The sequence below is a fragment of the Coturnix japonica genome, unplaced genomic scaffold (genome assembly GCF_054131305.1).
Source record: "Coturnix japonica strain WE unplaced genomic scaffold, WE-NBRP24 Scf106, whole genome shotgun sequence".
NCBI classification, from domain to species: Eukaryota; Metazoa; Chordata; class Aves; order Galliformes; family Phasianidae; genus Coturnix; species Coturnix japonica.
The window spans coordinates 1-267,950 of NW_028189009.1; the positions used below are offsets into that span (position 1 = coordinate 1).

The 267,950-nt window shown below is 58.7% G+C and overlaps 26 protein-coding genes, 1 long non-coding RNA gene and 1 other non-coding gene across 109 annotated transcripts in view; 12 read left to right on the top strand and 16 right to left on the bottom strand.

Annotated features, from left to right (window-relative positions):
• Nucleotides 1-2,260: 2,260 nt before the first annotated feature.
• Nucleotides 2,261-6,713, bottom strand: SLC39A1 (solute carrier family 39 member 1). The gene is given in 5 exon segments (XM_085534993.1): nt 2,261-2,390; nt 2,392-2,505; nt 2,507-2,983; nt 3,870-4,000; nt 6,455-6,713. Coding segments are annotated over 5 exon segments (996 nt in total). The 5' UTR covers nt 6,642-6,713; the 3' UTR covers nt 2,261-2,303.
• Nucleotides 6,714-7,457: 744 nt separating this feature from the next.
• Nucleotides 7,458-9,697, bottom strand: JTB (jumping translocation breakpoint). 2 transcript variants are annotated; one of them, XM_015884525.3, is made up of 5 exons: nt 9,542-9,697; nt 9,404-9,444; nt 9,235-9,314; nt 8,989-9,065; nt 7,458-7,833 (listed from the first exon to the last, which is right to left on the bottom strand). In XM_015884525.3, the coding sequence occupies exons 1-5, from the start codon at nt 9,628-9,630 to the stop codon at nt 7,677-7,679; spliced, it is 444 nt and encodes a 147-aa protein (XP_015740011.1). In that variant the 5' UTR covers nt 9,631-9,697; the 3' UTR covers nt 7,458-7,676. The 2 variants fall into 2 exon arrangements, with proteins under 2 accessions (XP_015740011.1, XP_015740010.1); XM_015884524.3 differs by having other exon boundaries at nt 8,989-9,068.
• A 339-nt stretch (nt 9,698-10,036) lies between these two features.
• Nucleotides 10,037-11,065, top strand: RPS27 (ribosomal protein S27). Its single transcript, XM_015884511.3, has 4 exons — nt 10,037-10,075; nt 10,304-10,412; nt 10,492-10,602; nt 10,735-11,065. Exons 1-4 carry the CDS (start codon nt 10,070-10,072, stop codon nt 10,761-10,763), a joined length of 255 nt encoding a protein of 84 aa, XP_015739997.2. The 5' UTR covers nt 10,037-10,069; the 3' UTR covers nt 10,764-11,065.
• On the bottom strand, nt 11,062-33,552 carry NUP210L (nucleoporin 210 like). 3 transcript variants are annotated; one of them, XM_085534994.1, is made up of 40 exons: nt 33,361-33,552; nt 30,960-31,093; nt 30,598-30,729; nt 30,337-30,430; nt 29,774-29,924; nt 29,490-29,622; nt 28,375-28,530; nt 27,879-27,947; nt 27,055-27,161; nt 26,560-26,700; nt 25,672-25,809; nt 25,034-25,186; nt 24,392-24,593; nt 24,004-24,149; nt 23,246-23,467; nt 22,953-23,126; nt 22,001-22,193; nt 21,671-21,759; nt 21,296-21,394; nt 21,048-21,149; nt 20,372-20,500; nt 20,123-20,250; nt 19,669-19,801; nt 19,302-19,364; nt 18,609-18,788; nt 18,039-18,119; nt 16,940-17,071; nt 16,658-16,816; nt 16,312-16,403; nt 15,598-15,772; nt 15,343-15,518; nt 14,887-15,107; nt 13,896-14,032; nt 13,156-13,282; nt 12,865-13,014; nt 12,538-12,773; nt 12,104-12,302; nt 11,752-11,856; nt 11,556-11,630; nt 11,062-11,397 (listed from the first exon to the last, which is right to left on the bottom strand). In XM_085534994.1, exons 1-40 carry the CDS (start codon nt 33,516-33,518, stop codon nt 11,324-11,326), a joined length of 5,565 nt encoding a protein of 1,854 aa, XP_085391120.1. In that variant the 5' UTR covers nt 33,519-33,552; the 3' UTR covers nt 11,062-11,323. The 3 variants fall into 3 exon arrangements, 2 of the variants coding, with proteins under 2 accessions (XP_085391120.1, XP_032305057.2); XM_032449166.2 differs by lacking the exons at nt 25,034-25,186; nt 25,672-25,809; nt 26,560-26,700; ... (7 more) ...; nt 30,960-31,093; nt 33,361-33,552 and having other exon boundaries at nt 24,383-24,720; XR_014941711.1 differs by lacking the exons at nt 13,896-14,032; nt 25,034-25,186; nt 25,672-25,809; ... (8 more) ...; nt 30,960-31,093; nt 33,361-33,552 and having other exon boundaries at nt 24,383-24,723.
• Nucleotides 33,553-33,721: 169 nt separating this feature from the next.
• On the bottom strand, nt 33,722-52,895 carry TPM3 (tropomyosin 3). 24 transcript variants are annotated; one of them, XM_085534998.1, is made up of 12 exons: nt 52,689-52,846; nt 51,564-51,689; nt 44,832-44,965; nt 44,024-44,141; nt 43,730-43,800; nt 42,920-42,995; nt 41,807-41,869; nt 41,652-41,721; nt 39,966-40,044; nt 38,123-38,192; nt 35,264-35,386; nt 33,722-34,721 (listed from the first exon to the last, which is right to left on the bottom strand). In XM_085534998.1, exons 1-11 carry the CDS (start codon nt 52,800-52,802, stop codon nt 35,309-35,311), a joined length of 999 nt encoding a protein of 332 aa, XP_085391124.1. In that variant the 5' UTR covers nt 52,803-52,846; the 3' UTR covers nt 33,722-34,721; nt 35,264-35,308. The 24 variants fall into 24 exon arrangements, 21 of the variants coding, with proteins under 21 accessions (XP_085391124.1, XP_085391123.1, XP_015740001.2 ...); XM_085534997.1 differs by lacking the exon at nt 42,920-42,995 and adding an exon at nt 42,347-42,422 and having other exon boundaries at nt 52,689-52,842; XM_015884515.2 differs by lacking the exons at nt 42,920-42,995; nt 51,564-51,689; nt 52,689-52,846 and adding exons at nt 42,347-42,422; nt 49,744-49,915.
• A 3,642-nt stretch (nt 52,896-56,537) lies between these two features.
• On the bottom strand, nt 56,538-57,561 carry CFAP141 (cilia and flagella associated protein 141). 2 transcript variants are annotated; one of them, XM_085535027.1, is made up of 4 exons: nt 57,438-57,561; nt 56,958-56,998; nt 56,757-56,871; nt 56,538-56,678 (listed from the first exon to the last, which is right to left on the bottom strand). In XM_085535027.1, the coding sequence occupies exons 1-4, from the start codon at nt 57,477-57,479 to the stop codon at nt 56,577-56,579; spliced, it is 300 nt and encodes a 99-aa protein (XP_085391153.1). In that variant the 5' UTR covers nt 57,480-57,561; the 3' UTR covers nt 56,538-56,576. The 2 variants fall into 2 exon arrangements, with proteins under 2 accessions (XP_085391153.1, XP_085391152.1); XM_085535026.1 differs by having other exon boundaries at nt 56,538-56,871.
• Nucleotides 57,562-62,466, bottom strand: LTAP1 (lipid transport auxiliary protein 1). The gene is made up of 7 exons (XM_015884531.3): nt 62,340-62,466; nt 61,055-61,156; nt 60,823-60,931; nt 59,632-59,685; nt 59,180-59,346; nt 59,038-59,096; nt 57,562-58,316 (listed from the first exon to the last, which is right to left on the bottom strand). The coding sequence occupies exons 1-7, from the start codon at nt 62,406-62,408 to the stop codon at nt 58,118-58,120; spliced, it is 759 nt and encodes a 252-aa protein (XP_015740017.1). The 5' UTR covers nt 62,409-62,466; the 3' UTR covers nt 57,562-58,117.
• Nucleotides 62,467-62,509: 43 nt separating this feature from the next.
• UBAP2L (ubiquitin associated protein 2 like) lies at nt 62,510-89,734 on the top strand. 15 transcript variants are annotated; one of them, XM_085535011.1, is made up of 29 exons: nt 62,510-62,628; nt 65,194-65,323; nt 65,596-65,673; nt 65,992-66,102; nt 66,386-66,554; nt 66,966-67,061; nt 67,648-67,693; nt 67,917-68,026; nt 68,430-68,504; nt 71,884-71,936; nt 72,268-72,353; nt 72,732-72,903; nt 74,992-75,193; nt 75,992-76,269; nt 79,137-79,309; nt 79,960-80,149; nt 81,270-81,324; nt 81,758-81,932; nt 82,292-82,364; nt 83,994-84,189; nt 84,285-84,373; nt 84,904-84,957; nt 85,483-85,564; nt 87,037-87,254; nt 87,340-87,445; nt 88,165-88,232; nt 88,481-88,678; nt 89,074-89,124; nt 89,535-89,734. In XM_085535011.1, exons 2-29 carry the CDS (start codon nt 65,234-65,236, stop codon nt 89,628-89,630), a joined length of 3,390 nt encoding a protein of 1,129 aa, XP_085391137.1. In that variant the 5' UTR covers nt 62,510-62,628; nt 65,194-65,233; the 3' UTR covers nt 89,631-89,734. The 15 variants fall into 15 exon arrangements, with proteins under 15 accessions (XP_085391137.1, XP_085391141.1, XP_085391139.1 ...); XM_085535015.1 differs by having other exon boundaries at nt 89,089-89,124; XM_085535013.1 differs by having other exon boundaries at nt 84,910-84,957.
• LOC146751269 (small nucleolar RNA SNORA58) lies at nt 85,259-85,392 on the top strand. The gene has a single exon (XR_014941717.1). It is a non-coding gene; the product is annotated as a small nucleolar RNA SNORA58 (small nucleolar RNA).
• Nucleotides 89,735-92,217: 2,483 nt separating the features above from the next.
• HAX1 (HCLS1 associated protein X-1) lies at nt 92,218-95,922 on the top strand. The gene is made up of 6 exons (XM_015884565.3): nt 92,218-92,325; nt 92,403-92,727; nt 94,041-94,086; nt 94,160-94,269; nt 95,400-95,550; nt 95,627-95,922. The coding sequence occupies exons 1-6, from the start codon at nt 92,273-92,275 to the stop codon at nt 95,743-95,745; spliced, it is 804 nt and encodes a 267-aa protein (XP_015740051.3). The 5' UTR covers nt 92,218-92,272; the 3' UTR covers nt 95,746-95,922.
• On the bottom strand, nt 95,627-99,333 carry LOC146751270 (uncharacterized). The gene is made up of 3 exons (XR_014941710.1): nt 99,202-99,333; nt 98,911-99,030; nt 95,627-96,372 (listed from the first exon to the last, which is right to left on the bottom strand). It is a non-coding gene; the product is annotated as an uncharacterized LOC146751270 (long non-coding RNA).
• Nucleotides 96,395-100,442, top strand: AQP10 (aquaporin 10). 3 transcript variants are annotated; one of them, XM_015884504.3, is made up of 6 exons: nt 96,395-96,585; nt 97,160-97,286; nt 98,903-99,040; nt 99,125-99,243; nt 99,308-99,525; nt 100,274-100,442. In XM_015884504.3, exons 1-6 carry the CDS (start codon nt 96,481-96,483, stop codon nt 100,422-100,424), a joined length of 858 nt encoding a protein of 285 aa, XP_015739990.3. In that variant the 5' UTR covers nt 96,395-96,480; the 3' UTR covers nt 100,425-100,442. The 3 variants fall into 3 exon arrangements, with proteins under 3 accessions (XP_015739990.3, XP_085391118.1, XP_085391117.1); XM_085534992.1 differs by having other exon boundaries at nt 96,406-96,585; nt 99,144-99,243; XM_085534991.1 differs by lacking the exon at nt 96,395-96,585 and having other exon boundaries at nt 96,711-97,286.
• A 113-nt stretch (nt 100,443-100,555) lies between these two features.
• Nucleotides 100,556-110,564, top strand: ATP8B2 (ATPase phospholipid transporting 8B2). Of its 7 annotated transcripts, XM_085534990.1 has the most exons (28): nt 100,558-100,715; nt 101,291-101,349; nt 101,888-102,001; nt 102,084-102,182; nt 102,290-102,351; nt 102,424-102,496; nt 102,735-102,805; nt 102,900-102,979; nt 103,691-103,849; nt 103,939-104,027; nt 104,095-104,291; nt 104,644-104,679; nt 104,964-105,172; nt 105,380-105,423; nt 105,499-105,664; nt 105,739-105,927; nt 106,348-106,463; nt 106,574-106,738; nt 106,823-106,934; nt 107,046-107,151; nt 107,246-107,390; nt 107,514-107,697; nt 107,795-108,018; nt 108,783-108,866; nt 108,966-109,211; nt 109,293-109,431; nt 109,546-109,676; nt 109,759-110,564. In XM_085534990.1, the coding sequence occupies exons 1-28, from the start codon at nt 100,685-100,687 to the stop codon at nt 110,023-110,025; spliced, it is 3,597 nt and encodes a 1,198-aa protein (XP_085391116.1). In that variant the 5' UTR covers nt 100,558-100,684; the 3' UTR covers nt 110,026-110,564. The 7 variants fall into 7 exon arrangements, 6 of the variants coding, with proteins under 6 accessions (XP_085391112.1, XP_085391116.1, XP_085391113.1 ...); XM_085534986.1 differs by lacking the exon at nt 104,644-104,679 and having other exon boundaries at nt 100,556-100,715; XR_014941709.1 differs by lacking the exons at nt 100,558-100,715; nt 104,644-104,679 and adding an exon at nt 100,946-101,105 and having other exon boundaries at nt 109,293-109,427; nt 109,759-109,899.
• A 1,488-nt stretch (nt 110,565-112,052) lies between these two features.
• On the top strand, nt 112,053-119,853 carry IL6R (interleukin 6 receptor). 2 transcript variants are annotated; one of them, XM_085535045.1, is made up of 10 exons: nt 112,053-112,220; nt 115,794-116,015; nt 116,102-116,243; nt 117,087-117,271; nt 118,281-118,441; nt 118,525-118,669; nt 118,790-118,830; nt 118,929-119,013; nt 119,098-119,206; nt 119,293-119,853. In XM_085535045.1, the coding sequence occupies exons 1-10, from the start codon at nt 112,133-112,135 to the stop codon at nt 119,468-119,470; spliced, it is 1,356 nt and encodes a 451-aa protein (XP_085391171.1). In that variant the 5' UTR covers nt 112,053-112,132; the 3' UTR covers nt 119,471-119,853. The 2 variants fall into 2 exon arrangements, with proteins under 2 accessions (XP_085391171.1, XP_085391172.1); XM_085535046.1 differs by having other exon boundaries at nt 116,120-116,243.
• A 2,230-nt stretch (nt 119,854-122,083) lies between these two features.
• On the bottom strand, nt 122,084-128,197 carry SHE (Src homology 2 domain containing E). Its single transcript, XM_015884538.3, has 6 exons — nt 127,349-128,197; nt 126,790-126,916; nt 124,730-124,960; nt 124,058-124,202; nt 123,850-123,969; nt 122,084-122,467 (listed from the first exon to the last, which is right to left on the bottom strand). The coding sequence occupies exons 1-6, from the start codon at nt 127,784-127,786 to the stop codon at nt 122,281-122,283; spliced, it is 1,248 nt and encodes a 415-aa protein (XP_015740024.2). The 5' UTR covers nt 127,787-128,197; the 3' UTR covers nt 122,084-122,280.
• Nucleotides 128,198-132,331: 4,134 nt separating this feature from the next.
• Nucleotides 132,332-141,090, bottom strand: UBE2Q1 (ubiquitin conjugating enzyme E2 Q1). 2 transcript variants are annotated; one of them, XR_014941715.1, is made up of 14 exons: nt 140,656-141,090; nt 139,455-139,559; nt 139,062-139,166; nt 138,624-138,674; nt 136,526-136,666; nt 135,982-136,066; nt 135,646-135,706; nt 135,210-135,436; nt 135,028-135,118; nt 134,872-134,930; nt 134,669-134,717; nt 134,376-134,471; nt 133,156-133,222; nt 132,332-132,755 (listed from the first exon to the last, which is right to left on the bottom strand). XR_014941715.1 is itself a non-coding variant. In XM_015884535.3 (13 exons), exons 1-13 carry the CDS (start codon nt 140,962-140,964, stop codon nt 132,724-132,726), a joined length of 1,251 nt encoding a protein of 416 aa, XP_015740021.2. In that variant the 5' UTR covers nt 140,965-141,084; the 3' UTR covers nt 132,332-132,723. The 2 variants fall into 2 exon arrangements, 1 of the variants encoding a protein (XP_015740021.2); XM_015884535.3 differs by lacking the exon at nt 135,210-135,436 and having other exon boundaries at nt 140,656-141,084.
• Nucleotides 141,091-141,282: 192 nt separating this feature from the next.
• On the top strand, nt 141,283-148,381 carry CHRNB2 (cholinergic receptor nicotinic beta 2 subunit). Its single transcript, XM_085535030.1, has 6 exons — nt 141,283-141,741; nt 144,110-144,255; nt 145,314-145,358; nt 145,733-145,842; nt 145,937-146,897; nt 148,119-148,381. Exons 1-6 carry the CDS (start codon nt 141,699-141,701, stop codon nt 148,287-148,289), a joined length of 1,476 nt encoding a protein of 491 aa, XP_085391156.1. The 5' UTR covers nt 141,283-141,698; the 3' UTR covers nt 148,290-148,381.
• Nucleotides 148,382-149,317: 936 nt separating this feature from the next.
• On the bottom strand, nt 149,318-161,794 carry ADAR (adenosine deaminase RNA specific). Of its 4 annotated transcripts, none has more exons than XM_085535029.1 (16): nt 161,516-161,794; nt 161,073-161,263; nt 157,893-159,397; nt 156,469-156,655; nt 156,240-156,397; nt 155,731-155,872; nt 155,356-155,528; nt 155,013-155,169; nt 153,923-154,094; nt 153,299-153,392; nt 151,916-152,041; nt 151,705-151,838; nt 151,379-151,561; nt 150,878-150,990; nt 150,307-150,434; nt 149,318-150,041 (listed from the first exon to the last, which is right to left on the bottom strand). In XM_085535029.1, the coding sequence occupies exons 1-16, from the start codon at nt 161,643-161,645 to the stop codon at nt 149,801-149,803; spliced, it is 3,834 nt and encodes a 1,277-aa protein (XP_085391155.1). In that variant the 5' UTR covers nt 161,646-161,794; the 3' UTR covers nt 149,318-149,800. The 4 variants fall into 4 exon arrangements, with proteins under 4 accessions (XP_085391155.1, XP_015740039.2, XP_085391154.1 ...); XM_015884553.3 differs by having other exon boundaries at nt 155,356-155,570; XM_085535028.1 differs by having other exon boundaries at nt 157,893-159,400.
• A 9,490-nt stretch (nt 161,795-171,284) lies between these two features.
• Nucleotides 171,285-173,526, bottom strand: LOC116654404 (uncharacterized). The gene is made up of 2 exons (XM_085535033.1): nt 173,095-173,526; nt 171,285-173,000 (listed from the first exon to the last, which is right to left on the bottom strand). Exons 1-2 carry the CDS (start codon nt 173,384-173,386, stop codon nt 171,898-171,900), a joined length of 1,395 nt encoding a protein of 464 aa, XP_085391159.1. The 5' UTR covers nt 173,387-173,526; the 3' UTR covers nt 171,285-171,897.
• Nucleotides 173,527-175,070: 1,544 nt separating this feature from the next.
• KCNN3 (potassium calcium-activated channel subfamily N member 3) lies at nt 175,071-199,648 on the bottom strand. The gene is made up of 8 exons (XM_015884559.3): nt 198,683-199,648; nt 191,376-191,471; nt 185,871-186,289; nt 180,798-180,939; nt 179,329-179,439; nt 178,032-178,159; nt 177,544-177,613; nt 175,071-176,485 (listed from the first exon to the last, which is right to left on the bottom strand). The coding sequence occupies exons 1-8, from the start codon at nt 199,433-199,435 to the stop codon at nt 176,189-176,191; spliced, it is 2,016 nt and encodes a 671-aa protein (XP_015740045.2). The 5' UTR covers nt 199,436-199,648; the 3' UTR covers nt 175,071-176,188.
• Nucleotides 199,649-201,359: 1,711 nt separating this feature from the next.
• Nucleotides 201,360-207,065, bottom strand: PMVK (phosphomevalonate kinase). Of its 2 annotated transcripts, none has more exons than XM_015884561.3 (5): nt 206,962-207,065; nt 206,808-206,871; nt 203,940-204,092; nt 202,710-202,839; nt 201,360-201,756 (listed from the first exon to the last, which is right to left on the bottom strand). In XM_015884561.3, exons 1-5 carry the CDS (start codon nt 207,057-207,059, stop codon nt 201,620-201,622), a joined length of 582 nt encoding a protein of 193 aa, XP_015740047.2. In that variant the 5' UTR covers nt 207,060-207,065; the 3' UTR covers nt 201,360-201,619. The 2 variants fall into 2 exon arrangements, with proteins under 2 accessions (XP_015740047.2, XP_085391157.1); XM_085535031.1 differs by having other exon boundaries at nt 201,360-201,861.
• Nucleotides 207,066-207,354: 289 nt separating this feature from the next.
• Nucleotides 207,355-213,555, bottom strand: PBXIP1 (PBX homeobox interacting protein 1). The gene is given in 15 exon segments (XM_085535032.1): nt 207,355-207,555; nt 208,524-208,720; nt 208,722-208,801; nt 208,804-208,869; nt 208,872-209,055; nt 209,057-209,472; nt 209,475-209,694; nt 209,784-210,034; nt 210,115-210,138; nt 210,697-210,829; nt 210,832-210,917; nt 211,002-211,134; nt 212,131-212,352; nt 212,426-212,502; nt 213,484-213,555. Coding segments are annotated over 14 exon segments (2,130 nt in total). The 5' UTR covers nt 212,486-212,502; nt 213,484-213,555; the 3' UTR covers nt 207,355-207,497.
• Nucleotides 213,556-213,861: 306 nt separating this feature from the next.
• On the bottom strand, nt 213,862-216,034 carry PYGO2 (pygopus family PHD finger 2). Its single transcript, XM_015884562.3, is given in 5 exon segments — nt 213,862-214,092; nt 214,095-214,731; nt 214,733-215,089; nt 215,723-215,772; nt 215,851-216,034. Coding segments are annotated over 5 exon segments (1,257 nt in total). The 5' UTR covers nt 215,975-216,034; the 3' UTR covers nt 213,862-214,003.
• Nucleotides 216,035-217,135: 1,101 nt separating this feature from the next.
• On the bottom strand, nt 217,136-228,513 carry SHC1 (SHC adaptor protein 1). 20 transcript variants are annotated; one of them, XM_085535036.1, is made up of 14 exons: nt 228,422-228,513; nt 224,761-224,826; nt 221,220-221,381; nt 220,974-221,044; nt 220,522-220,585; nt 220,252-220,371; nt 219,782-219,835; nt 219,606-219,657; nt 219,327-219,453; nt 219,055-219,223; nt 218,794-218,854; nt 218,521-218,685; nt 218,173-218,444; nt 217,136-218,010 (listed from the first exon to the last, which is right to left on the bottom strand). In XM_085535036.1, exons 2-14 carry the CDS (start codon nt 224,770-224,772, stop codon nt 217,882-217,884), a joined length of 1,458 nt encoding a protein of 485 aa, XP_085391162.1. In that variant the 5' UTR covers nt 224,773-224,826; nt 228,422-228,513; the 3' UTR covers nt 217,136-217,881. The 20 variants fall into 20 exon arrangements, with proteins under 20 accessions (XP_085391162.1, XP_015740030.2, XP_015740028.2 ...); XM_015884544.3 differs by having other exon boundaries at nt 218,521-218,688; XM_015884542.3 differs by having other exon boundaries at nt 218,521-218,688; nt 224,725-224,826.
• On the top strand, nt 222,311-230,603 carry CKS1B (CDC28 protein kinase regulatory subunit 1B). Of its 2 annotated transcripts, none has more exons than XM_085535044.1 (3): nt 222,311-222,541; nt 229,972-230,099; nt 230,299-230,603. In XM_085535044.1, the coding sequence occupies exons 1-3, from the start codon at nt 222,399-222,401 to the stop codon at nt 230,349-230,351; spliced, it is 324 nt and encodes a 107-aa protein (XP_085391170.1). In that variant the 5' UTR covers nt 222,311-222,398; the 3' UTR covers nt 230,352-230,603. The 2 variants fall into 2 exon arrangements, with proteins under 2 accessions (XP_085391170.1, XP_015740037.2); XM_015884551.3 differs by lacking the exon at nt 222,311-222,541 and adding an exon at nt 228,704-228,863.
• Nucleotides 230,604-231,566: 963 nt separating this feature from the next.
• FLAD1 (flavin adenine dinucleotide synthetase 1) lies at nt 231,567-236,296 on the top strand. Of its 2 annotated transcripts, none has more exons than XM_085534984.1 (8): nt 231,567-231,735; nt 232,189-232,948; nt 233,304-233,454; nt 233,555-233,653; nt 233,733-233,922; nt 234,234-234,307; nt 234,391-235,025; nt 236,169-236,296. In XM_085534984.1, the coding sequence occupies exons 1-7, from the start codon at nt 231,604-231,606 to the stop codon at nt 234,524-234,526; spliced, it is 1,542 nt and encodes a 513-aa protein (XP_085391110.1). In that variant the 5' UTR covers nt 231,567-231,603; the 3' UTR covers nt 234,527-235,025; nt 236,169-236,296. The 2 variants fall into 2 exon arrangements, with proteins under 2 accessions (XP_085391110.1, XP_015740041.2); XM_015884555.3 differs by having other exon boundaries at nt 233,307-233,454.
• Nucleotides 236,297-236,440: 144 nt separating this feature from the next.
• LOC107324492 (SMAD family member 6-like) lies at nt 236,441-241,240 on the top strand. Its single transcript, XM_015884558.3, has 4 exons — nt 236,441-237,317; nt 237,566-237,971; nt 238,960-239,064; nt 240,529-241,240. The coding sequence occupies exons 2-4, from the start codon at nt 237,584-237,586 to the stop codon at nt 241,065-241,067; spliced, it is 1,032 nt and encodes a 343-aa protein (XP_015740044.2). The 5' UTR covers nt 236,441-237,317; nt 237,566-237,583; the 3' UTR covers nt 241,068-241,240.
• A 1,347-nt stretch (nt 241,241-242,587) lies between these two features.
• The window catches only part of ZBTB7B (zinc finger and BTB domain containing 7B), a 26,178-nt gene continuing 815 nt past the window's right edge, over nt 242,588-267,950 (top strand). The window contains exons 1-4 of one of the 6 annotated variants that reach the window (XR_014941708.1): nt 246,907-247,045; nt 262,393-263,393; nt 265,875-267,166; nt 267,239-267,950. The exon at nt 267,239-267,950 is cut by the window's right edge and continues 815 nt beyond it. Coding sequence is in view for 5 of the 6 variants with exons in the window: in XM_085534979.1 (XP_085391105.1) it covers nt 246,923-247,045; nt 262,393-263,393; nt 265,875-266,322 (1,572 nt within the window). In the remaining variant the exon portion in view is untranslated. The other 5 variants (XM_085534980.1, XM_085534982.1, XM_085534981.1 and 2 more) reach the window with 5 other exon arrangements.

The window sequence follows — 267,950 nt, forward strand, 5'->3', positions numbered from 1 at the left end:
GCCATCTTCCTTCTTCGGCCTCACCGCCGCTACGACGCGCGGTGCATGATGGGACGGTGAGTCCGAGGGCGCAACGCCGATGATGGGCGGGAGGGGGTGAGGAAACTACAAATCCCAGCATTCATTGCGGCGCTGCCGAGGGGAGAGATGGGAAACGGAGGCCGAGGGGTCGGGAGGGTGGTGGCGAACTGCGAGTCCCGGCGTGCACCGCGCGGCTGCGCTACAGCGCCCCCAGCGGCGGGGAGGAGCATTGCACCCCCACACCCTATAGGCAAAGTCCGGCCCTACAGCCAATGCAGCCCCCCCCCCCATACAACATAGACCACCCCCACCCAATAGAGACCCCCCCCCATACAACACAGACCCCCCCAATACAGCCAATGCAGCCCCCCCCATACAACATGGACCCCCCCCTACCTAATAGAGATACCCCCCCCATACAACACAGGATCCAATAGATCCAATAGACCCATCCAATAGAGACCCCCCCCCAATACAACACAGCCCCCCCCCCCCTCAGCCCAATACAGCCAATGCAGCCCCCCCCCCCTCAGCCCTATCTGCCCCATAGCACTGTGCCCCCCCCCCCCCCCAATACAACACAGACCCCCCACCCCCACAGAAGCCAATTCCGGCCCCACAACCACTTCAGACCCCCCCCAATCTAATACAGACCCCCCCCCCTCAGCCCTATCTGCCCCATAGCACTGTGACCCCCCCCATAAAACACAGACCCCCCCCCTATATTCAAAGTCCAGCCCCACAACCACTGCAGCCCCCCCCCCCATACAACACAGACCCCCCCTCAGCCCCATCTGCCCCATAGTACTGTGACCCCCCCCAATATAACACAGACCCCCCCCCTACCCAATAGAGACCCCCCCCACACCCCATACAACACAGACCCCCCCTCAGCCCTATCTGCCCCATAGAACTGCCCCCCCCCCAATACAACACCCCTCCCCCATACAGCACAGACCCCCCCCATATTCAAAGTCCGACCCCACAACCACTGCAGCCCCCCCCCCATACAACACAGACACCCCTCAGCCCCATCTGCCCCATAGTACTGTGACCCCCACCATAAAACACAGACCCCCCCCCATATTCAAAGTCCGGCCCTACAACCAATGCAGCCCCCCCTCCCAGCCCTATCTGCCCCATAGCACTGTGCCCCCCCCCCAATACAACAAAGACCCCCCCCCCACTGCCCTATATGCCCCATAGAACTGCCCGCCCCCCCCAATCCAACACAGACCCCCCCCAATTCATTATCACACCGGTCCCGTCCGCTCGTTTATTGCTTTATCCAATACGCCCCCCCCCATCGGGGGGCTCTTAAGGCACTTCTGGGTATTGGGGGGGGGCGTCAACCCCCCATTTCCTCCTGCTTTGGGGGGGGGGGGGGAGAAGGACGATCCCCACATCCCGTTTGTGCAATGGGGGGGGGGGGGGGGGGGGGGCTGCTGGTGAGAGATTCAGGCACTTGGGTGGGGGGGGGGGACCCTGGAGGTGCACTATGGGGGGGGGCTCCTATGGGGTAACTGAGGCACAGCTGGGGGGGGGGCGGCCAACACCACTCTATGGCACCGAATAATGGGGGGGGGGGGGCACTCTATGGCCTGAATACTTGGGGGGGGGGGGCTGCCCCACTCTATGGCACTGGATAATGGGGGGGCACCCCACTCTATGGCACTGAATAGTGAGGGGGGGCCCACTCTATGGCCTGAATAATGGGGGGGGGGTGGTGCTCCACTCTATGTCCTGAATAGTGGGGGGGGCTGCCCCCTCTATGGCACTTAATAGTGGGGTGGGGGGCCGTTTCACTTTATAGCACTGAATAGTTGGGGGGGGCTGCCCCCTCTATGGCACTGGATACTGGGGGGGGGCTGCCAATCCCACTCTATGGCCTAAATAGTGGGTGGGGGGCTGCCCCCTCTATAGCACTGAATAGTGAGGGGGGGGCCCTACTCTATGGCACTGGATACTGGGGGGGGGCAGCCAGACCCACTCTATAGCACTGAATACTTGGGGGGGGGGCTGCCCCCTCTATGGCCTGAATACTTGGGGGGGGGGGGCTGCCCCACTCTATGGCACTGGATAATGGGGGGGGCACCCCACTCTATGGCACTGAATAGTGAGGGGGGGCCCACTCTATGTCCTGAATAATGGAGGGGGGGCTGCCCCACTCTATGGCACTGAATAGTGGGGGGGGGGGGGGGGTGACCAGACCCACTCTATGGCCTGAATAATGGGGGGGGGGGGTGGTATTTTAAGATGGGGGGGGGAGGGTTGTCGCCCAATCAGACCCGTATGAACATGGTAGCAGTGACCATAGCGAACCCCCCCAACATGGCCAACACTCTGGGTACCCTCATTTTGCCCCCCCCCCCCCATTAATTCCCGTGGTAAAACCTCCATCGTTGTCACATACAGGAACGCTCCGGCCGCCAGCCCCTCGGCCACGCTGCTCCCCAAGCGCCCCCTCGGACCCCCCCCCCCCCCCCATAATAACCCCCCCCCCATCCAACACCGCCCCCACCGCGACCCCCAACGGGGACGAGGCCGAGAACAACATGAGCCCCCCCAGCACCGCGACCCGCCGCAACCGGCCCCGCATTAATTGCAACGCGAGGCTGAAGGCGACCAAGCCCTTGTGCAGCAGCAGCGCGATGCAGAGCCGCAATGCAGCCCCCTCCCCAACCTGCAGCCCCAGCGCCAGCCCCTCCAGGACCCCGTGTAGGGTCAGGGACAGCACCAAGAGACCGGCCCGTAATGGGGATGGATGGATATGGGGGCTGTGGGGGGGTCCTGGGGGGAGCAGGGCTTGGTTGGACCCCCCCCCATTTGGATCTTCATCCTCTTCTTGTTCCTGCTCTCGGTTCTGATCCGACCCGTCGTGCAGCGCCAGCGCCGAGTGCTCCAGAACCAGAACCAGCAGGAAACCCAGAGCCAGCAGGAACTCGGGCAACGGGAACTGCAGCTGGGGTACATAGATGGGGGGGGCAGAGATATGGGGGGGGGAAGTGATATAAGGGGGGGGCAGAAATATATGGGGGGGTCAGAGATATATGGGGGGGCAGAGATATAAGGGGGGGAAGTGATATAAGGGGGGGGCAGAGATATGGGGGGGCAGAGATATAAGGGGGGGATATAAGGGGGGGGGCAGAGATATAACGGGAGGGGCAGCGATATAGGGGGGGGTCAGCAATATTGGGAGAGGGTCAGTGGTATAAGGCGGGGGCAGCATATAAGGGGGAGGGCAGCGATATAAGGGGGGTCAGTGGTATAGGGGGGGTCAGTGATATAAGGGGGGGCAGAGATATAAGGGGGGGCAGTGATATAAGGGGGGGGGGTCAGTGACACATGGCCCCATATGACACAACAGCCCCCCCCCCCTTTTGGGCTACGGATGGGGGGGTCCCACGGCCCCATACGACACAACCCCCCCCCCAGCTTTGGGCTGGGGATGATGCCGGGGGGGGACATTGGACACTTGGGGGGGGGACATTGGGGGGGAGATGCTGGGGGGGGGTTGGGATGGGGGTGGGGTCACACGGCCCCATACGGCACAACACCCCCCCCCCCTTTTGGGCTGGGGTTGATGCTGGGGGGGGGGATGTTCTGGGGGGGGGGGGTCAGTGACTCTCAGCCCCCCCTTGGGCTAGGGGATGGGGGGGGGGGTCACACAGCCCCATACAACACAACACTCCCCCGCCCCCTTTGGGCTGGGGATGATCCCCATCATACAACAGTCTCTTCTATAGGAAGTCACCAAGTCCGACCCCCCCCCGCCCCCCCATGACCCCCCATGGCCCCCTATGCCCCCCCCCCCTCTGACCCCCTCCCGCCCCCCCCCATTCCCTCACCGGGATGCTGAGTTCCCGCAGCGCCGCCCCGATGCCCCCCAGGTACGTGGGCAGCAGATCGAGCAGAGACGCCCCCAGCAGAACCCCCCCCCCCAGGCAGCCCAGCAGGTTGAGCACCGCGCTGCGGGGACCTGGAGGGGGGGGGAGAGTGAGACCCCCTGTGAGACCCATAACCCCCTGTGAGACCCCTGTGAGCCCCATAACCCCCTGTGAGACCCCCTGTGAGACCCCATAACCCCCTGTGAGACCCCTGTGAGACCCCCTGTGAGACCCCATAACCCCCTGTGAGACCCCTGTGAGACCCTCCCGGACCCACAAAGACCCCCAAGGTCTGAGCGTCCCACACCTCCAGCTCATCCCCCCCCCCAGATCCTGGGCTGCCCCAACGCCCCCCCACAGCCCCTCAAACCCCCCCGGACCCTCCAGCCCCGGACCCCCACCCACACAAACCTCCCCGTGTCACCCCCCCATGACCCCCCACCCACAGCCCTCAGAGCCCCCCAACCCCCAGAGCAGCCCCCCCGGACCCCAGAAACCCCAAAGACCCCCCAGGGAGCCCCCTCGGGACTGAGTTCCGCCCCCAGGACCCCCCCCTCATAGCCCCCCCATACCACCCCCCCCCATCACCCAGGACCCCCACATACCACCACCCCCCCCCCATACCACCTCCCATACATCCCTCAGGACCCCCCCCCCCCAAGACCCCCCGCCACATCCCCCAGGACCCCCCCAGGACCCCCCCAAGCCCCAAGACCCCCCCCCCCATACCACCTCCACACCCTACAGGACCACCCCCCCCCATAGCTCCCCCATTGCCACCCCCACATCCCCCAGGACCCCCCCATACCCCCTCTCCCATCCCCCATGAGCCCCCCCCCCCCCAATACCACTCCCCCCCATCACCCAGGACTCCCCCCCCCAATACTACCCCCCCATACCCCCCAGGACCCCCCCCCCCATACCACCCCCTCACATCCTCCAGGACCCCCCCCATACCTTCCCCCCATAACATCCCACCCCACAACCCCCCCCATACCCCCCAGGACCCCCCTCCATACCAACCCCACACTCCCATACCACCCCCCCCCATACCATCCCTCTTATACCACCCCCCCCCACATCCCTCAGGACCCCCCCCCCAAGACCCCCCCATACCTCCTCCCCCCATACCACCCCCCCATCTCCCAGGACCCCCCGCATATCACCCCCACACCCCCCATGCCCCCCCATACTATCCCCCATACCCCCCCCCCAATCCCCTCATCCCCCCCCTATACCCCACCCCCACCCCCCAGGACCCCCCCCATACCACCCCCTCACATCCTCCAGGACCCCCCCCATACCTCCCCCCCATAACATCCCACCCCACAACCCCCCCCATACCCCCCAGGAACCCCCTCCATACCAACCCCACACTCCCATACCACCCCCCCCCATACCATCCCTCTTATACCACCCCCCCCACATCCCTCAGGACCCCCCCCCAAGACCCCCCCAATACCTCCTCCCCCCATACCACCCCCCCATCCCCCAGGACCCCCCGCATATCACCCCCACACCCCCCATGCCCCCCCATACTATCCCCCATACCCCCCCCCAATCCCCTCATCCCCCCCCTATACCGCACCCCCACCCCCCAGGACCCCCCCCATACCCCCCAGGACCCCCCCGCCCATACCACCCCCTCACATCCTCCAGGACCCCCCCCATACCTCCCCCCCATAACATCCCACCCCACAACCCCCCCCATACCCCCCAGGACCCCCCTCCATACCAACCCCACACTCCCAAACCACCCCCCCCCACATCCCTCAGGACCACCCCCCCAAGACCCCCCCCCATACCTCCTCCCCCCCATACCACCCCCCCATCCCCCAGGACCCCCCGCATATCACCCCCACACCCCCCATGCCCCCCCATACTATCCCCCATACCCCCCCCCCCAATCCCCTCATCCCCCCCCTATACCCCACTCCCACCCCCCAGGACCCCCCCCATACCCCCCAGGACCCCCCCCATACCACCCCCTCACATCCTCCAGGACCCCCCCCATACCTCCCCCCATAACATCCCACCCCACAACCCCCCACACACCCCCCAAGACCCCCCTCCATACCAACCCCACACTCCCATACCACCCCCCCCCACATCCCTCAGGACCCCCCCCCCAAGACCCCCCCATACCTCCTCCCCCCCATACCACCCCCCCATCCCCCAGGACCCCCCACATATCACCCCCACACCCCCCATGCCCCCCCCATACTATCCCCCATACCCCCCCCCCAATCCCCTCATCCCCCCCCTATACCCCACCCCCACCCCCCAGGACCCCCCTCCATACCAACCCCACACTCCCATACCACCCCCCCCCATACCATCCCCCTTATACCACCCCCCCCCCACATCCCTCAGGACCCCCCCCCCAAGACCCCCCATACCTCCTCCCCCCCATACCACCCCCACACCCCCCATGCCCCCCCATACTATCCCCCATACCCCCCCCCCCAATCCCCTCATCCCCCCCCTATACCCCACCCCCACCCCCCAGGACCTCCCCCCCCCATCCCCAGGACCCCCCCCGTTACCGTGCGTTCCGTGCCCCCTCCCGCAGCACATCGCCCCCACCCCGCAGCTCAGCGGCAGCAGCAGCAGCGCCGCCATCGCCCCCAACTTCAGCGGCAGCTCCGGGTGGGGGGGGGACATGGGGGGGGTCCGCGCGGCCCCGGGGCTCCACGACAGCGCCGCCACCCCGGGGCCGCCCCGAACCGCCATCACGGAACCGAACCGGTACCGCCCGGTAGAGCAAAGGGATATAAAGGGGAAATGGGGGTGGGACCGGGATGAGCCCCGCCCCGGGAACACGGGGAAAGCCCCGGGGATGGGGGGGGATGGAGATGGGGGGGGTATGGGGCGGGGATATGGGGATATGGGGGGGGGATGGGGAAGGGGTATGGGGGGGGATATGGGGGGGATATGGGGAGGGGGGGGATATGGGGGGGGTATGGGGCGGGATGTGGGGGGGGGATATGGGGAGGGGATATGGGGGGGATATGGGGAGGGGATATGGGGGGGGATATGGGGAGGGGTATGGGGGGGGGGGCACATGGGGGGGGATATGGGGATGGGATATGGGAATGGAGGGGATATGGGGAGGGGATATGGGGTGGCTCTGAATAGGGATGGGGGCAGAACCTTCAACCTCCATTTGAGGGCTATGACCCCCCTGCATGGCAGAGCAGCTCTAAAGGGGGCTGCCAAAGGGGGGCTTTAAAGGGGGGCTCCAAATGGGGGCTCTAAAAGGGGCTCTAAGGGGGGGGCTCTAAGAGGAGGGGGGGCTCCAAGGGGGGGCTCTAAAGGGGGCCTCTAAAGGGGCCTCTAAAGGGGGGCTCTAAGAGGGGGCTCCAAGGAGGCTCTGAAAGGGGCTCTAAGGGGGCTCCAAAGGGGGTCTTTAAAGGGGGACTCTAAGAGGGGGCTCCAAGGGGTCTCTAAAGGGGGCTTTAAAGGGGGGGGGGCTCCAAAAGGGGGGGGTTAAGGGCAGCCCCAGCCCCCACCCCAACAGAGAAAGGGGACAACAGCCACAGCAGTGACTCATGGTGACACCATCAGCTTTTATTGCACAATATGGGACTACAGCATGGAACCCACACTATGGACCCACACTATGGACCCACAATAGGGGACCCACAATATGGACCCACACCGTGTCCATGGGGTGACAATGGGACCCTCTGTCCCCGGTGGCAGCTCCGTGTCCCATGACTCAATGTCTCCAGTTCCTCCGGTCCATCCCGGTGCCGTGATGCTCCGTTAAATGGACTCGATCTGTTTCCTCACCTTCTCCAGCGCCCTGCGGTCCAGCGCCCGCTGCCTCCAAACCACCAACACGGAGCAAACGGCCGCAACCGCCATCATGGAGCCCACGAAGCGCCAGAACAGCCGCGACTCCAGCACGGCCGAGCGGCAGCTGGAACAGCAGCGTCATAGACAGACAATGGGGGGGGGGTAGAAATTTGGGGGGGGGTTGGATGATGGAGCTTTGGGGGGCTCAGATGGTGGAGCTTTGGGGGGGGGATCAGATGGAGGGGGTTGGGGGTTGGATGGTGGAGCTCTGGGGGTCCAATAGTGGAGCTCTGGCGGGGGGTCGGATGGTGGGGCTTTTGGGGGGGTCGGATGATGGAGCTTTGGGGCGGTAGAGCTTTGGGGGGGGGGTCAGATGATGGAGTTTTGGGGGGGGATCAGATGGAGGGGGTTGGGGGGGTTGGGGGTTGGATGATGGAGCTTTGGGGGGGGAGTCAGATGATGGAGCTTTGGGGGGGCTCAGATGGTGGAGCTTTGAGGGGGGGAGTTGGATAGTGGAGCTTTGGGGGGAAGGGGTCGGGTGGAGGGGGTTGGGGCTTGGATGATGGAGCTTTGGGGGGGGTAGAGCTTTGGGGGGGGGGGTTGGATGATGGAGTTTTGGGGGGCTCAGATGGTGGAGCTTTGGGGGGGGGGGAGTTGGATAGTGGAGCTTGGGGGGGGGGGAGTCAGATGGAAGGGGTTGGGGGTTGGATGGTGGAGCTTTGGGGGGGGGGGTCAGATGGTAGAGCTATGGGGGGTGGGATGGTGGAGCCTGATGGTAGAGCTCTGGAGGTGGGGGGGCAGATGGTGAGGGCATGGGGGGGGGGATGGAGGAGCTTTGGGGGGGGGGAGGATGGATGGTGGGGTTTGGGGGGGGTCAGGATGGGGGGACTGAGTCAGATGGAGGGGGTTTGGGGGGTTGGATGGTGGAGCTTTGTGGGGGCAGGATGGGGGGGCTTTGGGGGGGGGGGTCGGATGGTGGGGGTTTGGGGGTGTCCAATAGTGGGGCTTTGGGGGGTGGTTGGATGGTGGGGGTTTGGGGGGGGGGGGGGGATGGTAGGACTTTAGATATATCCAATAGTGGAGCTTGGGGGGGGGGGGGGGGAGGATGGTGGAGCTTTATGGGGCAGAGTGGGGGGGCTTTGGGGGTTGGATAGTGGAGCTTCAGATGGTGGAGCTTTGGGGGGGGGTTGGAGGGGGGCACTGTGTGGTGGGGCCTTGGGGGGGGTATCGGATGTTGGAGCTTTGGGGGGGTTGTTGTTAGGTGTCGCCCCGCCCCCACCTCTTGTACTCGTCCCGTTTGGAGGCGGCGCAGCTGATTTTCTCCACGAAGCCGGTGGGGCCGCACTCGGGGACGCTCTTCTGTCATGGGGGGAAGGAACGAAAGGAAGGAGATGGGGGGGGGCAGGGCAGGGCCTGGAGACAGAACCGGGCCGGGCTGACAGCAACGGGAACAGAACCGGGACCGGAACCGGGACCGGAACCGGGACCGGAACCGGGGGATGTCAGGGCCGGAGCCGTCACTCACCAGCTCGAAGCTGGAGCAGCGGCCACATTCCCGAGCGACCACGAACTCCTCCCGCCTCCAACACGGCGTCGCGGGGCTCGCTGCGGAACCGGGCCGGGGTCAGCGGGCTCCGGTATCACCGGGTGTCACCGGAACCTCCCCCCCAAAGCCCACCGGGCCCCGCACCCACCCGAGCGCCGCTCCTCGCTGGCCGCCATCGCCGTCACGGGCCTGTAGGGACAACGGGAGGCCTCGCACCGGGACGGGCCGCGCTGTAGGCCTCAACCCGGTAGGCCCCGACCCGACCGGCCCCGTCCCCGCCGCTCACCGCATCCCGGCGCTCAGCACCGCGCTCATCGCCCCGAGCAGAGCGCACACGGTGCAGCACAACGGGCCGGACCCGCGCCGGGCCAACATGGCGGCCCCCAGTCACCGGCTCCGGGAGAACAACGGCGCCGCCATCACCGTCTGCGCCGGGACTTCCGGGAGCGGGGAGCGCCACTTCCGGTAAACACAAACATGGAGGCCCACCCCCAAGATGGCGCCGCAGCCACTTCCGGTAATCACACACATTGAGGTCCGCCCCCAAGATGGCGCCGCAACCACTTCCGGTAATCACACACATTGAGGTCAGCCCCCAAGATGGCGCCGCAGCCACTTCCGGTAATCACAAACATTGAGGCCCACCCCCAAGATGGCGCCGCAACCACTTCCGGTAATCACACACACACATTGAGGTCTGCCTCCAAGATGGCGCCGCAACCACTTCCGCCCGTGCGGGGAACCCCGCAGCGGATATAGCACCGCCCGTTTCCGGTTCCGCCCCTTTTCGGTCTCGGTGCCGCACGCCGCCGCCATGCCTGTGAGTGCAGCGTGCCGCCGGCCCGGGCTGCTCCAGCACCGGGCCGACAAAGGGCCGGGATGGGGCAGCGGGGATGGGACGGGCTCGAGAAGCGGGGAGGGGGCGGGGGGGAAACGGGCAGGGAGCGAGCAGGGCCGGCCGCCATCTGCTCGGGTGGGGGCCGCAAGATGGCGGCGGTGTTTGATGGCGGCGGTGTGTGATGGCGGTGTCCGGTCCCTGTGTCCGTAGCTGGCCAAGGACCTGCTGCATCCATCCCCGGAGGAGGAGAAGCGCAAACACAAGAAGAAGCGGCTGGTTCAAAGCCCCAACTCGTATTTCATGGACGTCAAGTGCCCAGGTACCGACGTGGCCCCGCTCGGGACGCCCCGTGTCCGCTCGGTTACTCCCCGTTACTCCCCGTTGTTCCCGTCCCGTAGGTTGCTATAAGATCACCACCGTGTTCAGCCACGCTCAGACCGTGGTGCTGTGTGTGGGCTGCTCCACCGTGCTGTGCCAGCCCACGGGCGGCAAGGCCCGACTGACAGAAGGTGGGTCCGGCCCCATCCATCCATCCCCGTATCCCCCCCCGGTTCCCGTTCAGCTCCGGGGGCTCCAACCGGAGGTGGCGGGGGGTGCAGAGCTGTGTTACTTATTGTTTCCCCTCCTTTTCCTCCCCCCAGGATGCTCGTTCAGAAGAAAGCAGCATTAAACGCACACAGCCGGGATGGCCGGGGCTGCACACAGCAGGTCTCAATGCATGGGGCTGCAGTGCATGGGGCTGCAGTGCATGGGGCTGCAGTGCATGGAGCTGCATTATATGGAGCTGCAATATATGGAGCTGCAATATATGGAGCTGCATTATATGGAGCTGCAATATATGGAGCTGCAATATATGGAGCTGCATTATATGGAGCTGCATTGCATTGAGCCCCAGGGAGGTGTCCTGGCCATGTGGGCCCTGCTGTCCCTGTAGCCCCATCCATCCTGTCAATAAATTTTGGATAAAATGGTTGAATGGCTTTTATTTGTCGTTGGGGGGTGGTGGGGTAATGCTGAGCTGCCTCTGCATTGAACTTAAGTGCTAAATAATAAGGGGTCTTTAATAAGGGTCTTTAAGCCCAGTGGGTGATGGGGGTGAATGGAGCTCTGCCCTCCATCCCAGCTGGAACAAAGCAGCTCCAGGTTCAGCATTATAAGGCTCAGCATTACAGGGTTCAGCTCCAGCTGTAACAAAGCAGCTCCATGTGTTGAGGTTCAACATTACAAGGTTCAGCTCTTCACACTCCACAGCCCCATCTGCGTCCTGCTGCCCCCCTGTATGGAGCTGGGGGGGTGGGTGTACCCTGCATTGGGAAACAAAGTGCTGCACCCCATAATCCATCTTCTCTGACTTCAATGGGGGCTTGTTTTCAAACCCCCCCTCTGTGGTTTTCAAGCTGTTCTTATGGGGGTGGTGATGAACTCCCCACGTTGGATGCTGTGTTGGGGGTTGTGGGCTCACCTGGCTGAGGTGTGACCAGGTTGGACACGTAGACGAGGGGCAGAGACTGAAGCCTGGACACGAAGGCGTTGTATGCTGCCAAAATACAGCCCTGTTAGTGCTGTGTGCTCTAAGCTGCCACTATTGGGGCCTTAAGGACGGCCAGGAGGAAGGGACGAGCTTCTGCAGGTGTTAATTAACGAGTGATGGAGCTTACCCAGGTACGTAACAGCTGTGGATCCCAGAACAGCAAATAGAGTGAAGAGGAGGATCTGGTAGGAGCCTGCGAGCTGCCGGTGGAGCCCCACTGCTCCATGCTGCCCTGGGGCATTAAAAAGAGGAGGGGAAAGGAGGGTCAGCCATGCAGACAGCAGCTCGAGGCATTAAAAAGGGGGGGGGAAGGGGGTCAGCCATGCAGACAGCAGCTCGAGGCATTAAAAAGGGGAGGGGGAAGGGGGTCAGCCATGCAGACAGCAGCTCCATGGACAGAGGGATGGCTGTACTGGGATGGCTGGGCTGAATTGGGGTGCTGTAAATGGGTGCGGGGCTCTGAGTGCTCCCAAACTCACCTGGGGGACGCTCCACCATGACAGCCTGGGCTGTGACCACGTCCCTTTGGCCGGTGAGAGCACAAGAGATGATGATGGAGGCTGATGGCTTCTGCTGGAGGGAGCTGAGGTTGAGAGCACGCACCGTGTAATGCACGAACCCGGGTTTGCTGGAGAACTCAGAAGGCAACACCTCTACAGCTGGAGAGATGGACTGAACCTTGGGACACAGAAACAGCATCAATAACACAGCTGCTTCAATGCAGGACAGTGGCTGCTTTCAGAGACCCACAGAATAAACGACCCAGAGGGGTTCATTGTGATGGCCAGGCCTTGGTGTGCGCATCCATTAGTGGGTATTTTCACATCCATTAGTGGGTATTTCCACATCCATTAGTGGGTGGCTATTTCCACCCCCAGGAAAGGAGACACAGAACAAAAGCTTTTCCACGTACCTCCAGGTTTTCCAGCACTTTTTCAGCTCCCATCACGCTCAGCACATCAGTCAGCTGCGTGCTGCTGAATGCCAGCTCTGATTGAGGCAGGTAGAAGGCGGGGAGGAAAGGGATGAGGACGCTGTGTGTGTCACTGCTGAGAGAAGCCACCAGGCGGACCGAGGTGTTGGCTGTGCTGAGCGCCAGCAGGGCTGAGCTGGGCTGTGGTTTAACAGTGATTACACAGACGTAGAGACCTGAGTTTGAGACAATTCACAAGGGAATAAAGAGAAAAATACCAGTGGAATGGAGCCAAAGCGCCGTGTTTGGATCTGAGCTCACCCCTACCTTCCTGGGTGCTGAACTCTGGGCTCACGAGGAAGACATCCCCAGCTGCAACGTCCACCACGGTGCTGCTGAACTTCAGGTTGCACTGCAGGAGGGACTGCGGGACCAGGCGCTGTGTGATGGCACTGAGCTGGGCTGAGCTGCAGGAGCCTGCAGGAAGGAAACAGCCATGAAGCCATCAGGGTCTCACCCTCAGTTTGCCCCACAGCACAAAGCGGTTCAGCTGTAACCTGCAATTAGGTTTCCCCATCAGAAACCCCCAGGTCTGGTGCTTAGGGAGGCAGCTCCTACCTTGGAGGGTTTCTGTCCCGCTGCTCGTGGTGATGAGAACGTGGAAGGCAGATGAATTGGGAGCGTTGGTTAAAAAGCTTTTCTGACCAGTCTGGAGATGTAACTGTGATGAGCCATTGACTGCGACCTGAAAGATACAACACATACACAGACTCACACAGCACGGAAACCGACTGCTTCTCTTTTCTATGTTATCCTACACAACTTGCCTAATTAATTACAGGTTAGGCTGAAGTACATTAACGAGCACAGTAAAACACCTTTCATGTAAAAGAGACCCCAGCCCTCCTTGTTTTGTCCCTCCCTGTTTTGTCCCTATCCCTTCACTTGCAGTTGTGTTTCTAGGAGCTTCAGAGCAACTCAGAGTCCAGGTTTCGCTCCCTGTTCTAACAGTGCCTCCCTACTGCATGCTCTTATCAACACAGTTAGAGATAACAGCTCATCTACCGCTTTCCTTCTTGATGTAGAACAGCATCAACACACATACACTCCTGTTATGCAGAAGCAGGCTGCCCTTCTCATAGAACCACAGAATAGCCTGGGTTGCAAAGGACCACAAAGATCATCCAGTTCCAACCCCTCTGCTGTGTGCAGGGTCAACAGGCTGCCCAGAGCCACATCCAGCCTGGCCTTGAATGCCTGCAGGGATGGGCATCCTCATCCTCCTTGGGCAACCTGTTCCAGTGCATCACCACCCTGTGTGTAGAGCAATGTCCCCCCTGTAGAATGGTGGTAAATACCTCTCTGTATGTTTTCACTATCCCTGGGATCTCATGGAAGACCGTAGCAGTTCCGGAGCTCTTTGCTAACGCTGCTCCACTCACGCTGTCTATGCTGAGCATGGTGGGGGGGGAAACGTGCCACGTCCCTGGGTCACCTGCAAACATTGGGCTGCAAGTCAGAGCCTGCAGCAGGGGCTGAGGAGCTGCATTCACCCAGCAGTGAGCACCACAAATCTCTTCTCATGCACCTCTATACTTTCTGTGGAGGTCTCCTCCTTGCAGGCCTCCTCCTTCCCCACATTTCCCAGCTAAACACACCAGAATAGCTCCCACTTATTCTCGGGGCCAGAGAGCTTAGAAATAGGATTCACCTCAATAAATCAGGACCATAAACTGGAAGGTTAAGTTTGGGGTTCAGTAAGTAAGAAGAATGCTCATCGAATGGGAGAAAGCTTTCTGCGTTCCTTGGGAGGCTCTCTGCTTCTTTTTATTCTAAAAATGCTATCAGAGATTTAATTTACCATGTAGCTCTGATTAGCCAGTAATAAAAGCACAGAGGCAGGCCTGTCGCCCCATTACGCATGGAGCCTCTTAATGCAGTTAAGGAAGGCTTTGTTTAAGCACCAGTCAATTGCCCCGAGCAGCCTGTCCTTTGAATGTCTATAAAACAGCCATTCTGAACTTGGGGAAAATGGGGGAAAAATGCTCTTTTTGTGTCAAAGATAATAAAATTGGGCCCACGCTTGAACTCTGAAGCAGCGAGGAAGTGAGTCCTCTGCAAACAGGAGACTGGGGCTCTGAACATCAGGAATCTGTGCATGTGGATGCAGCTCCATCCCCACCCCGAGGCACAACACCCATCCCAGGGGCTTCACAATTCTTAGAGACATTAAACCTCTAAATTAACCCCATTAAAACCCCACCAGTCCGGCCTTCCTCTGCTCCCACATGCAAAGCAGAATGTCTGCTTAGCAGCCTGGTCAGATGCTACAGCAGAAGGTGTACATACCTTCCTGGTTGACAAGGGGTGAGCTGAAACAGACAACATCTCCTACTGCAAGAGCCCTGGGCAGCTCTGGCTGGATGGCACAGTCCACAGGCACAGGGATGTAGTCCACCACGCCTGGATGCTTCCTATCCTGGACAGTCAAGAGCGTCACTCCTCTGCTCACAGCCTGAGCAACGTAGGTGTGATTCTTATTTGCAGGTCTAATGAGCAGCAAATCATCTCTGAAAACAAAGACCTCCTAAGCAAGAGGAAACTGCTAAACGTCACCCCTCCAAAGGCACATATTTCCTGCTGTATGTTGCTTCAGTATTGGTGATGGGCCCTCAATTCTCAACAGCTGTTTTCAAACGTATTTCAAGTTTAAGATGGTCTTTACATCTCTATTATCACTTGTGATGTAGAAGTGTGTGAGTTCTCCCCCCCTATGGGCCACGTAGCAGCTCTGAGGACCCTTACCTGTTCACAGACAAGTGTAGCTGAGCATGCTGGGCATGGAACTTCTCCCCGATGCTGTTGTAGAACTCGACTGTAATGAGTAAGGACATCCCCAGGGGGAACGCAGCCAAGGAAATGCCACTGCTGGTATAGATTTGGGGACTAACATTTATCCTTAGATAGGAAATGGGTGCAACCTGGAAAAGTAAAGTAACACTGAGCCCAGGTGCTCTCACTGTGTGAGCCCTGGTGGCTGAGTGCTGCCTGAACTCCCACCTGGATACTTGTTATGATGGTCTGATTGACTCCAAATTGCTCCACGGAGGTCACCTCCAATGCTGCGATGCCTGAGATGGGCCCGGCTCTCAGGAGACCCTGATCACGCTCCTCGAGGACTGAAGAGTTGGGGTAACACTGCAGGATCTGGAAGCTGACAGATGCAGCCCCTTCCCTTAGCCAGGAACAAAAGCAAGAAGGCTCTGTTAGACTTGCACAGCCTGGAAGTTCGTTTCACTCTCATGCAACAAGCAGCAGCAGCTCATCTTTTATTTCTTTTTGCTCCCAGCCATGAATACGTTTAGGTGACACTTTGACCAACATCTCAACAAAACCTACCAGCAAAAAAACCCAACAGTAAAGGTAGATACCAAAGCCTGAGATCTGCTTTTGGAGGCAGGAATTCAAGGCTTTGCTTTCTCAGATTAACAGCATTACTCTGTTAGTGCCCAGAGGGGAATGTTTCACCCATCCTGAGCTGTCCCTTTAAAAACCTGAGGAGTGTTTGCTGCTCTGTGCTGAACTACACTCAATACATTCTTTTAAGACAGCAGCTTGAAGCAGAGCATGCCTCCAATTCTCTGCCTCGGAGCAGGAAGTTTGTAAGGCTCTGCTGAATATCTCGGGACAGGAAAAATAAGCTAAGAGGCAGCTGTCAGGAGAGAAACGCATCGTCAGCTGCCCTGTGTTCTGGGTTTTCCTTTCTGTGTCTACCTGTTTGTGTACAGCTTGAGTTGAGAATTCGTGGTCATTAGAATTTGCTCAGTGGAAAACAAAGGAGAGAATACAAACAGCTTTTCAAATACCTACAGGCAGAACAAAAAGAGATTATTAAACAGAGACACTGAAAAAAATGGATTAAGAGCAGCTGGAAATGAGGAGTGAAAGAAAAGCAGTTCCTGGTCAGCACAAAAACAGACATTAACAGGGGAGGTGTAAAGCTCTCCTTGCAGCTATACCCAAATGAAGCCTTCCTGCTGCACCTCCTCATGCAGGCTGCCCACAAGTGTCTCCCACCCCAAACATTGCCTCTGCAATGAGCCCAGCCCGTGACACATACCAGGACCTGCACTTCGTCTGACAGCTCAGCCACGTTCCCTTCAAACTGCCCAGCAGATGCATTCAGGCACTGCACCTTCACCCTGATGCTTGTTCTCCCTGCTGCCCTCGTGTACACGACCATAGCAACGTTGTTCTGTGCTGGGAGCTGAATGGAAACCTGTTAGAGAGACAGCACAGCTGCAGGCTGACCCACGTTTGGATTAACAACCTTTTACATGCTGCCTGTCCCACCCCACGAGGCCTTCAGCCACACACACTGTACTATAAGGCCACTCAGTACCTTTGTGTGTCGAGGAAGCAGCTCCAGGACGTCTCTTTTGCTCACTGACCACTGGAAACTCAGCTCTGGGTTAGCGTTACTAAAGGAAAAGGGAGTCAGCATGTTGTTCAGCCCCACCACAAAGACCGGCATCTGCAGAGGGAGAACACTGTCAGCAAAGAGAAGTGTCACAAAGGAAGAATACCATCACCAAAGGGCATCTGAGCTTCCCTGTATTCGGGGCTTCTTGGCCCAATCCTGTATGAAGGGCAGACCGGTCACTGGGGCACATTATATGCCATTAGCAATGAATGTGAACCCCTAAAACTTAAGAGGAGGGGAATGATGTCTGATACGCAGGGAATGAACTTAATACAGAAGAGTATTCTCTGCACTCCTTTAAAACACAAAAGAAACCCTCCACTCCCTGGATTAAATGCCTGGCAGCAGTGAGGTTGTATCCTCCTCCCATCGAAAATCCACTAAATGAGTATTTCAAGACCCAAAATCCTGCATCTCCAGGTTAACAGAGAGAAAATGAAACACTGCTGTTCTGTAGCACTGCAGCTCTCTGAACGCACACAGATATTCTGCAGCAGCTGAGAAATCCAGCTTTTAAATTGCATTCCACACTGTCTGCATAAATCCTCCCTCAGAATTTCTCCTTTGTGTTTAAAAGCACTGAAGGCACACGACAGCCCTCAAATCTCCGCAGAGGAATTCCAGACAGCGCTCTGCTACAACACAGCTCCCTCCGGCCGCTGTGACGTGGCATTCCAGGCTCCCCACCAACCCACATCCATCTCTGCTGCCCTCACGCTCACACACAGAACCGTTTCCCAGCCCATAAATCCAACAAAGGGCAGAGATGCAGCCTGCAAGACTTGAATTCCATGCGAGAGAGGGCTGCTGCTTCTCTCTAATCTAACGGTGTTACTTTCTGTTGCACACTGGGATGAATGGACTAGAAGACTGAAGGAGCTCTTTCTAGGGATTGCTGTGCTCCAGCCAGCACTGAGCTCAGGGTTTAGAACTGCAGGCATTTATTAATCCGTTTATTAGGGTAAGAATCTTCCTTAGCTTTTGGCCAACATGAAGTTTTCGGTGTGGGCTACAATACCTCAGTGCCTGCGATCAGCCTCGTGGAGGGTACATGGATTCTTACTGCTTTTAACGGGATCACTTCTAGCTCCACTTGATCCTGCCAAATAACAACAGCAATTCAGCATGGTTCAACAGCAGTTCAGTATGACCCGAGTGCACGGCCTGCATGCAGCCTGCAGCTTCATTTCTGAAGCACGCTGCCCCGCCTGCTCCTTGTCAGGCAGGGAAGGGGCAGCCAGCACCTCCCCAGGGTCAGAATGCAGCGCTGCTGACCAACCCAGAGCACGGAGGTTTCTCGTAAAGCTCTTGGATTCCTGCTGTCTCCTCCGTGCCTTCCACTGTATCCCACTGGGGGCGCCAGAAAGCAAGAAAGAAAAGCATGGAGGAGTTTCCCCCCTGACTTGTGACCACCCTCTCTCTTGCTTGTAACTGTTAAAACTGCTTTTACTGATACATCACAAACACCAGATCCACAAGCCCTCAAATAGGTGACTTCTCAGAGGCCAGGTTTTCAATGTCGGGCTACCAACACGATTAAAAAGCCTGACAAAGGCACGAGGGAGTAAAGAATGCAATGGGAAGATACCTGCAAAAACACAGTCACTCTTCCCGTGTCTTCATTAACCACCTGAACGGTGCCCTGGATGGTGGTTGCTCCCACTGCCTTTGCTGTGACGTGTCCAAGGCTGCTGACCTCAGCGACGGAGCGGTTGGTGACAAAGAAGTGGACGATGGATTGTGGCTGGGGACCACCTTCAGACATCACCTGAAGTGCATTTCAATAGGTGAGATGTTCATTAAGACAAACATCAATTAGCAAATCCCAGTGCTGCGAGGTAGGGAGTTCAGATCTCCAGTTGCCTGTTCCACACTCTCCTGCTGCAGCCCCTTCGTTTCAAAGCATAAAGTGCCCAAACTGCACCCATCTCCTTGTGCTCTCTAGGCACACAGCATCAGGACTGGCAGCACACCTAACCCAGGGGGCAGCCCCCAGCCCTCCCATCCCAGCACTCAGAAGCAGCACGCCGCATCAGTGAAGCTCAATTCAACAATAAAGGAGGGCTATGGAATGTTCTGCCCACCTTCAGGCATTGAACTGAGGTCTGGTCACCACCAGATTGCCACAGGACAGGATTGGGGAGTAAGGCTGCTAATAGGATTTAAAGCCTTTACTCCTAAGCTTAATGAAGCCCTTTTCACCACCGTGAAGTATATTGTGAAGTACACAGGGGGAAAGGAAGCAAAAAATTCTCACCTGCTCAGAAGCAATAATGCTCACCTGCATCACATTGTGTGGAATAAGAGTAATTTTCCTTGGGATCAGTTTAAATGGAGGAAAGACCTGGCAGAAGGGAAGGATATTCTACTGTAAAGTACTACACACGTTTCTTCTGTACATTAGACAAAGGCAGCTGGTGCTCCGCTATCACAGGAGCACGTCCAAGGGGATCTGGGGACAGCCTCATACACAGCTTTCCAGTGTGGGCAGTGGTTCTGCCTTCTGAATGGAAGGGCTGGCAGAACAACGGTCTACGCTGCCAAAGCGCCATCAGTGGAGCACTGTTTTTATTCCCCCTAAAGCACTTTGAACATAAGGATCCCACAGCAGCCAGAAACGTGCAGATTTCAGAGCTGTGCATCCTCACCTCGATTTTCCGAGGAGCAGAAGTGATTTTTCTGCCCATCTTGTCCCAGGCTGTGGCTACCAAAGTCGTCTGGCCCACAGCGACAGCATGAAGGGTGTGCAGCTGGGAATACTCTCCCACTTCCTCTACTTGCCTGGGAAGACACTTTAGCATGACTCCACTTTTCATTTCCTGTGTTATAACTATGAGGCAACTCAGGCAGGAACTGCCAAGCTGGCAAGTTACAACACAGAGGCTTGTATTATCCATAGCACAGAGCTCCGAGTGGCAAAATAACACTTAATAAACACAATAAGCGTGAGGGAATCGACTCCTTTATCAAAAGAGAAACACACACAGAGCTACGAGGCCTGGAGGAATGCAAATAGCTCCTCTGGAGTTGTTCTGTTTTTCATCACAGAGTGAATGTTATCAGCTAGTACGCTGGAATGGCCCAGCCCAAAGCAATACTCACACCAGGGTAACGATAGGTGATGCTGCTTGCAGCTGCAGCTTCATGTACTTGAAGTATTTACTCCGCAGGGGAAGTCGCTGGGAACCCAGGACTCGAACTGTGGCCGTAATGGAGCTGCCAATCTCAACCTGGATTAAAAGGGAAGGGGAGGGAGGATGGGAAGGGAGCAATACTGTCTCCTCTGGGTGGGCAAGGCATCCCATAACACTGGGTTTGAGGAGGAGTGGAGCTTCCCCAGGGTTGTATCACCTTTTCATTGAGATCCACCTCCACCTCCTGCACGTCAGACACGTGCACCTGGGCTGCGACCGGTGCCAACGAGGCCAAACAGGAATCATGGACAGCCAGGCTTAAAAACCCAGGCTGCAAAGGGGTGACCTGTAAGGAAAGCAAACAGGCACAGCCATGGCAACAGGAGAAAATATTCCCATCTCTGTTACAGAGGAGATTCACAAGATGAGATGTTCTGCTCATACACACAGCTGCACTGAGCACTGAGCACAGCTACGGGACCTGGGTCAGCCCACACAGCTCCCACAGGGCCCTTCCTGGACCAAAGGGAGCAGAGCACTGTCCTGGGGAACCTGAACACATCCGGCTTCCACTCCCAAGCCACACAGCAGCCAAAGTTCAGTCTTTGGCAGTGAGATGAGATTTCCCTCTCAAATAAAACCTGTGCAGTTTGGCCTTCTGACTCAGCGACAAACTCCTGCCCTCTGGGTCCCAACCAATGAGCTGCACTGCAGGAGGTCACAGCAGGGCAGGAAACTGGAGGGGATTTTTGTAAGGAGCTACGTAACATCTCAGAACAACCAGGAGACGGAGGGGAAGAACAAAAAAAGAAAAGAAAAAAGATTGATTTCTTCCTCTTTCCTGAGGTTGAACCTTCCTCAACACCAGGTTCTGCAGTGCAAACAGGAATCACCTCAATGGCACCGTCTGCCTCCAAGTATCTCACGTTCACTATTCCCTCCTTGCTGCTGTTGACCAGGAAGTATCCGGAACCTTCCACAAGACTGAACTGCTCCTGTCAATGACAACAAAATCCCATCAATGAACTGAGCCCTCAGTCCTCACCTGCTCCGAGGTTTCACTAAGGGAACATGGCTACAAAATGTGAAGGCATTTTCATAGACCTTGGAGGTCCAACACAGCTGTGAATGGGGCTGTTACCTTTACAGCAGGGTGGTTATACACAGTGACATTATCAGGCAAAACCATCACGTCGTCAACCAGTAGGAACTCCACGGAGGTAAATAAACCAGACGCTGCCTAGGAACACAAACAAAATCATCACAGTGTTCCATCAGTATTGCTCCTCAGGTTATGAAAGCTCTTCCTCCCCTCCGACAGAAAGGAAATGATGACTGCAGATTGCAAAAGGGCATTTCTCCTACAGAAATCTCGCCCTGTGAAGCTGCAAAGGTTGGTATTTTAAACTGAAGTGTGACTGCATTGCCATGGATATCTGCCACCAGATGCAGCAATGGTCAGGCCCAGAGCAAGCACACGCTCTTGTGTCCACCACAATGGCTCCTTATGGCTCACCTGTGGGCCGCCGCCGGTCCTGTACTTGACAAAGCTGACTTCAACACGAACAGTTCCTTTGATCTGATGCACTTCTAGAAGCTGCTGGCCTGCAAGCAACAGACGACCATAAAAAGAAACAAAAGAACTCAAAACCCCTTAAGAAATACTCGGAAGATGTTGAAGATTTTTTAAGTTTCACTGCATTCCCGAGGAACAATTTTGAATATCAAAATACAGCAAATGATGTCCTTCTGTCACGGGTTACCTATCATACTGCACATGATGATATGATGTAGAATACTGACAGCAACAGCACAAAACCATGACACCTCCAAAGCCCAGCAGTACCATGCAGCCGGGTCTGCCCGCTGCCATCATCCTTCAGCACCATCCTCGTGGCTCTGGCATCAGAGAAGTGTGCCAGGCTCCTGTTGGATGATTTCCACTGCAGCACCAGGGAACTGAAGTTGTCAAACTTGCGCTGCTGCCCGTCGAACACCGCAAGCTCCAGCACTGTGCTCCTCCGGCTGGAGATGGGGATCTGCACACAGAGGAGCAGTTAGTTCCATTGACACTCATTGCCTGGCGTTAGGAGAAACGTTTCCTCCTCCCAGACAAGAATCAGTCGGACTGCAGTGATAGGATTCTGTGCTGCAGTAGCTGCTTCTTTCTCTCAACTACAGCTTCATCACCCAATGTATTACAGGGTTTCCTCTTTTAAGCTTTCCTGCTTACAACATCAATTACTGCCAAACCAAACACACAACGGGCAGAGGAAACCTTATCAGCAAAGGGCCCAGGCCGTCATTTCATAGAATGACACAATCATAGAATGGCTTGGGTTGCAAAGGACCACAATGCTCACCGGTTCCAACCCCCTGCTGTGTGCAGGGTCACCAACCAGCAGCCCAGGCTGCCCCGAGCCACATCCAGCCTGGCCTTGAATGCAGCAGGGATGGGGCATCCACAGCCTCCTTGGGCAACCTGTTCCAGTGCATCACCACCCTCTGGGTGACAGATTTCCTCCTAAGATCCAACCTAAACCTCCCCTGTCTCAGCTTAAAACCATTCCCCCTTGTACTATCACTGCCCACCCTCATAAGAGTCTAATAGGATAAAAGTTATTTCACTTTCGGGCGCCCACTTTTCCAATCAGAGCTCTGCAATAGCAGTTAACAACACATAACCTTCACCTAAGCCCACGGGAGGTACCTCCCACATCATGCATTCCCCACACCCCGCAGGTGATTCCAGGAGCATAACACAGCATTAACAGCAGCAGTTCTGCCCTGAGCCTTACCAGCTGCTTGCTGTGCTGTGGCAGCAGACAAGGTGGAACAGCACGGAGCGCTCCGTACGCCGGGCTCACAGTCATGCTGGCAGGAACAGCACAGATGAACGTCACCATGGCTGTCTCCACGGCAGGAGCGGGGTTGTGCTGACTAGCCCGGTTCCCTACATGGAACGTCAGCACCTGTAGGGACACACAGCGAGCTGCTCACTGCCCAGATCAGCCACAACGGGTAGAAAGTAACTGCTGTACACACTGCAGCTCCTTATAAAGCTCAGAACACAAAGATGGGAGCTCCTTACCTGCTCCCCCAGCTCCAGGCACACAACCTGGTACACATACTGGGTCACTTTCCTTTGGGTTGGCAGGTGGATTTGTACGTACTCGATTTTATCTTCATGTTCCATTTTCAGTTCCGAAAAGAAATGAGATGGTTCCAAAACCCAGGGCCCTGGGCCACCTTCAAAAACAATCTCCTTCGCTGCCTTCCAGGTTACCAAAGCCATCTCCACCGGGTTGACAGCCTGAGCACATGAAGAAAAGAAAGCCAGCAATTCCTCTTTTAGTCCCATCTGTCAGCGGGGCGTTCACTCAAGTTAAAAACAGACAAAAAGGAACCACTGAGACCACTTAAGGCCTCAAACTACTCCAGCAACGTCAGGGATGTTTAAGGTCAACCCACAGGGCACTGTAATGCTGGAAGGGGGCCATGCACACACATGAGAAGCAGACAAGAAACTGCAGATTGTTATAGAATAACCCTGTTTTCTTTCTACATTCATTCATTCCAAGCTGCCCAAGAAATCCAGCTTAGACCCCACCTACTAAAGTGCTGACACAGCAGCACACAGGCTGAAAAACAAAGCGCAGCTCAAACACACTGCCGTGCTTCCATAAGAACTGGAGTCAGTTTGACTGTTAAACCCATTTACTGCCATCCAGCAGAATGGTTTTTGTTGGTGTTGGTTAATTCCCTGCTGCAAACAATCCAGGATTTAGCACCGTGCAGCAAAGACGTTGATGGGTTAGCAATTCAAACACAGTGCACACACATCCTCACCTTGAGAGGTTCATAAGCAGCAAACGTTGCATTCGTTTCCAAGTACTGTTGGTGGACATTGACTCTCACTGTCAGCGATGTGTGTCCCACAGACCTTGCTTCTATTTGGAAGCTGGAGCAGAATGTCAAGTCGGGTTTCTGATTACCTAAAACAGAGCATCTTTGCAGCAGATCTGTGGTGAAATTAAGTGCAAGAGAACCCTTAACTTGCTTTGGTTTTCCTAAAGGTTCCCCCAAATGTCACATTTGATCCCTTGGTTGTTGGGAGTCAGCTATAAAGGAGATGGTTCAACTCTATCACAGCCTCACAATTCATTAACGGCTGACAAAGTCCCCATAAATCAGACAAAGTTTATGGGAATGAGTGTTTGCAGTGCACCCATCCTACCTCCTTCCGGAAGGACAAACACTCCTCTCTTCTCCATGCTTATGTCCAGAGGTAAGAGGGAGCAGTCAGTGAAAGCAGTGTGCATCCTCGTTTCCCTGTGTGTGAAGTACGCCTGGAGAGGAGCTACTACAGCATGGCCCACCTCCACGTCTGCACGCAGCGGCATCAGCTTCAGCTCTGCCAGAGGTTCCACAAACACCTGCATGAACACAGAGCCAGGAAGCAGCGTGAGAGGAGAAAGACATCAGCACTGGGTCAGTGTGCGCAGTTACAGCCTGGATCTGAGCAAGAAGCAGCCCAAATCAAAAGATAGGAAACAGATTGATGGTATATTCACTTACAAACGCTGTAATAATTCATATACGAGGCTAAGCAGGATGCAAAATTCAACAGCTAAATAGCACTGCATGAAGGAGCACCTGACATTCAAGATATAATACTAAGATGGAAATCCAATAATGTAAACTGCAAACAGTCCCGCTGCAATAAAAGCCTCCAGAAAACCAAGCCCAGCTCTTCTGAACAACAAACACACTTTGGCCTTATAGAAGAAGCTTTCAGTTTCCAAGCCTGGCCAAGACAGCATTTCAGAACAATAAAGTGCCCAGAAAGAAGAAGAATTGAAATCAAAAGACTTTCCTGTATTTCTGCATAATGAAAGGGGTTCTGTGCATCTCTGGCCTGGACTGTGCAGTGCCCCTGGGCCAGGCCTGCTCTCACTGCTCCTTTTATGGTGACCGTGGCCACAGTTTGATTGGAAGAAATCCAGGAGAAATTGCCACTGCCTCCTTTCACCTGTAAGAACAGAAAGAGAAGGGGAGGGCCATAAAGTACAACAGGAGGAGGGGGTGGGGAACAACTGTGTGTTGGTGGTTTAACTATGGAGCAGTAAAAGCGCACTTCTAATGGCTTTTTATGCCATTTTTAATGGCTCAGAATGGCGGTGATGTTTAATAATGTACAGCCAAGTAAATAGCAAATGAAATGGGATCAAAGAGCAAAGTGACAAAGCAGCGCAGAGGAAGAAGAGGGGAAGGCAAAGGCTTTAGGCAAAGGGAGGGATGAGCAGTGGGGGACAAGAATGTGGCTGTTGTGGAGGAAGGAGCATTGGGCTTATCAGTGACAAATGGCTGCTGTGGAGGGAGCTGGATGTTACCAGTGGGAATAGAACCATTATGGGGCTGAAGCAGGACAAGCAGAGCGGCTGTGTAATTCCCTTTTGAAAGAGGCTCCCAAACCAAGGAGGCCATCACAGTTCCACAAAGCAAACTTCACTTCACCTGGACTCGGTACTGATACAGCACTGCTGTGGGATGCCACGGGAAGGCAAGGAAGGACTTGGACAGCGTGATGGGGTGGAATATCTTCACCTCCTGCTCACGGCTGATCGCTGTGGGGAGGGGAGCACCAGAGCCATCCTGCAGACATGGGGACAGATGGAAATACCCTTATAGGGATTGCAACCCAAACAGCACTGCAACACATCCATTTATCCACAAAACACTTCATTTTGGGGGTTGGAACTACATGATCCTTGAGGTCCCTTCCAACCCAGGTCATTCTGTGATTCTGTGATTTTGTATAAAATTAGAGGCAGGAGCCTGTGGCTGTATTTATATCATTTCCTCATCACATTTAATCTACATTCCCAGGTGCTGAGGCCAACTGGCACAACGTCCCTTGCTTGTGCTATGAAAGCCATCAGCTTTGACAGCTACAGCTCAGCATGTCGCAGAGAACAGTCCCTGAACACCTGGGAAGCTCTGCAAGCTGCATGTGGGAACGTTGCTTGGCACAGAAGCAGCACTCTGCTGACCCACACATGCTCTGCAAGACGACACGCTGTGTGCAGCTCACTAAGAGCTGCAGCTGCTCCAACAACAGCACAGAAGGTGCATGAAGCCCTGGTGTCATCCAGCTTTCCTTTCTAACTGCTGGGTTTCTCACATTTCTAAGAGTCAGTTTTCCCTCTCGGATGCTCCCAGCTCAGAAACTGCAGAAGGTGTTGTGTAAAAAGCCTTGAGGAGAGTAACTTGTTCTAGCAGGACAAATAGAGTGTAACCCCAAGCAGAGCAGCTCGTTTTACACGGATGTGATCAGTGCTCTGATACAACCCAAGGGAATGCAAAAACACTGAGGAAAATCACGACCATCCTTCTCCCTCTTACCTGCTGGAGGACAGAAACCAGCTCAGCTCTTATCCCTGTGCTGCCAGCTTTCAGGACTCGAACTACGTAGTAAGAGCCGTTAAGAGACGACGTCAGCACCTCAAAATACTCCTTAGGAAGGTGGTGAGTTATTCTGAGGTTCTGCAAATGGATAAAAATCAGTCATCGCTGCAGCGCCTTCCAAGGCGAACCCAACTCATTCCTCACTATCACCCATGGGACTGCAGAGTCCTGGAGAGGTTTGTAATATAGGTAAGAAGACCAAAATGTGAGTGGAAATTTGTGCAACAAGGAGACTGAGGTGACAAAAGCAGCAGCCACTTCCTTTCTCCTGCTCTCTAATCCCCTTCCAGGTCCTGAATATCCCTGTTAGAAACTACTTTCAATGCACTTGGAAAGGGCAGGAATGTTGTATTCATTACACGCTCTCCATGACAGCAACATAAATCAGCACAGCACTCCGGGCAGCGCGTTGCTAACGAGACATTTACTCACATCAGATAAATAAACCTTGGTGCTGTCTCTATCATAAACCTCAACGGTGATGGTGTACTCCCGCTGCGCTTCCAGCACCCATCTGTCTCCTGGATAGACGCTGAAATCTGAAATAAGAAACACGTGTTGCTCTTGGAACCAACAGCAACCAATAAGACATAAACAATAAATATCTTTTATTAAGAGCTTTGAGATCAAGAGCTGCTTTTCTATCTGCACAATAACTAAATGGTTCCTAAGTTGGTTTAGAAGCTGTTTGTACTCCATTTTGTGCTCGATCCATGAGAGCTTGGATGCTGTTTGTTGTAACCTACGTCTCTCTGCTGCCAGGAAGCAGATTTTAGCACAGAGAGAGGAATGTCAGACAGAGCAGAGAGAGCTTCGAGGACCTTTATGGGTGAGAAGTGGTGACTGAAGCAGAAAGACGCTCATTATTCAGCCCCCAAAGTATCCGCTGTCGTGTAAAAACAAACCCCTGCATCCAAGCACGCTCTATTAAGAACAGATAGTTCAGCAAGCAGCACAAAAATGGCATGGAAAGCAATCGTGGCACAACCTTCCCAAGCTCGGAGCCTCATCTCTTGTTGCTAATGTTCAGCTCAGTTAATTGCTCTATTTAGAGAGCAGCCCATCAAACAGAGCAAGGCCAACTTCGGGTTTCCAATCAGTGTATTTGAAAAGATGCAGCCTGCTCTGGCCTTAAGTTTCAGATGCCTGTTGGCAACAGAAGGAAGGCAGTGATACATTAAAGATGTTCCTGATCAGAAAACAAAACAAAACAGTGATGTGAGAGCTTTAGAGTCGATCTCCTACTTTCTCATTACCTAAAAATCCAGCTTCCACCACATGGATGGTGCAGTTCGGCAGCCCAGATGCAGCTCGCATGTGAACATCTTTATTCTCGTATAGGAATTGTGTAGGAGTTTTTGTTTAATTCAGGAGCTGGGTCATCTATAACCAGCTGTAAAACTGGCAGGGTTTAAATACAAAGTAACTGAGAGTGTGGAGTTTGAGGTCATTTTCACCTTCAGTTGCCATCAGCGGGGTTACATTGTGTAATTGGGCAGAGTCCTTGGAATAGAGGAGAAAGGAAGAGAACAGGGAAGGAAAGCAGTGGGGAGCACGGAGCTGAGCACACACCTGGGGGGAAGGAGGAGACTCAACACAGGAATCCCCTCCAACAAAGCTCAAGCACTCGGAGCAACTCAGAACCAAAACCAAAGCATCCCACCTGCCTTTACAACCCCTTTCACTCCCAATCTGTGACTATAAATCAGGGCCCAGCAGTACAGAAGACAGCATGGAAGCTCAGAAGGATACTTCTATGGACCACAACCAGGCTGCTCTGCCCCAGCTGCACGGCTCGCACGGTGGCTGCCTTCCCCTCCAGTTTGGCCACAGGCAGCTCAGAGGCTCCAGGAGCAGCGACGTGATCCCGAAGCTCCAGCTCATAATGCTCCAGAGGAAATTCCAGCTCTGCAAAGAAAGATCATTTGAAAATAAGAACAAAACTGCAGTGATTCGACAACCACCTCCGCTCTCCTGCAAAGCGTGCTCTTTCATTAAGCACAAATGCAAAGGCCAAACAATAACGGCAGCTCTCCATCAGTTTGAAAGTGTAATGAGGTGTTTTTCTCCATGCTGGCAGCAGGAGTTCAGCACTCAGGAGCTGACACAAGAGCTCTGCAAGGCTCAGTGTGCCATGGAGATCAATTCACACCCACTCTGCCACCACCAGGAGGTCGGGCCATCCCCCAGTTCCATAAGGTGCTGCATTCCCTCCCAATGCAGCTCCCACGAGGCCCCAGCAGTTGGGCACTCAGTAAGACTTTACCTCACTAAGACTTAATCTCACTAAGACTCCATCTCACTAAGGCTCCATCTCACTAAGGCTCCATCTCACTAAGACTTCATCTCACTAAGGCTCCATCTCACTAAGGCTCCGTCTCACTAAGGCTCCATCTCACTAAGGCTCCATCTCACTAAGATTTCATCTCACTAAGACTTCATCTCACTAAGGCTCCGTCTCACTAAGACTCCATCTCACTAAGGCTCCATCTCACTAAGGCTCCATCTCACTAAGGCTCCATCTCACTAAGACTCCGTCTCACTAAGGCTCCGTCTCACTAAGGCTCCGTCTCACTAAGGCTCCGTCTCACTAAGGCTCCATCTCACTAAGGCTCCATCTCACTAAGACTTCATCTCACTAAGACTCCATCTCACTAAGACTCCATCTCACTAAGACTTCATCTCACTAAGGCTCCGTCTCACTAAGGCTCCATCTCACTAAGGCTCCGTCTCACTAAGGCTCCGTCTCACTAAGACTTCATTTCTAGGCTCAGCTGCCCTGCTCTGAACACACCATATCCAGGCGCTGAGTTAGAAAAGCTCAGCTGCAGATTGGGCTCAACGCTACGGTGCTTAGGATCATTTACCTGTAATCTTCCCCTGTACAACTTTGGCGACTCTGTATTTTATAAAGGCTCCAACCAGGAGGTGAACGTCATGAGCAGGGATCAGCACTATGTTCTCCAGGACCAGGAGGCGTATGGCTGCAGCAGCCACTTTCTAATGGGAAAACAGAATGCTGCCATTACCCACAGCCATGATAGCCACAAAAGCCAAGAAAAGATAACAAAGAAATGCACGTTTGCCTAAAATAGAGGTTTGGGTTGTGTTATTTTACATAGAGAAAGGGAAATCCGTGGTGATTCTTCACCTTGTAGGTTGATTCGTGGATTCGGACTTTCACAATCGCTGCACCAGTTGTCATTCCCGACACCAGGATTCTGTCTCCTTGCTTTTCTGCTCTCTCCAGCTCAACGATGTGGTTTGGAGGGGAATAGTCAGCTTCTGAGTATTTTAAGATCCTGATAAGAACACAAAAGTGAGCTTTGCTACCATAGAATCACAGAATCAACCAGGTTGGAAAAGACCTTGAAGATCATCAAGTCCATCTGAGTGACCATTTTGGGTTCACTACCACCGACAGGTTGGCGTCCCATGAGTACATTGATCAAGAAAGCATTATCAGAGCATTGCAGGAAGAAAAGCAGGTAGGAAACACCCCTGGAAGTCTCCAGTCATGCCCCCAGTTTGAAGCAGAGCAACCTCAAACTTAGGCTGGATTCCCTGGGATCCTTTCTTAATAAGAGATTGCCCAAATATGAAGTCGAAGCCTTTAACCCAATATGTGTGAATTCCTTTTGCTTTCTCACCCTAAAAGCATCCCAGGATGAAAGGAAGCGCTCAGCATTCCCTCATCCTTTTTGCCACAGTCACCTTATTTTCTCTGACAATTCTATGCTGTCCAAATCCTCATCCTTCGCGATGCTCCACTCAAAAACCATTCCTGACAAGCTACTGAACGTGTTACCTAAAAACAGAGATGGAGATTCACACAGAGGGGGGAAAACTCATCCAGTCTTGCCAGCTGACACAGTCAAATCAAACCTCCTTCCCTTCTAAACACAAAGGCAACAAGCAGCATTGATTTCTCATAGCACAGCTTTGGTGTGGTGCTGGCAGAGCCCTTCTCTCTACCTTTGACATCCAGGGCTCTCACTGCCAACTCCAGGGGGGAATCCTCCACGTAGATCTCCCGAGTTCGGGAGAGGATTTCAATGCTGTCGATCACGTCGACCATCACATCGCAGCGGAGCGTGTGGCCGGTGACTGCAGAAGGGGAACAAACAAATTCAGCCCCTACAGGTTCCTATTGACTCAACAGCTGCGAAAAGCTGCGCTAATGAGAATAATTAATAGCTGCTTTCTCACCCTGCAGAACATAGAGAAGGTGTTATCACTAATCACAGCTTGTTTTCAACAATAAAAATGCAGAATATCGTACACAAGCCCTAAATCCCTCATCACCTCCCACCTCATGAACCTGCTTTTCCACCCACCGTGTTCCTCAGCTATCACAGCGCTGCTCAGCTTGGTGGGCTGCGTGGACTGAGCAGACAGAAGGGCTTTCTGGGAGCATGCAGTACCATTCTTATAAAGGGGCTCAGCTGCAACGTTGTAATGCATGGAACGCCTGAAAGACACAAAGACGTCCCCTTCTATGCTTACATGTCTATCTTGACAGCACTGTCAGAGCACTGGGCCCCTCAGTGCCCTTCTGGGCAGACCATGGGCCTCTGCCTGACAGGCTATCAGCATCCAAAGGGCAGACTATAGGCCTCCATAGGGCAGACCTATGTCTGGCAGGCCATGGACATCCACTGGGCAGACTACAGGCCTCCATAGGGCAGACCACAGGCCTCCATTGGGGAGACCACAGGCCTCTGTCTGGCAGGCCATAGACCCTGTCAAGCAGGCCATGGGCCTCTGCCTGGCAGGCCATGGGCATCCACTGGGCAGATCATAGGCCTCCATAGGGCAGATCACAGGCCTCTGTCTGGCAGGCCATGGGCATCCACTGGGCAGACTACAGGCCTCCATAGGGCAGACCACAGGCCTCCATAGGGCAGACCATAGGCCTCCATTGTGGAGACCACAGGCCTCTGTCTGGCAGGCCATAGACCCTGTCAAGCAGGCCATGGGCCTCTGCCTGGCAGGCCTTGGGCATCCACTGGGCAGACTATAGGCCTCCATAGGGCAGACCATAGGCCTCCATAGGGCAGACTATAGGCCTCCATAGGGCAGACCACAGGCCTCCATTGGGGAGACCATAGGCCTCTGTCTGGCAGGTCATAGACCCTGCCAAGCAGGCCATGGGCCTCTGCCTGGCAGGCCATGGGCATCTACTGGGCAGATCATAGGCCTCCATAGGGCAGACCACAGGCCTCCATTGGGCAGACCACAGGCCTCCATTGGGCAGACCATAGGCCTTCATAGGGCAGACCATAGGCCTCTGTCTGGCAGGCCATGGGCATCCACTGGGCAGACCACAGGCCTCCATAGGGCAGACCATAGGCCTTCATAGGGCAGACCATAGGCCTCTGTCTGGCAGGCCATGGGCATCCACTGGGCAGACTACAGGCCTCCATAGGGCAGACTATAGGCCTCCATAGGGCAGACCACAGGCCTCCATTGGGGAGACCACAAGCCTCTGTCTGGCAGGTCATAGACCCTCTCAAGCAGGCCATGGGCCTCTGCCTGGCAGGCCATGGGCATCCACTGGGCAGACTATAGGCCTCCATAGGGCAGACCACAGGCCTCCATTGGGCAGACCATAGGCCTCCATAGGGCAGACCACAGGCCTCTGTCTGGCAGGCCATGGGCATCCACTGGGCAGACCACAGGCCTTCATTGGGGAGACCACAGGCCTCTGTCTGGCAGGCCATGGGCATCCACTGGGCAGACTATAGGCCTCCATAGGGCAGACTTTAGGCCTCCATAGGGGAGACCATAGGCCTCTGTCTGGCAGGCCATAGACCCTGTCAAGCAGGCCATGGGCCTCTGCCTGGCAGATCATAGGCCTCCATAGGGCAGACCACAGGCCTCTGTCTGGCAGGCCATGGGCATCCACTGGGCAGACTACAGGCCTCCATAGGGCAGACCATAGGCCTCCATAGGGCAGACCACAGGCCTCCATTGGGGAGACCACAGGCCTCTGTCTGGCAGGTCATAGACCCTGCCAAGCAGGCCATGGGCCTCTGCCTGGCAGGCCATGGGCATCTACTGGGCAGATCATAGGCCTCCATAGGGCAGACTACAGGCCTCCATAGGGCAGACTATAGGCCTCCATAGGGCAGACCACAGGCCTCCATTGGGGAGACCATAGGCCTCTGTCTGGCAGGTCATAGACCCTGTCAAGCAGGCCATGGGCCTCTGCCTGGCAGGCCATGGGCATCCACTGGGCAGACTACAGGCCTCCATAGGGCAGACCACAGGCCTCCATTGGGGAGACCACAGGCCTCTGTCTGGCAGGCCATGGGCATCCACTGGGCAGACCACAGGCCTCTGTCTGGCAGGCCATAGACCCTGTCAAGCAGGCCATGGGCCTCTGCCTGGCAGGCCATGGGCATCCACTGGGCAGACTACAGGCCTCCATAGGGCAGACTATAGGCCTCCATAGGGCAGATTTTAGGCCTCCATAGGGCAGACTATAGGCCTCCATAGGGCAGACCACAGGCCTCCATTGGGGAGACCATAGGCCTCTGTCTGGCAGGCCATAGACCCTGTCAAGCAGGCCATGGGCCTCTGCCTGGCAGCCACACAGCACAGCCATGACCACTATTACACATGAAGCCCCTGATCCAGGCTCCCACCTCCTTCTTGCACCTTTAACCCCTCCATCCCCACACGCTGCCCCTTTCCACACCCTCCATCCCCCTTCAGCGCCGCTCCCTCCCTCACCAGGAGTAACAGCCCCTCTCAGCCTCAAGCACGAAAGGCACCCTCATCTCCCGGCTGAAGGGCAGCAACACTTTGGGCACGTTAAGTTTAAAGGCGCAATTAGGCACCGCGACGAACACAACGAAGGCGAGAAGGGAAAAGCGCCGAGCCCGCCTCATCCTGTCAGCGAAACAAAATGGCGCCGCCCGCAGGGCGATGTTCCCGCCATCCCGGTTCTGCGCATGCGCCTTAGGACAACGCATACCTGACATTTGCTGACTGCGCATGCGCGGTGCCCCGCCCTCACAGCGCGCCAATTCACCACAGAGTCCGCCCTCCCCTCAGCGCTGCCCGGCACCGAACAGAGCGAAGCACCACGGTGTGGAGAGATCGCTTTTTATTTCAAAAGACAGTAAGACAAGGTTCTCAATTTAGTATCAAAACACTCGACATGGTTCTTTTTTTTGTTTTTTTTCTCCTCCAGATTGGCCCCATAACCGCAACGAGCACACACAGCGCCGGCCTGGCCTGCACTGGACCTCACAGACACCACAGGATGAGACGTGAGCACTGCAGGCCATGGGGGGGTAATTGGAGATAACGAGGGTTGGACTGAAGGTGTCAGGCCCAGCCCAGGGATGAGGGGCAAAGAGCTGAGTGAAGGCAGAGCCATCCCTGGGCATTGAGGGCCATGGCTGTGTGGAACCCACCAGAAAGGAAAGGGAAACACTTGGGAAGGGCAAAGGGGAACAATCAGCAACCCAACAGCTCGAGCTGTTTGGAGAACAAGGCAGGGGGGGAAGGAATAAAATCCCCAAACAAATTGCTTTTGCTCAAATTGCTTCTCCACAGATTTACCTTAAAGCTGAGAAATTCAACTGCTCGTATGGCAAAGAGCTCTCAGAGCAAAGCGAGCCCAGCCCCACACCCACCTCCTATCCCCCATCGTGGGCTCGGAGCAATGGGGTTAACACCAAACTTCAAGGTCAGAGCTTTGCAGTGTAGCATCAGCTTACTTGGAATGTTTACACAATGGTTGCTTACCAAAAAAAAAAAGAAGGTAGTTACAAAATGTGTACATCTCACACATGCTCCCCCAACATTATTGCATTGTTTATTTCCCTTAATAACGCTGCGTGAAGCTCTGCCCAACCCGGTGACCTCTAACCCTGAGGTGAAGAAGCAGAGCTGCGTTTGGGCAAGTTGGCAACAGAAAGAAAATGGAGCCCAAGGGTTAGAGGGCAGCGGGGGCTGGGCTGAGCCCGGGCGTTGTGTGGTGGAGGCAGCAGCGGGGCTCCGTTACATCTCATTCAGGTCTAGCAGGGTCTGGTCCAGCATTCGTTGCGTGCAGAGATGCTCCTCTTTGGTGGATTTCAGTTTATCTGGCAGGAAGCAAGAAGCAGAATTAGAAATCAGCTTCAGGCAATGGAGAGACCTTCGCCAAAGAAAGCTCAGATTAGCCCCTTCCCAGCATTATCAAACCATGGGTGCCTGGCTGGTTGCAGTGAGCAGCTCTGGTGTTTTACCTGTTTCCTCGTAGCCCTCGTTTCTTGCACCGTTGGTCGTGCTTTGAGCTAGTGCTGTAGGCAGCATTGTGCATGCAGGTGCCTCACACTGCAGCTAGCTTCCCCCAGGGCTCCAACACTTCACACAGCAGCCCCCCCCCCCGTGGCCCAGCAAGCCACCCAAGAGCAACTTAAGGATTAAACACATTGAAGAAACCAGCCCCTAGGATTACAATCAATTGTGCCCCCCTTCCCCCCAGCACAGGATAGAGATGCCAAGCTGGCCCCCAGGACCGTTGCTACCTAGCAGCAGGGAGCAGACAACCAAGGAGAGTGGGAACAGCAGGCAGTGAGCAAGTAAGAGCAAGGTGCTGCAGCTCTGCCCAAGGCTACAGGCAGCTCGCACAGTCGGTTCTCACATTGTCCTTAAGCCAGGAGGAGAGCTCAGCTCAGCAACTAGCGCTCTAGGTGCGCTTTAGTCCATAGGTGAGCCCACCCATACCACTGAAGGAATCCACACGTCGGGACACCGGGTAGACACGCTGTAGGAAGACGTCCTTTAGGAACAGGCAGTTGCTCAAAGCTGCTCCCCACCTCCCGGGGGGGCCGGGGAGGGGCTGCAGCCACCCCAAGGTCAGAGACAGCACACACAGCAAGCAGCATCTCTCCTACAGCACTAACTACTGCAGCATTTAAGGACTCCCTGCAGGCACTCGAGAGACAGCTTCACATTGTGGATTCAGAGACTTACTCTCAAGACACCCATCAGCTTCCCCAGCCCATTGTGGGACTCCACAGCTGCACTGAGATGAGGCCCCAGCCACCACTGCTACCCCCAAACCTCTGAGGTCAGGACTCGGCTACACAGGAAAGCGTCTCACAGACCACGAGGTCAGTCATTTATTGTTAGAAGCCATCATTCCATGCAGCAGGAAATCCTACAGTCATTCAGCTAACAGTAAATTAAGTTCTAGCACGTGACAGGCATCTCCCAGCAGGCACAAGCCTGATGTCACACCACCCCTCTCTCAGTGGGTGCAGCCATTCTGGTTCCATGGAGGAGCCAGGCAGAACCCTGTGCAAGTGAACAGGGCTGCTGAAAGACCAGCCAAATCTGAGAGGTTTCCCACCGAGAATACAGGTTTATAATGATTAAAAAAAAATAAATCATAAAGCTCTTAGAATAAGTTAAGAGAAGAAATTCGACTGCCCCATTCAATTAGCAGTAGTTGCATAGAATTTGCAAGTCTGCCAGTCTTAAGAGTGCTCAGATCTCAGTGTGGTCCACAGCATTGGTGGTCGCAATTAGCTCGCTTAATGGCATTAGTGGGCCCCCTTCTCAGTCACACAGATCATGCAGCGTTAGCTTCAGCTCGTTAGAGAGCAGGCGGTTTTTCTCGAGCTGGCTGTACAGGCGCTCTGCAGCAGCAACAGGATTAGGGGAAGAAGAGGAAGAGAGAAAAAGAGAGAAAGGGCAGGTTAGTAGAGCACCCAGAGGAGCACAGCAACAACCTGCCTCTGCAGCACGTGCCTCTGAGGATCCAGCCTGGGCTACTGCACAGAGGAAGCCAGAAGAACAAAGGTTTATCGCGCCTTTAACTTGTTCTCAGCTCAGGAAGATCACAGTGGAAGCCAAGTGTAGGTAGAAATGGAAGCGCTGCCAAGGGTTTGTGAAGGCAAAGGAAGGGAGAACACCAGAAGAGTCTGCAGGCTGGGCTGTGCTGTACCCAGGGAAGGAGAAGGACGTGGGATGTGCTTTAAGACCATGGAGGGCTCTGAAGAAAGAAGCTGAACCACAAACACCTCCCAGGGTTCGATCCCTGCTCTTGGGAGTGAAAAAGAATCTCTACACTGCAGCTTCCAGCCTGCTGGAAATCACCCTCACTAACGGGGATGATGCACACAGCATGCCACCACTGCCTGATGAGCTGCACGAGGCACAGCACAGCTGCTGCCTTGACATCTCGCACCTTATGGGTGCTGCAAGAACCCGAGGAACCTACAGCAACCTCTGAAGGAGGGCTACGCTGTTCCTTATTACTTCCAGTCTAGGAACGATTGCTCCTTTGTAAGGCCTGGCTGTGTAAGGTTCGTTCACCTGAGCAGTCACAGCACATCCACCCTGACAGCCCCACACATGGGGAAGAGCTTCTCACCCAGCTGCACCCTGCTCTGTAGGATGGAGGATGGCAACTGACTGTCCCACCTTCCAAGCCAAGGGCCAAAGCAATGACTGGAGGAGCTGACAGTTTCTGCCCTACTGCAGCCCAACCAGGAGCAGAGGGAAGCTGTGCTGCAGGGATGGGTCCACCAGTGCCAGCCTGCCCTGCATGCAGGCTCCATACACTCCCAGCTGGGCCTGGGTCTCTTGGGCAGCAGGAGATGGGATGAAACTGCGGTCAATGGAGGGGGAAGCAACCAAAGGCTGGGCTAACAGCTCCCAGCCAGCATTACTGCTTGTGGACTGAGCCCTGACAACCCACCCACGTGAGGGAGCAGCCTGACTGAATTACTGTGACCTTTCTAAGACCTCAAGAACGGCTTCTTAACACAGAGCAGCCACTCACATCTGTGGGGCCGCAGCGATGCCTGACCTGCTCCATCCCCACCCAGCCTGCAGGGCAGCCTCACAGAGCTCCACGACCTTGTGGTCAGCTCGTCTGCACCTGCAGCAATCCTGCGCTGGGAGCCCAGCCCGTGACAACCAGCCTGCACAAGCCCTGCAATCCCGTCAGACCAGAAGCTTCCCAAAACCTCGCAGGACAGGAATTGCATCACCCACCCACCCACCAGTGTGGAGTTCCACTGGGATGAGCAGGGAATGAGCTTGCCACAGCTCAGCCTCCAATAACGCTGCTTGCCATGGGAGCAGGTAACAAACCCAGAGCCAGGAGCTCCCCGTGAGCAGAGGCCATTTCACAAGGGCAGGGAGCTCCATGCCACCTCCAGCAGTGAGAACAGGCAGGCAGTGCTGGCAGCCTCCACCCACCTGCAGGCAGTGACAGGGGCCAACCCCCACACAGCCAGACCCCCACCTCAGCTGGATACCAACAAGGATTCTCACTTCTGGGGTCAATAGCTCTGCAAAGCATCAGGCCACCGTATCTACAGAGCTTCCCAAGCTCTTCCCTCTGGGATTCCTCACAAAAGTGCCTCCTCCTTCCCTGCCCCAGAGAGGGGGCAGCCCTAATGCAGAACAAGGACAGGCCGGGGCAGTTGACGTGTGTGACCATGCTTCTTGGGAGTGCCATTTGTGTGAGAGCTGGGTGCACACAAACCTGAGGATCGGGGAACCACGGGAGATGTCCCATTTCACCAAAGCTCGATTCCTGAAGGGCTCTTCGGGCCCTGGGGCAGAAGAACCAATCCAGAAAGGAAGAAGCATTGGAGAAGCCACCATGAGGCAGCATAGAGTTACAAGAAGCAGATCAACATTTAAGATCCCAGAGTAACCAGAAAGACTCCAGACTCACACCAGCAGTGATGTGTTACGTGTCTGCTGCAGTGCTCAGTGTCCTGCTATACACTCTGCCACCCCCAGCCCTACACGGGAGCTGGCAATGTGACTGCTGCCCTCAGCCCCGCTGTGCTGCAGCTCTGACCCCTGAAGCAGGAGCCATACACACCCCATGCACAGCACCCACACTGCTCCTGGCCTGCTGGAAGTCAGCCATAGGTATGTGGTATTTATCAGCTCTCACAGGTGTGGTGGCTGCCCACTGCAAGCCAGCGTGTGACAACTAATGGCAGGGAGTGCTACAGAGCAGGCAGGTGAGAAGAGCCTTCAACCACAGGACATCCTATAACACCAGCACCCTACTTCACCCCACAGAGCATGCAGCCCATTGGGCACCATGTGCAGAGCTGCAATTCGCATCTGTGAGTGGGTAATGCACCCAAAGCAAAACATTCAGTGCGTGAATGAAGTCTGTATTCCACCAAGGCCCAGGAGGTTACACCAGTGTGAAGGCAACGTTGCAACTGTTACTCTAAAGCAGCAGCAAGTGGTCACCACAAACCCAGTTCTCAACAGCACCAGCTCTTCTATTCATACAAGGGTTGTTTTTCCTTCAAAAAGGTGACATCATGCTCATGTAAGAGGCAAGAGAAATACAAAAGGCGCTTTATGGCTCTCCATAAGATATGCAGATGAGAACAACATACTCCCAGCTACACCCAGACATTGAAAAGGGCAGCCCCTCAGAGCACGGCAGTGTCTGGCACACAGGGTCAAACAGAGGGAGCTTTGTTTAGGAGCAAGTGCAGCAGAACTGGGAGCTGCTGCTGCCGTCAAGCTTCAGCGTCCTCATAGCACTCATTCCCAGGGCTGCCCCGTGCACAGTGAGTGGAAAAAGGTAACTGGAATTGAGAGCGAGATGACGAGAGCGTGAATGCAGGGTGCAGATGCAGAACAAGCCACCAAGCAGAAAGGCAAATCCAAAGTGGAGTTTGGAATCGCAAGACTCATCTGTGTGAAACAGAAGGAGACACCGGATTGAAGAGAAACGCGAGTGGTTGAGCACAGCAAACCGGGCTGGGGGGGCTCTCAGGTGCTGTGTTAAGGCTCCTCACAGTGCAGGTCCCTGGCCTCTCCCTGGTTAGTGCTAAGGACTGTGCAGAGCAGCTGTTAGCACAACTCACCGCCGACCCCAACGCAAAGCTAAGGAGCAAAGATGCAGAAACACGAGTGCAGCTACTTCCACAGATCAGATGGTGGGTCCAGTCCGTCTCAAGGCTGTTATGGCCGTCCCTAAGGAGCCACCGAGTGCTCCTCTCCCAGGAGGAACCCGAGAGCACACACAGCCTTGGAGGCTCCAGTGGGCAACTCAGGCACAGCGCCTTAGGGAGCGTTTCCCAATGGGACTGGAAATTGCACTCAGAGTTCGAATCAGAACCAGCACAGCTCTTGGTGTTACACATGCAGCTCACAGGGCCCTACAGTTAGAAGGCAGCATGCTGCAAGGGCGGCCTCCAACAATCCCAGAGGCACAGATCTGTAGAAGTAACCTCAACAACACAGTGCCATTGATTCTCCAGCTATGAAAATCACAGCAAACCAAGCAAGCTCTGGCGGTCTAGCCTGCTGAAGCGAGAGGCAAACACCAGCCAGCTCATATTTACATGGAAGTCATGTCATTCAGGGCGTGGTCCAGTTCCTCACTAATTGCTTTGTACTTCAGTTTCTGGGCATAGAGCTCATCTAGAAGAGGTTTAGGAGGAGAACAAAAGGGAAACAATGAGGGAAGGCACAGGAGTTCTTCCAACACCCTGGGGCAGGAAAAGCAGCGTGGGATTCATGACCAGAAGAGAAATGAAGTGGGAGCCACCAGGACTGCGCTGCCTGGCTGCTGGATCCTGAGCAACCAAAGGGAGGTTTCACGCAGCCCCAGGACAGCGTGAGCAGCTCAGACCCCACAGGCCTATGAGAAAAAGCTGCTCAGCCAGGTCAGCACCAGCCACTGGCAGCAGGAACACCAGGGGAGGGAGACTCCACCTAAGGAGATGATTGCTACAACCAAAGGATCAATGAAGGGTTTTGTTCTCACCTTCTGTTTCAATACAAAAACCTGTTTGGGAGAAGTCAAGTTAAGTAATAGCGGTGAGCAAGAGAGGGAATTCCCATTCTGTGGGATAAGCTGAACTGAAGGGCCACACCTGTGCTCTCCATCAGATAATGGAGCGCGCTGGGGATTGCCACCTTCCATGGGGGTGGCAGCCTTGAAACTCACTCTGATGTGCTCCCAGATCATGCAGAGCTGGCAGCCTCCTCCCAGCATTGCAATCCAGCTGCTGATGTTATTAACAGGGCCCAGAGAATTTTGTACCTTGTCATAAACTAGGTCACCTCAGCAGCAATAACAGACCGGAGCCAACGCTCAATCTACATCTTTCGAGGGCAGCATGCAGGAACTTGGAGTATCTGCAGCTCCTCTGGACCATGGGGTGGCTCAGATTGCTGCTTGGCTGCAGTTCTGGAACAGCTGTGCTGACAAAGCTGCTATTTCTGGTGTAACCCAGGAGTTTGATCCGGGCTGTAGGATGTGGCTTTCCAACTCCAAGACCTGGCACTAAACGGCTGCTCAGGCCCATGCTGTGGCAGGAGGCCTGCAAGAGCTCTGGCTCGCCAACGTGGCTGCTCCAGCCACAGCTATCTATGGAAGAATCCACAGCCTCAGAGCTGAGGAGGCAGCTGGAGCTTTCTCCTTCCACGGCTGGGAGAGAAGACAGACTGTAACAGCAGGATTGCTCCTGAAGTGAAAGTGGGAGGAAAGGAGCCCAGCATCAGCCAGACAGGAGGACTTCTGGCAATTGTGGGCGATTTTATCTTGAACTGATGCTGGGGAATATCTCAGTCCTCCTGAGGGTTGGTTGGCTCCATACTGACTGCAGTAATGCTGCCTGCAGACAGGCCACATGCATCAAATTCCACACAAAAGAATGTTATTGTAACTAATTCCTGTGAGTTCAGGTGGGATTCCACCCCCACCCCCACTCCTTAAAACGGGGTTAAGCTGGAGCACAGGAATCCAGTTACATTCCTGAGGACAGGACAGCCAAGATCACCACTCACACTTATCAGTGCTATCAGGCAGGGCATTGGGAAGCTCCAGGGCTGCCTCAGCACAGCCAGGGAGCTGCAGCCAGGGCAGATCATGGCCCGGAGGCCCCAGCTCACCACAGGCAACAGGTTCAGCTTCACCCCAAGCAAATCAGAGCAGCATTGCTGCTCCCCAGCTGCCCGGGAGGCAGTTGTTCTCAGCTCCCCACTCATCACCACATTCTTTGGCTTCTCCCCCCAGGATGTACCTTCCAAATCATCGATGGTCTTCTCCAGCTTGGCTACGGAGCGCTCAGCAAACTCAGCACGGGTCTCCGCCTGCAGAAAGGAGTCAGTTTTGTCAGTGCAACAGCTTCTATACAAAGGACAGACCCACCTGTTCCACCCCAGCACCAGCACTCACCTCCTTGAGTTTATCAGTCAGGATCTTGATCTCTTCTTCATATTTATCCTCTTTTTGGGAGTACTGTGGGGAAGGAAAGGAATCGGTGACCTGCAGCCCCCGGCAGCCTCGTGCATCTCCCACTCTAAAGTCTACAGCTACAACGGGACACTTCAACTCCTCACTGCAGTGCACATGCCCACAAACTTCCAAACTCTGAGCCCTTACCCAGGAGGGCTGGGTCAGACAGCAAGTCCCACACCATGCACATGACAGCCAAACTCAGGCACAGAAAAAAACACCTCTCATCCCAGCAGCGTTAACATCTCAGCTGCTCAGCCAGCCCCAAGGCAGGGGCACAGACGGACCTCCCACACTCACAGCTTCTACAGTCAGCATCAGTCCCGTGCTGAAATCCACCAGCTCTCCTGGGAAAGCAAGCACAGCTCTCCTGGCTTGCTTAAGGCTGCGGCTGCGTTATCTCCATCCCAGCGGGTGCTCTGCTGTCACACACCCTTCCAGCAAAACAAACGTTTCTGGCCCTTGGAAAAGCAGCCCTACCTTCTCAGCCTGAGCCTCAAGAGACTTGAGATTGTTGGTGACATTCTTCAGCTCCTCCTCCAGCTCGGAACATTTACTGTGGGGTTTCGTAAAGAAAGAGGAGAGAAAGAAAAAAAAAAGGAAAACAAGTGGGAGGGAAAGACAGGAGAGACGAGAAGTGAATCCATGTGCAGGGGAGAGCAGGGAGTTCTTCAGGAGACTGTCTGCGATCAGACGGGATGGGACCTTGCTTTGAAGCACTTGTGCAGCAAGCAAGTTCCCTTCTAGCCTCCAAGGTCAGGTTTTAGATAAGCTGCCAGCGCGTGCGCAAGGCACCAAAGCGGCACAGCTGAGACACACAGATTCCTGCCAGACCTGGCATCCTCGTGTAGAAGCTGCAGGTTTATTCTGCTGAAAGGAAGGAAGCTGCTCCGACAGACAGATGGACAGCTGCCACCACTCAGACAGGAGTGATCGGGCAGAGGACAGAACATTCCAGGAGAGAGGACGACGCAATTAAAGCGGAGGGAAGGAGCGTAGCGAGAAGACCACAAGAATTCTGGTTTAATGGTTCGAGAAGGGAACGGTTAGTACCTTTTCTTCGGCAACAGACAGACACTTCAAGTTCTGGTCCATCACTCTGATCTGCTCCTGCAGCTCCCGGACACGACTGTTAGTGACGGTCACATGATGGCACAAGCCAGGTGGGGGCAAGGGTCAAAAGGAGCACCAATAACACAACACCGCAGAGCCAAAAAGGGGCAGGGGAGAAACACAAAGAAGTCATGGTCACGACATGCATGTCTGGGCAGGAAGCACAGCGCTGCTGCACGCATGCTGGCTTTGTTAGACAAGGCCCACAGTACAGAAAGGCCCTGGGCAGCTCCTGGAGGCAGTGAAAGGAGCCTGAGCAGCACACGTGGCATCTCCGCTCCAAGCAGAAGCTCGGGCTGCTACTCAGCAGTGCAAACATCCCTGGTGATGGCTGGGAATAATGAAGGAGGCCAGAGAGCAACAGCAGCCACAGCTCTGCTCTCAGCTCCTGGGCAGGAGCCTGTGGCCATTTTAGGCCCCATAGCAGCGTGTGCACATCCAGTGACCAAACAGCAGTGCTGGTGGGTACCCAGTGGAGGAGGATCGGCCTCTCCAGCTAGAGAGGCGCTCATGCAAAGGGGCTGAACATCTCTGCTGCAAGGCACAGCGTGCTGATATCAGTGCACACAAACTCCACGTTCTCAGTGGATCTCATCCTGCGCAAGGCAGGAGATCACTCCCAGCTCTTCCATTTGGAGACTTAAGCCCACCCTGTACTACAGGCCTTGTGTAACAAGGTTAGAAATGCCATCAAGTGTTAGTTCTCATGCACAGGTAGACGTGCCAGTCACATGCAAGCAGATTACTCACGACTCTGCAAGCTCAGCTCTCTCTTCAGTACGCTCCAGATCTCCCTCTATGATCACCAGTTTCCGAGCAACCTGGGAAGGAGAATCAGAGTTCACAGCAAGGAAGATGAATCCCACTCTGGTTGGTTGTGCAAATACTAAAGGGAACGACTGCAGGAGACACTGGTGTTGCCAGTCATTGGCTGGGGGAAGCGGTGCAGCTCTAGAGCCAGGCCCTCCCCACACTGTGTCAGCAGGAAGAGCAGCCACCTCTCCTGGCCGGCATCAACTGCACGAGAGCATCCAGGGCTCTCACCTCCTCGTACTTCCTATCCGCCTCCTCTGCAATGTGCTTGGCTTCCTTCAGCTGGATCTCCTGCAGCTCCATCTTCTCTTCATCTTTCAGAGCTCTGTTTTCAATGACTTTCATGCCTCTGTCCAAAAAGAAAAGCACCGCAGAGGGTGATGATTAAAACAAACCCCCACAAACCAGCAGCATAATGCACATCAGGGCGTTAACAGAGCTCCCCCCAACCACAGCGCTGCCCTGCTGAGCCACCACACCTCTGAGTGCAGAGGACAGCAAAGGAAAACTGTGCTGCTGCTGCTCCAAATTAACTGCTCCTTTGAGCACTGCTGCTCCAGCAGCTCATTGGGCTCCTGGAGCACAAGCAGCACCGCTGGGAACAAGAAGTCAGGCTGTCGTAGAGCGTGCAAGCAAGCCAAGGACTTCCAGGCTGAAGCATAAAGAGAGCCAAATCTTTATGGCAGACACAAGCCAGGTCAGAGCCTGGTGGGGTGCATCAGCCAACTGGAAGCGCTGCTGGGACCCCTCCCCTCCAAATCACATTCCCAGCTCAGGAGCTCTGGGCCAGAAGGGAGCGTGTAGCAGAAGTGAAGCTCCCCCCACCCTCCCCAGGACCCACTGCTCCCTCAGAGGTGGACCCCAGGCTGAGATTGAATGCTGACAGCCCTGCTCCAGCAGAGCATCAGCAGGCCCTCACTCCCACACCCAGCCTCGGTGTGACACCCACTTCCCACCTTCAGAAGCTGAAGATGCCCCAACATCAGCAGTGTAGGGGCACACCTACATGGCAGCCAGCACAGCAGCCAGCCCAGCTCACCTTTCGCTTTCATCTGCAGCCTTCTCAGCCTCCTCCAGCTTCTGCAGAGCGGTGGCGAGGCGCTCCTGGGCCCGGTCCAGCTCCTCCTCTACCAGCTGGATGCGGCGGTTCAGGGATGCCACCTCTGCCTCGGCCTGGGGAGAGCAAGGAGGGCAGCTCAGCCTGCAGCACGGGGCAGCGGGGATCGCACACAGAGGAAGCCAAAACCAAGTCAAGGAGCTGCATCCACTGTCTTACACCGTGCCCTGCATTCCAAGATAAGCCTTGCAACATTTCACACGGGCTCATCCGAGCAGCAGCCGCTGCCACGCAGGTTTCTCGCCTGTCAGCTTGAGCTGACGTGACAATTTAAGCCACGAGCACTAAGTGGATGACTTACACTGATGGCTTTTCTCCACAGCTGCCGTAATCCTGCCGGGCCATCAATCAGCCCTATTTATCCGCTGCTCCAGCGCGCCGTGACAGCCGGCATTTAGCACCACTTCACTCATGTGATCTGGACTCAAACCGAGCCCTCTAACAGCAACTTAGAGATGATCAACTCCGTGCTCATGGCTCTGCCTGCCCCATTGAGGGGCCACATTGCAACTCATGGCCAGAAGGACTCATTGAGCCCACAGCCACATTGCAGCTCATGGCCAGAAGGACTCATTGAGCCCACAGCCACATTGCAGCTCATGGCCAGAAGGACTCATTGAGCCCACAGCTCCATGCTCATGGCCAGAAGGATTCATTGAGCCCACAGCTCCATGCTCATGGCCAGAAGGATTCATTGAGCCCACAGCTCCATGCTCATGGCCAGAAGGATTCATTGAGCCCACAGCCACATTGCAGCTCATGGCCAGAAGGACTCATTGAGCCCACAGCCACATTGCAACTCATGGCCAGAAGGACTCACTGAGCCCACAGCTCCATGCTCATGGCTCTGCCTGCCCCATTGAGGGGCCACATTGCAGCTCATGGCCAGAAGGACTCATTGAGCCCACAGCCACATTGCAACTCATGGCCAGAAGGACTCATTGAGCCCACAGCCACATTGCAGCTCATGGCCAGAAGGACTCATTGAGCCCACAGCTCCATGCTCATGGCCAGAAGGATTCATTGAGCCCACAGCTCCATGCTCATGGCCAGAAGGATTCATTGAGCCCACAGCCACATTGCAGCTCATGGCCAGAAGGACTCATTGAGCCCACAGCCACATTGCAACTCATGGCCAGAAGGACTCACTGAGCCCACAGCTCCATGCTCATGGCTCAGCCTGCCCCACTGAGGGGCCACATTGCAGCTCATGGCCAGAAGGACTCATTGATCCCACAGCCACATTGCAGCTCATGGCCAGAAGGACTCACTGAGCCCACAGCTCCATGCTCATGGCTCTGCCTGCCCCATTGAGGGGCCACATTGCAGCTCATGGCCAGAAGGACTCATTGATCCCACAGAGCAGAAGCTTCACCCACCCCAAGCTGGGCTGGGAGCCACTGCCCAGCAACACGTGTCAGCACGATGCTGGGAGCACACAGGCTGCAATCACAGCACTGAGCAATGCTACACCCCAGAGCTACAGCACCATCAGCACCACAACGCCCCGAGCACAGCAACCTCAGAGCTGCAGGGACGCCAACACCCCATGGACACCCCTACAGCAGCCAGCATCCCCATCAGGATATATAAACCACTACCAACATGGAGACCAGCTCCAGCCACGATCCATTGCAGAGCACACAAACACCAGGCGTGTATGAAACATCCCAGGCACCAGCAGCAGAGCCACGCTCAGCACACCAGGCATGACCAAGGATGGAGGTGCAGCAAGGGAAGAGGTTGGTGCTGGAACAGAGCCTGCAAAGCTCATGCCCTGCACAGCCCATACACCCTGCACAGCCCATACACCCTGCACAGCCCATACACCCTGCACAGCCCATACACCCTGCACAGCCCATACACCCTGCACAGCCCATACACCCTGCACAGCCCATACACCCTGCACAGCCCATACACCCTGCACAGCCCATACACCCTGCACAGCCCATACACCCTGCACAGCCCATACACCCTGCACAGCCCATACACCCTGCACAGCCCATAGGCTGCCTCCCCCCAGCAGGATGCAGGGGCTCCTTTGCTTTCAGCTGCAGGCACACCCTGCTCTCTCTGCACACCCTGCTCTCCTCTCCCCCATGGAAACCCGCAGCACTTTGATGCACCGTGAGCTGCCCCGGCGCTGCTTCACACGGAGGAAGTGGGCTGCTCAAAGAGGAACCAAATCAATGCACCGGGAAGGCGCAGAGGGGCCTATAAATGAGCTTTAACACCAGCAAATCTCCTCCTACTCCCAACAGACAGAGGCACGTTGCCCTCATAACCCCCAGCCCCCATCCTTCCCCTTTGGGGCACAGAGGCAGCACTGCAGCCCACTGGGACTGCAGGACAGCACCGCACTGATAGCTCCCTCCATGCAGCGACCCCTCCATGCAGCCCCATGGCCCAGCAGCAGCTCCCATCACCCCCCAGCTTCCTACAGGAAGCAAAGCCTGACTCAGAAACACAGAGAATGAGCCCAGCCCAGGGCAGCACCATCCAGCATCACAACCCAGGGCACGGGGAGCAGCACCGGGCTGCAGCTGAGCAGGGATCTAACACAGATCCAACACAGATCTGCTCTCACATAGCACAGATCTGCCCTCATATAGCACGGGTCCAGCACAGATCTGCTCCCATATAGCACAGCTCTGCTCTCCCATATAACACAGCTCTAACACAGCTCTGCTCTCCCATATAACACAGCTCTAACACAGCTCTGCTCTCCCATATAACACAGCTCTGCTCTCCCATATAACACAGCTCTGCTCTCCCATATAACACAGCTCTAACACAGCTCTGCTCCCATACAACACAGCTCTAACACAGCTCTGCTCCCATACAACACAGCTCTAACACAGCTCTGCTCTCATACAGCACAGCTCTAACACAGCTCTGCTCCCATATAACACAGCTCTAACACAGCTCTGCTCCCATACAGCACAGCTCTAACACAGCTCTGCTCCCATACAACACAGCTCTAACACAGCTCTGCTCCCATACAACACAGCTCTAACACAGCTCTGCTCTCATACAACACAGCTCTAACACAGCTCTGCTCTCATACAACACAGCTCTAACACAGCTCTGCTCCCATACAACACAGCTCTAACACAGCTCTGCTCTCATACAACACAGCTCTAACACAGCTCTGCTCTCATACAACACAGCTCTAACACAGCTCTGCTCCCATATAACACAGCTCTAACACAGCTCTGCTCTCATACAACACAGCTCTAACACAGCTCTGCTCCCATATAACACAGCTCTAACACAGCTCTGCTCTCATACAACACAGCTCTATCACAGCTCTGCTCCCATACAACACAGCTCTAACACAGCTCTGCTCTCATACAACACAGCTCTAACACAGCTCTGCTCTCATACAACACAGCTCTAACACAGCTCTGCTCCCATACAACACAGCTCTAACACAGCTCTGCTCCCATACAACACAGCTCTAACACAGCTCTGCTCCCATACAACACAGCTCTATCACAGCTCTGCTCCCATATAACACAGCTCTAACACAGCTCTGCTCTCATACAACACAGCTCTAACACAGCTCTGCTCCCATATAACACAGCTCTAACACAGCTCTGCTCTCATACAACACAGCTCTAACACAGCTCTGCTCTCATACAACACAGCTCTATCACAGCTCTGCTCTCATACAACACAGCTCTAACACAGCTCTGCTCTCCCATAGCTCAGCCCTGCAGCATCTGGCTGCAGTCCCGCACGCTGCCATGACAACACACGGAGTGCAGGACAATTCCTTATGTGGCTGCGAAGAAAGACCCAGCAGAGCGCGGGGAGGAGCCGGGCTGCACCGCACCAACCCGGTAACGGACCCGGTAACGGAGCCGGTAACACCGCACATCTCCTTACGGCTCCGCACCCAACAGCTTCACGGCCGCCCCCCCCCGGTACCCCCCCCACCGCCGAGTCCCGGTTCCCCGCACCCCCCCGTAAGGACACAGGTCCCCCCCCCCCGTTCCTGCCGGTCGCCCCGGGACACGCCGCATCCCGGATCCCGACCGGAACCACCCCCACCCCCCCAACAATCGGTACCGGATCCCATCGGGCGCTACGTGCGGCACCGCCCCGATTTTGGGGCTAAAAACTCAATTTTGGTCTCAGCGGGCGATCGCTCCCCACCCCCCACCGGGACCCCGGCAACCCCCCCCCCACCGGGACACCCCCCCCGTTAACCCCCTACCGGGACCCGGCAACCCCCCCACCGGGACCCCCCTATCCTACACCGGGACTCCGGCAAACCCCACACCGGGACCCCTCCCCCGTTAACCCCCCACCGGGATCCCGGCAAATCCCCCCACCGGGACCCCGGCAGATCCCACACCGGGACACCTCCCCCGTTAACCCCCTACCGGTACCCGGCAAACACCACCGGGACCCTGCGATCCTACACCGGGACCCCGGAGAACCCCCCCACCGGGACCTCCCCCCCGTTAACTTCCCATCGGGACCCGGCAACCCCCCCACAGGGACCCCCCGATCCTACACCGGGACCCCGCGATCCCCACACCGGGACCCCTCCCCGTTAACCCCCCACCGGGACCCCCCCCCCATTAACCCCCCACCGGGACCCCGGCAGATCCCACACCGGGACCTCCCCCCCATCAATCCCCCACCGGAACCCCGGCGAACCCCCCCACCGGGACCCCCCCCCCCGTTAACCCCCTACCGGGACCCCGCGATCCCACACCGGGATCCCGGCGAACCCACACCGGGACCCCCCCCGTTAACCCCCTACCGGGACCCTGCGATCCCACACCGGGACCCCCCCCCGGTAACGCCCCGTTTCCCCGACCTGCTCCCGGTTCCTTCGCTCGGCCTCCACCTCCCTCTGCAGCCTGTCCGCCCGCTCCTCGGCATCATCCGCCTGTTGCTGCAGCACCTGGATCTTCCGTTTCACGGCCTCGATGGTTGTAGCCCCCGCCATGTTCCCTCCGCTCCGCACCGCGCCCGCCCCGCCCTGAAATACCGGAACCCACCGCCCCGGCCGCGCCGCACGGGATGTGACGTCACTTCCGCCCCCCACACACCCGGCTCGGCCGGATGTGCCGCGCCCATCTCGTGTTGCCATGGTGACGGCGCGCACATCGCGGCCTACATCGGGTCGAAGCCTGACCCGGTTGGACGGGGCGGCACTGGGTGCCCCCCCCACGCACTGTGCCCCCCCCATACAATGTGTGCCCCCCCCCACGCACTATGTGCCCCCCATACAATGTGTGCCCCCCCCACACACACTATGTGCCCCCCACACACACACTATGTGCCCCCCCACTCACTGTGTGCCCCCCCCACGCACTGTGTGCCCCCCACACACACTATGTGCCCCCCCACTCACTGTGTGCCCCCCCCACGCACTGTGTGTGCCCCCCCACAAACAGTGTGCCCCCCCACTCATTGTGTGCCCCCCCACAAACAGTGTGTGCCCCCCCACGCACTGTGTGCCCCCCACACTCAGTGTGTGCCCCCCCCACGCACTGTGTGCCCCCCCCATGCACTGTGTGCCCCCCCACAGTATGTGATCCCCCCACGCACTATGTGTGCCCCCATGGTCCCATATAGAGCTGTGGTCTCATATAGAGCCGTGGTGCCATACAGAGCCATGGTCCCACATAGAGCCGTGGTCCCACATAGAGCCGTGGTCCCATATAGAGCCATGGTCCCATACAGAGCCGTGGTCCCATATAGAACCGTGGTGCCATATAAAACCGTGGTGCCATATAGAGCCGTGGTCCCATATGGAGCCGTGGTCCCATATAGAGCCATGGTCCCATATAGAGCCGTGGTCCCATATAGAGCTGTGGTGCCATATAGAGCTGTGGTCCCATATAGAGCTGTGGTGCCATATAGAGCTGTGGTCCCATATAGAGCTGTGGTCCCATACAGAGCCATGGTCCCATATAGAGCCGTGGTCCCATATAGAGCCGTGGTCCCATATAGAGCCGTGGTCCCATACGGAGCCATGGTCCCATATAGAGCCATGGTCCCATATAGACCCATGGTGCCATATAGAGCCGTGGTGCCATATAGAGCCGTGGTGCCACGTGGCTGCCGGGCAGTGAAACCCAGCACGGCTGGCCCCATTGTTTGCCTGGAACCAACAATAGCAGCGCTGTGCACTTTGTCCTCCATCCTCCTTTGGCGTCGTTCCTCCGCTCACAGCGCAGCGCTGACCCCATCTATGGGGCTGATGATCCCATATCTGGGGCTGATGATCCCATCTATGGGGCTGATGATCCCATATCTGGGGCTGATGATCCCATCTATGGGGCTGATGATCCCATATCTGGGGCTGATGATCCCATTTCTGGGGTTGCCCACCCCATCTCTGGGGCTGCTGACCCATCTTTAGGGCTGATGATCCATCTCTGGGGCTGCTGATCCATCTCTAGGTCTGCCCACCCCATCTCTAGGGCTGCTGACCCATCTCTAGGGCTGCTGACCCATCTCTGGGGCTTCTGACCCCATCTCTAGGGCTGCCCACCCCATCTCTGGGGCTGCCCACCCCCATCTCTTTGTCTGCCCACCCCCTCCCCACTCTCAGCCCCATTTTGGGGTCCATTCCCCCATCTCCGTGCTGTCGGGGGTGGCTGGTCCAGCTCCCATCCCCATACGCACATCCGCCGCCTTCTTCTCCGCCAGCTCCAGCTTCTCCTGCGCGTCCTTCAGGGCCTCCGAGTATTTATCCAGCTCATCCTCCGTCCCCTTCAGCTTCTTCTGCATGGCGGCCAGTTCATCCTCCAGCTACAAGCACCACAGCCATCACTACACACCCCATAGGCTGCCCCACATCAAGGGGGATTCACTCTTTGCCCCCCCTGTGCTCCCCCACACCCCACTGTCAGCCCTTCACAACACCCCCAGCCCACAAGAAGGGGGTGCAGCCCCAACCCAGCCCACAAGGAGGGGGTTCTGCCCCACATCACAGCCCCAAACCCCCCCTATAGGACATGGATCCCTCTGGGTTGGCACTACTGCCCTTCATCCCTCCCAGGAAGGGGGTTCTGCCCCACATCTCAACCCCAAACCCCCGCTAATGGGACATGGATCCCTCTGGGTTGGCACTACTGCCCTTCAGCCCTTCCAGGAAGGGGGTTCTGCCCCATATCTCAACCCCAAACCCCCCCCTAATGGGCCATGGATCTCTCTGTGTCATCATTGCTGCCCTTCAGCCCTCCCAGGAAGGGGGTTCTGCCCCACATCTCAACCCCAAACCCCCCCTAATGGGACATGGATCCCTCTGGGTTGGCACTACTGCCCTTCAGCTCTTCCAGGAAGGGGGTTCTGCCCCACATCTCAACCCCAAAACCCCCTAATGGGCCATGGATCCCTCTGTGTCATCCCTGCTGCCCTTCAGCCCTTCTAGGAAGGGGATTCTGCCCCACATCTCAACCCCCAACCCCCCCCCATAGGACATGGATCCCTCTGTGTCATCATTGCTGCCCTTCAGCCCTCCCAGGATGTGGGTTCTGCCCCACATCTCAACCCCAAACCCCCCCTATAGGACATGGATCCCTCCGTGTCATCATTGCTGCCCTTCAGCCCTCCCAAGAAGGGGGTTCTGCCCCACATCTCAACCCCAAACCCCCCCGCATATGACATGGATCCCTCTGTATCATCATTGCTGCCCTTCAGCCCTTCTAGGAAGGGGGTTCTGCCCCACATCTCAACCCCAACCCCCCCAATGGTCCATGGGTCCCTCTGTATCATCCCTGCTGCCCCCCATCTCCCACCACATCCCACCTGTTTGCTCCTCTCCTCCGCCTGTTTCTGCTCGGCCTCCGCCTGCTCTGCCCTGTCCAGCGCGTTCTCCTTGTCCAGCTTCAGCATCTGCATCTTCTTCTTGATGGCCTCCATGGCTGGGGGGGGCAATGGGTCTCAATGCGATGGGTGGGAGGGGGTCACTCAGTGCTGGAGCCGCCGCTGCTGCCCGGTTTATGGGTGCGCTCTGCTCTGTGGGTGGGGGGGCTTTGCCTTTCTTGGCCCTCCCCACCCCCCCTATAGTCCCAAAAAGTCCCCATTGTCTGCTATGGGGGCGGGGGGGTCCGGGTGGCCGCAGCCTTATTTGGGCTCCTATGGGACAGCTGGGGTAGTTATAAAAAGCAGCAGCAGGTTGGCAGGTGGGGGGTCCCGCATTGTCCTGGCTGCCCACAACACCCCCCCCCTGGAAAGGGGACACCCATATTGGTGGCACAGGGACACGGTGTCCTGCCCCACAGCTCCATGTATTCCAGGGCAGGGGGGGGGGATGGTGCCATGGGCCCCCCCCCCCATTGCTGGCACCCCTGGCTCTTGGCTGTGGTCTCATATTCCCCAGGACCCCCCAATAACCCCCCCAGCCCCCAGGCTGATCTTTCCCTGCTCCTGGGGGGTGGGTGGCAAAGGGCACATTGAACCCAAGGCTATTTTAAGAGCAGGGCTTAGCAGCCCCCAGCCCACATCATCCAGCTCTGGAGGGGCAGCGGGGGCAGCTGAGCCCTCAGGACCCCCAATAACCCCCCTCCCATTGCCCAGCCATGGGGCAGGGGAGGCAGCTGAGCCCTCAGGACCCCCCCAGCCCCCCTCCCATTGCCCAGCCATAGGGCAGGGAATGGTGCTGAGCCCTCAGGACCCCCGCAACCCCCCTCCCATTGCCCAGCCATGGGGCAGGGGATGCTGCTGAGCCCTCAGGACCCCCAATAACCCCCCTCCCATTGCCCAGCCATGGGGCAGGGGATGCTGCTGAGCCCTCAGGACCCCCCACCCCCCCTCCCATTGCCCAGCCATGGGGCAGGGGAGGCAGCTGAGCCCTCAGGACCCCCCCAGCCCCCCTCCCATTGCCCAGCCATGGGGCAGGGGATGCAGCTGAGCCCTCAGGACCCCCCCAGCCCCCCTCCCATTGCCCAGCCATAGGGCAGGGGATGCTGCTGAGCCCTCAGGACCCCCAATAACCCCCCTCCCATTGCCCAGCCATGGGGCAGGGGATGCTGCTGAGCCCTCAGGACCCCTAATAACCCCCCTCCCATTGCCCAGCCATGGGGCAGGGGAGGCAGATGAGCCCTCAGGACCCCCAATAACCCCCCTCCCATTGCCCAGCCATGGGGCAGGGGAGGCAGCTGAGCCCTCAGGACCCCCCCAGCCCCATCCCATTGCCCAGCCATGGGGCAGGGGAGGCAGCTGAGCCCTCAGGACCCCCAATAACCCCCCTCCCATTGCCCAGCCATGGGGCAGGGGATGCTGCTGAGCCCTCAGGACCCCAATAACCCCCCTCCCATTGCCCAGCCATGGGGCAGGGGAGGCAGCTGAGCCCTCAGGACCCCCCCGGCCCCCCTCCCATTGCCCAGCCATGGGGCAGGGGATGCTGCTGGTGCATTGTCCCGGTACAGGGGGGGGATTGCAGGAGTTCCATGGCAGGGATTTGGGGTCAGGAGGCAGCGGGGGGGGCACAGGGCCCCGTGCCCATCTCTGTGCATCATGGAACAGGTGGTGGGCGCTGAGCCCACGCGGCGCAGGGCGGCCCCGGCGCTGTAAGAATATGTTTGATATTTAGTTGGTTTCCAATCAAACAACCTAATATCAAACATATCAGACAGAGGCAGGGCGGGACGGGGGCTCAGCTCCCTAAAAGAGAAAGAGAAAGGGGGATAGAAGGGGTCGAGAGTGGGGCAGGCAGCAAGAGGGGCTCTGTGCCCCACTGCGCCCCCCAGCTCGGCCTCCTCTATGGGGCTGCTGCTCTATGGGTCTGTCTGCTGCTCTATGGGGCCAGTGCTCCTTGGATCCTGGTCCATCCATCATGGTTGGGGCTGCTGCTTTATGGGTCTCTCTGCTGCTTTATGGGTCTCTCTGCTGTTCCATGCGTCTCTCTGCTGCTCTATGGGTCTCTCTGCTGCTCTGTGGGTCCATCTGCTGTTCCATGGGTCTCTCTGCTGCTCTATGGGGTCGCTGCTCCGTGGGGTCCCGGTCCATCCATAGTGGTTGGTGCTGCTGCTCCATCTGCTCTGGGATCCTTTAGGATCTGTAGGACAAGGAGGTGAATGGCAGCTGGATCAGGGCAGGGTGCTCACCATCCCATGGCACATCATGGTGTGGCACAGCATGGTCCCATATAGTTACAGCTGAGGGACCCCCCGCTGCAGCTCCTCACCTGCCCGGCTCGGGGGTCTCAATGTTCTCATGGTGGTTGTGGCGCCGCTGGCTGCTGTTTATAACCGCGCTCAGCCTCATTGGGTGGGGGGATGCGGCCCCACACGTGGCCTCGTTCCCATTAATTACCCATCGATGTCCCCCTGCCCCCTCCGCTCAATACGGGTCGATGGCCCCACGCCGCTGCCGCTGCCCCCGGTCACGCAGCGCTGTCATTAGTGGGGATGTCGATATGGGGTTGGCCGCAGCCCGGCGCGCTCCCCACATCGGGGGCCGCGTGTGACCCTGCCCAAGGACGAGCTGTGTCCCCCCCACCCCATCCCCATCCCCATCCCATCCCCACCCCACCCCATCCCCACCCCATCCCATCCCACCCCATCCTCACCCCATCCCCCATCCCCACCCCATCCCCACCCCATCCTCACCCCATCCCCATCCTCACCCCATCCCCACCCCATCCCCATCCCATCCCCATCCCATCCCCATCCCATCCCCATCCCCACCCCATCCCCACCCCATCCTCACCCCATCCCCATCCCCATCCCATCCCACCCCGTCCCCACCCCATCCTCACCCCATCCCCATCCTCATCCCCACCCCATCCTCACCACATCCCCATTCCCATCCCCACCCCATCCCATCCCCATCGCATCCCCCATCCTCACCCCATCCCCATCCCCACCCCATCCCCATCCCATCCCCATCCTCACCCCATCCCCACCCCATCCCCATCCTCACCCCATCCCCATCCCCATCCCCATCCCCATCCCATCCCCATCCCATCCCCACCCCATCCCCACCCCACCCCATCCCCACCCCATCCCCATCCCATCCCCATCCCCATCCCCATCCCCATCCCATCCCCATCCCCATCCCCATCCCCATCCCATCCCCATCCTCATCCCATCCTCACCCCACCCTCACCCCATCCCTGGGTTATGGGGGATCTAAGAGCTGCCACATCCCCCGTGCTGCCCCATATGTGTCTGCAGCCGGGTGACAAAGGGAGGACCCACATTTGGGACGGACATGGGGGCAGGGCCATCCCCACCCGTGTTGGTGCCACGATGGGCATCAGAAATGGGGCTGGGGGGCCCCAAACCCACCATGGGGAGGGGGGGGGGGGGGGCACAGGGCACAGAGCAGGGGGTGGCAGAGTGACGGCAGGGACACACGTGGCAGCAGCTGTGGGGTCGGGGCCGATGGGCTGATGTGATGCGAGGCGACAGGCGCCCTAATGAAGGGCTATTGGGGGGGGGGTACCGCCCCCACCGCCCCCGGCCCTGTCAATAAACTGAGCCGGGCAGCGATGATGGGCCCCGCGGCCGGGAGACACCAAGGTCGGGCGTGGGCAGCGAACCGAGCACCGGCACCGGGAGCACGACGGGCGGCCGTGCTGCCACCTCCTGGCACAGCCCAGTGCCGAACCGGGCCGGGCTTCGGGCTGCCCCACAACCACGCAGCTCCCGGTCCCATTGAAGCGCTTTATTCCCGTCCGTACAGCTCCCGTTACAGCCGCTCCACGTGGAAGGCCATTCCCTGCTGCTGCAGCTCCCGCAGCTGCTGCCGGTGCTCGTGGTGCAGGAGCCGCCCCAGCGCCGCCCGCCGCAGCTGTTGGGGGGGGGTCGGCATTGAAACCCACCGCCCCACAATCAACGTGGGGGTCCGGGGTCCGCAGGGGGCACCCACCAGCAGCAGCTCCTTGGCGGCGAGGCGCTGCTCCTCCGCCAGGCTCCATCGCACCGCCCCGAGGGACAAGGCCTTGAGCCGCTCCTGCTCCTCCTCCGTGGGTGCCGACCCCCAGCTGCGGGCACACGGGGCGACAGGGCGAACGTGGGGACCCCCACTCAGACACCGACACCCCCCCGGGACCCCCCTTTGTGCCTCTACCTCCGCACCATCTTCAAATAACCGCTCTCCTTCTCCGGGTCCTGCAACCAAAGGCAGAAGTTGGGGGGGCTCAGTGGCTCCATCTCCTGCCCACCCCCCCCAGCTCCATGTCCTGCCCAGCTCCATGTCCTGCCCACCCCAAACCTGCTCCATCTCCAGCCCAACCCCCCAGCTCCATCTCCTGCCCCCCCCCCCCCCAACTCCATCACCAGCCCACCCCAGGCTCCATCTCCTGCCCATCCCCACCTGCTCCATCTCCATCTCCATCCCCCCCCAGCTCCATCTCCAGCCCAACCCCCCCCAACTCCATCACCAGCCCACCCCCCCGGCTCCATGTTCTGCCCACCCCAAATCTGCTCCATCTCCTGCCCACCCCCCCGGCTCCATCTGCCCACCCCAAACCTGCCCCATCTCCTGCCCACCCCCCACCTGCTCCATGTCCTCCCCACCCCCCCGGCTCCATGTCCTGCCCACCCCCACCTGCTCTCTCTGCAGGGACAAGGCCTGGCCCTTGCCTGCCATCACTGCACAGACCCCACACTGTCCCCTCACCACGGCGACAGCCCCACGGCAACCGCTGCCAACAACACAACCCAGCTGGGGGGGGGGGGGGGGGATTCGTTTTATTAAACAGCAATTAAAAAGAGTGCAGGGCCCAGGGCAGGGGCTCGTTTCCACCCCACGTGGCACACGGTGCTGGTGAGTGGGGGGACCCCCCCCTTTAAGGGCTGCGTTTGCCCCATGTGCCCCTTAATGCTGAACAAACCGCAGCCCAACGCGGGTCCCCTATTTACACACTGTGTTGCCCCGTTGAGATGAGAGGGAAAGGAGAGAATTCAACCCTCAGATCAGCCTGAGATCCACACACAGGACGGACAGACAGACAGCATCAGCCCCTACCGGCCGCCATAGGGAAGAGCAGCAGAGCAGAGAGCTGGGCCGGGATCAATGTCTTATAAATAAGCTAAATAACCAAAGTCTATTCACAGGCTGCCATTGAACATCCATCCTGCAGCATCCCAAAGGGGGACAGAGGCTCCTGGGGAAGGGGGGGGGCTCCTTTTCAGCCCTATGCCCCATGAGAGGGACCCAAAGCACAAACCCCCCCCCCTTTGTTTTGCTGTGTCCAACACAGGGCTCTGCTCGTGGAAGGTCCCAGCTCACAGCGTGCTCTCCAACGTGTTGTAATTATCTTTGAAGCTCTTCAGCTCCAGGAAGTGTTTGGCACGTTTGCTCTTCTGGCTGGAAGGCAGGTAGGTCACCTGGATGGTGGCTGGGTTGGAGACTTCAGGGGACAGAGTCAGGTCCTTGGCTGCAGATTGGTGCTGCCTCTGGCTGCTGCCTGCCCGTGCCTTGGTCCTGCAGGGACAACAGGGATCAGAACAAGGGGGGGATGCAGCCTCTACCCCCAAGGAGCTGCTTGGATGTGGGGTCTGCCCCCAAAACAGCAGCTCTCATGCCTTGAGAACTAATGATGCATTTCTCTATGCCAGGCCCAGAGTTCTTGGCACAAAGGGACAAGCAGGGATATGGGCTGCAACCCAGCAACAAACCCCAAAACACCCAAAGGAAACCCAAAGGAGCTGCTTGGATGTGGGGTCTGCCTGGCTGTGGGGTCTGCTTGGCTGTGGGGTCTGCCCCACACAGGGCAGGTCTGCCCCCAACACAGCAGCTCTCATGTCTTGAAAACCAAGGATGAGTTCCTCTATGCCAGGTCCAGAGCCCTTGGCACAAAGGGGACAAGCAGGGATATGGGCTGCAACCCAGCAACAAGCCCCAAAACACCCAAAGGAAACCCCAAGGAGCTGCTTGGATGTGGGGTCTGCCTGGCTGTGGGGTCTGCCTGGCTGTGGGGTCTGCCCCCAAAACAGCAGCTCTCATGTCTTGAAAACCAAGGATGAGTTCCTCTATGCCAGGCCCAGAGCCCTTGGCACAAAGGGACAAGCAGGGATAAGGGCTGCAACCCAAAACCCCCAAAGGAAACCTGCCATGAGCTCCCTGAGCTGTTTTGCTGCCTCTTCCCAGCACCACAATGGGCAGCTGAGGCCCAAACACTCAACACCCCAGCAGCACGACTTACATGTTCGCCAGCTCGTTCAGAGCTTCCTGGTACTTCAGATATTCCGGTTTCCCAAAGACCTTCATACAAAGACAAGAGGTTGGAAAGAGACCCTGGATCCAACACAACCACCCTACAAAGAACAGGGGCAGCCCCAACTCACCCCGGTGCCATAGCGGGCGTTCTCATACCCGTCCAGCAACGTGTCGATCAAAGCTTTGCGGATGCCTTTAAAGGAGCCGCTGGAGTTCCTCAGTTCCAGCAGGTAGGCACAGAAATTCCTCCCTATTAAAGATTTGGGGTATCTGCCCTCTGCGTGGAAAGGGATTTCTGCAAGGTAAAAAGGGGCAGCACAACAGGGTGAAGCACAAAACGACTGTGATAAGGATGAAGGGTTGTTCAACCTCCCACTGCTCTGCTGCCTCCAATTGATGGCTGCTGCCTCTTAATTAATGGCTGCTGCCTCTTAATTAATGGCTGCTGCCTCTTAATTAATGGCTGCTGCCTCTTAATTAATGGCTGCTGCCCAGGTGAGAGCAGGGCCAACCCTGGGGGGGGTTTAATGACCGCTGCTCTCAATACAGCCCCATTTTCTCCCCCCTCTCCATCCCTCACCTGATGTTCGAATCGCATCCAGCGCCTTCATCCTGTACAAGTAGTTGTAGCAGCCTGGAAAAGAGGAGGAGCAGCTTTGAGGGCTGAGTAGAGCATGGGGAGAACCCCGGCTGGATGACAGCAATGACAACAGGAGCCCAGCAATGGACCCGGCAAAGGGGCCAGCCACGAGCCCAGCAATGGGGCCAACAAGGAGCCCAGCAATGGGGCCAGCAATGGGCCCAGCCATGAGCCCAACAATGGGGCCAGCAATGGACCCGGCAATGGGCCCAGCAACGGGGCCAGCAATGAACCCATATCCTGCACCCAGCAATGGGGCCAGCAATGGGGCCAGCAATGGGGCCAGCAAGGAGCTCAGCAATGAACCCATATCCTGCACCCAGCAATGGGGCCAGCAATGGGGCCAGCAATGGGGCCAGCAATGGGGCCAGCAATGGGGCCAGCAATGGGGCCAGCAATGAACCCATATCCTGCACCCAGCAATGGGGCCAGCAATGGGGCCAGCAATGAACCCATATCCTGCACCCAGCAATGGAGCCAGCAATGGGGCCAGCAAGGAGCTCAGCAATGAACCCATATCCTGCACCCAGCAATGAACCCAGCAATGGGGCCAGCAATGAACCCAGCAATGAACCCAGCAATGGGCCCAGCCATGAGCCCAGCCATGGGCCCAGCAATAGGGCCAGCAATGGGCCCAGCAATGGGGCCAGCAATGAACCCATATCCTGCACCCAGCAATGAGCCCAGCCACGGGGCCAGCAACGGGGCCAAGATGAGCCCAGCAATGGGCCCAGCCATGGGGCCAGCAACGAACCCAGCCATGGGGCCAGCAACGGGGCCAGCAATGAACCCAGCCATGGGGCCAGCAATGAGCCCATATCCTGCACCCAGCAATGGGGCCAGCAATGGGGCCATATCCTGCACCCAGCAATGGGGCCAGCAACGAACCCAGCCATGGGGCCAGCAACGGGGCCAGCAATGAACCCAGCCATGGGGCCAGCAATGAGCCCATATCCTGCACCCAGCAATGGGCCCAGCCATGGGCCCAGCCATGGGGCCAGCCATGAGCCCAGCAACGGGGCCAGCAATGAGCCCAGCCATGGGCCCAGCAATAGGGCCCAGCAATGGACCCATATCCTGCACCCAGCAATGGGGCCAGCCCCACCCCGCTGGCTGTGCCTGCGGTTGTACCTTGTGTCTCCAGCTGCAGCAGCCTGCTGTCATCCTCAGCCAACAGCTGGGGCTCGTACTTGATATCCTGCACCCTGGACAGCCGGATGTCGATCTCTTCCTTTAAATCCTACAGAGCAGAAAACAAGAAATTCAAGGCTTTCTCCTGCTTGGTGTGGGCACAGGGATGGCTGCAGCCCAGATATGAAGCAGAAGGAACCTGTAGGTGTTTGTCCCTATAGCAGGTACCGACCTTGGGGGCGTGCTGCCCCACGGGGACGTGTGGGCCGCGCCGGGACTTCATGGCAAAGCGCATGATCTGCCGCTTCACAAAGATGAACAGCAGCACGAAGACCTGGGGGGGGGGAACAGAGGGGATGGAGGGCACTGAGCGCACAGAGCTGCACCCATGGGACCACCCCACCATAAACACCACCCTATGGGACCCCCCCACCATATGGGACCCTCAGAACCCATAGGACCAACCCCCCCATACTACAGGACCCTCAGACCCTATAGGACCACAACTCCCACCCTATGGGACCCTTAAACCCTATAGGACCCCCCCCCCCAAACCCTATGGGACCCTCAGACCCCATAGGACCACCCCCCCCCATGGGAACCTCAGACCCCATAGGACCACCCCCGACCCTAGACCTTTGGGACCCTCAGACCCCATAGGACCACCCCCCCCTATGGGACCCTCAGACCCCATAGGACCACCCCCCCCACCCTATGGAACCCTCAGACCCCATAGGACCACCCCCCCCCTACACTATGGGACCCTCAGAATCCATAGGACCACCCCCCCACACCCTATGGGACCCTTAGACCCCATAGGACCACCACCCCCCCCACACCCTATGGGACCTTCAGACCCTGTAGGACCACCACCCCCCCACACCCTATGGGACCCTCAGACCCCATAGGACCACCCTCCCCACTCTATGGGACCCTCAGACCCCACACAGCCCTCTTATAGGGCTCCACAGCGCCCTCTATAGGGCCCCACCGAGCCCTATAGTATAGGGCCCCACCGAGCCCCATATAGGGCCCCGCAGAACCCCATATGAGACCCCACCGAACCCTCTATAGGGCCCCACAGAGTCCCATATAGGGCCCCACCGAGCCCTCTATAGGGCCCCATGGAGCCCTATATATAGGCCACACAGAGCCCTATATAGCCCCCTACAGGGCCCCACCGAGCCCTATATATAGGGCCCCACCGAGCCCTATATAGCCCTATAGAGGGCCCCACAGAGCCCCATACAGGGCCCCGAGCCCTATATATAGGGCCCTATAGAGGGCCCCACTGAGCCCTATATACAGGCCCCACACAGCTCTCTATAGGGCCCCACACAGCCCTATATAGGGTCCCACCGAGCCCTATATATAGGCCCTACACAGCCCTATAGGGCCCTATAGAGGGCCCCACCGAGCCCTGTATAGTTCTCTATAGGGCCCCACCGAGCCGTACCCCCCCTCCCTCATGATCCTCGCACCCCGACCAGGCCCACCCCCCCATTCCCGTTGCTCACCAGGCTGCCGTAGGCCATGACCAGCACCACGTTGACCCCGGACAACCAGTTACTCCCGGTCCCCGCCATCCCCGTCCCGCCGTGTGGCCGCACAACATGGCGGCCACCGAAGCCACCCCGCGCCCTCACCACGTGACGCGGAACAGGAAGCGAGCCTACTTCCCTAATCACGTGACTCTACCGTCACGCGTCACGTGGGTGCGAAACCGGGGCTGGCCCCGCCCCCCGCAGCCCGCGTCACGTGATGGGGGCGGGCGGCGCTGGGCAGTGTCAGTGTGTGGAGACTCAGGTAAAGTTGGTTCGCGGCGGCGGCGGCTCCGGTTCGTCCTCGCGGCCCCTCCCGCCCCCAACCCCTCCCCCGCCGTTCCCCTCCCTCCCCCCCGGGCTCCTCAGGTTCCCCCCCGGCCTCATTCGTCCCTTTTAGGCCTTTTCCAGCCATCCCGGCTCGGTTTCTCGCTCCCCGCTCCCCTCCAGGCTCTTTGCGGCCTAGTAGGCCGGGCCCAGCCTCGGGCTGGCGTAACGCGCGGCCGCCGCAGGTGAGAGCGGGACGGACGGGCGGGGGCGGCCGAGTCGGGCGGGGGGAATGGCGGCCGGAACGCGGCCATGAGGGCGGAAGCGGCCCGGCCTGGCGCCGAGCTGCCGGGGGGAGGCGGAGAGAGTGGGGGGGGGGGGGGGTCCGGGCCGGGCCTTGCAAGATGGGGCCGCCCCCATTGTGCGATACGGGACGGCGGGGAGCGGGCTGGGAGCCCACAATAGGCCGCACCGGGAACGGGCGGATCCCGGCGGCGGGAGGCGGAGGGGACCGGGAGCACAAAGGGCTCGGGGAGGCGCGGCCACGCTGAGATGAACCGGGGGAGCTGCGTGATGCGGGGCTGGGCCCGGTGCCGCTTATGGGGCTGACCGGATCCCGCTTACGGGGCTGGGCCCGGTGTCTCTTCGAGGCCGAGCCCGGTGCCGCTTACGGGGCTGACCGGATCCCGCTTACGGGGCCGGGCCCGGTGTCTCTTCGAGGTTGAACCCGGTGCCGCTTCGGGGCTGAAGCCGATCCCGCTTCGGGGCCGGGCCCGGTGCCGCTTCAGGGCTGACCAGATCCTGCTTCGGGGCCGAGCCCGGTGCCGCTTCGAGGCCGAGCCCGGTGCCGCTTCAGGGCTGACCAGATCCCGCTTCGGGGCCGGGCCCGGTGCCGCTTATGGGGCTGAGCCCGGTGCCGCTGTGGGGCCGAGCCCGGTCCCGCTTCAGGGCTGACCAGATCCCGCTTCGGGGCCGGGCCCGGTGTCTCTTCGAGGTTGAACCCGGTGCCGCTTCGGGGCTGACCAGATCCCGCTTACGGGGCCGAGCCCGGTGCCGCTTACGGGCCTGATCCCGGTGCTGCTTCGGGGCCCGGTACCGGCCACACACGGTGCTCTCCCCGCAGGGAACGGATCCGTTCGTGCTGCGGTTCCCCGTTCCGTAGTTCGGTCTCTCTCTTTCCTCACTCGTTACCCCCGCGTTGTCCTTTTCCTTTGGAGCCTTTCGAACATGCAGGAGGGGGCGGAGATGCCGCTTTTCTTCCCTTAAGCCATAAGGGAAACTGAGGCCGGGCCGTGCTGGGGCTCCCCTGGCATCACCCGTGAGCACAGAGCCCCGTCCCGCATTGTAACCCCTGAATCCCCAATAAACTGAACCGTGTCGCTCTGTCTCCGTATCACACTCTCATTATAGAGCCTCCATTGCAGCCCTGGGCTTTGCTGGGGCAGGCGGCTCATTGCAGCCCCTTTAATGCAACATCCCAGGGCTGCTCTGCTCCTTTTACCTCCAATCCCATCCCCTTTATCTCGAAGCTTTCCCTATTTGTTCTCATTTTCTCTGGGTTTTGCTTTGTTTGGCCTCCGTCGCCGCGTGGTTTTGTTTTGCCACCCGAAAGCAAAAGGAAAAGGAGATGAAATGGGTGATAAATGCACCCCGAGCTCATTGTAAAGCCCATCATTTGGGTGCTGGGATAGGGAAGGTTTGCATTGCGATGGTGTTACAGGTGGGAGGAGTGAAGTTGCTGCTGCTTTGGTGCCTTTGTTGGGGTGTTTTTGCATCTAAAATGATGGAACAGGCCCTAAAATGCAGCAGGGCTGAGCAGAATGTGCATTAAGGCTGTGGGTAGAGCAGTGTTGGACCCCATTGGAGCTGCAGGTTGAGTTAGTGCAGACACAGCGCTCTCCTTAAGCTGCTATGAGGCCTCATTACCCCCATAGGGTCAGTTCTACAACTGCTGAGGGTCCCTATTATGGGCAGCCCCCCCTATAGGGCGCTGCCATCCCTTTCTGCCCCCTATGCTGCCTGTTGGGGTTGGGATCTTCCCCTTTATCTGCAGCATTAGGCTGCTGATCCTCATTGAGCACCTCTGCATCCTCATTGAGCTCCAGCACCTCATTGCTGTTATCCCATATTGGCATCGAGTTCTTTCCTTTTTTATATGGCAGCTTTTGAATCTGGAGTAATTGATAGAAGAAAACAATGTTCCAAGGTCTGATATAGGGGATGGGGGAGGTGAAGGGCCCAGTTGGTTCTATACGGGGTCATACCCTTCAGACAGGGCTGCAGCAGCACCTGGAACTGGAGGCACAAAAGGAGGAGAATAATTAGGAGCTTTTAGGATCCTCGCAGGCTTTGGGATGTCCCACCCTCAGATCAAAGCTGCCCTATGGATTATGAAGCCCTGTGTGTTCTATGGGGTGGTTCTGTACCAGCTCAGCCCTTCCCAGGGGGGTGTTTCCCTCTGGGGTCGTGGATATGGGGCTGTTCTGTCTCACCCCATATTGGTGCTGCCATATGTTTCCAGTTTCTAACATCCTATTCTCTCTTCTCCCCCATCCCACCGCAGACTTCTACCTTGTAAATACTGTTATTTGTATATACTGTAAATGATGACATCGGTGGGCACTAACCGAGCCCGGGGGAGCTGGGAGCAGACACAGACACAGAGCCAGACACAGCACAAGCAGCGGCCGCAGGTAAGAGCAGGCGGAACCATGGCAGGGGCAGTGTGCTTCCATTGGGTCCTATTGGGTCTCCAGAGCCTCCTGCACTTTGTCTCCATGTTCTGGTGGTGATGAGGGTGACGTGGGACACCTTCCCTTGCTCCCCTTTGCCTTTTATGCCTTCTGGAGCCTTCATCCTCCCATTAATACCATCACATCCACCCCTTGGTGCAGCCTGGAAGCATTGTGGCCTTTGGGAGCTCCACACTAACCGCTCTCTCTTGATTATCCCCCCATCTCTTCAGGCCACTGCGGAACAGATTCGACTTGCACAGATGATTTCGGACCACAACGACGCTGACTTTGAGGAGAAGGTGAAACAAGTGAGTATATATAAAAGGGGAGGATGATGGCAGGGGGGTTGTGCTGCTGTGGCTCTCCTGGGTCTGCTCAATGCAGCCTTAAAGCACAAGGAGCTGCAGCACAAGGAGCTCATGGGCTGCTCTATGATGGGACTCAAACTCCCACCCTCATTGCTGGGCATTTATTGCTTATTTGAGGGCACCACTAAGCAGGGAACGCTGCCATTTCTATGTGGGGTTTCTCTTGTGGGATCCTCCATGCTTCCATCTGAGATCAGTGTTGATGTTGGTGCTTTTTGGGTATGGAACGCCCTGATTTTGGTGTTTTCTTCTTTCCAGCTGATTGACATCACGGGGAAGAACCAGGATGAGTGTGTGATCGCTCTGCACGACTGCAATGGGGATGTGAACAGAGCCATCAATGTGCTGCTGGAGGGCAATCCGGACACGGTAGGGTCGGGTGCTGTGAGTGGTGAGGCTCAATTCAATGTCACCACATATTTGGGGATAAAACATTCACTCCAGGCTTGATACAAGAGCCACAATGAGACACGAGTAGCCTGGGAGGTTGAATTCACCTGTGGGTAAATTCTGGTCTTGTCCTCCCATGGTTGTAGGGGGGGATTTGGGTTTTAGAGAGCAGCCCCCCCCTGAAGCAATGACTGCAGAGCGCTCTGAACCTGGAGCTTTTGAGCCTCGTGTTAATTGCTTTTCCCCTTTGACAAACCTCCAGCATTCCTGGGAGATGGTCGGGAAGAAGAAAGGCGTCTCAGGACAGAAGGACAGCGGACAGACAGAACCCAGTGAGGAGAGCAAAGAGAACCGGGAGAGAGATCGGGATTTCAGCAGGCGACGTGGGGGGCCGCCGCGACGGGGCCGGGGTGCCAGCCGTGGCAGAGAGTGTATGTACCCACCCTTCTACCCCTTTATACCCTTACACCATCACATCCCGCTGTGCTGAGCACCCTGTGCTGGGGGGAGTCACCCTCAGGTGGCAGCATGAGATGCGTCCTTGGGTGATGCTCTTGTTATTAGAAGCATGAGGTCATGGAGTGTTCATTCCACTGCATGGCCACCATGTTCAGCAGTTTGAGGGCTGAGCAGAGCACAGGGATAATCCCGGCTGGATGACAGCAATGACAACAGGAGCCCAGCAATGGACCCGGCAATGGGGCCAGCCATAAGCCCAGCAATGAGGCCAGCAATAGGGCCAGCAATGAACCCAGCAATGAGCCCAGAAATGAACCCAGCAATGGGGCCAAGTCTGGTCTGTGATGGGCTTAATGTGGTCCCTGTGTTGTTCTGTCTTTCAGTTCGGGGCCAGGAGAACGGGCTGGATGGTGGGAAGAGTGGAGGCTCGACTGGAAGAGGAACAGAGAGAGGGAGACGGGGCCGTGGCCGGGGCCGAGGTAACACAGGGCTGTAGGTACAGGGGGGGGTGGTGAAGCCTGGACCTCTCTGACAAGGGAGGCTGCTAAGCTGATTAATTAGAGCTTGGTTTGTTCAATCCAGCACTTGAACTCAGCACCTGAATGTGGCTGTGGGTGTGTTGGGAGCTATAGGGAGCTCTCACAGCTCAATGGAGCTGAGTGTGGCTTCCCTATGCAGAGGTTCCTGTCTGCCTGTTTGCAGCAGGGTCTGGATCCTCCCCATCCCCACCCATGCAAACCCTTGGCTCGGTTTTTAAGTGCTAAGCAGCAGAAATTCATTCTCCTGTGAGATTTGTGCAGCTCAGGAGTTGATGCACATAACAGGAATGAGGAGCTGGGGTTCAGCGCTCCAGCTTTTATCGGCTGGAAACCTCATCCAAACCTGGAATCAATGTGTGGCTGATGGCACTGCCAGCCGGCTGAGGCCATTCACGTACATAGAAAGACACTGCAAACCCATCAGCTCAGGGGGATCCTCATTGCTTCCATATTGAGGGCATCAGAGCTCTGTATATTGCTGGGATGGTTCTTGTCCTCGTGCTGCAGCTCTATGTGTGTCTTACAGGTGGCTCTGGACGGCGGGGAGGAAGATTCTCTGCCCAAGGCATGGGGTGAGTCAAGTCTTTGTGCATGTATGTTGCCTTTTACCTCCATCTTTTACTTTATTCTTGTTAAAAATCACCAATAAAAGTCACATCCCGCAGTATGGAAGGGCTGATGCAGCTCTCTATGGGGCAGAGACCCTTCAGGCAATCTCTTAGCCGTGTTACAGTGGGAATTCAATCAATGGTGCAGGGAAAAAGAGATTGAAATCTTCCCTATTCTGTCTGGCAGAACTTTCAACCCAGCTGACTACGCTGAGCCAACCAGCACGGATGAGAGCTATGGGAATAACAGCAACACGTGGAACAACACGGGCAGCTTCGAGCCGGACGATGGTACAAGTAAGTGAAGCCACATTCATCCTTTGTATGAGAGGAACCTTCAGCTTGTGGTTCTAATGTGGCAGCTCAGAGACTCAGAGCTGGATGTGCCACCAAAGCAGCGCTCACCTCACTTTTATGTCCTTAGGAAAAGCCTTTATTGAACAAACACCTTCAGGTCCTCCATGAGATTATAGCTCTGAGCTCAGCTGTTCCCTCCCTGCTTTTTTGGGGGGGTATTTCCCTTTCAAAGCCATTTCTCAGGCTGCTGTAGGGTGATGCATTGGCCACAGTGATGCCAGGTTTGGTTGTGGTGCCTTTGGGCATCTTCTTTACAATACCCACATAGCAGCAGAACGGCTTCACCAGGGTCCAAATTCACTGGTTTTCTTTCTTTTTTTTCTTGTCTTTTCTTTTGTTTCAGGACTTGATTTCATTGGGGGTGAGGGCTCAAATTATCCCCGAAAATTTGACTCTGCTCCTGGTACGATACATCCAGGTGCACCGACTGCCCCGGATCCCTTTACTTTCATTAGCTCCCTTTATTTTTCCCCCCCCACCCAACTTGAAATATCTATGGATATGTCGTTCTCCTCTCTTAATTCATTCACTTTAACGAGTTTTGATGCTTGTTCTGACCGTGCTTTTACTAATGCTGACACCTCCAATGTGAGCTGGGAGAGGTTTAACCCTTTCCAAGCGGGTCAATGGAGCTCAGGTGCTGCTCTCAGCCCCCCCAGCAGCGCTGCATCCCCAGCACTATGATAGAGCCCTCCATGAGCTCAGGGCAGCTCAGCCCCATTGCTATGACAGAGCCCTACAGGAGCAGCTCAGCCCCATTGCTATGACAGAGCCCTCCTAGAGCAGCTCAGCCCTATTGCTATGACAGAGCCCTCCAGGAGCTCGGAGCAGCTCAGCCCCATTGCTATGACAGAGCCCTCCATGAGCACAGGGCAGCTCAGCCCCATTGCTATGACAGAGCCCTCCATGAGCAGGGCAGCTCAGCCCCATTGCTATGACAGAGCCCTCATAGAGCAGCTCAGCCCCATTGCTATGACAGAGCCCTACAGGAGCAGCTCAGCCCCATTGCTATGACAGAGCCCTACAGGAGCAGCTCAGCCCCATTGCTATGACAGAGCCCTCCATGAGCACAGGGCAGCTCAGCCCCATTGCTATGACAGAGCCCTCCTAGAGCAGCTCAGCCCCATTGCTATGACAGAGCCCTCCATGAGCACAGGGCAGCTCAGCCCCATTGCTATGACAGAGCCCTCCATGAGCACAAGGCAGCTCAGCCCCATTGCTATGACAGAGCCCTCATAGAGCACAAAGCAGCTCAGCCCCATTGCTATGACAGCCCCCATTGCTATGACAGAGCCCTCCATGAGCACAGGGCAGCTCAGCCCCATTGCTATGACAGAGCCCTCCATGAGCTCAGGGCAGCTCAGCCCCATTGCTATGACAGAGCCCTCATAGAGCACAAAGCAGCTCAGCCCCATTGCTATGACAGCCCCCATTGCTATGACAGAGCCCTCATAGAGCACAAAGCAGCTCAGCCCCACTGCTGAGTGATGCTCCCACATCTCTGGCCCTGCTGCATTTTGCATTGCACACAGGGGTTCAGAATGCTGCTGTGAGGGTGCTTAGCTCTGCTCAGCTGCCTCGGTGCTTTGCCCCTGCTTACAGCTGGCCTTTGGTGAGCGATGTTTGAGGGCTGCTTTGGTACCCTGCTCTGTCACGCTGCTTTGCTGCCCTATGGGGTGTTGTGGTGCTTTGGGGTGAGCAGGATGCTGCTCAGTGCTCATTACAATCATAGAATGGGTTGAAAAGGACCACAAGGATCGTCTGCTTTCAACCCCCCCCTGCTGCGTGCAGGGTTACCAACCACCAACCCAGGCTGCCCAGAGCCACATCCAGCCTGGCCTTGAATACCTCCAAGTCAGGTCAGTCCTTTCCTGCTTTATCTCATGCCTCGTGAAGCTGAGAGAGACCCGTGGGCTGCTCCACTTTGCCTTATTAAGGCTGCTGGGTGTCCAAAAGAAAGCCCCAAACATCAGGGCTGCTTGCCTGGCTCCTGCTGGTGTGGGTGGCAAAGCAGGTGCTGCAGCCATTACAAGGAGCTCACAGCCCCTTTGCTTTGCTCTTGGAAGCTATAAGAGGAAAGGGAGCTGCTGAGGGGTGAGGATGGGACATGGAATGCTTCTGTTCTGAAGCACCTCCAGCTCTGACCCCCTGGTTAACCATTAACACGTGGCTGCTGGCTGTGCCACCCTTGTGCCTTTGTCTGCATTGACGCTGCTTTGTGGGTTGGCTCAGTCCTCCAACCATTTGGGGTGGCTGCAGGTGGGGGTCTGGGCTGCTCACATCCAGCTTAGGGTAAGAGATCTTCCCTTTGGGACAAGCCTTGAGGTCCCAATGGAATCTCTTTGTTTTCCAGCAAACCCATAAGTGCATTGAGCAGCTGCTTTGCATTGGGGCCCATCATCTCTGCTAAACTACTTGAACCCCCTGTGCTGCAATGCAGGGCAGTGCAATTCAGCCTAAAATACCCCAAAAGATCACACTGATATTTGCAAACCACTCTTGATTTTCCTCTCCTTTCCTTGCTTTGAGCAGCTGCTCTTTAAAGGCCTTTCTATGCAGGGCTGGATTCCATTCTGAATTCCTTGCTGCTTTGCTTTTTGTCTTCTTTCCCCCCCCAAAACGAGCAATAAAAGCAGAGCCCTGTGCTGCATTGGGGTCTCTCTATGGTGATCTGGGTGTGAGCAGCACAAAGCTCAGCTCCCCAACACACTGTGTTGTCCTGGTTGCTGGGAGCCTCAACACAGGGAGGAGCAGCACCCTGAGGCTCCCAGCACCCAAAGGAGCCACGTTCTGTCCATATCTCTATCCCTAAATCAAACTGAACATCAATCCAAGAGGGTTTCTTGGCTTATTTCAGTGCTCATTTGGTGCTCCGAACACCCCACCAATAGATAAGCAGCTGTTTTGGCCCCGTAGCTGAAACATAAATGGGGAAAACCTTTGTTCTTCCCCCCAAATCCAACAGCCCAATGGGTCTTACAGCAGGATGTGCCAGCCCTCATTCACCACGTTCTGTTTGTGCCCCATAAGCTGCTGGTAGTTGATTACCCCCAGGGTTAACCCCACTGTGGTGCTCTGCTCCCCCCTCCTGATGCTGCCCTGGGCACAGCAGTGGGTGGTTTGGCCCAGGATCTGTTGGCAATGGGAAGTGCTGCCATGTTCCTCATTCCCAATTCCAAGTTACCTGATGGGTTTGGGATCCCCCATGTGAAATCCAGCAAAGCTTTTCCCTTCTGGAGATCTTGCTCTCTTGCAAATGGTGCTGCAATGGATGGTGTCTGAAATCTGCTTTGCCCCCTGGTGCTTTAAGCTGCTGGTTTTGGCCATTACACTGAAATTGGCACATTTTCCTGTCCCTTAATACACGTTGTGGTGTGGAGAGGCTTCAATGCTTGGGGTTGGGGGGGGGGAAGGAAGCTGAGCCTCAGAATGGTCCCATTGCTCTGTGCAATGCCTGGTGGGGAACCCAATCTGGAGGAGCTCTGTCAGAGCTGCTGGGATCGCAGCTGTAGGAGGGGGTCAGAAGGGGCTGAGGGGCTCCACGCTGAGCTCTGTGTCCATTGGGTGCTGGGCTGTGTGTGCTGCCCTCCCTGCTGGCCCAGGGTCCCTCTGGTTCCGCTTATCCTCACCATCATGGGAACCTGCCCCTAAGTTTGGGGTTGGGGTCGGCTGCTTTGACTTCTGGTTGGCAAATAGAGTCCTGTCAGTTGCTTGCCAAGCCCCCCCCCAGTGCTTCCATTGCTCTTGGAAGAGCTTTGCTGTGCGCTTGACTTGTCTGATTTCTGTTCCCACTGTAGGTGCATGGAGGGCCGCGACGGAGGAGTGGGGCACGGAGGACTGGAATGAAGATGTAGGTACCCTCCAACCCCTCCCCTGTACAACTGCTGCCTGGTGCTGCCCTGTCTGTGCACAGCAAGTAAAGCAGCACAGATTGCTCCTCTGCAAAGTGCAGGCAGAGCCCAGGGTGGGCTCCCAGCACCAGGAGCTGTGATGAATGAGGGAACGTTGCTTGTGATACAGATCACAAGAGCTGATTCTGTTGGGAGCCAAATAGTGAAGATCAGACACTCGGCTCCTTGAGCTGGTTGTGGCTGTTAATTCCCAACACCTTTGTGCTTTATGGGCAGTCCTGACGTGCTGCTCTGACTTAGGTTCCTTTTCCCCCCCCTTTTGTCTTTCAGCTGTCTGAGACAAAGATCTTCACTGCATCCAATGTGTCTTCAGTGCCTCTGCCTACAGAGAATGTGACAATCACAGCCGGACAGAGGTGATGGCTCAGGGCATGACATACAAGGGGTACACGAGTCCCATCCCAGCCTTACCCTGCAGCTCTGAATAAGCTAACACAGACTAAAACATAGAGGGTTGAGTAAAGGAGGTTTTGGGCCCATGTTCTGGCTCAGTTCTTTGCTGGTTCTTCAGATTTTGGGGCTGTTTTCTAAGTGTTGGAAGTGTGGGCCCTATGAATGCAGATAGGATGCTGCCAGGCTCCTTTGAGGCTGCTGGTGTCGGCTGTGTAAAGTTCTATTGCAGATCTATTGGATGTGTGAAGAGAACAGTGGGGTCGGAGGTAGAACTGTTGTGAAAGCAAGCAATGCTGGAGCTCCTGCTCACCTCAATGGGTTTTCTTTCTTTCTCCATCCAGAATCGACCTTGCAGTGCTGCTAGGAAAGACACCTTCTTCCATGGAGAATGAGTCAACAAACCTGGAGTCCTCCCAGGCTCCATCCTTGGCTCAGCCTCTGGTGTTCAGCAATTCCAAGCAGAGCACCATGTCCCAGCCGGCCTCTGGGAACTCCTTCTCCCATCACAGCATGGTAAGGGAGCAACACTTCTATAGGCATTGCTTTCCACATATCCTATATGGGCTTTCCATGTGTCCCATATGATGTTTGGGCTTTCCACGTGTCCCATATGATGTTCGGGCTTTCTACATGTCCTATATGATGTCTGGGCTTTCTACATGTCCTATATGATGATTGGGCTTTCCACTTGTCCTATATGTTTGGGCTTTCCATGTGTCCTATATAATGTTTGGGCTTTCCATGTGTCTTGTATAGTGTTTGGGCTTTCTACATGTCCTATATGATGTTTGGGCATTCCATGTATCCCATATGATGTTTGGGCTTTCCACGTGTCCTATATGATGTTTGGGCTTTCCACATGTCCTATATGATGTTTGGGCTTTCCACATGTCCTATATGATGATTGGGCTTTCTACGTGTCCTATATGATGCTTGGGCTTTCTACGTGTCCTATATGATGTTTGGGCTTTCTACATGTCCTATATGATGTTTGGGTTTTCCACATGTCCTATATGATGTTTGGGCTTTCCACGTGTCCTATATGATGTTTGGGCTTTCCATGTGTCCTATATGATGTTTGGGCTTTCCATGTGTCCTATATGATGATTGGGCTTTCTACATGTCCTATATGATGTTTGGTGTTTCCACGTGTCCTATATGATGATTGGGCTTTCTACATGTCCTATATGATGTTTTGTCTTTCTACATGTCCTATATGATGTTTGGGCTTTCCACGTGTCCTATATGATGTTTGGGCTTTCTACATGTCCTATATGATGTTTGGGCTTTCCACATGTCCTATATGATGTTTGGGCTTTCCACATGTCCTATATGATGTTTGGGCTTTCCACATGTCCTATATGATGTTTGGGCTTTCCACATGTCCTATATGATGCTTGGGCTTTCTACGTGTCCTATATGATGCTTGGGCTTTCTACGTGTCCTATATGATGTTTGGGCTTTCTACATGTCCTATATGATGTTTGGGTTTTCCACATGTCCTATATGATGTTTGGGCTTTCCACGTGTCCTATATGATGTTTGGGCTTTCCATGTGTCCTATATGATGTTTGGGCTTTCCATGTGTCCTATATGATGATTGGGCTTTCTACATGTCCTATATGATGTTTGGTGTTTCCACGTGTCCTATATGATGATTGGGCTTTCTACATGTCCTATATGATGTTTTGTCTTTCTACATGTCCTATATGATGTTTGGGCTTTCCACGTGTCCTATATGATGTTTGGGCTTTCCACGTGTCCTATATGATGTTTGGGCTTTCCATGTGTCCTATATGATGTTTGGGCTTTCTACATGTCCTATATGATGTTTGGGCTTTCTACATGTCCTATATGATGTTTGGGCTTTCCATGTGTCCTATATGATGTTTGGGCTTTCTACATGTCCTATATGATGTTTGGGCTTTCTACGTGTCCTATATGATGTTTGGGCTTTCCACATGTTCTATATGATGCTTGGGCATTCCACATGTCCTATATGATGTTTGGGCTTTCTACATGTCCTATATGATGTTTGGGCTTTCCACGTGTCCTATATGATGTTTGAGCTTTCCACGTGTCCTATATGATGTTTGGGCATTCCACATGTCCTATATGATGTTTAGGCTTTCCACTTGTCCTGTATGATGTTTGGGCATTCCACGTGTCCTATATGATGTTTGGGCTTTCTACATGTCCTATATGATGTTTGGGCTTTCTACATGTCCTATATGATGTTTGGGCTTTCTACATGTCCTATATGATGTTTGGGCTTTCCACTTGTCCTATATGATGTTTGGGCTTTCTACATGTCCTATATGATGTTTAGGCAAGGTGGGAAGCAGCAGCCTGGCATCTCATTGCTCTGGGTTGGCTGTAGATAGAGACATTGATCCCATTGCTTCATGAGAGATGCTTGGGGTCTTTCCTGCTCTCTCTTGCCCCCGTCAGACTTGAAAATGGAACAGTTTGAGGTGTGGGATGGCAGGGATGAGGTCTCCCTGGTGGGTGGGAGCAGCAGGGTGTTGAGACCCCCCCATCCTAAGCCAAATTCCCATGCAGAGGAGATGCTGATGTTGTATTTCCATGCTGCAATTGCAGGTGAGCATGCTGGGGAAAGGCTTTGGAGACGTCGGGGAGGCCAAAGGCAGCAGCACCACGGGCTCCCAGTTCCTGGAGCAGTTCAAGACGGCCCAGGCTCTGGCCCAGCTGGCAGCTCAGCACAGCCAGCCAGGCAGCAGCAGCGCTGCCTCCTCCTGGGACATGGGATCGGCCACGCAGACCTCATCCCTCGTGCAGTACGGTAAGGGAGGCAGCTCTGTTTCCTCCTTGGGTTCACAACCTGAGTTCAGCTGGAGGAATGTCAGGTGCTTTTAGTGCTGGGTGTAATGACAGCAGGTCTGCCAGCAAGCACCTGCATTGAATGGCTCTGAATACAAACACTTGTCAGTGCCACCTCGCTGCTGACCTGATGCATCTTAAAAAGGAATGTGATTCTGGTGGCTGTTTGATGCCAAGAAGTAACTCTACCTCTATGCTGGCATGAAGAAGCAAAGGCTGATAGAAGCTCCTGCTTTGTAGCTGAGATGCTGAGCCCTGCTGCAGCTGAGCGCTGCGCTCTTTCTTTCTTGCTGTAGTGAAATGGCTCTGGTTCAAATCGAAGCTGAATTCCAAATTGAGCCCTGTCGGTGTTGGCAGCTCCTGGGCTCTCCAGACAAGGAGCCACAGAGGAGAACAGCGGGGCAGAATGGGAGTTGTGTGTCAATACACTGGGGGTGGGCAGCAGCGTTGCTGGGGGGGGAAGGAGCAGGCAGGGAGAACAGGAGGGGAAGGAAACAGCAACAAACCTGTGGCAGGGAGGCCTGCAATACCTTCATGCTGGAGGATGGAGGAGTTCTGCTTGCTGAATTGCTTTGTCCTATGGAGGTGGTGGAATGAACTCAGGGAAGAGGGGCTTAAAATCAATGTATGATGCTGGTGAAAGCATCGAGGTGGGAGCTGGGGATTCTCTGCTTAACAGGCCTCCAAGCAGCAGCGTGTGCAGTGCTTGACTTCTAAGGAAGAAATGAAGCCTAATTCAGTGCTTTCTCCTCTCCAATAGATCTCAAGAACCCAACAGACTCCTCTGTGCACAGCCCCTTTGCCAAGAGACAGGCCTTCACGTCCACCTCCACCATGATAGAGGTGTTCATGCAGGAGAAGCAGCCTGTGGTGACAGCCTCCACCACCGTGCCGGCTCCGCCGTCTTCACCGCTGCCCAGCAAAGCCAACCCCGTTCCCCAAATGTCCCCGGGCTCCTCAGACAACCAGTCGTCCAGTCCTCAGCCTGCACAGCAGAAGCTGAAACAGCAGAAGAAAAAAGCATCCTTAACATCAAAGGTGTGGGGCCTTCCTGTTTAATCTGTTTATGGGGGGGGGGGAGGATGCAATGGGGGAGGGCTCAGCCTGGGGGGTGCTTAACATCATATTGTGTGCTGGGGGGGGGATGCTATGGGGAAGGGATCAACCTGGGGGATGCTTAACATCATATTGTGTGCTGGGGAGAGGGATGCTATGGGGAAGGGCTCAGTTTGGGGGATGCTTAACATCATATTGTGTGCTGGGGGGGGATGCAATGGGGGAGGGCTCAGCCTGGGGGGTGCTTAACATCATATTGTGTGCAGGGGGGGGATGCTATGGGGAAGGGCTCAGCCTGGGGGATGCTTAACATCATATTGTGTGCTGGGGGGGGATGCAATGGGGAAGGGCTCAGCCTGGGGGATGCTTAACATCATATTGGGTGCTGGGGGGGGATGCAGTGGGGGAGGGCTCAGCCTGGGGGATGCTTAACGTCATATTGTGTGCTGGGGGGGGGATGCAATGGGGAAGGGCTCAGCCTGAGGGGTGCTTAACATCATATTGTGTGCAGGGGGGGGATGCTATGGGGAAGGGCTCAGCCTGGGGGATGCTTAACATCATATTGTGTGCTGGGGGGGGGATGCTATGGGGGAGGGCTCAACCTGGGGGATGCTTAACATCATATTGTGTGCTGGGGGGGGATGCTATGGGGGAGGGCTCAGCCTGGGGGATGCTTAACATCATATTGTGTGCTGGGGGGGGGGATGCAATGGGGAAGGGCTCAGCCTGGGGGATGCTTAACATCATATTGTGTGCTGGGGGGGGGGATGCTATGGGGGAGGGCTCAGCCTGGGGGATGCTTAACATTATATTGTGTGCTGGTTGGGGGATTCTATGGGGTAGGGCTCAGGCTGGGGGATGCTTAACATCATATTGTGTGCTGGGGGGGGGATGCAATGGGGAAGGGCTCAGCCTGGGGGATGCTTAACATCATATTGTGTGCTGGGGGGGGATGCTATGGGGGAGGGCTCAGCCTGGGGGATGCTTAACATCATATTGTGTGCTGGGGGGGGGGATGCAATGGGGAAGGGCTCAGCCTGGGGGATGCTTAACATCATATTGTGTGCTGGGGGGGGATGCTATGGGGGAGGGCTCAGCCTGGGGGATGCTTAACATTATATTGTGTGCTGGTTGGGGGATTCTATGGGGTAGGGCTCAGGCTGGGGGATGCTTAACATCATATTGTGTGCTGGGGGGGGGATGCAATGGGGAAGGGCTCAGGCTGGGGGATGCTTAACAGTGTATTGTGTGCTGGGGGGGATGCTTAACATCATATTGTGTGCTGGGGGGGGATGCAGTGGGGAAGGGCTCAGCCTGGGGGATGCTTAACATCATATTGTGTGCTGGGGGGGGGATGCAATGGGGAAGGGCTCAGCCTGGGGGATGCTTAACATCATATTGTGTGCTGGGGGGGGGATGCTATGGGGAAGGGCTCAGCCTGGGGGATGCTTAACATTGTATTGTGTGCTGGGGGGGGATGCAATGGGGAAGGGCTCAGCCTGGGGGATGCTTAACATCATATTGTGTGCTGGGGGGGGATGCTATGGGGAAGGGCTCAGCCTGGGGGGTGCTTAACATCATATTGTGTGCTGGGGGGGGATGCTATGGGGGAGAGTTCAGCCTGGGGGATGCTTAACATCATATTGTGTGCTGGGGGGGGATGCTATGGGGAAGGGCTCAGCCTGGGGGGTGCTTAACATCATATTGTGTGCTGGGGGGGGATGCTATGGGGAAGGGCTCAGACTGGGGGATGCTTAACATCATATTGTGTGCTGGGATGGGGATGCAATGGGGAAGGGCTCAACCTGGGGGATGCTTAACATCATATTGTGTGCTGGGGGGGGATGCAATGGGGAAGGGCTCAGCCTGGGGGGTGCTTAACATCATATTGTGTGCTGGGGGGGGATGCTATGGGGAAGGGCTCAGACTGGGGGATGCTTAACATCATATTGTGTGCTGGGATGGGGATGCTATGGGGGAGGGCTCAGCCTGGGGGATGCTTAACATCATATTGTGTGCTGGGGGGGGATGCAATGGGGAAGGGCTCAGGCTGGGGGATGCTGGACATCATATTGTGTGCTGGGGGGGGATGCAATGGGGAAGGGCTCAGCCTGGGGGATGCTTAACATCATATTGTGTGCTGGGGGGGGATGCAATGGGGAAGGGCTCAGGCTGGGGGATGCTGGACATCATATTGTGTGCTGGGGGGGGATGCTATGGGGAAGGGCTCAGCCTGGGGGGTGCTTAACATCATATTGTGTGCTGGGGGGGGATGCAATGGGGAAGGGCTCAGTTTGGGGGATGCTTAACATCATATTGTGTGCTGGGGGGATGCTATGGGGAAGGGCTCAGCCTGGGGGATGCTTAACATCATATTGTGTGCTGGGGGGGGATGCTATGGGGTAGGGCTCAGCCTGGGGGATGCTTAACATCATATTGTGTGCTGGGGGGGGGATGCAATGGGGAAGGGCTCAGCCTGGGGGATGCTTAACATCATATTGTGTGCTGGGGGGGGGAATGCAATGGGGAAGGGCTCAGGCTGGGGGATGCTTAACATCATATTGTGTGCTGGGGGGGGGATGCTATGGGGAAGGGCTCAGGCTGGGGGATGCTTAACATCATATTGTGTGCTGGGGGGGGATGCTATGGGGGAGAGTTCAGCCTGGGGGGTGCTTAACATCATATTGTGTGCTGGGGGGGGATGCTATGGGGAAGGGCTCAGGCTGGGGGATGCTTAACATCATATAGTGTGCTGGGGGGGGATGCTATGCTATGGGGGAGGGATCAACCTGGGGGATGCTGCTCTTGAGGAGTGATTGAGCATCTCTGTGTTCTCCCTTTGCCTTCAGATTCCTGCGCTGGCGGTGGAGATGCCTGGCTCAGCAGATATCTCAGGGTTAAACCTGCAGTTTGGGGCGTTGCAGTTTGGTTCCGAGCCTGTTCTCGCCGAGTACGAATCGACGCCCACGACCAGCGCTGCTGTTAGCCAACCTCAGAGCAGTCTGTACACCAGCACTGCTAGGTGAGCAACACAGGGAGGGCAATGGGGCTCATCACAGCTTCAGGAGCTCACCTGCAGGCTTGTAGCTATGCTGTATATTAGTAGACCCTTGTAGCAATGCTGCATACTAGTAGACCCTTTCTGACTCTGCCTATAGTCTCAAAGGGGGGACAGTGTATGCGACAGCAAAGCACGAGCTGCCAGCAGGCTGTTCTGAGCAGCTTCAGTGACTGATCGGCCTCTGGTTGCTTGTACAGAAAGCAAACTTGTTCATTCTGCTGGAGATCCTGCAGGGGAAACACCCAGCACAGCTGCTCCTGGTGAGCAGGATCCGTGCTCCCCTGGTGTGGGGGGTGTAGGGTATTTTATGTATCTGCAGACAGGGATAGGATGGCAATCCTGTTTTCTCTTGGGCTGGGGTGTCCATTGAGTGCTGGCACTGAGTGGTGACAGGCTGTGACACTCAGAGCAGTGAGAGGCTGCAGCTCAGAGCATCCCTTCTAGGTTTGCTTCAGTGCTTGGTTTATTGGGCTGCTCTGTGTGCCCCCCCTCCATGGGGCTCTTTGGAAAGGTTTGAAATGGGAGAAGGTGCAGTTTGTTCCATTTGCTTTTACAGCAGGGGCTGTAAGGAGGAAAACGACCTTTTTTTGTGTGTTTTCTTCTCTTTTTAGTGAATCTTCATCCACTATTTCATCCAATCAAAGCCAGGAGTCTGGTTACCAGAGCGGCACAATACAGACAGCAACATTTACCTCCCAGAACAGCGCTCAGGGACCACTGTACGAACAGAGATCCACCCAGACCAGGCGATACCCAAACTCCATCTCCTCCTCGCCCCAGAAAGACCTAACCCAGGCCAAGGTAGGGAGGCAGCTTCGCTCACCCTTTGTGTTAAGGGTGGTGTATTAAGTGCTGCCTTGAGTAGAGTGCTCAATCAAGCATTCCTATGTGGCTGCAGCTCACAACGTGGCCACACTGAGCTGCTGGAGCCCTCACTTTGTTGCTCAACTGGGTTAACAGTGGTCAAGCTGATTGCTGCCGCGCTTCAGGGCTCATTCATGACATGCTGTAGGGTGGCATCCAGGCCAAGCCTTTAGTTTGGTCTCAAGGATTTGATTCTTGCATGGTGCACAGATTCAGTCGCACCCACTTTGGTAGCACACCCACGGAATCACTGAATGACCTGGGTTGGAAGGGACCTCAAGGATCATGTAGTTCCAACCCCTCATAGACCCTATAGAGACCCCATAGACCCCATAGAGACTCCATAAACCCCACAGTCCCCATAGAATCACAGAATGACCCGGGTTGCAAGGGACCTCAAGGATCATGTAGTTCCAACCCCCCTGCCTGGCAGGGCCACCAAACGTACACATTTACTAGATCAGGTTGCCCAGGAGACCCCATAGAGACCCCATAGATTCCCATAGATCCCCATAGATCAGGTTGCCCATGGCCCCATCCAACCTGGCCTTGAACACCTCCAAGGACGGGGCATCCACAACCTCCCTGTGCAGCCTGTTCCAGGGCCTCACCACTCTCCTAGTGAAGAACTTCCCCCTAACATCCAACCTAAATCTTCCTCATTATCACCCCATAGGGACCCCATAGAGCCTCAGAGAGACCCCATATCACCCTATAGAGCCCCATAGGGACCCCATATAACCCTTTAGGGACCCCGTAGAGCCCCATAGGGACCCCATATAACCCTTTAGGGACCCCATATCACCCCATAGAGCCCCATAGGGACCCCATATCACCCAGAGAGCCCCATAAGGACCCCTTATCTTCCTTACCTTAAATCTTCCCTCCTTCAACTTGGATCCATTTCCCCTAGTCCTACTATTGTCAGCCCTTTCCAAGAGTTCACTCCCCTACTCCCCTTTCACAGCTGAGGGATGAAGGGTGGGCAGGGCTGGACCCTGCATTGAATCTGGGAAGGAGCAGCTGCAATACTTAACGCTTTGCTTTTCTTCCTCAGAATGGTTTCAGTTCCGTACAACCCACGCCGTTACAAAGCACGCAGGCTGTTGAAGGTAAGAATCTGGTGGTGCCGTGGGTGTCCTGAGCCTCTCAAACCCCTTTTTGTGTGTTCATTGCTTTGGATGAACAGCTGCAGCTGGGTTAATAGCAAAGCCTTTCTATGCTGGGTTCTTTGTGCTGTTTGCATACCTCGAAACGTTCAGCTTCGTGCTGATAGTTCCACAAAATCATTTATGAGTCACTTGGAAGATCTTCACCCCGATGGCCATAATTTACTCAGTGGGAGGCGCCTCATTTGTAGGGCTTGGAGCTCTTTGCACTGACCCCGTGGTGGTTTTGGGGGTGATACAAGCATGGAAATGGCTGCATTGAGGGAAGGCCCAGCAATCCCAGCTCCTTTAAACGAGCCCTGGTTGATCCTCACTGCTGCATCCCCCTCCAAGAGCTGCTGGAAGCTGCCTCTAACCCACAGCTCCATGTTCACAGGTGCTACCGGCCCCGCAGTGAAGTCTGATTCCCCCTCTGCTCCCAACATGGCGCCTCTCAATGACGGCGTGTCTGCGGCGTCGCTGCTGAGCACGGCCAGCCAACACTCGACGGCTCTGAGCAGCCTGAGCCACAATGAAGAGCTGCCCAGCACCACCGCAGCCCAGCTCAGCAGGTGAGCACAGGGACACAGAGATATATAGGCTAAAAGAGCCTGGGGAGAGGCGTGGGGGTGGTCGGTCCCATCCAAAAGGGCACCTTGGGGAGGTGGGGGGGGTCCATGTGGAGCTGTTTGGCTGTTGCTGCAGCCCCAGCAATAATAAACATGTAGATATCCAGGGTTGGATGAGAGGAGAGGCTGAGCTGTGGCAGTTCCTTCCTGTCAGGAAGCAGACAAGCCCTTTCCTTCAGGGTAGTGCAGGCCTTGTGGGTTTCTTGGCATCTACTCACTTCAGGCAGTTCAATGGGAAGGGGATCTGGCCTGGTGCTGCCAGCAGAGGTTCTGATGCCTTAACAACCCTCCTCTTTCTGCAGTACGTTACCCACCCAGCAGAACAGTCTGTCCTCATCCACATCCTCTGGGCGAACATCAACTTCAACTCTTCTGGTGAGTGAGTCTGGGTCTGCTGGAGCTCTACACCCCTCTATTTCCACCCATGCACCTCTGGGTCTGATGGAGCTCTGCACCCCTCTATTTCCACCCATGCACCTCTGGGTCTGCTGGAGCTCTGCATCCCATCTATTTCCACCCATGCACCTCTGGGTCTGCTGGAGCTCTGCATCCCTCTATTTCCACCCATGCACCTCTGGATCTGCTGGAGCTCTGCACCCCTCTATTTCCACCCATGCACCTCTGGGTCTGCTGGAGCTCTGCATCCCATCTATTTCCACCCATGCACCTCTGGGTCTGCTGGAGCTCTGCACCCCTCTATTTCCACCCATGCACCTCTGGGTCTGCTGGAGCTCTGCACCCCTCTATTTCCACCCATGCACCTCTGGGTCTGCTGGAGCTCTGCACCCCTCTATTTCCACCCATGCACCTCTGGATCTGCTGGAGCTCTGCACCCCTTTATTTCCACCCATGCACCTCTGGGTCTGCTGGAGCTCTGCATCCCATCTATTTCCACCCATGCACCTCTGGGTCTGTTGGAGCTCTGCATCCCTCTATTTCCACCCATGCACCTCTGGGTCTGCTGGAGCTCTGCATCCCATCTATTTCCACCCATGCACCTCTGGGTCTGTTGGAGCTCTGCATCCCTCCATTTCCACCCATGCACCTCTGGGTCTGATGGAGCTCTGCATCCCGTCTATTTCCACCCATGCACCTCTGGGTCTGTTGGAGCTCTGCACCCCTCTATTTCCACCCATGCACCTCTGGGTCTGCTGGAGCTCTGCACCCCTCTATTTCCACCCATGCACCTCTGGGTCTGCTGGAGCTCTGCACCCCTCTATTTCCACCCATGCACCTCTGGGTCTGCTGGAGCTCTGCATCCCTCTATTTCCACCCATGCACCTCTGGGTCTGCTGGAGCTCTGCACCCCTTTATTTCCACCCATGCACCTCTGGATCTGCTGGAGCTCTACACCCCTCTATTTCCACCCATACACCTCTGGGTCTGCTGGAGCTCTGCACCCCTCTATTTCCACCCATACACCTCTTGTTGAAGGCTGTTTGACCCTGTACCCACATCACACCATAACAGCAGCTTCATTTGAGCCTATAGTAGTTGTTAAAAATGCCCCCCCAGAGCTGGAAGCAGCTGCTGGAGCAAATTCCCAGCTGATGGAGTGGCACCATTCAAACACCTGCTGCAGCTCCTGCAGCAGAATAAACCTCCATTCAAACAAAGACCCTGCTGCAGCTCCTGCAGCAGAATAAACCTCCATTCAAACAAAGACCCTGCTGCAGCTCCTGCAGCAGAATAAACCTCTATTCAAACACCTGCTGCAGCTCCTGTAGCAGAATAAACCTCCCTGCTGCAAGCATGGTGTTCAGCCCTGCTGCTCCCAGCTGTGTTGGGATGCAGCTGCCCAAGTCTGTGCTGGCTGCTCTCACATCTCAGGCCTGAATCCAGATGCAGAGCAGGTTTCCTTGCAGCCTGCAGCCACCCCGGGTTCACTGCAGGCTCTTGGGATCATGTGTGTGCAGGCAGAGCAATGCAGTGCATTGCATCAGCTGCATCCCGCAGTATTCCTGCAGCCAGCTATGTGACATAACTCTCCCTTTCCTTCCCCAGCACACAAGCGTGGAGAGTGAAGCCAGCCTCCATTCTTCTGCTAGCACTTTCTCCACCTCCTCCAGCACGGTGTCGGCTGCTCCTCCGGTTGTAAGTGTTTCATCCAGCCTCAGCAGCGTCAGCAGCCTGGGCCTCAGCCTCAGCAGCAACTCCACGGTGACAGCCTCCACTCGCAGCTCTGTGGCAACGACATCAGGTGCTTCCCCCGCTGCTGAACCAAGGGAGCCTCAAAGAAATGGTTTCTGATGTTGGATTTGCCATTTAACATTCCCTTTTCTTTACCTTTTGCAGGAAAAGCCCCCCCCAACCTCCCCCCTGGAGTCCCACCGTTGTTGCCTAACCCGTACATCATGGCTCCAGGATTGCTCCATGCTTACCCGGTGAGTGGGACCCCCCAGCACTCAGCAGCGTTGTGTCACTTTGTCCTTCCTGGTTCCACCTTTTAACCTGGTTCACTGTGTGACCAAACCCTGGCAGCATCAGGACTGAGGGGTTTGGAGCTGCTGTTTTCCATCACAGCTGCCCTTTGGTTAATGCAGGTCTGGAGCTGTGCTATGTGATAAATGTCATACAGAACAAGGGCAGCAATGCCACGAGGGCTGGGGTTGGTGGCACAGCTTCCTTCTGAAGGTGAAGGCACATTTGGGTGCTGCAGTTGCATTTAGAGGAGAGCTGTGGGCTGCCTCTATGCAGCCTGAAGCAGCACTGCCAGCCCTTGGTGCTCTCCTTCATCCCAGCAGCTCTTTGCAGTGCCAGCCTTGCAGCAGTGCTGGCTGCCTCATCCTTGGGAATGACATGGGTCTGGACCTTCTGCTTCCAGCTTTACCTGAGCTGAACGTTGGGTATCGATTGGATAAATGACTTTTATCTGCTCTGTGTCTCTAACGTCACCTCCTGCTCTTTTTTCTAGCCACAGGTGTATGGATATGACGACCTGCAGATGCTCCAGACGAGATTCCCATTGGTGAGTGCTGCAGATGGGGCACAGATCGCAGTGCTGGCTGCAGGCTGGGAGCTGAAGGGTCCCCCTGTTTGGCAGAGGGGCAATGAATGAATCCCCCCTTCACCCTTGGGAATAAACAGCAGTTCATGCTGCTGTATCAGTGGGAGCAGCAAGCAGAGCTGTTCTGTCCAACAGTGTCACGAGGAGCCATTGTAGAGCTCACGTCTGATCCTGTAACTGAGTATTTGAGGGTGGTTTTTAGTTAGGAAGCAGGACGTCATCCCTTGTGATGTGGTGGGGAAAGCACGGGCAGGTTGAGGGGTTGCACACCAGTAGACCTTGTCTGGTTGTTCCCATAGCCAGATGAGGGGGACGGTGCATGCAAGAGAAACCTGGGCTTGTGCAGGCTGAGGTCAGCCTCAATGTGACTGATGGAACTGCATTGCTCTCACACAGATGGTGCCTGCAATCTCTGCTTTTCATAGCGCGGCTGCTTTGCGTCTCCAAACAGAACTTGTCAAACTTCTCCTTTCTTTTACCCTTCAGGATTATTACAGCATCCCATTCCCTACGCCCACCACCCCACTGACTGGAAGAGATGGCAGCCTGAGCAGCAATCCATACTCTGGTAGGGGAACGGAGCAGTTGCTTTGAACTCGTGTGTGCTTAAGGAATTGCTGGCGTGGTGGATCTCTCCTTTTCCAGCACTGCTCCCCCATCACTTCATCAGGAGCTCTTTGTAGAAGTGCTTTGACCCAGCACTGAAATGCCAAGCTCAGAGTTCAGCCCCGCTGCATGCATAATTAGCCAGCTTAACATTGCTGCTAATTAATGTCTGTGGCTGCCCTCGGCCTTGCCTTTGAGCTGGGGGAAATTCACTGGCTTTACTGTGTGAGCTCTGAATGGGGAGAGTGTTTGTATAGGAGAGCCAAGCAGGTGCTCCCAAAGAGGAGCAGAGGGGGGACTGGCTCAGCCCCACTGCCAACATAGGATGGGGAGAGGAAGCGATGCTTCCCAGTGCTCCCTGTGGGCTGCTGGAGCTCTGCAGCCTTTGGGTCAGTGCCACCAGGCAAGAGAAAGAGGGAGGTGAGAGCTCAGCTTGTAGAAAGGAGCCATTCACACACACTCAGCTGGAGGATGGTTGGCTCAGCAGGAGCTGGTTGCTGGTAGGGATGGGGTGTAGGGCAGCCCCCCCCCCAGCTGCTGTGTTTATAGGGCTGTGTTTGGGGTGCTGATGTGGATGCACGGAGGGGACCCAAGGCTTGTGCAGCACCCAGCAGCTGGTGGTGGGGTTTGTGTAGGCAATGCTTAATTCCTTGGTCCTGCAGTGTAATAAGCACAGCTGGTGTCACTTCACATGGTTGGGGGGCTGGGGGCTTCCAGAGGGGACCCAAGGCTTGTGCAGCACCCAGCAGCTGGTGGTGGGGTTTGTGCAATGCTCAGCTCTTCCATCCTGCAGTGCAATAAGGACAGCAATAGGAACAGCAGGTGTCACTTCACATTGGGGGGGGGGCTGGGGGCTTCAAGAGGGGACCCAAGGCTTGTGCAGCACCCAGTAGCTGATGGGGTTTGTGCAATGCTCAGCTCCTTGGTCCTGCAATGCTGTAAGGGCAGCAATAAGCACAGCTGGTGTCACTTCACATGGTTGGGGGGCTGGGGGCTTCAAGAGGGGACCCAAGGCTTGTGCAGCACCCAGTAGCTGATGGGGTTTGTGTAATGCTCAGCTCCTTGGTCCTGCAGTGCAATAAGCACAGCAATAGGAACAGCAGGTGTCACTTCACATGGTTGGGGGGCTGGGGACTTCAAGAGGGGACCCAAGGCTTGTGCAGCACCCAGTAGCTGATGGGGTTTGTGCAATGCTCAGCTCCTTGGTCCTGCAGTGCAATAAGCACAGCAGGTATCCCTTCATGGGTGGGGGGAGGCTTCAACTGCGATGCTTCTGCTTAAGCAGAGGGGTTGGTTAGGTCAACTGTGATGCGTCTGCTTTAGCAGAGGGGTTGTTTTGTTGCTGATGGCGATGCTGCATCCCCTGCAGGCTGAGCTAGAGCGCAAACAAACTGGGTTTGTTCCTTGCTCATTTTCCTTCCTTCTCTGCTACAGGCGACTTAACAAAATTCGGCCGAGGCGACGCCTCCTCCCCTGCTCCTGCAACGACTTTGGCCCAACCGCAGCAGAGCCAGACCCAAACCCACCACACCACGCAGCAGACGTTCCTGAACCCAGCGCTGCCTCCTGGCTACAGTTACACCAGTCTGCCGTACTACACAGGGGTACCAGGGCTCCCCAGCACCTTCCAGTACGGGCCCGCCGTGTTCCCTGTGAGTCTCCATAGGGCAAAGCATTGGGGTTTGGCTCTGATGAGCAGCTCAGCCTCTTCTCACTCCGCCCTTCTCCTTCCCTCAGGTTGCTCCTACCTCTTCCAAGCAGCACGGTGTGAATGTCAGCGTCAACGCATCAGCAACCCCTTTCCAGCAGCCCAGTGGTTACGGCTCTCATGGATACAGCGCTGGTAAGTGACCTGCAGGAGCATCCTGCTCCACAGCAGGGCTGCTTTTCATTTCATGGCAGGGCTTGTTGGCAACCTCAATGTCTGTATGTGATGGCTCTGGGGCCTCCACTCCCTTCATTTCTCAGTTTATTCCTTTATTGGTTGGTTGGTCGTTCATGGGAACGTATTTGGTTGTTGTGTTCGGAGGAAAGAAGAGGAAACCAGCAGCAAAACTGCCTGCAAACCTTCTGGGTCTCACTGCTGGTTGGGATGGGCCGGCTTTGGTTCTGCCTCAATGGCCTTTAGATTCCAGCTGTGCATTTTCCCACTGCATCGGAGCCCTTTAGAGCTGCTTCTTTCTCTTTGCAATGATCAGCTCTGCAGCCTGATGTAACTTACAGAGGAAGCAGCACTCGAGTCGGGTCACCCTCACTTGCCATTGCCTGTTTAGTGGCTGAGGAGCTCCCAGCCCTTTGTGCTGGGGTTGATTTCATCTCCTGCCTGCTCTTCAAGTTGCTCTTTCCTGGCCTTGCTGCATTTCTGGGTGCCACCAGCCCCTAAATCCATTTCTGGAAGCTTCCAGAAGCTGCCGTTATCCACAGCAATAGAACACGTGCTTGTTACGAGCACACACAGCTCTGCTCCTTGGGTGATGCCTCCAAACCTCAGCTGACATCCAGGCCGCTCTGACCCCCCAGTGCTGGTTGCTGAGCCCTGACGCTCCCGTTTCCTTCTGCCAGGTGTATCTGTGACATCCAGTAACACGGGTGTGCCGGACATCTCGGGCTCTGTCTACTCCAAAACTCAGGTGGGTGCTTTGCTGGGTAACAGGATGGAGAAGGGGTCTGTCCATGGGGGCAGCTGGATGGGGAGGAGGGAAACATGTGGCCCTTCCCATGCTTAAAGCAGCTCTGAGCATGGGGAGGGTGGAGGTTGGAGCATCGCTCCCTTCTCTGCAGCAGGCACTGACTGCCTGGCCCATGCTTTGCTATGGGTAATGCACGTGGGGTTTTCCATCCCATTGCTCTGTTCCTCACTCATCTCTTCCCTCCTCAGCAATCCTTTGAGAAGCAGGGATTTCACACTGGAACCCCGGCAGCCTCCTTCAACCTGCCTTCAGCGCTGGGCAGCGGCGGCCCCATCAACCCCGCGACGGCAGCCGCCTACCCCCCGACCCCCTTCATGCACATCCTCACCCCGCATCAGCAGCCCCATTCGCAGATCCTCCACCACCACCTCCAGCAGGACGGGCAGGTAAGCAGCCCCTTAGACCCCCAGGGGTCTCCATACCCCTCCATGGGGGCATCTCTAGGGCTCTCCCTCCCCCCCCCTTGGCCCTTTTCCCCTTTCTCCTTCCCTCCCTTATACCCCACAGTGGACACACGCCGTGACACACACATGCACATACACACAGGGATGATGAGGATGAGGTGAGGAAGGCCCGGGGGTGCTGTACCAGCTACGGTCGGGTATTGCCCCTGCACGCAGACACACCTGGGTCCATCCTGACCTCTCCCATTGGCAGCTCCATAGGCCGGCAGGTTTCCTTTATCCACAGCCACGACCCCGCCGTAGCTGACAGGTCTAACAGTGGATTTCTATTGTCATAGTTTGTCCCTTTATTTTTACATATCCTGCTACTGCAACAGCTTCCATATTTGCAGATGATACTGTGCTGCCAACGCCAGCAGGAAGATCAGGTAATGAACCTCTCTGATGATGATGATGATGATGCATTGCACTCACCCTGGGGTCTCTCCCTGCCCCTAAGGCCCCCCAGGCTCACGTAGCCCCTTCCTTCTCCCCATGGCCCCACCAGGCGAGGAGAGGAGCCCGCAGTCAGGATGTGCACAGACACACACAGACAAACACACACTCCATACTCAACCCCTTCCCCCTCTCTCCCCCTCCCCACTGCCCCCTTTAACCCCCCCCGGTGCTGATTGATTCGGGGTGCAGCTCTGCAGCCCCGTGATGATGGTGGTGGTGTCACCCAGTGGGGCTGCAGGGATGGGACCCCGGGGCCGAGCTCAGCGCCCGCTCCCTTTGCTAACCCACCTCCTCTACTCCTTACCCCCCCCCCCCCCCTCCATCATCCCCCTCCCCACAGAGCGGCTCCGGGCAGCGCAGCCAAGGCAGCTCCATCCCCCAGAAATCCCAGGCCAACAAGTCTGCCTACAACAGCTACAGCTGGGGCACCAACTGAGCGGGGGCGGCCCCCACCCACCAACTGCTTCCAACTGAGACCCCCACCGAGCGACGCCGACCTATATGGGAGGAGGAGGAGGAGGAGGAAGAGACCCCCACCCCCTTTTACCACCCCCTCCCACCCAACAAGGGGCAGCGCCGGCCCCGGGCAGGGCAGAGCTGGGGCAGCTCCACATTGTCTGTTTTCAGCCACCTTTTTCCTGTTGTATGTAATATAGAATCACCCCCTCCCACCCAACAAGGGGCAGCGCCGGCCCCGGGCAGGGCAGAGCTGGGGCAGCTCCACATTGTCTGTTTTCAGCCACCTTTTTCCTGTTGTATGTAATATAGAATTTGTATTTTTTTTTGTTTGTTTTTTTCCTTTCCTTTCTTTTCTTCCTCTCCCTTCTCCTCTCTCTCTGCATTCAGACTCTGTCCCGTTTGCCGTAGGGGCCTTTATTGCTTTATACTCCTTTCAAACCCCCCCCTTTGAACCCCCCCCAATTCCCTGCTCCTCCTATTGCCCCCATGGACCCAAAGGAGTGGAAGCTGCGCGGCCGCCTACAGCGAAACCCCTTCTATTAGGAAAATAAGAGCAAGTAATTGATATGAACAGCATTGTAAGATGAATTAGTTGAAGTGGTTTCTTTTTTTTTTTTTTTTTTTTTTGGTTTATTTTGGTTTTTTGTTTTTTTTTCCTTTTTTTTTTTTTTTTTGTACCGTGTTCTAAATTTAATGGATAAATGTGTCTTGTATATAAAAACAAAAACCCCAACGATGGCCCTGAGTCCTCATTTCCGCGCCTCCCACCCCCCAATATTGGGACCCCCCCCTTATTGGGACCCCCCCCTTATTGGGACCCCCCCCTTATTGGGACCCCCCCCTTATTGGGACCTCCCCTATTGAGACCCCCCCCTTATGGGACCCCCCCTTATCGGGCCCCTCCTTATGGGATCCCCCCCTTATGGGATCCCCCCCTTATGGGACCCCCCTTATTGGGATACCCCCTTATGGGACCCCCCCCCCTTATTGGGACCCCCCCCCTTATTGGGACCCCCCCTTATTGGGACCCCCCCTTATCGGGCCCCTCCTTATGGGATACCCCCTTATGGGACCCCCCCCCTTATTGGGACCCCCCCCTTATTGGGACCCCCCCCTTATTGGGACCCCCCCCTTATTGGGACCCCCCCCTTATTGGGATCCCCCCTTATTGGGATCCCCCCTTATCGAATCCCCCCTTATCGGGATCCCCCCCTTATTGGGACCCCCCCTTATGGGATACCCCCTTATTGGGATCCCCCCCTTATCGGGACCCCCCTTATTGGGACCCCCCCCTTATTGGGACCCCCCTTATCGGGACCCCCCCCCTTATTGGGATCCCCCCCTTATCGGGACCCCCCCTTATCGGGACCCCCCTTATGGGACCCCCCCTTATCGAATCCCCCCTTATCGAGACCCCCCTTATCAGGACCCCCCCTTATGGGATACCCCCTTATTGGCCCCCCCCCCTTATTGGACCCCCCCCCTTATCGGGACCCCCTTTATCTCTCCTCCCTGTTCCTTTTTGGTTCGGTTTTGGTTATTTCGATGCACTTCCAGCTCCTGTGTATATATATATATATTATTATTTTCCTTCAGTTCAGCTGCGGGCTCCTTATAAGAGAATAAAAGGTCAGTGAGTGCACGTGGTGGTATCTGGAGTGCTTTGAGGCCGCCATTGACCCCCCCCTCCCCCACTATTCCGGCCTTATTCCCCTATTTGGGATCATTGTCTCTCTCAGCCCCCCCTTGTCACCCCCCCCCCCCCCCCCCCAGGGTGCTGCGGGGTCCCTACGGGCCCTTCACGACAGCCCGCAGTGCTTTACGGCACTGCCCTTCGCGTCACCTGCGGCGCTTTACGGCACTGCCATTCACGACACCCTGCCGCGCTTTACGGCACTGCCCTCCCTTCGCGGCACCCTGCGGCGCTTTTTAACCCGTCGCCTCAGGCCACCCAGCGGTGCTTTACGGCTGACGGCACTTTACGGCATTACCCTTCGCGACACCCCGGGCGCTTTACGGCACTGCTCTTCGCGACACCCCCACAGCGCTTTACAGCACCCCCCTTCACGACACCCAGCAGCGCTTTACGGCACTGCCCTTCGCGACACCCCGCGGCGCTTCTTTAACCTGCGCCTCAGGACACCCTACGGCGCTTTACGGCATTGCCCTTCACGACACCCCGCGACGCTTTTTAACTCGTCGCCTCAGGCCACCCAGCGGTGCTTTACGGCTGACGGCGCTTTACGGCACTGCCCTTCACGATACCCAGCAGCGCTTTACGGCACTGCCCTTCGCGACACCCCGCGGCGCTTTTTAACCCGTCGCCTCAGGACACCCAGCGACGCTTTGCGGCACTGCCCTTCACGACACCCAGCAGCGCTTTACGGCAATGCCCTTCACGACACCCCGCTGCTCTTTTTAACCCGTCGCCTCAGGGCACCCAGAAGCGCTTTACGGCTGGCGGCGCTTTACGGCACTGCCCTTCGCGACACCCCGCGGCGCTCTTTAACCTGCGCCTCAGGCCACCCGGCGGTGCTTTACGGCCGGCGGCGCTTTACGGCAGCGCCCCGGTCGTGGCTGGTGGTGGTGGCGGCGGCGTCGCTTTGCGGCCGAATCTCGATGAGTTTTTACGACGCTTTCCGCGGCTTCTTCGGCTTCCCGGGGCGCGGCAGGTACCGGGCTGGGCCCCATCCCTTCCACTCCATCCCGTTATTCCCCCGGTGTCCGCTCTAAGAGCCGCGCTCCTCAGGCCCCGGGACCCGTTATTCGATGCACCGTGGGATGACGACGAGGATGAGGATGAGGATGAAGCCGGGCTCCGCCCCGGTTCGCGTCCACACGATGATTTCGGCTTCGGCTTCAGCCCCGGCGGCGTCTTGGAGGAGCTGCTGCGGGACATGGGCGACCTGCTGGGGCAGCGGGGCTGGGGGGGGGCAGCACGGCCCGGTCTGATCCCGGTTCTCCCCGCTGAGCCCCCCCCCCCCCTGCCCGGCACCGGGTCGGGGCGGCCGCTCCGGGACTCGATGCTGAAGGAGCCCGAAGGTTCGGCCCGTTCGTGGGAGCCGCTACCGGCGGTGGGTGACGTGAAACAATAACGGGACACCGGGAAATGGTTTGGGGTTAAAAGAAGGAAGATTTAGGTTGGATGTTACGGGGAAGTTCTGCACTAGGAGAGTGGTGAGGAACCGGAACAGGCTGCACAGGGAGGTTGTGGATGCCCCGGCCTTGGAGGTTGGACGGGGCCATGGGCAACATGATCTATGGGGTCTCTATGGGGATCTGTGGGGTCTCTATGGGGATCTGTGGGGGTCTATGGGGGTCTGTGGTGTCTCTATGGGGGTCTGTGGGGATCTATGGTGTCTATGGGGTCTCTGTGGGGATCTATGGGGTCTCTGTGGGGATCTATGGGGTCTCTGTGGGGATCTATGGGGTCTCTATGGGGATCTATGGTGTCTATGGGGTCTCTGTGGGTCTCTATGGGGATCTATGGGGTCTCTATGGGGATCTATGGGGTCTCTATGGGGATCTATGGGGTCTGTATGGGGATCTATGGGGTCTGTATGGGGATCTATGGGGGTCTGTGGGGTCTCTATGGGGATCTATGGGGTCTCTATGGGGGTCTATGGGGATCTATGGTGTCTATGGGGTCTCTGTGGGTCTCTATGGGGATCTGTGGGGTCTCTATGGGGATCTGTGGGGTCTCTATGGGGTCTCTATGGGGATCTATGGGGTCTCTATGGGGATCTATGGGGTCTCTATGGGGATCTGTGGGGTCTCTATGGGGTCTGTATGGGGATCTATGGGGTGTGTATGGGGATCTATGGGGTCTGTATGGGGATCTATGGGGGTCTGTGGGGTCTCTATGGGGATCTGTGGGGTCTCTATGGGGATCTATGGGGTCTGTATGGGGATCTATGTGGTCTGTGGGGTCTCTATGGGGATCTATGGGGTCTCTATGGGGTGTGTATGGGGATCTATGGGGGCCTATGGGGTCTCTATGGGGGTCTGTGGGGTCTCTATGGGGATCTATAGGGTCTATGGGGTCTCTATGGGGTCTCCTGGGCAACCTGATCTATGGGGTCTCTATGGGGATCTATGGGGTCTCTATGGTGGTCTATGGGGTCTATGGGGTCTCTATGGGGATCTATGGTGGTCTATGGGGTCTCTATGGGGATCTATGGGGTCTCCTGGGCAACCTGATCTAGTAAAGGTGTATGTTTGGTGGCCCTGCCAGGCAGGGGGGTTGGAACTACATGATCCTTGAGGTCCCTTCCAACCCGGGTCATTCTGTGATTCTGTGAAACCAGATTAATAAGGGGGGGGGGTGTTACAAGCGGTATTTGGGTCCCCACCGGGCACCGCTCACCGCCCCCCCTTTGCCTTGCAGCTGGAGGAGCCCCCCCCGCCCACACCAGGACAGAAGGAGGATGGTGGTGGGTGCAGGTGGGGGGTGGGGGCTGGGATTGAGCCCCCCCCGGACCCCGCTCTCACTGCTGCTCCCTGCAGACCTGGACTCACAGGTGTCATCGGCCGGGCTGGGCACCATCCTGCGGCCGCAGCAGCCACGATCCTACTTCCAGAGCGTGTCCGTCACCACAGTGACGCTCCCTGATGGAGTGAGTGATGCCCCAAAGGGATGGGAGGGACCCAGGGCTCATAGAAGCACCCCCAGGGCTCATAGAAGCACCCCCAGGGCTCATAGAAGCACCCCCAGGGCTCATAGAACCACCCCCAGGGCTCATAGAACCATCCCCGGGGCTCATGGAACCACCCCCAGGGCTCATAGAACCACCCCCAGGGCTCATAGAACCATCCCCGGGGCTCATAGAACCACCCCCAGGGCTCATAGAACCACCCCCAGGGCTCATAGAACCATCCCCAGAGCTCATAGAACCAACCCCAGGGCTCATAGAACCAACCCCAGGGCTCATGGAACCACCCCCAGGGCTCATGGAACCACCCCCAGGGCTCCTAGAACCACCCCCAGGGCTCCTAGAACCACCCCCAGGGCTCCTAGAACCACCCCCAGGGCTCATGGAACCACCCCCAGGGCTCCTAGAACCACCCCCAGGGCTCATGGAACCACCCCCAGGGCTCATAGAACCACCCCCAGGGCTCATAGAACCATCCCCAGGGCTCATAGAACCATCCCCAGGGCTCATAGGACCATCCCCAGGGCTCCTAGAACCACCCCCAGGGCTCATAGAACCACCCCCAGGGCTCCTAGAACCACCCCCAGGGCTCCTAGAACCATCCCCAGGGCTCATGGAACCACCCCCAGGGCTCATGGAACCACCCCCAGGGCTCATGGAACCACCCCCAGGGCTCATAGAACCACCCCCAGGGCTCATGCCATTCCCTTGCATGCAGTGTTCTCTATCACAATGCCATTCCCTTGCATGCATTGTTCTCTATCACAATGCCATTCCCTTGCATGCAGTGTTCTCTATCACAATGCCATTCCCTTGCATGCAGTGTTCTCTATCACAATGCCATTCCCTTGCATGCAGTGTTCTCTATCACAATGCCATTCCCTTGCATGCAGTGTCCTCTATCACAATGCCATTCCCTTCCATGCACTGTTCTCTATCACAATGCCATTCCCTTGCATGCAATGTTCTCTATCACAACGCCATTCCCTTGCATGCAATGTTCTCTATCACAACGCCATTCCCTTGCATGCATTGTCCTCTATCACAATGCCATTCCCTTCCATGCCTTGTATCACAATGCCATTCCCTTGCAGGCAGTGGAGGAGCGCCGCACGGTGCAGGACAGCCAGGGCCACCGTGAGACCACCATCACCCGGCGCAGGGGGGACCAGGCCTTCATCACCACCACCAAAGAGGACGGGCAGAGCAAGGACTACAGGGAAGAGGTGCTCAACATGGATGACCGTGAGTGTGGGGCTGGGGGGGTGGGTTACAGGGCAGCCCATCACTGTACTCTAAATGAGCCCCCATTGGTTTGCAGGGGAGCTGGCACAGTTTGCAGGCACGTGGCCGCAGCACGATGAGCTCCTCACCCCTCCCCGCAGTGATTCCTCGTCCCTGCTGGGCACTTTCTTCCGTCGCTGGTTTTCTGGCTGGTAGATGCGTGAGGAACATGGGGTGGGGGCTGCCCCCCATGTATGGGGGGTGCATGGCAGCCCCCTGCTCTGTGAATATGGGGCTGGTCCTGCTGGGATGGGGGCTGTATCCCACCCCCCTCTGCATTGTGGGGGTGAGGTGTATGTCTGTGTACAGAGAAATAAAGTCTATTTATGCTAATGGCTTCTTGGGGTGCTGGGACCCCCGTGGTGGGATGTGGGGGGTCCTGATGTGGTTCTTTTGGGGGGTGCATGTGTGTTCCCAGCCCTCCTTCCTACCTTATCTCCCCAGCACTCTAACACCTCCCCTGGGTGCTCTCAAGGCCTGGGAGCCTTTCCAAGGGCTTTTCATTAGAGCTGCCTGCAGCCACAGGACGTGGCAGGGAATGAAGAGCCCTCCAGATGGGCACCTCCCATAGCAGGATGTGGGGTAGAACAACTGGATTTAGGGGGGGGGGGGGGCTGTGCTGGGACCATAATGACCCTAAACCCACTTACCTGTGGCTCAGACCATGCTGTGTGGGTGAGGGGATCCTCTGGGACGGCTGGGAATTGGGGGCACGGCCGCTGCCCACGGCCCCACTCGGGACTCTGGTCCCTGCCAGGCGTCTCCTCGGTGCAACACGTGGCCCTGATTGGTTTAAAGTCTGAGTGTTATCACCCACCCCAAGCCGGGGTTCATACAATCAATAGCAAAGCAGCCCGGTGCCGTCGCTGCTGCCCCTGCTCGGCCGCTGCCATGGGCTACGTGTCCTTGGTGAATAGGACCCGAAGGCTGCTCCGCATCCAGAACCAGCTGGCAAGAGAATGCCTGGCCGAGCTGCTGGCCGTCTTCGTGCTCATTGTGAGCTGGGCAGGGGGCTGCGGGGGGCTACGGGGGGTGGGGGGGTTGAGGGAGCACAGGGCAGACCCCGCTTGGGTCTCACTGTGCCCACCAGGGGTTGGGGGGGGGGCTGCAGTGACCCCAAACCCACTCAGCTGTGGCTTGGACCCACGCTGTGATTCACTACCACCCAATTGACCCTTTGCTGCTGCTCTGTGTTGAGGCTGCGGGCGCTGCCACGTGTGTGTAGCTGGGCACTGTGTCCCTTCACACCTCCAGCCCTGGGGCAGCCAAAGGTTGGGCTCCGTGGCCTTGGAACCAGAACCAGCAGCTGTGAACGTTGGCCACCGGTGCCCCCCAGCCCCAAGGTTTCCTTGCAGCAGCCTATGACTCAATAGCTGATAATTCCTTTGACTCAGCACTGAGTATGTGAGCAACGGCACCAACAGCTTCCCTGACCAGAGGCTGCATGGCAAGGGGCACCCAAGCAGCCCTTGGCTCTGTGCTGCCCTGCGCCCACCCCATAGTGGGACACAGCAATGGGGAGCGGGGGCTGCATGGGGGGCAGAGCTGCAGCCGTGTCCCCATCCTGCAGCTGATCACACTGGGAGGATCGGCACAGATGGTCACCAGCTCCGGGACCAAAGGGAACATCATCACCTCCTCGCTGGCGGGTGCCCTGGCCGTCATGGTGGCCATCTACACAGCAGGGGGGGTCTCTGGTGAGGCTGGGGGCTCTATGGGGATCTATGGGAGGCTCTGCAGCTCTATGGGGGGCTCTGCAGCTCCATGGGGGGCTCTGCAGCTCTGCAGCTCCAATGGGGGCTCTGCAGCTCCATGGGGGGCTATGCAGATCTATGGGGGCTCTGCAGCTCTATGGGGGGCTCTGCAGCTCTGCATAGGGCTCTGCAGCTCTATGGGGGGCTCTGTAGCTCTATGGGGGGCTCTGCAGCTCTATGGGGGGCTCTGCAGCTCTATGGGGGCTCTGCAGCTCTATGGGGGGCTCTGCAGCTCTGCATAGGGCTCTGCAGCTCTATGGGGGGCTCTGCAGCTCCAATGGGGGGCTCTGCAGCTCTATGGGGGCACTGGAGCTCCAATGTGGGCTCTGCAGCTCTACGGGGGGCTCTGCAGCTCCATGGGGGGCTCTGAAGCTCCAATGTGGGCTCTGCAGCTCTATGGGGGGCTCTGCAGCTCTATGGGGAGCTCTGCAGCTCTGCATAGGGCTCTGCAGCTCCATGGGGGGCTCTGCAGCTCTATGGGGGGCTCTGCAGCTCTATGGGGGGCTCTGTAGCTCTATGGGGGGCTCTGCAGCTCTATGGGGGCTCTGCAGCTCTATGGGGGGCTCTGCAGCTCTGCATAGGGCTCTGCAGCTCTATGGGGGGCTCTGCAGCTCCAATGGGGGGCTCTGCAGCTCTATGGGGGCACTGGAGCTCCAATGTGGGCTCTGCAGCTCTACGGGGGGCTCTGCAGCTCCATGGGGGGCTCTGAAGCTCCAATGTGGGCTCTGCAGCTCTATGGGGGGCTCTGCAGCTCTATGGGGAGCTCTGCAGCTCTGCATAGGGCTCTGCAGCTCCATGGGGGGCTCTGCAGCTCTATGGGGGGCTCTGCAGCTCTATGGGGGCTCTGCAGCTCTATGGGGGGCTCTGCAGCTCTATGGGGGCTCTGCAGCTCTATGGGGGGCTATGCAGATCTATGGGGGGCTCTGCAGCTCTATGGGGGGCTCTGCAGCTCCAATGGGGGCTCTGCAGCTCTATGGGGGCTCTGCAGCTCCATGGGGGGCTCTGCAGCTCTATGGGGGCTCTGCAGCTCCATGGGGGGCTCTGCAGCTCTATGGGGGCTCTGCAGCACTATGGGGGGCTCTGCAGCTCTATGGGGGGCTGTGCAGCTCCATGGGGGCTCTGCAGCTCTATGGGGGGCTCTGCAGCTCCATGGGGGCTCTGCAGCTCTATGGGGGCTCTGCAAATCTATGGGGGGCTCTGCAGCTCTATGGGGGCTCTGCAGCTCCATGGGGGCTCTGCAGCTCTATGGGGGCTCTGCAGCTCCATGGGGGGCTCTGCAGCTCTATGGGGGCTCTGCAGCTCTATGGGGGGCTCTGCAGCTCCAATGGGGGCTCTGCAGCTCTATGGGGGCTCTGCAGCTCTATGGGGGGCTGTGCAGCTCTATGGGGGCTCTGCAGCTCTATGGGGGGCTCTGCAGCTCCAATGGGGGCTCTGCAGCTCTATGGGGGCTCTGCAGCTCCATGGGGGGCTGTGCAGCTCCAATGGGGGCTCTGCTCTGTGTGGGGCTCTGCTCTGTGCTGCCCAGCCCCTCTCCCAGCCCCTCTCCTTTAACACTACAGGAGCTCACCTGAACCCGGCTTTCTCCCTCTCCATGTCCCTATTGGGGCAGCTCCCATGGTGGAAGTTCCCCATCTTTGTGGCCGTTCAGATCTTTGGGTCCTTCATCGCTGCCGGAGCCGTCTATGCTCTGTATTACGGTATAAAGAGCCATCAGTGGGGCCGTGGGGTGGGCACACAGCCGGGGGGGGGGGGTTCCACTGCTGCACGGCTCTGCCCCATAGACGCCATCTGGTCCTACAGCAACGGGACCCTCACCACCTCCGGGCCAAGGGAGACGGCCTCCATCTTTGCCACGTACCCCGCTGAGCATCTCTCCCTCCCCAATGGCTTCCTGGACCAGGTGGGTACCAGCCCCATAGGGTGCAGCCCCACACGGCCCCACACTGAGGCCGCTCCACCCGCAGGTTGTGGGCACGGCGGTGCTGATCGTGGGCATCCTGGCCATCACCGACACCCGTAACCGCGCGGTGCCGCGGGGCCTGGAGCCGCCGGCCGTGGCTCTGCTGGTGCTGTCCATCGAGGTGTCCATGGGCTCCAATTGTAGCTGCCCCATGAACCCAGCACGGGACCTCGGCCCGCGGCTCTTCACCTTGTTGGCAGGTTGGGGCACCGAGGTGTTCAGGTGGGTGCGGGAAGTGGGGCTGGGTTGGGGTGTGGGGCTGGGTTGTGGGGCTGGGCCGGGTTGTGGGGCCAGGTTGGAGTGTGGGGTAGGGTTGGGTTGTGGGGCTGGGTTGGGGTTGTGGGGCCAGGTTGGGGTGTGGGGCTGGGATGGGGTTGTGGGGCTGGGATGGGGTTGTAGGGCTGGGTTGTGGGGCTGGGTTGGGTTGTGGGGTTGGGTTGGGGTGTGGGGTTGGGTATTGGGGCTGGGTTGGGGTGTGGGGTTGGGTATTGGGGCTGGGTTGGGGTGTGGGGTTGGGTTGTGGGGCTGGGTTGGGGGGTGGGGCCGGGTTGGGTTGTGGGGCTGGGTTGTGGTGTGGGGCTGGGTTGTGGGGCTGGGATGGGTTGTGGGGCTGGGATGTTGAGCTGGGTTGGGGTGTGGGGCCGGGTTGTGGGGCTGGGTTGTGGTGTGGGGCTGGGTTGTGGGGCTGGGATGGGTTGTGGGGCTGGGATGTTGAGCTGGGTTGGGGTGTGAGGCCAGGTTGTGGGGCTGGGTTGGGGTTGTGGGGCTGGGTTGTGGGGCTGGGATGTTGAGCTGGGTTGGGGTGTGAGGCCAGGTTGTGGGGCTGGGTTGGGGTTGTGGGGCCAGGTTGTGGTGTGAGGTTGGGTTGTGGGGCCGGGTTGTGGGGCCAGGTTGTGGGTCTGGGTTGTGGTGTGTGTTGGGGTTGTGGGGCTGGGTTCTGTCTGCTCCATGCCCACGGCTCGGCTCTCAGCAGGGGCAGCTGCTGGTGGTGGGTGCCGGTGCTGGCCCCGCTGGTCGGGGCTGTGCTGGGCACGGCGCTCTATCAGCTCTTCGTGGCCTTCCACCACCCCGACGAAGAGGAGCTGGACGGCGGCCGAGCGCGCAGGCAGACCAGGCACTGACGGCCATGACCCCATTAAAGAGCCGAGCCGCCCCCGCGTGTCCGTGCCGTGGGGGGGCGGCGGGGGTGGGAGGGGGGCTGTGTGTGGGGGGGGGGCTCCATCCTCGGCCCCGCGTAGGCCGCTCCCCGCCGCCCCCCGCATCACTTCCGCCGCCTCCCGCCCACCGCCGCGGCCATGGGGCGCTGAACTGAGGCTGTGGGGCCGCAGAGGCCCCGGCCCGGCCCCGGCACCGCTCCCATGGGCTGCGAGGCCGCGGGGTCATGGAGCGCTGCGCGGCCGGAGGGGCTGCAGGTCAGGGTGGGCGTGTAGGCCGCGGTGGGCTCGCTAGGCCGCGGTGGGCTTGGTAGGCCGCGCTAGGCCGCACTAGGCCGCGGTGGGCTTGGTAGGCCGCGCTAGGCCGCACTAGGCCGCGGTGGGCTTGGTAGGCCGCGGTGGGCTCGCTAGGCCGCACTAGGCCGCGGTGGGCTCGGGACGGCCGTTGCACGGCAACGCGGCGCCTCCCGCAGCGACGGGGCGGGGCCGGGCGGGGCGGGGCGGGGCGGGGCGGGCCCGGGGCTGCACCGGCAGCGGCTGCGGCCCTGCGGGATGGCGCCGGCGGGGCGCGTCCCGGGCCCGCTGCCATGACGGTGCCCCGGGAGATGCCCGAGAAGTGGCCGCGGGTCCGGGGCCCGGGGGGAGCCGGTGTGTGCGGGGATGGGGGCGGTCGGTGGGTTGGGGGGGGGGAGAGCCGGGCCTGGGGATGCGGGGTTGGAATAGAAGAGGGCCGGGGGAGCGGGGGGTCATCCGGGGGTATTGGGGTCGGTGGGGCTGGGGGGACCCGGGGTCGGTGGGGTCGGGGCCGGGGGGCTGACGGCGCTGTGTTGCAGAGGAGGAGCGCCGGGTGCGAGCCAACGCACGGGAGTACAATGAGAAGTTCCAGTATGCGGTGAGTGGAGACCCCCGCCCCTATTCCCCACCACCCCCTATTGCCCCCTACCCGCCCCACACCGGCTCCTCGCTGACCCCCGGGGGGTCTGGGGGTCTCGGAGGGGTTTTGGTGCCGTTTTGGTGCCCGGCAGCTCGTTGAGGGTCACGGCTGAAAGGAGCCCGGAGTGCGGCACTGAGCTGCGGGGATGGGGGATGTGCTGCTTTCCTATGGGGGTCCTCCAACAGACCCCAACCCCCCTCTCTGTCCGCTCCTGGAGTGGCGTTGTGGTGGGTCTGGTTAATTAACGAGTGGGTCTGGTTCATTAACGAGCTTCTGGAGCTGACAGGGGGGAGGGGCAGCTCACCTTGCCCACCCCCCCCTCCCCCATCCGTGGAGGTTATTGCTGCTGCTCTGCTCCAGGCCCGGCTGCAGCACTGCAGGCTCCTGGTTAAAGGGCTGTGGGGACATGGGGACGGGCAGCAGCTCAGCCCGGAGCTGCGGGGCCTCAGCTCCTCCTGACCCTGATGGGGGTCACCGTAACCCTTTCCATCCCCAGAGTAACTGCATCAAGACCTCCAAGTACAACATCGTCACCTTCCTGCCTGTCAACCTCTTTGAGCAGTTCCAGGAAGTGGCCAACACGTATTTCCTTTTCCTCCTCATCCTACAGGTGAGTTCAGGGGGCTGGGGAGGTGGGGGGTGCAGTTTGGGGGCTATCCCATCTCTTATATCCCCCCCATTGCCATCCACAGCTGATCCCCCAGATCTCCTCGCTCTCGTGGTTCACCACCATCGTGCCTTTGGTTCTCGTCTTAACCATCACGGCCGTCAAAGATGCCACCGACGACTACGTGAGTGCTCCCCTCGGTGGTGTCAGCTCACGGCTGATGGCTGGGGGTGGGTGTTGGAGCCCATCCCCTGCATTGCTGACACCAACCAGCCCTTGTGCTGTGCCCAGTTCCGCCATAAGAGCGACAACCAGGTGAACAACCGGCAGTCTCAGGTGCTGATCGGCGGAGTGTGAGTGTCACAGGGTTGGAGGGACACGGTGGGGCAGCAGAGCTGGCTCTGTGTCACGCTGTCCCTCTGCAGCCTCCGGCAGGAGCAATGGATGAACGTCCGCGTTGGGGACATCATCAAGCTGGAGAACAACCAGTTTGTGGCGGTGAGTTTGGCCTGGGCTGCTTGGGATTATGGACTGCTGGCACCTCCTGGGGTTGGGGTATCCCTGAGGATGGGAGCAGGGCAGCAGCAATTGGGCTATGTGGATTTATGGGCTCTTGGGGTGATGATGATGTGGTGTCTTGCTGGCCCCAGGGCTGCAGTGTGGGGTGGGGGGCTTCCCTGGGGGATGCAGAGGGGAGCTCAGTGCCAGCACAGCCTTCAGCGTGTCTCTCCTGCAGGCTGACCTCCTCCTCCTCTGCAGCAGCGAGCCCCATGGGCTGTGCTACGTAGAGACTGCCGAGCTGGACGGGTAGGTGCTGTCCTCAGCCTTGGTGAGAAGGAAAAGGGGCCATGAACTGCTCTGCTGGGCTGGTGCTCACCCCACACCGTGCTCCTCCCTGCAGAGAAACCAACATGAAGGTGAGGCAGGCCACCCCCGTCACCTCGGAGCTGGCAGATATCAGCACACTGGCACGGTTCGATGGTGAGTGCCCAACAATTGTCCTCTGTGATGGGGCGGCCCTTGGGGTTCTTCCTCTGTCACCTGGTTTGGGTTTGGTTTGGAGAGATCAAGGCTGTCTGTTGGGGTGCTGTGGTTCAAACGGGTCTGCAGAGCAAGTGGGGTGGGGTGAGGGATGGAGCTGGGGACAGGGCTGGGATGGAGCTGGGAGCAACTGGGATGGAGGTGGGGATGGGGCTGGGAGTCACTGGGATGGAGCTGGAAGCAGCTGGGACAGGGCTGGAGATGGAGCTGGGAACGACTCGGATGGAGCTGGGAGTGACTGGGACGGAGCTGGGAGCGACTGGGATGGGGATGGGGCTGAGAGTGACTGAAATGGAGCAGGGAGTGACTGGGATGGGGCTGGGAGCAGCTGGGACAGGGCTGAGGATGGAGCTGGGAGTGACTGGGATGGAGCTGGGGCTGAGAGTGACTGGGATGGAGCTGGGGGCAACTGGGACAGGGCTGAGGATGGAGCTGGGATGGAGGTGAGGATGGGGCTGGGAGTCACTGGGATGGAGCTGGGAGCAGCTGAGACATGGCTGGGGATGGAGCTGGGAGTGACTGGGATGGAGCTGGAGAAGGAGCTGGGGTGGAGCTGGGAGTAACTGGGGTGGAGCTGGGGATGGAGCTGGTGGCAGCTGGGATGGAGCTGCACAGATGCATGAGCTGATCCAAGGTGTCCTCTGTGCCCAGGCGAGGTGATCTGTGAACCCCCCAACAACAAACTGGACAAGTTTGGTGGGACGCTGTACTGGAAGGAGAACAAATACCCCCTGAGCAACCAGAACATGCTGCTGCGGGGCTGCGTGCTGCGCAATACCGAGTGGTGCTTCGGCCTCGTCGTCTTTGCAGGTGGGCTGTGAGGCCAGGCAGTGCTGTGGGGCTGGGGGTCTCCTGATGTCCCCTCTGGGGGGTCTCCTGATGTCCCCCCTCTGCCCCAGGTCCAGACACGAAGCTGATGCAGAACAGCGGGCGGACCAAATTCAAGCGGACGAGCATCGACCGGCTGATGAACACGCTGGTGCTCTGGGTGTGTGGAATGCAGCTGTGGGGAGGGTTGTTATGGGGCTGGGGCTCATGTCCCGTCCTGTCCCCAGATCTTTGGGTTCCTGGTGTGCATGGGTGTGATCCTGGCCATTGGCAACGCCATCTGGGAGCACGAGGTGGGCGTCTGCTTCCAGATCTACCTGCCCTGGGACGAGGGGGTGCACAGCGCTGTCTTCTCCGGCTTCCTCTCCTTCTGGTCCTACATCATCATCCTCAACACCGTGGTGCCCATCTCTCTCTATGTGAGGTAGGGGCAGGGCTGTGGGGCTGGGCTGGGGGCTGCAGGGGGCGGGCTCTGCTAGCAGTGGGGGCCTCTGGAGAGGGGAGGAGGAGATGGGGACCCCGGGGCAGGGCTGCGTGCAGGGTGGGTGCGGGCTGCTCTGCTGGAGATGGGCTGCATCTGCCCTGGGGGTTCTCAAAGGCCAGAGACCCCGTGGGTCCGTGGCCCCCCCACCCCCCCGGCTGCATCTGTCTGGCTGCTCCTGTCTCCCTGCCCTGGCTGCACGCTGGTTATTTTGCTCTGCCCTCCCGCAGCTCCCAGGCTCCTGCACTGTCCCCTTCTCTCTCTCTTTTAATTTCTCTCTCTTTTCGTTCCCCAGCATGGGTTCTGTCACCCTTAGCCCCGAGGTAAGAACGTGTCACCCCCACCCCTCCCACTAGCTCGTTGCTGTCTGCCCTGGGGGCTGGGGGGTGGTTTGGGGGTGTGCGAGATGCCCGGGGAGCCCCGCAGTCCCAGCCCTGCATCCCGAGCTGTGGCAGTGGCTGTTGGCAGGAGTGGGTTTGAGCTCAGCCCTGGGGAAGGGCACGGGGCAGTGGGTGCTGGGGAGCCCTGGGTGTGTGTATGTGGGGGGGTGCGTGCCCCTCACTCTCTCAGCGCTGTGTTGCTCTGCCTTCTGACCCCCATCCCCCCGCCCCACAGCGTGGAGGTGATCCGCCTTGGGCACAGCTACTTCATCAACTGGGACAAGAAGATGTACTGTGCCAAGCGCCGGACGCCGGCCGAGGCGCGGACCACCACCCTCAATGAGGAGCTGGGGCAGGTGGAGTACATCTTCTCCGACAAGACTGGCACCCTCACCCAGAACATCATGGTCTTCAGCAAGTGCTCTGTGAACGGGCACAGCTACGGTGAGCGCTGGGTGTTCCATGGGGTGCTGGTGCCCCACCGCCCCTCCTGCCTTGGGGTCTCCATCTGCTCCAGGGGCAGCTGGGGAGGCTCAGGGGGGAACCACCTCAATGCTGTGGGGCTGTGCTGCCCCACGGCAGTGCTGTGTGTGGGTGGCATTAGGCCTGCAGCTCTCAGCCCCTTGGTTCACCCCACGGCCCATTTTGCAGGCGACGTGCAGGACGTGCTGGGTCACAAAGTGGAGCTGGGAGAGGTGAGGGTGCTGCGCCCAGCCCTGGGCTGTGGGTTGCTGTGTGCTGTGGGGTGACCCCTCCTCGGTCCCTGCCAGAGGCCGGAACCCGTTGACTTCTCCTTCAACCCATTGGCGGATCCGGGGTTCCAGTTCTGGGATCCCAGCCTGCTGGAGGCCGTCAAGCTGGGAGACCCCCACGTGCACGAGTTCTTCCGCCTGCTCTCACTTTGCCACACCGTCATGTCCGAGGAGAAAAGTGAAGGTGGGTGAGGAGGGACAGGGCTGCCCACACAGTGTGAGAAGTGGCACCGAGCCCCTGATGTTCCCTGTCCCCAGGGGAGCTGTACTACAAGGCACAGTCCCCAGATGAGGGAGCATTGGTCACAGCTGCCAGGAACTTTGGCTTCGTGTTCCGGTCCCGTACACCTAAAACCATCACAGTGCACGAGCTGGGCCGAGCCATCACCTACCAGCTGCTGGCCATCCTGGACTTCAACAACATCCGCAAGCGCATGTCTGTCATTGGTGAGAGCAGGGCTGGGGGCTTTGGGGGTGGGCTGCAGTGGGGTTTAGGGTTTAAGGTTTAGGTTTGAAGGTTTTTTAGGGTTTAAGGTGTAGGGTTTAAGGTTTAGGTTTGAAGGTTTTAAAGGTTTTAGGTTTAAGGTTTTTTAGGGTTTAAGGTTTAGGTTTGAAGGTTTTAAAGGTTTTAGGTTTAAGGTTTTTTAGGGTTTAAGGTTTAAGGTTTAAGGTTTTTTTAGGGTTTAAGGTTTAGGTTTTAAGGTTTTTTAGGGTTTAAGGTTTAGGTTTTAAGGTTTTTTAGGGTTTAAGGTTTAGGTTTTCCCAGCCTGGTGCTGGGAAACAGCACCCCATGGTGTGGAGATACTGCAGGGATGGGGTTGGTGCTTGGAGGAGGGTTCAGCCTGTCCCACCCCCCCATTCCCACAGTGCGCAGCCCTGAGGGCAAGATCCGGCTGTACTGCAAAGGCGCTGACACCATCCTGCTGGAGCGCCTGCAGCCCTCCAACCAGGACCTGACCAACGTCACCACGGACCACCTGAATGTGAGTGGGGTGGGGGGCAACAGATGGGGCTGTGGGGGCTGCATCTTGTGGGTATCAAGGTGTGGGGGTGCTGTTGGGGTCTGTCTGTGCCCAGCTGTGTCTGCTCGCAGGAATATGCTGGTGAGGGGCTGCGAACGCTGGTGTTGGCCTGCAAGGACCTGGAGGAGAGCTACTATGAGGACTGGGCTGAGCGGCTGCGCCGTGCCAGCGGAGCCCCCGAGGCTCGTGAGGATCGTATGGCCCGGCTCTATGACGAGGTGGAGCACGACATGACGGTGTGTGGGCTGGGGATGTGGGGAGGAGGATGGGGTGGCTGAGAGCAGCATGTGCTGAACCCCCAGCCTGTCCTGGTCCTACAGCTGCTTGGAGCCACGGCTATTGAGGACAAACTGCAGCAGGGCGTCCCCGAAACCATCGCCATCCTGACGCTGGCCAACATCAAGATCTGGGTGCTGACGGGGGACAAGCAGGGTGAGGCACAGCGCTGCTGGAGATGGGGGTGTTTGTGGGCCAGGTCCCATCTGCGAGGGCAGGGATGTGGGGCACACGTTGCCCCCTGCTCAGCCCCACGTTCCCCTTCAGAAACAGCGGTGAACATCGGCTACTCCTGCAAGATGCTGACAGATGACATGACGGAGGTGTTCGTGGTCACGGGCCACACCGTGCTGGAGGTGCGCGAGGAGCTCAGGTGAGGATGGAGATGTGGGGCTGCACCCCACAGCTGGGGGTGCTCAGAGCAGACCCCCCCCCCCCCATCCAACCACCCCTCATTCATTCCTCAGGAAAGCCCGGGAGAAGATGATGGATGGATCACGCTCTATGGGCAACGGCTTCTCCTACCAGGAGAAACTCTCCTCTTCAAAGCTCACCTCCGTGCTGGAAGCCATCGCGGGTGAATACGCTCTGGTCATCAACGGGCACAGCCTGGTAGGGAATGACAAGCTGGACACAGTGCCCTGCCTGCTGTGGGTCCGATCCCCCTCTGACTGTGGGTCTGGTGCCCCCCTGGCTGTGGGTCTGTCCTCACGTGGCCCCACGCTCCCTTCCCAGGCCCACGCATTGGAGGCAGACATGGAGGTGGAGTTCTTGGAGACGGCGTGCGCCTGCAAGGCCGTCATCTGCTGCCGTGTGACGCCCCTGCAGAAGGCTCAGGTGGTGGAGCTGGTCAAGAAGTACAAGAAGGCGGTGACTTTGGCCATCGGGGATGGGGCCAACGACGTCAGCATGATCAAGAGTGAGTCCTGGGAGGGGGCCGGGTCCCTTTGTGCTGCCGTCCCATCCCTGCTGTGGTGCCACCCCTGTGCCGCTCACCCTGTGCCCCTCTTCCGCAGCCGCACACATCGGGGTGGGCATCAGCGGGCAGGAGGGCATCCAGGCGGTGCTGGCCTCCGACTACTCCTTCTCACAGTTCAAGTTCCTGCAGCGCCTTCTCCTGGTGCACGGCCGCTGGTCCTACCTCCGCATGTGCAAATTCCTCTGCTACTTCTTCTACAAGAACTTTGCCTTCACTATGGTCCACTTCTGGTTCGGCTTTTTCTGTGGCTTCTCAGCTCAGGTGGGTGAACTCTGCGGGCTGAGCCCCCACACCCCCCCATCCCCACCCCCCCCATCCCCCCACCCCCCCCATCCCCACACACCCCCATCCCCACACACCCCCATCCCCACACCCCTCCCATCCCCACACCCCTCCCATCCCCACACCCCCCCATCCCCACACCCCCCCATCCCCACATCCCCCCATCCTCACAGCCCCCAACCCCACCCCCCCTCCATCCCCACCCCCCCATCCCCACATCCCCCATCCCCACACCTCCCCCATCCCCACATCCCCCCATCCCCACATCCCCCCTATCCACACCCCCCTATCCACACCCCCCCCATCCCCACACCCCCCCATCCCCACACCCCCCCCCCCTATCCCCACACCCCCCCCATCCCCATACCTCCCCCATCCCCCCATCCCCACAGCCTCCCCCATCCCACACCCCCCTATCCCCCCATCCCCACACCCACCCATCCTCACCCCCCCCTATCCCCACACCCCCCCCATCCCCACACTCCCCCCATCCCCACACCCCTCCCATCCCACAGCCCCCCCATCCCACAGCCCCCCCATCCCACACACCCCCCATCCCCACACTCCCCCTATCCCTACACCCCCCCATCCCCACACCCCCCCCCATTCCAAACCTCCATATCACCTCGGCTGCCACATGGTGGCAGCAGCACACCCTGCTGGGGGACTGATGGTTCACTGGGGGGCACTGGGGAGCACTGGGGGGGTGTTGGGTCCTGCTCTGAGCCCGTCGTGCTTTGCAGACCGTATACGACCAGTACTTCATCACGCTGTACAACATCGTGTACACGTCGCTGCCTGTGCTGGCCATGGGGGTCTTTGATCAGGTAGGGTGACCCTGAGGGGGGGGGTCTCTGGGTGCTGTCAGTACTGACAGCCCCAACACACAGCACTGAGGGAGGTGCCATCCTGCTACGTGCCCGCAGGACGTGCCGGAGCAGCGGAGCATGGAATACCCCAAGCTGTACGAGCCCGGCCAGCTCAACCTGCTCTTCAACAAGCGCGAGTTCTTCATCTGCATCGCCCAGGGCATCTACACCTCTGTGCTCATGTTCTTCATCCCCTACGGCGTCTTCGCTGACGCCACGCGTGACGATGGGGCACAACTGGCCGACTATCAGTCCTTCGCTGTCACCGTCGCCACCTCCCTCGTCATCGTGGTCAGCGTACAGGTGGGTCCATCTGTCCCCCCCCATCTCAGAGCCCCCCACGGCCACCCCCTGACTCTTCCTCCTCCTCCCCCCCTCCATTAGATCGGGTTGGATACGGGTTTCTGGACCGCCATCAACCACTTCTTCATCTGGGGCAGCCTGGCCGCCTACTTCGCCATTCTCTTCGCCATGCACAGCGACGGCCTCTTCCAGTTGTTCCCCAATCAGTTCCGCTTTGTGGGTGAGCCCACCCTGCTCAGCCCCCCCCCCTCACTGCCCTGTGGGGGGGGGTCCTTGGGGCTGAAAGCTGCCCAACCAACCCCCCCATTCCCAACTTCTCACCCCCTCCCTCCAGGTAATGCACAGAACACGCTGGCGCAGCCCACGGTCTGGCTGACCATCGCTCTCACCACCGTGGTGTGCATCATGCCCGTCGTGGCCTTTCGCTTCCTCAAGCTGGACCTGAAGCCTGAGCTCTCAGACACGGTACGGTTGTAGGGTGAGAACGGGGAGGGATTGGGGGGGTCTACACTATGCCCCTCACCCCATCCCATCTCCCCACATCCAGGTGCGCTACACCCAGCTGGTGCGCAAGAAGCAGAAGCCCCAACACCGCTGTGCCCGACGTGGGGGTTACGTGGGGGGGTCGCGGCGTTCCGGTTACGCCTTCTCCCACCAAGAGGGTTTTGGGGAGCTCATCATGTCCGGGAAGAACATGAGGCTCAGCTCTTTGACCTTGGCTGGTTTCACCGCCCGACCCAGCGCTGCCTGGATCGAAACCCTGCGCAGGAAGAAGGGAGGTGAGAGCAGCCCCGACAGCGCGGCCAAGGGCTGAGCGTGGCCCCACTGTGCTGCTATGGGGGGAGCACAGCCCACCCTTGTGCCATCCTATGGACTGAGGGGGGGTCTCCACCCCCCCACCCACCCCCCTATTTTAATAAGGGGGGGCCGTGCGGACCCCGGTGCTGTTATACGGAGGAGGTCGGACTGTTGCAAGTGTAACCAAAAAGAACCGTTCCCCATCCCAGGTTGGGATGAATGGACACTGTGCCCCCCCTCATCACCCCTTCCCAACACCCCCCCCCTCCACTTATCCCCCCCCCAGCCCCCAACCCAGCCCTGGGGGAGGGGCTGCTCTGTTGTCAGCGTTCACTCTGTGGCTGCCCCCACTTACACATGAATGTATCACACTGGAGCCACCGTGCTGGAAATGGGGGGGGGGGTTTGGGGGTCTGTGGGGGGGGGGGGGGTCGGGGGGTCAGCGCCCTGCACCGCTCCCCCCTCACCCACGTGTCTTCTTTTTTTTATATCTATAAATATATATAAATATATATATATCTGTAAAGGGAAAAAAAACACCAAACGGGAAGAAAAGCTTCAAGTTTGCAGAGCACTTCATTTCTTGTTTTGGGGGGGGGGTGGGTATTGGGACCCCCCCCCCCGTGTGTGTGGGAGGTGGGAAAGGGGAAGTGGGGCTGGGATTTGTGCTGGCCGTGATTCACCCCATGGGGGGGCATTGCACAACACCCCCCCACCCCACAAACCCCCCCTTGGCTTCCTTCTGCTTTCGGGTGCCTTCCTCCTCCTCCTCCTCCTCCTCCTCCTCCAAAGCTCTGGGGGGGGGGGCACAGCCCCCTGGATCCCATTCCTATGGCATCGCCCCCCCCCCCCTCTGTGCCCCCTCTATGGGATCCCTCCATTCCCTGTGCCCCCCCCCCCCCCTTAACCCCATTTAAGACCTCAGTGCTCCCCAGGGCCGCCCCCCACCCCCCACCCCCCCTGAGACTGAAGGACCCCCCCCCCCCCGTGGTCACATGCTGCTATTTTGGGTCATTTTGGGGTTATTTTCTGCTCTTTTTTTGGGGTGGGGCTTTGGAACACTGTGTACAACACAGCGCTGTGCCCGTGGGACTGCTTCGTTTATGGGGCCCGGGGGGGGGAGGGATAACCGGGGGGGGGGGGGGGCAATAATTAGAGCTTATGGAAAAACTCATCCAAATATGGTGGAAAAACAATGGTCCAAATGGCTCCGGGGGGGTGGGGGGGTGCAGTTATAGGTGCTGGGGGGGGGCAACTATAGGTGCTGGGGGGTGGTTAAGCTATAGGTGCCGGGGAGGGGGGGAAGTTATAGGTGCTGGGGGGGCAACTATAGGTGCTGAGGGGGAGTTAAGCTATAGGTGTTGGGGGCAGAGGGTGGGCAGTTATAGGTGCTGGGAGGGTGGGGGACAACTATAGGTGCCGGGGGGGGACAGTTTTAGGTGCTGGGGGGGGTTAAGCTATAGATGCCGGGGAGGGGGGGGCAGTTTTAGGTGCTGGGGGGGCAACTATAGGTGCTGGGGGGGTTAAGCTACGGGTGCCGGGGGGGGTTGAACTATAGGTGCTGGGGGGTTAAGCTATAGGTGCCGGGGGGGCGGGGGGGCAGTTTTAGGTGCTGGGGGGGGAGGGGGAATTATAGGTGCTGGGGGGGGGGTTAAGCTATAGGTGTTGGGGGTGGAGGGGTGGGGCAACTATAGGTGCTGGGGGGGGGTTAAGCTATAGGTGCCGGGGGGGGGGGGGGGGCAACTATAGGTGCTGGGGGGGTTAAGCTATAGGTGCCGGGGGGGGGGGGGGGGGGGTAACTATAGGTGCTGGGGGGGGTTAAGCTATAGGTACCGGGGGGGGGGGGGGGGCAGTTTTAGGTGCCGGGGGGGGGTTGGTCAATTTTAGGTGCTGGGGGGGGGGCAGCCCCGCCCCCGCTGTTAGCCCCCGTCCCTTTTGGGGTGGGGGGGGGCGGAGCTCAGCGCTGTCAGAGGCGGAGCTCCCCCCCTCCCCATCTCCGCCCCTTACCCACCCCCCTTTGAATGCACGTGCGGTGCCGCCCCCGCACCGCGCTGGTAACGCCGCGTTCCGCCGATGTTCCGGTACCGGCCGGGGGGGTCCGGAGCTCCGTTCTCCCCCCTCGGATGGCGCGACCCCCGGGGTTGATCCGGCTCGTTGTGCTGCTCCTCACCGCCGCCTCCTCCGCACCCCGACGGCGCTGCGGCCCCATAGGTGAGAATGGGGTGGGCTTGGGGGGGGGGTGTTACTCCAATGGGGTCGGGGGGGTCCGGTGAGACCCGTGGGGGGGGTCCCACAGCGCTGAGGTGCTTCGTGGAGGTGGGGAGTGGGAGGGTTCAGGGTTTAGGGTTTAGGGTTAGGGAGCTATGTAGGGCTCCTTACCCCCCCCCAGCCAACCACACCGGGCGGTGGGTGAGGGGTCTTTGGGGTCCTGGAGGTGGATGAGGGGGCCTTGGGGTCCTGGAGGTGTGGGCTGTAGGGTCTGGGTTCTAGGGTTGGAATTATAGGGTCTGAGTTTTAGGGTTTGGAGTTCTAAGGTCAGAGTTATTAGGGTCTGGTTTCCAGGGTTTGGAGTTATAGGGTCAGAGTTATTAGGGTCTGGGTTCTAGGGTTGGAATTATAGGGTCTAGTTTCTAGGGCTTGGAGTTATAGGGTCAAAGTTATAGGCTTGGAATTATGGGGTCTAAGTTTTAGGGTTTGGAGTTCTAAGCTCAGATTTATTAAGGTCTGGGTTCTAGGCTTGGAATTATAGGGTCTAGTTTCTAGGGTTTGAAGTTATAGGGTCAGAGTTATAGGGTCTGGGTTCTAAGCTTGGAATTATAGGGTCTGGTTTCTAGGGTTTGAAGTTATAGGGTCAGAGTTATAGGGTCTGGGTTCTAGGCTTGGAATTATAGGGTCTGGTTTCTAGGGTTTGGAGTTCTAAGGTCAGAGTTATAGGGTCTGGGTTCTGGGCTTGGAGTTATAGGGTCAGAGTTATAGGGTCTGGGTTCTAAGCTTGGAATTATAGGGTTTTGTTTCTAGGGTTTGGAGTTATAGGGTCAGAGTTATTAGGGTCTGGGTTCTAGGGTTGGAATTATAGGGTCTAGTTTCTAGGGTTCTAGGCTTGGAATTTAGGGTCTGGGTTTTAGGGTTTGGAGTTCTAAGCTCAGAGTTATAGGGTCTGGGTTCTAGGCTTGGAATTATAGGGTCTGGGTTCTAGGGTTTGGAGTTATAGGGTCTGAGTTTTAGGGTTTGGAGTTCTAAGCTCAGATTTATTAAGGTCTGGGTTCTAGGCTTGGAATTATAGGGTCTAGTTTCTAGGGTTTGAAGTTATAGGGTCAGAGTTATAGGGTCTGGGTTCTAAGCTTGGAATTATAGGGTTTTGTTTCTAGGGTTTGGAGTTATAGGGTCAGAGTTATTAGGGTCTGGGTTCTAGGCTTGGAATTATAGGGTCTAGTTTCTAGGGTTCTAGGCTTGGAATTTAGGGTCTGGGTTTTAGGGTTTGGAGTTCTAAGGTCAGAGTTATAGGGTCTGGGTTCTAGGGTTGGAATTATAGGGTCAGAGTTATAGGGTCTGGGTGCTAGGCTTGGAATTATAGGATCTGAGTTTTAGGGTTTGGAGTTCTAAGGTCAGAGTTATAGGGTCTGGTTTCTAGGGTTTGGAGTTATAAGGTCTGGGTTCTAGGGTTTGGAGATATAGGGTCAGAGCTTTAGGGTCTGGGGTTTGTGGTCAGAGTTGTGGGATCTGAGTTCTATGGTTTGAAGCTATAGGTTCTGAGTTTTGGGGTCTGGGTTTTAGGGTATGGAGTTATAGGGTCAGGGTTTTGGGATCAGAATTATGGGGTCCTGAGCTTTGGGTCCTGGTTGGGGTCATAGTTATGGGGTCCTGAGCTTTGGGTCCTGGTTGGGGTCAGAGTTATGGGGTCCTGAGCTCTGGGTCCTGGTTGGGGTCAGAATTATGGGGTCCTGAGCTCTGGGTCCTGGTTGGGGTCAGAATTATGGGGTCCTGAGCTCTGGGTCCTGGTTGGGGTCAGAGTTATGGGGTCCTGAGCTCTGGGTCCTAATTGGGGTCAGATTTATGGGGTCCTGAGCTCTGGGTCCTGGTTGGGGTCAGAGTTATGGGGTTCTGAGCTCTGGGTCCTAATTGGGGTCAGAGTTATGGGGTCCTGAGCTCTGGGTCCTGGTTGGGGTCCTTGGTGCTGGGTCCGTAGGGGACGGGGTGGGGGTTGTAGAGGGGTAGTGATCAGTTCTGGGGTTTGGTAGCGATCAGTTATGGGGTTTGGTAGTGATCAGTTATGGGGTTTGGTAGTGAACAGTTATGGGGTTTGGTAGTGATCAGTTCTGGGGTTTGGTAGTGATCAGTTATGGGGTTTGGGCTGAGTTCTGCGGTCCCGGTTGGGTTCCGAGTCGGGTTCCGGGCTCCGGTTGGGTGCTGCCGCCGTCCCGGCAGCTGCCGGGAAGCACCGGATCCGCGCTGACCTCTACGGGAACGGGACGGGGGCACCGCGCTGCCCTTCGGCCCTATATACAGCCCTATAAACAACCCGGTGCCCCACAACCCTGCCCACCCCCCCAGGACCCCTCTCACCCTTCCCCCCCCCCCCCCGCTCTGTGCCCTGTGTTCTGCCCTGGCCTCGTGCCGTGGGGGGGCCGCGGGGGGGGGGGGGGGTAACCGCTGGCTCAGCAAATCCGACCGCAAATATTGACACGGTTGGGTGCAGGGAGCAGCGGGGGGGGGTGGGGGGGTTGTGTGGACAGAGGGGGGTTGTGAGGGTGGGGGGCACCGGGGGGATTTGGGGGGGGGCAGATGGATGGGGGGGGCTTGGGGGGGCAGAGGATACTGGGGGGGCTTCAGGGACACCAGGGGGCTTTGGGGGGGGTGGATGGATGGAGGATGTGGGGGTCTCAGGGACACCGGGGGGGCTTTGGGGGGCAGGTGGATGGGGGGACACTGGGGGGGGCTTCGGGGGGGGATTTGGGGGCAGATGGATGGGGGACACTGGGGGGCTTTTGGGGGCAGAGGATACTGGGGGGGCTTCAGGGACCCCAGGGGGCTTTGGGGGGGGGGTGGATGGATGGAGGATGTGGGGGTCTCAGGGACACTGGGGGGGACTTTGGGGGCTATTGTGGGGCTTCAGGTACAACAGGGGGCTCTGTGGGATGGGGATACTGGGGAACTTTGGGGGGCAGGTGGATGGGGGGGCACTGGGGGGGGCTTCGGGGACACCAGGGAACTTTGGGGGGGCGGATGGGCAGGGGACACTGGGGGGCTTCATGGACACAGGGGGGCTTTGGGGGTAGATGGCTGGGTAACACTGGGGGGGGGCTCGGGGGGGATTTGGGGGCAGATGGATGGGGGACACTGGGGGGCTTTTGGGGGCAGAGGATACTGGGGGGGCTTCGGGGACACCAGGGGGCTTTGGGGGGGGCAGATGGATGGGGGGACACTGGGGGGATTTGGGGGCTGATGGATGGGGGACAATGGGGGTCTTTTGGGGGCAGAGGATACTGGGGGGGCTTTGGGGGTCAGATGGATGGGGGGGCACTGGGGGGGGCTTCGGGGGGGATTTGGGGGCAGATGGATGGGGGACACTGGGGGGCTTTTGGGGGCAGAGGATACTGGGGGTCTTCGGGGACACCAGGGGGCTTTGGGGGGGCAGATGGGCAGGGGACACTGAGGGGCTTCAGGGACACAGGGGGGCTTTGGGGGTAGATGGCTGGGTGACACCAGGGGGGCTTCGGGGATGCCAGGGAACTTGGGGGGGGGGGGGAACCTTCTGACTTCCCGTTCCCCCCCCGTTGTACCCAGCTCTGCCGCAGGACACGGTGCTGGTCCGGCCCGGTTCCAACGTGACGCTGCTGTGCCGAGACCCGGAGCCCCCCAACGGCACCGTGCTGTGGTCCGGACGGCGGGGGGCGCTGGGGGGGGGCAACGAGCTGCTGCTGGGGGGGCTGCGGCCGGAGGATGCCGGGCGGTACAGCTGTTACCTGGGGGGGCACACGGTGCGCACCGTGCGGCTGCTGGTGGAAGGTGGGTGCGGGGTGGTTGCGTGGGTCTGGGTTTTAACGTATCCCCCCCCCCCACCCTCCACCATCATCATCATCATCATCATCCAGCACCTCTGTGCCCTGCAGAGCCCCCCGAGCCCCCCCAGGTCTCCTGTTTCCGACGTAGCCATGACAAAGATGTGCTGTGTGAGTGGAGGCCACGAGCATCCCCGGCTCCGGGCACACGGGCTGTGCTGTGGGTGAAGCGCAGGTGAGGCTCCAACCCCCCCATGTCCCCCATATGACCCCATATCCCCACTATATCCCCCCATATGACCCCATATCCCCCCTATATCTCCCCACATGACCCCATATCCCCCCATGTCCCCCCATATCCCCCCTACATCCCCCCATATGACTCCATATCCCCCCCATATGACCCTATATCTCCCCACATGACCCCATATCCCCCCCATATCCTCCCTGCATCCCCCCATGTGACCCCATATTCCCCCTATATCCCCCCTATATCCTCCCATACGACCCCATATCCCCCTATATCCCCCCATATGACCCCATATTCCCCCTTATATCCCCCCATATGACCCTATATCCCCCCATATGACCCCATATCCTCCCTATATCCCCCCAATATGACCCCATATCCCCCCATATTTCCCCCATATGACCCCATATACCCCCTATATCTCCCCACATGACCCCATATCCCCCCCATAACCCCCCTACATCCCCCCATATGACTCCATATCCCCCCCATATGACCCCATATCCCCCCCATATTTCCCCCATACGACCCCATATCCCCCCTATATCTCCCAACATGACCCCATATCCCCCCATGTCCCCCCATATCCCCCCTACATCCCCCCATATGACTCCATATCCCCCTATATGACCCCGTATCCCCCCCTTTTCCCCCCTACATCCCCCCATATGACCCCATATCCCCCCTATATCCCCCCCATATCCCCCTTGTATCCCTCCTATATCCCCCCATATCCTCCCGTATCCTCCCATACTCCCATTGTGGGGGGTGTGGGGCTGCCTTATGACCCCCTCCCCCCAGTGCTACATCCCCATTCTCTCCCTCCAGGTTTGCAGTGGAGAACGTGACGGAGCAGCGGTGCCATTTCTACTCCACGGCGCAGAAGTTTGTCTGTAGGGTGAAGGTTCCGCCCGGTATCGATGACACCAAAGCCCTCGTGGTGTCCGTCTGCATCAGCAGCCGTGCAGGGAGCAGCACTGGGGAGGATCGGATCATCACCCTCAATGGAATCCGTCAGTGCCCATCCCTGAGACCCCCCAGACCCCAAACCTTGTGGTGCCCACATCCCTCAGCCCCCTCTCATACTGATTCCTGAGCCCTGTGCTGCCCTGGTCCCCAAAGCTCCCCATATCCCTGTCCCCAGGTCCCCAAAGCTCCCCAGATCCCCAAAGCTCCCCATATCCCTGTCCCTAGGTCCCTAAAGCTCTCCATATCCCTGTCCCCAGATCCCAAAGCTCCCCATATCCCTGTCCCCAGATCCCAAAGCTCCCCATATCCCTGTCCCTAGGTCCCTAAAGCTCTCCATATCCTGGTCCCCAGGTCCCCAGAGCTCCCCATATCCTTGTCCCTAGGTCCCTAAAGCTCCCCATATTCCTGTCCCCAGGTCCCCAAAGCTCCCCAGATCCCCAAAGCTCCCCATATCCCTGTCCCTAGGTCCCTAAAGCTCCCCATATCCCTGTTCCCAGGTCCCCAAAGCTCCCCATATCCCTGTCCCCAAAGCTCCCCATATCCCTGTCCCCAGATCCCCAAAGCTCCCCATATCCCTGTCCCCAGACCTCGTAGTGCCCACATCCCCAACCCCCCCCAATGCTGATCCCTGAGTCTGACACTGTCCTGATCCCCAAAGCTCCATCTTGTCTCCATCCTTGAGCCCCCAGACCCCAAACCTCATGGTGCCCACATCCCAAAGCCCCCCCAGTGCTGATCCCTGAGTCTGACCCTGTCCCAGTCCCCATGGTTCCCCAGTACCTGAGTCTCCAGTCCCCCCCCCAATGTTCTGTTCTGTGCCCCCCAGTTCTGACCCCTCACCTCTGCAGTGTCCCCACCCCCCAAACCCCCAGTGCCCTCATCCCTGAGCCCCCCATACTGACCCCTCATCCCCACAGTGTCCCATTCCCCACTCCCCCCTCTCAGTGTCCCCCTTTCTGCCTCCTTTCTCCCCCCCTGCTCCCCAAACCCTCCCCATTCCCACTCCCTGAGCCCCCCCACCCAGTGCTATTCCCAACACCTCTGACCCCACAGTGAAGCCGGACCCCCCCCTTAACGTGACGGTGGAGGCAGTGGATCATTCCCCACAACGACTGCGGGTGCTTTGGAGTTACCCCCCCTCTTGGGACCCCCGATTCTATTGGCTGCGCTTCCAAGTGCGCTACCGCCCCGAGCCGGCCCCAACCTTCACCCATGTGAGCCCCCTGTACCATTGGGGGGGTGGGAGGGGGGGTGTATGTCAGACTGCCCTATATATGTGTGCCCCCCCCCCTTAAAGGTGGACCAGGTGACACGGACCTGGTTGGATATAAGGGATGCCTGGAGGGGGACACGGCATGTGGTGCAGGTGAGGGCACAGGAGGAGTTTGGGCACGGAGCTTGGAGTGAATGGAGCCAGGAGGCGGTGGGCACCCCCTGGACAGGTAATGAGGGGGGTGAAGGGTGGGGGTACAGCCCCCCACCCCAAGAGCAGGGCTGTGTGGGGGTCCCTATGTCACACTGCTCCCCAACATCCCCTCCTATGTCCCTATGTCATCTTGCAGAGCCCTGGGATGTCACTGAGATGGGGCCCTACAGCTCGCAGGTAGGGGGTGGTGTCACTGTGTGTCTGTGTGAGGCAGCCCCATAGCCCCCCTTATCCCCCCCAAAATCCCCACTGTGCCCCCACTGTTGTCCCTGCAGTTCCCTGCTGAGGATGATCCCTATGGCTACGGGGCCACGTTGCCACCTGAGCTCTTTGCTGATGACGCTGCTGATGGTGCTGGTGGTGAGAATGGGGCTGGGAGCTCCATGGGAGGCTGGGACCCCCCCCAAATCCCATCACTGACCCCCACCCCACCCTGTGCTGCAGGGGCTGTGCTGGAGGCCACCACCCGCTCCCCCACATCCCCCTATGCCCTCCTGGTGGCGGGGGGCAGCCTGCTGTTGGCCATCGCCCTCTGCTTTGCCATAGGGATGAGGTGAGTGCCAAGGGGGGGGTGAATGGGGAGGGGGGGGCACACCATCCCACCCTGACTGAGCCCCCCCCCCCCCCAACCTCCTGCAGGTACAAGCAGAGGGCACAGACGCAGCGGGGGGCAAAGCTGGGGGGTGGGGGGCAGCACCCAATGGCTCCCCTTTCCCCCCCCAGCTCCCCCCTGAGTTCCACCCCACTGCTGCCACCCGCTGCCCCCCCCGGGCCTCTCCATGTCACCAATATGGATTATTTCCTCTCTGGAAAATAACTTTGTGGGGGGGGGAGCAGTGCTGGCAGAGGGGGCTGGGGCCTGGCTCAGGGTGTGGGCCCCCCCCCCGTGCCCTCCTCCTGCACCAGGGGCATCAACATCCCTATAGGGACCCAACCCGGGGGGGGGGGCCCTTGCTGGGTCCCAGGGGGGGCAGCTCCAGGGCCGTGGCCAAGCTGGAAGCACTGGAGCTTGAGAACAGGGCTGAATTTGGTTTGGAGTGGCCATAGGGAGGGGCTGAGCCCCCCCCTCAATGCCACAGGGGGGTTCAGAGGGTCCGGCTGGATCGGCCCCATCCCACTGCACCGCAGGGGGGGATTTGGTTGTGCTGGGGGGGGGGGGTGTTGAAACACCCCCCCCCAATAAAGGCGGTGTGATTTTAACAGAGTGACTCCTGCCTTGGGTTGGGGGGGGGGAAGCTGTAGCCCCTCAGGGGTGGGGGGCTGAGCACTCCCTTCCTGTGTACCCCATGCTGGGCTGTGTACCCCTGTGCCAAACTGCACCATAGCCCCCATGCCATAGGTCCCCCCATGCCATAGCCCCCCCCCATGCCATGAGCCCCCCCAACCAGTGCCATAGCCCTCCAGGATGCTATAGACCCCCCCACTTGAAGTAGCTCCCCAGAGTACCACAGCCCCCCCCATGCCAAGCACTCTTACTACTCCCTTATACCTTGCACTCCATCTCAGGCCATACCCCAATACAGCTCACCCCACACCCCAATCCATACCATGGGCTGCACCCCATACCCTGCAGCTCATGCCCCCTGTGCCCCCCCAGCACCTTCCCCCCCCCCCAAATCCTCATGTTATGCAAGGCCTCAGAGCTGCAGCTGTGCAGGAAACCACAGGGTGAGGGCTGCAGTGTTGGGTGCTGCGGGGATGCCACGCTCCCCCGGGCCCCATAGTAAAAATAGCCCCACAGGATGCAGATGTGTGCACGGGGGGAGCCCCAATCCCAGCTCTCCCAATGGCACCCATAGGGCACACCCAGCCCTGTCCCCCCCCCCCCAGCTCCTCCCTGGGGCTGTTCTGCCCTCATTCTCCCTTGCCACAACGTGGGCCCCATCCGGGGGGGGGGGGAGTCACCCCCACCCGGAAACCTGTCCTGCTTTCACCTGCACCCGCAGCTGCATGTGGCACAGAGCCTCGTGCTGAGCCCATCCTGCATGGCCCCATAGCACCCCTGGGGTCCCCAGCCCCATCCCTGCCCCCCACTACAGCCCTCAGTGCCTTTCCTGCATCCCCCAGCACCCCCAGTTCCCATTCCAGCAGCCCTATTCCAACCTCCCATGTCCTGTCCCCTACAACAGACCCACCATCCCCATCCTTGCACCCCTTACTACCCACTCCATCCCTCCATCCTTGGGGTTCCCAGCACCCCCAGCCCCACTCCATCATGGCCTCCCCATATCCTTGTTCCCCCCAACCCCATCTCTGCACCCTTTCTCCCCTTTCCTCTCCCCCCATCCCCCCGTCCCCATCCATTCATCTTCAGGTCCAAGTCACCCCAACCCCATCCCTGCCCCATTTTGCCCCCCTCACCCCATTCTGGTCCTCTTTACCTCATCCCTGCACACCTTTGTCTCCACTCCATCCCCATCTCCCACATCCTTGGGGTTCCCAACCCATACCCACCCCAATCCCACCCCACTCCATCTCATCCCAGCCCTCCATCCAATCCCAACCCATCCCTTTCTACCCCACTCCATCCATCCCATCCCTTCCCATCCCTCCCCTCCACCCCACTCCATCCATCCCATCCCTTCCCACCCCACTCCATCCAATCCCTTCCCACACCACTCCATCCATCCCATCCCATTCCATCTCTTCCTACCCCATTCCATCCAACCCATCCCATCCCACTCCATCCAGCCCATCCCATCTCTTTCCACCCCACTCTATCCAACCCATCCCATCTCTTCCCACCCCACTCCATCCCATCCAACCCATCCCACCCCACTCTATCCATCCCAACCCATCTCTTCCCACCCCACTCCATACCATCCCACCCCATCTCTTCCCACCCCACTCCATCCCATCCAACCCATCCCACCCCACTCTATCCATCCCAACCCATCTCTTCCCACCCCACTCCATCCCATCCCACCCCTCCACCCCACTCCTTCCAACCCATCCCATCCCATCTCTTTCCCCCCCACTCCATCCATCCCATCCCATCTCTTCCCACCCCACTCCATCCCACCCCACTCCATCCATCCAACTCATCCCTTCCCACTCTGCTCCATCCCATCCCATCCCATCCCATCCCATCCCATCCCATCTCTTTCCCCCCCACTCCATCCATCCAATCCCATCCCACCCCACTCCATCCAACCCACCCCACTCCATCCAGCCCATCCCATCTCTTCCCACCCCACTCCATCCCACCCCTCCACCCCACTCCATCCAACCCATCCCACCCCACTCCATCCCATCCCATCCCACCCCACTCTATCCATCCATCCCATCTCTTCCCATCCCACTCCATCCATCCCAACTCATCCCTTCCCACTCTGCTCCTTCCCATCCCACCCCACCCCACTCCATCCATCCCATCCCATCCCATCCCAATCTCTTCCCCCCCCCACTCCTTCCAATCCCATCCCACTCCTCTCAGCCAACACCTTTATTTCACACCTCCATCACAGTGCCTGACCTCAGTGCATCCCCCACCCCAACCCCGGGGAGGGGTGAAGAAAGGGGGGACACCATCCCCTATCTTGTACTAGCAGGTCCGGCAGCCACCATCACCCCATCAAATGGGGGGGGACACACCGTGGGACCCCCCCGTGGGCTGTCCCAGCCCAGTCAGTGCGTCTTGCAGTGCACGGGGTGCAGCAGAGCCATGTGCTCGGCCCCTTTGAAGGGCAGCTTCTCGGTGGAGTAATAATGCACGACCTCGGGGACGCTGGCAAAGCCGCCGCTGGATTGACTCAGAGTGTATTTGTGATCCTTGGTCTCCGCCACCAGGATGTGCACGCAGCCTTGGCTGGTCCTGCAGGATGAAGGAGGAAGGGGGGGGGGGGGGGGGTGTTTGTTGGTGGTGGTCGTGGAGGGGGGTTGGGGCTGCAGCCCCCCGATGGGTCCCACCCGGCTCAGCGGGGCAGCGTCCGCCCCTGTGTTTGTTCCAATCCGGCTCTGATTGTTTCGGCTCCGGGGGCTCCGCTTCCTCAGGAAGGAAACGCCGCCAGCGCCGCCGACAATGAGGGTGGGAGGGGACGCTCTGCAACCCCCCACCCCTCCTTCCCCCCCCCACCACAGCACCGGGCAGCTCGGGGCCAGCCGTGTCCCCTAGGTTGGGGGGGGGGGGGCACTCCATCGGGGCTATGCTCAGAGAGCAATGATTCCCACTGCCCTCCTTAGGGATCCTCCTGTGCTGGGACCCCCCTCCCCCCACTGCTGGGAGTCCCCCGCCCCCATCCCAGTGAGTAGCAGAACCCCCATCTAGTGCCGGGATTCCCGTCCCCCATCCCAGATCCCCAATCAGTCCATCCCAGGATCCCCCTCCCCAGTACCAGGACTCCCCTCCCAGTACCAAGATAACTCCACCCCAGTGCCAGAACCCCCCAATCCAGTACCAAGCCCCTCCCCATCTCAGGATCAGGACCAGCCCATCCCACTGCCAGGACCCCCAGCCCAGCATCAAGGCCCCCTCCATCTCATCCCATTACCAGGATCCCCTCTCCATTGCCGAGATACCCCCATCCCAATGTCAAAACCCCCTCCATCCCATCCCATCCCATCCCATCCCATCCCATCCCATCCCATCCCATCCCATCCCATCCCATCCCATCCCATCCCATCCCATCCCATCCCATCACCAAGAACCCCTCCACCCTTGCCAAGATCCCCCCATCTCTGTACCAGGACACCCATCCCAGTGTTAAGATCCCCTCCATCTCATCCCATCTCAGTACCAAGACCCCCCCTCACCATTACAGAGATCCCCCCATCTCAGTACCAAGACCTCCATCCCAACATCAAGACCCCTTCCATCCCCCCCCATCCCTTGCCAAGATCCCCCCATCTCTGTACCAGGACCCCCATCCCAGTGTTAACATCCCCTCCATCTCACTCCATCTCAGTACCAAGACCCCCACTCCAACATCAAGACCCCTTCCATTCCCCTTCCATCCCAACATCAAGACCCATCCCATCCCCCCTCCATCCCAACATCAAGACCCCTTCCATCCCCCTTCCATCCCAACATCAAGACCCCTTCCATCCCCCTTCCATCCCAACATCAAGACCCCTTCCATCCCCCCTCCATCCCAACATCAAGACCCCTTCCATCCCCCCTCCATCCCAACATCAAGACCCCTTCCATCCCCCCTCTATCCCAACACCATGACCCCCCCCCCATTGCCCCCCACTCACTTGAGTGCAATGGAGTACTTCCCACTGCCGCTCTCGCTGGTGCGCACCAGGTACCCGGCTTCCTTGCACGCCTGCAGCCGGCTCTCAGCCTCAGCACGTGTGATGGCCCCATGGTACCACCTTGTGGGGGGTTACAGGGGGGGCTATGAGTGTGTCCCCCCCACACACACACAGCCCTACAGCCCCCCCAGCTCAGCCCGTGACCCACGGCTGCTTCTCCAGCGACACGGCGGGGTCCACGCGCTCCCCTTCGCTCTGCTCCGATGGTTTCACCATGCGTGGGGTCCAACTCTTCTGACGTAGGTGCTGCCGTGCTGCCTCCTCCCGGGGCCTCTCGGAGCCCTCAAACTGAACTGGAGGAGAAGGGGGGGGATGGATGGATGGAATGGGGGGGTGCTGAGCCCCCACTGCAGCTCTGGAGCCCCCCCCCATTCATGGACAGACAGACGGATGGATGGATGGATGGATGGATGGATGGATGGATGGATGGATGGATGGATGGACGGACAGGGGGAGCTGAGCCCCCACCACAGCCCTGGAGCCCCCTCCCCATTCATGGATGGATGGATGGATGGATGGATGGACAGGGGGAGCTGAGCCCCCACTGCAGCCCTGCAGCTCCTTCCCTGTCCATGGAAGGACGGATGGATGGGGGGAGAAGGGGAGATGTGCCCCCAGCACAGCCTTGCAGCCCCTTCCCCATTCATGGATGGATGGATGGATGGGGGGAGAAGGGGAGCTGAGCCCCCACCACAGCCCTGGAGCCCCTTCCCCATTCATGGATGGATGGATGGATGGATGGATGGATGGATGGATGGATGGGGGAGGTTGCTGAGCCCCCACTGCAGCCCCAGAGCCCCCTCCCCATCCCAGCTCTTACCCGACAGTGCCTTCACGATCTGCTCCTTCTTCCACTCCCAGGGCTGCTCATACTCAGCCACCGGGCGCTCATCAGCCCCAGGTTCGTAGGGGGTGTCGTAGAGCTGCGGCCCCCTCCCCACTGCCTCGCTGCCCCCCACGACCTTCTTGGCCACCTCCGCTTTGCCCCCTGCCTCATCCAGCATCAGGAGGGCCTTCACCAGGGGGTCCTTGGAGCCACGGCGGCGGACCTCTGTGGGGACAAGGGGTGTTGGGGTGGGGAGGGGGTCGTACCCCCCCTCTTCCCCCCTCATTGACACCTCATGACCCCATAAGAGTGGGGCCGGGAGGGGCAGGAAGGCGCCCATCCCCGCGGCGCCCGGTTGCCGTCGTGCCGTCGCGGCCCCATAGAGCTGGCGCCGGGATCCCGGAGGAAGCGGGGCTGCAGGATGCTACACCCCACACCCCCACCCAGGGACACCCCCTGTGCTTCCCCCCCCACCCCCTTTTCTAACCCCAAATACCCCCCTCTACCCAATCAGCCCCCTCCGCCCCATTTGGCCCCACAACTCCAGGGCTGCCCTGCACGGAAAAAAGCCATCAGCAGCAAATCCTTTATTCCCTGCTTCCGGCCGACTCAGTTCCTGTTATTCTGTCCGGCTGCGGCCCCCTGGGTGGAGTGGGGGGCACAGCTTGAGGGTGGGGGGGACACCGAGCTATGGGGTCCCCAATGGGGCACAGTAACAACGGGACCCCTCAAGGCATGGCCTTGTAATGCATCCCAGCCCTGAGTGCTGCTGGTGGCAGCGGGGTTGTGCCGTGGGGCAGCAGCACGGCACACACCTTATCACGGGGAGCAGTGCAGGAAATGGGAGAGCAGCTTTCCTGTTCCCAAAGCTCAGCGCCGGGTGGGTCCCCGGCTGACAGCTCCGGTGCTGCGTGGTGCCAGCGGTGCGGCACGGCATGGGATGGTGTGTCATGGCACACCGTGGCATGGCATGGCACATGGTGGCACACCAAGTCATATCATGGCACACCAAGTCCTACCATGGCACACCAAGTCCTATCATGGCACACCAAGTCATATCATGGCACACCAAGTCATATCATGGCACACCAAGTCCTACCATGGCACAATATGGCATATCATGGCACACCAAGTCCTACCATGGCACACCAAGTCGTATCATGGCACACCAAGTCCTACCATGGCACAATATGGCATATAATGGCACACCAAGTCCTACCATGGCACACCAAGTCTTACTATGGCACACCAAGTTGTATCATGGCACACCAAGTCATATCATGGCACAATATGGCATATAATGGCACTCATGGCACACCAAGATGCATCATGGCACAATATGGATCAGCATGGCACACATTATGGCACATCAGGGCAGATCATGGCACACCAAGTCCTACCATGGCACATGATGGTATACCAAGAGCCATCGCGGCACACCAAGCTGTATGTTATGGCACATCAGGGCAGATCATGGCACACCAAGTCCTACCATGGCACACAATGGCACACGATGGCAATCATGGCCTAACAAGACCCATCATGGCACACCAAGCTGCACATTATGGCACATGATGGGAGACCAAGTCCTACCATGGCACACGATGGCAATCAGGGCCCACCAAGACACACCATGGCACATCATGGCAGACCATGGCACATCACGGCAGACCCAATCACACCATGGCACATCATGGCAGACCAAATAACACCATGGCACAATATGGCAGACCCAATCACACCATGGCACGTCATGGCAGATCATGGCACATCATGGCAGACCAAATCACACCATGGCACAATATGGCAGACCCAATCACACCATGGCACATCATGGCAGACCCAATCACACCATGGCACATGATGGGAGACCCAATCACACCATGGCACATCATGGTAGTCCAAATCACACCGTGGCACATCATGGCAGACCATGGCACATCATGGCACACCAAATCACACCATGGCACATCATGGCAGACCATGGCACATCATGGCACACCAAATCACACCGTGGCACATCATAGCAGACCCACTCACACCGTGGCACCCACCTGTGATCATCTGCTGTGCGTCGTAGGGCTCCATGTAGCCGTCGTTCTCCCCCAGGCGCTCGGCATCCCGCTGCCCTTTGGTGCGTTTGGCATCGTAGGGGTCGGCGTAGTCCTCCAGTATAATGACCTGGAAGGGGGGAAAGGGGGGACACAGCAGCTCAGGTGGGCACCAGGGATGCTGGCACTAGATGTGCCCATGTGGGATGGCAGCCAACCCCCCCAGCACCCGGTGTAGGGTGTGTGTTGGCCATGATGGGGTGGGGGGCAGCGCCCACACTGTGCACCCCAGGGGTCTGTGGGGGTCCTTGGGGCCATTTGGAGGGATGGGGATGAAGACAAAGGGCATTGCTTGGGCACACAGCCTTGCCCCATGGCCACTGCTGCCCCTTACCCTATTCCTGTTCCAGAGTTCTACAGGAGCATGTATATAACGGATCAATGGGGTCAGGGGACGGCAAAGGGGGGGGAAACTGCGATAGAGGAACCTCAGAGTTGAGCTCAGCCGGGCTGGGGGATGCCACGATCCCACCCCACATCCCCACCCCCCCCCCCTCCTTACCGTCTCCGTTTTGGGGCTCTTGCCCTTCTCCTCGGGTACAGGCCCGGCGCTGGGGTAACCCTTGGGGTTTTTCTCGTGGGCTTCCACTTTGATCAGGCGGTTGATGTACGTCCCGCAGCTCCGGGGGGGTCCCTCGGTTGCGACCCCCTCCACCTTCGAGTTTTTACGCATCCTCCCGGCGGCGGCTTGCAGCAGTCCCTGCAGGTTGTCCCTCGATAGACGGCCACCCCCGTCCTTACCAGCCCCGGGGGGGTGCACGGCCCTGCAGCCCCCCACCTCCGCCGCCGAGTTTTTGCGGCTTTTCCCCGGCGGGGCCCCCCCGGGCGGTTCGGTGCCCCCCAGGCTTTTACGGGCGGTGCCGCCCGGTTTGTTGGGCCGAGCTTTCTCCGAGCCCGTCCTCAGGTTGGAGGGGAACTCCTTGAACCATTTGGCCGCCATTGGGCCGGGGGAGCGCCCCCCCCGGGGCCGGCGGTGGGGTCAGGGCCAGCGCAGCTCTCCCCCCGCCCCGAGCACCGGGGGCCGTTTCGAGCGTCCCTCGCCCCGACGGGGACGGGGTCCGGCGGTGCCCCCGGAGGTCGGGGGCGGAGGGGGGGTCCGGGCTGTGCTCCAGCGATGGGCGCGGGGGGGGCTCTGCGCGGCTCCAGCCCCGGGCGAGGGTGGGGGCGAGGTCCTCGGTCGACGTTTGGGGCAGCTCCGCGCTGTTCCCCCTTTGAGGGCGGCCGGGGCCGTCGCGGTTCGGCGGTGGGGGGCGATCCCCGGGGGTGCGGTTCGGTCACGCCGGCCCGGGGGGCCCCATGCGGCGGCGGCGGGACGGGACCGGACGGGACGGACGGACGGACGGAGCCCGGCGGGGCTGGAAGCGGCTGGAGGGGGGGGCGGTGGGGCCGGAGCTCCCGCCCAGATCCGGAGGGGGCGGCCCAGGGGGGTGGCCGGGATCGGGCCAGGCCCGACGGGGCGGCTCTGCACGGAGCAACGGAGGGCGACAGGAGGGGTCCCCGTCCGGTGGTGGCCGAGTGAGGTCTGGGGCAGAGCCGGTAGGGGAAGCGGGAGCACTGATCTGACCCCATGATCCACCCCCACAGCCCCTGTGCACTGGAATTGCACACAGACCCCACGCACTGACCCCAAGGACGTTGCACATTGACCCCCAAGCACTGAATGTGCGCACAGACCCCTGAAGATCCCTGCGTGCAGCCCCTGACCCCACACTTGCTGCAGCTCAGCCCCATTGCAGCACAGCACTGCTGGAAATCCCACCCCGTTCGGCTCCTTATGGGGCTGCGGGGCTCCGAGCTGGGCATAGGGACATCCCCATATAGCTCAGTGTTTGAGGGCTCTGCTGTGGGGCTGAGCATCCCCTCAATTGCTGGGCAGCGTCCAGCCCCAATTGTGATGCTCATTAAATCAGTGCAGCTGTGCTGAGCCCAGCACCAACCCAGCGCCCCCAGGTTGTCCCCATTGCACGGAGCAGAGCCGGGCTCCATCCCCATGTACCTCCCTGCAGGGATATTTGGCCCCCCTCTGCCCCACACTGAGCAGCCCCAACCATCAGCCTTCCCTTCCATAGAGGTTCCAGTTCCATCCCAGGACAAGACCTTGCACTTCTCCTTGGAGGGCTCCTCAAGGTTTCTGGCTCCCTTTTCTCCTCCAGATCTACAACAAAATGCTTATAAATAGCTTATAAATGCTTATAAATCAGCCCCGCCGCTGATTCTCATTAACCTCATCTCAGCCGGGTCTTTTAAGGCTCAAAGGAGGGCGAAGGGGTAACGAGCAGAGCGGCTGCCGGGTGAGATAACGAACTTCTGAGGCCCTTTGATTTCCTCATCACTTTTATTCAAGCACCACGAATTAGCACTGATGGGCCGGCTGTGACACTAATGAGTCAGCGATGCCCTCCAGCCCAGTACTCGCACCAGAGAAGCTGCAGCACCCTGAGCTGCCTCCTTCCTTCCAGGACCCTAAGGAGCTCCTTCCTTCCTTCCTTCCTTCCTTCCAGGACCCTGAGGAGCTCCTTCCCTTCCTTTCCTTCCTTCCAGGACCCTCAGGAGCTCCTTCCCTTCCTTCCTTCTTTCCAGGACCCCTTCCTTCCTTTCTTCCTTCCTTTCGGGACCCCGAGGAGCATCTTCCCCCTTCTTTCCTTCCTGGACCTTGAGCTCCTTCCCTCCCTTCCTTCCAGGACCCTCAGGAACTCCTTCCCTTCCCTCCTTCCTTCCAGGACCCTGAGTTTCTTCCCTTCCTTCCTTCCAGGACCCTCAGGAGCTCCTTCCCTTCCTTCCTTCTCTCCTTCTAGGACCCCAAGGAGCTCCTTCCCTTCCTCCCAGGACCCTCAGGAGCTTCTTCCTTCCCCTCCTTCCTTCCAGGACCCTTGAGGAGCTCCTTCCCTTCCTTCCTTCCTCCCTTCCTTCCAGGACCCTGAGGAGCTCCTTCCCTTTATTCCTTCCTTCCTTCCAGGACCCTCAGGAGCTCCTTCCCTTTCTTCCTTCCTTCCAGGACCCCGAGGAGCTCCTTCCCTTTCTTCCTCCTTCCAGGACCCTGAGGAGCTCCTTCCCTTTCTTCCTCCTTCCAGGACCCTGAGGAGCTCCTTCCCTTTCTTCCTTCCTTCCAGGACCCTGAGGAGCTCCTTCCTTTCCTTCCTTCCAGGACCCTGAGGAGCTCCTTCCTTTCCTTCCTTCCAGGACCCTGAGGAGCTCCTTCCCTTCCTTCCTTCTTTCCAGGACCCCTTCCTTCCTTTCTTCCTTCCTTTCAGGACCCCGAGGAGCATCTTCCCCCTTCTTTCCTTCCTGGACCTTGAGCTCCTTCCCTCCCTTCCTTCCAGGACCTTCAGGAACTCCTTCCCTCCCCTCCTTCCTTCCAGGACCCTGAGTTTCTTCCCTTCCTTCCTTCCAGGACCCTCAGGAGCTCCTTCCCTTCCTTCCTTCCCTCCTTCTAGGACCCCAAGGAGCTCCTTCCCTTCCTCCCAGGACCCTCAGGAGCTTCTTCCTTCCCTTCCTTCCTTCCAGGACCCTTGAGGAGCTCCTTCCCTTCCTTCCTTCCTCCCCTCCTTCCAGGATCCTGAGCTCCTTCCCTTTCTTCCTTCCTTCCAGGACCCTGAGGAGCTCCTTCCTTCTTCCTTCCTTCCAGGACCCTGAGGAGCTCCTTCCCTTCCTTTCTTCCTTCCAGGACCCCGAGGAGCTCCTTCCCTTTCTTCCTCCTTTCAGGACCCTGAGGAGCTCCTTCCATTTCTTCCTTCCTCCCTTCCAGGACCCTGAGGAGCTCCTTCCCTTTCTTCGTTCCTTCCTTCCAGGACCCTGAGGAGCTCCTTCCCTTTCTTCCTTCCTTCCAGGACCCTGAGGAGCTCCTTCCCTTCCTTTCTTCCTTCCAGGACCCTGAGGAGCTCCTTCCCTTTCTTCCTTCCTTCCAGGACCCCGAGGAGCTCCTTCCCTTTCTTCCTCCTTCCAGGACCCCGAGGAGCTCCTTCCCTTTCTTCCTCCTTCCAGGACCCTGAGGAGCTCCTTCCCTTCCTTTCTTCCTTCCAGGACCCTGAGGAGCTCCTTCCCTTTCTTCCTTCCTTCCTTCCAGGACCCCGAGGAGCTCCTTCCCTTTCTTCCTCCTTTCAGGACCCTGAGGAGCTCCTTCCTTCTTCCTTCCTTCCAGGACCCCGAGGAGCTCCTTCCCTTCCTTTCTTCCTTCCAGGACCCTGAGGAGCTCCTTCCTTCTTCCTTCCTTCCAGGACCCTGAGGAGCTCCTTCCCTTTCTTCCTTCCTTCCAGGACCCCGAGGAGCTCCTTCCCTTTCTTCCTTCCTTCCAGGACCCTGAGGAGCTCCTTCCCTTTCTTCCTTCCTTCCAGGACCCTGAGGAGCTCCTTCCCTTTCTTCCTTCCTTCCAGGACCCTGAGGAGCTCCTTCCCTTTCTTCCTTCCTTCCAGGACCCTGAGGAGCTCCTTCCTTCTTCCTTCCTTCCAGGACCCTGAGGAGCTCCTTCCTTCTTCCTTCCTTCCAGGACCCTGAGGAGCTCCTTCCCTTTCTTCCTTCCTTCCTTCCAGGACCCTGAGGAGCTCCTTCCTTCTTCCTTCCTTCCTTCCAGGACCCTGAGGAGCTTTTTCCTTCTTCCTTCCTTCCAGGACCCTGAGGAGCTCCTTCCCTTTCTTCCTCCCTTCCTTCCAGGACCCTGAGGAGCTCCTTCCTTCTTCCTTCCTTCCAGGACCCTGAGGAGCTCCTTCCCTTTCTTCCTTCCTTCCTTCCAGGACCCTGAGGAGCTCCTTCCTTCTTTCTTCCTTCCAGGACCCTGAGGAGCTCCTTCCCTTTCTTCCTTCCTTCCAGGACCCTGAGGAGCTCCTTCCTTCTTTCTTCCTTCCAGGACCCTGAGGAGCTCCTTCCCTTCCTTTCTTCCTTCCAGAACCCTGAGGAGCTCCTTCCCTTTCTTCCTTCCTTCCAGGTCCCCGAGGAGCTCCTTCCCTTTCTTCCTCCTTCCAGGACCCTGAGGAGCTCCTTCCCTTTCTTCCTTCCAGGACCCTGAGGAGCTCCTTCCTTCCCTTCCTTCCTTCCAGGACCCTGAGGAGCTCCTTCCCTTTCTTCCTTCCTTCCAGGACCCTGAGGAGCTCCTTCCCTTTCTTCCTTCCAGGACCCTGAGGAGCTCCTTCCCTTCCAGGACCCTGAGGAGCTCCTTCCCTTCCTTTCTTCCTTCCAGAACCCTGAGGAGCTCCTTCCTTCCCTTCCTTCCTTCCAGGACCCTGAGGAGCTCCTTCCCTTTCTTCCTTCCTTCCAGGACCCTGAGAAGCTCCTTCCTTCCCTTCCTTCCTTCCTTCCTTCCAGGACCCTGAGAAGCTCCTTCCTTCCCTTCCTTCCTTCCAGGACCCTGAGAAGCTCCTTCCTTCCCTTTCTTCCTTCCAGCACCTTGGGGGACTCATGGAGGGGAGGGTCCATCACCCATATCCCCCTCACATCCACCCCAGGTACAACACAGCACCTTAAAGAAAATAAATACCAAAATCGCTCAAAACCATCAAATTAACAAACTGTAATTTTTTTTTTCTCCAAAGATACATTTTCCATACACATCCATCATACACTGTAACAAAAAAAAGCAGTGTACATGAAATAAGAAAATAAATTAAATCCATAGCATAGGTAAAGGAGGACGCTCTAGACTGGAGTAGAGTCGAAAGTTTTCCAGCGATACAAGAGGCTCAAAAGTTTGTTTTAATAAGAATGCCTGCTAACAAGGGTCCAGCGAGTGTCTTAAGGTCAGTCCAACTGCTTAAAACAGTTTTCTTTTTTAAAGTTTATAACAGCCATTATTGTCCTGCAACAGGCAGAGAGCTATTATATCCTGGGAGAGGCGTGGTAAGATCCGAGTACAGCATTTGGGAGGGGAGAAGATGGATCCTTGCTGTGTTAGCCGTCCTCCTTGGGTGGTGTGTACCAACCTGAAAGGGGAACACAGATGGGTGAGGGATGAGGTTGAACATGAATGTGAACCCTATAAGCTGGAAATCACCCCAAAAACCAGCAGGAAAAAGCACTAAATAAAAGCTCCAACTTCTATGGCACTCTGGGAACACACATTGGACCTGCCCAGGAGGGCACCCAGCTCACTGGGCTGCTTTCCCTCTGTGTTATTCCAAGCTTACTGGGCTGCTTTCCCTCTGTTATTCCAAGCTTACTGGGCTGCTTTCTCTCTGTGTTATTCCAAGCTCACTGGGCTGCTTTCTCCCTGTGTTATTCCAAGCTTACTGGGCTGCTTTCTCTGTGTTATTCCACACTAAATGGTGACATGCTGTTCTCGAGCAGCAGAGAGAAAGGCCCATCCCATCCCTCAGGCCTTACCATTCTTCTCATGGATCTGCACCAGGGATTTGTAGGACTGCTGTGCTCTTGTCAGGCTGTACTGATTCTGCAAGGGAAGTTGGGGTGTAAGGTCAGTTCAGCTGGAAGCCACAGTAACAAAGCAGCTCAACAGACCTTCCCCTACACCAACCCACAGTGATGCATGGCTGGCTGCCTTCTCACTTGCATCTGTCCCTCCAAACCAATTTCCAGCTCACTTAGTGCAGAGAACGTACCCCATATACCTCCCCCCATCCCCTATATACCTCCCCCCATCCCTTATGTACCTCCCCCCATCCCTTATGTACCTCCCCCCATCCCTTATGTACCTCCCCCCATCCCCTATGTACCTGCCCCCATCCCCTATGTACCTCCCCCCATCCCCTATGTACCTCCCCCCATCCCCTATGTACCTCCCCCCATCCCCTATGTACCTCCCCCCCATCCCCTATGTACCTCCCCCCCATCCCCTATATACCTCCCCCCCATCCCCTATATACCTCCCCCCCATCCCCTATATACCTCCCCCCATCCCCTATATACCTCCCCCCCATCCCCTATGTACCTCCCCCCCATCCCCTTATACCTCCCCCCCATCCCCTATGTACCTCCCCCCATCCCCTATGTACCTCCCCCCATCCCCTATGTACCTCCCCCCCATCCCCTATGTACCTCCCCCCCATCCCCTATGTACCTCCCCCCCATCCCCTATGTACCTCCCCCCCATCCCCTATGTACCTCCCCCCCATCCCCTATGTACCTCCCCCCCATCCCCTATGTACCTCCCCCCCACCCCCTATGTACCTCCCCCCATCCCCTATGTACCTCCCCCCCACCCCCTATGTACCTCCCCCCATCCCCTATGTACCTCCCCCCATCCCCTATGTACCTCCCCCCATCCCCTATGTACCTCCCCCCATCCCCTATATACCTCCCCCCATCCCCTATATACCTCCCCCCATCCCCTATATACCTCCCCCCATCCCCTATATACCTCCCCCCATCCCCTATATACCTCCCCCCATCCCCTATATACCTCCCCCCATCCCCTATATACCTCCCCCCATCCCCTTCCCAAAGACTCTTAGGGTTACAGCGCACCCACAGAAACCTCTGCGTGGGCAATTCCTGCCCCCAAACCACCCACAGGCGCTGCTCAGAGCAGAGCAGTTTTGTTCTTCCCAATCCCTGCCTGGCTGCCCCACACCATTGAGCCTTACCTTATTGGCTCCAAATTGCACTCGTGCTTTCCCTTTCACCAGAGTCGCACTGATCTGCATGATCACAGACTCGATGGAATAGGCGCTGCTCCAGCCCTGAGGGTCAAAGCACACACAGCAGAGAGGTCAGTGTGGATGGGAGCACATGCTGAGCCTCCCATAGGCAGAGGAAGGGCTTCTCCAAGCCCTGTGCATGCAGCACAAGCCTTTAAGCTGTTGGCAGGAGCAGGATTTGGCTGCCAGCAGGGTGAGAGCTGCAACACAGGAATCAGGCTTTGAGCTCTGAGACTCACCTGTTTGGTAAGCAGCTCCATGCAGATGGCACCACCACCCAGGACATACCTTGGGGAAGGAATATAGGCAATGTTAGGTCAGAAATGGATGCAGCCTCACCCATCTCCTGCTCAAATCAAACAGAAAAAGCCACCAAAACCAAAAGAAAGGAAGAAAGAAGCAGAGCTGGAGACCACTGTGAGTAGAGCCAACAGTTACTTACCCCCCTGACAGCACTGGGGACACAACCCTTACGAATGGTGGATCGAAAGGAAAGTTATCCTGGAACAAGAGAAGGGAATAACATTGAGAAACATCTGCTCTGGTGGCTCAGGACACAAGGAGTGCATTGAGGATGCTGGGGTTTGGGAAGCCTTACTTTAAAGGAGAAGTTTAGGAGGATGAAATCTGTTCCTTCTTTTTCTTTGAGGATCTGGAGATCGTTGTGCAAAGCGCTATCCTCGTCAACCCTGTTGGAAGGGAAGCCCAGAGGCTCAGAGTGGAAGTGATGCATGTTGACAAAGCCACGCTCGATGCCAATGGAGCCCAGAGCTCCCATACCTGCACAACCCGGCTGCCATAGGGGAGGGGGCCTGAGCTTCACACCCAGAGGGCAGTGACAGCATTCGCTGCCAGCATTCTGCTCCCGGTTTCCAGAGAAGACCATCAAACCCTTTTTTGCATGCCAGCTTAAAAATAAAGACCGCCCGGCCCAAAGGAAAGGCAGCAACTGGTGTCTGGAGGGTGTGAGAGCTCGGGGTTTTGCCTGATGCAGCTCTTCCAGGACTCTAGGAACAGCAGACAGACTTGCAGAGCCCTCAGATTAACTCATGTTTCTCTGGAGATAAGTCAGCTGCCCACTGGGGTACTGGGGTCCCACTAAGAGGCCAACCCAAGCTCTGCCCTGCTCACTGCCCCTTGCTCACTGCCCCCTGCTCAATGGGGATGTTTTGGGTCCCACCATCAAGATTCCACCATCCCAAACCGTGCCACCTACTTCAGGAGTTTGACGTTCCAATCGTACAGGCTGTCATTCACTAGTTCAACTGCATAGTATCCTGCAAAGGCAAAAAGAAACGGGTCAGAAGAGGTGGGAGTGGACAGGGGGATGCAAATCCCCTCAGCACGTCCTCAGCCTGGCACAGATTGTCCCACAAAGGAACCATAATGATGTGGGTGGTTCTGTGGCTCCTTACTGAGCCACAGCATCCCAAAACCTGAAACTCTGCCCACGAGAGCTGAGCACACAGCGAAGGATCCATCCCTGTGGCCCACCAGGTGCCACCCTGAAGGACAAGAGAAGCCCCAGGCTCGCAGGGATCACAGTACTCACCGCCCTTGAAACTTGGTGATCTGTAAATATCCCTGAGCTCCTTCATTAGCCGGTCAGTGGCCTGCACAGACCCAGACACTGCACCCTGCATGGAATCAGAAGGGGAGAAGCTGCTGTGTTAACACTGCTCCCATCACAACCAATGCCCAGACCACAGCTCCTGCCCAGCCCCCAAACCAGACCTTGCCGTGCCCCCTCCCTCTCTCAAGTTGTCCCTTTGCATCAACTCCCCTTGCCTCAAACAAACACATCACTCACACAACACAGCTGCAGCAAAAGCATCTCCCTGCTCTCTCAACCCAGGAGCATAAAACACAACCCACCACCCTTCTCCATGGTCAGAGGTGAAGCCCAGCTCCTGGGGTCACAGGGGATCCCCCAGTCCTACTGCAGGAAAGCTTCCTGAAGCCTGGGAGCACTTCTCCAGCTTCCAATACCCTCAGCCATCCCCAGGAGCCACTGCTATACCCATAACCAGAGCTGGCCCCTTTAACTCAGGCCCCTCTGCTTCCCCAACCCCTCCCGCCCTCCGGGAGGCACGTACATTTAAGTAATCTTGCCTCTGGTTCTTTTTTATTTTCTCTAAAATGGCCAAGTTTTCCTTCCCAATGCCTTCATCCTCCGTTTTCCTTCCGTCTGCTGGCTCTTCTTCTTTCATCTCATAGTGGTCCAAGTCCTCTGAGTCCTATGAGGGAGAGAGAGGAGAGATGGCACCAGACCCAGCTCCCTGCTCTAAGTGCAGAGATGTGTGGTCGGAATCCTTTGGGCAGAGGGATCCCAAGCACAAACACATTGGGGAAGAGAAGACTTTAGCACAAGGCCTGGACACGCTCAATGAGGAAGCTTCAGGCACCCGGCTCCATTCTGTGCCAAAGCCAGCAGGACAGACAGGCACATTTCCCTTTCCAGATTTAAATTGGGTTCACACAAGCTCTTTGTTCACTCAATCCTCCCTCTGCCAAGTCTCACGCCTGGTTATAATTAGCCATTAATCTTACAGATGCTCCCCAACGAGCCTCATGTGGCTGAAGAGAGCTGCACGTTGGCTCCAACAGCCCCGTGCCACGTTTCTGAGGCTGGAACAAAGCGTGGGCGCTGCTGCTGGGCAGGATTATCCCCGCTGTGTGGATGCTGAGCACAAACACGGGTCAGCAGGAGCACAAGAACGGACTCACAAGACCCACAGGATGTTTTGCTCTCAAAGAGAGGTCACATTGCACAGCGTATCTGGAGGCTCCTCTATCAGCTCAGCTCTCGCTCTGCTCTCAGTGATCTCTCCAGCAAGGGCAGGAGCTCTGCCCCCTCATCCCCTTCCACAGCAGCATCCATTAGACCGATGTGTGCAATACTACATCAGCAAAAAACAGCTGCAGCCATCAGGGACATGCAGGCACAGCCACAGCATTAGTGTGCTGAGTTGGGCTGCCTGCAAATGGCTGTGGATACACAGAGCTCCAGCATTGGTATTAAATCCTCTAAGCAAGTGCTTGCTTCAGCCTCACAGGCCTATCTGCTGCTATTCTGGAAGAGCAGCCCTTTGGGAAAGGCTTTGACATTTTTAGACCATCACAAAGGGAAAATAAATCCCTCGAGTGGATTAACCTGTATATAGTGCATCTCTGCAACAGGGCACGGCCCAGCAAGAAACCTTTGCTCTCCACGACAGCGCAGCCTGCTGCACAAAGCGAGGTGTTAGCACAGAGCACGAGGGGGGCAACGCTTCTTGCTAACTCACTTCCTGAGGGATTTCTTCCCCAGCTTACAGGAGCACAAGGATTTACACAGCACAGATTTACCCAGAAGCAGCGAGCTTGCAGACAAGCAGTTTAAGCCTCCGAGTTTCCTCCAGGGACCTTTGGAAAAGCTTCTGTTTAGCAAGATATATGCTTGGCTAAAAGCCCAACAAGTGCTTGGCTGCTGCCAAGTGACCTGCCCTGTGGTTCCACAGCGCTCTGAGGTGCACAGACCTCAAGCACCCGATGAGAAGCGCATCGACACGACGTCACCATGGAGATTTTCAAGATTATTCCACCCACTTCTAGAGATCTCGAAACCACAAACCAAACAACCGGAGCCTGTGGGTTTTTTCAGTGTGATATTCTCAGCCTGCATTGAAGCGTGGCTGCCTCTGCCTCTCCTGCCAATTATCTCCCTCACACGTCGAGCCATCCCACCAAATCTTCTCTGCAGGAGTCCCAATTTTCATGCTGTGGATCTCCTGCCAACGATGGCAACTCAGCCCCACAAACACATCCCAGCAATCAAATCACTTGTGAGCAAATCTCAGCCTCCAAAGCATGGCAGCACAAACTGAGAACCCATCTGAGGGGCTCTGACCTCATTTACCCCTCAAGAGGTCACTGCTGCAGTTCCTTTGTGTTTTGCCAATCACAGAATGACCCAGGTTAGAAGGGACCTCAAGGATCATGTAGTTCCAACCCCCCAATGCATCAGTCCTGCTTGCTAACCAGGATTTGCACAGCAAGAAAACACTGAGAACAAGTAAGTTTGAAGCCAAACTGGCTCCAATGGGCTCTCGTGCTGCTTGGCCTCCTCATGCTTCACCCAAACACGACCTCTGTGCCTCAGCACATCTCATAGACATCTAACAGCTGCCTGGTGCACAGCGAGGAGGTACTTACCTCTGGCATCTCTTCATCTTCCTCTTCAGAGGACACCTCTTCCTGCGTGCTCTATGAGGACAAGAAAACAAAGATCACATTGTGAGCTTCCTCTGGCAACACCCCCCTGCTTTCTAAGATGCTCCTGAGGTGAGATTTACACACAGAACCAACTTAAAGGCAGAATGAAGCCAAGAACCTTTATAGAAGGTTATAAACCTGAGTAGCTACAGAGGCGAGGGAAGCAGTGAGAAGAAATCAGATAAGAAACATCTCAAACACTGTCAGGCATTAAACCAGAGAGATAAAGCCAGGCCCACTGAGCTGACCAGGCAGCAGCACTAAGGGAGAAGAAATAGACCCTCACCTGCTGCAGCTCTCTTGCAGGGTTAGGAAGCCTTTAAAAGAAGGCAGCTCCAAAAACGAGCCCAGAAAACTCCACCCTGAGGAGTCCCTCACCTGTTCTGCCGGCAGAGGTTGGTCCAACATTTCCACATCGGGATGCTGGGGGAGGTTGTAGAGTTTGCACAGGTCTGAAATTATTCGCTTCAGGTGCTGCAGAAGCTGCACAAAGAGCAGGCAGGTGTCAGAGGAACACAGCAGCACAAGGAGCTGAGGCTCAGCCATCCCCAGCACCCCCTCAGGACCCCACAGATGCTCCTTTCTGCCCTCCAAGCACAGTAGGATCAAACTCCAAGTGCAAATGCATGGGAAGGCACACTGATAGGAGGCAGAACTGCTGATGTTGTGAGTCCTAAACCCTCAGTGGGAGCAGAAACATGCTCCCACCTCAGCAGGTTCAACACTAAGGCTATGAACAGCCATACCCCCCCCTCCATCAGCACTTCTCACCAGTGTATTTCCTTTCCTGACTTCTACCAGCCTCTCCAGGATAGCTGCCAGGTTGGGATCATCCGACTCCACGGACCAGATGGGGGGAACAGCTGGATAAGACTCCTAGGAGGAAAGAGAAAGGATTGAGCACTGTAAAACCCACAATACTCTGACGGCTCAGGGGGAGCTCAATGGGATCTTGGTGCTCTGGGGGCAGAGAGGGGCTCATGATACACTGATAATGGTGCATCTCATGCTGGGATGGAAGTGCTGTAAGGCTCCCACTCACATTACCACTGCTGGGGTGCTGCTATAGGGCTCCCTGTGATAGACATGCAGCCCCACAACCCTTGTAAAGCTCCGTGGGTGGATGGTAAACGAACTCAGAGCCCACCCCACCATTGTGAGCTACCTCTGGCAACACTCCCATGCTTTCTAATACAGTCCTAAGGTGAGATTTACACACAGAACTAATTTAAAGCCAAGAACCTTCATAGAAGGTTATAAACCTGAGCAGCTACACAGGAGCATCCCATAAACACCCCATCCCTGGTGTGGTGCTGGAGAACCCCCTCTGGAGCTGCGTGGTGCCAAGAGGGGCTCATGATACACTGATAATGGTGCATCTCATGCTGGGATGGAAGTGCTGTAAGGCTCCCACTCACATTACCACTGCTGGGGTGCTGCTACAGGGCTCCCTGTGATAGAGATGCAGCCCCACAACCCTTGTGAGGTGGATGCTAACCCTGTGGGTGGATGCTAAATAAACCCAGAGCCCACCCCACCATTATGAGCTACCTCTGGCAACGCTCCCCTGCTTTCTAAGCCGCTCCTGAGGTGAGATTTACACACAGAACTTAATTTAAAGCCAAGAGCCTTCATAGAAGGTTATAAACCTGAGCAGCTACACAGGAGCATCCCATAAACATCCCACCCCCAACGTGGTGCTGGAGAACCCCCTTTGGAGCTACGGCAGCAACGTGGTGCCGGTTGACCCCAACCGAACCGGGCAGGGGTCCGTCCCACCGCCCGGTGCTACGGAGCTCGAACGTTCACGTCTCCGGTGCCCCGATACGACACAGCACCGAACCCTCAGGCCCCACAAACGGCCGCAGCCCCCCCAGGCCGCTTCCCAACGCCCCCGAACACCGACCGGTACCGCCCCAGAGCCGCTCCTAGGCCTCACCCCGACCCGTTAACCGCCGGTCTCGACCCTCACCGTGATGTTACAGTGGATACGGACGGGTCCGGGCGGCGGCCCCCGGGATGCGGAACCCCCGGCCCTGGCACCGAGCCCCGGTACAAACTCGCAGCTGATCTCATCGGGGCAGGCGCTGCCGATACGGAACCGCTCGTGGCCGCGGTGGAAGATGGACTCGAGCAACCGGAGCTCCCGTTTCAAGAGCCGCCCGGCCGGGGCTGCTGCTGTTGCTGCTGCCGCCGTCGCCGCCAACCCGGCCCCGCTCCGCCCGGCTCCACCCGCCGCCGCCTGCGACCCCGCCGCCTCCTCCGCCCCCGCCCGCTGCATCTTCCCATGGAGGGACCCGCTCCGCCCCGACGGCCCCGGGCCCCGCCGCAGACCCCGGAGCCGGCCCAAGATGGCGGCGGGATGGCCCCGCGCGCCGGAAGTGACCCCTCCCGCAGGGAGCGGAAGGGGCGGGGACAAAAGCCGGAAGTAGCCGCGAGAGAGAGGCGGGGTTGGGCCGAACGCCGGAAGTGACGTAGTGCAAAGGCGCGGAGTGGAGGGAGGCCGAGGGGGCGGGGCCTAAGGACGAGGGGGCGTGGCCTAAGGGCGATGGGCGTGACTTACGGGCGAGGGGGCGTGGCCAGGCTCGCCCCGGTTTTCGGGTCCCGGAGGTCGGTGTCCCGGTGCGGGCGGGGCTCTCCCGAGGCTCCGGGCCTGAGCGGATCCGAGCGGGTCCAGCCGGTACCGAGCCAGCACAGAGCGGGAGCGTCTACGGGGGGGGGGGCACCGGGAGCTGCCCGCTTCCATCACTGCTCGGTTCCCGGTGCCCCCCTCCGTCCCCCGTCCCCATCCCGGTGCTCCCGGTGGCGGGGGCGGGGCGGCTGCGGCCCCATTGACGGTGGCGGAGCGGGGCGGCCCCGGCACAGCGCACGGCACCGCCTCCCGACCGGGGCCGCCCCGCCCGGGGCCGCCGCCGCCGCCGGTTCCAGCACCGCGGAGAGCGCGGGCAGCACCGGGGACAGCGCCGGGACAGCGGCACCGGGACCGGCACCGGCGGAGGCAGCGGGGCCGCCCTCATGGCGCTGCTCCGCTTCCTCTGCCTCCTCGCCGCGCTCCGACGTAAGAACCGGCACCGGGTAGAGGCTGGAGGGGGGGGGGATGAACCGAAGGGACGGGGCTGCGGCGGGCCCGGGGCTGCTCCCGGTATAGACAGCGATGTCGGGGGGAGGGGCGGGGAAGGCCCGTTACCGCCCCGCAATGCCCGGGGTCCGGCCGGGCTGGGACGGGGGGGTGCGGCTCTGGGATGCTCTCTACCCCCCCCCCCCCCACCCCCTCTCGGTGCTGTTTGGACCCCCCGGGGCACCGGGAACCCGACGGGAATCCCCCCCCCCCTCTCCATCCCGGTCCACCGGGAGCAGCGGCACCGACGTGGGAACAGCCGCAGCCGGACAGACCCGCACGCTCACGGCATCACGGCTGCACCGTCAGATTGCACACACACACACACACACACACACACACACAGTCATGTCACCCCATCACTCCCATTCACCATCATCCCATCACATCCATGCTCACTCCATCACCCCGTTACACACTCACATTCACCCCGTTGCACCCCATCACACACTCATCCCATCGCTTCACCACCCCGTTACACACTCACCCTATCACACACCCACCCCATCTCACACCCATCCCATCACCCCATTACACACTCACCCCATCACTCACACCCCATCACACTCGTCCCATCACCACCCCATCCCATCAGCCCATCACACACCCATCCCATCACTCCACCACCCCATTACACACTCACCCCATCCACCCCATCACTCCACCACCCCATCATACATCCATCCCATCACCCCATTACACACTCACATCCCATCACCCCATTACACACTCACCCCATCACTCCACCACCCCATTACACACCCACCCCATCACACTCACACCCCATCTCACAGCCACCCCATCACCCCATTACACACTCACACCCCATCACCTCGTTACACACTCACCCCATCACACACACACCCCATCACACACACACCCCATCACACACTCGTCCCATCACCACCCCATCTTACACCCATCCCATCGCCCCATTACACACTCACCCTATCACTTCACCACCCCATCACACATCCATTCCATCACCCCATTATGCATCCATCCCATCCACCACCCCATTACACACTCACACCCCATCACCCCATTACACACTCACCCTATCACACACCCACCCCATCTCACACCCATCCCATCACCCCATTACACACTCACCCCATCACTCCACCACCCCATCTCACACCCATCCCATCACCCCATCACACACCGATCCCATCACCCCACCACCCCATTACACACTCACCCTATCACACACACACCCCATCTCACACCCATCCCATCACCCCGTTACACACTCACCCCATCACACTCACACCCATCCCATCACCCCATTACACACTCACCCCATTACACTCACCGCATCACACTCACACCCCATCTCACACCCACCCCATTACCCCATTACACATCCATCCCATCACTCCATCACCCCATTACACACGCACCCCATCACTCGACCACCCCATCACACACCCATCCCATCACCCCACCACCCCATTACACACTCACTCCATCACTCCACCATCCCATTACACACTCACCCCATCACAAACACACCCCATCTCACACCCATCCCATCACCCCATTACACACCCCATCACCCACCCATCCCATCACCACCCCATCACACACCCATCCCACCACCCAATTACACTCACCCCATCACTCCACCACCCGATTACACACTCACCCCATCACACACTCACCCCATCTCACATCCATCCCATCACCCCATTACACACTCACCCCATCACTCCACCACCCCATTACACACCCACCCCATCACATATTCGTCCCATCACCACCCCATCACACACCCATCCCACCACCCCATTACACACTCACCCGATCACACTCACACCCCATCACACACCCATCCCATCACCCCACTACACACCCATCCCATCACCCCACCACCCCATTACACACTCACCCCATCACTCCACCACCCCATTACACACTCACCCTATCACACACATACCCCATCACACACCCATCCCATCACTCCACCATCCCATTACACGCTCATCCTATCACAAACACACCCCATCTCACATCCATCCCATCACCCCATTACACACTCACCCCATCACTCCACCACCCCATTGCACACTCACCCCATCACTCCACCACCCCATTACACACTCACCCTATCACACTCACACCCCATCTCACACCCACCCCATCACACACTCACCCCATCACCCACTCATCCCATCACCACCCCATTACCCCCTCACACCCTCCCCATCACACACCCACCCCACCCTCACACCCACCCCCGTTACACGCCCACCCCCCACACCCCCCCAGCTCCCCCAGCCCCCCTGGCTCATCCCCCTCCCCGCAGGCATCCTGTGCACGGACACGGAGGAGCGCCTGGTTGAGTATCTGCTGGATCCCGCACGATACAACAAACTCATCCGCCCGGCCACCAACGGCTCCCAGCTCGTCACCGTGCAGCTCATGGTGTCACTGGCACAGCTCATCAGTGTGGTGAGTGCTGGGACCCAGCATGGAACGGGCACCCCATAACTACCCCCAGGACCCCTATAACCCCACCCGGTCCCCATAACACCCCCAGACCCCATAACCCACCCCCAGGACCCGATAACCCCGCCCCAGACCCCATAACCACCCCCAGACCCCTATAACCCCCCCCCAGGACCCCATACTCCCCACCCGGTCCCCATAACACCCCCAGACCCCATAACCACCCCCAGGACCCCTATAACCCCCCCAGGACCCCATACTCCCCACCCGGTGCCCATAACACCCGCAGACCCCATAACCACCCCCAGGATCCCTATAACCCCCCCCCCAGGACCCCATACTCCCCACCCGGTCCCCATAACACCCCCAGACCTCATAACCCGCCCCCAGGACCCGATAACCCCGCCCCAGACCCCATAACCACCCCCAGGATCCCTATAACCCCCCCAGGACCCCATACTCCCCTCCCGGTGCCCATAACACCCCCAGACCCCATAACCCGCCCCCAGGACCCCATTACACCTCTAGACTCCATAACCCCCCCCAGGACCCGATAACTCCGTGCCCTGGACCCCATACTCCCCCCCCAGGATCCCATAACCACCCCCACGATCACATACTATCCTCCCCGGACACCATAACCCCTCCAGGATCCCATACAACCGCCCAGGACCTGATAACCTCCTCCCCAGGACCCCATATTCCCACCCGGTCCCCATAACACCCCCAGACCCCATACTCCCCCTCAGAACCCCATAATCCCGCCCCAGACCCCATAACCCCCCCCAAGACCTGATAACTCCCCACCCCAGACCTCATACTCCCCACTAAGATCCCATAACCACCCCCAGGACCCCATACTATCCCCCCTGGACACCATAACCCCCCCAGGATCCCATAACCCCCCCACAGGACCCCAGAACCCTAGAACCATCCCCAGCGCCCCCTAACCCCCCTCCCTCCCAGGATCTCATAACCCTCCCCAGGACCCTATAACCACCCCCAGCACCCCATAACCACTCCCCCCCGGCACCCTGTAACTGCCCCTCTTCTCTCTGCAGCACGAGCGGGAGCAGATCATGACCACCAACGTGTGGCTGACCCAGGTGAGCCCCACGAGAGGGACCCCTGTGCTGTGGGACCCCCATATCACCTGCTATGGGACCTCCATACCCTCCTGCCTTGTGCCCTGTGATCCCCCTGCCCCAGGACCACATCCCATTTTGGTTCCCCTTTACCCTGTGCCCTTGAAATCCCTGGGACCCCCTTATACCCCAATTGGGATCCTCACATCCCCTTCCCCTTGACACCAACTGTCCTGGGTCTCACATAGATCCCCTATAGCCCATGATTTGGGACTCCTGTGCCCCTTCCCACTGCTCTGGGACCCTCCTACCTCCTGTGCTGGGACCTCTTTGCCCCATAAGCCCCCATTGCCCCCTCCCTGTGGTGGGGCCACACTGAGCACAGCTGCTGGCAGGAATGGGAGGACTATCGCCTCACCTGGAAGCCAGAGGACTTTGACAACATGAAGAAGGTCCGCCTGCCCTCCAAGCACATCTGGCTGCCTGATGTGGTACTCTACAACAAGTAGGTGCTTTATGGGGTGTGTATATGTGCTGGTGGGTGGGGGGTGATGTGCACACCCCGACCTCAGGGCTGACAGTGCATCCCATCAACCCAGCGCCGACGGGATGTACGAGGTCTCCTTCTACTCCAACGCCGTCATCTCCTACGACGGCAGCATCTTCTGGCTGCCACCCGCCATCTATAAGAGCGCCTGCAAGATCGAGGTGAAGCATTTCCCCTTCGACCAACAGAACTGCACCATGAAGTTCCGTTCTTGGACCTACGACCGCACCGAGATCGACCTGGTGTTAAAGAGTGAAGTGGCCAGTCTGGATGATTTCACACCCAGCGGAGAGTGGGACATCGTGGCGCTGCCGGGACGGCGCAATGAGAACCCGGATGACTCCACCTACGTAGACATCACCTACGACTTCATCATCCGACGCAAGCCGCTCTTCTACACCATCAACCTCATCATCCCCTGCATCCTCATCACCTCCCTGGCCATCCTCGTCTTCTACCTCCCCTCCGACTGCGGGGAGAAGATGACTCTGTGCATCTCCGTCCTGTTGGCCCTCACCGTCTTCTTGCTTCTCATCTCCAAGATTGTTCCCCCCACCTCGCTGGACGTGCCGCTGGTGGGGAAGTACCTCATGTTCACCATGGTGTTGGTGACCTTCTCCATCGTCACCAGCGTCTGCGTGCTCAATGTTCACCACCGCTCTCCCACCACTCACACCATGCCCCCCTGGGTGCGCACCCTGTTCCTCCACAAGCTCCCAGCGCTGCTGTTCATGAAGCAGCCGCAGCAGAACTGCGCACGGCAACGCCTGCGCCAGCGTCGCCAAACCCAAGAGCGAGCAGCAGCCGCTACGCTTTTCCTTCGGGCTGGTGCACGTTCCTGTGCCTGCTATGCCAACCCTGGGGCTGCTAAAGCTGAAGGGATCAATGGTTACCGGGAGCAGCAGGGGCAAGGGACCGACCCGGTGACACCGTGCGGCTGCGGGTTGGAAGAGGCGGTGGAGGGAGTGCGCTTCATTGCGGACCACATGCGTAGTGAGGACGACGACCAGAGTGTGAGTTGGGGTAGGGTGGGGTGAGGGGGGGATACGTGGGGAAGGAGGAGGGAAGAGGGGTTGGGGGGCTGGCAGAGTCGTAAGGTGCTGGTATGGGGTGTTGGTGGGGTCCAAGGCAGTGTTATGGGGTGCAGGCAGGGCTATGGGGCATGGGATGTCTGCAGTGTTATGGGGTGCAGGCAGGGCTATGGGGCATGGGATGTAGGCAGTGTTATGGGGTGCAGGCAGGGCTATGGGGCATGGGATGTAGGCAGTGTTATGGGGTGCAGGGGGAGCTATGGGGCATGGGATGTAGGCAGTGTTATGGGGTGCAGGCGGGGCTATGGGGCATGGGATGTAGGCAGTGTTATGGGGTGCAGGCAGGGCTATGGGGTATGGGATGTAGGCAGTGTTATGGGGTGCAGGCAGGGCTATGGGGCATGGGATGTAGGCAGTGTTATGGGGTGCAGGGGGCTTATGTGCAGGCAGAGATGTAAGGTGCTGGTGTGGGGTGTTGGTTGGGTCCAAATAGAGCTGGAGGGTGCAGGCAGTGTTATGGGGTACAGGGGAGCTATGGGGCATGGGATGTAGGCAGCGTTATGGGGTGCAGGGGTGGCTATGGGTCAACATTATGGGGTGTGTGTGGGGGGGTTATGTGCAGGCAGAGCCATAAGGTGCCGGTATGGGGTGTTGGTGGGGTCCAAATAGAGCTGGGGGGTGCAGGCAGCGTTATGGGGTGCAGGGGGGGCTATGGGGCATGGGGTGCAGGCAGGGCTGTGGGTTGCACACCACTCCATAGAGCTACGGGATGTGCAAAGGCCTGTGATGTGCATGGAGAGCTGTGGGAGGTGGACAGGGCTGTGGGGTGCACATACAGGGCTATGGGGTTACTCTAGGAAAGGATGTACACACCCATATCATGGGGTCCCTGCCCGGCCATGTCCCCAGGAGCCCCCACAGCCCTATATGTGCCCCCTTCCCCCAGCACCACACAGCTGCTCCCACGAGGGCTGACCCACGCAGCCGCAGCACCGTGAGGCTGCAGATTTCAGTGTGGGATGGGGACACAACCCCAGCATGGCTGAGCAGCGAGATGAGTTCCTTGGACTCAGCAGATGAGCTGCCAGGGCAGAGCTGAGCCCCCGGAACCGCAGTGCTGAGGGTGCAGATCTGGGGCTCTGTAGAATAGAAATGCTGAGAGCTGAGCCCTGAGCTGACCAAAGCGATCCCAACCCCATACAGGTGAGTGAGGACTGGAAGTACGTGGCCATGGTCATCGACCGCCTCTTCTTATGGATCTTCGTCTTCGTCTGCGTCTTCGGCACCGTCGGGATGTTCCTGCAGCCCCTGTTCCAGAACTACACCACCAACTCCCTGCTGCAGCTCGGCCAGGGCACCCCCACCTCCAAATAGGGCTGGGGTTGGGGAGGGGGACCATAAGGGGCTGGGTGGGCAGGGCCTGGGGCAGCCACTGCAAACCAATAAATACTCAACACAGGAGAGGATGCTTCGTTGTAGTGTCATTGAGTGGGGCAGGTGCTTCTCTTCGAATAGGGCTCAGCCAGGGAGCACGGAGCAGATGGTGGGCAGGGGTGCGTGGCACGAGGGGATGGTACGCGCCAGAAATGATTTAAAAACCCATTTGTTCATATAGGGATTGATGGGGCCATGATTCGTATCACACAGCAGGATAAAACCCAGGGCTGCTGTGGCTGCTGCTCCTCAACCACCTCCTCCCTTCTCAGGTGCTCCCAGCAGTGAAATCATGAGAGCTTCATGGTAACGTCCTGCTGGGTCCAACTCTGCATCCCAGTTCTGTGTGCAGCCCATGTCCCGCTCTGTCCCCACTGAACAAGGACCCACAAGGGGAGCCCAGGGGTATGGAGAGCCCTGAGCATCCCAACAGAGCACCCCCAGCTGCTGGCAGCAGGACAGGGGAGCACCCAGGCTGCTCCTCTTTGCTTTAAGCTGCTTCCCATCCACATTCCGGACACAGTGAGATGTTGGAGCTGTCACTATCACCCTGTTCAGTGAGGAGGAAGGAGGCTGAGAGCTGCCCTGCAGCCCTGAGCCCTCCTGGGGCATTTCTCACCTTCCACAAGAACGCTTTGTTTGACGTCTGGTTGAGCTCAGACACAAGAGAGGACACGGCCTCACCTGCAGCCTCCCAGTAGGAAAGCAACGTGACTTCCCCAGCCCAGAGAGGAGCAAAAAGACAAGGAAGAGGTGGGAGAACCCTGCACAGGGCTCAATTCTGCCCCCAAAGCCTCTGGTTAAAGCAAGAAAGCTTCACCCACCGTTACAACAGCTCAATGCAGATAATTCATGGCTTAGCAAACAATAACTCATCCACGTTCCTTGCAAAACAACCCTCAATTCCACACCCAGGGATCCCCATTCACAGCCCTGGGCACTTCACACGCCCATAGAACAGAACCAGGTAACAATAGCTAAAATTTATTAAACACAGAACAGCTGGCAGCTGTGCAGAGCTCAGTCTGTGTCCCAGCCCAGCCACCAAAGAACAGGGAGAACACGAGACATAAAACAAGCTCTCCAAAGAGAGAAACCTGCCCTGAAATCTGCCAGAGGGAGCTGCATTGCAAGGTCCAAATGATTCAGGACTGCCGTCCCTTCTGGTTTCTTGTACCTTCTTTTAAAGAAACAACAGAGATGAGAACACGAAAGCAAACAAACTCAGGCTGCCCTGGCTTCAAATTAAAGAGAGACGATGATTTTTCATGCGTGTTTTAAAAGAGAAAAGGGCAGAGCCTGGGAAGGAATAGGAGCAGAGAAAGCAGCCAAGGCCTACAGGGGAAACTGCTGCAAATACTGGCTGCACCTCAAAAAGAAAGCGGGGGAAGATGGACCCATACACCCTACACACGCTCACCCACACCCTCACATCCAGCCACAGCCTCTGGTTATGCATCAGAGATGGAGAAGTTGTCCTCCTCCTGTGGTTTGCAGATCCAGCTGCCGTAGCCCATCTCTCCCAATGCACTAAAGAAGCACTGCTTGGTTTGCTGGTACTGCACGGCTGCTGCCTTTGCTTCTGAGTACACCAAGAGCTTCTGCAGCTCTTTGCAATCAGTCTTGGCACATAACTGGCGGAAAAGGGCAAAGGTTTTTCTCTTGGACACACGAGACACCTCCAGCTTCGGTCTGAGAAGGAAGAAAAAGGCATTGGGGAAAGGGATGACACAGAGAAGCTGATAGGAGCAGAGGACTCAGAGCAAACCCTTGGTCAGAGACCCATGAGATCCCCCTGGGGATCTGCTGCAAGGCCTGGGCACAATCTGTTCTGCTTCAAGAGCTCTATATTGAGTCAGCTTGTAATACCCCTCCCCACAGCAGATACTGCAATGCTGAATACAACTGACCCCAGCTCCCCAGACAGAAAAGCAGCATCAGGAAAAGCTCTTCTTACCCGTCTACTTTCCCTTTTGTGCCATCCAACACTTCCACTTTGCTTTCATCAGCAAGACACCAGTTCACTGAAGACTCCTTCGTCTTGCCTGTCTGCCTGGCTGAGTCGTACACGCTGACTCGTCCAACCTGCAGCCAAAGAGGGGAGAGGGGGGGGGCTTTCCAACACTGATCCCACCATGAGATGGGGGTCACAGCAGCCACCTGCCCTGCACTCATTTATGGCCTTTGCTTTCCACCCCTGATGCTCAGTGCTCTGCATGTTAAAAACCTCATCTACCCCATGCTGAAGGTCCTCTACACTGATGCTCTCTTTGGGAAGTGTCAGTGCTGGGTCTGATCTCACCTGGGAGAAGCAAAACCTGGAGTTTCCAACCCTTGCACTCAGCTCAGCCAAACACCTGAGATTAAGAAGCCTGTTTGCTGCCAAAATGAAGGCTAAGAGGGTAACCTTGGTCTGTGTTTCCCCATGAACACAGAGGGATGGCACATACTGCTTTACTGGCCACCCCCTACAGTGACCTCAGGGCTGAGGTGGAAGAGAGGATGGAAACACCAAGAGAAGCACAAACCTCTGGGTGGTTGATACGATACGGAGCCTGGAGCCTCTTGTGCAGCACATCCCCATCTCTCACCAGGCGGCAGCAGATTGCTCGTGTCAAGTGGCCCTGGCTGTACAGGTAACCTATGAAGACACACGTGAAGGCATCAGAGAGCAGAAGTGTGCAGCTAATAGATGAGCCCTGAGAATGACAGCACTGAAAGCTGGCAGCCATGGGGATCAGCACAAAGTGAGCTCGCTGCCGCACACCCCAAGGTGAAGGCTTACTGCTCATATGCACCTTTAATAATGCAAGTTTGGTCTCAGCCTCACAGGCACCTTCTAAAATCAAGAATCCTAGAGGAAAACTCACACCACCCACTACATACAATCCACCAGCTCCAAAACAGAACAGACTGATGTTTCAGTCTCTTACTCTCCACGGTGGAAGGGGGTTATTTGGCACAGCAGCTCGCTCCACAACAGAGCAGCACAATTGTCCCAACCCATTAAGGGACAATGGGTCTCATACCAAGAGTAACAGAGCTGAGATACACCGGCTCGATGAAGTGTGACAGCAGCGCTCCTTGCAAGCCCAGGACGTTCCAACGTAGGATTTTATCACTGCAGGACATGGTGCGTAACCTCTCCCCGTGCTGGATCCCATCCCACGTCGGCACGATGTCGCTTGACTCCACAGGAATGGTGCCTTCCCCTGTGTGAGCAAGGAAAGCTCAATCAGGCACTCAATCCCTTTGTTACCTGCATGCTTCAGATCCCATTGGGTGAAGGAAGGAAGCCTGGATGGCCCATAGAATGGCTCATAGACTAGAGCTTCCTAACACAGACTGCACTCACCATTCTCCACCTTGGTCCTCAGCTTGCCTTGTTTGGAGTTCTCAAAGAGGGGCTGGTGCTCTGCCTGCCCCACCACGCTCGCCTGGTCACTGCAGGACTTATCAAAGAGAGCTCCATCTCCACAGGGTGCTGTGCTAGAAGTGAAATACTCCCCAGGTTACAGCCAGGTCACCACCCACATCCCACCCCCCCTGCATCGCCCCAAGCCAACCTGATGTAGAGGTGGAAGGTGATGTTGCTCTTTATTTTGAGTCTCCTCCCTCCTGCTGGCTCAAAAATGCTCTCTTTTGCAGCAGGTTTAGAGGGGTCGTACTTCATCAGCTCACTATAGAGAAACCTGAAAACAGGAACAACGCATCAAAAGGTGCTTTGGCTCCTCAAGACAAAACACATATAGATCTGCACAGTGCCCTGGACAAGCAGGATCCTGAGCTCTGCCTCCATCAAACCAATGACAGAAGCCAATGAATGGCGTGTGACAGCACAGAGAGGCACAAAACAGAGCAGATTTTTTTGCCAGGCAGATGACATGCAATGAAGAAACAAGCGTGGTGTTGGATAAGCAGATACAAGCACTGACGGAGGAGAGAAAGGAAACCGGCTGGCTCAGCTCTGCTGTTTGGATGCATTTGATCTGAGCGTGAAGAAGACTTCAAGGTTGTTAACTTAGCACCTTTAGTCAGCACCGAGTTTGCACGCAGAGTAAAGAGCCCCAAAGGCAGCTGAACATGAGCAGTATTATTAACACAAGCCCACGATCTGTTTACATTGACTGGGCTTTTCATGGCTGCTGCTGGCTGGGAGGAAAACCCTGAGGTCTCCAACACACCATCAAGGACTAAAGGAAAATTGCAGCTTCACTGAGATCCCTCAAGAAGAGCGTGTGCAGGAGAGGTGAAGCTCATTGCTGTCATTTCCAACAGGCTCCGCTGTGCCAGAGCAGCCCAGCAGCTACAGCTGTCAAGATTCATAGCTCAGATAGACAGTAAGCAACAGTGCAACCCTCTGACTTCACAGCCTGCTGGGGAGCTACCCCCAACACCTCCCAGAGCTCAGGAAGGCACAGAGGGCAGACAACAGCTTTACAGAAGCAGCTTGCTTTGCTGCTGCTCGTAAGTGGGAGGGCAGGCAATTAGTGAGGCTCACCCAATTGCATCTGGCTTCAGAGAAGAGCTGAATGTTTTTACTGATAAGAGAACAATTGGGCAGTTTGGTTTGGATAAAGCCTTCCCAACTGATGAAAAAAGGGATTTGTCCCTTATCAGCAAACTGCCTTCTGCACCCACAAGTGCCACCAAAGGATCTGGGCTGCATAATCCCCATTGCTGCCTGATAGTGCTGTGCTCAGACCGGAGCTGTGCTTTGCACCATGCTTTATTTTAAGTGCAGCAGAAACAGCCCTTGGGCTCTTGGCAAGTCTCCAGTTCAGCACTAAATTTGGGCAACGTTCATGCACGGCCCTTCCTTATCACAAATAACATCCCTCTGTTTTAACAACACATGGGTAAAGTGGTGTTAAAGCGCTGCAGGAACCGCCCTGGCTGCACCCCTTTGCAGGCAACCTCTGCCTCTCCCTGGGCTTCCCCCTTCTCACCTCACAAAGCCTCTGCGTGAAATGATTTCTGCATGGCAGTCATTCACCGTCTCCCCCTTCAAGCTCAGCTCTTCTCCTTTCACACACCGATTACCTGGGGGGGGAAACAGAAGAGAGAAATGGAAGGTTTGTGTCACTCAGTGCTGCAACAAGAGCTTTGTAGAAGGGTTTAAATCACACTGAGTTTTACTTCTCTGGGCTCCTGAGCAGCACCTCTTGCATTAGTTACCACCTTGACCCAGGCAGGGAGGAAAACAAGGGATAGAGAGAGCACACACTGCTCCATAGGCAGCAGAGATTCTGATGGCCACACTTTTAGGGCAGCATCCCTCTAAGCCCAAGTGCTTTTCAGCTGTGACAAAATGAGGAACCTGTGCTATGTGATGCGGGAAGGAGCCCACGCTCTGATGCACAGAGCAATGCAAGCAAAGATTAAGAGCAATATCGCTCAAGGCACCATCACTTTGTTCTCCCTCTCCAGCTAAATCACTTGTGACACCATGTGAGCCCTGCGAGCGTTGCTTGCCCTTCCAAAGCCTCCAGCAGCAGCTGTTCACTGCTTGGAGCTGATGGGGAACCCAGTGGGAGGTTCAGAGCTCAGCTCATGTTGGAAGCAGCCCATACCTGTCCCGATGCTGACCACCACTCCCAAGTCCTGGCTTCCCTTTCGCATGATGATGGCAGCCAGGATCTTCCTTCCAAGCAGGCTGTGCTGGATGCAAGCAGTCAGGGCGTTGAAGCGTTGGTGGCTCAGCATGGCCATCTGGTCGTGGAGGGTGCTGCCCCTCACAGGGAGCTGCAGGGCAGGGAGGAAAAGAGCTCAGGCAAAGAGCAAACCCAAAACACAGCTAAGCAAGCAGAAGGACTCGATGATCTCTAAGGTCCCTTCCAACTTGCACAAGGCTGGAACACACAGAACACAGACTGCAGGCAGAGATGTTTGGGGTTGGACACACAAAGGGCATCACATCAAAGAGGTGGGTGAAGATCTTTGGGGTATTTCTAGGATGCAATGCCTGGAGTTCTGCTCTGAGCACACCATTAGCAAGCTGTCTGCCTGGCACAGAGCTAAATGAGCTCAAGGTGCCAGGGGGAACCCCACTGCGAAGCAACAAAACCCAATCTTGCCTGTATTCCCAGAGACTCAGCCAGGGAAATCTGTGTCTGGCTTTGCAGGAATCCCCCCCTCTGTTTGCCTGTTGGGAGAATGCACCTGCAACTGCCTCCTCTATCACCGCCCTCCATCACATCCTCCCTGATGGATTTGCTATTTAGAGCCACAGCCGTTGCAATGGGAAATGCAGTTTTGGAGAGATCACCAAACTCCAAGTGAGATTTCAGGTTTGGGGCTGCCATCCTGACTCAACCACTTGTATCTGATGCACGACTTTCTGAGCTGATGTAGTTTTCAGTCTGGCATGAAGGTATTTGGAATGGATGTATCAGAATAAAAATGGGAGCATTCCTGTACCACCGCAGGAACATCTTCCAGCAGCTCATGGAAGTATCAGAGCATAACAAAGGCCTTAAAGCAGACACCAGCAGGAGTGAAGAGAGTGGCTGCACCATGGGGAAATACCCAACCCGTTTTAGCACAGCATCAGCCCATCTACACCTTCAGAGAACAACAATCTGAGGCATTTTCCTGCTGGACTGAGAAGCACAGGAGAGAAAGGGCTACAAAAGCAGCCCCAGCCTTAGAGCTGGACGTTACCTCCACGATGCTCATCCCTCCTATGCGTTCTGCTTTCTCTGTTTCCCCAATCAGGACCCGGAGCGCTGCGTCAGCTGCCTCCTGCTTGCCCTGTTTCTTACTGTGTGCAGTTACAGCTGGGAACCAGCGGCCTCCAACCTTCGCCTGATAGACAAACCTGTAAAGACAGCAGAGAACCAAAGAAAACCTTCAATTTCAGCTTGACTTTAAATCTCTCAGCACAGAGAAGAGCAGAGTGGAGGCATGAGGTTGGAAAAGCCTGTTGTCATCTCAAACCACTTCCCTACTCCAGGACAACAGTAAAAAAGCAAGATTTCCCCCCAAGAGAGACACAGCCACTTACTTTGGGTCATGGGGAGGTCCTGTTTGGTCAATGAGTTTGAACTCTGCAGCAAAGCCATTGGAGCGGGCGTATTCCAGCAAGCCGCTGACCGGATTGACATTGAGGTATTTGATGAGCTCCCCAACAGCCTTTGATTTCATTGCTTTGGGTTCATTGCTTTCAGGAACAACGACCTGCAGAGCACAGCTGTGTTCACCCTGGGGCTTCACAATGGGCTGGTAGAGGACAGAAGGACAGGACAGGGTTGTTAAACACCAATCGCTTCTGCAAAGCTCTATCAGAGCCACAATGTGGCCTCATGGGGTGGAATGCATGAAATAAAGGGGGAACACAAGGCAAGCAAACAGTTGGGTGTCACAAAGGAGCTCCCTGTACCTGTTCAGGTGGGACACGTGGCATGGACTCTCTAGAAAGAATCTTCATAGCAACCTCTGCTGCCATTTGCTTTGCTCCCTTCTTGCTGTTTCCTACCACAGCAGGGAAAATTTGGTCACCCATTTTCACACGGTAGCTGAACCTGACAGGACATCATAGCATACAAAGAGTGTTAAGCACACACATCTCAGCCCTGTTTATTATCCCTTTCTCCCAGTTCATGTTTAAATCCTTCTGTATTAACACCACTTTGAATCTACCACCACGGCCTCAAGCTGGAAATCACAGCAGTGCTACCAGGTAGAGCACAGGACTAGAAGCTGTTCTTGGTGCAGCAAAGCATTCCTGCTCTGAGAAAAGGCACTTTTAGCTTTCATCTGGAGACAGACATCATGGAGGAGCCATGCTCAGGCTCCTTGGTAAGAGGTTAAATCAGGATGAGCACCAGCAAGGTGTTAAGGGAAGGAAGGGTTTCCATCCTCCCCATAGCTGACAGCTGCATGCCATACCTGGGATCGTGAGGTGGGCCATCCTGAGACAGCAGCACGAATTCAACTGTGTTTCCAGACTTCTGCCCATACTCCATTAACACGCTGATGGGGTTTTTCCCAGGCAAAAGGTTCAGCTGAGCCGGTGAAGACGACAGCTCTGGCTCTGAATGCAAAGCCTGCAAAGAGAAGATGGGCTTCAATACAAACACTGTTTGACCGAGCTGAAAAAGAAGACGAAAAGACTCACCTGCTCCAGCTCAGAGCTGTCAGATACAAACTGCATTTCACTGCTAAGATCGTCAGGGCTTCCATTCTCTGCTTCTTGCATCAGGATCTTCATGGCATTAGCTGCTGCCTCCTGCTTGGCCAGTTTTTTGCTTCCTGCTTCTGCTGGTGGGAATGGGCGCCCATTAATCACTGCCTGGAACTTAAACCTTCCACAGGAAGAAAACAAAGAGACCTAAATCAGGAAGGTAAATCAACGTGGTGTTCTCAGCACAAGTGTTTGCTCTTGGAAGTCGATGAGGAGGAGCAGGCAGCTGCAGGCTGAGAGCAAACCATTGCTGCTACATGCAAGAAGGAAAGCTGTGTGTCTGGGTCTCACTTCACAGCATCTCCAAAGCTGCTTAGGTTAGATGCAGCAGCTCTGGATTTTGTTCTGCAAGAAAGGGGATGAGCTGCCTTGTTCTGCAAGCCAAAAAGACAGCTGGAAAGATGCAACAAGCCCTTGCAAAGATGCAACAAGCCCTTGCAAAGATGCAACAAGCCCTTGCAAAGAGCAGCTCGGTCACATCTCCTGCATGGGGAAGCAGTAAGTCTGAGAGCAGCCCATCCTGCTCTGCCTGCACCTCATTTGTTCCTCTGGCACTCTCCTTGAATCCCAGCAGTGCTGTGAGCCACCCAATGCATTCAGAGCAGCTCAGGAGGTGCTGCTTCACACACACACACCTCTCATGGGTTTCTTTTCCAGCTATGCAGCTCCTCTCCTGTTCTACAGCCCCGTGCATAGGAAAATTGCTTCCAGATAAAAGGGGTCACCCGGGATCCAGAGATGGGCTGAATCCCTTCCATCTCCCCTTACAAAAAAAAGACCTGGGACTCTGCCTTCAGAAATGAGGCCAATTTTCCTGTCTAGCGAATCTATTGACGTGTTCCAGCCTGGCACATGCCCACTTTTCACCATCTCACTCAGGAACAGCCACAGTTTAAGCAGTCAGAGGTGGGACCCCAGAGACTGAATCCAGACAGTGTAGCATCACGTTGGACTCTGACCTACCACACCATAGAGACACTGCGGGTGGGTTCACCCCATTTAACCCAAACTCGCTGCTCTCAGGTGCTTCGTTTGGGGCTTCTTTTATGCCACATCCTCAGCTTGTATCTGGATAAGTCAGAGATACCCCAGAAATGCCAGTTTTACCTCCCAATATAACCAAAATTGAAAGCCAAGGAGACTAAATCAGGCAGAGCATCAGGCTCAAGAGATGAATTCTATCCCTGTGTGGGGTTAGCAGACACAGAATGCTGGTGTTTAAGCAGGAATCAGCCAGGCTCATCAACCCAAACAGCAGCAAACATTAACGAGCTGCTCTTTGGGACAACACCGGGGTGGAAGCTGGTCAAATTCAGCTGAAACAAATAGAGCTCAGGGATGTTAGGAAGCATCCTTACCGTGGCTCATGAGAGGGCCCACTCCGCTCCAGCATGGTGAACTCACAGTGCTGGTAGGTAAACTGGGAGTACTCGGTGAGGCCGCTCACTGGGTTCTTCTCCTGACAAGCCAGCAGCTTCTCCACTGGGGTGCATGGGAAGACAGTGTTAAACTGAGCAGCGTAGCTGGGGGAAGACTGAGAGTGCATGATGGATTCTGAGCCATCCGGCTGCTTGGTGATAGTGTTTAGATAATCTGGGATATCATCCGAAGCCCACCTGCTGTTTTCAGAGCTATCGTAGCTACCGAAGCCAGTAAATAAGGGCTTGGATTCCTCAGGCACGGCTGCTTCATTAACAGCAGCATTGATCTGAATGCTCGGCTCCGACGGCTGTTGCCCACCTCCCACACTTTGCCCTGCTGTTGTTGCTGCTGGTGATGCTGCAGCCGCCTCTCGCAGAGCTGGAGGCACAGGAGGAGGCTGCACACCTGGTTCAGGTGCAGGATCTGCTGCTGTTACAGTGGCTTTCAGCCTCATCTCCATCCTCTCTCGCTTCCTGCTCGTTAGGGACCATCGTGGAGGGGTTGAGTTCAGCTTACGGACATCACCCAGCTTCTCCAAAGCACTGAGAAAGGAATTCACATCCTTCGCCCTGGAAAATCCAATGTTTCTAGCAAGGTTGATGGCCGTCGTGTCCGCCACGCTGAACAAGAAGTTGCAGATTTTGTCCTTGGTCTCAGCCATGGTGGGGTTGGGGTCTCTCCCACCAGCTGCACTCCTCTCCTCCCTGCTTTCAAGAGCTGGGTCTGTGTTCCCCACCCCGTGCTCAGGAGGGTTTCCTTCTCTCTCTGTCTTTGGGTTGGCAATCCTCCACAGCGGCGGCGTCCCTTCGGTCCTGTGCAATTTGCCTGCCCTGAGAAGCTGATACAAAACACGATTGACTTCTTTCCTTGGAGTTTTAAGCTTACGGACGAGATCGTGAACTGTACGAGTCTCTCCCTCCCGAAGCTGCCCTAAAATACTCAGTATTTCTTGTTCCAAACTCTGCCCAGCCAAAGACAGTCTCTGTAAATCCAACCTGATGGCGGATGAATCTCTTTGCAAGTCCTCCTGAGAGTAATAACGAGGAGGGGGACAACGTGGGGGTGTTTCTACCTGCTGCTGCTTGCTGGAGAACCTATGCCATCCTGCTTTACCACGGCCACCCTGCCCTCTCCCTGCAGGAGCAGCAGCCTGCCATCCCCCAGCACACAGCTTGCTGTACGACTGCGGCCTCTGAATTAAGCAGACATCACCATCCAGCTCTGCCAGGCGCCGAGAGGATTCCCAGTTTGTTATCTGCGACGAATGGGGGCGGTTAAAGAAAGCTGGGTGAGGGTTGGAGCAGTTATGCCTTGCTCGGGTGAGATGTGAGCCTTTGCCTTGAGCAGCGCCTCTGCTCATAGCGCTCTGCTTGAGCACACGTTGGCATCCAGGCTGCCTGCACACCAGGAGCAGCGATTCCTTCCAGTTCCCAGTGGATACCTGCTAGGAAGACACACAAAAAACAACCCAATGGGGGTTAAAAACCCAATGACACCATTATAAGCAGAGGTGCAGCCTAAACACCCCCCGTGCTGCTGAGATAAGAGCCTCGCCAAGCCTTTCCACTGCCATTCAATTATTCATGTGAGCACAGCTGGCAAATTACACCTGCCCAGGTCAGAACCCAGCAGCCAGGAACACTGGGTGAGGTTAACAAGAAACCAGCTTCATATAAAGACAGATTGGCCGCTCTTGTTTGGGCTGAACATCAAGGTGGAAGCAAAGACTGCTTGAGTTTGGGTTCAATCCCCTTCTGGCACCGCTGGGACATGAGCAACTTTCACTTCTGTGCCCGCAGGGAGGCAAGAAGCTCATGTCTGCTTTTGGAACCTGAAAGTCAGAGGGAGGCAGGGCAGCTCAATGTGGCACAGCTGTGAGAGCTTCATAGTCAGGGCTTAAGCCAGAAACCTATAAGACCTATAAAGACCTATGGATGTAAAGCATCACACTGCAGGAGTAAGGTGATAACCTACAGTGAAATCAGATCGGCGGCCGCTTTGTAATGCCACGAAGGCGTTTTGGGGATGGCAGCCTTGAGTTTCGCTCACACCTTCAGGGCTCTGAGCTTGTAAAGTGAAGCAGCCGCTCATAGGGTGTATCCCAGCCCTCCTACACATAGTAATGGATATTCCCTGCCAGGCTCCCCCCACAGGGACCCCCACATCACCCAGCATTGATAAACCCTTTACAAAGGAAGCTCTTTGACCTCCCCAAGCCCAAGAGCGATGTGTCAATAGGGAAAAGAAGGATGAAAAGAGGGGAAGGCTGCACGTGGAGCGCTCCTAAATGACCGGAGCACGCTCAGCTCTTTAACCACACCGACCACCGAAAGGGCTGACAATAGCAGGACATGGGGAAACGGTTTTAAGTTAAAAGAGGGAAGATTTAGGTTGGATGTTAGGGGAAAGTTCTTCACTAGGAGAGTGGTTAGGAACTGGAACAGGCTGCACAGGGAGGTTGTGGATGCCCCGGCCTTGGAGGTGTTCAAGGCCAGGTTGGATGGGGCCCTGGGCAACATGATCTATGGGGTCTCTATGGGGTCTATGGGGATCTATGGGGTCTCTATGGGGTCTCCTGGGCAACCTGATCTAGTAAAGGTGTATGTTTGGTGGCCCTGCCAGGCAGGGGGGTTGGAACTACATGATCCTTGAGGTCCCTTCCAACCCGGATCATTCTGTGATTCTATGGGGGCTGTGGGGTTTATGGAGTCTCTATGGGTCTCTATGGGGTCTCTGTGGGGATCTATGGGGTCTCTATGGGGATCTATGGGGATCTATGGGGTCTCCTGGGCAACCTGATCTAGTAAAGGTGTATGTTTGGTGGCCCTGCCAGGCAGGGGAGTTGGAACTACATTATCCTTGAGGTCCCTTCCAACCCGGGTCATTCTGTGATTCTATGGGGGCTGTGGGGTTTATAGAGTCTCTATGGGTCTCTGTGGGGTCTCTATGGGGATCTATGGGGTCTCTATGGGGTGGATATGGGGTCTATGGGGGGCTGGAACTACACGATCCTTGAGGTCCCTTCCAACCCGGCTCATTCTGTGATTAACGCGGCTCTTTACGGTCCCGAATCAGCACCGACCGATCGTGTGTCGGCTCTTCCCGTTCCGCGTTACCTGCGCTCGGTCCGACAGCCCCAAACGGGGCTTTCTGTGCCTTCGGACGGCCAAAGCGAAGCTCCGGAGGCGGTACCGGGTCCGGTTAATGCCGTAAGATGGCTGCGGATCCTTTCGCTTTCGGTTCCGTCCCCGCAGCTGTTCTCTCCGCCCCACAATGAGGCGGGCAGCGCTGGGACGAGGCGCCGTGCCTAGAACCGGACGGGGGGGGGGGTTAAAGGAATGAGGCCTTGCTTGAGGCGGAGCATTGGACCCGGTTCGGGGTTACGGTCCCGGTCCCGGTACTACCGTGCACATCTCCACCATAGATGGGAACTCTCTTTATTCTCTATGTTCTCACCCCCCTTCATCCCGTCCCGGTTCCCCATTTCCCCCTATAGGCTCCAGGCTCCTCCCGGTGCCCCGTTCCCACACCTTACCCCTCCCCCCCCGTCCCCTCTTACCCCCTCCGCCGCCACCGGCGCCGCTGCGGGCGCGCAGTAATGACGTCATCAAACTGCGCCTCGCGGCGTGGCGGCCGCCATCTTTCTTCAGGGCACGGAAAGGCGGAGGAGTTCGGGTAGGGCAACGCATGGCTGCGTGCCGGTGGAGGGGCTGCTGGCCTACCGGGGATATCGCTTCGATCCCGGATCTCCCGTTCGCTCCCCGAGTGTCGCCTGTTGTTGCGGATGTGGCCGCACTAGGCCTGACTTTGCGCGTAGGTGCTACCGCGCATGCGCTCTGTGATAGCAGTGACGCGCATGCGCCTGAGCACCGTCGGGCTGGCGCATGCGCAGTGAGCTCTGCCCATGTGCTCGGTGGGCGTCGGGTGTAATATATGGGGAGGGGTCTTCATTCACCTTCATTCACCCATCTGCCTTCATGGCTTCTGTGACTAATACAGTTCCTGGCCCTCGTTGTTCTTTGGACCCCCAACCCCCCACCTTCCCTGTGTGCCTTCAAAGCCCCCCTAAGTTCCCCCCACACCCTATGGGGCTCACACCCCCTGCATTCATCCCAGCCCCACTTTGATGCCAAGGGGAAGGAGCCCCATAGGTCCCATCCCATAGTTCAGCTCCATCCCTTTAGGGCCACGTCCCCATGTCTTCATGTCCCCATGGAGCCCCTATAAAGCACCCTCAGCCCCTGCCCACCCCCAGAGCTCCCCCAGCACCCACCCATCTCCCTACCCCATAGGTCTGCACTGTCCCCTGTGCCCCCCCCCCCCCCCCAATCCCCATTTTATCCCATTTCAATTCATCTCATGCAGCATGGAGCTGCCCCCTCCGTCAGCTCCATCCCTTTAGGGCCATGTCCCCATGTCTTCAGGTCCTCATGGAACCCCTATAAAGCACCCTCAGCCCCTGCCCACCCATCACCCACCCATCTCCCTGCCCTCCACCCCTCCATCTCTCACAGGGCCCCACTGCACCCCATAGGACTGCACTGTCCCTTGTGTCCCCCCCCCCCATTCCCCAGTTTATCCCATTTCAATTCATCTTACACAGCATGGAGCTGCCCCCTCCGTCAGCTCCATCCCTTTAGGGCCACATCCCCATGTCTTCAGGTCCTCATGGAGCCCCTATAAAGCACCCTCAGGCCCTGCCCACCCCCGGAGCTCCCCCAGCACCCACCCATCTCCCTGCCCTCCACCCCTCCATCTCTCACAGGGCCCCACTGCACCCCATAGGACTGCACTGTCCCCTGTGCCCCCCCTCCACTCCCCCCCAATCCCCAGTTTATCCCATTTCAATTCATCTCATGCAGCATGGAGCTGCCCCCTCCATCAGCTCCATCCCTTTAGGGCCATGTCCCCATGTCTTCAGGTCCCCATGTCTTCATGTCCTCATGGAACCCCTATAAAGCACCCTCAGCCCCTGCCCACCTATCACCCACCCATCTCCCTGCCCTCCACCCCTCCATCTCTCACAGGGCCCCACTGCACCCCATAGGACTGCACTGTCCCCTGTTTCCCCCCCCCCCCAATCCCCAGTTTAACCCATTTCAATTCATCTTACACAGCATGGAGTTGCCCCCTCCCCCAGCCAAGCTGCATCCCCCACTCCCTGCATCATCACCCAGCAGCACTACATTGTCCCCCCACCCCCCCTTCCAGCGTGGATCCTGCTCCCCCCCTTCTTCACCCCCCCCCCCCCCTCCCATTACACCCATCACAGCTCCCCAGGCACGGAGCAGCCTGTTCCCGTCTGCTGCTCACTGGGTGCCATCTGCCAGCGAGACGGAGCCAGGAGCCCCACGTCGCACTGTGCGCCCACGGGGAGCCCCACGTCTCTGTGTGAGCACCCAAGGGAGCCCCCAGCCCCTCTGCTCCCCAAGGGGGTGGGTGCTGGGGGAGCTCCGGGTGGTGAGCAGGGGCTGAGGGTGCTTTATAGGGGCTCCATGGGGACATAAAGACATTGGGACGTGGCCCTAAAGGGATGGAGCTGACGGAGGGGGCAGCTCCATGCTGCATAAGATGAATTGAAATGGGATAAACTGGGGATTGGGGGGGGGGGACACAAGGGACAGTGCAGTCCTATGGGGTGCAGTGGGGCCCTGTGAGAGATGGAGGGGTGGAGGGCAGGGAGATGGGTGGGTGATGGGTGGGCAGGGGCTGAGGGTGCTTTATAGGGGCTCCATGAGGACCTGAAGACATGGGGACCTGAAGACATGGGGACATGGCCCTAAAGGGATGGAGCTTACGGAGGGGGCAGCTCCATGCTGCATGAGATGAATTGAAATGGGATAAACTGGGGATTGGGGAGGGGGGGGGGGGGGGCACAGGGGACAGTGCAGTCCTATGGGGTAGGGAGATGGGTGGGTGCTGGGGGAGCTCTGGGGGTGGGCAGGGGCTGAGGGTGCTTTATAGGGGCTCCATGGGGACCTGAAGACATGGGGACGTGGCCCTAATGGGATGGAGCTGACGTTGGGACCTATGGGGCTGCTTCCCCCTGGCATCAAAGTGGGGCTGGGATGAATGCAGGGGCTGTGAGCCCCATAGGGTGTGGGGGGAACTTAGGGGGGCTTTGAGGGCACACAGGGGAACAGGTGAGGGTCCATAGAACAATGAGGGCTGGAGTAGCTGCAGAAGCCACAGCGTCCAGGAAGGCAGATGGGTGAAAGAAGACCTCCCCCCTCCACAGACTTGGTTTTGGTGTGTATATATATAGACATTATTCCCTCTTGCAATAGGTATATGTCCTCCAAAACAAGAACCCCGCTCCTCCAACCTCAATTCCCATTTCTTTGTAGGATTCGTGATTGCACAAACCCCACACAAACATACACACACACACTGCAGGGTCGGGTGCTGCCAGCCTGGGCACGCAGCGTCTCACACTCCACACCCAACCCTCAATCTGCTCTTTTTTCCCCCCCCCCCCCCTTCTCTCTCTTCTTTTTTTAATTGCTGGTGAACGTTCTCATCCTATAACCCAACCTCCGTGAACGTGATTCATCCCTGCAGCTCTTAGGGCAAAGCAGAGGATGCAAAGCCCCGCACGGCGTCAACGTGATGCACCGTGGTGCAAGCAAAGCAACGGAGCAACGGAGCCTCACATCCCTTAATATCACAGCCCTTCCATCAGCTTTCATTCTGCATCCTATGGACTCGTGGAGACTTGGGCAAGCTCCAGCTCGTCTCCATAGGAACACAGCGGGAGAGATGGAGATGGAGATGGAGATGGAGATGGAGATGGAGATGGAGATGGAAATGGAGATGGAGATGGAGATGGAGATGGAGATGGAGATGGAAATGATGGAGATGGAGATGGAGATGGAGCCTCTGAGCTGTTAGCAGGGCGATCCGTGGGTTCATTTGGAGCTAAGAGGCTGAAAGCCTGCAGTGCTTTTCATACCCCCCCCCCCCGCCTTTCCCAGCACAGGGTATTGGGGACCCCCCAGCTCATCCCCCCCGCACGATGGCAGTACGAACCAAGGCACCGAACGCCCTCAGGTGCCGCCTTTGTTCCCTGTTCCCTCTTACGAAATGCCATAAATTGTGGCACAGCTCCCCCGCCCGACCCGCTGCTGGAAGGCCATTGTTCCACCGGGTTTCGTCTAAGAGCTGCTTTTTATGAGACGTGCTGAAATATCGCTTCCTCGCCGTTGAATCAGCCTGTTCCCACCGGGAGATAAAAAGCTGATGGCTCGATTGCAACGGGGACATTTTGTTACTCTCCTCCATCAGCTGACTGGAAGCTTTAATTGAGTGGAGCTGATGCCCAGGGCTGTGCACTGTGCTTCTGCAATAGCAAGCAATGGGGTTTGGTCCTTGCATCCTCCAGAAGCTGATGCTGCTCTGTGTTGGGTGCACAGAGATGCAAAGCTGGGAGCCACATGTTGGATCTCTGCAGCTCCTGCTGCTTCTATTCCTATCCAAAGGGGTTTTTCTCCCATAGGTTCTTATTGAAGCGCAGGTAGCTCGGTGGTGGTGCTGATGGTGGCCCATTTTAACAAGCAGATGGAACTCATTCAGCCTGCAAAAGTGCCATTTGCTCCATCCATCCCTGCAGGAAAGGAGCAGCTGCCACTCACACCCCAAAGGGCTGCACTGCATGCAGCACTGGGCCTGCTTTCCTCCAGCTCAACGCTGCTTCCCAAATAGGATTTCCCACTTGGAAACAACCCTTCTGTGCCTTCTCCTGCTGACACAAGGCAGGGAAAGCAGCAGCATCACCCAGCACTGCACTGAGCCATTTCCCTTCGAGGCTCCTGAGGTGTGAAGCTGAGTTTGGATGGCACAGCTGTGGCAATTGCTCACCCCAATGCAGCATGGAGGGGATGGGGGGGGGTCTCTCCCTGCACTGAATGGGGGTGTGGGTGGGAATGGCACGGCTGCAGGAGCGTTGCAGTGACTGTGCAGCTGCAGCAGCAGCAGCAGGGAGGAGCAGCTCGGTGCTGGCTGCGACAACAGCAGCCATCCCTATGGCTGAGGCTGCCACGTGAGCCCTCGCCTTGGCTGCTGGTGGGCTCATCTGTCACGTTTTTATGGCTGTCAGTGTCTGCCAGGCACCTCGGCCTTCAGCCTTGCTCTGCTGTTGCTTAGGGAGCCGTGTTCTTGCATGGCTCTGCTGCTCGGAGCCTTCACCCCCTTGTGGAGGGGGGGTTGTGCAAAGGGACCCCTTGGAGGGGGAGCATTGAGATGGGGCTCCCAGTGCTGCTCTGAGTGAAGGCAGCAGCTCCCAGGCAGCTCATCTGTCACATCAGTGAGCCTCCCCACCGCCAGCTTGCAGGGAGCTTCCTGATAGACAGCATTAATATTCTGGTCCGTAACCTTTACGGTGCCATCCAGCCCAGGTTCCCTCCTGCCCTTTGCCACCCCCTTTCACATTTAATATTAAATCTGATTTTGCAGAGAGAGAGAGGGAGTGCTTTGCTGTGTGCTCAGCCAAATCAAAGGGATTTTGCAATCCCCATCTGGGCACAGCCCCAGCCCGAAGGCTGAACGCATCCTGGAGGCTTCACCCCCCCTCAAGGCTCCCCTTTACCCCAGGACACAATAGCAGGGCTGATTTCTCCCCCATTTCTCTGCTATTTTCCCCAGGGTCAGCACTTTGTATAATGGAAAGGCAGCGCTTAACCCCTCTTTTTTTGTGTATTCACCGTTGAGCACCGAGGAAACCGGCTGCAGTCAGATCTCCAAAGTGCTTCTTCCATCACACAGAGCTCTTCTGTGCCTCCCACAGCATCCCCTCACACCTTTTTCTCTGCTTCCCCCCCCCCCCATCTCTGTGATCACCGCAAATGGTTCTGTTGGCGCAGCACAAAGCGGCTGACAGCCGAGCCGCAGCCCAGCGCTGATGGATGGCACGGGCACGGCTGTTCGGCGATGCTCAGGGCTGAGCACGGCTCTTTAATTGGATGCTCTGCACACATTTCCCCCCCCCACAAACGGCGTTTTTTTTCTTTAATCTAAAGGCAAACGAGAAGCTGGAACGTGCCTCGCTTCTTTCATGACTTCCCCCCGGAGGCAGCAGCAACAGAGCGTTAAGGAGAGAGAAAAGGAGGGGAAGGGGGTGGGGGGGGGGAATAGCAGCAGCACCAGGTGGTTGAGCAGCTCGTAGCTTAATTGATTCCTCTTTCATTAGTACACAACCTGTTGCTCCCAACCGAGTTTTGGTACAAGTAAAGCCCACCCGGCCCCGTGCTGGGGCAGCGACCCCCGTGATCTGAGTGGTCCAATGCCACCTGGGGGGGGGGTTTCCTCCTTGCCCCCCCCCCCCTTGAGCCCCTCTATTGCATTCTCATCCAGCAGCAGATCCAGGAATGCACAGCTTTGCATTTAGCAGAGCGATGTTGCAGAGCAGGGATCGCTTTCCTTAGGGGAGAGGGGAGGTAGAGCAAAGCCCCCCCCCCCCTCTTTGAACCCCTCTATTGCGTTCTCATCCAGCAGCAGATCCAGGAATGCACAGCCTTGCATTTAGCAAAGCGATGTTGCAGAGCAGGGATCGCTTTCCTTAGGGGAGAGGGGAGATACAGCAAAGCCCCCCCCTCCTTATTGCACCTCCACCATTGCAGCACAGCGGCCGTTCCCCTGCAGGAAACCCAGAAATACCCGTTTCACAGCAAAGCGTCATTTAGCATCGCTTTTCACAGCTGATTCCTGCTGAGGAACCCTTATTGTGAGAGCAGCTTCATGCAGATGCATCCTCCGTGAGCACACATGGGAATTGCAGGCACGTCGGGGAGAGAAGAGGAAGCTCTGTGCAAACATTGCAAGCTGGGCAGGGAGATATCAGCACTCAGCAGATGTAGGGAAGCACAGGAGCCCTCGCACGCAGCCCCTATAGCGCTGTGTATGGGGCACGAAGCAGCAGAGCCGTGGTATTGCTGAGCTGTTCCATTGATGTTCCCCAGACCTCACACCGGCGTGTGGATAATTAGTGGTAACTAACAGCCCCAGCAGGGCTGCGGGATGGAATTAGCAGCCTTGGCTTTTACCTCGGTGAAATGAATCCATGAGAGATGGAAATAACCATGGGAGACGGCCCTGAGATGTGTTATACCCCATCACCTCCAGGGCAGAACCCACCCCTATGGGGATGCTCTGTGGTTCCCAACCCCTGAGATGGGAAATAGGAGCACACAGCAGGCAGCCCTACTGCAATCCCATGCCCTGGGAGCTGCTCCCACATTCCCAGCAGGGATCAATTCAACACTATGGCAGCGTGCCCACAGGTTTCCCCTCCTCAAGTGTGGGCCAGCAGCTTCCCCACTGTTCATAAGAACCTCCATCTGCTTTTCAAGCAACTGCGGAGCGCGGTGCTTAAACAGCATCGATTTCTCTTTATTTCTCCCTCCTCCCAAAGCACATTACACCACCACCTCCATGGGGCTGGGAGGCAGAGGACATGGGGACACGGCACTGGGGACGCAGCTCTGTCTCCTGCCTTAATCCCAGCCATTAATAAAAGCAGATTTGGTGCCGCACGCAAAGATTAAACGAATCCCCTCCACGTCTCCGCAGGCAGCACCAGCACACAGCTGCACTCATGGCACGGGGCTGTGCAATGCTAAGACACTCATTTGGGAAATGGAGCTGCGTGGCGTTAATCGCCCCTCTGAGAACCCCTGGGAGCATTGGGGGTGGTTTTAAAGTTGGCAGCTTTGGCTCAAAGCGATGCCAAAAACGGAGTGATTTGTCACAGTGCCATCACCCCATGTCAGCCCATCCTTCATCTGTGGGTCTGGGGCTGCAGCTGCTCTGCTAAAACTGGGTTGGTTGGGCTTTTTTTAAGGGGGGAGGGGGGTTAAGCCATGAGCCAAAGCTCAGAGAGCAGAGTCTGGGCTCCATTGAGGCTCTATCCCACATCCCAACTGGATTCTGTCTCCTTGGTGAGGGGTGACCTATCCAGTGGCTGAGCTGGGGGAGCATCAATGTGTGCTCTGGTCTCACAGGGCTCAGTGGGATGGAAATCCTCGAGATACATCAGCACAATGCCTGAGGACGGGGGTCTCATTCAGCACAAGAAGCCTGGTGCAGGTGGGAGTGGGTGGGTTGCTGGCACAGCAGAGCCATCCCAAGCAGAGAGCCCACTGCTGTGGCTCAGAGTGACCCCCAGGAAAGTCTCATCCCCCCATTGATAAAGGCAGCTGGTGCCACTGCCCTCATCCTTCCCCATGTCTTCATCTCAGCATCCCTACAAGGCAAGTTTCCCTTGGTGGGGTCTTCCTAAAGCTCATATAAGGACCACAACAGCCCAGCACAGACCCAAAGCCATTCCATGGGGTCCAGAGAGCTCAGCACCCCCCCAGTAAGGGGCTACACCTGCACCACCCCAATGCCAGCATACCCACAGCTCAACCACCCCGAGCATCACAACAGCTCCCTGCCAACACCAAGAACAGAGCTCCAAGGACCAGCAGAACAGAGGGGTCTGAAGCGTTTATATAGGTACGTATATGTCATATATTTGTGTGTGTAACCATACATCGAGATCTGCATACTTACACACCCGCACAGGTAAATATTTATAGATACTGACCTCTTCAGATTAAAGTCCAAGGCACTTTTTACAGTGAACAGGTTAAAGCCATAGTTTAAAACGCGCCTGTTTCTGGGTACAGCTCGGTTTATGGCAATGCTGCTGGGACAGGCAGGGCCCGTTCCCTTCCCCGCTTCAGGGCCATGCACAGACTGGGAGGAGGGACACGAGTGTGGGGCTGGATCCTCACCACAGCCCCAAGCAGCTCTATAGGGCCATGTTGGGTTGTGCAGTGCAGGGGGGGGGGAATGATATGGGCAGGAGGCAGAGAAGAGCACATCCTGGGGGCTGCAGAGCTGCCCTTTGCTCAGGGAATGGGGCACAGATAGGGCTCATCCAGGGAGAAGCAAGAACCCCCCGAGCAATAGGGCTTCCCCTCATTAAATCCCCCCTGCAGCCCTTGGGGAGGGAGCTCAGAGCTGAGCAGGCAGAAGATGGGGCAGGAAGCAGAGCAGAGCCCCCCAACAGCAACATCCCCCCCCCCAGGGGAGATACCCCAGCTCACTTACCTGGGGGTCACAGGGCTGCAAGATGGATGGAGGAGCACAAGGGCCCCAAGCACCCTACAGACCTCAGCCCCAGCAGGAGGGGTCAGCAATGCCCTCACCACCTCCCAGGAGGAAAGGAGCCAGCCCTTCTCCTCCTACTGGCCTATAAACCCCAGAAGCCCCCCCAGCTGGGCCCAATAAGGGGCAACTAGAACTGCTGGGGGGGCTTCACCCCTACAATGAGCCCTCTGAGCTCTCAGCTGCTGCAAGGACCTGCAGCTCCTGGTGGGTTAACAGGCTGTGATAGTGATAACTGATAACAGTGACAGCGCTGTGGGGATAGAGGAGCTGTGTAGGGGATTGTACTGGAGGAAGGCAGCAAGGAATTGGTCCCGGGTGCCATGCCCAACCCTGGCTGTGGCTCCATATAGAAGGAAGCAGCCAGGAGCACAGAGCAGGGCTGCACAGGGTGGGGGGTTTAAGACTATTTCCCTACAGACCTCATCCTACACACGGCGCTGAGATGCCCACAGAAAGGCTGAGCTGGGATGATCCCTATGACCTCACCACATCCCTCTATTAAATGTGGGGGCTGCTCTTCCATCCTACACAACCACAGCCTGAGATGGAAAGGAACAAAAACCTCCAGGCACCCCACAGCCTCCATGTGCCACGTCCTTACCTGCGGTGCCACCAGCGGGGACATGGGGATGCCCTCACCCCATCATCCCCATGCTGGGGACTCGTTGACCTGAGAGGAAGAAGAGAGTGGGACCCCACAGCCCTCCTGCCCCAAAGAGGAGGAAGAAGAGGAGGAGGAAGAAGAGGAGGAGGAGGAGGAGGAGGAGGATGGATGGGCGATCCCTGAACTTGGAGAGCAACACATTGTGTGGCTGCTCTGAGCCAAATAGTTGGGTTGTTGAAATCCCAAAAGAGAAGGAGAAGCGCTGAGCCCTGCACTGCTCCATCCCCAGAGCCTCCATCCCAAAGGGCGAATGGGACCAGGAGAGGGAATGGCTTTCAAGGAGGCTGAGAAAAGCGAAAAGCAAAGCCCCGGTGCTACACGAATTTAGGATCCCAGTGGGGATTAACGCCTTGGGGGGGGGTGAAGGGATCGGGATGGGGGTTGTGCTGGGAGGGGGCAGGGAGCTCCCACCAGCCCCGCAGTGACTGTACTCAGAAACAGACATTAGCAGCAGGCGGGGAGTCGCTGCCTGCCTACAACTGGTCGGGTACAAAACCATAATGGAAAGTTACAATAACCTTTGTAATATAGCAATATATTTTCATAGTTAAAATAAACTATTATGCTTTCCCCTATCGTTTTTAAAAAAACAAAACAAAACAAGAAGAAGCGAGCAGTACAGAGGCAAAGTGCAAACCCATGCGGAAGCCTCCTTCAGTCTGGATAGAAATGCTTCAGTCTGTGGGTTTGCAGAGAGGACGTTGTAGGGTTTTGTTGTTGCTTTGTTTTATGGGTTGCTTTTTTTTTTATCCTCCTGGTGTTTTTAGGACGTTTCCTTGCAGGCATTGAGGTCGGCAGAAGGGAAAACCGAGGCTGTGCTGCAGGAGGTTGGTGGGTGGGTGGGTGCAAAGAGCATCGGGGTGAGCTCACCCCACCTGGGATAGCAGCTGGAGCGCTGGGAGGGGCGGTGGGCGTCTCGCTTTGTAATATGGGGGAGGGATGGGGGGGTCTGAGGGTTTGTTTCCCGCTGTGAGAGGTCGGCGTCTCTTTGGGTTTATGGGTGGACGTTGAAGTTTGGTTCTTGTGCTTTTCCTCCACGGCTCCTGTTGGTCCCGGCTCTCCTCCTTTGCTCTCTTTGGTGCTTAGAGACCAGGAGAAGGGAGAGGTCCCCTTGGTGGGCTCAGTGCCTATAGAGCATCGGGACCGGCACCTGGACCGGGACCGGGACCGGCGAGGCGCTGTCCGCGGTGCTGAACCGGCTGCGGGGGGGACGGAGAGGAGGATGAGGGTGTAGAGCATTGGATGGAGGGTGTAGGGTATGAGGGATGAAGGGGTAGGAATAAGGATGCATTGGGTGTGGGGTGTAGAGCATTGGATGGAGGATGTAGGGTATGAGGGATGTAGGGGTAGGAATAAGGATGTATTGGATGTGGGGTGTAGAGCATTGGATGGAGGGTGCATGGGATGGTGTAGGGTATGAGGGATGAAGAGGTAGGAATAAGGATGCATTGGATGTGGGGTGTAGAGCACTGGATGAAGGGTGCATGGGATGGAGGGTGTAGGGTATGAGGGATGTAGGAGTAGGAATAAGGATGCATTGGATGTGGGGTGTAGAGCATTGGATGGAGGGTGTAGGGTATGAGGGATGAAGGGGTAGGAATAAGGATGTGTTGGGTGTAGAGCATTGGATGGAGGGTGCATGGGATGGTGTAGGGTATGAGGGATGAAGGGGTAGGAATAAGGATGTGTTGGGTGTAGAGCATTGGATGGAGGGTGTAGGGTATGAGGGATGTAGGAGTAGGAATAAGGATGCATTGGGTGTGGGGTGTAGAGCACTGGATGGAGGGTGCATGGGATGAAGGGTGTAGGGTATGAGGGATGAAGGGGTAGGAATAAGGATGCATAGGATGTGGGGTGTAGAGCACTGGATGGAGGGTGTAGGGTATGAGGGATGAAGGGGTAGGAATAAGGATGCATTGGGTGTGGGGTGTAGAGCATTGGATGGAGGGTGTAGGGTATGAGGGATGAAGGGGTAGGAATAAGGATGCATTGGATGTGGGGTGTAGAGCATTGGATGGAGGGTGCATGGGATGGAGGGTGTAGGGTATGAGGGATGAAGGGGTAGGAATAAGGATGTATTGGATGTGGGGTGTAGAGCATTGGATGGAGGGTGTAGGGTATGAGGGATGAAGGGGTAGGAATAAGGATGCATAGGATGTGGGGTGTAGAGCATTGGATGGAGGATGTAGGGTATGAGGGATGTAGGGGTAGGAATAAGGATGCATTGGGTGTGAGGTGTAGAGCATTGGATGGAGGGTGTAGGGTATGAGGGATGTAGGGGTTGGAATAAGGATGCATTGGATGTGGGGTGTAGAGCATTGGATGGAGGGTGTAGGGTATGAGGGATGAAGGGGTAGGAATAAGGATGTGTTGGGTGTGGGGTGTAGAGCATTGGATGGAGGGTGTAGGGTATGAAGGATGAAGGGGTAGGAATAAGGATGCATAGGATGTGGGGTGTAGAGCATTGGATGGAGGGTGCATGGGATGGTGTAGGGTATGAGGGATGAAGGGGTAGGAATAAGGATGTGTTGGGTGTAGAGCATTGGATGGAGGGTGTAGGGTATGAGGGATGAAGGGGTAGGAATAAGGATGCATAGGATGTGGGGTGTAGAGCATTGGATGGAGGGTGTAGGGTATGAGGGATGAAGGGGTAGGAATAAGGATGCATTGGGTGTGGGGTGTAGAGCATTGGATGGAGGGTGTAGGGTATGAGGGATGTAGGGGTAGGAATAAGGATGCGTTGGGTGTGGGGTGTAGAGCATTGGATGGAGGGTGTAGGGTATGAGGGACAAAGGGTGCATGGGATTAAGGGTACATGGGATACAGGGTGTAGTGCAATGGATGAAGGGTGTATGGGATGGAGTGTGTTGGGTGCATGGAATAAAGGGTTTAGAGCGTTTTGGATGAAGGTGCATGAGAATTAGGGTGAATGGAATGAAGGGTGCAAGGGGCGTAGGGTGTAGTGTGTGGGGAACGAAGGGTGTAGGGTGCATGGATGCAGACTTTAGGGTGCGAGGGATGAAGTTTGTGTGGGATGAAGGGTGTAGAGTTTACGGAATGAAGGATGCAGGGTGCATGGATGCAGGCTGTGGGATTCAAGGTGCATGGGTGCAAGGTGCATGGTGCCAGGCAGAGGGACTGCTGGGCTGTGCCATGGTGAGGATGGGGGTCTGCAGGTTGCAAGGTGCAGAGCTGGGGGGTGCCACATGCAAGCTCTGAGCTCAGAGCATGCAATGGAAGGCGCAGGGCTGTGGGCTGCAGCGATGGCATGAGGAAGCAGCAGCTCTGCCCAAGGACAAGGTGCTCCTGCATTGGTGGTAATGCTGAAGCTCATCACCGCTCCATCACTCCTTCACAGCCCAGCTGGCACTTCCTCCTCTTGTCCTACTCACGTTGCTTTCTCAGACTTGATTACCAGCCCGTGAGGAGGTTCCCACTGGAGATATCGATTCCCAGCCATCAATACTTCCTGCATCTCCACGTACGTGTTGTGCACGACGCTTTGTTCCTACACAAACCACAGGAGAGGAGTGGAAACGTTTTTCTTTGCTGGCTGCCTGCGGCCAGTGGAGATTATTCTGTATTTTAGGCTCATCCTTGGCGTTTACAAGGCTTTCTCCATTGCCGTGCTCACAATCTCCTTGATGGGAAGATGATGGGCGTCTCCTCTTCACCCCATCCAAAGAGTGGGGAGGTGAGGGATGGTAACCTGGAGGCACAGGGGCTGGTAGCAGCACTGAGAGCCGGCGCTGGCGAGCTGCCGAGGCAGTGACACGCTCCCATCAACCCTGCAATTAAGCTAATGACAAGATCTTCACGCAGGGGATGGGCAGCTCCTTCCCAGAAGCTGAAGATGCGCTGCCAGGCCAAGGAATAGAAAAACGTTGGCAGTGAGCTCTGTGCTCCCTGAATGCAAACCATGCGACAAGAACAACCGGGGCTGTTCCCGTGCTACCAACAGGCTTCACAGCACCACCTCTGCAGCACCAGGAGAGCGTTTTGCAGCTCCTTCTAGAGGAGCCTTCCTCCTCCTCCTCCTCCTCCTCCGCCATGTGCCAATGGCAGGGCTGGCGGGGAGGTGGGGGTGGGTGGGGGGAGCACCTCGTAACCGCTGCTTGTTTGCTGCGCAGCTTTAATTGAAGGGCACGAGGAGTGAGACACCTTCCAGCAGCAGGGAGTGGGGTTTTGCACAGCAATTCCTCTGCACTGGGGTTGATCCGTCCCTGCCTACGTGCGCACGAAACGCAGCGTTACTGACGGGAGCGAAAGAGTTACGAAGGAGAAGATTACAGGCTGAGTATACCTGGAGTAACACAGTGGCTTTTGATTACAATTACTGACACTGCCGGCTGATGTGTAATTAATATCACGGAGTAATTACACGCTTACTTCATCTGTTTAAAAATATATAAATATCCTCTGCTGTGTTTTTCAATGAAAGCAGCAAATGCCATCCCCACAAAGAAGGGGGGCGGCGCAGGGACCGGGTAGAACCCCAAACTGCTGCGGGGTGACACGAGAAGGGGACGTGGTGACAGCAGAACAGGGACCTTCACTCCCCGGTGCTGCTGACCCCCAGCAGGAGCGGTGTGGGGTGGGGGGTGGTTTTAAACAGATGAAGTGTCCCACACCGAGCATCGTCCCGTGGCATCGGGGTCAGAGCTGCGCCCGGTGCCTTCCCCTAATTATAGGGGTGTTCCGAGGCTTGGAGACCTCCGGATGGGGTGGGGGGCAGCAATGGGGCCGTCCCCAGCTGTGTTAAGCACTGCTCGAGGCTCCAATGAGCCAAAACAACGATCGGAGAGCACCAGTGCTGCACTGAGCCCCCTCCCCCCCACCCAGGGCAGCTCAGAGCCCACCACCTACCCTGGAACAGAGCGAGGGGAACGTGTTGGTGTCTTGGCCAGGAGACGGGACGGAGCACGGACATCTCAGGGCAGAGCTGTGCAAGAACTCCAGGGTCAGGAGGAGGGGAATGCACTGAAGGGGGTTAGGGAGGCAGGTTGGGGGGGGGGGGTGAGCAGCCCTGTGCCCCCCTGTGCCCCCACGCTCCATACGGTGCGATTCTCCCTCCGGTGTCTCCGTCTCTTCAGTGCTTCCGACTGGTTTTGTGTTTGTTTTTTTTTGTTTTGTTTTCAATGTGAAGACCTGAGATTGAGCGTGGATTCCTGTCCTCCACCGAGCGCCGCGGCGCGAAGCGTCGCCTCCGTCCCCTTCCTTCACCACGAGTTAGAGGCACCGAAACGGGGGGAGGGGAGGAGAGGAGGGGGTTGGGAGGAGGGGGAGATGGGGGGAGATGTCCATCCCAAGGCGTCACCGCTCCAACATCGTTCCCAGTGGGAACACTGAGTCCTCAGGACCGGCGCCAGCTCTCCCTGTGTCCGTGGAGCGCTGGGAAGGGGGCTTTGCTCTGCGCTTTTAGCAGCTGCTGGAGCTGGTGTACGGGGTGGGGAAGGAGGTGGAGCTGACCCCAATGGGGCTCTCGGATAGCGGGGTTTGTGGGGTGCTGGCGGGCACGGCAACAGCCCGAGCCTCCACTACGGCGGCGAGCAGGCGTTGGTGCTGCTGGCGCAGCATGTCGGCCAGCAGCAGAGGCAGTGAGTTGAAGCTGGCGCTCAGCTGCTCCAGTTTGGCCTCCAAGCTGCCGAGTTGCTTCTCCAGGTCCTCGCTGCGGTCGTTGAGCTCGGTGATGAGGTCGTACATCACGTTCTGCATCTACGGATGGAAGGAGAGAGGGGTTGGATCAATGCTTCCATCTTGAAGCCCCCCACCCTCTTTTAGATGTGCAGCTCCAGACCCTTCTTGGGGCTGAAAGTTCTGCTCCCAAGACATCAGAGCCGGAGGTTTCACCCACTCTGCAACCCAGAGCCCGCTGCTGTCAGCTCTCATCAGGCAGCCCCGGGGCTCTGCGAGCTCAGCACAATGTAGGGACATAAGAGCAAGTGGAGGGGATGAAGACAGGGACAGCCATGCAGCAGCGCTGCCAGCTCATACCCTGCATGGAGCCTTCAGCCTCACACACCAGCTGATGGCAGGGCAGCTCATGGAGGGGCTGCTGCAGCTTTGCAATGCTCTGCTCCAATCTGTGCCCCAGCAAAATTATTCCTGAGGCTCCTCTGTGCCATTCCAGGGCTGCTCTCACCCACCCCATCCCCATTGCTATGCTCACACCCTCCCATAGAGCCCATGGGACAGAGCTGTCCCTATGGCAGAGAATGGAGGGGACTGGTTGCAGCCAGCTGGTGGGGACAGGGCCCCAGAGGATGCTTGGCCATCTGGGAGCTGCACTCCAGATAATCCCTATTACTTTAACTCCTTCCTACCAGCAGAGCCAGCTGTCCTCACCCCCACCAGCCCCTCTGTGCCAACCCAGGATGTGGAGTGGGTTTACTGGGGGCCACTGGGATGCAGCGCAGCACAGCAGACACTGCAACACCCGGTGCACATCTGACATCCCCTGTGCTGGGACCGGTGCTTGGCGAGCCTGATTTCCGCAGTGAGGAGATGGGAATGATGAAACCTGGGGGCTGCTGAGCCCTGAGCATCCCCAGCTGGGCCTTGCAGCATTCCTATGGGGCAGGGAGCACAGAGCCCTCATTGGAAATGGGGTGACCCCCCCGTTCCTGCTTGTGGTGTGCTCTGTTCTATATACAGGGGCTGTGAGTTGTTCCCATTGACAGCTAAGGAGACAGAGCACCACGGTCAGCCAGGTTCTGCCTCGGTTGTTCCAAGGGATGAGGAACACGAGGCCATGAGGTTATGGGAGGACTTGCCTTTGAAAGGTCAACCAGCGTGTTGGCCTGGTCGCTCAGCTTCCGCTGCTCCATCTTCACACTGCGCAACCTGGGGAGGGGGAAGGCGACGTGATGCACCACTCATCCCAACTACAAAATGCTGCAGAGATTTCCCCATTGCCAGGAAATGGATGGGCTGGGACCCCCTCCCCAAGCCTAGCTTTCCTTATTGCCACAGGATCACAGAGGGACCCCTTCCCCAAGCCCAGCCCTTCTCATTGCCATGAGATCCCAGAGGTCCCCTCCCCAGGCTCAGCTCTCCCCATTACAGTGGGATATCAGACAGACCCCCTCCCTATCACCGTGGGATCCCAAATGGATCCCCTCCCCAGGCTCAGCCCTCCCCATCACAGTGGGATATCAGACAGGCCCCCTCCCTATCCTCAGCTCTCCCAGTCACCGTAGGATCCCAAATAGACCCCTCCCCATGCTCAGAGCCCCCTCCCCTGCTGTGGTTCTCCACTTACTGGTGAATGGCTTGTAGGAACTTCCTCTGGTGCTTCCGGACTTTGGCGTGGTCGATCTTTTTCAGCAGCTTGGTGTGCTTGTAGATGAGCCACGTCTCCCGCAGGACGTTGGCCGCCGCGTTCTTGATCTGTAAGAGAAGGGCGTCGGGTCAGCAGCCCCATCTGCTGCAATGCGTGGGACGAGTTATTGCATGGAAACAAGAGCTCTGGCCCCGCTGGGTGCTGCTGGTTGGGATCACAGGAGCTGACTTGTCCCAGCTGGGAGCTCCGTGTGCCAGATTGGATGTGTGTGGGGTCATGCAAGGCAGGGATGAAGTGCTCCAGGCAGAGCAATGGCCCTGGCCCTGCTGCATCCCCATCCCCATCCCCATCTCCATCCCCATCTCCATCCCCATCCAGCTTTGATGCTTTGGGGAAACATGCTCCAGCCATGGGGCTCCTGACCCACTTTGCCCCTCTGGGGGTGCCCCATCTGCACCCCTTGGAGCTGGATGAGGGCTCATAGTGCCCCTGTGCTCCCCAGCCCTCCTGCACTGCCCCTCTCACTCTATCCACCCCTAAAAGTGACCCCAAATGGGCCCCCAACCCTACAGCACTACTGGGTTGCAAGCAGAGCTCCTCCAAGCCCACATGTGGCCAAGGACACAGTGTCTGACCTTGTGCCATCTGTATTACCTCAAGTGACATCAATACGTGGAACAAATGGAGCTGGTTTAGGACTTAACTCCCTGGGATAAGTGGGGTTATTCTGCAAGGAGGTTCCTAAACTTGAAACTCTGATGCTTCCATGTGCTCTGCTCACATTGGATGTGACCTGAGTGTCACACAGCCCCATCCTGGTGCCATGTTGGTGTCTGGGGGCTTCAGCCCTATATACAGCACCCAGAGACCCACACAGCTCCATGGTGCCCCACTGGGATGGAGCACACAGCAGCACCGCAGCACAGAGCTCATCATCTGCAGCACAGAGCTGCTGAATCACCCAAATCCCAACACTGAGACAAAAGTGAGCTCATGTTCCACCAGAGAAGATGGTCCATCTCCTCTGAGGGAAGGAAGAGAAAATAAAACACACACACACATTTTCTGCCCTGGGCGAGGCTGCACTCTTCAGCATTTCACAAAGTGCTGCAAAAGCAAAGCAGAGGGCTGATGCTCTTTGCTTTTACCTTAATGCTTCAGCACGCCCTGCACTCAGCACCGCACCCCAATGGGACCAAGCCTAGGGATGCTGAGCCTCCCTCCTTCAACCAGAGCCCTCCCCCCAACCAGAGCCCTCCCCCCAACCAGCCCTTACCCTCTTGGTCAGCTGCGTGTCCATCATGAAGTTGTGGACGTGCTTCTCTGCTTTGGTGAGCTCCAGCTTTCTGGCCACCACGGCCACCACCAGGGCTGTGCAACCAGCGCCCTGCAGGGACAGCGAGACATGGGGGGGACACCCATGTCACTTGGGGATGTCACTCTGGGATGGGGTTCACCTCCACCCCATCTGTTCCCATCCCAAAGGCCAAGGAATCACATGCAAACCCCAATTAGTGGATACACCGCACACCCTCCCGGCCCCCATCCATAGATTATGCAAACCCCACTATCTTAATGTGGGCAACCCAGTTTAACCTGAGTTTACAGCAGTGTTCAGCCTCCCACCATGGCCTTGAGCAGCTTCCAGAGCTTCCAGTAATTAACAAGGCTGATTTATGAAGTCAGAGGTCCCCAATGCCCATCAGTGCCATCCCAGCACCATATGGGATCCCTGTCCCATAGTGAATCCAGGCAGAAGGGAGATACTGAGCACCCCAACAGAGGAGCAGTGATGGGATGGGGCCGGACCCCATTTGCCCTCAGCCAGTGGCAGCTGGCATGGCTTTGTGTTGGCAATGAGCACCAGATCCGGTGAGCGTTTGGGAACGGAAGGTGCCAGGCAGGGGACCCCACTCCTCCAGGGCTCTGTGCCACCTGGCTCTGCCCGCATTGCTCCTCTCCTCCCAAGCTCTGGCAGAAGCCCATGACCCTGGCACGCAATCCTTTATTTATTAAAGAGTCATTAATTAACATCGTGGGCTGAGCTGAGTCCTTTCACATCCCTGCAGCTCCCAGCATGAGCTCTCAGCTTTCATCGCCCTTCCCTCTGCCAGCAGCACAGTCACCCCAGTGCTGCTATTTGGGGAGCCCCAGTGTGCTATTATTGCTTGGCAAGGTGGCACAGGGGGGTCCCCAGCCCAGGTTGTCCCCCCACCCCACTTCCAGGATGCTGTTCTCACATCTGCTGGTGGGGTGGGAGCCTCAGGACCTCCCCCCATTGTGGATGTAGTGGTCATGGCGATGCCACGTGCCATGGAGGATGGGGACAGCAGTGCAGAGCCACGGAGCAGCCGCATCCAGCTGCACAGCTGTGCAAGCCAGGTCGGCTCACGGCCCCTTGGAGCAGGTATATGGGGTCCTGCAGGTCAGTGCTGTGGGCGGGAGAGCTCCCAGCTGTCCCCACTCCCCATGGGATGCAGCAGCAGTTGGGATCTTTCAGTGTGATGGAAGTCAGACCGGTGGCCAAGGGATGTATGGGGCTGCTGGTCCCCACATCTGCTGCTTCCTAAGGATGAGGCCATCCCCTCTCAGCCTATGGGCTGCCTGCTCCCTCCCTCAACCCAAATTCACCCCAAACCCTACAAACCAACAGCAAGGGAAGCTCTGCAAGTCCTCAATGCTCAGACAGAGCACTGGGGATGCTGGTCCCTAGAGCACCCCATTGCCCCCCATCCCAGTGCTTACCATGATGCCAGTCAGCAGACAGACCCCCTTCCCACAGTAGGTGTGTGGCACCATGTCCCCATACCCGATGGAGAGGAAGGTGATGGAGATGAGCCACATGGCCCCCAGGAAGTTGCTGGTCACATCCTGCTGGTCGTGGTACCTGTATTGGAGAAGGGGGGGGGAAAGGTGTGAGTGTTACAGCTGGAAATAGGGCTGGGGCAGCACCTAGGGACCATGGGGAGGGTTGGCATATGGGATGGCCCCAATAGAGACCGGGTATGGGGCTCCTCCTGCATCATGTAAAGCAAAGGGGATGAAGATAAACGACGCAGAGGGACGCCCCAAACCCACAAAGATTGCACAATTTCCGTCACAGAGGGGAAAAAAAAACACCCAAAAATCCAGCAGTGAGGGCTTCTGCTTTTGGTCAGAGCTGTCACTGCAGCGTTGTCCCCCCTCCAGCCCCCCCCCAAGTGCTACGTGGCTGATGACAGAAACAGATGTGGGGCTGCAGGAGGGAGGGGGGGGGCAGAGAGGAGCACCCCACCACCACCACCACCCAGACCCATAGGGTTGGAACACACAGAACTCATAATCAGAGGGCATAGGGCTGAGCAGGACCCACTGGGACCCACATTTGGGATGGCAGCGCAGTGCAAAGGGAGGATGCACTCAGCAGGAGCTTTGCTTCGAGCAACCCCAAGCCTCATATATGAGCTCCCCACCCTGAGCACCAGCAGCCCCACAAAGAGGGACCAACCCCCCCCCCTCCATTTCTGTCCCCCCACCTCACAGCAGCTCCTGGCTGCCAAAGCACCACAGGGCACACACAGATCACCCCAAGATCTGGGGATGCTGCAAACCTCCTCACAGAACCCCACAGCCCCTCTTCCTGCTCTATAGGGTCAGAAGCCCCTTAAAAGCCCCCCGGGGTGGGCACTGCACCCCACCCCCCCCCATTGCTGAGCCCTGCCTCTTGCATCGCCCCCCCCTCCCTTTGCAGCAGGTTCCTCTCGTCCTCCTCGTGAAATCATTAGAGGAAAAACAGATGGAGCTGTTGGCAATTCCCTGCAAACCGATTCATCCAAACCTCGCAGCTCGTAACTCGCCCAACAGTTGGGTTTTCTCCTCTTCCTGCATTTTGTTTTCCTCCCCATCCCTCCCCCCCCCACCAACCAACACCACAAGTAACCGGAGACCCCAAGCGGATCAGAACAGTGGGAGGAGGCAGTAAAGCAAAGATCACAACCACACCATTACCCTACAATGGATCCCCCTCCAAAACTTGGCCATCTTCCCCCTCTCCCCTGCACCAAACCCCTCACACCATGCATGCATTCACCCACCCCACAATGCAGCCCCCATAAGACTGCAATGCTGCTATCACAGCGGGATGGGATGCAAACGAAGGGCTTGCAGAGCCCCTGCATGGAGCAATGCTTTCTCCTCCCAGAAGCACTAGGAGTTCATAAACAGAAGCAGCCTGCACCAAACCCCTCACACCACGCATGCATTCACCCACCCCACAATGCAACCCCCATAGGACTGCAATGCTGCTGTCACAGCAAGATGGGATGCAAACGAAGGGCTTGCAGAGCCCCTGCATGGAGCAATGCTTTCTCCTCCCAGAAGCACTCGGAGCTCATAAACAGAAGCAGCCTGCACCAAACCCCTCACACCATGCATGCATTCACCCACCCCACAATGCAGCCCCCATAGGACTGCAATGCTGCTGTCACAGCAAGATGGGATGCAAACAAAGGTCTTGCACAGCCCCTGCATGGAGCAATGCTTTCTCCTCCCAGAAGCACTCGGAGCTCATAAACAGAAGCAGCTGGCACCAGCACGATGTGAGCAGGAAGAGGGGCAGCTGCACACGCCAAGGGCTGATGCAATTGTTTAGACCCGAGTGTTGCTTCCCATCCATCACCCCACTCATCTGTGCTCCCCTGCATCACCCCGGCTGGGAGCAGAGCGTCGTAGCACGAGGATGCTGCAGCAGCAGCACGTGTTGGGTGAGGGAGCAGGAAGGAAGTGCAGCGTGCAAACAGCCAATGCAAAAAGCAAAGCAGCAAAGCATCCTTGGTGTGAAAGGCAAAGCCCGCTGGTGCAAAATGCAACTGTTACTGGTGCAAAAAGCAAGCATCCCTGGTGCAAAGTGTAAACGACCCTGGTGCAAAATGCAAAGCCCAACAGTGCAAAAAGCAAGCAAGCCTGGTGCAAAATGCAACTGCTACCGGTGCAAAATGCAAGTGTCCATGGTGCAAAATGCAACTGCTACCAGTGCAAAATGCAAGCAACCCTGGTGCAAAATGCAACTGCTACCAGTGCAAAATGCAAGCAACCCTGGTGCAAAATGCAAGTGACCACTGGTGCAAAATTCAACTGCTACCAGTGTAAAATGCAAGCGTCCATGGTGCAAAATGCAACTGCTACCAGTGCAAAAAGCAAGCAACCCTGGTGCAAAATGCAAAGCCCACTGGTGCAAAAAGCAAGCAACCCTGGTGCAAAATGCAAAGCCCACTGGTGCAAAAAGCAAGCAACCCTGGTGCAAAATGCAAAGCCCACTGGTGCAAAAAGCAAGCAACCCTGGTGCAAAATGCAAAGCCCACTGGTGCAAAAAGCAAGCAACCCTGGTGCAAAATGCAAAGCCCACTGGTGCAAAAAGCGACTGCTACCAGTGCAAAATGCAAGCGTCCATGGTGCAAAATGCAACTGCCCTCTCCAGTGCAAAATGGAAGCATTTCTGGTGCAAGATGCAACCACTCACCGGTGCAAAATGGAAACATTCCTGCACACCCCTGTCCCCCCTCTGAACCCCCCCCCCGGTGCAAAATGCAAAGAGCTCTGGTGCAAAAAGCAGGAGGGGAGCAGGCTGCAGGCACATGCATGCACACGTGTGTGCCGGCCGCGGGCAGCGCAGCAGCAGTGCCGGCAGCACCGCAGGCAGCAGCGGTGGGGTGAGGGTTGCTAAGAGACTCGCTGCCTCCGGAGGGATGTAGCACCCGGGGTGGGGATGGTGGGGGGGGAAGGGATGGGGATGGAGCCTGGAGCGATGCCATAATGTTGGGAATGAGCCCAAATGGTGCCACCATCCCGGGGTGCACAACAGGGGATGGAGCCTCCTGGGATGCCAGGGATGCATGGATGCATCTGCTGCATGCATGCAGGTTGCTGTGGGTGGGCACGAGGGTCCTGTGGGCCAGCAGAGCATCGCTTGGGGATGGTGCATGTCCCTGCTCCCTGCATGACCTCACTCCCTCTGTGACCCTATTCCCTGCATGTTCCCACTCCCTGCATGACCTCACTCTGCAGCAGTTCTCCTGCCCCATTCCCACTCTCCATCACTAAGCAGTTCTTTATATACACTGTGCTTGCAGCCAGAGCCCCTTCAGTACAACCCCCCCACCCCCTCTGAAGCCCCCCACCCATCTGCCAGCCCCCTTACAGGAGGGAGAACCCCACAATGCAATGAGGACCCAGAGCTCTCCAGCCCATTCTAAAGGCCTCATTGGGAGGAGCAGGAAGAGCAGAGCCCCCACAACCCCAGAGCATTTCCATGCCACTCAGAGCTGCTCTGGGGATGCAAATGGGATCCTATGGTGACACCAAGGGGAGGAGGAGGAGAAGAGGGGGGTGAATGGGGTGACCTGACCCCGCATCTCTGAGCCCGGCATCATCCCGCAGCAAAGACTTAAAGGGATTTCATGCGATTGAGCTAATCCACTTAAAGCAAATCATAACAAGCATTTGTCTTCTTGAGTGCTCTCCCACAGACAGCCCCAATCTCCGTCCTCCTCAGGGATGTGTTCCCAATGGGCACCGCCAGCAGGGATAGGGACAGAGCATCCAGCAGAGCTGCCCTGTTCACAGCTCTGCATCCTATGTGCCTGCTGGAATTGGGATGGCATCAACCCTGTCCCTGTCCCTGCTGGGCACTTTGCTTGGGGAAGAACTGCTCCCATCAATTGGGGCACTGGGATGGCCCCGGTACCATGGGGATGGTGCTGGTGTATGGTGGTACCTGCTGGCACCGGTCACCACAGCAACACCAGTGCCGAGCTGCCATCCGGCAGTGGGTTTGGAAGCGCTGTGTTGTCATGGCACTCACTCACAGACAGCCAAGCTGCACCTCTCCCTGTGCAAATCCCCCCCTGCAACCCATCAAAGCCCCACATTGCCCCATCGCCATCCCCAGGGCACCTCCAGGCTGTCCCTAATCCCCATCACCATCCCCATGGCAGCCCCTGGGTGTTCTCAGTTTCCATTACCAGCCCCATAGCACCTCTGGGGTGTCCCTAATCTCCATCTCCATGGCACCTCCTGACTATCCCCAGTCCCTATCACCACCTCCATGGCACCTTCTCAGTGTACCCTCATTACCATCCCCATGGCACCTCCTGGGTATCCTAATCCCCATCACCATCCTCATGGCACCTCCAGGGTGTCCCCAGTCCCCATCACCATGACACCTCCTGAGTGTCCATAATCTTCACTTCCATCCCCATGGCACATCTTGGACGCCCCAGTCCCCATCACCATCCCCATGACACCTCCTGAATGCCCCAATCCTCATTGCCATCCCCATGGCACCTCCTGGGTGCCCCAGTCCCCATCACCATCCCCATGGCACCTCCTGGGTGTCCCAGTCCCCATCACCATCTCCATGGCACCTCCTGGATGCCCCAATCACCATCACCATCCCCATGGCACCTCCTGGATACTCCAATCCTCATTGCCATCCCCATGGCACCTCCTGGGTGCCCCAATCCCCATCACCATCCCCATGGCACCTCCTGGATGCCCCTTTCCTCATTGCCATCCCCATGGTGCCTCCTGGATGCCCCATTCACCATCACCATCCCCATGGTGGCTCCTGGATACCCCAGTCCTCATTGCCAACCCCATGGCACCATCTGTGTGTCTTTAATCACCATCCCCATGGCACCTCCTGGGTGCCCCAGTCCCCATCACCATCTCCATGGCACCTTCTGGATGCCCCAATCACCATCCCCATGGCACCTCCTGTGTGTCCCCACACCCCATCACCACCCCATCACCTCCCAGATGCCCCCCATCCCCACACCTCACCTCTCACACACCCGCACCGTCCACGCGGCGATGATCCATAGGGAGATGCTGAACACCAGCAGCACCGTCCCAGGGCAGATGGTCATGAGGGTCTTCATGACAAAACGGGTGTTGAAATTAATCTTGTTGAGGGCTCCGATGCTGCGCGACGAGGCGTCGGTGAAGAGCTTGCTGTGCAGCAGCATGACGCGAGCGATCAAATAGAGCCTCAAGAACATGGGGATGGACAGGATGATGTCCACGTCCGCCTCCGCCCGAGAGGGAGTGTAGGAGAACGCCAAGCGTGCGGTCCAGAAAAATTTGTACTCCCCAGGGATGGGGTGGATGGCACAAACCAGCATCTCCAGGCTGATGTAAAGGATGCGCTCGTACGTCATCGCGATCCGCCAGTCATCGGCGCCGTTGTCGATCACAAAGAGCTGATGGGAGGGAAAGTACGTGGTTATGGGCAGCCATGGGGCAGACATGGTTATCAGTAGCCCTGTGGGATCCCATGGTGACCAATGATCCTATGGCATCCATGGTTACTGGAGGTCCTATGGGATCCCGAGGTTATCAATGATCCTATGGCATTCATGGCTATTGGTGGCCCTATGGGATCTCATGGCTACTGGTGGCCCTATGGGATCCCATGGTGACCAATGATCCTATGGCATCCATGGTTATTGGTGGTCCTATGGGATCCCAAGGTTATCAATGATCCTATGGCATCCATGGTTATTGGTGGTCCTATGGGATCCCATGGTGATCAATGATCCTATGGCATTCATGGCTATTGGTGGCCCTATGGGATCCCATGGTGATCAATGATCCTATGGCATCCATGGTTATTGGTGGTCCTATGGGATCCCGAGGTTATCAATGATCCTATGGCATTCATGGCTATTGGTGGCCCTATGGGATCCCATGGTGATCAATGATCCTATGGTATCCATGGTTATTGGTGACCCTATGGGATCACATGGCTACTGGTGGCCCTATGGGATCCCGAGGTTATCAATGATCCTATGGCATTCATGGCTATTGGTGGCCCTATGGGATCCCATAGTGACCAATGATCCTATGGCATCCATGGTTATTGGTGGCCCTATGGGATCCCGAGGTTATCAATGATCCTATGGCATTCATGGGTACTGGTGGCCCTATGGGATCTCATGGTTATCAATGATCCTATGGCATCCATGGTTATTGGTGGCCCTATGGGATCCCATGGTGATCAATGATCCTATGGTATCCATGGTTATTGGTGGCCCTATGGGATCACATGGCTACTAGTGGTCCTATGGGATCCCAAGGTGATCAATGATCCTATGGCATTCATGGCTACTGGTGGCCATATGGGATCCCATGGTGATCAATGATCCTATGGCATCCATGGTTATTGGTGGTCCTATGGGATCCTGAGGTTATCAATGATCCTATGGCATTCATGGCTATTGGTGGCCCTATGGGATCCCATGGTGATCAATGATCCTATGGTATCCATGGTTATTGGTGGCCCTATGGGATCCCAAGGTTATCAATGATCCTATGGCATTCATGGCTATTGGTGGCCCTATGGGATCCCATGGTGATCAATGATCCTATGGTATCCATGGTTATTGGTGGCCCTATGGGATCCCGAGGTTATCAATGATCCTATGGCATCCATGGCTACTGGTGGCCCTATGGGATCCCGAGGTTACCAATGATCCTATGGCATCCATGGTTACTGGTGGTCCTATGGGATCCCAAGGTTATCAATAATCCTATGGCATTCATGGCTATTGGTGGCCCTATGGGATCTCATGGCTACTGGTGGCCCTATGGGATCCCATGGTGATCAATGATCCTATGGCATCCATGGTTATTGGTGGCCCTATGGGATCTCATGGCTACTGGTGGTCCTATGGGATCCCAAGGTTATCAATGATCCTATGGCATTCATGGCTATTGGTGGCCCTATGGGATCCCATGGTGATCAATGATCCTATGGTATCCATGGCTATTGGTGGCCCTATGGGATCCCATGGCTACTGGTGGCCCTATGGGATCCCATGGTTATCAATGATCCTATGGCATTCATGGCTACTGGTGGCCCTTTGGGATCCCATAGTGACCAATGATCCTATGGCATCCATGGTTATTGGTGGTCCTATGGGATCCTGAGGTTATTAGTGGCCCTATGGGATCCCATGGTGAACAATGATCCTATGGTATCCATGGTTATTGGTGGCCCTATGGGATCCCATGGTTATCAATGATCCTATGGCATCCATGATTACTGCTGACCCTATGGGATCTCACGGTTACTGGTGGCCCTATGGGATCCCAAGGGTATTAATGATCCTATGGCATCCCATGGTTGCTGGTGGCCCTAAGGGACCCCATGGTTATCCATGACCCTATGAGATCCCATGGTTACTGGTGGCCCTATGGGATCCCATGGTTATCAATGATCCTATAGCATTCATGGCTACTGGTGGCCCTTTGGGATCCCATGGTTATCCATGACCCTATGAGATCTCATGGTTACTGGTGGTTCTATGGCATCCCATGGTTATCAACAACCCTATGGGATCCCACGGTTACTGGTGGTCATATGGCCTTCTATGGTTATTGGTGACCATATGGCACCCTGTGGTTATTGGGGTCCCTGGGCAGGATGTGCCCCCACCACTCTTTGCTTTGCATTGAGCACAACAAGAGGTGTCAGTGCTGTCCCCTACACCAGCAGGGACTCTCCATGAACAGCACAATGCAAAGACACTGCTGGAAATGGACCCAAAGGGAACACAGTGGCCACATCCCCAAAGTGGGAGCAGCAATGGGACCCCAGGACAATGCTGGCAGCTCCCAGGGCTGCCTACCCAAGCCATCCCAAGGGGCTGACGCACACTGTGTTGTCCCGGCCACCTCCCTATGTTGGGAAAGCTGGGTTCTTTTGAGCTGCTTTGTTGGAGAAATTGTTTATAAAAACGCTCCAAGCTGTCAGGGGAGATCCTCAGGCATTTAGCGAGCTGACAGCCCATTCCTTCCTGGAAAAGGGTGTTAAAAATAAACAAATTAACAAGAGGAAAGGAGGCAGCGAGAGCCTTTTGGCAGCGCACCGGGCAAAGGGTGTTGGGATGGGGAGGGGGGGGGTGGTGCCAAAGGGCTCCCCCTCCCCTCCAGCATTGGAGGCTGCGTGGGATTTCCATGGAAACCTCAGCACAGTCCAGTGGTACCCGGGTATCCCCAGCTTCATAGAAGCATAGAACAGCTTGGGTTGGAAGAGACAATAAAAAGCACTGAGTTCCAACCCACCCCTCACATACACTACAGGCAGGGTCACCAACCTCTATATCTGGCACTCACTCAGGTCCCCACCCAACGTGGCCCTGAACACCTCCAAGGTCAGAATCTATTCCAGAACTTGTTCCAGAATCAGTCTCCGCAAAGATCTTCCTCCCGACATCCCAACTAAACCATCCCTCCTTCAGCTCACAGCCACCAGATGGGTCAGGCACCACCTTCCCTCGTGAAGCCGTGCTGGCTGCCTGGGTTCACCACCTTCTCATCCTTATTTTGGGCCTTAATCTAAGAGGATCTTCCCAGCCACAGAGGTGATGCTGGAGCTCCACAGATCCTCCTTCCTCCCTTTATTGTCAATGGGAGTGATGTATTCTCCCCAGGTGACTTGTCCTTGTATCCACAGCCAGTACAATCCCTTCTTCTCCCTCGGTGTGACCAGCAGGTCATGCTGGTTTCCTGCCTCCCATGCTCTTATAGAGAGGGACAGAGCACCCTTGTGCTCACAGAAAGGCATCCTGAATGAGCAGCCAGCTTTCCTCCACTCCTTTGTCTCTAAGGTCACCTTCCCAGCACACCCCGTCCAACAATTCTCTCTCCCAAATTCATGGCAGCAATGGGACAAGGGGAAGTCCTGAACTCAGAGGGTGTCAGGAATGGATTAGACCCCTTCAGCCCCAAAAACTGCCCTGCAGCCCTATGGAATCCCAGCAGGATGCTGCCCCATAGAACCCCCCCCCACTCAGCAGAGCTGCCCCATATGGCAAATAGAGAGTCAGACCATCCCCAGGGAGCCGGCAATTAACGCAATTAACACCCAAGAAAGCAGCTGAGCCCTTCACTCAGGTGGGGAGGAGTGGTGGCTGAGGATTTATGGCTCTGGCGGCCCCACATCCATCCCTACCGAGATAACAGGCAGATTAGCAGCAATCCCTTTATAAGCACCTAAAAGATAATAGGGCCACCAACAGCCGGTGCGGATTTAAGGGAGCAAACCAGACTCAAACCCATCTCCTCTACCAGCCCATAAGTGCCGGACCCCACATGTTTTTAGGGGCTGGGGGAGGGCAGTGAGGGAATTAACACACGGTGCTAATTGCCACCAAACATCGGCTATAGGAGCCCTGAGGACACAGAGAAGAGCCCATGGGGAGGGATGGAAGGGAAGCGGGGGGAGGGCAAAGCTGGGGGTGGGTTTCACAGCCCCCAGCACAGCGGTTTGTCCCCAAAATCGCGACGTTTCGCTTTGATTTAAGCAGCCCTGCGGGCCCAGCTCAGTCGGGACGGGAGGATAGAACCGAGAACAGCAAGAGAAGGAAACCGCAGTGAGCCGGGTTCGGTCCGGCCGGGCAGAAACACAACAGCCATAGGGGTAAATATTATTACAGCACAGCGAAGCTTCTCAAATATTTGTTCTGGGCGGCCCTTTGCCTGCAGAAGAGGCAGAGAATCTGTATAGCTCTGCGATAGGGGAGCTCAGCCCCGACGGCAAAGGAGGAGGGGATCGAAGGAGGAGGGGATCGAAGGGGATCGAAGGAGGAAGGGGATCGAAGGAGGAAGGGGATCGAAGGAGGAAGGGGATCGAAGGAGGAAGGGGATCGAAGGAGGAAGGGGATCGAAGGAGGAAGGGGATCGAAGGAGGAAGGGGATCGAAGGAGGAAGGGACCGTGCTCGGTGTTCCCGGTGTCCCCCCGGTGGGTTCGGAGTGACGCCGGCACCGCTGCTCGGTGACCACAAACCCGGTTTGGCCACGGGCCCGGCAGGAAGGTGGCTGCTCCCTCGCCTTTCCTTGGCTGATCCCAAGGGATGGGCACCGTAAGGATGGTGGTGCTGGGTCAGGGTCGCACTAAGGGATGGCCCCTAGACCTCGAGGGGGGGTCTGCACGATGCTCCCGACATCCCCCCGCAGCTTGAAAACGTTGGTATTAAACCGGGCCGAACCGGAGGCTTTATCTCCATCCAAAGCCCGAGAGGGAAGAAAGGAAGAGAATGGGCGGCGTGATTAGGAAAGTATTTCACAGCTTTCCTTGGCAGGGCGGCCCCGTGGTGAAAGAGGAGAAATAAGGGACCCTCCCCGTCCTATAAACAGGGAGAGGGGCGAGAGGGGGATGGGACCCATCGCTCCTGCAGCCCTTTGTCCCCATGAGAGGGATGGGATGGAGGGGGAGGCATCACGCTGCTTCCAAAGCCTTGCAGAGCAGGTGGAGCCTTTAGGGGATGAGTTATGGGACGTACCTGCACCTCCCGCGTGTGGTAGGCGATGATGAGCCCCAGCAGGATGACGGTGGAGAGGCTGATAAGGCATTTCAGGGCCAGGGAGAACATGGAGTCCTGCAGGGAGAGAGGAGGGGATGGGGGGGGGGGGGTCAGCGGTGGGCACGAGACTGAAGGACCCGCATGGTCTGAGCCCACCACCCACCCACACGCAGCCCAGCAATACGGCACCCCGCTGGGTGAGCTAATTAAGACCCTCCTGCTAATTAGCTCTATGTAAATTGACCCCTGATTCAGCTGTGACTACAGCAAAACGTTCCCCCACCTCCTACATCCCTATGGGGAGGGGCTGGGTTCGTTTTCCACTAGCAAGACCCCAGACCCTATTTGGTTGCAGGGACCCCAGGACTGATGCAATGGGGGCATAGAGGGGGTCGGCAGGACGGACAAACAGACAGACAGCAGGACCCATCCCATTACCCTGTGTGTATTCAAGGCACAGCACCTCCTCCTCCCCCACCCCACCCCATAACCTCCTTTATGGGGCATTTCCAAACGCGTGGGATTATTTAGGGCAACGTTTCCCCGAGCAAAATCGGCACGGGGCCGCTCCGGCCTCGTATTGTTGAACGGCTCCAACACTTGGCACCCGCCGTGCAATTGTCTGTATATAATGGCCGTGTTGAGAGAAGTGCCGGGACCAAACAACCCTATTAATAGGCGGCCCCCAGGGGGGGCTCATGCCAAGACCCCCCCCCACCGCTTCCCCTCCCTTGAAGCGGCCGGACCCCGAAGCGATGGGACCCGGAGCGCTCCGACAGCACGGCGGCTATTTATAGTGAAGCGGTGCCTGGGGGAACACCGGGATTAATTGCAGAGATGTCGCTCCCGCAACGGATCTGGCATCCTTTAGGGCCAATCTCAGTCTCCGTCTAGACATCTTTTAACCCTCCCGCTGCCAGAGTGGATGTAGAGCTCTGGCATCACCCCCACCCTATAACCATGGGGTGTCCCGGTGGGGTCTTGGCACGCCGTGCTGTGCATGGAGCCGTGTGCCAACCCAGCATGGTGAGGATGGGCAGCAGATGGGAAAATCCCATTGCCCGGTGCATCCTTCCTCTGCTGGCTGCCGGCACCGACCCCACGTCACCTCTATGGGGACACCCCATGGGCCAGCACACAGGCAGATGGGCGCCAGCACAGCCCAGCACCCAATGTCCCCATGGCAAGGGGACACTGCAGGGGGCAGAGCTCCAAGTTGTGCCTATAGGGCAGGATGGAGGACCCTCCTGGCACGACTGTGGGGCAGGATGGCGGACCCTCCTGGCACGGCTATGGGGCAGGATGGCAAACCCTCCTGGCACGGCTATGGGGCAGGATGGCAAACCCTCCTGGCACGGCTATGGGGCAGGATTGGGGAACCCTCCCTGCACGGCTATGGGGCAGGATGGCAGACCCTCCTGGCACAGCTATGGGGCAGGATGGCGGACCCTCCTGGCACAGCTATGGGGCAGGATGGCGGACCCTCCTGGCACGGCTATGGGGCAGGATGGCAGACCCCCTGATGTGGCTATGGGGCAGGATGGCGGACCCTCCTGGCACGGCTATGGGGCAGGATGGCAAACCCTCCTGGCACAGCTATGGGGCAGGATGGCGGACCCTCCTGGCACGGCTATGGGGCAGGATGGCAAACCCTCCTGGCACGGCTATGGGGCAGGATGGAGGACCCTCCTGGCACAACTATGGGGCAGGATGGCAAACCCTCCTGGCACAACTATGGGGCAGGATGGCAAACCCTCCTGGTATGGCTATGGGGCAGGCTGGCAGACCCTCCTGGCATGGCTATGGGGCAGGCTGGCAGACCCCTTGGTGTGGCTATGGGGCTGACTGGCACAATGTGGTCGCACAGCAGAGCCGGAGCCCAGATCTGGTCCCGGAGGAACACAGCAGGAAGAAGTGCTGTTGGATCCCATATTCCCATTAACAACACTGTGGGGCATCGGGACTTCATTGGGGGGGGGTCTCCCATAGACAACACTGTGGGGCATCGGGACTTCATCTGGGGGGGGTCTCCCATTAACAACACTGTGGGGCATCAGGACTTCACCTGGGGGGGGTCTCCCATAGACAACACTGTGGGGCATCGGGATTTCATCTGGGGGGGGTCTCCCATAAACAACACTGTGGGGCATCGGGACTTCACCTGGGGGGGGGGTCTCCCATAGACAACACTGTGGGGCATCGAGACTTCATCTGGGTGGGGGTCTCCCATAGACAACACTGTGGGGCATCGGGACTTCATCTGGGGGGGGTCTCCCATTAACAACACTGTGGGGCATCGGGACTTCATCTGGGGGGGGCGGTCTCCCATAGACAACACTGTGGGGCATTGGGACTTCATCTGGGGGGGGTCTCCCATTAACAACACTGTGGGGCATCGGGACTTCATTGGGGGGGGGGTATCCCATTAATAACACTGTGGGGCATCGGGACTTCATCTGGGGGGGGGTCTCCCATTAACAACACTGTGGGGCATCGGGACTTCATCTGTGGGGGAGGGTCTCCCATAGACAACACTGTGGGGCATCGGGACTTCATCTGGGGGGGGGTCTCCCATAGACAACACTGTGGGGCATCGGGACTTCATTGGGGGGGGGTCTCCCATTAACAACACTGTGGGGCATCGGGACTTCATTGGGGGGGGGGGGTCTCCCATTAACAACACTGTGGGGCATCAGGACTTCATCTGGGGGGGGTCTCCCATAGACAACACTGTGGGGCATCGGGACTTCATCTGGGGGGGGGTCTCCCATTAACAACACTGTGGGGCATCGGGACTTCATCTGGGGGTGGGGGTCTCCCATAGACAACACTGTAGGGCATCGGGACTTCATCTGGGGGGGGTCTCCCATTAACAACACTGTGGGGCATCGGGACTTCACCTGGGGGGGGTCTCCCATTAACAACACTGTGGGGCATCGGGACTTCATTGGGGGGGGGTCTCCCATTAACAACACTGTAGGGCATCGGGACTTCACCTGGGGGGGGTCTCCCATAAACAACACTGTGGGGCATCGGGACTTCATCTGGGGGGGGGTCTCCCATTAACAACACTGTGGGGCATCGGGACTTCATCTGGGGGGGGGGTCTCCCATAGACAACACTGTGGGGCATCGGGACTTCATCTGGGGGGGGGTCTCCCATTAACAACACTGTGGGGCATCGGGACTTCATCTGGGGGGGAGGGTCTCCCATAGACAACACTGTGGGGCATCGGGACTTCATCTGGGGGAGTCTCCCATAAACAACACTGTGGGGCATCGGGACTTCATTGGGGGGGGGTCTCCCATAGACAACACTGTGGGGCATTGGGGCTTCATCTGGGGGGGGTCTCCCATAGACAACACTGTGGGGCATCGGGATTTCATCTGGGGGGGGGTCTCCCATAGACAACACTGTGGGGCATTGGGGCTTCATCTGGGGGGGGTCTCCCATAGACAACACTGTGGGGCATCGGGATTTCATCTGGGGGGGGGTCTCCCATAGACAACACTGTGGGGCATTGGGACTTCACCTGGGGGGGGGTCTTCCATTAACAACACTGTGGGGCATTGGGACTTCATCTGGGTGGGGTCTCCCATTAACAACACTGTAGGGCATCGGGACTTCATCTGGGGGGGGTCTCCCATAGACAACACTGTGGGGCATCGGGACTTCATCTGGGGGGGGTCTCCCATAGACAACACTGTGGGGCATTGGGACTTCATCTGGGGGGGGTCTCCCATTAACAACACTGTGGGGCATCGGGACTTCATCTGGGGGGGAGGGTCTCCCATAGACAACACTGTGGGGCATCGGGACTTCATCTGGGGGAGTCTCCCATAAACAACACTGTGGGGCATCGGGACTTCATTGGGGGGGGGTCTCCCATAGACAACACTGTAGGGCATCGGGACTTCATCTGGGGGGGGGTCTCCCATAGACAACACTGTGGGGCATTGGGGCTTCATCTGGGGGGGGTCTCCCATAGACAACACTGTGGGGCATCGGGATTTCATCTGGGGGGGGGTCTCCCATAGACAACACTGTGGGGCATCGGGACTTCATCTGGGGGGTGGCACTGCATGAGGGACCCCCACACATGCACTGCACACACCGTGTGCCTCTCTTGTGCCCCCATAGGGTGGGCAAAGAGCAGAAGGCGGCGGGGTCCTCCCCCAACCCCAAAGAGCGCGTGGCATCTCCAATGGGGCCGCGTTGGAGCTGGGCCAGGGCCGACGGCACCGAAATCCCCATCCACGCAACAGCTGCCGACCCCGCTCCTCGGGCACGGCCACGGCCCCGCTGCGAGCTCCGGTTTCCCAATGGAGGGGGCTGAAGGGGGGGTGGGGGGTAGGGGGGTGGGAAACAGCACCTCAGCATCATTCCTACAAACGGAACACCCCCGAGAGAGGCTCTGGAGGTGGAGAAACGCATCCTCCTTCCTTCCCATGAGGCCGAGAAGGACCCGATACCCCCCCAGCATCACCAGGGTCCTCACACCCCATCCCATATCCATAGCGATACCGGAGGGTCCCACTTCCATAGTGACAACAGAGGGTCCCCCACACCCAGGGGACGCCCAGATCCATCCCCATCTCCTCCTCCTCCCGGCCCCATCGCCCCCCTCCGCCCTCAGTGCTGGATGATGGCAGGGGGGGAGCAGAGCAGCCCCTTCCCACCCCTCTCCATACCCTCCATACGGGGACCCCCGGCGTCCCCTGAGCCCCCGCCCCCAGCGCTGTCCCACGGACGCCCATGGGTGCCACGCAGCTCGGGTGCTTGTTCCCTTCCCCTCATGGATAGGTATAAATAACATGACAGATGTCTATACAAAGAGTTATTCATATCGCTGCCAACGAGCACAGCCAGGGAGCAGAGCTGAAAGGGGTGTGCGTGTAGGGGGGGGGGGGGGGAGAATTATAAATAAAAGACACCGTCCTGCAATTACAAGAGAGAGCGAAAATATATATATATATATATAATAAAATACAATAAAAATGGAAGAAATGGGTGTGGAGGAGGATGGAGGGCTCTGCTGCACCGCGGCTGCTTGAGGAATGCTTATAGGGGATGGGGACGGCCAGCAGGGACCCCACAGCCATGAGTGTTCATGGTGGGAGAGGATGAGGACCCCCAGAGCCCCCACCCTGAGAGCTCAGGAGGGTGGGGGGCACTCGGATTTCATGGGCATGTGCCCACCCCTGTGCTGGTGGCAGCGGGGCCTTCGTCCCCACCCTGAGGCTGTGGGGCAGCAGGACACGTCCAGTGCCCAGAAGGGACATTGGGGGCCTTTATGGGGGCTATGGGTAGGAGCTGCAGGTAGGGACAAGGCAGGGGTTGGTCATCAGGGGTCTGGCAGACCCCTCCCCTCTACATCCAGCAGCCACAGCAGTGATAGACCCCATTCCCACCCCTGACACCCCCAGGCATGCAGGGCACATGGGTGCAGCACCCACCAAAGCCAAAGCATTGCTCCATCACCCACCCCATCCAACACCCAACGCTGCCACAACCTCATGGGTGAATCCCCCAACACATGAGGGGGCAAAGAGCCCCAACACCAACCAATAGGGCTCCAATACCCCAATGTCGATCCATGGGAACCCCAATGTCCTCAACACCAACCCTACTGAACTCAATGTCCCCAGTGCCCACCCTACAGGACCCCAACATTCATTTAACAGGACCTCAACATCCCCAGTGCCCACCCTACAGGGTCCCAATGTCCCCAGCAACCACACTACAGGCCCTCAGTGTCCCCAGCATTCATCTTACAGGACCCCAAAGTCTCCAGCATTCATCCAATGTCCCCAGCACCCACCCTACAGGACCTCAATGTCCCCAACGTTCATCTTACAGAACACCTACATCCCCTACGCCCACCCTACAGGATCCCAACACCCCCAGTGTTCATCCTAAAGGACCCCAATATCCCTAATGCCCACCCTATAGGACCTCAAAACCCCAATGCCCACCCTACAGGACACCAACACCCCAATGTTCATCCTATAGGACATCAGTATCCCCAATATTCATCGTACAAGACCCTCACATCCCCAATGCCCACCCTACAGAACCCCAACATCCCCATCACCAACCATACAGGACCCAAACAACCCCCACTACCTCAACATCCCCATTGTTCATCCTATGGAACCCCAACATCTCTGGTACCCACCCTACAGGACCTGAACAACCCGCACTACCCCAACATCCCCCTTTCAGGACCCAACATCCCCAATGCCCACCCTACAGGACTCCAGCGTTCATCCTATAGAACCCCAACATCCCCAGGGCCCACCCTGAACAACCCGCACTACACCAACACCCCCAACATCCCCCTTTTAGGGCCCAACATCCCCAATGCTCACCCTACAGGGCCCCAACATCCCCAGTGTTCATCCTATAGGACCCCAACATCCCCAACACCCACCCTACAGGACCCCAGCATCTCCAGTGCTCACCCTACAGGACCCAAACAACACGCACTACCCCAACACCCCAATATCCCCCTTTTAGGACCCCAACATCCCCAATGCCCACCCTACAGGGCCCCAATGCCCACCTTACAGGACCCCAACATCCCCAACGTTCCTCCTACAGGACCCCAACATCCCCAATACCCACCCTACAGGACCCGAACAACCCACATTCCCCCAACACCACCCTTTTAGGACCCAGCATCCCCCTTTTAGGACCCCACATCCCCTTTTCAGAACCCCACATCCCCAGTGCTCACCCTACAGGACCCCAACATCCCCAACGTTCCTCCTATAGGACCCCAACATCCCCAATGTCCACCCTACAGGACCCGAACAACCCGCACTACCCCAACGCCCCCCTTTTAGGACCTAACACCCCCAACATCCCCCTTTTAAGACCTCACATCCCCCTTTTTGGACCCAACACCCCCAACGCCCCCCTTTTAAGACCTCACATCCCCCTTTTAGGACCCAACATCTCCCTTTTAGGATCCCACATCCCCCATTTAGGACCCCACACACCCCTTTTAAGACCCCACATCCCCCTTTTAGGACCCAACATTCCCCTTTTAAGACCTCACATCCCCCTTTTAGGTCCCCACATCCCCCATTTAGGACCCCACGCCCCCCTTTTAAGACCCCACACCCCCCTTTCAGGACCCAACGCCCCCCTTTCAGGACCTCACATCCCCCTTTTAGGACCCAACACCCCCAACATCCCCTTTTTAAGACCCCACATCCCCATTTAAGACCCCACACCCCCATTTAGGACCCCACATCCCCATTCCCTGCTCCCCCCCGTACCTTGGAGTAGAGCCCCCAGGACAGCTCGGTCTCGATGACCATCACGACGATGCCGAACATGCCGAAGATCAGCGCGTAGTCGCTGAGCCTCTTCCTCTTCTCGAACAGCGCACGCCGGTGACCCAGCCGGTACCCGATGTTCTGAGCTTTACGTTTGGGCCCTTTGGCAAAGCCGGCAGGAGCGGGTCGGGCGGGCGGCCGGTCGGTTCGGGGACCGTGACGGGTGGGGGGTCGGGCGGGGGGAGCGTGGTTGTCCTCCCTCGACACGACGATTTCGGGGGGTCCGCCGGCCCCGAAGAGCTGTAAGGGTTGAGCTTCGGGTTCGGCCTCGATGAGGTTCCTGCGGGAGGCACTGAGCCGGCTGAGGGGCTTCATCACCCCCCCGCTGTACTTGCAGGAGCTCATGGCGATCTCGGTGAACGGGTTACTATCCCGCCGGTGCACCAGGGGGCTGGGCTGCCGGTGTTTGCCCCCCGACGGCACCGCCGAGCCCGGCGAGTGGCCGCCCAAGTGGTCGCTGAGGTTGAGCTGGCTGCCGTGGCGAGAGGAAGGGTGGAGGGCGGCGGGGGCGGCGGGAGGAGGGGCCCGCAACGACCCGGGCGAGGAGTGCAACAGGCTGTGCTGGAGCGGCGGCAGCGCGGCGGGCGGCGGCGGCGGCGGCGGCCGTTCGTCCCCCGACGACGGGCACGGGCACCGGGGGTCTTCCTCCAGATCCCCCACGCCCGAATCGTGGAAGTGCCCCGACGTGTCCATGGCGGTGCCGTCTCACCGCCCGCCGCGCACCTGCCCCGTCGTCGTCGCCGCCGCCTCCTCCTCCTCCTCCGCCGCCGCTCCGCCGGGTACCGGCACCGGGCCGGGCCGCCCGCCTCCCGCTCCGTTCTCCGCCGCCGCCACCGCCGCCACCACCGGCCCCGGCCCCGGGGCGGCGGGCGCGCGGCTGCTCATGAATGGGAGCCGCGTCCCTCCGGCGCTGCGCGCTCGCCGCCGCCGCCGCCGCCGCCCCCGCCGCCGCCCCCGCCGCCGCCGTTGGCCCGGCCCCACCGCCAGCACCGCCCCGCCATTGGCCGCGCCGGGGCTCCCCGCAGGCTGACATCATTCCCCGCCCCGCTCCAGCGCCCCCGGCCCCTGCGCCTGTGCGGGGCGCACGGGACTTGTAGTTCGACGGGGGGAAACGGAGACGAGAGCGGAGGATGCGGGAGCCCCGACGGCCGGCGGTGACGGTGACAACGGGGAGCACCGAGACCGCACCGAGGAGCCCCGATCACATCGACGAGCACCGGGCAGCCTCACGTCGGGGCGGGGAGAGACGGGGACAGGGCGACGCCCGATGGTGCGGCCGCTCCGCCCGGTGAGCGCCGTTCGACGGGGGCTGCTCCGCTACGGGGGGATCCGGGACGGGCACCGAGGACGGTGCTGCCCCCCGTAGGGGGGACCCTATGGCCACCGGGAGCCGCCCCGCCAGCTGCCGCTCTACAAGGCTCGGTAATCTCCTTAGGGCACCGAGCAGAGGTTGGGGATTACGGCAGCAGCTGGAGCCGGTGGAGATCGGATGGGGTCGGGTCACCCCTTGTGCTCTATGGGGAGTAATGATGGGGGGGGACAGGGGGTCGAGCTGGCTCCCAGCAGCCCCACATCTCATCCCTGTGCCCTTTGCAGACCCCATAGGGTCTCTGACTCCCCCTGCCCCCCAGCAGCCCCACATCTCATCCCTGTGCCCTTTGCAGACCCCATAGGGTCTCTGACTCCCTCTGCCCCCCAGCAGCCCCACATCTCATCCCTGTGCCCTTTGCAGACCCCATAGGGTCTCTGACTCCCCCTGCCCCCCCAGCAGCCCCACATCTCATCCCTGTGCCCTTTGCAGACCCCATAGGGTCTCTGACTCCCCCTGCCCCCCAGCAGCCCCACATCTCATCCCTGTGCCCTTTGCAGACCCCATAGGGTCTCTGACTCCCCCTGCCCCCCAGCAGCCCCACATCTCATCCCTGTGCCCCTTGCAGACCCCATAGGGTCTCTGACTCCCCCTGCCCCCCAGCAGCCCCACATCTCATCCCTGTGCCCTTTGCAGACCCCATAGGGTCTCTGACTCCCTCTGCCCCCCAGCAGCCCCACACCTCATCCCTGTGCCCTTTGCAGACCCCATAGGGTCTCTGACTCCCCCTGTCCCCCAGCAGCCCCACATCTCATCCCTGTGCCCTTTGCAGACCCCATAGGGTCTCTGACTCCCTCTGCCCCCCAGCAGCCCCACATCTCATCCCTGTGCCCTTTGCAGACCCCATAGGGTCTCTGACTCCCCCTGCCCCCCAGCAGCCCCACATCTCATCCCTGTGTCCCTTGCAGACCCCATAGGGTCTCTGACTCCCCCTGCCCCTCAGCAGCCCCACATCTCATCCCTGTGCCCTTTGCAGACCCCATAGGGTCTCTGACTCCCTCTTGCCCCCCCATCCCTCGGAGTGATGCCCAGCTGGATACACGCAGCATTAGGGCAGGGGCTGTTTGCTTCGGATGCTGTTAATCCATGGCAGGAAACAGATGACAGCACATCAGAGGGCACCTGGCTCCTGGATGCTGCTATTAAATGCACCTCACACCCCCCCACACCCATGGGGTGGAGAGCTCCATCAGAAGGGCAGAGCTGACCCCCCTGCCCCGCAATGGGAAGGAGATGAGGACCCCGTTATCCAGCGTCAGAGCTTTATTTGGAGGCACCACAGGGCAGGGGGGGACACGGGGCACTGTCCCCATGCTGTGGTTCAGGGTCCCTGAGCAGCAGCAAAACTAATCCTGCAGGAAGGCACAGCCTCTGCCGATGGAAGTTCTTAAGGGGGGGGATTGGGGGTCTCCACCTTCCCCAGCACCACAACCCCATGAGACCCCACAAAGGGTGAAGCCCCCAGGGATGGATGAGGTCCCCACATCCTTTCCATCCCCATCCCATGGCTACAGGCGGCTGCGGACGTCCTGCAGCAGATCCTCCAGCTGTGAAGCCAGGGCTGCCCCGTCCCCATCGTTGGTGATCACCCAATTAAAGGACACCCCCTGGTCCAGGCCGCACTCGGACTCAGCATCGTCCACCCCTGGGGAGGAGCAGAGCCCCCAGAATTGGGGCAGGAGCCCCCCACACTCTGCTTGGGGCTGTGGGGCTTCATGCAGAAACTGAGGGTCCTGCAGCCAGGGGGGGGCTATAGGGGACAGGGATGGCAGCAGGGACAGGGGATGGATATAGGGACAGGGGATGGATATAGGGATGGGGTGGCAATGGATAGGGGATGGCTATAGGGATGGGGGATGGCAGAAGGGATAAGGGGTGTTAGAAGGGACAGGGGATATCAGAGGGGACTGGATGGCTATAGGGACAGGAGATGGCTATAGGGACAGGAGACTGCAGTAGGGATAGGGGACAATTATAGGGACATGGGATGGCTATAGGGACAGGAGACTGCAGTAGGGATAGGGGACAGTTATAAGGACATGGGATAGCTCTAGGGACAGGCAGTGGGGATAAGGGATGATTATAGGCACAGGAGACAGCTATAGGGACAGAGGATGGCTATAGGGACGGGGGATGACTATAGGGATGAGGATGGCTATAGGGACAAGGGATGGCTATAGGGACGGGGATGGCTATAGGGACAGGGATGGCTATAGGGATGGCTATATGGACAGGGTATGGCTATAGGGATGAGGATGGCTATAGGGACAGGGATGGCTATAGGAACACGGGATGGCTATAGGGACGTGGATGGCTATAGGTACAGGGTATGGCTATAGGGACGGAGATGGCTATAGGGATGGGGGATGGCTATAGGGACAGGGGATGGCTATAGGGACAGGGGATGGCTATAGGGATGAGGATGGCTATAGGGACAGGGATGGCTATAGGAACATGGGATGGCTATAGGGACGTGGATGGCTATAGGTACAGGGTATGGCTATAGGGACAGGGGACAGCCATACCACAGGGCCCCACGGTGCCAGCCCTGCCATTGGCTCCAGTGCTGGTGCCCAGCAGGCAGCAGCTCTCACTCACCTGCCACAAAGACCCAGCTCCTCTTCCTCCTCGTCTCCTCGCTGGCCGTCACACGCACAGTCAGCACCACGGCCCCATAAGCATCCCGGAACCACTCCACATCCGACAGGCGCCGCGTGTCACTCACCACCTGCACACAAGCAGTGTCAGCACCCACCCCGAACCCCATTGAGCCCCATTGAGGGCTCCATAGACCCCATATGGGCCCCATAGACCCCATAGAGGCCCCACAATCCCATACAGGCCCCACAACCCCATATGGGCTTCATAGACCCCATATAGGCCCCACAACCCCATGAAGGTCCCATAGACCCCATACAAGCCCCATAACCCCATATGGGCACCATAGACCCCATATTGGCCCCACAACCTCATATGGGCCCCCTAGACCCCATACAGGACCCGAAACCTCATACAGGCCCCACTGACCTCATATGGGCCCCATAGACCCCATACAGGCGCCATAGACCCCATACAAGTCCTACAGCCCCATATGGTCTCCACAACCCCATGAAGGCCCCATAGACCCCATACCAGCCCCACAACCCCATACAGGCCACTCAACCTCATATGGGCCCCGTAGACCCCATACAGGCCCCACAATCCCATACAGGCCCCACAACCCCATATGAGCTTCATAGACCCCACATAGGCCCCACAACCCCATTAAGGCCCCATAGACCCCATACAAGCCCCAAAACCCCATAAACCCATATGGGCACCATAGACCCCATATTGGCCCCACAACCTCATATGGGCCCCATAGACCCCATACGGGCGCCATAGACCCCATACAAGTCCTACAGCCCCATATGGTCTCCACAACCCTGTATGGGCCCCATAGACCCCATACCAGCCCCACAACCTCATACAGGCAACTCAACCTCATATGGGCCCCCTAGACCCCATACAGGACCCGAAACCTCATACAGGCCCCACTGACCTCATATGGGCCCCATAGACCCCATACAAGTCCTACAGCCCCATATGGTCTCCACAACCCTGTATGGGCCCCATAGACCCCATACCAGCCCCACAACCCCATATAGGACCTGAAACCTCATACAGGCCCCATTGACCTCATATGGGCCCCATAGACCCCATACAAGTCCTACAGCCCCATATGGTCTCCACAACCCTGTATGGGCTCCATAGACTCCATACCAGCCCCACAACCCCATTGAGCCCCCATTGAGCCCCATTGAGCCCCCTATACCCATCCCTGCTCACCCACACCGGCTGTGCTGCTCCCTGCACCGCAGCACGGCAGAAGAACCCGGGGTCGGTGCGGCGTTTCTCCTCTCCCCATCGGATCATGTCCTGCCTGAACTGCTCCTTGTAGGCACTGGCATCCAGGAGCCGCTGGAAGTCCAGGCCGTGCTCCTGTGGGGAGAGGGGATGAGTGGGGTGTAGGTGTGGGGCAGGGAATGGTGTGGGGCAGGGAATGGTGTGGGGTAGGGAATGGTGTGGGGTAGGGAATGGTGTGGGGCAGGGAATGGTGTGGGGTAGGGAATGGTGTGGGGCAGGGAATGGTGTGGGGTAGGGAATGGTGTGGGGCAGGGAATGGTGTGGGGTAGGGAATGGTGTGGGGCAGGGAATGGTGTGGGGTAGGGAATGGTGTGGGGTAGGGAATGGTGTGGGGCACTTTGTGACATGGCACGGTGTAGTGTAGGGTGGTGGATCGTGGCTTGGCATGGCACAGAGCAGAGCATGGGAGGGCATGGCACGGCACAGCATGGCACAGAGCATAGCAGAGCATGGGAGATGATGGCATGGCATAGCATGGCATAGAACACAGCAGAGCAATGGGAGATCATGGCACAGCATGGCACAGAGCATAGGAGAGCAATAGGAGATGATGGCATGGCATGGCACAGCATGGTAGACCATGGCACAGCATGGCACAGAGCACAGCAGAGCAATGGGATATGATGGCCTGACATGGCACAGCATAGTAGATCATGGCACAGCATGGCACAGAACACAGCAGAGCATGGGAGATGATGGCACGGCATGGCACAGCACAGCATGGCACAGAGCAGAGCATGGGAGGTCATGGCATGGCATGGCACAGAGCATAGGAGAGCAATGGGAGATCATGGCACAGCACAGCATAGAACACAGCAGAGCAATGGGAGATGATGGCACAGCATGGCACAGAGCATAGCAGAGCAATAGGAGATGATGGCATGGCACAGCATGGCATAGAACACAGCAGAGCAATAGGAGATCATGGCACGGCATGGCACAGCACAGCATGGCGCAGTGTATAGCAGAGAATGGGAGGTCATGGCCTGGCACAGCATGGCATAGAACACAGCAGAGCAATGGGAGATCATGGCACAGCACAGCATAGAACACAGAAGAGCATGGGAGATCACGGCACAGCATGGCACAGAGTATAGCAGAGCAATAGGAGATGATGGCATGGCATAGCATGGCATGGAACACAGCATGGCATGGGATATGATGGCCTGACATGGCACAGCATGGTAGATCATGGCACGGCATGGCACAGAGCACAGCAGGGCATGGGAGATAATGGTATGGCACAGCATGGCACAGCATGGCACAGTGTATAGCAGAGCATGGGAGATCATGGCATGGCACAGCACAGCATGGTAGACCATGGCACAGCATGGCATAGTGTATAGCAGAGCAATAGGAGATAATGGCATAGCATAGCATGATACAGAGCAGAGCATGGGAGGTGATGGCATGGCACAGCATGGCATAGAACACAGCAGAGCAATGGGAGATCACGGCACAGCATGGCACAGCACAGAATGGCACAGAGTATAGGAGAGCATGGGAGTTCATGGCATGGCATTGCATGGCATGGAACACAGCAGAGCAATGGGAGATGATGGCACAGCATGGCACAGAGCAGAGCAGGGCATGGGATATGATGGCCTGACATGGCACAGCATGGTAGATCATGGATCAGCACAGCACAGAACACAGCAGAGCATGGGAGATGATGGCACAGCATGGCACAGTGTATAGCAGAGAATGGGAGGTCATGGCATGGCACAGCATGGCATAGAACACAGCAGAGCAATGGGAAATCATGGCACAGCACAGCATAGAACACAGAAGAGCATGGGAGATCGTGGTATGGCATGGCACAGAGTATAGCAGAGCAATAGGAGATGATGGCATGGCACAGCATGGCATGGAACATAGCAGGGCATGGGATATGATGGCCTGACATGGCACAGCATGGTAGAGCATGGCACAGCATGGCACAGAGTATAGCAGAGCATGGGAGATAATGGTATGGCACAGCATGGCACAGCATGGCACAGTGTATAGCAGAGCATGGGAGATCATGGCATGGCACAGCACAGCATGGTAGACCATGGCACAGCATGGCATAGTGTATAGCAGAGCAATAGGAGATAATGGCATAGCATAGCATGATACAGAGCAGAGCATGGGAGGTGATGGCATGGCACAGCATGGCATAGAACACAGCAGAGCAATGGGAGATCACGGCACAGCATGGCACAGCACAGAATGGCACAGAGTATAGGAGAGCATGGGAGATGATGGCATGGCATAGTATAGCATAGAACACAGAAGAGCATGGGAGATCATGGCACAGCATGGCACAGAGCAGAGCAGGGCATGGGAGATCATGGCATGGCACAGCATGGCACAGAGCATAGCAGAGCATGGGAGATCATGGCATGGCACAGCATGGCACAGAGCATAGCAGAACATGGGAGATCATGGCATGGCATAGCACAGCATGGTAGACCATGGCACAGCATGGCACAGAGCATAGGAGGGCAATAGGAGATGATGGCATGGCACAGCACAGCACAGAACACAGCAGAGCAATGGGAGATGATGGCATGGCATGGCACAGCATGGTAGAGCATGGCACAGCATGGCACAGAGCATAGCAGAGCAATGGGAGATCACGGCACGGCTTGGACCGGCACAGCACGGCATGGGGGGGATCACAGCACGGCTTGGCACGGCATATCACGGCATTGGGGACCACGGCACAGCCTGGCACGGCATATCACGGCATTGTGGATCACGGCTTGGCACGGCCCGCTTTGCCCCCCCGCCGTGTCCCAGCCGAACCTTGGCGTATTGCTCCTTCAGGGGTCCGGACAGCCGCAGCACGGTGCACACGTCGGGTCCCAACCTACAGGGCAGCGATCAGCGGCACCATAACGTTACCGACCCACCCCCCGTTATCCCGGTACCGCCCCCCCCCCCCCCGTTATCCCGGTACCGGTTCTGAATCTCCGCCGCCACGAAATCTTTCCCCGATTTCCTTTTGCCGCTGAGCAGCAGCACCGCTCGTGGTTCCGCCATCCCGGTCACACCCATCGCGCCACCTGGTACCGCCCCGCTCCGGTCCAATACGCGGACGGAACGGAACCGACCCGCCCCGAACCCCCCGTACAATGGCAGCGCGTTGGTTCGGCCCGCGGTGGGGCTAAGTTTGCCTCCGCCTCCATCACGTAGTAGCGCCCCCTGCTGGTGGGAGGTCGGTACTGCAGGTCAGGGGGGCGCACAGCCCAGGGCCCCCCAGCTCCCCTCTTTACCCCATAGCACCCCCCCCAGCACCCTCTACACCCCCCCCCCAGCACCCATTTCCCCTCCCACCAGGCACAGTTCAGCCCAGCGGTGATTTTATTACATCTACAGCAGTGCAGCAGCATCACACAGTGCATCACTCGTGGACACCCCCCCCCCAAAGCACAGCCCATGGTGGTGGTGGTGGGAGGGAGGGGGTCGGCAGGGACCCCTCCCCACCCCACGGCTCTATCTGCCCCCCCCGTGATGCCTCCAGGTTTTGCGGCTGTGCTCCTTCCCAGCAGAGCTGTAATATAAAAGGGGAGGTGAGGGGGGGGACATGGGGGAGGGGGGGGACTTGGAGGAGGGGGGACCTGGGGGAGGGGGGCCATAGAGGAGGGGGGAGGGGCTGGGGGAGTGGGGGGACCTGGAGGTGGAGGTTTATGGAGGAGGAAAGGACCTGGGGGAGGGGGGTCATAGAAGAGGGGGATCATGGTGGAGGGGGGCCTGGGGGAGGAGGGGGTCATGGGGGAAGGGGGTCATGGAGGAAGGGGGGGACATGGGGGAAGGGGGGGGCCTGGAGGAGGGAGGGGACCTGGAGGAGGGGGAGTCATGGAGTAGGGGGGGACCTGGGGGAGAGGTGTCATGGAGGAGGGGGGTCATGGGGGAAGGGAGGGGACCTGGAGGAGGGGTATCATGGAGGAGGGGGGTACCTGGGGAAGGGGGGAACATGGACGGGGAGGGTAATGGAGGAGAAGGGGACCTAGGGGAGGTGGTTATGGAGGAGGGGTGTCATGGAGGATGGGGGACCTGAGGGAGGAGGGGGTCATGGGGGAAGGGGGGGGCATGGAGGAGGGGGATCATGGAAGAGGAGGAGACCTGGGGGAGGGGTGTCATGGAGGAGAGGGGGGCATGGAGGAGGGGGGTCCTGGGGGAAGAGGGTCATGGAGGAGGAATGGACCTGGGGAAGGGGTGTCATGGAGGAGAGGGGTCCTGGGTGAAGAGGGTCATGGAGGAGGGGTATCATGGAGGAGGGGAGGACCTGGGGGAGGGGGATACCTGGAGCAGGAGTATCATGGAGGAGGGGGGGTCATGGGGGAGGGGGGGTCATGGAGGAGGGGGGGGTCATGGAGGAGGGGGGGTCATGGGGGAGGGGGGGACCTGGGGGAGGGGGGTGTCATGGAGGTGGGAGGAGAGTCATGGAGGAGGGGGGGGTGTCATGTAGGAGGGGGGTCCTGGAGGTGCAGAGGCCCCCCCCTTTCACCCCCCACTCACCCAGCATAGTGCCGCAGCACAAACTCCTCGAAGCCATCGGCCGCCTCCTCATCGCCGCGCTCACGCCGCGCCACGTCCTCCAGCATCTCCTCCACCTCCTCCACGAAGTCCACAAAGCGCCGCCGGTCGTGGGCAAAAACCCCATCGGCCCCAAAGGCACCATCCAACCTCTCCGCCACCCCCCCAAAGTGCCCCCCCCCAGCCCAACCGCCCCATGAAACCCTCCAGGAGCTGCAGGAACTGCGTCTTCTTTACAGGCTCCAGTGCAGCCCCAATGCCTCGCGACCCTCTTTGTGGGCACAGTCGGTCACCCCTGAGCAGCCGTGGGGGGGACGGGGATGGCTGAGGGGGGCAGCTCCCGGGGGCCACGGGGCCATTTCCCCCCAGCTTTGCCCTCTCTGTGCTCCCTATGGGGCCGGTGCTCCTTGCCATGGGGCTCCTTGCTATAGGGCTCCTTGCCATGGGGCTCCTTGCCATGGGACTCCTTGCTATAGGGCTCCTTGTTGTAGGGCTCCTTGCCATGGGCTCCTTGCCATGGGGCTCCTTGCTATAGGGCTCCTTGCTATAGGGCTCCTTGTTGTAAGGCTCTTTGCCATGGGACTCCTTGTTGTAGGGCTCTTTGCCATGGGCTCCTTGCTATAGGACTCCTTTCTGTAGGGCTCTTTGCCATAGGGTTCCTTGCCATGCCCATGAGCTTTGCCCCGCTCACGGTGGCCATCCCTCTTGTGCCACCCCCTCTCCTTCTTTTCTGCCTTGAACCCCTTTTTCCAATGCCCCTCAGCCCCCTCAGCCCCCCCCAGCTCCCGGTTCAGACGCTCCTCCAGCACCTTCAGCTCCTCCATCACCCCCTCCAGCCCCCCTGCACCCCGTGCCCTCTGCAGGGCAGCTGCCAGCTCATGCCTCACTGATGCCAACATCCCATGTTGCCGTGCCTCATGCACTGCAGCACTGGGACGTGGGGCTGCTCCTTATGGGTCTGGGGGTCAATGGACCCCCCCGGGCTTGCCAGGCGTTGCAGGTCAGCACGTGCAGCCCGCAGTGCCTCGGCCTCACGCTGCAGCGCAGCACGGAGCTCAGCGTTCTCCTTGGCCAGACTCTGCTGCTGAGCCCCGGCTGCTGCTGCTGCACCTTCGCTTTGTTGCAGCAGCGCCTGCAGCTCTTCCTTGTGGGCCTGGGGGGGGAGAGGTGGGGGGGTTGTGAGGGGAAAGGGGCTGAGCTTGGTGGGGGTCCTTGGGGGGGGGCGCAGTGCTGGGCACCCACCTGCAGCTCAGCTTGCATTAGACGGATGTCCTGGTTCTCCTTGGCCAGGCGGTCCAGCAGCACGCTCATGGACTGCATGCTGTGAGCATCCAGGGGGGGCTTCTGTGGGGAGTCCTGGGGGGGCAGAGGGGGTTGGGATGCAGCTCTGGGTGTGCAGCAGCCCCTTTGCAGCCCCACTCCTTACGCTGCATTGTCAGGTGCCACTTCCTGCTCCACATCCATCCCATCGTGGCTCATCACATCCATAGGACCTGGGTTTGGGGGGGGAAATGCATGGGTGAGATAGAGCTCAGCCGCCCCCCAGCCCCACAGCACAGCCCTGCCTGCTCACCATCTGCCACGTCGTAGAAACCGCCTGGGGAGGAGAGGAAGAGTCAGTGAGGATGACCTCCACCTGCCCCCCCAACCCCAGGACCCCTGACCCCCCCCTCTTCCAAATCCCAGGACCTCCGACCCTCACACCCTCCCTTCCAACCCCAGGACCCCCGACCCCATCTTCCAACCCCAAAACCCCCGACCCCCCCTTCCAAAACCCATGACCCCCAACCCCCACCCCCCACACACCAACCCCAGGACCCCTGATCCCCCCCCCCCCCTTCCAACCCCAGGACCCCCGAACACCACACCCCCCCTTCCAACCCCAGGACCCTCAACCTCCCCCTTCCAACCCCAGGGACCCCCAACCTTCAACCCCAGGACCCTGACCCCCACCCCTCCCCCTTCCAACCCCAGGACCCCCGACCACCCCCCCTTCCAACCCCAAGACCCCCGACCACCCCCCCTTCCAACCCCAGGACCCTCAAACCCCCCTTCCAACCCCATGACCCCCAACCCCCCTTCCAACCCCAGGACCCTCGACCCCAACCTTCCAACCCCAGGACCCCCCACCCCAACCCCAGTACCCCCGACTCACCAGAGACGATCAGCAGAGCCACAGCCAGCAACGCCAGAGCCCCCAGCAGCATCTTGTTGGCGCTGAGCCCCTCCTCGTTGCCTTCATCCTGCATCACACGACGTGGGACTGGGGGCTGCAGGTGGGGGGGTCCCAGCACGGGGCCTGCTGGACCTGCCTTCGTCGCAGCCCCTCCACATCATCATCGCTGCTGGTGCAGCTCCCCTCCTCCAGCAGCGGCCCTGGGGAGGGACGGGGAACTGCTGGGAGAGCCCATAGACCGGAGCTGCTGCTCGGTTCCCCCCCAGACCCAATTCGGTTCTGACCTGCTGTTCGTCCTTCAGTTCGTGGTCCCGGTTCTGTGTCCCGCTGCTCCTCCTCCAGCTCTCTGCGGTGCTGAGCTCTGTTGTCCCAGGCCGTAGGGAGCTCGGTACCGGGATCCAAATGTTCCTCTGTACCCTGAGAACACGAGGCTGGGGGTCACACACCCCACACTGCACCACCCCCACCCCCCAGCCCCACCAACCCCAGGACCCCCGACCACCCCCCCTTCCAACCCCAGGACCCCCGACTCCCACCCCCCTCCCTTCCAAACCCCAGGACCCCTGACCCTCAACCCCCCTTCCAACCCCAGGACCCCAGACTCCCACCCCCACCCCTTCCAACCCCAGACTCCTGACCCCCACCCCCACCCCTTCCAACCCCAGGACCCCTGACCCCCACCCCCCACTTCCAACCCCAGGACCCCCAACTCCACCCCCCTCCCCTTCCAAACCCCAGGACCCCTGACCCCCACCCCCCCTCCAACCCCAGGACCCCTGACCCCCCACCCCCCACTTCCAACCCCAGGACCCCAGACTCCCACCCCCCTCCCCTTCCAACCCCAGGACCCCTGACCCCCACCCCCCACTTCCAACCCCAGGAACCCCAGACTCCCACCCCCCCCTTCCAACCCCAGGACCCCCGACCCCCACCCCCACCCCTTCCAACCCCAGGACCCCCGACCCCCCCCCCCCCACCCCTTCCAACCCCAGGACCCCCGACCCCCCCCCCCACCCCTTCCAACCCCAGGACCCCCGACCCCCCCCCCACCCCTTCCAACCCCAGGACCCCCGACCCCCCCCCTTCCAACCCTTCCAACCCCAGGACCCCCGACCCCCCCCCTTCCAACCCTAGGACCCCCGACCCCCCCCCCCCTTCCAACCCCAGGACCCCCGACCCCCCCCCTTCCAACCCCAGGACCCCCGACCCCCACCCCCCACTTCCAACCCCAGGACCCCCGACCCCCCCCTTCCAAACCCCAGGACCCCCGACCCCTCCCCTTCCAACCCCAGGACCCCCGACTCCCACCCCCCTCCCCTTCCAAATCCCAGGACCCCTGACCCCCACCGTCCCCTTCCAACCCCAGGACCCCCGACCCCCCCCTTCCAACCCCAGGCCCGTTTCCCTGCTGACCTCAGGGTGCTGCTTTACCCCCAGGGACGTGGCTCCATCCTCATCGCCATCAGCTGCTGAGGGGCAGAGGCTGGAGGTGAGCCCGGTACCGTGGACCCTTGTGCTGCCCCCTCCCCACGTGCCTGTGCCCGGTACCGGGGTGCCTTCCTCCTCCTTTTCCTCCTCCTCATCCTCATGGGAGGTTGAATCCTTCTCCGGTCCAACCGTGTCCACAGGCAGCCCCTGGGGATGACATGCAGCCATTAGGACCCCCGGTTGGACCCCCATCTTTACCCCCCATCCCGGCCCCACTCACCTCAGTGCCCGTCAGCACCCAGCTGTTATCCGAGTCCCGGGAGTCCGATTTCTGTGCCATGGCTGCGGGTCCCCCCCCTATGATAAGACAGACACGGACGGACAGATGGACACACGGACAGACACATAAATAGACAACGGAGACACACGGACACAAACGGACCGACCTCAACCCGTCCCAGCTCCGGGTTTGATTTGCCTGGCAAATCCAATTGATGAGCTTAGAGCAAAGGGCAACGGGTGGCAGCACCGCGATCCCCCAACACCGGCTGCTTTTGGACCCCCCCCCGGAACCGCCCCACCCCGTTAACAGCGATCAGCCCCGGTATCGTTGTTCCCGTTCCAACTCCGGTACCGGCAGCTCGTTGATACTGGACACGGGGCGGTCGCGGTGCCCGTGGATTCTACACATTCCCCGCACAGTTGTGCAGGCACCGCCCCCGCCACGACCCTCCCCACCCCCCCCCACCACCGGTACTACCGCTCCGAACCCCGGTACCGGGGGGAGAAAACCCCCGTAGGGTGAAGGGGGAACCGGGGCCCCCAGCCCCGTTATCCCCCCCCCTCGTTATCCCGGACGTGGGGGGGGGGGTCCGGCTCGCCCCCTCGTCCCCCCCCCCCCCCGTTAACACCGCGGTATTTTTAGCCTTGGTGATGCCGCCCGGCAGGTGCGCGGGGCCCCGCAGGAAGGAAGAGGCGGCACCGGGGGGGGTAAAGGGGGAACGGGGCCCATCGGAACCGAACCCCGGAACCGGCTCCCCAAAATGGCCGGGGAGGGAGGGGGGGGGTCTGAGTGTGTATGGGGGGGTCTGGTGGGGGTCCTAAAGGGCTGCCCGGTGAAATCACGCGGCCAACATCGGTGCTGCCCCGGGGACGCTCCGGTACCGATCCAGGGTCGGGATGAAGCGCTCCGGTACCGATCCCGGTGCGGGATGGAGCCCAGTAGGAATCAACAGGGATGGGAGCGATGAACCGGGAGAAGCTCGGGATGAAGCGTCCCCCCCCCCCCAACAACGGGATGGGGTGGGATAGAACGGAACGATACCGGGGCGGGCGGTACCTGGAGCCGCTCCGAGGCGCAGCCGGACCCGGTCCCGCTCCGTAACTTTCTCCCGGTCCCGGTACCGCCCTTGGGACGGGACGGGGGCGGGGGGGGGGGGGTGCACGTGATGAATGCAACCAATGGAAGAGGCGGCCCGAGGGGGCGGGCACCGGTGGGATATGGGGGGGGGGGGGGGGGGCGGGGGGAGCGGACGGCAGCGGATGCAGACACGGATACACCGGATTCAGTGTTTTATAGCGACGATACAAAGTTTCCATTAACGCTTTGCTAAAATCGAGGGGTAAATGGGGGCGGGAGGGGGGCACCGGACATGGGGGGCGGGGGGAAACCGGGGCCCACCCTACAGGGAAGGCTCAGCCATCATTGAGACCCCCCCCCAGCCCCATATAGAGTCCATTATGATGGGGAACAACCCCCGGTGCCATCCGGTTCTTGTGGGTCCAACAGTTACAAAAGGGAGTTTGTCCTAAAACGGCGCCGGGTTCTGTACAATGTGGGTTTGGTTGGGGGGGGGTATCAGCCATCATTGGCAGCCACCAGCTGTCCCATGCCCTCACGGACGTACACGGATTGAATCTCCTTGGTCTTCAAGCAGAAATCACAGGCCAAACGGCGGAGGCTTCGGTGGTGAGCAGCCCGTAGGCGTTCTCCGTCATCCCCGTGCATTCCCGGTGGAACCATTTCTGACACGAGGCCTCACATAGGATGGCATCCTGGTCATCGTTCACCTCGTTACGACAAGCCCCACATGGATAAACTAAACCAGGGGGGGGTTGGTGCCCAGAGCTGGTTGCTGCCTTATTGGGGGGTGGGAGGCTGTTGGCTTCGGGGGTGCCACCACCACGGTTGGTGTTAGTGGGGGCAAAGCTGGGTTGAGCCCCGTTAACGGCAGCGGGGGAACCCGAGTGCTGCTCAGGGGGGAAGGTGCTGGGTGGGGGGTTCAGGTTTTTACCCCCTTCCTCTCCAGCAGAGGGGAAACCGGGATCTGCCCCAGGGAAAGGGCTGGTGTTGGGGGGTAGGGGGGGCATGTTCTGCCCTGGTCGCTGCATGGGGGACTGTCCAAAGAGGTTGTTGGGCTGGTTGAAGCGCTGAGCCATTGCTGGCCCACCGGGGGGGTTCAGAGCCGGCCCGGGGCCCATGTCCCCCCCCCGAGGAGGCTGCCCCATAGTGGGGGACATCATAGGCCCGAAGCCCCCGACGGGGCCCTGCATCAGCTGCCCTGTGGGAGGGCTGAAGTTCTGTCCAAGGGGGGGGGGGCTGGTTGAAAGGCTGCCCGGGGAAATTCATCCCCCCGGGTTGAACGTAACCGGGGTTTTGTGGGGGCATCCCAAAAGCCGGCCCCATCTGCCCGGGTGCGAACGGAGGGGGCTGCCTCCTCATGGGCTGTGGACCCCCACCGTAACCGGGGGGCACCTGAGGCGCCATTCCCCCCCCCTGCATCCGGAAGCCACCGAAAGGAACGGGGCTACCGAGGAACGGGGAGGAGGCGGAACCGACTTTAGGAGCCCCGAAATCATCCTCAAACGGGTTGGAAGCCACCAAATGATCCACCATAGGGGTGGGAGGGGGGGCGAACTCCGACAGGTGGGAATAGGCCGGACCCTGCGGGGAAACGGGGCCGGTTAGAACCATGGTACCGGTTAGAACCGAGGTGACCGGTTAGAACCGAGGTACCGGTTAGAACCACGGTACCGGTTAGAACTGAGGTCCCAGTTAGAACCACGGTACCGGTTAGAACCACGGTACCGGTTAGAACCACGGTCCCGGTTAGAACCACGGTCCCGGTTAGAACCATGGTGACCGGTTAGAACCACGGTCCCGGTTAGAACCACGGTACCGGTTAGAAACACGGTGACCGGTTAGAACCAAGGTACCGGTTAGAACCAAGGTGACCAGTTAGAACCACGGTGACCGGTTAGAACCACGGTTACCAGTTAAAACCACGGTCCCGGTTAGAACCACGGTCCCGGTTAGAACCGAGGTCCCGGTTAGAACCACGGTGACCGGTTAGAACCACGGTGACCGGTTAGAACCACGGTACCGGTTAGAACCACGGTGACCGGTTAGAACCACGGTGACCGGTTAGAACCGAGGTCCCGGTTAGAATCACGGTACCGGTTAGAACCGAGGTACCGGTTAGAACCGCGGTCCCAGTTAAAACCACGGTCCCGGTTAGAACCGCCGGTCCCGGTACCGGCCTCGGTTCGGGTGGGCCCGGATCTCGCTGTCCCGTACCTGAGTGTTGGATTTCCGCCGCTTCTTCTCGGGGCTCTTCATCTGCAGACCTAAAGGGAGACGTGCGGCCTAGTCAGCTCCGGTGCATCCTCCGCTCCATCCCGCCCGTTCCCGTCGCCCGTTCTCACCTGCCTTCCCCTGTTTCCGACCGGGTCCGCCCACGGCGGAGCTGCCCGCGGGGTGTGGGGGCCCCGGAGGGGGCGGCGGGGCCGGGACGCCTCCCTCCAGCTTCTCTCCGTGTGGGGCCGCCATGGCCCCTCACAGCCGGCGCGGCGCCATGACACCGCCGCGGCTCCTTCGCACGGCGAGCCGGAAGCGGAAGTCACTCTGAGACCGGAAGTCACTCTGGGAGCGGAAGTTACTCCGGGACAGGAAGTCACTCTGGGACCGGAAGTTACTCAGGGACCAATCGCTGCGCGAGGGGCGGGGCGTGGGGCGAACCATGTGCGCAGGGCGGGGGGGGGGGGGAAGAGGTGGGAGGAACCACGGGGAGCGACCGCGGGGGGGGGAGGAAGAAATCACGTTGGGGGGGGGGGAAGGAGGAACCACGTTAGGGGGGCGGGGGGGGAGGAAGGAAGAAACCATGTTAGGGGGGGCGGGGGGAGGATGGAACCATGGGAGGGGGCTCAGGGGGGAGAAATTATGGGAGGGAGGAAGGAACCACGTTAGGGGGGCGGGGGGGGGGTAAGAAACCACGTTAGGGGGCTCAGGGGGGGAGGAACCATGGGAGGGGGCTTAGGGGGGAGGAAGGAAGAAACCACGTTAGGGGGCTCGGGGGGGAGGAAAGAAGGAACCATGGGAGGGGGCTCAGGGGGGAGGGAGGAACCATGGGAGGGGGCTCGGGGGGGGGGGGAAGGAACCAGGGGAGGGGGCTCAGGGGGGAGGAACCACGGGAGGGGGTTCAGGGGTGGAGGGAGGAACCATGGGAGGGGCCTCGGGGGGGAGGGAGGAAGAAACCACGTTAGGGGGGCGGGGGGGGGGAAGAAACCACGTTAGGGGGCTTAGGGGGGAGGGAGAAACCATGGGAGGGGTCTCAGGGGGGAGGGAGGAAGAAACCACGTTGGGGGGGTGGGGGGAGGATGGAACCATGGGAGGGGGTTCAGGGGGGGAGGGAGGAACCATGAGAGGGGGCTCGGGGGGGGGGATCGGGGGGGGGGGGAAGGAACCAGGGGAGGGGGCTCTGGGGGGAGGAACCATGGGAGGGGGCTCAGGGGGGAGGAACCATTGGAGGGGGCTCGGGAGGGGGGGAAGGAACCAGGGGAGGGGGCTCAGGGGGGAGGAAGGAAGAAACCACGTTAGGGGGGCTCAGGGGGGAGGGAGGAACCATGGGAGGGGGCTCAGGGGAGGAGGGGTCCCGGCCGCCACCCCCTTAGGTTCTCAACCCGCCCCTTCCCCAACACAGCAGCCGCATCGTAAAGAAATACCAACTTTAATACGAACCGCCGGATCCTTTGGTTATAGCGGGGCCGGGGCTGGGCTGCGCTTTGGCTTCGGGGGGGGGGTCGAGGTGCATGCAGTGGGAACCCGGCCAGCTCCGGCTTTAAGGGAGGTGCCCGAGAAGGGGCTTGGCAGGACCTGGAGGGCATGAAGGAGCTGGCAGCCCCCCCACCCCAGCCCGGCTGCATTGCATATATGTGTGGGACCTGCGGGGTCAAGGCACAGTTACACATAAAGTGATCGGGTACATTCGGTGCGCGGCCGGCCGGGCCTTGTTTGTGCTTGGGGAGCAGAGCGCAGGGCACAGCCCTGGGTGAGCCCCCCCCCTCCATCCCCCCCACCCCAACCCCTCGGGGCTGGTGCTGCTCATGGGATGAAGCCTGGCCACCCCCAGTTCCAACCAGGCTGGAGCAGAACCCGGCCCTGGGCTGGTGCCCCCCAGTGCTGACACCGTATGGGGCCGGGATTTGGTATGAGCTGAGCAAAGGCTGGAGCTGGGAGGAGAGGAGGGGGCTTTGGCACTACCAGCCCCCCGGCCCCACAGGCAGCTCACACCACGCTGCCTGCAGCCCAGGGCTGCCAGCTTCGTGTGGTGGTGGTGGGAGGGTGAGGACCATCCCCAAGGCAGTCCACGCTCAGCCCCGGCTGAGTCCAGGTGCTCCCCAGGGTGGGAAGCAGGGCTGGGGGGTGTGGGGGGGTGCGCACCGAGGCCCCCCTGGAGCTCACAGTCTCCTTTCCACTGGCTGCTGCAGGCACATCTCGCTGCCAGCTGAGATGATGGGCAGGTGATTGTCCATATGGTAGCTGATGAGGTGGCTGACGCTCTCAAAACGATGATCTTTTGTCCGGACCTGCAGGGAATAGGAAACTCAAGAGGCTGCTGATACACCCAGGAGTCCCCTCCATGCTTTTACCAGGCCTCCTCCATCCCCTAAGCCAGCCCGGAGGTGTCCCCAAGGTGGGGTTGTGGGGAAATGTAGGGCCCCCCAAGCTTTGGGGTTATAGAGACTCACCACTCCTTCGGGGTCGACGAGCAGCAGGTGCTTGGGCTGCCCACCCTGCAGGCCGGTCAGCACGTACTGCCCTGGGGTGGTGGTGCTCTCCCTCACTAGGAAATCTCCATTCACCTTCAGCAGTTTCTCAGCCTTCTCAGCCTCTTTGCGGTTCATCTTCCTGTGATACCACGGTTCCCTCCTCAGCTGCTCCTCCATGGAGGCCACAACTTGGGCAGGAGGAACGGTCACGGGCACAGACTGGGGGGCACGAAGGGCATCTTCAAATGGCTCTGCAGGAGAAAAGGAAGGGGCTCCATCACACACCCAGCACAGAGTGCACAGCCTGCAGCTGCTGTCCCCACTCACTCATGTCGAAGAGGTCTCGCTGGGCGCTGCCGTTGGCTGTTGCAGGGCTGCCTGCAGCTGCTGCTTGGCGTGTCTTGTCCACGTTCTGCACGTTCACATAAGATGGGTCATCAAATAGGTCCGTACGGCCGGACGCACCCGCTGCAGGTGGGTATTTCTCTCTTCCTGCTGCACAAAGCGCTGTGGTCAGCAGCGCTCCGGCACCAGCACTTATTGCTGGAGCACTTTGGGACCAGGAAAGCCTATGGGGACCAGCCACATCCATCACATTACCTTGAGCGGGACCGTGCTGCTTCCTGGGGTCAAATTCCCCACCAGACGTCTGGCCAACAGGCTGTAGAGAGGCACATGGTGAGCCCAAAAGACCTTGCTGTACTCTTACCCCTCCCCAAACCCCAGTCTGGACTGCCAGAGGTGCTGGACAGAAGCGTGGTGTGGATTTTGTGCAGCCCACAGCTCCATTGGGGTCTTTGCATCTCCCCTATATAGCAGAACCTCCCCAGCACCCCCCTGCAGACATACTCAGCACCTTACCAGTGTGGCCCCCAGGTGATTGGGGGTCTGCGCAGCTCCATCCCGCAGCCGCATGTCCACGACCCCCCCGATAGGAGGCTCCTTGCCAGGGAAGTCGTTGTAGTACTGGTGATCTGGGGCAGGCTCCTCCTCTTCCTCATCCCAGGCTGAACCATCAAACCCTGCCATCCTGGAAGGGCACAGCACACAGCTGAACAGCTGACAGCAGCCAGGCCTGCGTCCCCTCCCAGCACCAATAGACCTCATGGACCCCCATCTCTCCCTTCTCTTACCTGTCGTGGGGTGTCACCAGCTTCGGGGGGTTCTTTAAGTACTGCTTGAAGCGCAGCTCAAAGGCTTGTCCAATTGTGCTGATCACATCCTGGGCCAAGCCCTCAGGGCACTCCAGGATATGGCAGGCTGGGAAGGGAACAGCGAGATGAGAGCAGGGAACCTCAGAATTAAATCCTATACCCCCTGATCCCACCCTGTGCACCCCAGAGATTCCCTGCAGGGACCCAATCCCTCTCTGAGCTGCACCCAAAATGGAGCTCTTGCAATTCCAGCCTCACCTCTCTGGTTGACGGGGTCTTTGGCAACGTAGGCGACGTATTCAGCTGTGTCCTGTGGGAGAGAGTGGTGATGAGCCAGGGCTGCTCAGTGCCCAAGACTTAGGGGAGAAGGCAGGAGAGGCTCCGATCCCCAGCACAGGGTAGGATGTGCTGGTTGGGGAACCTCTGTAACTCACCGGGTCACCCCCAGAAGCGAAGGAGATGGACTGCATGTGATGGTTGGCAATGATCTGAAAGGTAGAAGCACTGTTAGGTGCAGCTCCTCAGTGCCCACCCTGGCATTGGCCCAGTGTGGGGATTACAAGCTTCAGGAGCCCTGGTTATGAGCCATAGGCAACCAGAAGAAGGGCTGAGACACCAGCAGAGCTACTGAGACTAAAAGACATCCAAGGCTGAGGGACTTGGGTCTCAAGGTCCAGAGCACAGATCCCACAAGGCATTCAGGGCATTGCTCAGATCCCTTTGCTACCAGGAACGGATGGGGTGGAACATGCTGGACCAGGAGATGAGCACTCAGCAGGAAACACAGATAAACCACACATCCCCAGGGAGAATGGGAACACCCCCAGCAGGGCCTGAAGGGGATGCATGGATCTCTGCTCGTTTGAAGCCAGCAGTGCAGCCCACAGCAGCTCCCCTCTCTCACCTGCTTACAGTCAGAGGCCATGAGGTTGAGGCTGCTGGTGGAGATGGTCAGGGTGATGGGCATGCCGGCGAACTTCAGGTTGCTCTTGCCCAGGATGGAGTTCAGAGAGCGGCCACAGGGCTGGGGGAGAACAGCAGCATTAGGCAACTCATCTCCACCACCACTCCATGCTGAGCCATGGGGGCAATCAGAGCCCCTAAGCACTGCTGGCTGGGTTGAGATCCAGCCCTCAAATTGCTCCCATCAGCAGCTCCCCAGGCCCAGCCTCACCTTCCTCCTCCTCACTGCTCCCTTGGCACCAGGTACAGCCTCACACACCAGGCCAATGGCCTCCCTGCATGGAGCAAAGCAAAGCGTCAGCCTGGGGGTCCCTGTTGTCCCCTCCTGCATCAGCACAGGGACAAAGCTCTGCTATCAATGCCATATTTATGGGGCACCGCTGGGCAGAGGACACGAGGAGCAGTGCAGAAGGGACAGGGTTAAGCATGGAACAAAAGGGAAGCCCTCAGGCAGTGCAGGCTGATTCCCAGACCCGGCAGGGACAGGGGAAGAGCGAGCTGTTAATATTTGATGCAGCTGCAGGAGTGCTTCCTGCCTGACCGAGCTCATTGACAGGCTCATCGATCTCCTGGCAGTTTCCTCCATGGCTGCAGACAGCCTGGTTCCACTTCCACACCCACCCCGGGCAGACCCCAAGCCCCCAACACAACCCCAGGGCTCACCTGGTGACCTGAGTCCTTGTGTTGAAATCCAAAGCCCTCATGGACTGAAGGACTTCTACGCAGCCCATGTACTATGGAGGAGAGCAGGGTCAGCATCGGGCTTGGCTCGCTTTGACTCCCCCACCTCCCCATGGCAGCCCATAGGCAAAGAGGGGACAGGTCCCCACACTGTGCTGTTCACCTCCACCCACAACAAGCCCCCCCCCAAAGCCCACTCCCACCCCATAGAGACACCCCAGCACTCACCCTGACATGGTAGGAGACCCCAGGCCCCATGACTTTATCATCTGGGTGCAGCCAGCCCCGCGTGGGCTTATTGACAAAGCTGCCGTGGCGGGTCCATTCATCACCACCCAGCTGGCCGCCTTCCACCCGCGTCCTCTTCGCACAGCTCAGCTTGTTCATATCCTGGGAACAGACAGTGACAGGTCCTACTGAGTTAGTGCTGGCTGTTCCCCCTGGTGTCGGTGTGAGCGTCCCGGTTAGGACGGGTTGCCCTGAGCTCCCAGTATCCTTAAAGCTGCCGGTCGATGAGCCCCGCAGGCTGAGCAGGTTGGCGGGGTTGGAGAGCTTCAGGTTGGCCATTTTAGGGAAGAAAGAGCAGAGGGTGGTGGGGCTGTCCTCAGATTCGGATGAGAGCTCCCCGAGAGGCAGCATGGGGCTGAGGGAGGAGGATGACAGCGAGCCAGGCAGTGATCGAATGCCTTCAAGGGATTCCACTGGGGACACTGGGGTCCCCAAGGCTCCCACAGCCTCCTCCAGGGAGGAGACAGACTCGTTCCGCAGGTGGCTGTATTTGCTCTTCTGCAGGAGATCCATTGTGGAAAGAGGAGAGAAGGGCTGGAGCATGCCCACCCCTCACAGCAACCCCATAGAGCGCCTACAGCCTCCCGGAGTCCTCCCCCATGTACGGGCTGAGGTTGAACTCCATGCCAGGCACCCTCCAGCCCCTCATGGCTCACGAGGAGAACCAGCTCCACGCAGTCCCAGCAGATCGATAGCAACCAGCGTCAGCGATCCGGATAGATGGGCAGCAAGCCCCGCTCCCGGTGCACCCGGTGATGGGGGGGGTCTCAGCACACCCAGCACACAGCTGGGAGGTCCTCAAGCCCCACTGCCCCTCTCTGCACCCACGACAAATCCCATTGTCTTCAGCAGGGGCTCAGCACGGCCCCCTTTGCCCCATAAACGAGTCCCAAACCGCTGCCCCTCCGGCTTGCTCTCCGGCCCCTGCTCTCTCCCCCTCGCAAGCGGTTGCCAGCAGCTCAGAGGAAATGAAAAGCATGAATATTTAAAGCCCTGAGACAAGGCAGCCACAGAGCACAGCCGAGCCCAGCCCAGCCTTGCTCAGAGCACGGTCCAGAAGTGAACAAGGTCCTTCTGTAGCAGCCGGTGCTACGCGAGCCACGTGCCGACAGCGGGCAGATGCTGTTGGCTCTCCGGGATCGATGGGGTGGGGAGCGACGCCTGAAGCCAAAGGGGGAACGCGATGCCAGCGGGATGCAGGGATGTCCAGCACAGCTCCAGGATGGTACAGGAGGAGGAGAGCAGCCAAAAGGAGGATACAGGTGGGTGTAAAGAGGGAGAAGCTGGGCTCAGCTGCCGAGCCGCCGGGAGCCGATGATGGTTGTTGCTTCCCGCATCCCGGCTCCTCCCGGAGGGGAAGAAGGGGCTGCCGCTGATCGGAAGGGCTGTGCTGACTCACAGGCGGAGGAGAAGGATCTGCTGTGCTGTGAGGGGATGGGGAAGCAACGCAGGAGGGGCTCGGAGGGAGGGAGGGAGGGGTGGGGACCTGGAGAGGATCTGGAGCAGAAAAATCAAGGTCACGGGCGGAGCTAGAGGGAGCTGGGGAAAAGCCAGAGCGTGTTGATGGCGCCAGGGTAAATCTCACCCATTTCCAAAGCTGGGAGAAACCCCCGTTTTCTAATGGGGGGCAATGGGGCAAGTCTGCCCCCTCCTCGTTCCTCCCCACCTGATGCAAACCAGCAATGGGGGACTTCAGAGATCCCCCTTCAGCCCTTTGGAATAAGCTTTAAGGCCCCTTCTAACCCAAGCTGTTCCATGCTTCTCCTACCCCCCTCCCCCCCACAAAGGGGGTCTCTGGGCCCCTCTGACCCACCTGCAGGCCAGGGCACCCCCATAGAACCCTACACCGAGCTGAACTCAAGGCAAATCCAGCCCAAGGGAAGGGCTCATCCCGCTCAGCCCCAACAGTGGAACCTCCTGCCCCGCTTCCCAAACGTTGGCATGAAGCCACAGAGACAGGGAAATGGAGGCAGGGAATAGGCTGGAAATAGCTGGGATCCCATACGATGTGGGGGCTCCGATGCCAACGGGTCCCACAGCCCCATCAACCCCCACCTTGGTGCTGCAGGAACAGTCCCACGATGTGCTCTGTTACCCCCCGAGGGCCCCACGGCAGCTCAGTGCCATGACCTTCCCATGGCCAGCAGTAAGATGGATCTGAAGAAAGGCAGGAAACCCGGGGCCGGGGAGCCAGGAAGCAGAGACCCGCCAGCCCTGCTCTGCTGGGCGGCGTTGGGGAGGCTCAAGGCAGCGTGTTTGCCCCCCATAGGACCTAATTGGCTTGTACATATGGGGCTGGGGGTCCCACCTGGCACAGCATCCCCTGCATAAAGGCTGTAGGCATCTGTAAACAGGGGCTGTCTGTTACCTAAGATAAAGGGGTAAGGGGTCTTTTGGACCCCAGCCCAGATGGGAAGCAGGGAGCAGCAATTCCCGGCACACACAGTGCCCCGAGCTGTGCCCGTTTCTCACAGAGCTCTGTTTCTACAAAACAAAATCACTCTTGATTTTATCACAACCTCCTGCATTGAAAGCTGAAGCCAGACAGCTCACACACATCCCCCCCCCAGCAGCACTGGCTGGGAACGAGGCACGTCAGCACAACCAGATTCAACAGCTACAGCTCCAGAGCCCACCCCAATAATCACAGCCCCTTACCCAGGGGTCACAGAGCACCAAAGGCAAAGCAAGACGTGCTCAGCCCCATAGATTCGGGTCCTGCAACCCCCAAGCAGCACCCAGCAGCCCCTTGTCTCACCAGACAGGCTGGCAATGCACTCCCAGCCCTGCAGCAGAGCAGCTCCTCATGCCTGGAAGCTGAGGCTCAACCAGATCCTGCTTATATGCAGGACACAGGGACGCCGTGTGCTTGTGGGTGACCTCGTACACAGCCAAAGGGATGAGGAACAGAGAGGGGTTGATATAGCACAGCAAACAGAGCTGTGCCCACCGCCCTGCTTTGGAGGATCCTATGTTTCCCCCCAGGCTCTGCTTGCAGCCCTGCCATCCTCCCAGGAAACACAAAGCAGGAGCTGAGTCAGAGAGCTGGAACACGCGAGTGGTTTGGCAAGTAATCGCGGCGAGGAGCACGCAGGCAACGGGGGCTGCCACACGTACACAGCTTGGCTGCATACAGAGGGCAGGAGACCCCTATGTCCTAAGACAGGGAGATGGAGCCCGTCCCATGCCCTGTCCTCTTGCAGCACGGCATGGAGAGCAAAGAGAAAGGCTGAGAGCCAGCCAAGAGCTGGATTTTCCCTTCAACACCACTACAACAACGTCACATGGCGGCGATGCTTTCCTGTCTGCAACCTCTCTGAACGTCCCAGCAGCCTCCTTGGAATGGGGGCAGGGGAAAACCAGCGGAGGAGGCCTGGAATTGAGGCTGGCCCTGGTGGTGAAGGGGGAAGGGGGGAGGCAGGATCCGCCACCGAAGCCAACTAACCCTTCCACCGAAGTCCCGAGCGCTGGCCGGCCTTACCACGTACTCCATCGCCGGTGGAGGGCAGGGAACAAACACTCAGCCCTTCTGGTCTGGCAGCCCAACCTGCGGTTCAGGGACAAACAGTGAGTTAGCCAGCCCTACAGAGCAGGGCTTCTCACTGAATGCAGGTAGATAGGGGCAAAGAGACCCAGGCATAGCTCCTTCTTAACATCCCTGTGCTGGGAAGGATGGTGTTGGGATGCTGAGAGCACGGGGATAAGCTGGAGTCAGGGCTCAGATCTTGCCTGAAGGCAAATGGTGTCGGCAACCACCTGTTGGCTGTACCCTGAAGCAAAAAGACCTCGATTACAGTCACTCTGTGACCTGAAATAAGCACCAGTGCCCTGTAGATGTCAGGACCCAAAAATAGAGGGCAAGAAAGGAGAGAGAGAAGAGGTGCTCAGACATAGAGGAGCTCTCTGCTCCTGCCCACACCATCGCCCCAAGGCTGGCACCTATTGCCATAAAGGACACACAAAGTCCCCAGGGAGGAGCCAGGATGTGGCCGCAGGAGCGTGTGAAACGGATCCTGGTGTTAAGGAAGGAGAGGTGGAAAAGGGGCCACGGAAGGGCAGACGTGAGCAGAGCCAGGAGGGGCAGGAAGCTCTGAGAGAAGGGCAGCGGTGAAAGGAAAACACAGGCAGCAAAGCAGGAGCACAATGAGAACCCCTGCCCTCCCCAGCCAACCCTGCGCCGCTCCCACCCTCACCATGGAGCCGCTCGGGGCCGGGTCAGTCAAGCAGATCAGGCCAACAAACACGATTTACTTCCTTGCAGCAATCATAAGTCCTTATCTGGGGCCTGCAAAGCCAACGCCGGAGCCCAGGCGGGCGCTAATGAGATTAGCCCAGGGGGCAGTGAGATAAGAGGGGCTGTTTGGCAGCCGCAGCCCCATCCTGGGCAGGGCCAGGCAATGAGCAACAGCAACAGGTCACTGACTGCAGAGGAAGTGCAGAAATGACGAGGCCCTTTGGACTCTGGGGCTGAGGTTAGAGGACAGCACTGTGCTAAAAGCCAGCAGGAGGGGAAGGGGATGGGTTTGAACGGCCACAATGCTGTGCTCATTGTACACAGCCATAAAACAGCCATAAGTGAGTGGCATTGCATTGCACAGCCAGGTAATACAGGGCCCTCCTGGTGAGGCTGCAGCACCAGCAGGGCCATAACCTGACCTCAGCATGGCCTCCACAGCACCCAGTTGCAGCCCCTGATGCCCAAGGGTGCTGCTTTGGGTTCTCCCTACCCCAAAGGGCCGCAGTGTGGTCCCCAACTCTTTGCTCTGATAGGAAGTGGCAGCACAGAACCACAGAATGACCTGGGTTGGAAGGGACCTCAAGGATCATGTAGTTCCAACCCTCCTGCCTGGCAGGGCCACCAAACATCCACATTTACTAGATCAGGTTGCCCAGGAGACCCCATAGATCCCCATAGACCCCACAGATCCCCATAGAGACCCCATAGATCAGGTTGCCCATGGCCCTGTCCAACCTGGTCTTTAACACCTCCAAGGACGGGGCATCCACAACCTCCCTGGGCAGCCTGTTCCAGGGCCTAACCCATTGATATGGAGATCCATGGGACACCCATTGACACAGAGATCCATGGCACCCATTGACACGGAGATCCATGGGACACCCATTGACACAGAGATCCATGGGACCCATTGACATGGAGGCCCATGGGACCCATTGACATAGAGATCCATGGGACCCATTGACATAGAGATCCATGGGACCCATTGACACAGAGATCCATGGGACCCATTGATATGGAGATCCATGGGACACCCATTGACACAGAGATCCATGGGACCCATTGACATGGAGGCCCATGGGGACCCATTGACACAGAGATCCATGGGACATATTGATATGGAGATCCATGGCACTCATTAACATAGAGATCCATGGGACCCATTGACATAGAGATCCATGGGATCCATTGACACGGAGATCCATGGCACCCATTGACATAGAGATCCATGGGACCCATTGACACAGAGATCCATGGGACCCATTGACACAGAGATCCATTGGGACCCACTGACATAGAGATCCAATGGGACCCATTGACATGGAGATCCATGGGACCCATTGACATGGAGATCCATTGGGACCCATTGACACGGAGATCCATTGGGACCCATTGACACGGAGATCGATTGGGACCCATTGACACGGAGATCCATGGGACCCATTGACATAGAGATCCATGGGACTCATTGACACAGAGATCCATGGGACCCATTGACATGGAGATCCATGGCACCCATTGACATGGAGATCCATGGCACCCATTGACATGGAGATCCATGGCACCCATTGACATGGAGATCCATGGCACCCATTGACATAGAGATCCATTGGGACCCATTGACATAGAGATCCATGGGACACCCATTGACATGGAGATCCACGGGATCCATTGACATGGAAATCCATGGCACCCACTGACATAGAGATCCATGGCACCCATTGACATGGAGATCCATGGGACACCCATTGACATGGAGATCCATGGGACCCATTGACATGGAGATCCGTGGGACCCATTGACATGGAGATCCGTGGGACCCATTGACATGGAGATCCGTGGGACCCATTGACATGGAGATCCGTGGGACCCATTGACATGGAGATCCGTGGGACCCATTGACATGGAGATCCATTGGGACCCATTGACATGGAGATCCATGGAACCCATTGACATGGAGATCCATGGGACACCCATTGACATGGAGATCCATGGGACCCACTGACATGGAGATCCATGGGACCCATTGACATAGAGATCCATGGGACCCATTGACATAGAGATCCATGGGACCCATTGACATGGAGATCCATGGCATCCATTGACATGGAAATCCATGGCACCCACTGACATAGAGATCCATGGGATCCACTGACATAGAGATCCATGGCACCCACTGACATAGAGATCCATGGGACCCATTGACATAGAGATCCATGGAACCCATTGACATGGAGATCCATTGGGACCCATTGACATAGAGATCCATTGACATAGAGATCCATGGGACCCACTGACATAGAGACCCAGGAACAGCCCATGATGGACAGACATCCATCTGACAGACATCCATAGAAGCCTCAAAGCCGGTGTTTACCCACGGTAACCGGTTCTTTACCCCACTCGTGGCCGGTCCATCTCCGTTATGAGCTCCCCAATTGCTGACAGCGTTACTAATAGCCCCGGTTACCGGCAGCGGTGACACACACACCTACGATAACACCGGGAGCTCCGGGACTCCCGAATGGCATAGAGGTGATCAGCGGATCCCCAGCAAGCACCGGCAACGCTGTGACCCGTTAATACCCGTTAATACCCGTTAATATACCCGTTAATACCCGGTAATATACCCGGTAACACCCGGTAATACACCCGGTAATACCGGGACCGGACATCCCGGAACCGCCGTTACCCATCTCATAACACATAACCCCCGCCATGTTCGGGTTCAACCCAACAACACCGGAAGCTCCACACGACCTCACGGTGCGGCCTACCCCCACAAACCGGGGCCTACGGAACCACCGGGAACCCCCTAAAGGCCCGGACCGCTCCCACAGGCCCTACAGGCCTCATTACAGCCCCATATGAGGCCCACCCGACCTAAGATGACCCACATGCTCACCGGGGCACCATGGGTCTCACGCCGGTCTCCTCCGGTCCCGGCGGCCTCAGCTCCCAGCACCGAGCGCCCCTCCCCCCGCCACGCCGCCACTCACTTCCGGTCCACGCCCCCCATCACGTGACGCAAGAACACTGAAGGAGGATGGGTGGGGGGTTGGTGAAAGGGCGTGTCTATTAGACCAATCAACCAATCAGCGTGCGAATCGTTAAGCCCGCCTTCTGGAAGCTGACCAATGAGAGCGCGGGGCGGCGGCGTTTGAAAGCACCGTTGAGGGGAACCGGAAGTGGAGGTGGGGGAGGGGGGAAGCAACGGCCGCCGTGGGGTTGAGGAGAGGGGGCGAGGTGGGGGCTGCCGGGAAAGGGGCGGAACGGGAACGGGCGGCAATGGCGCACAAACAGATCTACTACTCCGATAAGTACGACGATGAGGAGTTCGAGTATCGGTGAGGATGTTGGGGGGGGGGAATGGGGGTTGTTGTTTGATGGGGGGAGGGGGGTTTGGAGTGGGGGGGGGCACCGGGTTTGGGCCTAGGCCTGAGGGGGGGGGGGGGGGGGGCATTGGGTCTAGGCCTGAAGGGGGAGGGGAGGGGGGGTCACTGGGTCTAGGCCTGATGTGGCGGGGGGGGGGGGGGGGCGACAGATCCGGGTTTGGGCCTAGGCCTGAGGGGGGGAGGGGGGTGGTAATGGGCCTGGGCCTGATGTGGGGGGGGGAAGATAGGGTTTGGGCCTGAAGGGGGGGGGGGGGTAAAGGGCCTGGGCCTGATGTGGGGGGGGGAGATAGGGTTTGGGCCTGAAGGGGGGAGGGGGGGGGGGGGTAAAGGGCCTGGGCCTGATGTGGTGGGGGGGGGATAGGGTCTAGGCCTGAAGGGGGAGGGGATGCCCCGGGTCTAAGCCGAGGGGGGGAGGGGAGAGAAGGGAGGGGGGGGCTCCGGGTTTGGGCCTGAGTGGAGGGGGGGCACTAGGTCTAGGCCTGAAGGGGGAGGGGGGGGGAGGCACTGGGTCTAGGCCTGAAGGGGAAGGGGGGGGCGGCACTAGGTTTGGGCCTGAGGGGGGTGGGGGGGTACCGGGTCTAGGCCTGATGCGGGCTGGGGGGGCTCCGGGTTTGGGCCTAGGCTTGATGTGGGGGGGGGGGCATCGGGTCTGAGCCTGGACCTGAAGAGGGAGGGGAGGGGGACAAGGTTTGCTCCTGAATGGGGAGGGGGGATGCACTGGGTCTGAGCCCAAAGGGGGAGGAGTGGGGGGGGGGGGGGGGGGGGGGGGGGACACAGGGACAGGGTCTGGGCTTGATGGGGGGGCACCGGGTCTGAGCCTAGGACTGAAGGGGGAGGGGGATGGGCAGGGGTTTGGGCCTGAGGGAAGAGGAGGGGGGCACCGGGTTTGGGCCCGAAGGGGGAGGGCTGGGCACTGGGTCTGGGCTGGTGGGTGTGGGGTGGGGGTGGGTAACGGGCCTGGACCTGGACCTGATTGGGGGTGGGGGGTAAGCATTGGGTCAGGGCCTGTGGGCGGAGCACTGTGTCACTGCCCCTGGCTGAGCAACCCCTGTGACCACAGGCACGTGATGCTGCCCAAAGACATCGCCAAGCTGGTGCCCAAAACCCACCTGATGTCCGAATCAGAGTGGAGGAACCTGGGTGTGCAGCAGAGCCAGGGCTGGGTGCACTACATGATCCACGAGCCAGGTGAGCCCCCGTATGGCCGCCCTATGAGCCCCCGTATGGCCGCCCTATGAGCCCCCGTATGGCTGCCCTATGAGCCCCATATGGCTGCCCTATGAGCCCCCTATGGTTACCCTATGAGCCCCATATTGCTGCCCTATGGGACGTGGGCTCCATACCCACAGCCTGGCTTGAATCTGTTCTATATCCTATATCCCCACAGAACCACACATTCTCCTTTTCCGACGGCCGCTGCCTAAGAAGCCAGAGAAGTGAGCTCTCCCTGGGTCAGCCACAGCCCTCGGCTGCCTGGGCTACAAAGCACCTTCATCATCATCATCATCCTCCTCTTCTTCCTCTTCTCTTACATGCTCTGCTCTCAGGAGCTTCCCTGTCGGGGGCAGAGCCACTGGGTGCCCCTGATGCTCATGAACTCAGTGCTGTCTGGGCACCTGCAGCGGCTCAGCCCCGGGGCACAGCGCTGCGGGGATGGGGTTCTCAAAAGCTTCAATAAAAGGATATTTGGGAGCTGCTGTGTGCTGCAATTCTGCCTTTAAGGGGGGGTGGGAGGCAGGAGGAGCTCCGGGTGTATAGGAACAGCCCTTCCCTGGGTGGTTTTGGGGTCGTTGGGCACCGGGGGGGGGGGGTTGGGAAGGGTTCATAGGGGGGGAGGGCGGTGGGATAATGGAGGGGGGGGGGTTGGGGAGGGTCCATGGGGGGGGGTGGGAAGGGTCCACGGGGGGGGAGGGCGGTGGGATAATAGAGGGGGGGGGGTTAGGGAGGGTCCATGGGGGGGAGAGGTGGGGGTTGGGAAGGGTCCATTGGGGGGGGGAGGGTCCATCGGGGTTGGGGGGGTTGGGGAGGGTCCATGGGGGGGGGTGGGGGTTGGGGAGGGTCCATGGGGGGGGGTGGGGGTTGGGGAGGGTCCATGGGGGGGGGTGGGGGTTGGGGAGGGTCCATGGGGGGGGGTGGGGGTTGGGGAGGGTCCATGGGGGGGGGTGGGGGTTGGGGAGGGTCCATGGGGGGGGGTGGGGGTTGGGGAGGGTCCATGGGGGGGGGTGGGGGGTGGGAGGGGTCCATGAGGGGGGATGGGGGTTGGGAGGGGTCCATGGGGGGGGGGGGGGGGGTTGGGGAGGGTCCATGGGGGGGGGGGGGGGGGGTTGGGGAGGGCCCATGGGGGGGGGGGGGGGGGTTGGGGAGGGCCCATGGGGGGGGGGGGGGGTTGGGGAGGGTCCATGGGGGGGGGGGCGTTGGGGAGGGTCCATGGGGGGGGTGGGGGTTGGGGAGGGTCCATGGGGGGGGGGGTTGGGGAGGGTCCATGGGGCGGTGGGATAACGGTGGGGGGGGGGGGAGGGGAAGAGCACGTGCCGCTGAACGAACCCATGGCGACTCGGGCCGCCCCCCGCATGGCTCTGTTCGCTCTCAACCAATCAGAGAACGTAGAGCTTCGTGACGTGATTCCTTCCCGACCAATAGGAGCCGCGGGGAGGTGGTGGCGCGGTGGAGCCGGTTCGGTTCGGTGAGACCCATGCGCGCCGCGCTGCGGGTTGCGGGGGCACTGCTCGGTACCGAGCGGCGGAACGCGGCCTGTAGAGCCATGGCCGGGCACAGCTCCGCCTCTACCGCCGGGATCATCGTTATCGGGGATGAGATCCTCAAGGTGAGAGCGGGGCCTGTGGCTGAGGCCTGCAGTCCGGTTAGGCCTGAGGCCTGAGGCCTAGTCGAGGCCTGGTGTCCGGTTAGGCCTGAGGCCTAGTCGAGGCCTGGAGTCGGGGTGGGCCTGAGGCCTGAGGCCTAGTCGGGGCCTGCAGGCGGGTTGGGCCTGAGGCCTACTCTCAGAGCCTATGGCCGAGGCCTGGTCGGGACCTGCAGTTGGGTTAGCCCTGAGGCCTGGGTTCAGGCCTGGGTTCAGGCCTTGGTTCAGGCCTGGGTTCGGGCCTTGGTTCAGGCCTGGGTTCGGGCCTTGGTTCAGGCCTGGGTTCGGGCCTTGGTTCAGGCCTGGGGTTAGGACTGGATTCAGGCCTGGGGTTAGGACTGGATTCAGGCCTGGGGCTAGGACTGGGTTCAGGCCTGGGGTTGGGCCTGGGCTCACTGCAGCTGCCCTTCCCCTTAGGGCCACACTCAGGACACCAACTCCTTCTTCATGTGCCGCCGGCTGCGTGCCCTGGGTGTCCATGTTGCCCGTGTCTCCGTGGTGCCCGACGAGGTGGACGCCATTGCTGCTGAAGTGGCCGCCTTCTCCTCCCGCTTCACCTTCGTGCTGACCTCGGGGGGTATCGGCCCCACACACGACGACGTCACCTTCGAGGCTGTGGCCAAAGCTTTTGGGGAGAAGGTGACCCCACACCCAGAGCTGGTGGCCTTAGTGCATAAGTTCTTTGGTAAGACGGACATGCAGTGCCCTGAGATGAAGCTGGCTCGCATCCCTGAGTCCTCACACCTCAATTATGGCACAGATAGACTCACAGGCAGTGCCTTCAAGTACCCTTTGGTCAGCGTCCGCAATGTCTACATCTTCCCTGGCATCCCAGCACTGATGGAGCGCGCCCTGGATGGCCTCAGCCATCTCTTCCGCAGTGAGCAGACCTGCTTCCACTCCCGTGCCATCTACGTGGCAGCTGATGAGGTGCAGATTGCTCCCGTGTTGGATCAAGCCAATGTCGGCTTTCGAGGCCGTGTGAGTTTGGGCTCCTACCCGGACTGGGCCAATAATTATTACCGTGTGAAGCTGACGCTGGACTCGGAGTCGGAGCAGCACCTGGAGGAGGCACATTGCTTCCTGATGGAGAAGCTGCCACCGGGTGTGGTGGTGCCATTGGTGACTGACTGCGTCTCGAGGGCGGCCACTGAGGTTTATGCCTTGGCTGAGTCAGGTACAGCAGTTGCAGCCTTCCAGCTGCAGCCGGGGTCCTCACGCTGCTCCTCTGCAGCTCAGACAGACACAGAGGGGCCAAGGCGGTGGCAAGAACAGCCTGGGTGTGGAATTGACACTTGAGTTCTCTTTGGGGTTGGCACTCATCCCCTTGCTGGGTAGGGGGATGGTTGTGCCTTAGGGACACACAAGCACTTGGCTTCAGGATGTGGTGCCAGCAATAGCTCTGGGCTGTGTCTGGAGATGAGCCCGCAGGGTGAGGCACTGCAGGAAGGAGCTGAGCCTTGAGGCCAAGCCATGGCAGCGTAGCCTTGGGCAGGCACCAGGCCAGCAGGCACCCGACTGTCCCCTCCCAGCAGGCTCAGCCCTGGGACAGAAGGTGGCAGCAGCACTGCGGACCATTGAGGAGGCTTTGGACCGGTACAACCTGACCCAGATCTGCGTGGGTTTCAACGGGGGCAAGGACTGCACAGCCCTGCTGCACCTCGTCCATGCTGCTGTGGAGAGGTACCTGGCTGTGGGGCAGCGGGTTCCCTCAAGGCTCTGGGGCCCTCTGGTTGCTTTGCCTTGTGTTTTTGGGGGCCATCTGTGATGGGTCTCTCCCCAGGCGGTTCCCAGAGAGGCAGGAGAAGCTGAAGGTGCTCTACATCCGCATCGTGTCCCCCTTCCCTGAAATGGAGCAGTTCATCCAGGCTACAGTGAAGAGGTGAGGGGCAGCGAGGGGCAGGCTGCCAGCTGGGCATAAATGGCCCACCCCGATGCCATCTACCTGCCTTGCCTTCCAGGTACAACATCCAGCTGTGCACGGTGGAGGGCTCCATCCGGGAGGCCCTGCTCACCCTGAAGGAGCAGCAGCCACAGCTGGAGGCCGTTCTGATGGGCACACGGCGCACAGACCCCTACTCATGCACCCTGACCCCCATGTGTATGACAGACCCCGACTGGCCCCAGTACATGAGGGTGAACCCGCTGCTGGTATGCTGCTTCTATTTGGGATGGGGTTGTGAGTGAACCTGGAGTGAATCTTCATCCTCAGGGGCTTTTCCCCCCCAATTCCCCCCTCTTTCCAGTGCCCTGTTGCCCAGTTGTGGGGCACTGTGGAGGTGCCTGGTGCCAGTGGTGGGGGCTCATTCTTGCCCACCCATGGCTTTTGCAGTGTTGAGGGAGGGATGGATGCCCTCCAGGGCCATGGGCAGGGGGCAGTGGATGCTGGCTGTGCTTCTGTGGGGTGAGGAGCACCCTCTGCATCCACCTGCCCAGCAATCCCTGCCCAATTCTGCCCCCAGGACTGGACATACAGAGACATCTGGGAGTTCCTGCGTAAGCTCTATGTCCCCTACTGCATCCTCTACGACAAGGGGTGAGTGTTGGAGCAGCCAGATGAAGGGCAGAGCATCGAGTGATGCCCCCCACCCCTTCCCCAACCACTCTATTCCCTCGCAGCTACACCTCCCTGGGGAGCATGGCCAATACAATGAAGAACCCAGCGCTGCTCTACACTGACCCCCAGGGCCGTGAGAGTTACAGACCCGCTTACGAGCTGGAAAACGAGGAGGATGAACGCACGTCTCGTCGATGAGAGCTGCAGTGAGACCAACATCCATCCCTGCTGTTATTGCTACAGGGGACAGAGCTGAATAAACCTGCTGTGCTCATCACCTCGCCCCGCTCCCTTCGTGCTCTGCGGGGCTTTGGCAGGAGGAACGAGTGAGGCTGTGCCCAAACAAGTGCCCCCCATACAGTGCCCCCCACCCCCCCTCCCCACATGAGCCTCATTGTGGCGGCTTTTGAATGGAGAATGGAGCAGTTTCCAGCGCTTACCCGGTGCTCCCTGTTTAAATCCCGTTGTCATGCATCTCCTAAGCACCTCATCAGCCCGGTTACCGAGCACGGTGAATCAGATGGAGCAGGTTATGGCACTACCGGCACCCGGTGATGCCTCCATAGGGCTGCGCCTCGGCCGCTGGGTGCTGCGGGTGCTCCGGGAATGCGTTTATCTCCTGTTGTGCAGCTGGTGCATCCGGGAGCTGCTGGAATAGGGCACGGGCCCCATCCACATCTAATGTGGGACCCCCGGGGTGAGTGTGGGGGCTGCTCATGGTGGTCTCGGGGGGGTGCTGGGGGGGGGAGGTGTTGATAGGGTGGGAAGGAGGGATCTGGATCTGGTGGTGCTGGAAGGGGGAAGGGTGTAATGGTGCGGCTGTGATGCTCCTTGTTGGGGGTGGTGGGGGTCTGGGGGGGTGTTGCTTGGGGATGGAGGGGGGGGGTGGGGGTCTGGGGGGTTGGGGGTCTGGGGGGGGTGTTGCTTGGGGATGGAGGGGGGGGTGTCTGGGGGGGTTGTTGCTTGGGGATGGAGGGGGGGGGGTCTGGGGGGGGCGTTGCTTGGGGATGGAGGGGGGGTGGGGGTCTGGGGGGGGCGTTGCTTGGGGATGGAGGGGGGGGTGGGGGTCTGGGGGGTGTTGCTTGGGGATGGAGGGGGGGGTTGGGGGTCTGGGGGGTTGTTGCTTGGGGATGGAGGGGGGGGGGTCTGGGGGTGTTGCTTGGGGATGGAGGGGGGGTCTGGGGGGTTGTTGCTTGGGGATGGAGGGGGGGGTGGGGGTCTGGGGGGGGTGTTGCTCGGGGATGGGGGGGGTGGGGGTCTGGGGGGGGTGTTGCTCGGGGATGGGGGGGGTGGGGGTCTGGGGGGGGTGTTGCTCGGGGATGGGGGGGGTGGGGGTCTGGGGGGGGTGTTGCTCGGGGATGGGGGGGGTGGGGGTCTGGGGGGGGTGTTGCTCGGGGATGGGGGGGGTGGGGGTCTGGGGGGGGTGTTGCTCGGGGATGGAGGGGGGGGTGGGGGTCTGGGGGGGGTGTTGCTCGGGGATGGAGGGGGGGGTAGGGGTCTGGGGGGGTGTTGCTCGGGGATGGAGGGGGAGTGGGGGTCTGGGGGGGGTGTTGCTCGGGGATGGAGGGGAGGGGGTCTGGGGGGGGCGTTGCTCGGGGATGGAGGGGGGATGGGGGTCTGGAGGGGTGTTGCTTGGGGATGGAGGGGGGGGTGGGGGTCTGGGGGGTTGGGGGTCTGGGGGGGGTGTTGCTTGGGGATGGAGGGGGGGAGTCTGGGGGGTTGTTGCTTGGGGATGGAGGAGGGGGGGTCTGGGGGGGTGTTGCTTGGGGATGGAGGGGGGGGTCCCTGGTTATGTTGCTGCTGGGGGTGCTCACCCTCTATGTTCCTCTCCCCTCCCCAGAACTCAGTTGCCCCATGATGGCTTTGCACTGCCCGGCCTGGACCCGATGGAGCCCCAGCACCAGGACCCGGCCCACCCTGAGCCCCCCCAGCACCACGACCCCAATAAACCTGAGCGGTGTGTGAGCAGCCACGTGTGTCAATGACTGAGTGTGTCCCTCCTCCAACCTTGGGCACATCTCCCCCTATTATTCAACCTGCATCTGCCCTGCGGTGCCCAGACCACCCCCCCAACCCCCACCTGGGGGTCTCCAGCCCCATTGTTGAGCACGGAGCGATGCTGGGCTCCATGTCCCCGCTTCCCCCTCCCCTGTGTTATCTCTGCTGTGACTCAACCCCTTGTTTAGAGACTTCCAAGCCCGTTTCCTGCCCCAACCCCACGCGCCCGACCGGCACCACCGTCTCCGGAGCAAAACATACCCCAGAACCCGGTTCGGAGCCCAGTTTGTGGGACAACGGGGGGCACCTCGAACCTCGGGGTCAACCATGGGGGGTCTCCGTGTGCCCTAAATACTCCGTGCCCTCCCCGTTATGGGGCTGCAGGCTCCATCCCCGCAGGGAAGCCCCGTCTATGGTGCACGCCTGGCGCCGGCTCGGCCTCCCTTATCTCGCCGGGAAGTTGGGAGCAGGAAACGCGGCCCCGAGCGGGATAAGGGTCCCGTTTATATTATGGCTTTGTTGTGGCTCCCACCCTCACATCGTACCCACAGGGGGGGGGGTCGGTTGTTGGGATGGACAAGCTGGGACCCCTGATTTGAAGGGCTTAACTCACCCTTGTGGCTCCCATAGCGTTTGGGGTGGGGGCTTTATGGGACACCCCACATCTCCCCTTTCCTATAGGGCTGGGTTCATGTTGTAACACTGTGCTGCTCGCTGCCCCCCTCTGTGCCCTCATTATGGGGACACCGGGCATCCCCTGCCCCACAACCCACACACCCGCCCCACTGTCGCCACGTCCTGACCCCATCCTCATCTCAAACCCGAAACCCGGACACACGAATCAATGAATTCCCCAAACGGGGCAGGTCCGGGGGAGGGGAGAATCCCGGCACAGGAAAAAAAGCTTTGTACGTTGTTCCTTATGGGCAGAGCGATCCGGGCCGCCCCACAGCGCGGCCCCATCTCCTGACACTCAACTCCGCCGCCCACCGTGAGTCTGACCCCATCCCCGGGACCCCTCGTAGGGGACGTGGCACGGGGTTATATGGCACGGGGATGGGGATTCCGCTCTGTATAGGGCTTTTATTGGGGGTCACAATGTGACTTAGGGGGATGGTGGCGGTGGGCGCACAGAGGGGTCCGGCTGGGGCAGCCCCATCACCCCGGTGCCATCAGGGGGGTCTCGTTGTGATGTGTCCCAGCTCATCGAGTGACCCCCCCCCGTGTCCCCATCCCCAGCTCGTCCCCCTCTGCCCCATGTTCCGTTCTCGTCGTGCCGCTCTGCTGAGGCGGCTGTGGCGGCAGCGCTGCGCGACCCCCGGCCCCGAGGAGGGTCCCGGTGCCTTGAAACCGGCTGCTCACGCCTTGTTCAAGAAGCTGAAGGACGAGGAGCTGGAGCTGCTGCTGCAGGCGGTGGAGAGCCGAGGTGCCTGGGAGTCCGGCTGCGTCTGGGTGCCGCGGGGGGCCAAGCAGGCGCTGCCCCCCCAGGTCCTGCTGTGCCGCCTGTTCCGATGGCCCGACCTGCGGCAGCCCCATGAGCTCAAGCATCTCTGCTACTGCCAGAGCGCGGGGGGCCGGGGGGGCTGCGGGGATGCGGCTGCTCTCTGCTGTAACCCCTATCACTTCAGCCGCCTGGCTGCGCCCGGTGAGTGCCCCCCCCCACCCCCCCCCCCTTACGGCCCTCCTTGACATCGGGGGGTACCCAGTGATCGGTCCCCGCGGTCCCTGTAACCCCTCGGGTCCCTGTAACCCCTGGGGTCCCTCCAACCCCTGGGGTCCCTGTAATCCCTGGTCCTTGGGGTCCCTTCAGCCCCTGATCCCTGGGGTCACTGCAGCCCCTGGTCCTTGTGGTTCCTCCAGCCCCTGATCCCTGGGGTCCCTGTAACCCCTGGGGTCCCTGCAGCCCCTGGGGTCCCTGTAATCCCTGGTCCCTGGGGTCCCTTCAGCCCCTGGGGTCCCTGTAACCCCTGGGGTCCCTGCAGCCCCCAGTCCTTGTGGTCCCTCCAACCCCTGCTCCTTGAGGTCCATCCAGCCCCTGATCCCTGGGGTCCCTGCAGCCCCTGGGGTCCCTGTAACCCCTGGGTTCTCTCCAACCCCTGGTCCTTGAGGTCCCTCCAGCCCCTGATCCCCGCAGCCCCTCATCCCTATAGTCTCTCCAGCCCCTGATCCCTGGGGTCCCTGTAACTCCTGGGGTCCCTGCAGCCCCCAGTCCTTGTGGTCCCTCCAACCCCTGGTCCTTGGGGTCCCTCCAGCCACTGATCCCTGGGGTCCCTGTAACCCCTGGGGTCCCTGTAACCCCTGGGGTCCCTGCAGCCCCTGGTCCTTGGGATCCCTCCAGCCCCTGATCCCTGGGGTCCCTGTAACCCCTGGGGTCTCTCCAACTCCTGGTCCTTGAGGTCCCTCCTGCCCCTGGGGTCCCTCCAACCCCTGGTTCTTGGGGTCCTTCCAGCCCCTGGGGTCCCTGTAGCCCCTGGGGTCCCTCCAACCCCTGGTCCTTGGGGTCCCTCCAACATTTCATCCCTGGGGTCCCTCCAGCAGTTGGTCCCTGATGGGGGTGGAATCAAGGTATGGGGTGGCATTGAGGGAACCGGGACGTGCTCAACTCCTCATAGCTTCCTATCCCCCCTCCCCAGAGACCCCTCCACCTCCATACTCCAAGTCCATCAGCCCCTCTTGGCCGACCGAACCCGAGTCCCCCCAGCTCCTGGAATTCAACTGCAACCACACGGAATGGCGCGGTAAGTGGGACACAAACTCACTACCTAAATAACCAACATCAGAACCCAGAATCGATATGGGGCGAGGGGTTCAATGGGGAAGAATCCACCCCCCCCCTCCCCTTTCATCCCTCATCTCTCCTGTTATTTTTGGCTGCTCTGGACTCCCCGCCGGAGGAAGCGCTGCCCACGGGGCCGCACACAATGTGCCTTGACGCACGCGGCGCGGCTCCGGCCTGGCTTCAAGCCACCAAAGCCTCCAAGCTCCACCTTCCTATTAACCAGAGACCCCCCCTCTGCACAGCCTGGGGGGGCTGCTTTGGGCCTATGTGCATGTATTCAATGCATTCCTGCATTGCACTGCAGAGCTATGGGGCTGCCCCATGTGTGTGAGCCATAGGTATCTGTGTGATGTCATCCTTGGGACCGCTGTATGTATAGGGTTGGTTGTAGCCGTGTGTGGCCATATAACACCCTGCCATGCACCCAACTGCCCTTCAGGGGGACCTCAATGCGCTTGTAAGGTGGGACTGGGTGAATCTAATGGGGTTCAATGCAGACAGGTGTAAAGGATGGCGTATTGGGTTGGAGGAATCCAAGGCTTTTATATGGACTGGGGGGAGCAGCCCAAGGCATTTATATGGACTGGGGGGAGCAGCCCTTGAGAGAACCCCAAGGCATTTATATGGACTGGGGGGAGCAACCCAAGGCATTTATATGGACTGGGGGGAGCAGCCCAAGGCATTTATATGGACTGGGGGGAGCAGCCCTTGAGAGAACCCCAATGCATTTATATGGACTGGGGGGGGCAGCCCTTGAGAGCAACCCAAGGCATTTATATGGGCTGGGAGGAGCAGCCTTTGAGAGCAACCCAAGGCTTTTATATGGACTGGGAGGAGCAGCCTTTGAGAGCAACCCAAGGCTTTTATATGGACTGGGAGGAGCAGCCCAAGGCATTTATATGGACTGGGGGGAGCAGCCCTTGAGAGCAACCCAAGGTGTTTATATGGACTGGGGGGAGCAGCCCAAGGCATTTATATGGACTGGGAGGAGCAGCCCTTGAGAGAAACCCAATGCATTTATATGGACTGGGGGGAGCAACCCAAGGCATTTATATGGACTGGGGGGAGCAGCCCTTGAGAGCAACCCAAGGCTTTTATATGGACTGGGAGGAGCAGCCCAAGGCATTTATATGGACTGGGAGGAGCAGGATGAGGGGAGGGGGCTTGAATCTGGAGGGCACATTGAGGTTGGATTTAAGGGGGAAGTTCTTTGCTATGAGAGCTGGAACAGCTGCATGGAGAGGCTGTGGGTGCCCCATCCATCACTGGGGGGTTCAATGCTAGTTTATATGGGGCCCTGGGCTGCTGTTAATGGGGGTTGGGGGTGGTCCTGCCTGTTGGGGGGGGGTTGGAGCTTCATGGATCTTGGGGTTCCCTCCCAACCCAGAGGAGCCATTCATTGCTTCTATGGTCTCCCCAATAGACACCAGCCTCTCTCGGAGCTCCTCACGCGACGGCTGCTGGTGCAAACTGGCTTATTGGGAACACCGGACACGAGTGGGTCGCCTCTATTCAGTGCACGAAGCATCAATCAACGTCTTCAACGAGCTGCCGAGGGGCAATGGGTTCTGCTTGGGTCAACTGCCCGCTGTGCATCGCAGCCGAGCCGTGCGCCGGGCAAGGGGGAAGATTGGGAGGGGGCTGCTGCTGAGCCGTGAGCTGGGTGCTGTGTGGGCCTATAATAGAAGTGAGCACCCTATATTTGTTAGCTCGCCCACCCTGGGTCCACCAGGAGCTCACGGGCTCGCAGTGCTCAAAGTGCTGCCCGGTTATTCGGTGAAGGTGTTTGATTATGAGAGGGTGGGAGGGATGGGGGTATTGGGGTGGCAGAATGGGGATGGACCTTGTGACCCACACAGTGTCCGGATCAGCTTTGGGAAGGGTTGGGGGCCGTGTTATTCAAGGCAATTTATCACCTCGTGCCCGTGTTGGCTGGAGGTGCTGCTGGCACAGCCCCATTGAGTGGCCATATGGGGTGGCACAAACCCCCCCCCTCTATATGCACTGGGTGCATTCCCATAGGGCCCATGGGACCCCCCACCCCAGGGCAGCACCCATTGCCCCCCCCCCCCCCCCATAAGGCCGGATGAGGTGCTGGGGGAGGGCGTTATTTAATCTCTCCTTGTTTAGGATGATTTCAGTGGTTACGTTGTATTATTGAATGTATGTTATTTGGGCAGAAGGGAGGAGGAAGTTGGGTAGGGGGGAGGTGAGCAGGGAATGTGCAGGTCTATGGGGGGGTGGCCCCTGAGTAGCAGGTGTGGGATGGGAAGGAAGAGCACAGCTGGAATGGGGTGAGCACAGCTGGAATGGGGTGAGCACAGCTGGAATGGGGTGAGCACAGCTGGAGTAGGGGGAGGTGGGCACAGCTGGAATGGGGTGAGCACAGCTGGAATGGAGTGGGTGCAGCTGGAATGGGGTGAGCACAGCTGGAGTAGGGGGAGGTGGGCACAGCTGGAATGGGATGAGCACAGCTAGAATGGGGGTGAGAGCAGCTGGAATAGGGGGAGGTGGGCATAACTGGAAGGGGGTGAGCACAGCTGGAATGGAGAAGGTGGGCACAGCTGGGAGTGAGCACAGCTGGAATGGAGTGAGCGCAGCTGGAATGGGATGAACACAGCTGGAATGGGGTGAGCACAGCTGGAAAGGGGGTGAGAACAGCTGGAGTAGGGGGAGGTGGGCATAACTGGAATGGGGTGAACACAACTGGAATGGGATGAACACAGCTGGAATGGGGGTGAGCGCAGCTGGAATGGGATGAACACAACTGGAATGGGGGAGGTGGGCACAGCTGGAAGGGGGTGAGCACAGCTGGAGTAGGGGGAGGTGGGCACAGCTGGAATAGAGTGAGCGCAGCTGGAATGGGGTGAACACAACTGGAATGGGATGAGCACAGCTGGAATAGGATGAGCACAGCTAGAATGGGGTGAGCACAGCTGGAATGGTATGAGCATAGCTGGAATTGAGTGGGTGCAGCTGGAATGGGGTGAACACAACTGGAATGGGGGTGAGCACAGCTGGAATGGAGTGAGCACAGCTGGAACAGGGGTGTGAGCGCAGCTGGAGTAGGGGGCAGAAAAGCACATATCAGAGTCAGTGCAGGTGAGCAGAGCCGGGGCAGTGCAGTGCAGGTGAGCACAGCTGGAATGTGGGAGGTGTGAGCACAGCTGGAATCCGAGCAGGTGAGCACAGCTGGAATGTGAGGGGTGTGAGCACAGCTGGAATCCGAGCAGGTGAGCACAGCTGGAATGTGAGGGGTGTGAGCACAGCTGGAATCCGAGCAGGTGAGCACAGCGGGACTGGAGGAAGATGAGCACATCTGGGGCAGCCCCCCCGACCCCCCCCCGTCCCCATCCGATCCCTCCTCGCCCGATCTGCATCCTTTATTTATAACTCCAATAAACGGTGTCACCGGCACCAAAGAGCTCCGCGTTCCGATGCTCTCCTCCGCCATCCCCCCCCTCACCTCCCACCCCCGGGGCTGTCCCGGTGCCGTCACCCGGGGGCTCCGTCGCGTTCCGGGGACCGGCAGTGCCCTCTGCAGGCGGCCGGGCCGGGTCGAGATGACCGTCCGGTCCTTCCTGCCACGCCGCCGGCCCGGCACAGACGGGGCCTGGCGGCTCTACGACCCCCAACCCGTTCCCGGTGTTAAGAGGTGAGCGCCGTCCGCACCGTCGGGGCTGCGGGAGGGAACGGTGAGACGGAGAGAGATGGGGGGACACCGGAATAGAATAGAGGTTAAGAATAGCGGCGGGGCCGTGCGGGGCGGGGGTTGCGGCCTCGGGGCCCGGGACTGCGGGAAGAACCGGGGGAACGGAATGAGGGGGGGGGTAAGGGGGGAGTGGGCACCGAAACCCGGTTGGAAGCGGTGGGGCTGCGGTGCGGGATGCGGAGGGGTGGGATGAAGAGGGGGGGGCTCCGCCACGGGGGCACCGGAAGGCGGCGGGGCCGTGGGAGGCCGGTTTCGGGTTGGGGGGTTTCGGTGGTAACGGCGGGGAGGGGATTTTTGGGCGGATTTCCACCCCCCCCCCACTCCGAAGCCTCCGCTTTTGCGGGAACCACGAGCGGGTTCCGAACTGACGGGATAGAGCTGAGCCCCCCCCCCATAAACCGGGACGGGTCTGAGCCCAACCGGGATGGGGACGGACGGACGGACGGACAGACCGACAGGTGACCGCAGGGTTAGAGCTGGGTGGAGGTGAGGCAGGTGGGCGGACGGAACGATGGACAGACAGACAGACGGACGGACGGACGGGAGATGCAGCTCCGTGCACCGCGCTGCGTTCGGGGAAAGCAAAAAGGAAACGGCCGCAGGTGCCCGGTACCGGCTGGGATGAACGAACCGAGAACCGGGGCACCGGGGGGGGGGGGGAACCGGGAGAGGCTGGGGCCGGCCCGGAGCGGAGCCCCCCGCCCTCGTCGCTGACATAACGTCTGCGGGGCGGTGTTTGCATTGGCAGCGCACGGCGGCGGCTCACACTTTCCACCCGCTCCGGGCAGCGGCCGCGCCGGGCTCTGAGTCAGGAGCGCTCCGGGGGGGGGGGGGGGTCGGGGTGAGGCGAGGTGAGAGCGGGGCCGGGCCGCCCCCCCCCCACACACACACAAACACCGGGACACGGGTCGGAACGGGACCCCCCCAACCGGCACCTGCCAAGGGCCGCTGCGGGGGGGGAGCTCCGCCAGCCCGGTTCACCGGCACCGCAGGGCCGTGGGGGGGGGGGGCTCGGCTCCCGGTGCCCGCTTCTCTGTGCCAGTCGGTGCACGGCGCCCGGTTTCCCGTTCTCCGGTGCCCGATGCTTCTCTCCCGTTCTCCGTTCCCCATCCCGGCGCTCGGTTATCCATCCCCCGGTTTCCCTTTCTAACCCCCCCCGCTTTTTCCGTTCCGGTGCCCCGTTCCTCACTCTCCGTTTTCCCGTTCTCCATCCCGGTGCCCGTTCTCCCCCCCCCTCCCCCTACAGCCGGCACCGAACGGGGCGGACCCGAAGCTCCTGCGGCCGCATCGGGCGGAGCGCTCAGCGCCTGGCACCGGGCGCGGCACCGGGTGCGGCACCGCCGGACCGGGCTCCCCCCAGCGGGGGGCGGCCCCCGGTGTGAGCTCGGCTCGTTCCCTCCCCGCCGCCCCCCCCCGGCGCTCTGACTCAGCTCTTCCTCCCCCCGCTCCCCACGGCCGGGCCCCACCGGCCCCGAAGGGAGGATGATGGGGGGGGGGGGGGGGGGCTGGGTGTGTGCGTGGTGGGGGGGGGCACGCCGCCGCCCTCCCCCGAGGGAAGGGGGGGGGACGGGGGGGGGGCTGGGGGGGGGGACGGGGAGGTGACGGACGGCCCCCTCCGCCAATAGGAGGAGGGCGATGCGATGCGCTGCCCAATGGGTTCGGGGGGGTGGGCGCTTCCTGGAGGCGGTGGGAGGGGGGGGGCCGGGCGGGGCGGCGGTGCAGGTGGAGGAGGAGGCGGGGCTGCGGCCCCGGGACCGGCGCTGGGCGGGGCGGGGAGCGCAGGTGAGCTCGGAAAGCGCAGGTGGAGAACGGAGGAGGTTCGGAACGGGAGGGGGGAGAACGGGGAGCGGCGGAACGACGGTTCTGTCTTGTACGGAAGGAGCGACGGACGAACCGATACCGGCCCGGTGCCCGCAGCCCGGCTCCGGTGAGTCGCTCCTGTTTCCCGGTGCTCCTTGGCGGGGCCGGTGCCGCTCGGTGCGTTTCAGGTCTATCGGGTTTGGTTCCGTGGCGATGAGCCGGTTCCGTACCCGGTTCCCGGTGCGGTTCCCGGTGCGGTTCCCGTTGAGCTCCGTTCGTTTCACGCACCGGGAGCGGCGGGGACGGGAACTGCCGGCGGACGCGGACACGTCGGCGGGCGCGGTGCCAGGCAGGGGGGGTTGGGGGGGGGCTGCGTGTGCTGAGCCCCCCCCCGCTGTTCCCTGTCCCCATTGGTGTCCCTACATCCCCGTGTCCTTTAAGGCCTGTCGGGGACCTGCCCTGCCCCGGTGAGCTCACGGTTGGGAATGACACCCGATGGTAAAACCGGGGCCGAGGTGATGCTTCACCCGATACCCGGCAGCCAGGGGGTGCCCACAGCGCCCTTCCAACCCCCCCCCCCACTTCCCCACCCCCCCCCCCACCCATCGGGCACCCTGAGCCCTGTGGACTCTGCCCTGCACCCAGCTCCGTGCCGTGCTCCCCCCCCGGGCCGCTGCCCCCGCTGCTGTTTATCCGGGGCGGGGTGCGGTGTTTACCCTCACACCAAACAACGGCCGTTGTCTTGGGCTGTTGCTGCTGCCCTTGACCGGGGGCTGCTCCGTTTTGGGGGGGGGGGTTCGTGCTCTTTGGGTCCCCTCTTGGCCTTGATCTCTGGGGGTTCGGTGCCTTTGGGGTGAGTCTCAACGTGCCTCAGTTTCCCCAAGTACAACAGCCGGGTTGGTGGCTCTCTGGGCACAGTACCCATATGATGGGGGGGGTCTCAGATATGGGGGGGGTCTCAGATATGGGGGGGGTCTCAGATATGGGGGGTCTCAGATATGGGGGGGGTCTCAGATATGGGGGGGGTCTCAGATATGGGGGGGGTCTCAGATATAGGGGGTCTCAGATATAGGGGGGTCTCAGATATAGGGGGGTCTCAGATATGGGGGGTCTCGCATATAGGGGGTCTCGCATATAGGGGGTCTCGCATATAGGGGGTCTCGCATATAGGGGGGCCTCACATATAGGGGGGCCTCACATATAGGGGGGTCTCGCATATAGGGGGTCTTACTTATAGTGGTTCCACTCTGGTGCCCGCTGAGGGCACGTGGTGGTGGTAATGCTGAGTATGGAGTGAGGGGAACTTCAGCTTGGAGCCCAGAGAAGGGGAAGCTGTGGGGCTGCAGAGGGATGTGGGGCAGTGGGACTGTGCTGTGGGGCTCTGTGTGGGGCAGCTCATGGGTTGGGGGGGGGAGAGGGTTTGGAGGGGGGGGGGACGGAGCAGGTTAACCCGGCTGCTGCCAACTGAGGCCTGGGGAGGTGACCACAAGGCTGGGGGCTGGAGGGCTTTGAAGGGGGGCTTTGAAGGGCTGACCCCCCCCCCAATAACCAAAGCTTTGCAGGCAGCAGGGCTGAGCCCGAAGCTGTGCCAGCTGCTGCCATGCACCCTCAGTGCACACGTGGCACACGAAGGCCCCGAGCACTTACACACACACGGGGGGGTGGGTTGGGGGGGGGGGTAGTATTGGGGTGGGGGGGGGCTGGTGGGCACAACCCGGCCCTGCAGGGTGGGTGGGTGTCCGGAGTCAGAGCAGGAACTTCTCCTTCGGGGAGGCGGTGGATGATGAAACCAGGCAGAAATCTCTGTGCTGGCAGCGTTGGCTGCTGGCTGCAGCCCCCGGGAGCGCTCACAGGGACCTCTCCATAGAAACCCCCCCCCCAAATGGGGCACTGGGGATGGGGTGGGAGTGGGGCTGCCGTCCCCTCTCGTGTCCGTGGGGTAGAGCTGCATTGAGCTGCGTGTCCACACCCCGCTGAGCCCCGGGGGCGAACGGGGACGGAGCGAGGGGCCGGGCTGAGACCCGTCCAACTCGCTTCATGCCACGGAGGTGACGCTGGGGGTGGCCGGGGGGGGGGGGGGCAGGTTGCCGTGCCTGTCCCCAGCTGTGCCCGGTGACCTTCAACTCAACGAGGGCCCGGTGGTAAAACGCCGTCAAACCTCCGTGTACCGTAATAGGGAACCGTAGGGAAACGTAGGGAAACGCCGGTCCCGGTGTCCCCGGGGGAGCCACCAACGTGACGGGTCGGGGCCGTGGGCGATGGGGGGTGGGGGTTCGGGGGGGGGACTGAGCCGTGGTGAGGGAAAATGAAAGCAGGTGATGCGGAAGGAGAAGTAGGTCAGAGCTCTGGCCTCTCCCGGCAGGCTCAGCTGTGCGTGCTCCGCTCTGTCCCCGCTGTGTGTCCCTATGGGCAGCGGCTGCAGGCGGCGGTGAGTTATAGGGGGGGGGTCCCGGGGGTCTGGGGGTGTTGCCAACCCTCGGTGTTACCGGATGGCACTGAGCTCTATGCTGTCCCCCCACCCACCCAAGCCCGGTGCTGTCCCCGTGGTGAGGATGGGGATGCTGAGCTCTATGGGATGGGATGGGGGAAGGAAAAAGGGGGGGGGGGGGATTCACGGCTTGGGTGGTTTAATGGGGACGGCCCCGGTTTGGGGACAACGTGGGGATGGCCCTATATGTCATAGCATGGATGTGTGTCCAGCTCATGTAGGTTCAGGTTGAAGGGGGGGGGTTGGAGGTCTCAGTGCTGTGCAGATCGAGGGGGGGTACAGCCGTGTTAAGTGGGCTCGGGGGGGGTGGGGGGGTACAGCCGTGTTAAGTGGGCTCTGGAGGGGGGGGGGTACAGCCGTGTTAAGTGGGCTGGGGGGGGGGGTACAGCCTTGTTAAGTGGGCTTGGGGATGGGGGGGGTACAGCCGTGTTAAGTGGGCTTGGGGATGGGGGGGGTACAGCCGTGTTAAGTGGGCTCGGGGTGGGGGGGTACAGCCGTGTTAAGTGGGCTCTGGAGGGGGGGTACAGCCTTGTTAAGTGGGCTCGGGGGGGGGGTACAGCCGTGTTAAGTGGGCTGGGGGGGGGTACAGCCGTGTTAAGTGGGCTGGGGGGGGGGGGGTACAGCCTTGTTAAGTGGGCTCTGGAGGGGGGGGGGTACAGCCGTGTTAAGTGGGATGGGGGGGGTACAGCCTTGTTAAGTGGGCTCTGGAGGGGGGGTACAGCCTTGTTAAGTGGGCTGGGGGGATGGGGGGGTACAGCCGTGTTAAGTGGGCTCGGGGATGGGGGGGGTACAGCCTTGTTAAGTGGGCTCGGGGGGGGGGGGGTACAGCCGTGTTAAGTGGGCTCTGGAGGGGGGGTACAGCCTTGTTAAGTGGGCTCGGGGATGGGGGGGGTACAGCCTTGTTAAGTGGGCTCGGGGGGGATTAGAGCTGCCTGCCCCCCCCCCTCCCTCCCTCCTGGGATCAGCTGTGGGCAGCGGGGAGCTGGAGGCAGCTGCGTGGGGGCGGAAGCTGGGCTATTTCAGGGGGTGTAAGGGGGGGCTGCGGGCTGACACTGTCCTTGCTGGGTGACCCCAAAGGGATGGAGCATCGGGGCCTGTCCTATGGCAGCACTGCTGGCTGCTCAGGGGGCCACCAGGATGGGTGGGGGGCATCACCCACCTAATGCTCCCCCCACCACTTGGGGCTGCGCGGTGGGACCTGGGGGTCTGACTGCCCCCCCCCCCCCCCCCCAAAGGGGTTCTATCTGTGCGATGTGGGGTGGTGGGAGCTGAGCTGCCCCATTTAGTCCCACTGCCCATAGGGTCCACAAGGCAGAGACAGGAGCACAGCGCTCTCCATTGCCCCCCCCCCCCCCCACCATCCTGGCTCCCCCCTCAGCCCCTCCCTGCAGCTCAGGGTGGGTTTCACCCCCCACTGGGATGATGGGACCCCATAGTGGCTGTTGACCATTTCCTTCCTGTTCTCACCCCCCTTCAAGCTCCGTTTTGGCAACCCCTTCCTTCCCTGTTCCTTCCTGCTGCCTCCACTCAACACCGTGTCCGGGTGCAGCCGGGGACAGCGCAGAGTCCGACCTCATCTGCCCCATCCCCTCCCTATGGGGCAGCAGGGCTCCAACAGTGGGGCACCCTATGGGGGAGCTCCACACCCCCCCATCCCCTCCCTATGGGGCAGCAGGGCTCCAACAGTGGGGCACCCTATGGGGGAGCCCCACATCTGCCCCATCCCCTCCCTATGGGGCAGCAGGGCTCCAAGAGTGGGGCACCCTATGGGGGAGCCCCACATCTGCCTCATCCCCTCCCTATGGGGCAGCAGGGCTCAGCAGCTCCAAGAGTGGGGTACCCTATGGGGGAGCCCCACATCTGCCCCATCCCCTCCCTATGGGGCAGCAGGGCTCAGCAGCTCCAACAGTGGGGCACCCTATGGGGGAGCTCCACATCTGCCCCATCCCCTCCCTATGGGGCAGCAGGGCTCCAATAGTGGGGCACCCTATGGGGGAGCTCCACATCTGCCCCATCCCCTCCCTATGGGGCAGCAGGGCTCCAACAGTGGGGCACCCTATGGGGGAGCCCCACATCTGCCCCATCCCCTCCCTATGGGGCAGCAGGGCTCCAACAGTGGGGCACCCTATGGGGGGAGCTCCACACCCCCCCATCCCATTGCTGCTGCTGGGCTGGGGGCCATCAGGATCCCAATGGTTCGGTACCGGGATGCTTTTGGGTTGTGCCCCATCCTGGCTTTATCCATCCCATATAGTGCCAGGTGAGGATGCAGTGTAGCTCTATTGCAGCCCACCCCATTAGATGCCCCCCCCCCCACCTTAAAGCTGGGTTCTGCACCCCCCCAGCAGCCATTACTGGTGCTGGGGATGGTTGCAACACCCCCAGGGTGGGGGTGGGGGGGTATATAGTGAGTCACCCCCCCCCCCAATGGGGCCCGGCCACCAACGGGAACCCTGAGTCAGGGCTGTGTGCCCATGGGAGCCCCTCCCTGCCCGCCTCGCCCACCTTATCTCCCGCCCTATAGCACCTGGCACACCTGGGCCAGGGGGGGCTGGCGCCGTTCCCCTCCTTTATGGGGAGCAAAGGGCAGGTTTGGCAGGCAGGTGCCTCCCTCCCTCCTGGGGTTGTTGCTCTGGGTCCTGTGCCCACCTTCAGGTCCTGGCAGCCTAAAGCAACGTGGCAGCACTAAGAAGGCAACCTCAGACATGGCAGTGCCCATAGAGATGCCATGGGGGGGTGCTGCCCATAGAGATGCCTGGGGTGGCTGCTGCCCATAGAGATACCATGGGGGGGGGCTGCCTATAGAGATGCCATGGGGGGGGGGCTGCCCATAGAGATGCCAAGGGGGGGGGGTTGCCCCTCTCCCTGCCCATAGAGATGCCATGGGGTGGCTGCTGCCCATAGAGATGCCATGGGGGGGGGGGGGGGGGGGGGCTACCCCTCTGCTTGTCCATAGAGATGCCATGGAGGGGGGGTTGCCCCTCTGCCTGCCCATAGAGATGCCATGGGGGGCTGCTGCCCATAGAGATGCCATGGGGGGGGGGGGCTACCCCTCTGCTTGCCCATAGAGATGCCATGGGGGGGGACTGCTGCCCATCTGCCTGCCCATAGAGATGCCATGGGGTGGCTGCTGCCCATAGAGATGCCATGGGGGGGGGCTGCCCATAGAGATGCCATGGGGGGGGGCTGCCCATAGAGATGCCATGGGGTGGCTGCTGCCCCTCTGCCTTCCCATAGAGATGCCAAGGGGGGGGGCTGCCCATAGAGATGCCATGGGGTGGCTGCTGCCCCTCTGCCTGCCCTCCCATGGGGCTGAGCTCTTGCACAACCCACAGCAGCTGAGGCCCCCATCCCCCCCCATCCCCATCCCCCCCCCACTCCACCCCCCCAGCAGCTGCAGTGCTCTTCCCCTTTCTGCCTCCTGCCACCCTCCCCACGGCTGGCACGGCAACGTGGGGCTGTGGGTGGGATCTGGGGTGGGGTGGTTATGGGGGGTGGTTATGGGGGGTGGTTATGGGGGGGAGCCCCATTGTGGCCCCATGGCACTGCCCCATCCGGGTGCTGTGTTGGTGTGGGCGGCCGGGGCGGGTGCTGGGGTGTGGGGCTGCAGCTTGGGAGCTAATTGCTGTTTGGCTGGGGACTCATAGGGTGTAATTATGGGGGCATTGCATGAAGGCTGAGCCTGCCCCAGGGAGTGGAGTGTGGGGGGGGGGGGTGCCCAGGGGGTGTGGGGTGGAGCAGGGTGGGTGCTATGGGGCAGCTGGGGCCATATGAGACCATATGAGAGACCCCTCTGTGGGTTATGGTGTGCTCAGGGTATTGGTGCCAGGCTTCATGCAGCTGCCATGTCTGCCATAGTATTGTGTGATAGGAACCAACATTGGGGTCAGCTGTAGGGGCATGGTAGTAAATGGGTGGGCTGGCATTGGGGTTGGCTATAGGGTCACAGCAGGGCCCATGGATGGGATGGCATTGGGGTCTGCTATAGGGTCACAGCAGGGCCCATGGGTTGGGCATTGGGGTCGGCTATAGGGTCACAGCAGGGCCCATGGATGGGCTGGTTATGGGAGCACAGCAGGACCCTTGGAGCTGACTGTAGGGACACAGTAGGACCCTTGGGGTTGACTATAGGGGCACAGCAGCACCCATGGATGGCCTGGCATTAGGGCTGGCTTTGGGGTCACAGCAGGATCCATGGGCCTAGCAGTGGAGCTGGTTATGGGGTCACAGCAGCACCTGTGGGGCTGGCTATGGGGACACAGCAGAACCCATGGATGGGCTGGCATTGGGGCTGATTATGGGGTCACAGCAGGACCCATGGATGGCCTGGCTATAGGGGCACAACAGCAGCCATGGCCCTGCAATGTTCAGACTGGTTATGGGGTCACAGCAGGACCCTTGGGGCTGGTTATAGGGGCACAGCAGCACCCATAGCCCTGCAATGTTGGAACTGGCTATAGGGGCGCAGCAGCACCCATAGGCCTGCAATGTTGGGGCTGGCTATGGGGACACAGCAGCACCCATGGCCCTACACTATTGGGAATGGCTATGGGGACACAGTAGCACCCTTGGGGCTGGTTATGGGGGCACAGCAGCACCCATAGCTCTACACTATTGGGGCTGGCTATGGGGACACAGCGGCATCCATGGCCCTGTAGCGTTGGTACTGGCTATGGGGCAGAGCAGCACCCATAGCCCTACACTATTGGGGCTGGCTATGGAGCAGAGCAGCACCCATGGCCCTGCACTATTGGGGCTGGCTATGGGGACACAGCAGCACCCTTGGGGCTGGCTATAGGGGCAGAGCAGCACCTTTAGGGTTGGCTATGGGGCAGAGCAGCATCCATGGCCCTACACTATTGGGGCTGGCTATGGAGCAGAGCAGCACCCATGGCCCTGTAGTGTTGGTGCTGGCTATGGGGACACAGCAGCACCCTTGGGGCTGGCTATGGGGCACAGCAGCAACATGGCCCTGTAGCGTTGGGGCTGGCTATGGGGACACAGCAGGACCCATGGATGGCCTGGCTATAGGGGCACCGCAGCACCCATGACCCTACACTATTGGGGCTGGTTATGGGGACACAGCAGCACCCTTGGGGCTGGCTATGGGGCAGAGCAGCACCTTTCGAGTTGGCTATGGGGCAGAGCAGCACCCATAGCCCTACACTCTTGGTGCTGGCTATGGGGACACAGCAGCACCTTTGGTGCTGGCTATGGGGCAGAGCAGCACCCATAGCCCTACACTCTTGGTGCTGGCTATGGGGCAGAGCAGCACCCATAGCCCTACACTCTTGGTGCTGGCTATGGGGCAGAGCAGCACCCATAGCCCTACACTCTTGGTGCTGGCTATGGGGCAGAGCAGCACCCATAGCCCTACACTCTTGGTGCTGGCTATGGGGACACAGCAGCACCTTTGGGGTTGGCTATGGGGACACAGCAGCAACATGGCCCTACACTATTGGGGCTGGCTATGGGGACACAGCAGGACCCATGAATGGCCTGGCTATAGGGGCACAGCAACACCCATGACCCTACACTATTGGGGCTGGCTATGGGGACACAGCAGCACCCATGGCCCTACATAGTTGGGACTGGCTATGGGGACATAGCAGGACCCTTGGGGCTGGCCATGGGGACACAGCAGCACCCTTGGGGTTGGCTATGGGGACACAGCAGCAACATGGCCCTGTAGTGTTGGGGCTGGCTATGGGGACACAGCAGCACCTTTGGGGTTGGCTATGGGGCAGAGCAGCAACATGGCCCTGTAGTGTTGGTGCTGGCTATGGGGCAGAGCAGGCCAGGCATGCGCATGGGGCCGTGGACAGGCTGCAGCACGCTGCACCGAACCCAGCCCTGCGGTGGCAGCCCCGGCTCCCGGCTGTGGCCAGCAATGGAGCAGGCAGCACCCATCGCCCAACCCCGGGGCGTCGGGAGGGCTGGGAGCCACAGGGTGCCACCGAATCCATGGGGATGGGGAGGGGATGGAGCAGTGAGGTGCCAACCCAGCAGGCTGGGAAAGAAGGGGATTGGGGTTGGTGGGGTTTGGGGTTCCCCCTTATTTCTATACCCACCCCACGTTCCGGGTTGGCGTTGGTTGGTTGGTTGCAGAAGGGTTAATAGCTTGTATGTGTGTTCTGGGAAGCGGGGCTGGGAGGTGCGTGACCCGGGGTGTGGGCGTCGACTCCCTTTTGAGGTGGGATCCGAGAGAGAGAAGAGAAAGAAAAAGAGCTGAAGTGCAAAGCAGGGGAGCCAAGTTCACACAGCAGCACCCTGCACCCTCCCTGTGTTGGCTGGAGCAGCGCCCCGGCCACGCGGCCATAGGCGCCAGGTGAGCAACACGGCCCACCCTGCTCGTATCTATGGGGTTATGGGGCTGGGAGGGGGATATAGGGTGGCTATGGGGTCGTTTCTAAGTGGTTTTGGGGTTGGCGGCATCGAGCGAGTCTTGCAATGGGGTGGGAGGGATGGGGTGGCTTCAATGGGGTCATTGCGGTGTCCGCTCTGCTGGCACGTGGTATAGGGATGGATTATGGGGTCGTGGTGCTTGGGATGGGGTCCTAAAGGTGGGGGGTGAGGGGAGGTGGGTCCCCACTGTAGGTTGTGGTGGGGCTGTGGCCTTGAGCCCGGTGCTGTACGGTGTGGGGCTGAGTGCCATGATGTGAGCCCCACACTGCTGAGGGCTCAGCCCCATTGAGCCCCACACTGCTGAGGGCTCAGCCCCATTGAGCCCCACACTGCTGAGGGCTCAGCCCCATTGAGCCCCACACTGCTGAGGCCTCAGCCCCATTGAGCCCCACACTGCTGAGGGCTCAGCCCCATTGAGCCCCACACTGCTGAGGGCTCAGCCCCATTGAGCCCCACACTGCTGAGGGTTCAGCCCCATTGAGCCCCACACTGCTGAGGGTTCAGCCCCATTGAGCCCCACACTGCTGAGGGCTCAGCCCCATTGAGCCCCACACTGCTGAGGGCTCAGCCCCATTGAGCCCCACACTGCTGAGGCCTCAGCCCCATTGAGCTCAAGGTTTGGGGGGGGCACGCAATGGGATGGGGTCCCTCTATGGGGCGGCCGCCATAGGGCTCACCCCCCTTGCTATGGGGTGGGTGGGTGCTGTTTACCCTCTCATCTCTTCAACCCATTTCCTTTCTTGTGTGCTCGCTGTTTGCTCCTTTCAAAGAGTGGGGAGCTTTTCCCCTGCCCTCATCCAAGCTCCCATTTGCCACCGGGACCCCCCAAGACCCCCACCCATATATTAAGGCCACAAGGCCGGGCCGGACCCCCACCCATTGCCACGCACCATCAGGTGCTGTTGTACATAGGGCCGCGCAGCCCCCACCCCACAACCACCCCGACCCTATGCAGCACCCAAGCTGCCTCTTGGGATGAATGGGTGGGTGGGGGGACACCCGGCCCCCTGGGTCCCTTCCCAGCTCCATAAGGGCCCCATGGGGCGAGGGGCCGGGTGCCGGGCTCACCTTCCTGCCTGACTCATTCTCCCCATTGCAGCTGTGAAGTCCCTCGACAGCCCAGCAGCAGCTGGGAGCACCCCGAGGTGGGGGCAGCGCTCCCAACCCCCCCCCCTAATATCCATCCACCCCCCCATATCCATCCACCTGCATGGCGTGGGGTCCCTATGGGTCCGGGTTGGCCCCGTGCCTTGTGTTCAGGCTGCGGCCCCATGGCACAGTGGGGCTGGCAGGTGCTATAGGGCCGATGGTTCTCGGTGTCAGGGTGACCCGCAGCCATTGTTCCCATTGCAGCGTGCCGGCAATACGGCTGCTCGTTGGGCACAGGGAGCGAACCCCCCCCTCCTCAACCCCCCAACCCCCCCCTCACCCCCTAAGCCCCCCTTAACCCCCCCTACCCCCCCAACCCCCCCCCTTCCATCCCCAGCCGAGGGCGAAACGGGGCCCGGCTGCGGGCATTGACGTAACCGAGAAAGCGCTGCTCTTTGTGGGGGGGGGGGGGGACATGGGACGGGCAGCCTGATGCTCCCCTCCCCATCCATCACTCCGACCCCACGGCGACATCGTCCCCATGTACCACCCGAGGGTCTCGGTGGGGCTGGGGGCGGCTCCGACTCCTTCACACCTTGTTCCATCTCCCCCCTTCAAACCCCCCCCCCCCCGCCCCCCAACCCCTCAGTTTCCTTATCGCCGCTTCGATCTCCTTCGATGGCACCCGCTCAGCATGTGACTTCGCTCCCGTGGGGAGGATGCGCGGGGGGGTCGGGGAAGAAGCGGCGGATGGGTGCGATGGAAAATCCCCCTCGTGTCACCTCCCCGCCCCCGGCTCCGCTCCTTCATCCGCTCGGGGGGTCCCGGCTTCATCCTTCGCCCCCCGCTTTGCTATTTAGCGGGTGAAGAGCTGGAGATTTGCGGCCCCCCAGCCCCCCCAGCTTCCCATAACGGCAGTGATAACGGCCTGCAAGCAGCGCTGAGGTGATGGGGGGGGGTCTACACATTGTTGGACCCCCCCCCCCATCCCGTAGCACCGCGGACAGGAGGAGCTGCGGGACACGGGGATGCGGAGCCGTCTGTCCGTCTGTCCGTCTGTCCGTCTGTCCGTCTGTCCGTCCTTCCACCTCGTGCCTCAATCCCACCCCAGCTCCTCGTTTCTCGATGGCATCGCATCCCCCCCCCCCCTCCATTATACTCTCCTAATCCCACCCCCCCCCCCGCTGTTAATCCCTCTGATCCCATCGGGGGCTGTCGCAGCCTGTTGGCTCCCGTCTCCCTTGATGCTTTAATCGCCCCTAATCCCTTCGCCCCCGCCTCGTGGGCACCCAGGACCCCCTTAGGGGTGGGCACGGGGACGTCGGACGGCGCCGACATCCCGGGCGGTCGGCGCTGCCCGTTTCCCAGTTTCAGGGGCGGCTGCCGTCCTGTCCTGCCGGTCGGGCCTGCTCGGCAACGCGGGGCGGCTCCGCAGCCGGTTGCTCCGGGGCCGTTCCCAGCCTCTTGCCGAGGCAGCCCCAGTTTGGCGAGCTCCCAAAGCTCAGGGAGCGGCCGGCGATGGGATGGGGATGGGCTCCTGTGCCGGGGGCCGCCGGCCGCGCCGCCCCCTCCATGGGCAAGAGGGGGCACGTCCCCCCCCCCCCCTCCCCGACCGCCGACGGCACCGAGCGGCTTGGCACGGCCACGGCGGCGGGGTTCGGTTCGGAGCGGCCCGACCCGACCCGACCCGGGAGCAGCTCGGCACCGCGATGTCCGGAGCTGTGGTTTAGTTCTGTACGGATGGGAGCTGGGGAGCAAATGGGGTTTGGTTCGTGGTACGGGATGGGTTTGTTCTATGGCACAACCTGGGTTTGTTCTATGGCACAGCCTGGGTTTATTCCATGGCACAGCCTGGGTTTGTTCTATGGCACAACCTGGGTTTATTCTATGGCACAGCCTGGTTTTATTCCATGGCACAGCCTGGGTTTGTTCCATGGCACAACCTGGGTTTGTTCTATGGCACAGCCTGGTTTTATTCCATGGCACAGCCTGGGTTTGTTCCATGGCACCTCACTCATTGCCCCATGGCACAACCTGGCTTTCCTCCACAGCACAGCCTGGGTTTGTTCTATGGCACAACCTGGTTTTGTTCTATGGCACAGCCTGGGTTTGTTCTATGGCACAGCCTGGGTTTGTTCTATGGCACAGCCTGGGTTTGTTCTATGGCACAACCTGGGTTTGTTCTATGGCACAATCTGGGTTTGTTCTATGGCACAGCCTGGGTTTGTTCCATGGCACAGCCTGGTTTTATTCTATGGCACAACCTAGTTTTGCTTTATGGCACAACCTGGGTTTGTTCTATGGCACAACCTGGGTTTATTCTATGGCACAGCCTGGGTTTATTCCATGGCACAGCCTGGGTTTGTTCTATGGCACAACCTGGGTTTGTTCTATTGCACAGCCTGGGTTTGTTCTATGGCACAACCTGGGTTTGTTCTATGGCACAGCCTGGTTTTGCTTTATGGCACAGCCTGGTTTGTTCTATGGCACAGCCTGGGTTTATTCTATGGCACAGCCTGGGTTTGTTCTATGGCACAACCTGAGTGTGTTCTATGGCACAGCCTGGGTTTGTTCTATGGCACAGCCTGGTTTTGTTCTATGGCACAGCCTGGTTTTATTCCATGGCACAGCCTGGGTTTGTTCTATGGCACAGCCTGGTTTTGTTCTATGGCACAACCTGGTTTTGCTCTATGGCACAGCCTGGTTTTGTTCTATGGCACAACCTGGTTTTGCTCTATGGCACAGCCTGGGTTTATTCTATGGCACAACCTGGCTCTCCTCCATAGCACTACCCTATATGCTCACACTCATCCATAGAGCACCATGCTGTGCACCAGGACACGATCCTAATCCACACCCCCCCTGCCACCATCCCCACTCACAGCACTCAGTGCCGCATCCATCACCCCCCCGTGGTTCACACTTAGTGTATCACCCCAGGTTGTGATCCCCATAGACCCCATCCTGACCCCCATATCACCCCAGGTTGTGATCGCCATAGACCCCCCCACCATCTCGGTGCCGGTACCACCGTGTCGAACCCAACCTGCCCTATGGGGCCGCCAACTCGGGGAGGCCTCGGTGCTTCTTTTATGGCATCGCTGACGCAAAGCTGTGCCAACTGCAGCGTGGGAAAGGCCCCTGCTCACGCAGGCAGGGCTTGGCTGGCTGGGCGAGGAGCGGCCCGGGGCTGGGGCAAAGCATGGGGGGGGGGGCTGGGCCCCCATTGGGAGTGGGGGCAGGAACCCAACGCTGCGCTGATCCTAATCTGCGGGCAGGAAGCGCGGCCCCGTCTTCCCAGCCCGGTTGGGTTCTGTGGGGCGGCCCCCGGCTTTAGTTTGAAGGGGTGGGGGGGGGGGGGTTGGGTTCTTTTCCCGGTACCGCCGCCCACCCGCTTTCCCAGGACGGGGAGCTGCGGCCGGTTGGGGCGGGGGGATGCGGTGGGGTGGGTTGGGGGGCTGCGGTGGGGTGGGGTGGGTTGGGGGGCTGCGGTGGGGTGGGAAGGCAGGAAACGAAGCGCTTCGACGCCGCTCAAAGGCGCCGCGCTGAGATTTCCCCCTTTGCTGCGGTCGCTTTGGGGGCGGCGGTGGAAGGAGGTGGGAGGGGGGGATGCGGTGGGAGCTCGACGGCGGCACGAGTCGCTTCTATGGCGTCCGAGAGAGATTTGGGGGCTCGGAGGGGATGATGAGATGGGTAACCCTCAGGGAGACCGCTATTGGGGTGCCCACCCTGAAGGAGAGATGATGCTTTGGCACCCATGGGTGCTGATGGTGGGATGGAATCTCCTTGCACCGCAGTGGAGCTGACACTTTGGCACCCATGGGTGCTGATGGTTGGAAGGGGTCTCCTTGCACTGCAGTGGAGCTAACACTTTAGCACCCATGGGTGCTGATGGTGGGATGAGGTTTCCTTGCACTGCAGCAGAGCCGATGCTTTGGCACCCATGGGTGCTGCACGGTGGGATGAGGTTTCCTTGCATCACAGCAGAGCCAACACTTTGGCACCCATGGGTGCTGCATGGTTGGAAGGAGTCTCCTTGCACCCAGTGGAGCCAACACTTTGGCACCCATGGGTGCTGATGGTGGGATGAGGTTTCCTTGCATTACAGCAGAGCTGACACTTTGGCACCCATGGGTGCTGATGGTGGGAAGGGGTCTCCTTGCATTACAGCAGAGCTGATGCTTTGGCACCCATGGGTGCTGACGGTTGGAAGGGGTCTCCTTGCACTGCAGTGGAGCCAACACTTTGGCACCCATGGGTGCTGATGGTGGGAAGAGGATTCTTCACACCACAGCACTGCAGCAGAGCTGATGCTTTGGCAGCCATGGGTGCTGATGGTGGGAAGGAGTCTCCTTGCACCATAGCAGAGCTGATGCTTTGGCACCCATGGGTGCTGCATGGTGGAAGGAGTCTCTTTTCACTGCAGTGGAGCCAATGCTTTGGCACCCATGGGTGCTGCATGGGGGGATGAGGTTTCCTTGCATCACAGCAGAGCCAACGCTTTGGCACCCGTAGGTGCTGCACGGTGGGATGAAGTCTCCTTGCACTGCAGTGGAGCCAGCACTTTGGCACCCATGGGTGCTACATGGTGGGAAGGAGTCTCCTTGCACCATAGCAGAGCTGATGCTTTGGCACCCATGGGTGCTGCATGGTGGAAGGAGTCTCTTTTCACTGCAGGGGAGCCAACGCTTTGGCACCCATGGGTGCTGATGGTGGGATGAGGTTTCCTTGCACTGCAGCAGAGCTGATGCTTTGGCACCCATAGGTGCTGCATGGTGGAAGGAGTCTCATTGCACTGCAGTAGAGCTGATGCTTTGGCACCCATGGGTGCTGATGGTGGGATGAGGTTTCCTAGCACCACAGCAGAGCCAACACTTTGGCACCCATGGGTGCTACATGGTGGGAAGGAGTCTCCTTGCACCATAGCAGAGCTGATGCTTTGGCACCCATGGGTGCTGCATGGTGGAAGGAGTCTCTTTTCACTGCAGTGGAGCCAACGCTTTGGCACCCATGGGTGCTGATGGTGGGATGAGGTTTCCTTGCACTGCAGCAGAGCTGATGCTTTGGCACCCATGGGTGCTGCATGGTTGGAAGGAGTCTCCTTGCACCCAGTGGAGCCAACACTTTGGCACCCATGGGTGCTGATGGTGGGATGAGGTTTCCTTGCATCACAGCAGAGCCGACACTTTGGCACCCATGGGTGCTGCACGGTGGGATGAAGTCTCTTTGCACTGCAGTGGAGCCAGCACTTTGGCACCCATGGGTGCTACATGGTGGGAAGGAGTCTCCTTGCACCATAGCAGAGCTGATGCTTTGGCACCCATGGGTGCCGATGGTGGGATGAGGTTTCCTTGCACGGCAGCAGAGCTGATGCTTTGGCACCCATAGGTGCTGCATGGTTGGAAGGAGTCCCCTTGCACTGCAGTGGAGCTAACATTTTAGCACCCATGGGTGCTGATGGTGGGATGAGGTTTCCTAGCACCCAGTGGAGCCAACACTTTAGCACCCATAGGTGTTGCATGGTGGGAAGGAGTCTCCTTGCACCATAGCAGAGCTGATGCTTTGGCACCCATGGGTGCTGATGGTGGGATGAGGTTTCCTTGCATCACAGCAGAGCCAACACTTTGGCACCCATGGGTGCTGATGGTGGGAAGGAGTCTCCTTGCACCATAGCAGAGCTAATGCTTTGGCACCCATGGGTGCTGATGGTGGGATGAGGTTTCCTAGCACCGCAGCAGAGCTGACACTTTGGCACCCATGGGTGCTGATGGTGGGATGAGGTTTCCTTGCATCACAGCAGAGCCGACACTTTGGCACCCATGGGTGCTGCATGGTGGGAAGGAGTCTCCTTGCACTGCAGCAGAGCTGATGCTTTGGCACCCATGGGTGCTGATGGTGGGATGAGGTTTCCTAGCACCGCAGCAGAGCCGACACTTTGGCACCCATGGGTGCTGATGGTGGGATGAGGTTTCCTTGCATCACAGCAGAGCCGACACTTTGGCACCCATGGGTGCTGCATGGTGGGAAGGAGTCTCCTTGCACTGCAGCAGAGCTGATGCTTTGGCACCCATGGGTGCTGATGGTGGGATGAGGTTTCCTTGCACTGAAGTGGAGCCAACACTTTGGCACCCATGGGTGCTGATGGTGGGATGAGGTTTCCTTGCACCGCAGTAGAGCTGACACTTTGGCACCCATGGGTGCTGATGGTGGGAAGGAATCTCCTTGCACTCCTGCAGAGCTGATGCTTTGGCACCCATGGGTGCTGATGGTGGGATGAGGTTTCCTTGCACTGCAGTAGAGCCAACACTTTGGCACCCATGGGTGCTGATGGTGGGAAGGAATCTCCTTGCACTCCTGCAGAGCTGATGCTTTGGCACCCATGGGTGCTGATGGTGGGATGAGGTTTCCTTGCACTGCAGTGGAGCCAACACTTAGGCACCCATAGGTGTTGCATGGTGGGAAGGAGTCTCCTTGCACCATAGCAGAGCTGATGCTTTGGCACCCATGGGTGCTGCATGGTGGAAGGAGTCTCTTTTCACTGCAGTGGAGCTAACATTTTAGCACCCATGGGTGCCGATGGTGGGATGAGGTTTCCTTGCACTGCAGCAGAGCTGATGCTTTGGCACCCATAGGTGCTGCATGGTTGGAAGGAGTCCCCTTGCACTGCAGTGGAGCTAACATTTTAGCACCCATGGGTGCTGATGGTGGGATGAGGTTTCCTTGCACTGCAGCAGAGCCGACACTTTGGCACCCATGGGTGCTGATGGTTGGAAGGAGTCTCCTTGCACTGCAGCAGAGCTGATGCTTTGGCACCCATGGGTGCTGATGGTGGGATGAGGTTTCCTTGCATCACAGCAGAGCCGACACTTTGGCACCCATGGGTGCTGATGGTGGGATGAGGTTTCCTTGCATCACAGCAGAGCCGACACTTTGGCACCCATGGGTGCTGATGGTGGGATGAGGTTTCCTTGCACTGCAGCAGAGCTGATGCTTTGGCACCCATGGGTGCTGCACGGTGGGAAGGAGTCTCCTTGCACCATAGCAGAGCCAACACTTTGGCACCCATGGGTGCTGCATGGTTGGAAGGAGTCCCCTTGCACTGCAGTGGAGCTAACATTTTAGCACCCATGGGTGCTGATGGGGGGATGAGGTTTCCTTGCATCACAGCAGAGCCGACACTTTAGCACCCATGGGTGCTGATGGTGGGATGAGGTTTCCTTGCACTGCAGCAGAGCTGATGCTTTGGCACCCATGGGTGCTGATGGTGGGATGAGGTTTCCTTGCACTGCAGCAGAGCCGACACTTTGGCACCCATGGGTGCTGATGATTGGAAGGAGTCTCCTTGCACTGCAGCAGAGCTGATGCTTTGGCACCCATAGGTGCTGCACGGTGGGATGAAGTCTCCTTGCACTGCAGTGGAGCTAACATTTTAGCACCCATGGGTGCTGATGGTGGGATGAGGTTTCCTTGCACTGCATTAGAGCCGACACTTTGGCACCCATGGGTGCTGATGGTTGGAAGGAGTCTCCTTGCTCCATAGCAGAGCTGATGCTTTGGCACCCATAGGTGCTGCACGGTGGGATGAAGTCTCCTTGCACTGCAGTGGAGCCAACACTTTGGCACCCATGGGTGCTGATTGTGGGATGAGGCTTCCTTGCATCACAGCAAAGCCAACACTTTGGCACCCATGGGTGCTGATGGTGGGATGAGGTTTCCTTGCATCACAGCAGAGCCAACACTTTGGCACCCATGGGTGCCGCCTGGCGCTGATCTCCCCCCTTTATCCCCCCCAGGTGAGGACGATGGCGAGCCCCGAGGACGACCTGATCGGCATCCCCTTCCCCGATCACAGCAGCGAGCTGCTGAGCAGCCTGAACGAGCAGCGGCACCTCGGGGTGCTGTGCGACGTCACCATCAAGACTCAGGGCTTGGAGTACCGCACTCACCGCGCCGTGTTGGCCGCCTGCAGCCGCTACTTTAAGAAGTTATTTGCTGGACAGGGACCTGGGCAGGAGGTTTGCGAGCTGGACTTTGTAGGACCGGAGGCTTTGGGGGCTCTTTTGGAGTTCGCTTACACCGCCACGCTGACCATCAGCAGCTCCAACATGGGTGAGGTGCTGCAGGCAGCCCAACTGCTGGAGATCCCGTGCGTTATCGCCGCCTGCGCCGACATCCTGCAGTGCCACGGTTTGGAAGCTCCCGGTCCCGATGATGACGATTGTGAACGAGCCCGTCGTTACCTGGAGGCTTTTGCCACCCTCCCCGACGGGGACCCCCCAGCGGCTCCCCCCGCCCGCCCCGCAGCCCGTCGTAGCAAGAAAACCCGCAAATTCCTGCAGGCGAGGGGGGCCCGCATCAATAACCACAACGAGGAGCCGCCCGCTGAGGCCGAAGGCTCCCGCAGCCCCCTGCCCGCCCCGCAGCCCCCATCCCCGCCCCCGATGCCCGAGGGGTTGGCGCAGCCCTACGAGGCTTTCGATGTAGCCGAGGAGGAGGAGCTGCCCCCGCACGCTTTCCCCTTCCCTTATCAGATGTCCCCCGAGGAAGGAGGTTCGGACGACGATGTGATCGATCCCGATCTAATGGCTTATCTGAGTTCGCTGCATCACGAGGCGCTGGCGCCCGGGCTGGATAGTCCCGATAAATTGGTTCGGAAAAGGAGATCCCAAATGCCCCAGGAATGTCCCGTGTGTCACAAAGTCATTCACGGCGCCGGCAAACTGCCCCGGCATATGCGCACTCACACGGGGGAGAAGCCGTTCGCCTGCCAAGTGTGCGGCGTGCGCTTCACGCGGTGAGTGATGCCGGGTCCCCCGGGGTGCCCATGGGGTCCCCTGGGTGCCCATAGTATCCCCGGACCCATGTGTCCCCCAGGTGCCCACTGTGTCCCCCCATGTGCCTGTGGTGTCCCCCCATGTGCCCATGGTGTCCTCTGTGTGCCCATGGGGTCCCCTGGGTGCCTGCACTGTCCCCTGCCCCATGTGTCCCCTGGATGCCCACCGTGTCCCCCAGATGCCCACTGTGTCCCCCTATGTGCCCATGGGGTCCCTCTGTGTGCCCATGGGGTCCCCTGGGAGCCCACAGTATCCCCTGCCCCATGTGTCCCCCAGGTGCCCACCATGTCCCCCTGGGTGCCCACGGGGTCCTCTGGGTGCCAGCAGTGTCTCCTGTTTCATGTGTCCCTTGGGAGCCTGTGGTGTCCCCTGGGTGCCCATGGGGTCCCCCAGGTGCCCATTGTGTCCCTCTATGTGCCCATGGGGTCCCCTGTGTGCCCGTGGTGTCCCCCGAGGTGCCCATGGTGTCCCCTGGGTGCCCATGGGGTCCCCTGGGTGCCTGCACTGTCCCCTGCCCCCTGTATCCCTCAGGTGCCCACCATGTCCCCCTGTGTGCCCATGGGGTCCCCTGGGGTGTCTGCAGTGTCCCCTGTCTCATGTGTCCCTTGGGAGCCTGTGGTATCCCCTGGGTGCCCATGGGGTCCATCTGGGTGCTTGCACTGTCCCCTGCCCCATGTGTCCCCCAGGTGCCCACTGTATCCCCCTGGGTGCCCATGGGGTCCCCTGGGTGCCTGTAGTGTCCCCTGCCCCATGTGCCCCCTGGGTGCCTGTAGTGTCCCCCTATGTGCCCATGTTGTCCCCCTATATGCCCATGGGGTCCCTCTGTGTGCCCATGGGGTCCTCTGGGTGCCTGCAGTGTCCCCTGCCCCCTGTATCCCCCAGGTGCCCACCGTGTCCCCCTGTGTGCCCGTGGTGTCCCCCGGGGTGCCCATGATGTCCCCTGGGTGCCTGCACTGTCCCCTGCCCCATGTGTCCCCCAGGTGCCCATTGTGTCCCCCTGTGTGCCCGTGGTGTCCCCCGGGGTGCCCATGGGGTCCCTCTGTGTGCCCATGGGGTCCACCTGGGTGCCTACACTGTCCCCTGCCCCCTGTATCCCTCAGGTGCCCACCATGTCCCCCTGGGTGCCCATGGGGTCCCCTGGGTGCCTGCAGTATCCCCTGCCCCATGTGCCCCCCAGGTGCCCACCGTGTCCCCTTGTGTGCCCGTGGTGTCCCCCGGGGTGCCTATGGTGTCCCCTTGGTGCCCGCAGTGTCCTTAGGGTGCCCATGATGTCCCCTGGGTGCTCATGGTGCCCCCTGTGGCACAGCTCTTCCCCACAGATGCCCATAGCACCTCCCTGTCCCACACTGTCCCCATAAGGTCCCCATACTTTCCCCATAGCATGTCCCTATAGCACATCCCTGTCCCAGAGGTCCCCATACTGTCCCCATAGTTCACCCTTGTCCTATGCCGTCCCCATAACACATCCCTGTCCCAAAGGTCCCCATACTGTCCCCATAGCATATCCCTGTCCCAAAGATCCCCATACTGTCCCCACAGCACTTCCCTGTCCCACACTGTCCCCATACTGTCCCCATACTGTCCCCATAGTTCACCCTTGTCTTATGCTGTCCCTATAGCACATCCCTGTCCCAAAGGTCCCCATAAGGTCCCCATACTGTCCCCATAGCACCTCCCTGTCCCAAAGGTCCCCATACTGTCCCTATAGTACATCCCTTGTCTTATGCTGTCCCAATAGCACATCCCTGTCCCAAAGGTCCCCATACTGTCCCCATAGCACATCCCTGTCCCACAGTCCCCATAAGGTCCCCATACTGTCCCTACAGCTCACTCCTGCCCCATACTGTCCCCATAGCACATCCCTGTCCCAAAGGTCCCCATACTGTCTCCACAGCACCTCCCTGTCCCACACTGTCCCCATAAGGTCCCCATACTGTCCCCATAGTACATCCCTTGTCTTATGCTGTCCCTATAGCACATCCCTGTCCCAAAGGTCCCCATACTGTCCCCATAGTTCACCCTTGTCCTATGCCGTCCCCATAACACATCCCTGTCCCAAAGGTCCCCATACTGTCCCCATAGTACATCCCTTGTCTTATGCTGTCCCCATAGCACCTCCCTGTCCCAAAGGTCCCCATACTGTCCCCATACTGTCCCCATAGTACATCCCTTGTCTTATGCTGTCCCTATAGCACGTCCCTGTCCCAAAGGTCCCCGTACTGTCCCCATAGTTCACCCTTGTCCTATGCTGTCCCTATAGCACATCCCTGTCCCAAAGGTCCCCATACTGTCCCCATAGCACATTGCTGTCCCCATAGCACCTCCCTGTCCCAAAGGTCCCCATAAGGTCCCCATAGTGCCCCCTATCTCCCCCCACCCCCCCCTCCCATCTCCCCCCACCCCCTCATCCTGACCCCCCTTTTCTTTCCCCCCGTTAATAGGAACGACAAGCTGAAGATCCACATGCGCAAGCACACGGGCGAACGACCCTATTCGTGCCAGCACTGCAGCGCCCGCTTCCTACACAGCTACGACCTAAAGAACCACATGCACCTCCACACCGGAGCTCGGCCCTACGAGTGCTACCTCTGCCATAAAGCCTTCGCCAAGGACGACCACCTTCAGCGGCACCTTAAGGGTCAGAACTGCCTGGAGGTTCGTACCCGACGCCGGCGTCGCGAAGACCCCCCCCCACCACCACCACCCCCCGATGCTTCACCCGGTATCGACCTCTCCAATGGGCGGCTGGAGGGGCTGCGTCTCTCCTTGGCTCGTTATTGGGGTCCGGCTCAGGTGAAGGAGGAGGAAGAGGAGCCGGAGATGGAGATGGAGCATGAGGCTGAAGAAGGGCCGCAGCCGGACGGCATGGTGCCCGTGGAGATGGTGTAGAACGGCACGATATGGGGGGGGCGGTGGGATGAGCTGGGCTGGGCCGGGCCGGGTCGGGTGATACTGGGATGTGTGCTGGGCTGAGCTGGGCTGAGCCGTGACAGGTCAAGACATGCCAGGCTGAGCTGTGCCAGGCTGAGCTGTGCCAGGCTGAGCTGTGCCAGGCTAACCTATAGGCTAAGCTATGCTGGACCAACCTGTGCCAGGCTGAGCTGTGCCAGGCTGAGCCGTGCCAGGCTGAGCCATTCCAGGCTAACCTATAGGCTAAGCTATGCTGGACCAACCTGTGCCAGGCTGAGCTGTGCCAGGCTGAGCTGTGCCAGGCTGATCCATACCAGGCTAACCTATAGCTAACCTATGCTGGACCAACCCGTGCCAGGCTGAGCCATGCCAGGCTGACCTGTGCCAGGCTAACCTATAGGCTAAGCTATGCTGGACCAACCTGTGCCAGGCTGAGCCGTGCCAGGCTGAGCCGTGCCAGGCTGAGCTGTGCCAGGCTAACCTATAGGCTAAGCTATGCTGGACCAACCCGTGCCAGGCTGAGCCGTGCCAGGCTGAGCTGTGCTGGGCTGAGCTGTGCCAGGCTAACCTATAGGCTAAGCTATGCTGGACCAACCTGTGCCAGGCTGAGCCGTGCCAGGCTGAGCTGTGCCAGGCTAACCTATAGGCTAACCTATGCTGGACCAACCTGTGCCAGGCTGAGCTGTGCCAGGCTGATCCATACCAGGCTAACCTATAGGCTAACCTATGCCGGACCAACCCATGCCAGGCTGAGCCATGCCAGGCTGAGCTGTGCCAGGCTTAGCCATGCTGGACCAACCCGTGCCAGGCCGATCCATGCCAGGCTAACCTATAGGCTAAGCTACGCTGGGCCAACCTGTGCCAGGCTGATCCATACTAGGCTGATCCATGCCAGGCTGAGCCATGCCAGGCTAACCTATGCTGGACCAACCTGTGCCAGGCTGAGCCGTGCCAGGTCAAGCCGTGCCAGGCTGATCCATGCCAGGCTGAGCTGTGCCAGGCTAACATATAGGCTAACCTATGCTGGACCAACCTGTGCCAGGCTGAGCCATGCCAGTCTGATCCATGCCAGGCTGAGCCATGCCAGGCTGAGCCGTGCCAGGCTGAGCCGTGCCAGGTAACCCATGCTGGACCAACCTGTGCCAGGCTGAGCCGTGCCAGGCTGCACCGTGCTATTCCATGCTATGAGCCGGTCCAACGCGTTCTGTGCCGGTCCGGGCAGATCGGAGCTGTTCTGTTCCGTGCCGTGTTACACCCAGCGCAGCCCCGGCCGCTCCGTGCGGTACCGGGCCGGACCGGATCGTACCGTCCCGCACCGGGCCGTGCCCTCCAGCCGTGGGGAGGAACGGAACGGTCCCACCCGTGTCCCGGAGCGGAGCTGCCGCCGCGCCCCATCGCGCTCCGTTCCTGTTTTTCCCGTCACGGTTTGTTCTGAATTATGCAAAGGGGGGAAACTCCCCCATGGCGGATTTGCACAATGGGGCGGGGGGGGCCCCGCCGCCGCCGTTCATTCCAACCCCCCCCCCCCCCTTAATTCCCGTATTCCCGGGGCAGCCCCCGCCTCCATGCAGGGACCCCCCCCCCAAATCCCTTTCCCCTCCGGTTCC

Excerpts from the sequence above, each read along its gene's own strand:
- JTB (XM_015884524.3), bottom strand. The coding sequence starts at position 9,630 with ATGTTGGCCCGGCGCGGGTCCGGCCCGTTGTGCTGCACCGTGTGCGCT. Across the intron at positions 9,069-9,234 it reads GCTGCTCCAGCTTCGAGCTG|AAGAGCGTCCCCGAGTGCGG; the intron begins GTGAGTGACGGC and ends CCCCCATGACAG. Across the intron at positions 7,834-8,988 it reads AAACGGGACGAGTACAAGAG|CTGCCGCTCGGCCGTGCTGG; the intron begins GTGGGGGCGGGG and ends CTGCTGTTCCAG.
- RPS27 (XM_015884511.3), top strand. Across the intron at positions 10,413-10,491 it reads CATGGACGTCAAGTGCCCAG|GTTGCTATAAGATCACCACC; the intron begins GTACCGACGTGG and ends CCCGTCCCGTAG. Across the intron at positions 10,603-10,734 it reads CAAGGCCCGACTGACAGAAG|GATGCTCGTTCAGAAGAAAG; the intron begins GTGGGTCCGGCC and ends TCCTCCCCCCAG.
- NUP210L (XM_085534994.1), bottom strand. The coding sequence starts at position 33,518 with ATGAGGCGGGCTCGGCGCTTTTCCCTTCTCGCCTTCGTTGTGTTCGTC. Across the intron at positions 15,519-15,597 it reads CCATCATAACAAGTATCCAG|GTTGCACCCATTTCCTATCT; the intron begins GTGGGAGTTCAG and ends TTACTTTTCCAG. Across the intron at positions 15,108-15,342 it reads CTACACTTGTCTGTGAACAG|AGATGATTTGCTGCTCATTA; the intron begins GTAAGGGTCCTC and ends CTTTGTTTTCAG.
- TPM3 (XM_085534998.1), bottom strand. The coding sequence starts at position 52,802 with ATGGAGGCCATCAAGAAGAAGATGCAGATGCTGAAGCTGGACAAGGAG. Across the intron at positions 43,801-44,023 it reads CGGATAGGAAGTACGAGGAG|GTTGCTCGGAAACTGGTGAT; the intron begins GTGAGAGCCCTG and ends TCTCCTTCCCAG. Across the intron at positions 38,193-39,965 it reads CTGAATGACATGACTTCCAT|GGCCCGAAGAGCCCTTCAGG; the intron begins GTAAATATGAGC and ends CTTCTGCCCCAG.
- CFAP141 (XM_085535026.1), bottom strand. The coding sequence starts at position 57,479 with ATGGCAGGCAAGGGCCAGGCCTTGTCCCTGCAGAGAGAGCAG. Across the intron at positions 56,999-57,437 it reads TGTCCCTGCAGAGAGAGCAG|GACCCGGAGAAGGAGAGCGG; the intron begins GTGGGGGTGGGC and ends CTTTGGTTGCAG. Across the intron at positions 56,872-56,957 it reads TATTTGAAGATGGTGCGGAG|CTGGGGGTCGGCACCCACGG; the intron begins GTAGAGGCACAA and ends GTGTGCCCGCAG.
- LTAP1 (XM_015884531.3), bottom strand. The coding sequence starts at position 62,408 with ATGGCGGGGACCGGGAGTAACTGGTTGTCCGGGGTCAACGTGGTGCTG. Across the intron at positions 59,347-59,631 it reads GGATGCGATTCGAACATCAG|AAATCCCTTTCCACGCAGAG; the intron begins GTGAGGGATGGA and ends TTTACCTTGCAG. Across the intron at positions 59,097-59,179 it reads ACGCCCGCTATGGCACCGGG|GTCTTTGGGAAACCGGAATA; the intron begins GTGAGTTGGGGC and ends CTTTGTATGAAG.
- UBAP2L (XM_085535011.1), top strand. The coding sequence starts at position 65,234 with ATGATGACATCGGTGGGCACTAACCGAGCCCGGGGGAGCTGGGAGCAG. Across the intron at positions 65,674-65,991 it reads TTGAGGAGAAGGTGAAACAA|CTGATTGACATCACGGGGAA; the intron begins GTGAGTATATAT and ends TCTTCTTTCCAG. Across the intron at positions 87,446-88,164 it reads CTCTCATGGATACAGCGCTG|GTGTATCTGTGACATCCAGT; the intron begins GTAAGTGACCTG and ends TCCTTCTGCCAG.
- HAX1 (XM_015884565.3), top strand. The coding sequence starts at position 92,273 with ATGAGTTTTTACGACGCTTTCCGCGGCTTCTTCGGCTTCCCGGGGCGC. Across the intron at positions 92,326-92,402 it reads GGCTTCCCGGGGCGCGGCAG|GCCCCGGGACCCGTTATTCG; the intron begins GTACCGGGCTGG and ends CGCGCTCCTCAG. Across the intron at positions 92,728-94,040 it reads CGTGGGAGCCGCTACCGGCG|CTGGAGGAGCCCCCCCCGCC; the intron begins GTGGGTGACGTG and ends TTTGCCTTGCAG.
- AQP10 (XM_085534991.1), top strand. The coding sequence starts at position 97,034 with ATGGCAAGGGGCACCCAAGCAGCCCTTGGCTCTGTGCTGCCCTGCGCC. Across the intron at positions 99,041-99,124 it reads CGTCTATGCTCTGTATTACG|ACGCCATCTGGTCCTACAGC; the intron begins GTATAAAGAGCC and ends TCTGCCCCATAG. Across the intron at positions 99,244-99,307 it reads CCAATGGCTTCCTGGACCAG|GTTGTGGGCACGGCGGTGCT; the intron begins GTGGGTACCAGC and ends CTCCACCCGCAG.
- ATP8B2 (XM_085534990.1), top strand. The coding sequence starts at position 100,685 with ATGGAGCGCTGCGCGGCCGGAGGGGCTGCAG. Across the intron at positions 102,980-103,690 it reads CACACTGGCACGGTTCGATG|GCGAGGTGATCTGTGAACCC; the intron begins GTGAGTGCCCAA and ends CTCTGTGCCCAG. Across the intron at positions 106,935-107,045 it reads GCTGACGGGGGACAAGCAGG|AAACAGCGGTGAACATCGGC; the intron begins GTGAGGCACAGC and ends GTTCCCCTTCAG.
- IL6R (XM_085535045.1), top strand. The coding sequence starts at position 112,133 with ATGGCGCGACCCCCGGGGTTGATCCGGCTCGTTGTGCTGCTCCTCACC. Across the intron at positions 116,244-117,086 it reads GTGCTGTGGGTGAAGCGCAG|GTTTGCAGTGGAGAACGTGA; the intron begins GTGAGGCTCCAA and ends CTCTCCCTCCAG. Across the intron at positions 119,014-119,097 it reads CGCTGCTGATGGTGCTGGTG|GGGCTGTGCTGGAGGCCACC; the intron begins GTGAGAATGGGG and ends CCTGTGCTGCAG.
- SHE (XM_015884538.3), bottom strand. The coding sequence starts at position 127,786 with ATGGCGGCCAAATGGTTCAAGGAGTTCCCCTCCAACCTGAGGACGGGC. Across the intron at positions 123,970-124,057 it reads GTGTCGCTGGAGAAGCAGCC|GTGGTACCATGGGGCCATCA; the intron begins GTGGGTCACGGG and ends ACCCCCCACAAG. Across the intron at positions 122,468-123,849 it reads AAGTACTCCATTGCACTCAA|GACCAGCCAAGGCTGCGTGC; the intron begins GTGAGTGGGGGG and ends TTCATCCTGCAG.
- UBE2Q1 (XM_015884535.3), bottom strand. The coding sequence starts at position 140,964 with ATGCAGCGGGCGGGGGCGGAGGAGGCGGCGGGGTCGCAGGCGGCGGCG. Across the intron at positions 139,560-140,655 it reads GTATCCACTGTAACATCACG|GAGTCTTATCCAGCTGTTCC; the intron begins GTGAGGGTCGAG and ends CTTTCCTCCTAG. Across the intron at positions 133,223-134,375 it reads TGCAATTTGGAGCCAATAAG|AATCAGTACAGCCTGACAAG; the intron begins GTAAGGCTCAAT and ends CTTCCCTTGCAG.
- CHRNB2 (XM_085535030.1), top strand. The coding sequence starts at position 141,699 with ATGGCGCTGCTCCGCTTCCTCTGCCTCCTCGCCGCGCTCCGAC. Across the intron at positions 141,742-144,109 it reads CCTCCTCGCCGCGCTCCGAC|GCATCCTGTGCACGGACACG; the intron begins GTAAGAACCGGC and ends CCCTCCCCGCAG. Across the intron at positions 145,843-145,936 it reads GATGTGGTACTCTACAACAA|CGCCGACGGGATGTACGAGG; the intron begins GTAGGTGCTTTA and ends CCATCAACCCAG.
- ADAR (XM_015884552.3), bottom strand. The coding sequence starts at position 161,645 with ATGCGTTGCCCTACCCGAACTCCTCCGCCTTTCCGTGCCCTGAAGAAA. Across the intron at positions 156,656-157,892 it reads GGGCCCTCTCATGAGCCACG|GTTTAAGTTCCAGGCAGTGA; the intron begins GTAAGGATGCTT and ends TTCCTGTGGAAG. Across the intron at positions 154,095-155,012 it reads GAGGGATGAGCATCGTGGAG|CTCCCTGTGAGGGGCAGCAC; the intron begins GTAACGTCCAGC and ends CCTGCCCTGCAG.
- LOC116654404 (XM_085535033.1), bottom strand. The coding sequence starts at position 173,386 with ATGCTCTACACCCCACATCCTATGCATCCTTATTCCTACCCCTTCATC. Across the intron at positions 173,001-173,094 it reads CCTCATACCCTACACCCTCC|ACCCAATGCATCCTTATTCC; the intron begins ATCCAATGCTCT and ends TCTACACCTCAC.
- KCNN3 (XM_015884559.3), bottom strand. The coding sequence starts at position 199,435 with ATGGACACGTCGGGGCACTTCCACGATTCGGGCGTGGGGGATCTGGAG. Across the intron at positions 186,290-191,375 it reads ACCACACGCGGGAGGTGCAG|CTCTTTGTGATCGACAACGG; the intron begins GTACGTCCCATA and ends CCCTCCCATCAG. Across the intron at positions 180,940-185,870 it reads ACGGTGCGGGTGTGTGAGAG|GTACCACGACCAGCAGGATG; the intron begins GTGAGGTGTGGG and ends TCTCCAATACAG.
- PMVK (XM_085535031.1), bottom strand. The coding sequence starts at position 207,059 with ATGGGTGTGACCGGGATGGCGGAACCACGAGCGGTGCTGCTGCTCAGC. Across the intron at positions 206,872-206,961 it reads GCGGCGGAGATTCAGAACCG|GTTGGGACCCGACGTGTGCA; the intron begins GTACCGGGATAA and ends GCTGCCCTGTAG. Across the intron at positions 201,862-202,709 it reads GAGCTGGGTCTTTGTGGCAG|CCCCCCCCTGGCTGCAGGAC; the intron begins GTGAGTGAGAGC and ends TGTCCCCTATAG.
- SHC1 (XM_015884539.3), bottom strand. The coding sequence starts at position 221,822 with ATGCTCCAGCCCTTCTCTCCTCTTTCCACAATGGATCTCCTGCAGAAG. Across the intron at positions 219,658-219,781 it reads TCGCTTCTGGGGGTGACCCG|GACACAGCTGAATACGTCGC; the intron begins GTGAGTTACAGA and ends TCTCTCCCACAG. Across the intron at positions 218,689-218,793 it reads GCAGCACGGTCCCGCTCAAG|CAGGAAGAGAGAAATACCCA; the intron begins GTAATGTGATGG and ends CGCTTTGTGCAG.
- CKS1B (XM_085535044.1), top strand. The coding sequence starts at position 222,399 with ATGCTGTTGGCTCTCCGGGATCGATGGGGTGGGGAGCGACGCCTGAAG. Across the intron at positions 222,542-229,971 it reads CAGCCAAAAGGAGGATACAG|GCACGTGATGCTGCCCAAAG; the intron begins GTGGGTGTAAAG and ends CTGTGACCACAG. Across the intron at positions 230,100-230,298 it reads CTACATGATCCACGAGCCAG|AACCACACATTCTCCTTTTC; the intron begins GTGAGCCCCCGT and ends ATATCCCCACAG.
- FLAD1 (XM_085534984.1), top strand. The coding sequence starts at position 231,604 with ATGCGCGCCGCGCTGCGGGTTGCGGGGGCACTGCTCGGTACCGAGCGG. Across the intron at positions 232,949-233,303 it reads TTATGCCTTGGCTGAGTCAG|CAGGCTCAGCCCTGGGACAG; the intron begins GTACAGCAGTTG and ends GTCCCCTCCCAG. Across the intron at positions 233,654-233,732 it reads ATCCAGGCTACAGTGAAGAG|GTACAACATCCAGCTGTGCA; the intron begins GTGAGGGGCAGC and ends CTTGCCTTCCAG.
- LOC107324492 (XM_015884558.3), top strand. The coding sequence starts at position 237,584 with ATGTTCCGTTCTCGTCGTGCCGCTCTGCTGAGGCGGCTGTGGCGGCAG. Across the intron at positions 237,972-238,959 it reads CAGCCGCCTGGCTGCGCCCG|AGACCCCTCCACCTCCATAC; the intron begins GTGAGTGCCCCC and ends CCCCCTCCCCAG. Across the intron at positions 239,065-240,528 it reads CAACCACACGGAATGGCGCG|ACACCAGCCTCTCTCGGAGC; the intron begins GTAAGTGGGACA and ends TCTCCCCAATAG.